This window comes from Alosa pseudoharengus, unplaced genomic scaffold (assembly GCF_046254945.1).
Source record: "Alosa pseudoharengus isolate Yale_2024_CS ecotype anadromous, Long Island Sound unplaced genomic scaffold, YU_APseudo_1.1 YU_APseudo_1.1_scf_22, whole genome shotgun sequence".
NCBI lineage: Eukaryota > Metazoa > Chordata > Actinopteri > Clupeiformes > Clupeidae > Alosa > Alosa pseudoharengus.
Window position 1 is genome coordinate 8,587,087 of NW_027468680.1, and position 267,239 is coordinate 8,854,325.

Consider the following 267,239-nt stretch of genomic DNA (forward strand, 5'->3'; position numbering starts at 1 on the left):
GGCAGAATATGAACCTCCCCAATAACAAAGGAATCTACCAGCTGGAGAGCCACATCCAGAGAAACGTGTGCTATGGCTCATGTTAGTCAAGTCAAGTCAAGTCAGTTTTATTTGTATAGCGCATTTAACGTGCACAGAGTGCAACCCAAAGCGCTCCACATATAAGACACTGTCATTGACACATAGACTAACAAAGACAATAGCGGACGGAGCGGCGTAGTCGCCAGCGTACCCGTGACACCAAGGCATAGAAAGAAATAACAAACGCAAAAGATGCCGGACGGAGCGGCGTAGTCGCCAGCGTACCCATGACACCAAGACATACAAGACAGACAACAAACAAATTAATAAATAAAATAAATAAAAATTAAAAATAAAATTAGTCCAATTTCCACTATAAAGGCCACAAGGTATTCAGTCGTGGAGGTTAAAGGTCAAATTCTGTCCAGGTTTGTGTTAACACTTTGTGTCAGTTTGATTTCAAGAATGCCCTGAGTGCTGCTCCACTAATCAACCATTCTATATGGTTCTTTCATCTCCAAGGAACTCTGGACTTTATTCAGGACTACTGGGTTCTTGATTACCTGTCTAAGTGAAGCCTTCCTTCCCAATTGCTCAAGTTGGCTGAGCAGTCAGATCCAGGAACATTTTTGCCATTTTGCTCAGAGCTTTCTGACGGTGATTTGAATGAGCACCTTTGTTTTAGTAGCAGTCCTTACTGAAAGTCAACTCTACACTGGTCATTTTAAATGTATGGGCATATTTGGAGAGCCTTGATAAGCTACTCTTTACTCATTCACTCATGATCAATTATTCAAAAAGTAATTTTGTAAAGATGACTCCAAATGCAATAAATTTGTATGTGCATATGGTGATATTAATGTGATTGAAATCTTTATGTATTTTTATATTTTCAGTTTAATGTAATTTATACATTTTATATTACTATATCTCCATACCACACCATATGAGACAGGTCTGAAGTATTTAGGAATTGTAGTAAATATATGCATAACTCGTCTATTTTTTTCCTTCCCTGTATAAGGGGTCCTCGGCCACCAAAACACCAGAGAACCAGAGAAGATCTGGATTTGTCACTGTCAGCCATACTAAATACAAAATCAAGATCTGACCTCCAGTAAAGCAGTGAGAGTAAGTTTTACAAGTTTCCTGCTGTCATTTGCTCAATGCAAATCACTGTTCTGAGGAGCAACTCGCAAACAAATGTATTCAAGCTATGCAAAGTCAAAACAATTCAAGGTCTTTCTCAAGCAAGTGCAAGTGGTTGTGATGTGTAGAGCTATGAATGACATTGCTTGACTTCAGCCACACACTTCCTCTAAGTCAAGTCTGGACAACAATTGAACTGCATGTACAGAATAAGTTGGACAGAAGATTTGGAAGATGTCATTAAATAACTACAGTCAAAGAAACAAATGGCCCCTGACAGGCACATTTAATAGGACAAGCAGTATAGTAAAAATGACAAATGCAGGTAAACATGATTGGACAAGCCTCTAAACAAACAAACAAACAAACAAAAACTGTGCACAAGAAAATGTGGTAAATGCTCAGTCTTCGGTGCTGTGAGAACCCACTCAGAATGATTCTTCAGTGATTACTCTCAAGAGCTGTGATGGTGCAGAGTGAAGAACAACTGATCCTGTTGTTCTTCCCTTGGACATCTAGTAGTGACATACACACAGCAGTCCATCCATTATGTGTGGCTGACCTTTTTGAAGTCTGTTGGGTTGTAGAGCCTATATAGCACCTGTTGTATATCTTTTACAGGCTTACTTTTGGAAGATATTGGTTGACATTCAGTAATGCCTGGGCCTGCAATCGAAACACAACACATTTCAAACCAGTTAAAATAAAACACAGGTTGTTATACATTATGCATACCTGATGTATGTAATGTGTATAATGCACAACCATATTACAGTTACTGCATAGAAAATACATGATCATATATGTGTAGCCCCGTCACCATCAGCACAGCCATTGGTTGCGTTGAAACGTCTTTACTATTACCTTGTGCTTCATTCATTGCTTGAAGGCTTAACACATAATTTGGCCGGTCTCAGTTCTTTAATAACTCTCTTCCTCAAGCTTTTATAAATAGTGATGAAAAGGACTTATAGGGGGAAGTGGACCTCCAACTCTATCATTATTGCTTTAGGGTTTTCTAATCTGTATCTGAGCCACTGAGTTTTTTAAATACACTAAGCTCTGTGACATTTACATAATGTGTTACCAGCCCTACCCACAACCACAGCCACATGCTGGACTTCATTATTTTGCATGGGGCTTGAGGTCTCCTCACGGCGGTCTCTGATCAATACGGTATTTTCTTCTCTGTTTCAAGTTAATGAACTTCAAGTGTGAACTTTTAAGTTTGTCATGTGTATTCAGAATACAATGGACTTCTTGTGCTTTCTCTCTCTACATAAGACTTAAAAGACATAGTCTCACAAGAACAAACCCTGAGAGACACAACACATTCAATTCATGCAATACAGTTTTTAAAAAAATACAATAAAGTACTGTAGAATAAAGAACAATAAAAACAATACCAGTACAGTAAACACATTTAATGTGCCCCAAGACAGTAGATAAACACAACAGACTTATAACCTCTGTGTGGTGTCAGTATAGTGCATATAGTAGCTGTTCAGTAGCTTCACTGCATGTAGAAAGAAGCTAAACTTGATGTATGGTGTGTGATTAGAGTGATTTGATGCTTTTGGATGGGAGGAGCGAGAACTGGGTTTGTGTGTGTTTGTGTGTGTGTGTGTGTGTTTATTCAAAGATAGAGTACCGGTAAGAAATTGCACAAATTATTTAATTCTAAATTAATTATATACAGTTAAATATAACTCAGACACATTAATTATACTGGAAATATACTGTACATCAAAGTACAATAACACATAATGTCATATAAAATAATATGACATGAAGGCTTTTAAGGAGAAAAACACTGATTAAAAAGTTTCCTTTAGTTAAACCACAAACCAATCACAAACTCCCCTGTCTCTCTCCTGCTGGACTGTCATTAACTGTTGCTATAGTAACGCACCATTCATGCCTCCTGCTGACATACTTGGGTTAATGTAGAGGGATAAGCAAATTAAGTTACCTTTGAACAGAATGGGAATGAAAAACAACCACGACTATGACAACTCATAGACTACTCTGGAAGTGTCGTACATTTCTACAAATGATCACAGGCCACATTTATTGTTTGCTTCCACAAAAGACTAAAGTTAGTGCTTTCATTGTATGGCAACTGAATGGGTTCGAAACTAGCAACTCATGCTTGTGGACACTTGGTATCAGGCGCCCACCCAACTTTGTAGTTACGGTAATGATCATGTCCAGCATTTAAGCGTCATTCAATCTTCCTGGTCCACCTCCAGTCCTTCATCAAAACTGCTGAGTTTGTGACATTATCATATGAGTGAATTATTTTTCAACCTGGATTTTGTTGTGTTTACAGCAGCGTTTCTCAAACTGTGGGTCGCATAGACATGCCAGGTGGGGCGCGAACTGATGTGAAAAACAGGAGTTTTTTTATTTTTCATTTTTTATCTGTGGCCTGGGCCCAGGTAGCACCGATGCGCAATGGACGCACTGTGTTATTCACAGGGAAGCGCTCGTGTCAAGGCAGCTTAGTTAGTCCCGACCTACATGAGATTTTGAACGTTGTTGTGAGAGTGGTGAATTTCATCAAAACCCGGCCCTTAAAAGCGCGTCTATTCTCCGCACTTTGCGAAGAGATGGTAGCTGACCAAAAGGCTGTACTGTTTCACAGCGAGGCAAGGTGACTTTCCCGAGGTAAAGTGCTGTCGCGCGTGTTTGAGCTCCGAGTCGCCTCTTCTTGGAGGAAGAGCGCATGTTTGAACTAATGAACATTTCTTGACGAAGCTGGCCTATCTTAGCGATATATTTGATATATCTTAGCGATACATTTGAGTTAAATGTCCAGTTACAAGGCAAAGACAAGCACCTACCTCACCTAGCAAAAAAGATTACTGCATTCACCAAAAAAACTTGAGTATGCCTGTTGAGACAGTATGCCTGACCTCGGATCGCGACAGTATTATGCCTTTGAGATTTCTGAGCGAAATCGCTGAAACGTCTGATTGGGAGCCACTCTTGTGATCCCATGTATTAAACAGTAGGCCTACATCACATCCCTGCAAAGTTTATTTCAAAAATATTTCCCAACCAGCAGTGCTCAGTATGACTGGATTATGGACCCATTTAATGCAGCATGTTGGTATTTCATTGAATATATTGTAGGCCTACAATGCTGTAAAATGGCCTATGCTTCCTAATATGTTGCTGGAAAACAGAAATATGTGTGTTATGTATTTATTTATTATTATATCTGCAGCACCAGCTGATTTTAACTCTGTTGAAGAGGATATATTTAGAACTTGTCATTATTTCAATAAATTTGACAATTTTAAGCTTGACCTACCACTTTCTTAGAGCGATGAGGGACAGGTGGGGTTCGAGAATGCCCCCTTGATCAAAGTGGGGAATGAAAGAAAAAGTTTGAGAACCACTGATCTAGTTTGTTAACTACCACAGTCACGAGTTGGGTCGCGATAGTCTGTCATTTTTAAAAAGTGGGTCCCCAGAAAAAAAGTTTGAGAAACACTGGTTTACAGTGTTTTCTTGCCTAACCTTCCGGTCAGAAGGTTGATGGGGAGCGTATATGTGCCATACTGCTGCTGTATGTAAGGAATGTGCAGACTCTGTATATTTCTTTTATAGTCTTTTAGTAAAGGCCGCAACTTGACAATAAATTAAAAACATTCTGTCAGGCTTTGACAAAAGAAAGTACATCTACAACTGTATTAGTTTGGCCCCTAACAAATAAAAAAAATTCAAATGTATATAAGACTGTAAACTCCAGCTGTACAAATGTACCTGACATAGGCGTTACTTCAGTGCACCAGCTCTGTTGAGCAGGCTCTGTCTGGCCCTGATGAAGGCCAGGATGTCCTCATCTGTCTCTCTGTCTCCAGTTAGGGGGATAGAGGAGTCCGAGAGGCTGGAGGAGGTCAGGGATCTGAAAGAAATAAGTCAGAAGACAGTGTTGGTGAAAAACATGTTTCTTGGTGTTTTATGCCCCCAACGTTGTCTTCAAGGCAGCGCTGCCTGGAAGGCACTAGGGTTAGTCATGGGTTAAGGTTAGGGTTAGGGTTGGGGTTGGGGTTAGGATTAGGATTAGGTGCCTTTCGAGCGAAAAACATGGCATACCAAAGTGAGACACGAGATCCTGTCACGGAGAAGTACAATCAAGATGCAGAGTTTAATTTGGCTGCATACAGGAGAGAGGCACACACACGAAGCACAATGCACTCCAGAATATGCGTCTCTGACTTGACACAGAATTATCCAGGGTTTAAGTACACAACAGCTAAGAATAGATAATCATACAGTAACAGTGGCAGGAGATATCGAGGCTACCCTAATCAATGACGCCAATGGCATTTGACGCAAAACAAACTGAGGAAAGTGATATCAACCCTGGCGCCTTACATTATCCATTGTTGGGACAGATATTATACAGGGTCATGAAGTAGGAGCATACCTATAGTGCCAAAGTGACCTACTAATGAGAAATGCAGAATACTATTATATAATGATAATAATATATTATATATTATATATATTGGAATATTGGACATAATGCAGAACATTAAACCACATATCTGAATATTGGACATAATGCAGAACATTAAACCACATATTGGAATATTAGACCTAATGCTCTATTCCAATTTCTCTCAACAGACACTCAAAATTAAAGATATGCCAGAAGACACACACTTAAAATACAAGAGAAACCATCTTAACCCTTAGAACCCTAAGCTGTTTTTAGGGCATTTTCACTACCTTTATTCATAAGGATTTATTCTGGTCATTGTAAGTGCCACACACATATATTATATATTGTTTTTTTCAGGAGAGTCTAGGCTATTCAGATCTATTCAGTATTAATACTAGCATTGATTTTATTTTGATTTTTAAAGAATTAAAATATAAAAAGTGTATTATAAAAATTCTTATATTTCGACATGTATCTCACCACAGCAAGCTCACAGCTCTACATGCATTTCATGTGTGTGTAGGGCAGACTGTCCTGAATCGGGCAATATAATTGCCATGTTGGAGGGATACTCTGGGGCTGAGCAATTTACAGAGATATTTGCTGTGTGATTTACGGAAATAAATGCCATTTTTTATTTAGTGATGAAAAATGACCTTTCTGCGCTCCATATCTGTGACGAACTGATCTGACCTGACTTGACCTGAAGTTGCGTGTTAGCCTGCGTGCCTGTGTGTATGCAGTCATAATAATTCTCAACTCTTTACTGCATTGCCATGAACAAAGTAAAGGCAAAAAAGGCAAATTGGGATGCAATGTGAGCCTTGAATTGGATGCCATGCAGGAATTTGCTAGGATCTCAAAACCGGAATATAAACATGCTTTGCCATAGAGAAACACATGATTGGATTATAAACATGCTTTGCCACAAGAAAACGTGAGGGTAAGTCCAGCTATATGAAGTTATTATTTTGCTGTCACTTCGTCTGTTTTATAACCCAGAAGAATGTACTTGGTATCAAATGATAGCTCTGAGTCTCCTCTTTCATCTGACATGCGTGGCATATCTATGCGATCACGGGTCCGCGAGTAATTCAAACGAGAGTAATGAGTGTGCAGCGTTGGTTTGTGTACATGACGTTATTATTTTGCAGTCACTTCGTCTGGTTTTATAAGCCAGAAGGATCGATAAACATGGTACCAATGGATAGCCCTGTGCCCCCTCTTTCATCTGATATGCTTGCCATATCGATGCGATCACGGGTTCGCGAGTAATTCAAACTAGAGTAATGTGTGTGCAGGTGAACGCAGAGAAGTATAGACTGTAAATATGATGCAATTTGATTTAATTTCATGATTTTTTTTAATTTTCATACTTCATCGTACAGACAAGTGTGTAGTCTCGTTGGAAAGCCCCACTTCTGCTCTGTCGTGCAATAAAGGTTTCATCTCGCTGCGATGAACCGTTCCAGAGCAATGTAACAGAGAAGAAAGGGTGTGTTTTTTGACGCACTTTGCGTCAATCGGGTTCTAAGGGTTAAACTAATATTCCAGTTTCTAGGCTAGCAGAGCAGCAAAATCAGTTTAGTTGGCAACAAAATAACTGTAGTTGTACCCTAGCCTGTAAGCTTGATTTGTAAATTAGCATCACATTTTAATTAAAGATGAATTAAATCATCAATCATTTTGTGAAAATTACACAAAGTCAAACACTTTTAGTTTAGAAAAATACAGAATATTAGGTTTCCAACAACTTCTCTGCTTGGAGCCCTAATAATCCTTGCAAAAACCCTTTTGTACGTTTGTGTCACTGAATTACCTGGTTACTGGATTGCTTGAGACAGTTGTAGTGGATTTAGGGACAGTAGAGGTATCCTCCAATACTGGGTGCTGTGGACAGATGAGTACATTAGATCATCAGAATGATGTCAGTGTGTAACAACCTTTATAAATGAAAGAGATTAAGCCTAACTGAGAGTTGAAGTTTGCAATTCTGCATCTGCTGATGGAGGCTTTAATGAATGTGACAGAGAGCAGTATCATTACGGTAAATCTTACGTCTTTTAGAACTTATTCAATGTCCTAACTGGTACTTACACAACTAAATGTACCGCAGAGCGGTACAAAGTATGACCGCCGTCCAGTCCAGCACATTTTTTTTTCACAAAAATAAATCACGCTGAAAGGCCTATATGATTCTAACTGTCTCACTAAATTGCATTATCCACACTCAATTCTCACTGGTATGTGCTAGACAACAAGTACCAAAACATGATTAGTTCATAGATTTCACATGTAAAATTGATTTTATACAACCCCACCCCTATCTTGCCTGTTCATAATTCTGAGAAATTCTTGAATTGTGTGCATGTGTGCATGCACACGTTTATGTTTATGTGTGTGTGTGTGTGTGTGTGTGTGTGTGTGTGTGTGTGTGTGCGTGCTTGTGTGTTTGTCTGCGTATGTGTGTTTGTGCATGTGCATGCATGCGTACATATGTCTACTGTGTGAGTATGTGTCATACGTATGATTACTGTGAATGTATGTGTGTGCGTGTGTATCTGTTTATGCACATGTGTGCACATGGAATGGGTTAACATGACCCCTGGAGGCAAACATACAGAAAAAATTGGTCATCCTAGGCCCTACGGTTCTCAAGATATTCACAGAAAACTGTGTCTGCCCTACCCTCCTTTCGGGGGGTCCAGTCCAGTGGGGGGGCTACAGATCAAAACGAAAAATGATGGTTCCATGCTATCCATGTGGGGTTACATGCCCACCAAGTTTCGTGTACCCCGGTCTTTCAGTGTCCCGAGAATCCTTGTTGGTGTACGGTCACTAAATGTACACATAAATAATTTTATTGTAAGGCCCTCATGAACGAAAGTTCACAAAACTTGGCATGCATTCGGAAGGTGTCATAATGATCCTACACTTTCAATTTCGTGCAGTTTTGACCATGTCAGCCAGAGATATTGTGATGAAAACACCTAATTTTTTGCTTTTTAATTTTTAACTAGGTGGCGCTATACATGAAATAAGTGGTAATGGGATGGGTTGACATGCCCCCTTAACCCTTAAAGGAGTACAGTCACACCGGTGTGACGGGAATGTTGGGAAATTAACATTCTAAAGAATATCTGGGTTCATTGAATTCAACATAGAATTTTAGAACCTTCAATTGTTGCGGAACTTAGAATGTTCAAAAACCTACACCTTTAAGGGTTAAGAGCAACATACAAAAAAAAAAGGTGGACCTCCTAGGCACTACGGTTCTCGAGATATTCACAGAAAACTGTCTCCGGCCACCTACAGGCCAGTTGGTGTATAGTAACATAAATTAATTTATTGTGTGGCCCCCCATGAACGGAATTCCACGAAACTTGGTGTGCATTCAGAGGGTGTCATAATGATCCTACACTTCCAATTTCGTGCAGTTTTGACTATGTTAGCTCACAGATACCTGCGAATACAACACCTCATTTTTACTTTTTTGTGTTTAACTAGGTGGCGCTATACATGAAATGAGAGGTTATGGAATGGGTTGACATGGCCCCTTGAGATCAACATACAAAAAAAAATGGTCCTCCTAAACCCTACGGTTCTCGAGATATTCACAGAAAACTGTGTCTGCCCTACCCTCCTTTTGGGGGGTCCAGTCCAGCGGGGGGGCTACAGATCAAAACGAAAAACGATTGTTCCATGCTATCCATGTGGGGTTACATGCCCACCAAGTTTCGTGTACCCCGGTCTTTTAGTGTCCTTGACGGAAATTTGGACATGCGGAAAAAAAATAAATAAAAAATAAATAAAATCTGACTAAACATATATGACCGCCGCTTCGCTGCGCGGCGGTCATAATACAAGTCCTAGTTTGATAGCAATATCCCCTAGCACAGTGTTTTTCAACCACTGTGCCGGGGCACACTAGTGTGCCGTGAGAGATCATCAGGTGTGCCGCAGAAAATTACCCAAATGTCACTCACTGGTCCAAAAAAGCAACTGTTGCATCAAAGAATTTATAACCACATGCTCTCATTGATTGTATGATTGCACTATTTGTGGTATGCAGGCATTGTACAATGGGGGCCCCATATCCAGTATTCACAGAATCACCACATATCCAGTTCATAACAACAATTAAATTAGATATAGTCACCTATAATGAAACAGGGCGCTTGTTTTATTGAGCAGGTCTTGCATAGAAGCCATAATAAGGCCGTATCTGTGTATTATTTGAAATTTTAGGCTATGGTATGTTTATTTTTTCTTCACACAGGATGTTAGTGTGCCGTGGGACATTTTAAGTGTCAAAAGTGTGCCGTGGCACAAAAAAGGTTGAAAAACACTGCCCTAGCAGAGTGCGCCTTTTCTGCCCTGATGGGTAAATGATGATGGGACCCATTCACTAGCATATGCAAATAAAATTGACACGCTAATATGATAAGTTAAATCCTAAAGGATATACATACTGTACCTGTGGATCAGGCTGTGCCACCTGTGCTTTCTTGGCTTCGTGTTTCCACCAGTCCTGGAAGTCCTTGTGGAGCTTAATCTTTGCCTTCTCCAGCAGCAGCTGCAAATGCTCGATCTCTGTCTTCAGGTCTTTCAGTCGGCCAAAGGTGCTCTTATAACTGTAATTGACAGCAGATCTTAACAAAGTACTGGCCTGGCCTGTATCTAACTCCAAGTTGGAGATCACATTGGAAATAATAAAATGGCAGCGGTAAAGTGTAACACAACACTCAGACCATAACAAAAGAAGTTCTATCTCGTTCCAAAGTTACACGAATGGTCTACACTCGCGTTACACTCTGAAAGTTCAACCAAGTTCAATGCTCAAATTGTTTGACACCAGCGTAACACTGCCGCAGCAACTGTTCCACTGAGGAACCATAGAGAACAATAAGAGATCTGCTGCTTGCCGCTGGTCAGTGTGATCCGTGCCTAAAAAAACACATATTTCCTGAGTTATAACGGAATCATGTGGCTCACGTGCACACACATACTTATTTTTTTCTTCTTCAATTTGAGCAAGTAGCCTCTCCTCCACAGGGTCAGCTTGCTCTGAGACTGGCGATCCTGTTGTCACCCCTACAGAAACGATGGCCAGTCATTACTTAACACTTAATATACCCCCAATTATTGATAAAGCTGAGAAGGTGCAACAAATCAGGTGCTAGTGACATATCGTAAAAGCACCAATGACCGGCCCTTTCGTTGGAAAATTCTAAAACAACGATGTCTTTTAATACTTCAAAATAACATTTGATAAATGAACCATACATTTTTCAGTAGCCATAGGTGTGTAGATTTGAACAAAATCTGGAAACTTGGTTCTTACCGGGGCATTTACTGCCTGAAATATCAGATGTTGTTTACCACCCAATCCCAAGTTAATCTCTGATTATAACCTACCTTGCACAGCGATCTGCCGTCTTCTGAGTTCCAGCTGTGTCTTCAATTCATCTGACACATTGATACAAGACATGAAGGTACATGGAGGAGACACACAGCAAAAAGTTATTGTGTGCACATCCCACCTTCTGGCAGGTGCAGGAAAAAAAAAAAACGGACTCAAATGAAAAAATATAATGTCCGCAACACTGCTTCAGACTCCCATATATTTAATGCACAAAAGACAACATTTCGACATGAAGGTACATGGAGGAGACACATAGGGCATGAGGAATATAAGTAATAGAGTTATATCACATGCCTGGTACCACTGGAGTCAAAAGCTTGAATATTCATGTTGATTGAGTGTAAATCTAATAATTATTATTAGTGTCAAATGTTTAATTTTGCTTTGTCAAAGTCAATTTTGCCAAAAACCATAATAAATATGTGTGCTTTTTTCTGTTTTCTTTTTTTGTTATGTGTAGTCACATGACTGAACAACTGAAAAAAAAAATGTTTTTGTGCTCCTCACAGAAAAACATCAGTGGAGCTGTTCCTTCACATATCTTTTTAGTGTTTAGCACTAAAGGGTTCTGTGTTCCGGGTTGGAACACACGGCAAAAATGAAAGACAAACTTTCACAGCAAAACACTGCTGACTTTATCACTAAAACACTATATCGGCAAAACCAGCTGGCATGTTAGCAAGCTTCTAGCAGTGGCAATAAGGTACTGTAGGTGTGGTGTTTGCATGGTTTTGCACATCTTTTAGGTAGCTAGCTCACTAATTTTAGACCAAAACTCAGTACCGGTAGTGCTGATAACTTGACTTTGAGCATCTCTTGCTATCTCTAGAAAATGCTATGGTTTGCACGCCCACATACAGTCCATTTTTAAGTGGAAATACTTACTGACTTTGCTTCTTACATTGTTGACCTTTTCTCCTAAAGCCTTGGCTTCAGAATACCTGTAACAAAGGACAGACACATTGGACCTAGGATAGTTATCCAACTGAAAGGAATGAACAAGTCTTGTTAGGATCAAGGATTCCAAAGTTAAGTTGATACTGGTTTACTGTTGGTACACAGGGCCATGTAGGTTTGGACCCCCCCCCCCCCCCCTCTTAATAATAAAAACCTTAATTTAATAACTGCATTTTATGTTTATTTGTGTTATCTTTTATTTGTCTTATATTTAAATTTGTTTGATGATTTGAAACATTTGAGTGTGACAAACATGCAAAAAAATAAGAAATCAGGAAGGTGGCAAACACTTTTTCACACCACTGTACATACAATTTACATAAAAGACTGATAAACCACTTCAGACAGTCACGCACCTTTGTTTTAGTAAAACCTTGTTTTCATCAATGATCAGTTGGTCACCATGGTCTCTCTTGAAGATATCAAAAGCCTCTTGCCGTCCTATTGAAAACTCTGGATCTAAGGAAGTGAGAAAATCGTTTGAGTTTGTGTTGAATATGTGGGTCTTATCTATTTGACTGTTTATCTTTGAGATCACCTACAGAATTGAATTGACAACTTGACAACTGTTGACTCAGTACGCACAAAGAATAATGATAACAAAAACAAAAGGATTCCTAAACAGGCCCCTGGTTGATAAACCCCAGAGGTATGGACGCTGTATACAGCTGCGCCACAGCACCCGCCACTTTTGTGCACCTTCTTAAAACATGAACTGTACCGTTCTGTATGTGAGCTCACTTGCCTTGCTTCCTGTATAGCGATTTCTGGAGAGGGGGCAGTTCTTCCGCGCTCCTTCGTATGGATAAGTCCTCGGGGAGTGTGGCTGTAGAGGATGCAGGGGACCACTGGGAAAGCTGGGCTAATGCCTCCTGAGCTCGCTTTTTCTCTTTCTTTAACATACTCACCAATATACCTTAAAAGCTGAGTCAAGAATAAAATAATATAAAATATGATATTGGTATGCACATTTTACATCCACATTGCATGACCAACCAAAGCATCTGCTAAATAACATAAACATAAACATATTAACTGCCACAGAATCCAACACATTAAATAAACAATGGATGGAAGCAGGGTAGGAATTTCACGGCGGCCACGACGGCCATGGCCGTCGTAGCCCCTTGCATTGGCCGTGAAGCCCGTTTGAAAATCAGAGGTTTACAGGCCACGGTGGCCTTGGTGCCCCATTCTTTCAATATTCTGCTTTGCGTCCTACTAATAGCGATTTTTAGTTAGCCTGTGGCCTGTCAAAATAATCTTAGCATTCACAGTGCAAATTAATTTAGTCTTTTACGCTGTGGAGAAAGTGACAGCGCAAGAAAGTGCGTCCAAATGAACCCATTCTTCTCAGTTGAACTACTCGCGAAGTAGCATCACACAGACATCACAAGTATCACATGAAAGAGCCTTTTCTCAGCTTTTAAACGATGTTAGCCGATAATTGCTGTGTTGAACGGTTCGCGAGAAAAGTAGGCCTAAATATAATTCAATTTAATCATACATTCTACTGAAGGTTTTGCGTCCCATGATCTCCCTACCCATTCATCTCGGTGGAATACTTCACGAACCCTTCTTTTAACACATAACAAACCATATATCGGAATAAACAGCAGACCTTACCGAACACAAAAGTGTAAAGCAGTCCCCTGTACAGTTAGCCGTTACAGAGTAATCTAGTTTTGAATTTGCAGTCAATTTCGACATGCATGGATGTCTCCAAATTTGGGCTTTGCGTTTTACAATGTGTTTAAATTGTTCCACATGATTTCATAACGGGCCAAATACAAAATAAATGTTACAAATATCGCCTAGATTTTGGTAAATCATAGGACAGCTGACTAAGAGTTTGTGAAAGCATTTGATCACAAAATGCATGCATCTAGGCTATTTGAATCTCTTAAAGCTGAGCTGTGCTTAAATTGTTCAATACATGATTTCATAACAGGCCAAATATAAAATAAATGTTATATATAGCCTAGATATCTGTAAATATTACATGATCAGATGATTTACAGTTGTAATATGTCATGTTTCATGTTTTTGTAATGTTTCATACAGTGATGCAGGTCTACTGCAGTGAATAGGCTAAATACAACTTTGATCATTTTTATAGCCTACTACTGTATAGTTAACTTTGGCCTTGGTGCCCTGACATGTGGCCTTTGTGCCCCCCACCAAATATGCCCAACTGAAGGCCAAGTGGCCTTGCCCCCAGAATGGTGAAATTCCAAGCCTGGATGGAAGTGAACGCATAAACCATGAGAAATAAAGGATACTGATCTCATTGTCTCGCTGAGTAAGCATATCTTTTAGTTTCTTCAGTTCTGTTGGAGATGAGCTCTGCATGTGATCAGTCACAGTGGAGCCTGGAGGCACAGCACTGTCTCCATTGCTGTGGTAAGATGATGGACGTTCACAGATCTTGGCCTAAGGAAACATTGCACAATCACTAGCATCATTATTGCTGGTTTGCTGGTAATTTGAAGCAAATAACCCTTTTTAAAATACATTTTTGAGAACATAAAGGGACATATTATTTTCCTTTTCATCCTAGGGGAGATTTTTTAAACTCACAAGAGAAAATGTTTTAGTCATGAAATACACAATACCTTCCATAATATGAACTTATATGCTCTACTATTCAGCAAGGTCTTTTTATGAATTCCTGTCATAATAATTCTCTAGATCTGAAGTTAATCTGGTTTAAAGACAGGTCATTCTACCAAAACTGCTCTCCTGTGACTAAAGACATTTAGAGCAGTAAAATCCTCCACTCAATATTAGGATCGTTTAGGACTCGTGATAGGGAAAACACTGAAAGAGTGATGAAATTATATGAAAATAATTTGCACAAATAATGTTAAATATTGCACTCATCAGCTCTTCACATTGTCATATACCATAAAAATAAAATTGAACAACAATGATACTTTCCTATCCAGATCCTATCAGATCCAGAGATTGGAAAATATGCTTAACAATGCATACATTCAAGATAGAAAACCCTACTTACTTTTAGCAAGGAGAAACAGTAATGATTTTTTCTCATGTCAGGGCCCAGCTCGAATTTCACCTCAGGGTCTGCATCATCTAGAAAAACCTTCACTTGCTCCTGTAGTCTACATGTGTACACGCACACACACACACACACACACACACACACACACACACACACACACACACATTTTAACCATTTATTTATGTCCACAAGAAAATGGTACAGGGACACAAATATTAAGGATGCAGTACAATACATACGCAAACCCATGGACCAGTGGCATGCACCAGGTCTTCACAACTTAACAAGCACAATACTCAGTTCTTAAGGGTATAAGTAGCATCGTCTCCGCCATATCTGTCAATATGCTGTCAATAATAGCAGAGACGGCACAGTACTTTGCAAGCTGTTTAACAAACTTTTTGGCCATCCCAAGTTGTTGCAGCCCTCTTACTACCAACCTGTGTATGTGTCCTAGGTTATCAAATATGAAAATGGGTAGTCTGCAGCTGTAGCCTAGCTCTGAGATGGTGCTTCGGAGTGGTTGGTATTTAACTACCTTGGTGTAGAAATCTTCCTCCATGCTAGAATCAAAGGTGCAGCCTACTGTACCTCCAAAATGTACACCTCACTGGACTCCTCATTGATGATAACAACATCTGGTGTATTGGCAACCAGGTGTAAGAAAGTACTAGGGTTACTATTGCAGTAATGAAACATGGATGGTTTTACCTGAGAGTTTGTACATTCTTACTGAAGGTGGAAAATGGTTTGATATGTCTTTCACTACTCTGTCATGACGTGCTATGTATTCTTTTGTAGGCATGGCAGCAATTTAGGATGTGTGACAGTGTTTCAGTGATATGTTCTGAGGTGTGATGCAAGCAATGAGGGACCTGAGGTGGGAAACCAGATAGAGAGGTTGAGTCTAGTAGGAAGGACTTGTAATCTGGCTTTACCTCATTCAGTGCAGTGTTCTTGAGGAATGAGTGAGACACAAAGTGATCAGCAAAGGGAAGACATGCAAGTTTTCCCTGAAGTTTCAGTCCAGTCCAGTGTTGTTGTTGTTGATGTTGGTGTAAGTCCATAAGAGTTTGCCGGCCACCTGCAGATGTAAGCAGGTGGCTGTGACCACCATATGTGGCTGACTGTTGCCTTGACGGCAGTGAGAGGGTCTGTTATAATGTCCTCTGAGACTATCACAGTACCAGAGTCAGACCGCACCCACTCCAGTGACACTCCTGTTCGTAAGCAAAGGTCATTCAGATCTGACCAGTCTGACCAGACCCCAAAACCAGCAGAGTGGGTCAAGTTTTCTGCTTTTTTTTCTTTTGAATCCTAGGAAGTGGGGACCTGACTCCCTGGCCAAAGGGAACTTGCGTCTTCTTAGGTCCAGGAAAAGGGAGGATCGAGCCAGCTCCCTAACATCCTTGTCGCCACTGTTCAGCATGTTCAGAAGATGGGAAATCCGCATGCTGGTGTAGATCCATTCCATGTTTGGTACCCCCAGTCCCCCTTCCCACTGGGGTTGAGTAAGCTCTTTTCCGCAGATTACTTTGATAAAGGAGCCTCTGTACACATCTTTCACTATGTCAATGAACAGTTGAGGTAGTTGTATTTCCTCTAGTGATCTGATCATGACATTGTGCGGTAGAGTCCCAAATGCATCTCTAAAGTCTAAGAAGACTAAATGCAATCTGCAGGACTCATGCTTAAAGTCATCAATCCCTGTTTTAAGGCAAAACACATGCTCATTCATACCTTGCCTATTGATGTATGCATTTTGCTTGGTGGATAGGATGTTAGCCTCCACCAGCCAAGGGAGGACTCTGGACAGTATGCATTTCATGAATACCTTGTACAGTAGATGGTTGGGAGGAGGGATATATCCCTCCATGTTGATGGGTCTTCAGGGATGTTGTCTTTTTTTGCAATACGATGTACTAGTGCTCCTTTCCAGGACACACACACACACTCACACACACACACACACACACAGGCCCACAATAACAATGAGGATGTAGTACTTCTCTAGAAGGCATTGGCCAAGCCTTACCTTTGAAGTCATTCATTTCCAGAGAACTTGCTAATTTACATAAACAGACGCAGACACAGCCACTTTTGCACGCTGGGTCATGCACAAAGTATTATACAGGCAAACTGATTCTGCCAAATAATTAAGTTAGCTGTCACTACTGTGCCAAAGGTCTTGGCGCATTGTCTGCCATGTTGCACAAATCCGAGCCCATTATGATAAATGATTCCAGTTGACTTCAATAATCGCCATCACACACTACTTTGTGTAGTCTTGTCTTGTTACTTGTCTCGTAACGGTTCTTTGACACACATTTGAAAAGAAAAAGGGTATTGCAATTTTGTTATATTTTAGTGGTTCTCAAAGCATTTCTAATCGAACTTCAACAGTATATTGGTGACCAAACGAATTGCATTGATGTGAGATGGCATGAACATGCCAAATTGAAACATCAATGATCAGCCACGACAATTCCACAAATGCCCCATGCACTTCAACCTCACAATATTTATCATAACTGTATCAGACAAAAGTGCATGGGGTCCCAGTAAATTTGATAAATTGACATGCAATGGACCTTATGTAGAATGACACTTATGTGAAGATACTGTTAATTTCTAAGGAAGTAATATATCGGGGCATTGTTTGTCAACAATCTAATCCTTTTTACAGAGATGTAAGTTATAAATGAGCACCTCTGGATCTCATGTGGAGTTAGAACATCACTCCTCTGCTCTCCAGTTATCATGGCAAGCTCATCCTTTAGGGTCTGCACCTCCTTCTTCAAACGCGTAATTAGCTGAGAAAATTAAAAAAAAAAAGTCAGTGAAATGCTATATCTTTGGCGGTAAAGCAGGGCCATTAATATTTTCAGCTTGTGAGAAGATATTCACATGTGTAATAAAGTTTCCAAAGCTGGGTAAAATAATTTGTTCATGTGCAAAGAAATGTTTGGACCTATAGAAATATTTTGTGCGTGTGTGAATAATAATGTGCACAGGCATAATGTCCACATGTGTAAATAAGTTTTATTATTTTAGCTGTAGAAATCTTCAAATGCATTTAATATTAAAAGTAACCTCTTACCAGTGTTGGATCCAGTTCTTCATTAAGAAGAGCTTCATTTTTTATCTGGGCAACCCGTTGGGCAAAGCGGCAGGTGGAAATGGACTCCTGTTTGATAACACAGCAGGAGACACATGCAATGAAGCAAAGGACTGATATTTCATGTTTACTCAATCATAGTCCTGGGTTCCTATGTCTTTAGTTACAGTTTTGTACTCTTACGTTTGTATTACCGGTTGTGCTTTTTTTTACTTCCTGTTCCTGTTTATTAGTTCCTGTTTACCATGTACCTCCTTGTTTATTTAGTGGTGTATCTGTCATTTCCTGTGTCTCTCTACACTGTTTGATAACTGTTTGGTTTCTTACTCTATCGCATCATCAGTTCCATCAGTCTCTCTTCATATTCTCTTGCCTTCTTATTCTATTTAGTCTGTATTGCGTTCACCTGTTAATCCAGTGGTCTGTGTCCGTCATTCATTTCTGAGTAACTATGCAAAATCTATTTGCAAATGTAATACCATGACAGGGGTTAAAACATAACCTCATTAGCAGAGGTAATTAAATTGGTATTGTAGTCATCAACTAAGAGGTTTTTAAAGGCAATAATGCCACATACATTCTGAATTTATATCACATTTAAACGGTCAGTTTATTCTATGGGCTGTGGGCCTAACAGGTGAGATTGAAAAGCATGAAGCTTACATCCAAATTTCTTGTGTCGACAGACACAGTGGCAATCATAGTGGTCATGCAATTGCCACCCAGGCTGTCCCTCAGCACTGATGTCATCATTGAGTTGCGATATGGAATATGGGAGCGATTCTTCTCCGAAAGGGCAATGATGACCTAGAGAAAATAATAAACATAGCAATCTGTATCTGTGTAGCATCTGACACTCAGATACAGTACATTCATACCGGACATAATATTTTCAACAACTATTGATCATACAGTGCCTGGCAACACCCCTGAAAGTACTTCACATTTCAGTTTTCCGCTTTGTTCAGATTTATGTTGTAGTGTATTTCCAAAGGCATTATAGATTGTTTATCCACTAATATTAAAAAAATAAATACATTAAAAATTGAAGCTTTCAACCATGTCACAGTTTAGGGTTTGCCTGCCTGTATGTGTGTATGTACGTAATGATAGTAGACAAATAACTTAGATTGAATACTTTTGCGAGCCATTGTATAGGCACATATTCAAGCATACAAGGAGAAACTATATTTAAATGAACTGTTGTGAAAGTCTGCCCCTTACCTGCTCCAGGTAGTGCAAAGACAGGTTGATGTATTTTGCTTCCGTGAGTTGCTGTCCCCCTACACCTGTTTTGCCCACACGTTCAGAACCGGCCAAGTCAACCAGGTGCAGCTTGGAGCGCCGCACTGTGGCTGAACCCGGCTCCCGGCTGCAGAGATGGATAGTAAAAATACAGTGGGAGCGGGTAGAGGCTTGATTCATTGGGGTCTGCAGCAGGGAAAAAGGACAGGGCAGACACATGAACGGCAGATTAGAACGGAGAGTTGTCTAATACTATACTAGTATGATATGAATCTGAATATTCATATGGACTATTCATAGTCATAGTCAAGTTTATTTATATAGCACAATTTAAAACATAAAATAAAAAATAAAAAAAATATATCTTTTTTAAATAAATAAATAAATAGATAATAGAAGACAAAATGAATAAAGACACACAAAAAAGACAAAAAAAATAAATAAAAATATTCTCATTTAGCACAGATTTCTTGTCCCTATCTAAATCAGATGATGTGTTTGCAGCCCTCCAACTCATAACGTTGGTAAGAATAAAAACTACAATCATAATGCAACAAAATGCATGACAGTTTAACATCATGTAGAATCATCAATTGTAACTAAAATAGTTCAATTTCAGTCGATTTCAAGTTAAATTTCAGCAAAGGTACAACAACAACAACAACAACAACAACAAAAAAAACACTGCCTCCAACAACTGTGCCCACTCACCTCTGCAATCATTCGATTGGTATCCCCAAGGAAGAGCAAATTTAAAGCCTCCTCCTCATTGTCAGACTGCAATAATGACAGGTTCTTCAGATGGATGTTCTGTTCTGTGTCCTCGAGGATGGTTACCTTTCTAGAACCAGAGTTAATAATGCACATGAACGCACATGAGTCACTTTAGCCAAAATTACACTCCTGTGGACACAGTCTGCCCATAATGTTCATACAGCTGTACTAACATGTTAGTGCCCGTTTCAGTCATTATTTCTTCGCTATGTGCGCCTAAAAACTTGACATCGTACGCACAAACTGACCGCACATGACTGCAACTGCATTATGCCAGCCACAGGAGAGCAGAATGGCAAGATGTGTTTTCATTACTCATGCACTCGTGGGGAAGTTGAGAGAAAAGTGGGAGTTTCATACACAGACATGGGAAGGGAAACGTTGAGTTAAGAGAGGGATTAATTAGGTTTTCCTGTTTATGAAAACTATGAGTGATGGTGCATGTCTGTTTTGCAGTGGAAGTTTTCATCCTTTTACAGTAAAAGCAGGTGTAATTCAGATTGTGGTTGAAACAAAGAAATCAGTATTCAGAGCACCAGTTTTGTTACTTATTTTGTTATTTAATGTCTCACTTTCCCTTTTTTACCTTATCCACTTCTCAACATAGATTCCTGCTAGACTTATTTTGTTTGTTAGCTGCACAAATAGCTTGGCACAAATAGCTTGAGTATTTTGCAAGTGGAGTATAATTATTGCTCAACATTATCTTATTAGCATGTATTGTATTATGTCCTGATTACTAAACGTTTGACTCCTTTTAATAACAGTCAGACTGATTGTTTTCAACTGTGCTGGACATTGAAGATACCATTTAGTTCTGGGCACCACAAATTGTATTAGAGCATAGAGCACTTGCAAAATTATCATAATTACTTACGGCAAGTCCTCTAGGGTAGATGCCTCCTGACGTGGGTCGAGCAGATCGAAGCCCATTTCATTGTAGATTTCAAGGTAGGATATATGAGTCGTGTACACCATGCTTTTGTCCTGTGGATAAAATTACCAAAAAAACACTGACCAAAAAAACACTGATACCTGACATGTCATTCTATATGCTTTTGCACATATATACAAAGCTGGATGTATCTATCTGTATAAAACTGTCCTTGAATACAGAACACCAGAGACTTTGCAGCTACCCCTAAGGACCTTGGAGAACTACGCCATGAAGTTAAAGCTGACTGATATATAGCAGATGTTTCTATCCAAAGCGGCAAGGACTCGCAACGACGGTGGGAATCAAACCCAGGTCGACCGATTGTCGTGACTTCACGGCCGCTGCACCATGCCCTTAGAGCTAACCCCTTCTCAGTCCAGGCTGTAGAGATTTTGTATCGCTAAAGAGATGGGTGCATAGCCGCCTCTAAGCTTAAAGAAGTTCCCCAGACTAACCCTGGCAACCATCATAGAACCTGATTAAGAACTTATTAAACCCACAGGCATACAAGTTCACCAGTCACGACAAGGTATTTAGGGTTTGAATTGGGGTGAGATAATGTGGACACCTGCAATTGAGGTGCAGTGGTCACTGCATACACAAGCGTTGTGAAAACTCAGCTCCGCCAGACATAAGACGGAGGTTTTTTATCCATGTCTGCTGTCATTTGTCTGTGAATTTTTTAAACTCCCCTGTGTGAACCACCACTTTCGATACTCAAAAGTAGCCCTTGCTTTTTTTTTCTTTATAAAACAGCTGTAAACACCACTAACCATAGGCAGTGCTGCAGTCTTGTTGATAGTCACCAATTTACCTCAGAAATCACCTGCCCTCCATCTGGGCAAAGCACACCCCTTTGTAACATAATATGAAAACAAGCAATTGCCAGAAGAAGTGTCAACCTGCTAGCAAACCTTTTATCAGAACCAACTAAAACGACTTACTACTGCTTTGAACACAGCAATACAAAAATAAAATAGAATAAAAATAAAATAAAATAAATACTACTACTATTCTATTAAACATAAAATAAATACTACTACTATTCTATTAAACATTAAAGTTCGGCAGCCTCTTTCCTGTCAAAGTTTTGACACACATACTGTAAACACACCTGGCTGAAGTACTGGTATAGGTACGAAAGTGTACGGGGAATGATTCCACGGTCCGAATAGCGCTCTGCTCCTCCCGTGATGGTAAACGTCTTCCCACTCCCGGTCTGGCCATAGGCAAAGATGGTTCCATTGTACCCAGACAACACTCTGTTGACAGAAATACCAACTAATTCAATTAGACATTAGTCTGACTTACCTTGACATTATCACTGAAATAGCTATAATACGTACCATTGTTTAAGCATATCCAGCGACATCACTGATGCACTTTGGATTGCCCCCACTGTTCTCCACATAAAATGATTACTACTCAGCTTGGGGTGGTAGCGTACTGGATAAGAGGCTCATTCCCTCACTCTGGCCTCCAGGACACTTACTAGATCTGCACATTCTTAACTTAATTCTAGGATTCAGCTTTATGCCTACTGCCCCTAATATTCTTAATCTACATAGAAAGACGGTTCCAGTGATGCAATGTGCTCCCAATGTGGTCATTGGGGCCTGGCATGGCAGCTTCCGCCATCGCTGTATGAATGGGTGAATGTGAGGCAATACTCCGTAAAGTGTTGAGTACTTGGAGGAGGAGAAAAGTGATAAATGCAGTCCATTTACGTGTATTTCACTCACACTAGTCACTAGTAAAACAAATATTCCACTATTTCCTACCAACATCACGAGACACCCAGTAGAACTTGTAGATGATCTATCCTACCTGTCAGCTACAGGCTTCGCGATCATCTCAAAAACGTCTTCCTGTTTGCATGCTTGATCAAAAATCTTCTGGAATCTATCAGGGAAATTAAAGAAACAAGTAAACATTTTTACAAGTTTGTATTACTTCATCTTTTTTTATTATACAGCTCTTCAGAATGTTGCAGTATGTTCTACTTAATTGAATTGGCTATTACAACAACGGATGAACATAAAGAGAGATTGAGTGCTTAGCAGGCCAGTTGAATACTTTTTCCTGAAATGTTGGTTAAATATGTAAATGAGGCATTATCTAATTCTATCTAAGCTATTTGGATAAATTCCAAGTACAGACATCTGAACAGGTTCAGGTTCAAAATTCTTGGTCACATCATTATAATACTATTGCTTACCTGAATCTGTACTTGTCCTTTTTGTTGTTGATGAAGCCATCAGCAAGATCCTTCGGCACCCCAAACTCCAGAGAGTGGCCATCTTCATCCACAGAATAAGCCTACATATTCATGCACCCACAATGGATATAAACCAATAACTAACTCAATGCATTTAGGAATTTTTTTTTCATTAAGGCTCTACTTTGTGTAAGTTGCTTTTGACAAAATCGTCTGACAAATACCATAATCGTCCATAACCAAATGCCACCGATGCATATGGCTAGATACACACCAGCATAACAGTGGCATGTTGCTGTTATACATGAATAAATTAAAAACAGACATACAATTGCAACCTTAAAGATGAAGATATGGATATACCACGGAGGAATAGACTGTATATATTATGCCTTATGTCCTCGATCCGAAGAAAAACACGTGGGTTAACATGACTTGTTTTATCAGTCGTTAGTTTTGTGCACTGAATAACATTAGCCTACTAAATGAGTTGCATTGTTTACATACAGTAGCCTTTACATACAGTAGCCTGGCTTTACGACCTCCACCAATACCAGCCATTACAGTACTTTTAGTTGGCATCAGATAACTTAAGCTTTTTTCAGACTTTTTTCCAGACGTTTTCAAAAGTTCATCAAGCATCATTTAACACTGACTTTACTTTCGCATAACACTCATACATTTGCAGATGACAGAGCTAACTTAATCTTGCCACATGGTACCTTGGACAGCTTCCGATGTTATGGTGTAACGTTACACCTTCCAAAACTAACGTTAACAGTTTTAATCACTCACCGACACTGACTTCTTGTTTGGTTTAACGCGTGCAAAAATCTGAATCGCCTGTTTGACCATTTTCACAAAATAAGTCAGCGTAGGGTTCTGTTAAATTACCCCTAATGTATCCCGGAAGCCCCGTGCGTCTTCTTGTTCACTTTTTGGTTTTGTTACATCTGTTGCTACGTTACGACGTATGCGCAAGGCGGGAAACGTGAAACGAGCCAGCAGGGGGAGATGCAGTCCCTGAAACATGGTTGGTACCAACTGGTTGGAATTTATTATGAAGGGATCACTGTAATAAGAGGGGCCAAACGGGCAAAAGAGAAGGAGTTATCATTTTCATATTTCAATAGGTCTCAGAGAGATAAAGAATGACAATGGCAATGACCTAAGTGAGTGTCAAAACTTTTATTTATATAGGCCTAGCCATTTTTGCAACTTAAAGCTTAAAAACATATGTTATGTAACACTCCAATACACTCTCTCACATATGCACACACAGTGTGTTGCAGTTGCAGTGCATGGATTGTGTTATTTTCTTTATAAATTGCCTCCTCACCCACTGTTCTTAGGTTTTCTTAGGTCAAAAAGAATGACCAGGGAGTGTGGTTGCTCCCTGAGCCTGGGCCCTCACACTGCTTCTGTCCATGTGAGAGTTTTTCCTTGCCACTGCTGCCTGGAGTTATATTTCTATCATGTGTAGTATATGAGTAATTTTTTTTTTTAAATATCCATATTCCTTTTATATCAATTGACTATATGCTCTGGGGGGACACTTCAAGTAGCCTACAGTATGTGGTTTAGAGATAAACCTGAATGAGGCAACTCACAGTAAGTGAAAAAAAGAGAAAACACCCAATGGAAAAGTCCTATGGATTTACTTTGTTAGGCAAATTAAGCCAAAGGGTTCTTCTATTGGAGGTTTTCCACTTAGCGTCACCCAAGTTGACCACTATGTGCTTGACATGCTTGAAGTAGATTCCCCCACATACTACTGGAATAGCCCACATATTATGTCGCCTCTTTGATGGTTTGCTTGGGGATCAAATATCGAAAAGTTCGTGGTAGCATAGGCCTAGTAAGGAGCGTATAAGGAAGGGTCTGGGCCAGTCTAGCATGCAGTAGCCAGCAAAGTTGTGGGTTTATTTCCTGACTGCCACCTCTGTGCCCTTGAGGAAGGCACTTACCCTTAGCTCTGGGAACAGTGTTGGGCAAGTTACTTCAAAATCGTAATGTACTATGCATTACTTATTATTGTCATTTAAAAGTAATTTGTTACATTATAATATTTCTGTCTCTGAATTGTAAGGCATTACACTACTATTGCATTACTTTTAAGTTACTTTCACCAAAATATCTAGAAATATGGATTTGCCATTCTAAATGCAGTTTATTACGCTCAATGCAGCTTGTTCTTCCAATGGAGGGAGATGTGGTATAGCATAATGACTGAGCTAGGCTTAAGGCAACAGTAGAATGCAATAGGCGCAGTGCTCATAATGCAATACAAGGAACCATAATAGTCAGAATGTTAAAAAGGTCAAAGTCTGGTAAATTGTGATAGAAATACTGTAACTTTAAGGCCTAGGCCTACTCATTAAAATCAATAGAGAGCCTACTATATTGTAAATCGAAGCTTAAAGGAACCGTATGTAAGATTGTGGCCAAAATGGGTACAATCACTTTCAAATTACTGTAGAGCGGTGTATCCCCTTCCCCTCCCCTCTGACTGGCAGAGTTGGCAACCGGATGACGAAACACTACTGACTTTGTGATTAGTAGATAGGTGGAGGGTGGCGCATTAGGCCAAAACACAACATGACAACATCAACATCAGTTGAGGGCTGCAAATTCACTTTTTAAATGACAATATCCTGGCCAGACTACTGTTGTCAGTGATATAAGTATTTGAAATGAACATGATTTCTTAATGTCTAGTGACATATCAGGGCAATTTTATGATTAATTGAAATACAATTTTTACATACGGTTCCTTTAATAAAGGCATGTCAAGATGGTGGCCTGCTGGCCATTTCGGTGCCCTAAGTGAGTGGCTTTGAGTGAGTGACATTTAAATGGTAACTCAAACACCTAAAATAAAATAAAAGGCCTATTATTTACAGACCATTACTGTGTATTTCTAAACATTAATTTCTGAAGAAATGCTGTTTTACTTATAAATGGTGCACTGTCACTTTAAGAGCATTGATCTTTATGTTGTCATAATGCCCTTTTGCCAGCTCTTGTTTACAAGCCTTATTTGTTTGAGTTACATTGATAGCACAATATTAACAATAATATGCACAATGTTAAGTTGTTTTAAGCAACCTTCATTGCTTTGGAAATGGAAGTATGCAATGACATGTTGCTTCACATTTCGTTTTGCGAATACAAGTGAATTATGAGCCTGGTATCCACCTAGCTATCTGAATGGAATGCGTTTCAGTCGACTCAGCATATCATGTGCTTCATGTAGCCTAAATGCTTGGAAAACGAATGATTGAAGACCCACCAATTCTAGTACTACGTGGTGATTGAGAGAACCCAAAATGTATCAAACTTCCATGTAACATCGTGTTAGTGCATTTTGACATTGTAAACGTTATTGATGAAGAGTGAAACGCAGTTTGCAGTAAAGCTACTATTCATTGGTTACAGTTGGGTGCCCCCTCTGTCCTTTGGTGCCCAACGCAAAGTGCGTGATGCGCGTGGTGGGAGCGGTGGCACTGCCAGGCTACACAATATTTTTCTGCATTTCTATCCCTTTATTCTCTTCAATTTAAGTTCACAGCACAAAGCTGACATGCACAACAGCATAGTTTGTGTTTTATCAAGAATCAAAAAGATTAGCGTGGCACTACTTTAGATGTTTCATTAATTTACTTGTGCTATTTCGCGAGCTGAGAGATCTTTCGGTTTCGCACACAAAGTGCACTAACTATTATGTTCTTCATAGCCTTGTCTCTGAACGAGGCTGAACTTGGCACCAGATTCATTTCCGCGGGGGAAGACCACTTTCAGATCGCGGGGGAGTTAAGTTTCCGTTCCACCATAAATAATGCAATTTTCTACCTCGTCCACAAGGGGCCAGTGTTGACCGCAAATCCGCGATAACACAGGCATGTGCCTGTTGCAGATGAACAGGCATTGTTCACAGACGTTCAAAAGCCTGTATATCTTTTTTCTGTTAACTCTACTGCCGAATGTTTTGAGAAATGTTGCCTTTTGTGTTCTATTAAATAATTTGGTAATTTAGAGGGGGGGGGGGGGGGGTTATGTAGAGGGTGGCAGATTATGTAGTTTTTTCTTTATTTTCTGTGCTGGATCTTTTGATACATGTTGTGTTATGTTTTTTTCTATTAAACAATTTTGTCCATTTTACACTGGGGGGGTATGTAGTTGGTAGCAGATTTTGAAGTTTTTCTACAGTATATGTATTCCCTACGGCCTACATGTCATTTTGCATCGGACTTTTCAACACATTCTGAAACTACACTCTCTCCTCTTTCCAATGACACCCCACTTGTGAAATTCTATGGTTGAAAATGCCCTTTTTTGCCCCTCTGAAAATATAATATGTATTTGTGAAATTGCAGAATCTCAGCACTTGAACAGGGACAGATAGCCCATGAAGGATTTTGCAAGGGATATTTCACCACATTCTATATCTACACTTCCTCCCCTTTCCAATGACACCCCACTTGTGAAATTCTATGGTAGAAAATGCCCTTTTTTGCCCCTCTGAAAATACAGTATATATTTGTGAAATTGCAGAATTTCAACACTAGAACAGGGACAGATAGCCCATGAAGGATTTTGCAAGGGATGTTTCACCACATTCTATATCTACACTTCCTCCTCTTTCCAATGACACCCCACTTGTGAAATTCTATGGTGGAAAATGCCCTTTTTTGCCCTTTGAATATATAGTATGTATTTGTGAAATTGATGAATTTCAGCACTTGAACAGCCATACTCATCTCAGGAAGGATTTTGCAAGGGATGTTTCACCACATTCTGAAACTACACCCTCTCCTCTTTCCAATGACACCCCCTATATGAAATTCTATCGTTAAAAATGGCCCTTGAAAATAAAATGTATTTGAGAAATTGATTATTTTCAGCACTAGAATTGGTCTAGACTTCCCATTTGTCATGGGAAATGTATTTTGGCCTATTTTTCTGATTATACATTTTCAGCACTACATTTGGTCCCTATCACTTAAAAGTCATTTGCCACATTTCTGTCATTTTTGGGGCCATTAGTGTTTCTACCATGTCTTATTGGTGGGTAAGCATTGAAACTGCGTAGGGACCCTATAGGGCTAGTAGGATTTGTTATTATGCTTCTTTCTAGTGCCATGAGAGTCCATGGCAGCACATACAAATGTACATAGTAAAATGCTCAAACTTTGCACACTTATTCTACTCTGGCCACTTATTCACTTCAGGCCACTTTTCACACCTATATGTATCTCCACAATTGGAGATACATATAGGAAGAAACCTTGAGTGGATACAAGACTCAAGGGCCTGACCTATCTGCCTAGGGTCAGTTACAGGGCAGTAAGGTCTGTACTGTATACATAATAAATTAATAGGTTAGTTAGGTGTACAGAATAGAACACAACAACCTGAGGTATGTTACAAAGAGGTAAAATGGTTACATAACCAGTACGATGTATGCATGAATCCTATTTAGTGTCAGGAAATTCAAATAGTCCAATGTAGGGCATGTATTGTCCATAGGGATTAGGAATTGTCATATCTCAAGTACTGGGTAGCTAGGCTGCACGGGCCAGGAATCCAGACAAGGGGACTGCAATAGACAATGGTAAGTGTTACGGCCAGCTCGTTCCCAGACCGAAACATAAAGAGGGACACGGACAAGGTTCAAACCAAATATATTAATTTATTAAAGTAAAGCACAAGGTTACCAATAGCAAAATGTCTAAGGGGAAATGAATGGGAGTGGTGGCGTGCGTGTATGAGTGTATGGATGTATGGATGCAAAGAAGCTAGTGAAGTAGGCCTAAAGACAAAGAAAGAGAAAGAGATGTAGAGTTAGAAATGAGGGGAGAGAGCAAAGTGTGAGAGAATCAAAGTGAGTGCCTGCAAGAAGTAAGAAAAATGCCTAATCAGAAAGATAGGGAACCCCTAATATAGCCCCACCCTAACCATAGGTGTAATCAATGAGGGTATTAGCCCAACCAGGCCCAGCCCTGCCCGTGCACTGACAGGAGAAGGCCTGAAGGGGCACAGGGTCATCACATAGGGCAGTCATAGGGATGGGACTTCAGGTGCGATGAGGGCCAAACACAAGGATGGCTGATGACTGGTAATAGTTTATCTCACAAGTGAGGTAAGAGGGAAGAAAGAGAGATAAATAGTAGGTATTACTATAAGTCATGATGGTTAGTATTAATAAGTATATCAATGGTATTATATAGTGTTATACTATAGAGACAAAAGGCAAGAGAGGGAGAGAAGAGGGAGTTGAACTTGCCTAGGAGAGAAGAGGGAGTTGAATGGCAAGACAAAGACAAAAGGTAAGAGGGGGAGTTGAGAGAGAGAAAGAAGCAGAGTTGTACGGCGTGACACATGAAAAGTCCATGACAGCGCTATGCTAGAGCAGCATACCTAAGGCATGGTGAAGGGTAGTCAGTTGCCACCATGACACGCATGACTAGGGCGCCAGTCACATGAGGACACAGCAGAGGTGGTCCATTCCAATAAAAACCCGGAAGTTCCACAATACAACATACCTAACTATGGGAGGCACTAAAGATGTATGTTTTAAGTCTAGACTTGGAAATAGGGAGGGTGTCTGCTTACAAAATTGATGGAGAGAGTTATTTCCAGAGGAGGGGTGCAGAAAGCTCTGCCTCTACTGTTGGGATTACAAGAAGTCTAGTATTCTGTGATCGTAGCAGTCTAGGTGGGTAATATGGTACTAAAAGATCTTTAATATAGGTGCCCAGCCATGTTTGTATGTTAGAAGTAATATTTTTAAGTCAATGAGACTTTTAACAGGTAACCAGTGTAAAGATGCTAGGATGGGGGAATTGTGTTCATATTTTTTGTGAGTGCTTCAGTGTTGACTGACCAGTCCAGTGTATTGTACAGATGTATCCCCAGATACTTGTAAGTGCTTACCACCTCCACATTGACCCCCTCAATGGTAACTGGGAGCAGAGCGGGCTTAGACCTCTGGACATTGCACAAAGTCCTTCACCAGGCTCCTATATTCCTCCTCCTGCCCATCCCTGATACACCCCACAATTGCAGTATCGTCTGAAAATTTCTGCATGTGGCATGACTCTGTGTTGTAGCAGAAGTCAGACATGTACAGGTTGAAAAGGACTGAAGAGAGCACTGCTCCCTGTGGAGCTCCAGTGCTGTTGATCACGGTGTCGGAGAGGCAGTTCTTCAGTCTGACGAATTCTGGCCGCTCTATCAGGTAGTCTGCAATCCAGGATACCAGATGAGCATCCACAATCATCTGCAGGAGTTTTTCACCCAGTCTGAGGGGTTGGATGGTGTTAAAAGCACTGGAGAAGTCAAGGAACATGATACTCACAGCACTCTTCCCCTTGTCCAGAGGAGGGGGGATGGGGGGATGAGGGGTATTTGGTGGCTGTAGACTGGTGGCTTGTGAACAGCGTTAGTGTAGTCGCATTGTTCATGAACATGTTGTGGGGGAGGGGTGCATCAGCCTTTGATGGTGGAGGTGCATGTTGCACTGAGAGTGAGGGGTGAAGTGTGAACCGGCAGGCAAGCAAGCAAGAGCAGTGTGTGAATTTAGTTGACTTTGTACTCTGCACAATGACAATAAAGGTGAGTCCAATCTAATCTAATCTATCCCTAGTGACCAAACATCACCAACATTATTGTGTGGCGAATCCATGACCCAAGTCTGGTTTCGGTACGAGAAAGCATTGCCAAGATATGAGCTCATTTCCTGTAACTTTAGTACCTCCTAGTGGTCCAAGGTCACCAAATATATTGTGTGTCCTCGGGATGGGGTCTTAAGTCCATATACCAAGTTTTGTTTCGGTACGCGAAAGCATTACTGATATATGAGCCTACATCCTGTGATTATAGCGCCCCCACAGTGGTAAAAAGACTCCACATTTATTGTGTGTTCTTAGGATGGGAAAACATATAACCACACAGTGGGTGCCTTGCAGCTTTGATGCTTGGCCCCCAATAAAAGGAAAATGTACAAACAAAATGGGTGCCTACACTGCTTGGTCCCGAATAATAGGAAAGCGTAAATATACAATTGGGCTTTGCTACTGGCCCCCAATAAGAAAAGGTAGAAACAGTAATGATGCTTCGCAGCTTCACTGCTTGGCCCCCAAAATGACCAAAATGTGCCAAATGACTTAAGTGATAGGGAGAAAATGTAGTGTTGAAAGCCACAATCAGAATAATAGCTTGAGGATTTTGAAATTAAAAAAGCCTATTTTCTTGGATGGAATTGCTCATGAAGGAAGTCATTGGAAGAGGACACACTCAACTATTCATATACGGTGGAATTGTTTGCAACAAATCAGTCTTGACAAATAGGGACCAATTTTAGTGTATAAAAACTGCAATGAGAGAAATAGGCAATGGGAGTTCTAATCGAAAACAAAGCCATTTTATGCGATAGGGGTTTCACATGGGGGTTGTCATTGGAAAGAAGAGCGAGTGTAGTTTCGGAATGTGTTGAAACAGCCGATGCAAAGGACATTATGGGATGTGTGTAGCTGTTCAAGTGCTGAAATTCTGCAATTTCACAAATACATATTATATTTTCAGAGGGGCAAAATATCCAATTTTCCACCATAGAATTTCACAAGTGGGGTGTCATTGGAAAGGGGAGGAAGTGTAGATATAGAATGTGGTGAAACATCCCTTGCAAAATCCTTCATGGGCTATCTGTCCCTGTTCAAGTGCTGAAATTCTGCAATTTCACAAAATATATACTGTTTTTAGAGGGGCTAAATATCCAATTTTCCACCATAGAATTTCACAAGTGGGGTGTCATTGGAAAGGGGAGGAGGTGTAGTTTCAGAATGTGGTGAAACATCCCTTGCAAAATCCTTCATGGGCTATCTGTCCCTGTTCTAGTGTTGAAATTCTGCAATTTCACCAATATATACTGTATTTTCAGAGGGGCAAAAAAGGGCATTTTTCACCATAGAATTTCACAAGTGGGGTGTCATTGGAAAGGGGAGGAGGTGTAGTTTCAGAATGTGTTGAAACATCCCTTGCAAAATCCTTCATGGGCTATCTGTCCCTGTTCTAGTGTTGAAATTCTGCAATTTCCCAAAATATATACTGTATTTTCAGAGGGGCTAAATATCCCATTTTTCACCATAGAATTTCACAAGTGGGGTGTCATTGGAAAGAGGAGAGAGTGTAGTTTCAGAATGTGGTGAAATATCCCTTGCAAAATCCTTCATGGGCTATCTGTCCCTGTTCAAGTGCTGAGATTCTGCAATTTCACAAATACATATTATATTTTCAGAGGGGCAAAATATCCAATTTTCCACCATAGAATTTCACAAGTGGGGTGTCATTGGAAAGGGGAGGAAGTGTAGATATAGAATGTGGTGAAACATCCCTTGCAAAATCCTTCATGGGCTATCTGTCCCTGTTCAAGTGCTGAAATTCTGCATTTTCACAAAATATATACTGTTTTTAGAGGGGCTAAATATCCAATTTTCCACCATAGAATTTCACAAGTGGGGTGTCATTGGAAAGGGGAGGAGGTGTAGTTTCAGAATGTGGTGAAACATCCCTTGCAAAATCCTTCATGGGCTATCTGTCCCTGTTCTAGTGTTGAAATTCTGCAATTTCCCAAAATATATACTGTATTTTCAGAGGGGCTAAATATCCCATTTTTCACCATAGAATTTCACAAGTGGGGTGTCATTGGAAAGAGGAGAGAGTGTAGTTTCAGAATGTGGTGAAATATCCCTTGCAAAATCCTTCATGGGCTATCTGTCCCTGTTCAAGTGCTGAAATTCTGCAATTTCACAAATACATATTATATTTTCAGAGGGGCTAAATATCCAATTTTCCACCATAGAATTTCACAAGTGGGGTGTCATTGGAAAGGGGAGGAAGTGTAGATATAGAATGTGGTGAAATATCCCTTGCAAAATCCTTCATGGGCTATCTGTCCCTGTTCAAGTGTTGAAAATCTGCAATTTCACAAATACATATTATATTTTCAGAGGGGCTAAATATCCCATTTTTCACCATAGAATTTCACAAGTGGGGTGTCATTGGAAAGAGGAGAGAGTGTAGTTTCAGAATGTGGTGAAATATCCCTTGCAAAATCCTTCATGGGCTATCTGTCCCTGTTCAAGTGCTGAAATTCTGCAATTTCACAAATACATATATTTTCAGAGGGGCTAAATATCCAATTTTCCACCATAGAATTTCACAAGTGGGGTGTCATTGGAAAGGGGAGGAGGTGTAGTTTCAGAATGTGTTGAAACATCCCTTGCAAAATCCTTCATGGGCTATCTGTCCCTGTTCAAGTGCTGAAATTCTGCAATTTCACAAATACATATATTTTCAGAGGGGCTAAATATCCAATTTTCCACCATAGAATTTCACAGGTGGGGTGTCATTGGAAAGGGGAGGAAGTGTAGATATAGAATGTGGTGAAATATCCCTTGCAAAATCCTTCATGGGCTATCTGTCCCTGTTCAAGTGTTGAAATTCTGCAATTTCACAAATACATATTATATTTTCAGAGGGGCAAAATATCCAATTTTCCACCATAGAATTTCACAAGTGGGGTGTCATTGGAAAGGGGAGGAAGTGTAGATATAGAATGTGGTGAAACATCCCTTGCAAAATCCTTCATGGGCTATCTGTCCCTGTTCTAGTGTTGAAATTCTGCAATTTCACAAATATATACTGTATTTTCAGAGGGGCAAAAAAGGGCATTTTCTACCATAGAATTTCACAAGTGGGGTGTCATTGGAAAGGGGAGGAAGTGTAGATATAGAATGTGGTGAAATATCCCTGTTCAAGTGCTGAGATTCTGCAATTTCACAAATACATATTATATTTTCAGAGGGGCAAAAAAGGGCATTTTCAACCATAGAATTTCACAAGTGGGGTGTCATTGGAAAGAGGAGAGAGTGTAGTTTCAGAATGTGTTGAAAAGTCCGATGCAAAATTACATGTAGGCCGTAGGGAATACATTTACTGTAGAAAAACTTCAAAATCTGCTACCAACTACATACCACCCCCCCCCCCAGTGTAAAATGAACAAAATTGTTTAATAGAAAAAAACATAACACAACATGTATCAAAAGATCCAGCACAGAAAATAAAGAAAAAACTACATAATCTGCCACCCTCTACATAACCCCCCCCCCCCCCCCTCTAAATTACCAAATTATTTAATAGAACACAAAAGGCAACATTTCTCAAAACATTCGGCAGTAGAGTTAACAGAAAAAAGATATACAGGCTTTTGAACGTCTGTGAACAATGCCTGTTCATCTGCAACAGGCACATGCCTGTGTTATCGCGGATTTGCGGTCAACACTGGCCCCTTGTGGACGAGGTAGAAAATTGCATTATTTATGGTAGAACGGAAACTTAACTCCCCCGCGATCTGAAAGTGGTCTTCCCCCGCGGAAATGAATGTGGTGCCAAGTTCAGCCTCGTGCAGAGAATGTCTAATAAGGGGAGAACTGCCACTCTCGGAAAACTTCCGGTTTCTGAACTGGTTGCAGTTCCTTCTGTGGTTCCACATGAGGGCGCTCGTCCACGAGTGCAGAATGCATGGAGGTCTATGGAGCTGTACCCCTCAAAATCCACTTTTCTCTGGATATAATTTTTTTCAAAGTAATTTGAATATTGTTTTCGAAAGGGGAGGCAAAGAAAATACACTTGGTTGAGTATTATATTTTTTAAAGTCACTTAATTGTTCTAAAAAGCCTTTCAAACGTGTCAATGACGTCATTCATTAGCACAATGCTAGCATGTTATGGGCAACAACGACCCAACCTGTAAGAAATCAAAAGGACATAAGTACTCGTTCATTCAACTTTTGACCTATAACCCATGTTGAAGTTATACAAACTACAATCAAATCTGAGATTTGTCAACGACAATCAGGTGAAAGAGGCAAATTTAGCCGTCTAGCTCCATTGACTCCCATTCATTCTGCACTCATGGCGATCGCCCCCAGTGGAAATCTAGTGGAACTACAACCAAAATTCGGTACAATGGGACTTAATACGGAGTGGCAAGGCTCTCCGTAGACGGGCTCTGGCCTCGTGCTTTATATAACGATACGGGGGCAATACCACACAAAACGTCACGTCCGTAACACCAACTATAGGCTAAATGATGTGACAGTTCTGCGCAGAATTGCCCTGGACCTCTTCTATTCTGAGACAGGCGATTTTTAAAAGCGCCAATTTGAAGCACCTTAACTAGACAAAGCATATTGAGCAAGCATAGGGTAGGCTAGGCCCATTCAACAGTGAACTGAGACCACAGAATATTTTACGATTTAAGAAGGCAATATGTTTGATCCACCACAATCTAGTTAAGCCGACATGTATTCACTGCCCAACGTGATGTTCCTGGGTTTCCAGGATTTCGGGTCAACATAAAAAAAAAACTAAAAAAATTAAAATAAACTTGCTGGGTTCAAGGAACCAGCCTTGTCTCAGCTCAAATTTTATTTTAAGTTCACGTTAAGATTTTAAAAATAGCCAAGGCTACTCAGTTTTTCTCCCCAATCACTCTTATCTTGCCATATTTCTCCTCATTTCGAATGTTGCCTTTTAGGCTATACTTATTTTATTTCACATTAAACATTAGGCCTAGGCCTACAATCTTCTTGAATTTCCCCTTGGGGATCAATAAAGTATCTATCTATCTATCTATCTACAACTAGCTCCATGTTACTGTAAATGAAGATATACAAAATATACTCATCCAAGACATTTCCCCCACTCTATGGCCATTTTGTAGCTGTTACAATAATTTGACCTGCTTTTTTGTCTATTTGTTTATTTTCTCAAGAAACTTGAGGTTGGTATGAAGGAGTGTATTGTGTGAGCAATTTAATCTTCCTGAATCTCAATATTCTGATCACAACAACTCTAGGCAAATTACAAGTCAGCACCAGTGCTGCATTCATTGTTTTGCACTTTTATAATCACATCACCAAAAGTTGGTTTTACCAAAACAATTTGCCACTATTTTTAAACTACAAACCTATAAAGTATTTTGATACAAAATATGATGCCATTTTTTTCCAAGTAAATAAAATAAAAATTACAACATACTATTTTGTATTTTACATATCAGACATACTGCCTATCCCTGGCTGTTGACTGCAGCAACTCAAGCTAGGTAGTACTGATTGTTTTGTGTTTGTTTTGTGTTTATGTTAGTTTTGATCCAATTTGACAGCTTTGCTATGTTGCCCACCCAAAATGTCTACCAGCCCACCCAAATATAGTAGCCTAGCCTAGGTTAGAACCAGCCCTGCCCTGCATGGAGACATATTTTACGATAATAATGGAGAAAATGTTAGCAAAACTTTAGGTTTTTGTTAACGGAATCTCCCGACCCTCATTCATCTATTTGCGCAACAGCCCACATTCTGCCTTCAATCCAGCGAGACAAGTGAAATAAATGTTGTTGTTTTTTTAAAGCTGTCATCGTCATAGGCACGATATTTAGGCTACCTCTGTTAAGCCTACACAAAGTTGTGTATTAAGGAGTATTTCCTGATCGGGGAAACCTTTCGTTCCGCAGTTCAATTGTGCCGCAGGCCAATAAAGGCAAGTGTGTTTGCCACTTACATTTCTGACGTCTGACACTTCACACCGCTGCTAGTGCATCAAGAAAGGTCCCGCTTTACACCATGTTAATGGCCAATCGTAGACTAGGATTTGGGGTGGCACCTGGGGTGGCCAATCGAATCTCAAGGGTGGCCTGTGCCACCTGGAGCCACCCCTCTGGCTCCGCCCCTGTATATATATTATACATACATACAGCGGGGAAAATAAGTATTGAACACGTCAAAAACATTTTCAGTATACTTCCAATGAGGCTACTTGTATGAAATTTTCACCAGACACTAGTATTAACTCAGATAATCCACCCATATAAAAAAATCCAAACATTAAAGTCCATAGGTAGAGTTATGTGTAATAAAGTGGAATGACACAGGAAAAAAGTATTGAACACGCCTGCTGAAATGTCTTAAATACTTAATGGAAATGCCTTTATTCGTAATGACAGCTTCAAGGCATTTCCTGTATGACGAAACTAACAGTATTCTGGTGTGATTTTGGCCCATTCTTTTCAACAGATAGTCCTTTAATATTGAAGATTCCAGGGGTCCCTCTTGTGAATCCTGAACTTTAGTTTACTTCCAAAACTGTTCAATTGGATTGTGGTCAGGGCCTTGATTTCCTTTCTCTGAAACCAATTGAGTTTCCTTTGCTAAATGGTTTGGATCATTGTCCTGCTGGAAGGTCTAGCCATGTCTCATCCTCATCATCCTGGTGGATGGTCAAGATTATCCCGGAACAAAATGACTCAATTCATCATTCCTTCAACTGTATTAAGTCTGCTAGTACCATGAGATGAAAAACAGCCCATACCATGATGCCACCACCTCCAAACCTCACTGTTGGTAGGGTATTTTTAGGGTGATGCACAGTGCCATTTCTCCTTCAAATATGGTGTGTAGTATGACATCCAAAAAGTTCAATTTTGCTCTCGCCTGACCAGAATACATTCTCTCAGTATTTCATAGGATTGTCCAAATGTTGTGTAGCAAACTTTCAACGAGCTTTGACATGTTTTTCTTCAGCAATAGAGTCATGCGGGATGAGCGTGCATAGAGGCCATGGCGGTGGAGTGCATTACCTATGATTTTCTCTGTAATAACTGCACCAAGTCTTTTTGGAGCTTTCTCCGAGTGGTCCTTGGCTCTTGGGCTACTCTTCTGACTATCCTTCTGACTTCCTGGTCAGAAATCTTGCAAGGAGATCCTGTGCATGGCCAGTGATGATGCAGTGATGTTCCTTCCACTTGCAGATAATGGCTCCAATACTGGTTGCTGGATGCTTCGGAAGTTTTGATGTGCATCTGTAACCAGTTCCATTGATATGTTTTGCAACAATAAGGTTGCAAAGGTCTTGGGAGAGCTCTTTGCTTTTACCCATTATGAAATGCTTCTTGTTTGACACCTTGGTAACAAAAAACCTTTTTATAGCCCACCAGTATGTATTAACCCAGCTTATATCAATTTGCACAGATAGGAGGGATAATTTCTCTAACTACTTATAGATTCCAGTTTGTTCCTTGCCATTTCTTGCCTTTGTGTACTGCTTTTTCTTAGCGTGTTCAATACTTTTTCCCTGTGTCATTCCACTTTTTTACTCATAACTCTACTTTTAGACATTAATGTTTGGATTTTTATATATGTGTGGATTACCTAAATTAATACTAATGTCCGGTGAAAATTTCATGCGAATAGCCTCACTGGAAGTATACTTACTGAAAAAAATATTGACGTGTTCAATACTTATTTTCCCCGCTGTACATATACATAGCCTAAACATTATGATGCTCCTTTGCTTGAGGAAATTTTCCGTAACTGGACCTCGCTGAAGATTAATTGAATATCCCTGGCCTATGTCAATAAACAATATGTCAATTAACAATAAAATCACTTAAACATAAAGTCCACGGATATTAAACAATCGGACTACAAATGACAAAGACCACAACTATACAGCCTACCAAAATTAACAAAATGTCCCACTTGTTCCCTTACAGAAAAAGCTGCAGTCTTTCAAATTGAATTCAAGTGTCAACAGCAGTTTAGTGTCATCAGGAGTTCCTTAGCAGTTCATGCAAGAATGAACATGAAAACATGAAGACATGAAAAAAACTGCATTGTAGGCTAGCTGTAGGCCTACTGCTTTTTACTGCAGTAACTTTACAAGTTGGCACCCCAAGCCAACCAAATGAGGCGTGGACCTTAGCCTACTGGAGAAAATGTTCTCCCCATTATACATGAACGCACCAATAATCAATTGTGTCAACAACAGGGTTGCTGTGCAAGTATGAAAAGAAATTGAAGAGGAGTGGGGTTTTTGATCGGTGGTGCTTTTGGGAGAAAGGATGTGCAGTGTGTGTTAAAACCAGGGCTCTGCTACGTTTTGTTTCAGAGAGTGAAATAAAACTAGTAGGCTATACCAAAAGGGGATGTTTAAAGTAAGATCCAACTCGACTTGATGTGCGTCATTACCACTATTCAGTTCCAACAACATAAGCATAAGCAACAGATGCAATGATACTTGCATAGAAAGAGTTCAAGGCTCATGCATGAGCAATGTATGAACACGGAAATGAGTTCCGATTAGTCTCAAGCGTGACATACAGCAGTTTTGTGGTCAAAGTACAATCACGATTCATTTACTCGCTTCGTTTGGGATAATAACTGATACACTACACTTCCCAGAATACGGTGGGACTTTACAAGTAGCTTATTGGTCACAATCTGGGCTACTCCTACTCTGACGAAGGTCTTGCGACAAGTGGTGTGCGTTTAGAATTGACCATCAAGTTGAGATGGTGCACATAATCCTAGCATTCTGGATTTTAGGTTGAGAGACGTTTGTATCATGGCTTTGAGCAGCAGGGAGTTCTGCCTAAGCTTTAGTAAGCATGCAAAGGCAATGGGATTTTATAAGCGGGCTTCTGAGGTGGTAACTCAAAGCAATATCCCAAAGGTTCAGCGGCGGTGGTTTTCAAGTGCTACTCAAGAAGAAAACAAACTGTCACCAAGTGACCCAGCATGCTCAAGTGCGATGTCGTCGAAAACTAACTCTGTACAGGTAGGTAGGTCCAAAGCAAATCAACTGTTCTGGTAATAACTTTGGTATGTTGTCAAAGAGCAATGTTAGCTCCGTCGCTTTTTTGTCAGCCCATTATAAGAAGTCACTAGTGTAGGCTAATGAAGTTTTACTTGCAGACCATTACTGTAGTAATGTAGGCCTACTTATTTTCTCATGACTTGTATGATCTTATCTTGTCATGGTCTGCTACTGAGAGAAAACCTGTTAGAATGTGTCAATTGAGTATGGCTTTGCAATAGATGAAGACATGGGTTTATAGGCCCAAGTTTTTTAAGCAGCAAAAGTTTTTTGAATGTCACTCCATGTAAAATCAGCCAGGAAAATGGTTGCATTTTCTGTGGACTACAATGATGGTGGTGGTGGTGGTGTGTGTGTGTGTGTGTGTGTGTGTGGGGGGGGGGGGGGGTTGTCTAGTGGGAACATAATGTAAAGATGGAAGTGGAAATAGCTGGGTATGATCATATATGTTACACTAAATTTAGTGTTACAGGGGGTCAGACTCATATTAGGCAGTGGGCCGTAATTGTTAGAATGAGACCTTGTGAGGGCCGTCATGGTTATTATAATTTTTCTGCATGGGTATGAGTATAGTAACATGGGGTTTGTTTGATTATGCTCCTTTACTACACCCATTGAGCAAACAAGCCAGTTTATCACAGCTGTCATATTGCTCTTTCTTTTTTGAAACCCAACCTTTCATGTCAGTCTTTCTCTTTTTCAGCAGCATGGAGAGTATATGGCTACGCCAACATAATGTAGGCTAGCTGTTGTGCATCAGGGATGGGCAGTATTTATGATAAGTATTTAAAATACATATTTTAAATAGATGTCTTCCATCCTGCAAAGTTTGGGCTGGCTATGAAATATGGCTTCCCAAATGTGTGTTCTTGGTCTGTTAAACTGAAGGTGTCCCTAATTTCTTTAAAGAGAGACATGTCAGTGCAGGGCAGTGGTGTAGTCAAGTTAGCTGTAGTGGGTATACTGTGATCAACCCCAAATGTTAATACGTATCCTTGCTTATGATGCTTTTTAAGTGTGTATACTGCGTAGTCCAGCGTATCACGTAGACTACACCACTGGTACAGGGTGAAAAATACCTTTTTTTGTAGGGATCAACTAAGTTAATTCATGTAGGTTGGTTGGTGTGGAAAAATGCTTTAGCCTATGGAAATTCACTGAATTTCACTGGGTTTTCTGATACTTTTCTAACTGATTTTTCCACTTAGGTCCCTGCAGGCATTAGACGAGTGTTAAAGGCTGAGACCTTGCCTTTTTCAGCATTCTTGACGGACTCTTTTGGTCGGAGGCACAATTACCTGCGCATCTCGCTGACTGAGAGGTGCAATCTTCGCTGTGAGTTTCCTGTGTAACCCTGGCAGTCAGTATGTTAATCAGTGCTCTCATTTGACCTTGTATTCAATTGTTGAAGTGAAATTCAAATAACTGGACTAAACACCTTAGTCTAATCTCAACTGGGTGCTGAATCTTCCTGAGCGTCAATATAAACGTTATGAATAAGGGAAGCTTAAATAGCCTAAAGCAGAACTGTGATTCCTACCTTTATTCATAAAACATTTCTATCAAGTTTCTATCAATCACCTCATAAAGTTTATATCAAATGAAATTCAAACAGCTGATTAAAGCTTGTAATAGAAATGCATGAAATGCATGTAGGTGAACTTCAGAAGTCTATTACATGCATGTGTTACCAGTAGTGGCTGTGGCTGGACATTGTAAAAAACCATAAGGCATTTTTCTCAGTTTCACTGTTTGTGCAGATACTGTTCTTTGCCTTAGTATGGCAGAGTAGCCCACATGAAAATACCCCATGGAAATACCCCATACGATATAGACAGTTGCAAGCTATGTAATCTTGATTTAACTGATTTACCTGAACCAACCTAAATGTGGTCAATTTCTACATTCCGTTGCAGCTATAACAAGAGAGCTCGTCTACGGAAAACAGCACATTTCTTTATCTGTCGAAGATCTGTTAGATCACAATATATGAAAAGAAATAAAAACAATTGTCATTTTTGTTTATTCACACCATGGATGATATCTATTTAGTAGTGAGTCCTTATTGCTTTCTGCAGGCCAGTACTGCATGCCGGAGGAGGGGATCAAGCTGACTCCTCGTGCCCAGCTACTGAGTACTGAAGAAGTACTGGCCCTGGCCAGACTCTTCGTTCAGGAGGGCGTGGACAAGATCCGCTTGACAGGGGGCGAGCCTCTTATCAGACCGGATGTATTGCATATTATCGGTGAGAAATGGACTGTGGCAGGCTGGGTGGGTGTCACGTCAGATTGATAACAAAAATGGCGCCTCATGGCACTTGACTAGCCTCTAAACCTTTGGAAATGTCCATCATGGCTGTTGGTCTTGGTTTTGACATTCTCCACCTGTTAATTTTGGGGACTGAAGCTCTGTAGACACATCCTTGTCAGTGCCTTGTCAGGATAAAAGGATAAAAGCGTCTGCTAAATGAATACATGTAAATGAAAACGTATCCTTGAACAGGACTGAAAATCTTTTGAAAAGATAGAGAAGGTATTTTCAGTAAACAGTTGGAAGTACAGTTAACACTGCCAACTGATAAATTGCTGCAACTGAGTTGTCAGTCAAACCTCTGTCATTCTCCGTTTATCTCGCACCTGTATGGTACTATTTATTGTTACTCAAAGCAGTGTTTCTCAAAGTGTGGTCCTCAAGCTATCCCAAGTGGTCCTCCACCAGACGTGGTAAAATATAATATAGATAAGTTGTTTGCAATATTGAACCAACTTGTATGTAAATCCAAACAGTTCTGTAACACTATGCCTATGTAAGCTACACCAGTTGAAATCATATGGATCCTCTGACACAATAAGCAAGGTGCAAAGACAATAAGCAAGGTGGCTCAGTGAGTAGGCCTACTGTGTAATATACTGTTGAAGTAGGTCTACTAGAGTTTTTTTTTATTATTTGTTTTAAGTGGTCCTTGGTCTGAAAAGGTTTGAGAAACACTGCTCTTAGGTCTTCTTTTGCATTGAATGTCCTCATTTGTAAGTAATTTAGGATAATAGTGTTAGCTAAATGAATAACTAAGTCCAAGTCGGAAATGTTTTGACTGATTATTGCAGATTTACCAAGCAGTGACCAGTATGGCCAAGCTGTGTCTGACCATTGCTAATCACTGAACATGTCTTTTGAGTACCACATGATGCCATCAGTCGTCCATAATTAGACATGGCATAAAGGGCCATTTGAACGGTGCATTTTTAGCAGTAGTCCACATAGGATAATGCCCATCATTCATAGAAGCCCCTAATCTTTTTTTGATGCCTTATAATGCCTTATGATTTTTTCATTTTTAGGTGAAATGCGGAAATTGGAAGGTTTGAAAACCATAGCCATAACGACTAATGGTGTGAATTTGAGTCGCCTCCTTCCTGGTTTAAAGGACGCTGGGGTGGATCTACTCAACATTAGCCTAGACTCTTTGGTGCCCGCCAAATTCGAGTTCATCGCCAGACGAAAAGGTAAGGGCTTACGCACCTGTTCATATTAACTTCTCCGCTGTATCGATGTTGCATGTTTTGTGCATCTTGTTGTCATTCAAGCGCTGCAAAAAAACATCTTTATGATTGTATTTAATATGTTAATAGCAAAAAGTATTTTAATTGTCATTGTGACATTGTGACATGTTTAAAAACATATGTGTCTAATGTTTACTGCCATTACATTAGCACCAGCCCACAATGTGCACGCCAGGCAGCTAGAATCGTTTTCATGCTTGATTCAGTCACAGACAAGCGTGGCTGGTGTGTGAGAAATGGAATGAAATGGATGAGGAAGATGCAGGAGATTTGAGCGAAAATGGCACAGGCATGTGATCTGTCTGCACAAAAACTTCACAGAAGTTCATAATGTCATAGTTCATAGGGTCGGTAGAGAGCTTGCTTAAGCACACAGCATTGCTCAAGCACATGCCATTGCAAAGTGTGTGTGTGTGGATGTTATTGAATATTCTGGATAAGACTGCAGTCTGCCTATATGTACTTGCTTTAGCATATCATTTAAAATCTGCATAACTGCTCTACAGGGTTTCATAAAGTTATGGAAGGCATCAATAAAGCCATTGAGATGGGATACAACATAGTCAAGGTAATGCTGAATCTAATGTATTGAGACTGGATAACTTTGTCTTCATTTGTCATGGTCTTCAAACTGAGCATTGTTTATTTGGCTTTTGTTCATTTGTGAATCATGTGCTGTTCACTTGCGCCGTTTTCCTGCTGCAGGTGAACTGTGTGGTGATGCGTGGGCTGAATGAAGACGAGCTTCTTGACTTTGTGGCTCTGACAGAAAAAAAGCCCTTGGAAGTCCGGTTCATTGAGTACATGCCCTTTGATGGTGAGTATGAGGTATGATAATTACATTACATTACATTTGGCTTACGCTTTTTAACCCCAAAGCGACTCCCAACAGGAAAACAATCAAGGTAGTGTGCGATAAGGACAAATTAGCAGTAAGTGCTACTTTCATACAGTCAAGTGTCATTTCTAGTCAGGTGGTAAGTGCAAGAATTAGCAAGTCTAGTTGTAGGTAGTGCTACGAGTGGAGATACTCTGGAGAGCTGAGACTTCAGAAGTTTTTTGAAAGTAGATAGGATGATAATGATGATGTTGATGATGATGATAATGTTCTGTCAATGCTGCTGACTAAGTGATGTTGATTAGGATCATTTGTTTTTTGAATGGTTCCGAGGTTGTAAACTTCCAAAACTTATTTCCACTTCCACTTATTTCCACTTCTCTAAAAGTGCCTTTTAATTTCTGGTAATGTGCTTTCTAATGCCTTCCCAGGAAACAGGTGGAATTTTAAGAAAATGGTGAGCTACCAAGAGATGTTGGACCACATCAAGCAGGAATGGCCAAACCTGGAGCTTCTTCATGGTGCAGAGTCTGACACTGCCAAGGTCAGTCAGCTGCCACACATTTGTGGCTTGTAAATGCTTGCGGAATATTGAAACACTCACAGAACTGATTGTCTTTAGACTTTTCCTCAGCCACAATAGAATGGCATTTGATAAGATGTATGAAGGCAGAATTCTGTCATAAATATGAAGCGCAGAGTATTGCAATTATTTCGCCCTATAGGATAAAGCGGCGTACACATAGGATAATACAATGGCACTGATTCTTTTTCAGTTTGCTGTTACCCCGAGCAAAGGCGTGCACAAGCGGCCACTCACCACTCAACTAACCCTTGTGCATGGCACAGTCAAAGTTTAACCATGTTGAACTTTGACCATGACACATGATAGCGGCTACTATTTTGTGGCAAGCACAGCGCATACTGCTTCCTATATTAAAGAGTTGGTGTGCCCAGGTTTTCTCGTTTAACCTTTGATAGTCCCTAAAAGGTTGAAAACACGATGTGGATAACTTACTACGTTACTCCTCAAGGTTATGTTTCCTCTCACAAATTGAATCATTTTACATACTGAATGAGAACAGTGTTCACTCAAACCCAATGACTGCATGTTTACAGCAGTGGTCAGCCTGGGTATTGCAGTCTAAAGTCCAGGCCCCAGACAGGTAAAAATGCTGTCAAGTTTATACTATGGACTGTGAAGGGCAGACCTCACTAGCATTTGAAATAACCATTCACCATCACCATGACACTCACTCTCATAGAGCACCTTACCATGCATAAAGAATTACAGGCTCAGTCCCTGCCTTGTCACTGCAAGCGCCTCATATCCTGCTCCAAGTTAGTTTGCAGCAGTCAAAGGAAGAAAGCTGAATAGTGAGTCAACTGTGTTCATTAGGCTACACCTATCTTTAGTGAATTATGTGTGATACACTGGCATTTGGGGGTGGCATATTCCTTTTTTGCCATGATCACTGAATTTTCTGCATCCGTTTGGTCAATGGTGTTGAGGGGTGCACCAAATTGTATGTAGAAGTTTTATTGTAATTGGATTTCAACATGTGGTCATTCTCCCTTAATTACTTGCCTGAAACTGTATAAAAAAATCTGGGGAAATGTAGGGAGGGGATTATGTTTTCTGTTGGATGTCTCCAGTTGTGTTTCTCCCTTTTATAGATTTACAAAGTTCCAGGCTTCCAGGGCCAGATTGGTTTCATTACTTCCATGTCAGACCACTTCTGTGGCTCCTGCAACCGCCTCCGTATCACAGCAGATGGCAACCTTAAGGTATATATACACCGATAGCCATGTTTTAACATTCATTTACAATGTAGTCATAACTTTTCTTTTTGTTTTGTCAGTGCCTTTCACGATCAGCAGCTAGGTGTGGGTTGAGGGTTGTACTGGGTAGTTTAGCTAAGCTGGCTGCCATTCTGCGTTCTATGGAATGCTTGCACAAACCTTACGCCATCATCTTGGATGGTTTCACATCCTTCTGTGAGTCAAATGCATGTGATGCTGTGGATGAGGCAAGGCAATTGGCAAGAGGAGGACTGTCATTTCTGTGTATGTGTGAAAAAGTAGTTCCTCTGTCAGTTGTACACTGAATTGCATCAGGTCACATAAAACACCACAAGGTCATGGAATATGAATGAAAGTGAACTCAATGAGTTAAAAGGAAACATGTTTTAAAAAATTGGCATGGGAAATTGTCCTAGGTTATTGCTAGATTAATTCCATCAAGTTACAAAAATTGCAGAGTGGAGAAAATTGCACTTCAAAACATTTGTCTTTTGACTGTATAATGGTAAGCTGTACCACTGATTTGAGAGACAAAGATTGATCTTATATGATCAATATGATATATATGCAATGCAAATAATGCAAAAAAATGTTCTTACATCGCCCCATAGACTCTGTCGCTTCCAATTTCTGCTCTGCCTTTACAGCCATCAATAAAAATTTTATTTTCAACTTTAGTGGAGTATGTGACATACAGATTTAGTCTGGCAGAGTATTGGAATGCACAGTGTATAGTGCTTGGCTAGGGACACAATAATTATGTGTCCTCAGTTATGTGTTATTATTATGTCTGATGTCTACAATGTCTTATTGTATCTATGTCCCAGTTATGTCCCTTTGCATTTAAAAGGTGATTAAAAATCCTTCCATTCTTAAAAATCTGCAGGCCCACAACTAGTTCAGATTTCAAATTGTGAATCATAATGAGTCATTGTGCACAAAAGGCTACAAGGCTAAAGGCTGCACAAAATGCTAAACTCCACCCATGTCTGTTGTGTGCAGGTGTGTTTGTTTGGGAACTCCGAGGTGTCCCTGAGAGATGTACTCCGCTCTGGAGCCACCGACGCTGAGCTGCTGCAGATCATCTCTGCTGCTGTGGGCCGTAAGAAGAAGCAACATGCAGGTACTTTTTCTGTCCTCAATCTCTAATGCTCCTAATTCATGCTCAGATGCGATTTGTGGCTCACTACATTATGTTACAGATTTCCCATGATGCAGTAGTATAGTCAGTGCCAAGTAATCCTTTTTGAGATTCATTCCTATTGTCAATGTCCCCGATTCTACAATTAGCATACCATTTACTAGCTTTAATGGCTGAGAGTCTGCCCTTATTGGAAACCAACAATAATACAGCAGTGTTCCCCACAGAATTGAATTCCATTTGTGGTGGTTGGTTTGCAGAATTAACTTGAATACAACAGTTTTTAACAAATTAGCACAGCGTGGTTATGATGCTAACCAGATTTAAGCACAATTTGGTACAACCTGGAAACTCATTGTGTGGTGGTCAATGTTGATATTGTGGTGGGCCGCCACAAATAAGTCAATGTATGGGAAACACTGTACAGTAATAGACCGGACTTGTCTTCACAGAGATTTCCACTCAGTTCTTCCACCAGGTGGCAAAATACTAGCCTCGTGAGGCCATCCTGATCTCGCGAGCTTCAGGGTTTCACTCGCAGATCAGTCTGGATACTTTCCGTTAAAGAAAATTTGGAGCAGTTCACCAAACGAACGTCCAATCAGCGTTGGCTTTGAGGCGGGTTGAGGTGTGACGCAACGAACAACATGACTGCATCCACAGAGATGAGCATAGCTATCGCGCAAGTTTTATTCAAATTAGAAAGTATTCCTGGGTAAACTGTGAAGCTATGAGTCTCAGCCATGCAGCTGGGAGGAATGAACGACACAGACATCCTCCACGGCTGATTCCAGTTCATAATGGAGGAATATACTATCTTCAGAAGTGTAGGGCCTACCGTGAAAACTTGATGGGAATTGTCGTTGATTAGGTTCATAAATGGTAAGTTAAAACATCTTAACGTTTGTCACGTTACCTAACTTAATTGTATGTTAAACGGCATTAGAAGAATACTTTGTTCATCTAATTGGTTGATTTGGCCCGTCGATAACCAACAAAGGTGGTGATAGACAGATGGTTTATCCAATCAGCTAACCAGTATGTCCGCCCCTTCCCAAAAGTTCTTCAATGAAAAGTTCCCAGATGGATTATGCGGAGCAAATCCATCTGGCGGAGTCAGGTTAGCAAAATACACCTGTTTGTTTCATATGGATCATGCTGATAAAATACAGCATTGAGAAACATGTGTATCATGCAACTGCATTTATAGAACCTTTCAACAATAAAAACAAAAACAATGCTTGAACGTTCTATTTGGTTCCCAATCTACTTGTGGGGCCAACTATGATGCTGATAATGGAACTCTCTTGAAAGGTAGATCCAGAGAGGGTTAAAGCGGAGCTAGTAATCAAGAATCTTTGGTAGATCCTTTCAAGAGAGTTCCATTATCAGCATCATAGTTGGCCCCACAAGACTTCCTTTTTAACATTCCATATGTTATCTTAATGCAGAGGAAGTAGATTGGGAACCAAATAGAATGTTCAAGCATTGTTTTTGTTTTTATTGTTGAAAGGGTCAACATGTATTCCATTAAACAGATTCATGTTTAGCTTAACCTATTTTTGGCTTAGAACCATATAGGCTACATGGATAGACCAAATGTGAAATGGAATGTGGGATGGGATGTGAAATGGCTTTCAAAACAGATAAAACTGTTGTATTGAATTTAATTGTTCTGAATGGCAAAATAAATGCTAAATTTTATTCCTTGTAAAACTATCCAGACCCACAGCGATATTGGCATTTTAAAGGTTACACTGCTCTCTTTCGTTCCATTCCATTTAAAGGTATTGCTCAAGAATGCCTTTCACCAATTAACGTCAGTCGGACTCTGCCCACTTTACAGCACCTGCAACACTGTGCATGCACTTCCGTTATCGTTGTGAGATTCCATTCTCAAACTGCGGGGGGGGGGGAGGGGGCTTAAGTTTCACTTATCGTTACTATTCAACTTTCACTTGCCTTTGTTACACACCTAGCTTTCACAATATCAGCTCTATTCAATAGTTTAAGGGTCCACCCTAATGAATTGTTTTATGGATAATATATAGGTTTCTTGATAGATTTTCCCCCCCCACCCTTTTTGTAGCTGAGATCATTGAAATGAATGGTCGTATGCCTGTACTTCTCACCCGTAACAGTTGGTGGCGGTAATGCACCAAGCTGGTATGCCATCCAACAGTAATGTAACAGAGGACGAAGCCTCTGTAGACTGCCGTTAAGCCAAAGAATATAGTTAGGCTCCCCGACCTGTGCCAACCTACTGTACCTGGTTTGTAGATGTTATGCCAACAATTATATGTCTCAACAATGAGCTGAGGAACAGGAAAGGGATTTCCTGGAGATAAAAACATTCCACCAATCATTTTACTATGGGGAATAAAATACCCACAAACCCCTGCACACTATTGTGTGAGACGTCATGTTTTTTTGCGTCTCTGCATCCTAAAGGATTGCACACGTGGGAATTGCAGCAATGGGTTGCATCTTGCAGTTGCTGTGTTTATATTAAGAGTCAACCTCTATAATGCCCTTACACGACAGTTGCTTTATTGTTTGGAATAAAATAACTTTGTTATCTTTGTGTGTTTGGGCAGTATTTCAACAATCATTTTACTGTAATCTCATCAGTCTACCAATTTAAGCAACTATTGCTGGAGACTTCCATACCTTGGCAACTCCTGTGCCGCTAGGGCCAGTTGAGTGGGGCGAATGGGATGATTTGGCATCAGACTCCACAGTGGCGTTGTCTGACAGGGAGAGACCGTAAAGGGCCGTTCACACCAGGAACAATAACTATAAAGATAGCTCTAACTATAACGACATTAGCATCCACACTGACCAATGATGGTAATTTGATACCATAGATTTAATAGAGACCCAGTCAGACCAATAGTATGAAAAATCAGGAACAGAGTTTATTTACAATGATGCGCATCAAGGGAGAGACAGCATGACTTCACCTAAAGATCCATCAGCTGCTCTAACTAGACAAGGAAATAGTTAGGGTTTAAGTATCCTTCCAGGCTGATGGGAGATGGCGTTGGTCATTCCATCTCACATGGACTACACATAATCAGACCCTGAGCCGGAGCAGATAGCTACTGACGCAGCCATGGAGAACAGTGAAACACTGCAAAGTCATAATATTTCTGCTTATCTCTAAACACAGTCACACACAGATATACACAGGGACAGTACAGATATCATACAGTCATTACATAGAATCATACTTTTAGTATCAAAGTGACCCACTAATGAGAAATGCAGAACATTAAACCACATATTGGAATATTGGACATAATGTTCTAATCCACTTTCTCTCACCAACGACTAGGAAAGTCTGTCCTTGTCTTGATTAATTTGATGTCTAAAATTTGATGGATTCTGTCAGCTTTTTTATTGTTACATTTGGTGTGCTGACTGTTACTCAGAAACAATTTCATGCCGTTTGGTACAATATTGTCATTTCTACAAAGCTTATTTAACCAATGGTGGACCGGCTGCAAACATGCTTTCTCATAGATGTTAGTTGCTTGAGACCAAGTGAAGTTTTAGTATAAGTATATATACTCTTTTGATTCTGTGAGGGAAATTTGGTCTCTGCATTTATCCCAATCCGTGAATTAGTGAAGCACACAGGTGAACACACAGTGAGGTGAAGCACACACTAATCCCGACGCAGTGAGCTGTGAGGGGTTGGGTGCTTTGCTTAAGGGCACTTCAGCCGTTCCTACTAGTCGGGGTTCGAACCAGCAACCCTCCAGTTACAAGTCCGAAGCCCTAAACAGTAGGCCACGGCTGCCCCTCTGGGACTCTCCCTTCAGTGTTCCCTTGATTGACCTGAAGCTGCCATCATTCAAGATTGGCTAGCTGATAGACTTGGCCTCAATTAAGTGTGTGGGAGAACTAACTACCCTGTCTTTCAACCCTGCTTGTGAGCAGTTTGTAGCAGGAGATTCTAAAATGGTGTTGTCCCCCAACCCCTTTCACCAGTGTAAAGTACTGACATTTGACCCCAGGTCGGAGGTCATTCTGCCTACAATGATCCTGCCTGTTCAGCAAAAAGATGCTTGACTTCTCAATTCATGTCCAGTCTGACCTCTATGTGTCTATGTTGAACACATGCATGCTCTTAGGACAATGGCACAGTTGTTTGTGTGTTCTGGGGCCTGTGGGGAAAAAGTCTCCCTCTGAATGGGTTCCTGTTGTGTGTTGTGTTGTCGCCCCAAAGCAATGAGAAAATACAAACCGTTTTCTTTCCATAATAATATTAGTTTACTGAAAGTTGTACAAAATCAAAGCGGCCACCGTTCTATTTGACATTTTGTCACTGGCAGAAAATGAAAGCCAACAGCACCGCGATATCTGTTGACAATATTTTTCATCAAGCAACACTTGGACTATAAACTAGTCTTTACTCTTCCTACCAGCAAATATAATTACCCAGAGAGGCTGCCTTTGCAATGCATTAGCACAAATTTGTACATCTTCACGACCTGCCAACCCCTGCTGTGTACAATATGCAACCCATAAATTCACAATAACTTGTTGAAAATGCAGTTTCTTTATCTTCTTTACTCTCCCTCAGGAATGTTCAATATCTCTAAGATGAAGAACAGACCCATGATCCTCATCGGTGGGTGACATTGCTTTAGGTACTGTCTCCTCCATGTTATTGTTTCTGGTCATGTACACTACTGTTCAAAAGTTTGAAATCACACAAGGAAACTCTGGAATAAGGTGGAAATAGAATATCATGGGCACCTTGTTAAGATTAGAGATAACCATTTTTGTATAAATAAGACATTTGGGCTTGATCCTTTGTTTTCAATCCTCCATATTCAGTAATGACAAAATCTGCAGTATTGCAGCTTGACTGCTTTACTGCAGTCTTTACCTACAAAGCTCTTGCCCAAGGGTTTTGGATCAGTATGTGCAGTATCTTTCTCTTTTGAATTTTGTCTTCCATCAATCTTAGATCAATTTTTTATAACCTCTGCCATTCCAGAATATCTTCATGGTTCTAAGGCTGGTGTTTTATGGGTACAATGTAATAAAGCTTTTACTTTCCAAAGCCGGACATTTTTCACCTCTGTCTTAGAGCAGTGTTGTAGTACCAGCACCACCATGAATTATTACCACAATTTTGTTTGACTGTGACTAGTGTCAGTATCAGAACCTGATCAGAACTGAGACCCTACTCTCCTCCTCAGGTGGATTACCCAGAGTGCTGTTGTCGGAGCCAAGGGGGAAAATCGACTCTGTTCCAGACCACCTTCATTTATCAGAGTCCAGTGTCCTGTCATCGACCCCAACAGAATTATCCCTCACAGACACTCAAGATGCAGGTCGCCCTCTGGATGCAGGAACTAAAGCACCAGAAATGCATAGATTAGTTTTGGCCAATGGAAATGCTGAGGTCACTCAGAAGAGAACATTTGTCGAGGCCAGTAGTTGCTCAAGAAACGGGGAAGTGACCGTAGGTCCTCTCAGGTTTTCTATGTCCAGAACTCCGTTGTCAGGTGGAACCTCTGATTTAGCTTCCGAAATGCACACAAATGAAAAAACAAACACGCACAACCTGCTTGGCCATGATGGCCATGCTGCACTAAAGACTGCTGCTTTTTTGCGCCAAGTTTCTGCATGTCTCCCGGTAGCGCCCTCCAGTGTACAGGGCAGTTTTATCAAGCAATCACCACCACTACTGCAAAGAATCCATCAGACTCATAGACAAGCTAAAGATGCCAATCAACAGATGAAGACTGTTAAAGATGCCAATCAACAGATGAAGAGCCCCCCAACATCCGATGTGTTGACTCACACCGATGCACGGGGTCAAGCCTCCATGGTGGATGTGAGTGAGAAAGGCACAACACGGCGTTCGGCAACGGCCAGTGCCAACGTGGTGCTGGGACACCGAGCTTTCGACTTGGTGCGAGACAACCAGCTGGCCAAGGGTGATGCGTTAAGTGTGGCGCGACTAGCGGGCATCATGGCTGCCAAGCAGACGGCCTCACTCATTCCTCTGTGCCACCCTCTGCCGCTTGACCATGTCTCTGTCTCTGTCGAGCTACAGGAGGATGGACAAACGGCCGTTGTCACTGCTACCTGCCGCACTACAGGCCAGACTGGTGTGGAGATGGAGGCACTGACGGCTGTTACTGTGGCAGCGCTGGCCCTTTATGACATGTGCAAGGCTGTCAGTCGTGACATCATCATCACCGATGTCCAACTGCTTGCCAAGACAGGTGGTCAGAGAGGAGACTACCAGCGACACCAGACTTGAGTTCCTGCCCCTTCACATCGTCCTGCTGTTGAGATCACTGCCTTTCGTTAGTCCCAAGTGCACATAAAATACATCCAGTTAAAAAGACCCAATATAATGCAGGGAAGGTTAACAACAATGTATGTATGAACATCAGATTTAGCAGTTTCTTGTCAAGTAAATATAGGTTTGATTGGCTTTCACAGAAGCCAATGTCCTGCCCTCCCATATGTCTTTCATAACTAGTACAAGTTTTACTAGACAGACAACTGAGCACAATTTAGTCATCGTAGTTGAGCATTATTGGATTCACTAAAACAACACTACAGCCTGCCTAATATTATGCAAGATGATTTGTTTGTAGGTAATTATTGATCATTATAATTGTAATATCAAATCATATGACTAATAAAAAATAAATTACAAAGTTTCTGTACCTTTTTGACTTTACAACCCATAGCAGTGCTAAAATGTGATTGACTTGTCAAGGAAGTGTTATATTAGTGGCATGAGATGATAACAGGGTTTAGCATGCTCTTCTGGCCTTAATATGTATTGTATTTAGTTTTTTGCAAATGTTTATATCTGAAGGAACTGAAGCCATTTTGTTGACCAAAGTGCAGTCGAAGTTGGTGGAAAAGGATTAAAGTCAACAGACTGTAAAATCTATTGGAGTGGAGTCGTTTGGATTTTTTGATCGACTATAAACACTAAATGACAGTATGTAGTATAATGCTTCTTTTGGATTTTTATTCAATTTAATGGTCTTTGCCGATCAGATCCAGAGGGCCTATAGTACCAGGTTATAGGCTATTACATTACTATTATTACTATGCAAAACAATGTGTTGTTATATACCCATTGTATTAGGATGGCATATGTTTTTGCAAAATGGTAAAACAAATTTTATCTTAAGTTTTTTGTTTGGCGATTTTATTGTTCTTTTGATGCTAGCTGCTGACAGAACCTATTTCATATCTGACATTTAAAAATAATTCCCCAAATATGGTGTGACACAGGAGATATTGTCGTCAATAGATCTTCCAGCCTTTGATAGAACTAATCATGTAGGCTAAGAGAATGGGTTGGCATCACTGAACCTACCCCTGGACTGGTTCCTATTGTACATGTGAAATAAATAAGTATCTTTTTCAAGGGTTGTGGCACAATACCCTGAAGCAGCCTAGAATTTGTGGTTGGGGTTTAGGTGGAGGCCACTATATTACTTAAAATAGTGGCAAGAAAACCTGGAAGAAAAGTGTGAAGATTCAGTAGCCTACTATTTCCTGACTACACCACAAGATGCCGCTATTTGCTCACCTAAAATACACTAGACGCTCCAGAAATAATTTTAAGCTCCTATTATACACTCAGTGTCACTCACATCATGTCTAATTGATCCACAGAAATCAAAGTTATGATTTAAAAAAAATGTGGTCCAAAGGTCCAAATAACTATATCTTCAAACTCCAGCTCTCCAAAACTAAACAGTTAAATAATCCAATCACAGCCAATGAAACATTGTTTATAAAGCATAAAGCCTAGTTAAAGCCTGCTTGTTTCAGTATATGTGTAACCAGTAGTGGTAGCCTGAAAGGTTGTGGGTTCAATTCCCGGCTTCCATCGTTGTGGCCTTAAGCAAGGGACAATGGCCCTTGTAATATAACTGACATGTAAGTCACTTTGAATAAAAGCATCTGTTAAATGAATAAATGTAATCAGACCACATCAATGGCACATAGGCTTTTTTGCGAGATTTCTCACATTGTGTGGCACAGCTATTGCATAAAGAAACAGCTTGGAACAGTTATTTTTTGTATATTGTATATTAAGTATATTTTTGGGGCTTTTTTTGCCTTTATTCGGATAGGACAGTGAAGATAGACAGGATTCGAACCTGGGTCCCCGTGGGCACTTGGACCCGTACATGGTATGGGCGCTGTAGCCTGTTGCGCCACAGCGCCCCCCAGCTTGGAACAGTTCTGATTGGTAGAGAGCAAGGTGTAATGTTCCCCAAATGCTTTACAGTAGACGAGAAGACACTTTTAAACACCAAAGTAATTTATTGAAAAACAAAGAGTACAACAGACAAATGTATCAGATTTACAGCTCTCAAAACAATGTACATAAAGGGTGTGGATTCACTGATTAATCATGTCAACACTGTAATCAAACACCATAGCTCAGCAGGAAAAACAAGCATATTCAGCACAGAGACTAATAGGCTAGACAACTGCTCAACAATGCCTGTCCTTGTTGTGACAGTAAAAAAGTGAACGCACCCTGCCCTTAACTCCAGACATATCAGAAACCAGGATTATGTCAGTCATCAGCGATGTCTGGAACGCTACAACACACATCAATAGAAAACGTCAATAGTGTCTTGTATTGGAGCAATTTTACAATGCAGTACGTGGGGTGTATGCAGAGATTCTGTTTAGTTCTGCCTCCACATGAGCCAACATTCTATTCTATTTCTCAGGAGAGGGGTGGCTGTCCTCGTTCATTTAAAACGCATAGCGTTCAAAGTGGTAATCTCTTAATTTACAACAGACTTCTCAATTTGTCCAGTGTTCCTTTATGATATGAACTTGAGAAGTACAGATAAAGACCAAAAATGTGAATCAAGACTGGATGCCACATGTGTTCCTATAATATTCCTGACTACTATCTGTAGTCATTTACATTTAAAATTACCAGGTTTTTTTATATAGAGGCGCAACTTGTGACTTTGGTCTTCTTTAAAACACTCAAAGTTAAGATTTTCATCAGTCTCCAGTGGTTAAGAAAGAAAAGGACAACATTGAAGGAAAGAAAGGACACCACAAATTTTCATTAGGAAATGCATTGTCCATCAATACACTCTCACATTACAATAAAATATAACTACTGAGAAAACCATTTTATTACCGCCATCACTTCTAAATAAAGAAATTAACAAATACTGCCATACATATTGCTGTTTTTCTTGTTTTCATGACAAAGACTTTTTTTCCATTATAAAGCACTTGAAAAAGCTAAATACTCGAAGCTGTGCATGTACAAAGGGGTTTACACTTCATGGCTTATCCACGTCTCTACAGATTCAAACAAATGAACAAAATGAGAAATTGTACCACACTCTCTTTTTTTGGTATTAATTTGTGTCTTCTCCACAGTCCACCCGACTGTCAAAAACATGTAACGTAACGTCATTACTGACTTTTCATTTAACCCTCCATGTACTTTGTTAATACACGTCACGATAGTCAAACTCCTTAAAAATAACATTTCAACAATAACATAGTTGTTTTTTTCTACTTTGCTAAAATTGTCTATTTGCTGCACCCAGCACAACAAATTGATTAGGATTCATTCAGTCAAGTGACCACCACAAAAAGATCTACTCTTTTTTTCTCTGTACCCTCTTCATTAAGTTCCTTCGGAATGTTTAAGTAAACGATCAATGGATACAAAAGTTTGAATTCTCTGATATGCATTTCACTTGATTCCTTTCTGCAAAATGAGAAGACATTTTTGTTTCCTCAATGGCACACAGTGTATAATATCTGTCCCAGCAAATGTTATCAAGCAAATTTCAAAATGGCTTCCATCAGTACAATGTACAGGTCAAAAGTGCAAATCCATTCCGTTCAAAAAGATTCAGTAAGATGTACACATCTATGTCTGAGATGTTTAACTTATCTGCATATACATATACAAAACATTATATTTACAAAATATGTAGTTAATATTGTAAACCACAGTGGCTCCCAAAGAAAAGGTCATATTGCCATGTCGTAAAGGGTAGAAGATTTGACCTGTTGTATCTGAGCATGTCATCTCACAGTACAAAATAACTTTCCAATCAAAAATGACTGTGTGCCGCGAGTCTTGGTAATGCTTGTGCATGAGCAGGTCCACTCACATAGATCAAAAAAAATCCCTGACGTCATTTTTTTAATTCTTTATCAAAGATAGAAAATTGATGCAAAAGTATTTATCTATGCCTTTTAACCCGTCAAAAGTACAGTGTTGTATTTGTAGGGTTATATAATTATTTTTTCTTTGAGACACTGAATGGTGGGCTAAACCAGCAGAGTTTAGACGAAAAGCTACATCTATGACAGAACACAGAGTCACAACAGAGGACCTGAAAATCTCAACACAGGGAATATAAAGGATGGGGTGTGGAAGGACATGTAGAAGGATATCTGTCTCTCTGTAGTGTCCAGAGTTCTTTCTTTGAGGATATGCTGGAAATGTGAGACTGCTGCTGATATATTTTGCGTCTGCGTCTTGTATTTTCCATCCACTCATGCATACCAGTGTCAGAATGTGACCTTTTGCACAAAAACTTGGATAAAATTCAGCTCTTCAACATCAATTTCTTTTGTTGATGCTAATAATAAAATATTTGGATTTATATGGCTATGTTTCAGGTATTATTATTATTATTATTATTATCATTATGTTGTTATTGTTTCCTTCTTGCCCTTCCATAGGGTTGTCTTTGATTATCTGTCTCGGACAGTATATCAGATGTTCTGAGATGAAATGCTGAATGTCTGTGACTGTATACAGTGTAGACAAGAATATAACCTTCAGGGGGAAAATCACAAATTTATGGAAAAACAAGCAAACAAAACAAATAAAGTAAAGTGATTTAGCCCTTGAGGGTTCTATTGATCACCAGAGGGTAAAGGCCTCTGGAGCGCCCCCACGTGGCTGGGGGGGGGGGGGGGGGTTCTGTGACCCATATGGCTGAGGAGGGGGTTCCTTGTGAGGGCTTGGGACATTCCTGCTCTTTTAGAGAGCCAGGAGGGTGGGGGAGTTAAGCGAATCAGAGGACTGGTCCCCTCCGCTGCTGCTGCTGCGGCGGTGGGCCTTTGAGCAGGACTCGGACGACGGGGAGGGGCTCTCCGGCTCTAGCATGCTGGGGTAGGTGAAGATGAGGCTGGGTGCGCTGGGAGTGGACACTGGGGTGGACGCGCCCACCACCGGTGTGTTGAGGCTCTCGCCATCCGAGCAGAACATCCCCCCTCCCATGGAGATGGGTTTGATGACGGACGGCTGGAGCGCGCCGACCTCGTCGTCATCTTCGTCATCTTCGTCGTCGTCATCCTCCAGAGGCTCCTGCTTCACCACGACTGGGTTGAGGTGGGTCATCTGGCAGCGCTGCCCCATGGTCCGCATGGTCAGTGGTAGTGGTGCGCACTGCCGCGGGTCGACCTCATGGCGGTCCTCGGGAGGAAGCTTGCACACGGGATTGTGAGCGACGAGCATGAACTCCAGCTTGTCCTTCTCTTTCTGGAGCGTCTCAATCTCTTTCTGCAAATCTGCCTTCTCCTCTTCAAGCTTCTCAGTCTCCTGGTGACAACATTAAAAGGGTATATGAGCATCTTTCTAATGTTCATAAACATCTTTCTGACCAGTTTTGACATTAAGCATTTGTTATTCCCAAATATTTCAAATGGGGTGATCTACCACCCTGCAAAAATACATTTCCGATAAATTATCAAGCACCCATATGCGCGCGCACACACACACACACACACACACACACACACACACACACACACACACACACACACACACACACACACACACACACACACACACACACACACACACACACAAAATACTGCTAAGACACTCCAGGCTTTATATTCACAAAGCATTTCATCTTGCCACTAAGAGTACTTCAAAGTCACACTAACAGCAAGATAAGAAATATAAAATGCCTGTGAATATGGGTCCTTGGGTATAACATGTCTGCTTTACCATGTTGCACCATTAAACTAGTGGGGGCCTGTGGCGTTTACTTACTCCTTGAAGCATCTCGGTGAGCTCTCTCCTCCGATTGCGGCACTTGGCTGCTGCAAGTTTATTCCTCTCTCTTCTCACTCTTCGCTTCTCCTCCTCCTCTGGGGTCAACTGAGATCAAATAATAATGTTTTATTATCCCACTCTCTCTCTCTCCCCCTCCCTTCATTTATCTTCTCGATCTCCCTTTTCTCTTTCTCTCTCTCTCTCTCACACACACACAATCATACATACACACACACACACACATTTCCCGACCTTGTATGTTTAAATTTGTATTTATTTTTCCTGGTGCAAGATGAAACCCGCTTTAAGACAAATAATGAGAAAATAACAGATTGAGGAGAAAAAAGAAAAAGGTTTTGTGACCTTCAACTGAACTGAAATTGGCTGAGACAAGAAGAGGGCTATTAAGAGTCGCAATCAATCAAGATATTTGAGAAAATGTCCATAACCCAATATTGATGTTAAATTGAGCGCAATTCTTTCTAGGAGAAATAGGTGAGACAAAGAAGAGATCTCATTTCAATGTTTCCTCTCCTCTGGTCAGGGCTCTAGACAAATTTTTTCCACTGGTCACACCTACAGATGGTCCCTTTTTTAGGCACAGCATGATATTAATCAATGATGTTGCACGCTGATTGATAGTTCTCTGTATTTGTGCACCATAGTTTTGCATTGACATTTGCATATTATTTCAATCTGAACATTGTTTCACAGCCAAAAACAGTGGCTGCCAAAATATATAATCATTTAAAAAGAAAATGTAACCAAAAAGTTCTGGAAGAAAAGCATGAGAACATCATGTTTGTTTCTACATGTACTTAATGACTGTTGACAAACAAACAAAAAAATAACTCAAATCTGTTTTGTTTTCTTGTTTGTTTTTAGTGCAACATGAATTGGAACCGTCAAATATCGGAATTCATGGGACTTTTTTGCCTAGATATATCCTGCTTTCTATCATACCCTATGTTAAGGATGAGCTTTTTATTTGAATCTAAAATTCAACTAAAAAAAAATAATGCAGTCATCAAGTCTTTTTACAATCTCAGGGTTAAACAAACTCAAGCACATGTTTTCTTTCAGTGATTTGAGACAATAGTCCATAGCCTACTTTTATCTCCTCTTGTTTAGACTGCTGCAATGAACTTGTGCTGTAATCAGCCAGACTACCCTTCCACGCCTTCAGATGGTACAGAATGCTGCTGTACACCTTTTAACTACAGTAAATCTAAAATAATTATGCCATATTACTCTGATTTTATGATCATTACACTGACAACTAGTTTCATTTTGAGTAGATTATACTGTATATGTTTACTGTTCATTTGTTAAGCTGTAAACAGGCTAGCCCCATCTTATATCTGTGACCTGACACACCCTCACTATCCCTCCACTGAGGTCATCTGATAAACTATTACGCCACATCCTGAACAGTTGTTGGAGGTGAAAGGTGGCCACACCTTTTCTGTGGTTGGGCCACAGTCTACACCTCCATGGGCCAGATATGTAAAAATGTGTGTAAACTTGTGTAATCACCCACAAACAAATGTGCAAGCTGATCCACGAACGGTGTGGACTGAGGTTGGCTTCTTTCAAATATGCGTTTGCCTAAATGAATATGTAATGTGAGACGTTTCTATCTAGGTGTAGAAAATACTGCGAGGAAAGCATGTAGGTTAATTTAGTACATGTGATTCCTTTTTACAAGGGCTGTATGTACTCTGTATGTGTGAGAGTATGTGTGTCTGTGTGCCTTTATGAGTGTGTGTATGTGTGTATCCATGCCTCTGTATGTGTGTGTGTGTGTGTGTGTGTGTGTGTGTGTCTGTGTGTATGTCTCTACTATTTCAAAAAATAATCAGAATTGTGTTCCATATGGTGCATTTTGTCCGTCTTAAATGGGTCAGGGTTCTTATGTTTATATTTATGTAGTTTAGCAGACGCTATTGTCCAAAACAAAATCTTATGGGATAGAACATGTAAGATCCAAATAACACATTTTACTATTAGTTGAAGTCAAGAATATGTCTGAAAAACAATATGGAACATGGAAAATTGACATTTATAATAGGACATGGGTATACACTTTCCTACCAATATGTTTCCTAATAATAAATAGCGCTGCCAGTGGATGGAATGTTATGCCTGCAAACAATGTGGTACTGATGTAGCACGTCACATTTGGTCAACTTTGAACCTCAGCATAACAAGATACTGGCACATGAATGTATTGACTGCCAAATAGGCTGTTGGCAGCCATTTTGTTGAGTGAGACCAATGAACCTTTAAAAGGTGTGATATTGAAATGTGTCTGTTGCAACGTCCCGTATGGACTGAATTCGATCAAATTCGATGTACATCCAAAGAATGTTGTTGTAATCCGTGTCAAATGTCATGAAGTTCACACCGTCCTGTCACAAGGTATTGGCCATTGAAGTGCTAGATTTTTGCATTGACATCATTCACTAGGTGGTCCACGGAGCAAATTAATGCTAAAGGCCTAGGGTTAGGGTTAGATACATTATTCTGTGAACCAAGGACTCATTGTGGAGCTAATGTTTATCACAAGCAAGCTCAAATGCAGTGACAAGGTCACTAATCTGCTCAGGGTACAGAATAAGGAATATCTATGGGTGTCTACGCATGTTTAACCAGTCCACAGTCCAAAGCAAAACATACTAGAAGAGCCCTGGCCTAATCAACTAACACAAGCAAGCCAACTCGGATTCAGTTTCTCAGGAATGATTAAGGGTTTGTTTAACTCAATAAAATCCAAAACTCAATGACATCACTTCCACTGAACATAAGACACACCAGAACAACCCATAGGCAATGATGTCTTCATAAGAACTGTCCAATGTAACCTTACCATTTGCAATAAAACCTCAGTATGTGTATGATATGGATCAATTTACCTCACACTTGCTCAGCCACCTCACATAACAATCTGACAGTGTATTCCAGGGCATCTCAACCGTCCCTAGACTGCCTTGCCCAGCTTGAGTGATTTCAAAACGTCTTCACTAACCAATCCCTCTATTACTACTATTATTACAATTGGACGAGTGGATTTTGCGTAGGCTACATTTTTCGCTCCTTTAGCTCTACATGATTGCCCTGCTGTGTGTGTGTGTGTGTGTGTGTGTGTGTGCGCATGTGTATAATGAAATTGCCAAGAAAGAATCTGAATAAAAAATAAGTCACCCAAAAGTGTCTCACTTGCTCATCTCTCTTGCGTCGACCACGAGCGTCCCCGATGGAGCGGATCACTCCTGGTCGGGACAGCGCTGTGTGGCCCAGGAGAGCGGTACCGCTGGACACGGGGAGCCCGTACGGATGTGAGCGTGTGTATGGGTTGGACATTGAGGTGATGACTGTGGGTTGAACCATCCACTGCAGGTCCTGGCTGGTTGTGATGGCATTAATAGTGGGAATAAAGGCACTACTCGAGCCCGGCATGTCGACCCGGTGTTTCTATTCATGAGAGAAAGAAAGAAAGAAACAACAAAATGATGAAACAGTCTTAACTAGAGAGTTGCATAGATCACCATTCAAAGTTATAATATAACCCTAAAAACATAGCATTAATCATCAGGAAAATTTCCTGAAACCTGTCCTCTTGAGCATTGCATGGCATTGTCCTAATCTGTAGCCTACACAGTGAATCATCACCCTAGTGCAGTCGCATGGTATGCTTGACCTATTGCAGCCTAGTAACACAGTTTAGTGAATCATACAAAAAGCCCACAGTCTACTGATTTCACAATAACCTCCTGTCCATGATGCAATGGGAGACTTTACAGACAGCGTTAGAATTATGTGGAAATCCATGTGTGTTTTTGTAGCCTACTGAATAACACACCTGTTTAGCCTACTATATTTCCTGTCTGAGAAAATGGAGGAAGAGCAGGAGAACTCTCATTTTACGCGCAATTTAACGACCGCTTAACTGAACGATTTTAATTCATTTTGAGGCTAACACTAACTTCATGCCATTTAAATATATTGACAGTTTAAAACATTGTTTTATACGTCCATGTAAACCTATACTTGTAAGTAGCCACTGGCTGATTGTTGCATCACATTGCGCTGTCGGCTTGCCTCGCTTGAAATCGATCTGGCTGGGACCAAATAGCAATAGTAGACTAACCAGTGCAGAAACTACTTCTGGCCTAACAGTATTAGTGGTTGAATATGCAACAACGCATGTAGCCTACCCTGAAAATGATTGATTAGGCTACATTCGTGTCATATGTGCCGACAGTAGGTTCCACGTGTTACTCATCTAAACTACTGGGGAATATGCCTTCCTTGCATTTGGCCGCGCGCGAGATGACTAATCCCGAAGGTATGCCAAAGACCGTCGATTCCAGTAAGACGGGAAACAGCACGATATTTAAGGTGCAGGCAGGGAAAACAGAGTCTTGGCAAAATATTCCATGTGCCACACAAAGAGGAACATTCCACGACGTTCACGAATCCCGTAACAAGAGGTTGTCTGAACTTGACGGGAACTAATTCCAGTAAACTAAGGATGGGGATGAGAGTCATTTCTCGAAAAGCTACAAAGGACTGACGTGGTTAAATGGCCTTGCGAAAAAAGAGCAACCTCATAAACTAATAGCCTATGGTTATACGTGTAGGCTAATTGCATAGATGTCAGAATTTTATTAGGGCATGTTGGAATTAAAGCCTGAAAAAAAAACCTTATTTAAGTCAAACTAAACGCCCTATTGACGATTATAAAGACTTATTATTGGCTAATAGTCGTGCGTCTAAAACACTCTATTGTCTGTTCTAGGTCTATCTCAAGAAAACAAAGTGTTTCCACATCATAGGCTACCCTGACAATGATACCCTAAAAATAATGCCATTACTTTTCTCCTATTGCGAGATGAATGTAAACTTAGTTTAACTTTTCATGGTGCGGCAAACCAGTTCAAGAACTGCATGCTTGGCTGCTCAGAGGCTTAATTGTTTAATCAGTTTCCCTTGTATGTGGGGATAGACATCCTATAGACGTGTGTTGTATTCATAGGCTAAATCAGCGCTATAATTTAAGAAAACATTTGACAGATATGTTCAGTGCATCTGAAAACATTTGTTTTCTTAAGGCTGCACACAGCTAGACGTAGAATAGCTTCCGCCATCCTTCGGCTAACTACCATATTAGGTGGACAAAGCCTATTTGGGAAGCTGGAATTCACAGTTGTGTGGGCTGGTCTAGACTTAGGTGCCGTTTCTTTTCAAGGCCGGGGTACTACTACAAGGATATAGGTAACAAATTTTGCCCACATTGTTTTTGCAGTAGCCTAGGCTATGAACAGTCATCTTCATATGGCCTAGGTTACGCACCCTTCCTAGATGAGGCGGACAAAAAGACAAGCATTTTAGGCAGATGTACTGAAGATATCTGTTGATACATTCTCGCCAACAACCCATAGACCTCAAGCGCAAAAGCTCGAAAATTGCTCTTGGCTTGAGAAACATATGCTGAGTTTGAAAATGGCCTCTTCGATTTCTATAAGCAGACTTTCCACCTCGACTAAATTCAAGACCATGTTTCAGTTCCTTTTGGAAAATATGTGTCAATACAAGCCTGACAAACGCATGGAAACGCACGTTAACGTGGTGTAATTTATAACTCGGACATTCTACCTAGAATCTCGCCTAAACGAAAGTTAAAAATTCTAGGCTACTGCACCTACTATACATTTTGTAACCTACTCTGGCTATGGCCCGTGAGGCGCAATAGGATACAACATTACACCAAGTTCAGATGTCAGACAATATCGACCTTAATTACCATAATATTTCCAGGTGATGCGCTCACCGATCCATGCCACAATCTGAGCGACATCTCTCAACTAGTGACGGTGACCAGATAGAATTCCATGTTGGCTGATTTTGAGCGCATCACCGAACAACACAACAGATTCCAACGGAACTCCGGATAAAGCACACATATTAAAAATATGATTTGGATTGGGCACCTATAGAATATTCACAGGGACACAAAATTGCCACGTCTCCGCCTATTTGCACTCGCGTAAATGGTGGACAAAATCGCGATAAGCACAACCATGGCACATTATGCCAACCTAGAAGTGATAATCAGTGGAACCGAATTCCTAAATAATCAATCACTCATGTTGTAGTCTTTTATCAGGCCATAAAACTTTAATTTATCCTAGGCTTCCTTTCATATTTGAATTCCACACATGACCAATCAATCTGTTGCTTAAGATAGCCTACCTGATAGCTTGAGGTAGAAATCGGACTGCCGATACTGCTGCCGCTTGTGAAGGATTCTGGCTGTGCCGGAGACGCGCTGCTGCGGGAGGATGTGTCGTAATTCCCGGGGTAGTCCTGGTACATGTTCCAGGAGAGAAGGGAGATTTCAGATGATTACTCCGGTGTAGGCTAGTCTACTCAAATCGTCTTCGCGGAGGGAACAGCCTTTCCAAGTAGGTTACACCGACAACGGAATCCCTTACTCTCAAGTAAAGGCTGAACTAAAATGTAGCCTTAAATATGCTAATCTACATCCAGAATAGCCAACCTAGAATTTTGAAATGTTAATTGGCTGGCTCCTAAAACGATACAGAACAGGCCTATCCGTTTACATCTGCTTTACACATCAGGCGTTCGCTCTAAAAACACAAAATATATCCTTTGCGATGAAACTAGCCTACTTGTTCCTTTCGGTATAGTGTTGTCTATTTGTATACTGTTGTCTCAGGTGTTGTACCAAACTTGAGGAAAGTCATCGAGGCACCTACTTTCCGCAGCCAGTCCAGGGTTCGCGTGGAATGTAGGCTACTGTGCGGATGAATCACAGGGACGAGTTCAACGTCGTTCTTGAGCTGTGAAAACTTTAATTCTTTTTTTCTTCTGTAGAGCAATTATTGTCCTGTTCTTTTCTCGACTGCCGCACTCAGATAGCCTATGACTCACACACTGACACTATATTCTGCAACTCTGCTTATCAACGCCAACTTCACTTGGTACGTCATCGTTCGAGGGCGTACACTAGAGCATTAAGCTTTTACACACTTTGGCCTATAAGATGAACATCTTCAGCCAACATTTTATTATTTTACAAACATATATTTATTTATCAAAACATCGTATATGTATGCAACCCTATTCTTTGAGACATTATTTGGCTCTAAATAATTAATGTGATAACACATTTCATATCAGTTGGTTTCGTCCATTGACGCATGTTTCCAAAAATGGTCAGTTGCGTCAGAGAACACGCGTGTGGGTTTCCTTGGTAAATGCAAGCTGAAAAGGCACGTCAGCGAAGGGAGGGATTCCCTTCCTCCATTTTTCATTTCATCTGTAGGTAGGTGCTAGTTGTTTGATGTATTCGTCTCAGACTGTAGCGCAGAGAGAACGATAGGCAACCTGAAGGATATTTCTAAAACAGTTGTGATGGTAAGAATTGCTCAGCTAAGTTTTGTCATGGCCAAGCCTAACCTATGTCATGGCTTGGACTTTGACACTTTGTTGGTGAGAGAGTTTAAAGAGGAATTAAGAAAGTCAATCGAAACAGGGTAAGCCTAGGGTAACGTAGGCTCGTCTTGCCTATGGTTTAGATTCGAAATTCAATTCCAATTGAAGCACAAAAGTGAGCTGTCACCAATGGGAAGATTCTGAGATCCTCTGTGCGCCAAATCCAGCAAAACCATATCAGATGCTGAGCTAGTTAGGTAGATGCTAAATACATGTTGCTGTTAAATTAAGAACCGATTTGTCTGTAAGCAGAATGTCAAGCTATGAAATTATCAGTGACTGAAACGTAGCCTAGGGTCCAGATTGAGTAGTCGGAGACGCGGCACTAAAAATCCCATTTTCTGTAAGTCCTATTTTGGGTTTATGCCCCAGATTTGGCAAAGACACTAATATTTTTGACATGCATTCAGCTATCAGTGAAGGGATAGGCTGACAGTGATCATTAAAGAATATGCTTGAAGGCAGTTCTAAGAGCCCACGCCGTTACAATAGGCAAACAATGGCATCCTGTCTGTTTTTTATTTTATATATTATATATATATATATATATATATATATATATTAATGTATAACATCCTGTCTTGTTGGTGTCATGCATAGGCCAAAGCTACCTCAGTATAGGCCTACATCTTGTCATGTTTGGGGTCACTTAGATATTTCCATTCCACTCCATTATAGACAGAATGCCAGCTGAGATCAGTTGCATTGTTTTTTTTTAATCAGGGCAGCAGTTTTCAGATTACATTATGTGCTTACATTATATTGCAATAGGGTTCTCCAATGTTTTCTCAGTTAGCCTTTTAAAACTATATCAGATAAGTAAACAGAAGGAGCCTTTGGAACATTGGATGCATGGTTGCTGATAATGGCCAATGTAGATATTGCGATAAAGATCAGCCATTTCTTTCTACAACAGCCGAAAACCCTTTTGCATTTATGTAATCACATAATGTAATCTGAAAACTGCTGCCCTGATTAAAAAAATGTATAAAGTATAAAGGGCAGTCGTGGCCTACTGGTTAGCATTCGGACCTGTAATCGGAGGATTGCCGGTTTGAACCCCGACCAGTAGGCACGGCTGAAGTGCCCTTGAGCAAGGCACCTAACCCCTCACTGCTCCCCGAGCGCCGCTGTTGATGCAGGCAGCTCACTGCGCCGGGATTAGTGTGTGCTTCACCTCACCGTGTGTACACTGTGTGCTGTGTGTTTCACTAATTCACAGATTGGGATAAATGCAGAGACCAAATTTCCCTCACAGGATCAAAAGAGTATATATACTTATACTTATACTTATCACTTGTGAAGACGTCACATTAATTATCAGTGTCACAGATGAAGATGGTATTGTGACATCTTCACAAGTGATACTTTATAAAAAAATTTAAATCAGGGCAGCAGTTTCCAAAGAAACTTTAGAGTCCAGGAAGCGCTCCTCTACCCCCCTTTTTTGTTGACTGATAATTAATGTTTCAGAAGGCCTTAATTGGATGATTTTGTCTTTATGTGCACAAGACGAGTACATTGAGTCACAGGTCTTTTGCACTGATTGTCTAGTTATTAAGCTGTAGGTTTACATTAAATCTGTATGATGCACGTCAGCGACAGCAGGCGGGCTAACGTTAGGCAGAATAAGCATGAGGAAGTGACGTGACTGTTCAGCTGTCCTGAATGTCACAGGGGTACCTGACATTTATGATCTCTACCTGAATGTCACAGGGGCACCTGACATTTAGGATCTCTATCTGAGAAGCATAGAGGACGATTACAAACCAGCCTACTTCAATATTAGCAAAATCAGTAAAGTCTTTTTCTTTTTTTAATGAATGTCATAAATTGTTTACTGTTGATGAGATGGGATAATCCTTTATTCAAGTGAAAAGTGCAATGGTTAGATAAATAAAAACAACATATATTAATAGAAATAGGTAAATGGACAGAAATATTTATTTATTCATATATTTAAATGTATCTATTTAGCTCATGCTTTTGTCCGAAGCGTCTTAAAAAGAGGATAACCTTTGTATAAGGTACAGTGCAAAAAAATAGCTGATAAAATAAAACAGATAGTACAGTGTCTGCCACTGAGCAGGGCTATATAGGCTAATCCAGTGTAATCTGCACAATTACTTATTAGATGTACTGTAATGTCATTGTGCTTTTGACGACACATGTCACACATTGTATTCATCGCAAGAGAATTGAAAAGTCCTAAATGTCCTCGTGATATGATTTTCTTTCCGATATAGCCTACACAGGAGAGGTGTTAGAATCCTTGTGCCATACAGTAGGTGGAGGATTTCCCACAATGGCCAATCAACAACCACCAAGCCTGATAACATTACACAATATGACATTGAATACAACTACAACAACAACAACAACGATGATGAACCAAAGCAACACAAAATCAGCAACAAAGCAGCCTTTCTGAATGGATCTCAAACCCCAACACAGGATCATATTGCTGCACCTAGATTAGCTCCTTGACCTAGATCTTACACGTCCTTCATACACAAACATAAGCTCTTCACTCCGCATTCTGCTGCTGCTCATGTGATTTGAGTTGAGAAGACTGATGTGTCCCTTACATACTTATCAAAATCAGCAGCTTCTTTTTCACCTTTACCCAGTCAACATGACGCAGTCAAAATTATATTCTGTGATTCATGATATGATGTAATACTTCATGCCACATCAGATAAGGTTTAAATATGTCTATGTTCATGTTTGTTAGCAGACACTTTTGTCTTAAAACAACAACAACAATAAATATTACATAGTTTAACATTACATTATTTTACATAGTAAGATAAATAAATATTGTACACTAGGTAAGCATAAAGAGACAGGATAACATACACAGCATAACCAGTGGCACTAATACAGTCCACAGGCTCTACACAGATGTCTCATAGATTCCAGCCTGGCGAAGACAGCTGATTTTGATTAGACAACCGACTATCTCTGCAAATTTTATTTGCAGGTTTCCGTGGCAACTAATAAGGAGGACTCAGAGACAGAAAAAGGGTAGAATGTTAATATTCCGGGGAATGTGAGATTGTCAGCAAAAGAGAAATGAATTCATGCTGGAACATAAATTGGTTTATGCATACCATGCACACAGTTCCGACTATTTATTTTGTTCGAGAGGTGAGTTGAAATTCAGGTCTACACAGCATTCACACATTTAAACCTCTCCCTTATGGAAAATAACTGAAGGGATCTTATAGTATTTTGGGACAAAATATTATACTTATCTTATTGAAATACTATATATATTGTAGGAATATTATAGTATTTGAGGACATATAGAAGTATAAGACTGTCCTATAGGAACAATGTAGAGGGCAAGGATATTATTGAATATTACAAAATATTATATAGTACTATACACTCCTATAGACATCTTGGTAACACTTGCACAGTTCTTATTTGCCTGATGAAGATCTGTTGAGATCGAAACGTTGCCTTTTAATAATAAAGTATCTCTTGGAGCCCATAGAGTGTGCAGACCATCTCCTTCTCTCTCTGACACGTTTTGTCTGGCACCTGTTACAACATATTTTTGATGTGCGCACCCATCTCTACAAAAAAGCGAACACATGTTAACCATTAATACATAACTAATATGTGTATGTATTAGTGATCAATAAGGTCTGTATTAAGCGTCATTACACATTTATTAGATCTTTATTCAACAATTTCTTATTCTTACTCAGTATAGGTTAACTTTTCTTGATAAGCAGTTGGTCTTAATGTAAAGTTATTAATATGTAGTATCAAAATAAAAAAATGTATAGCCTTATAATACATTGTCTTAATATGTTATTATTCTGTCACTACAGGAGACAATGAATTAGGAGTCTATAAACTCTCTATTTTGATCCATACTATATACCAGTAACCTTAGATCAAGATCAACTGGTTACCGTAATTTCCCAACTATTAGCCGCGGCTTATACATTGATTTTGCTAAATTTCTTCAGCTATGAGGTTAATACAAGGGGGCAGTTAATATGACATTAATATGGTGTTGTTTCTTTTAACTTGCATAAAAGTTGCTCATGACGTCATCCATGTGGATTGGCTGATCCTACCATGCAGGAAGTTGCCATCACATCCACCAATCCACATAGACAACATATGTTGGTGTCCACTAGTGATGTGGCACCTAACTGGCTTGTTTATGAAGACGTGGGCGGAAGTGAGCACTTCAGGGAAGCTATTTTTAAAGCTGGCGGATGCTAACGGCTGAGGCTAACCCCTCCAAATCCTGACCCCCTGGTCTGAACACTAATCATCTGAAGCATCACTTCACTATGCTGCAAATTCCTCTTCATGGGCTGGCATTATCAGCTTTATACGGCACATCAAAGAGAAAGCACACTAACAGCAATCAGCAGAGAACAAATTGGAACATGACAAGGGCAGCATTGCATGCTATGAGTGTTTTTCTTCTGATTCTGTCTATGTATCCCCCATCCTCCTAGGTTGCCATGGCAGCCTGTAAATTGAGTACTAGTCCCTAGTTGGACTTCTCTGGACTGGGTGCTGTGAGATCGCTGTGCAGGAAGATGCTAGGACAATGCCAGTGGGCCAGACAACTGTATAGCTGTTTGTTGTATGGACTATTGAAAACAACTATTTTACTGTTACTGCATGATGGTGTATGGGTATGATTTAGCTGTGTGGTGATTTAACTGTATGTGTGTGTGTGTGTGTGTGTGTATTTGTGGCAGGGTTGGCAAGGAAAACAAATTCCTAGGTGGAGGGAGGGTGTTTTGTTTGTGCGGTTTGCTACGGAGTTGTGTTAAGTTTAATTCTTCCATTTTCTTTTGAGGCAATTTTGGTTTGTCTGTTTCAACTTGTCTGTAAACTCCCTATTCATTCATGTATTCACATTTGTGTTTCCCGACTCCTTTTCACTTGGGTTTATGTGTTATCTCCCGCATTCCCTTTGACAATAAAGCTGGGACGTAACAGATTGGAGCAAAACATGATTATGAATATAGCTATGATATTTAGCTTATTTTTGACCAAAGCTTACAGAATATGAACATTGAAAAACATGAAAGCCACTGAAATAAATTTAAATAAAGTTAATACCAATTCTGAGGTCTCTCTCCACACCCTTATTTTGAGGTGAAATGAGAGAAACTGGGAGGCAAGTATCAACCTCTTCCCCTACTTGTAGCAATGAATATCTTATGTACGACTCTTTTCTTTTTATTTCCAATACGAAAGCCAAAATATGTGGCAACGTTCCAGGCATGGTGAGAACAGGCTTGGCAGGGTAGAAACCAAGCAGAGACAGGGGACTAAACGGACATTGAAACGTAGCTGGGGAAGAGGATACATTTTCCACTGCTATAACAGGAGGTAAAACAGGCTGTTAGAATAAAGAGCAGTGACCTGACGAAGCAGTGGTCGTGTACAGAGGCAACACTCTACTCTTCTACTCTGCACTGCACTGCACATGGAAAGGATGCAGAGAGGTAGGCAGAAATTAGCATATTAGAGAGGAGAGGAGGAGGAGGAAGGGTGGCATCAGTCCTTTCCTGAGGTCTCTTCCTTCTGTGCGGTTATTCCTTCCAGCTGGATGGAGGCTTAATGTGAGTGTGGAAAAGTGGAAAATTTAATTAGGCTGCCAAAGGGGGTTTGTGTCACTTGGCACGAGCAGTGCGTGACCCCTCCCCCACCCTCCACACCCCTATGTTTCTTCTTTCATCCTTAACCACGCTCTTTTTTTCTGTTGACCCGCCTCACTTGCTGCCTGTACTGTACGTTTGGTCTCTGACCTTCCTTAAGGGCATGACCTCAGCTGTTTTGGGGGACAAGCAAAGGTCAACATGTTCTGACCATAGACTGTATAAAATAGGTTCCAACACTGTTTGGGCGTGACATGCTGTGTTTACACAATGATCCTTTCTCCTCTGAAAGGAGACTGGAGGACTGAACATGCTCAGCACTGATACATCTATCAGGAGAAACTGTAAACCAATACATAATGGAAATGGCTACTCATAACAGAAACCACAATGATTCTCAGTGACAGAGTCTCTCTGTTGTAAAGTCTTACTGATATTAGTGGATAATATAATCAGTAAACAGTTTGGGTTTCTCTTCTTTCACATATTAATGAAGTGAATTTAATTTACACCTCGTATTTTCACATCGGAAATGCACAAAACACATATTTCATAACTGAAGACCTGAAAACATGTAAAGCAGAATGAACTTATCTGATTTCTCTTGACATGCACATCTTTCACCAACTCCACAGGCAGAAGCCTCGTCCTGTCCCATCATTTTAAATGTACCTGTACATGCGTGACTCAGTCTACCGTCAGTCCACCTGACAGGTGTAGCTGTGACATGGGCCACCAAGATATGTCTCTTATGATTGTGACAGGCCCTCAGTCAGATGTAAGTCAATTCTAACTGACAGGTCCACAGGGGTGAGCTGGCAGGGGGGGGGCACAATAGATTTTTAGTCTCGGAAAAGTAGGGTGACCAACTACTTTGATGCTGGAACTAACAAGGCAACTAAACTGTATGTAGCCAACTTTCAAAATTTATGTAATACTCTAACACAAACTCACTCTCATACAGAAATGCATTGGCCTGTGTGTAATTTCACTAAAATTACAATATGAGCTCATCCATGTAAGACTGATAGTATCTACAAAATTTCATGATGTCCATGCGAAGACCAAACATTTACCTCATGTCCAAAAATATCACACAATATGGTGACTTGATTTAATACATTATTACAAATACTGGACTTCTGTTACAAAGGTGTTTCTTTCCATGCCATGGATTTTTTTTATTTCATTTTCTTGGTGGAGAGTGGTTGCCATACATTTAGCCTTCATATTATTAATTCAAGCCTAAAGCAACACTCCCTCATTTTTATTTTTCAAAAACAAAAAATAACATAGGCTACTGGATGTTGAATGTTGATGTTGAATGTTTATCAGCTTAGTGGTGTTCTCTTCTGGATTTCGATGCTAAACTAGGAGGAGCCTGATTGGCAATTAACAATCAGAATTTTATTACAGCAGTTGGTATCTGCAACATTCTATAAATTGCATGCAGTGTGGTTCTGCAATGTAATGTGGGGGGAGAACAGTAATTCTCTAATTTCCATGACATCTTCAGGGCCATTTTTCTTGCACTTTTAGATCAAACGGGCTGTAACAAAAGGCGCCAAATCCCTCCACTCTCGCTCACTCCCAAATTAGCTAAGCCTCTCAGCTCCATCATCCCAAACATGGCTCACGTCAACAACTCAAGCCACATCCCTGTGCGCCACCACTACAGAAAATCACAATCCTCAATCCTCTCCCGCCCCCACACTCCTCCACCAAGGAAAGAAAAAAGAGGCAGAAAGAGAAGCCCGAATAAAATGGGGAAAGGAAAAAAAAATCCTCCTCCTCATGTCATTCTGAATTTCCACACGTTAGAACTGGAAATAGCCCAGAGTAAGACAAAAAAAAGCAGTGAAATATGTAAGAAGTTGTATATGTAAGGAAGAAATAAATATATAAGACATTGTTTTCCACCTTTTCTGTTCCTCCAACGACTACTACCTGAGGAATACGATAACTAAAGGAGACTCCAAAAAGTGACTAGCCTGGTCTGACAGCTTAAGAAGTTGGCCATTGTAAACAGGCATAGGAGGCGTGTGCCTTGTCATGACAGATTCAGGCCTGTGCAATGTTCCCCATTTCGCTCCAGTTGCGTCCTGCACTCTCTTCTGCCCTGTCTACTTAGCGTCTCATGAAATAATGGTGATTCAGAGTGGCAAAGTGGTTTTCAATCAGGTTCCCTTTTTTCATGCACCTGTTATGTGGACTCTTTCTCAATTTCTGAGGTGGAACTAAAACCACAGCGAAGTGAAGAAATGTCATTTTGACATATTGACATTAGAAACTGACCAATTAATATACAAACGTCTTAGAAACAAATTCACAGGGCAACTTATGAAGGTAAAGGCCTGGGATATACTTGTTTTTTTGTCCAAGCATTTGCATACATTCACGTATACTACCGGCTGCATAGTGAACAAAACCATTCTTCATTACTACACAGGCACTATGTGTGTTACCCGCAGTCTCCACTGAACGTACTTTGCTGCATTTTGTACATTTTGTCCCTGTGATAAATAAGTTTAATAAACTAAACTAAATGTTTGTCACTATTTAAGAACCAACATGCAAATTCCTTTTTTTTTGTTAATGACTAAAGACAAGTGCAATTAGGCTAGAGATCTTATTGATAGTAGTACTCAAAGAGTGATGTGAATACCAATAAAGTATCAGAACCAGCCTAAAAAGTAATGCCAGCAAACATGATGCGATGCATTTTACCTTGTGTAATGGCTAGCAAACAACATATCCTTCTCCTGTATGTAAATCTAATGTGACATATTTCAAGAATCTGTAAATGGAGTGATATTGTGCGTAGCACCTTCATCATCATGTGATGCCCATCATGAACTACCAGAGGTGCAAACAGCCAAGGGGTGTTAATGTTACACCAATTACTGAATCACAATTTTGTTTAAATCAGCCCTGGCTTCAACTCCTTAATTTTCCCAGCCTGCTGCCACAGATCTCTGAAATAAGGCAGGATTAATGGATTTGAGGAATTAAACCCAGAGCTGGCAAGCACAAGGCCTCTGGTGCTGCCGACAAAAAAAAAAAAAGTATTTCCCTATCATCTTCCCAGCCCAGCTCCAGCTAGACTTATTTGAGGGCTAAGCCATCTACTTCTCCGTTTTATGCTTCTCCATTTTATACTTCTTCATCTATACTTATACTATATTTTGATACAGTGAGTAGGCTGAACTCCCTTACTCACATATCTTGGTGGAGTCTAGTATGTTACTACACAGGAGGCTAAAACTAGTCGATAAATACATGCTCTAATGAAGACGATTAATTAATGTCTATCATTATTTTTAGAGTACTGTAAATACCAAGGAAAGAGGAAACCGTTTCAGGCATATTTATTTATAGTGGGAAACTACAACATCCTCCCTTTCGTTCTCTGTATAGGCAGAGGGAGGTTATATCAGTTGGAAAAAAAAACAATCTCACATTGTAACATCTTATTATTAAGGGATCTGCAGCTAATAAATGCTCCAGATACATCTTGTAGTTCCCAATTCAATGTGACAGTCCCTGCATTACAAATAGTAAATATAGCAGAGGGCTGGCCCTCGGGCCAAGAGAGGCCGCTGACAATGATAGTCATGTTTAGAGATGAAAACAACATCCACGTCCACACACACACGCACTCTCACTCACACGCACGCACTCACACACACACACGCACTCACACACACTCACTCACACGCACGCACTCACACACACACACGCACTCACACACACTCACACGCACGCACTCACACACACACACACTCACACTCACGTCCACACACACACACACTCGCGTCCACACACACACACTCACATACACACACTCACGTCCACACACACACTCACTCACATACACACACTCACGTCCACACACACAGCTGCCTTTCCAACAGTTATTCTGCTTGTATTAAATCCTTCATTTGAAAATGTACACTCTTACTCTTAACACAGAACATTACAAGACCTTACCACGTCTTTCAGTTGACTCTTAAGAGGAGTAACTCTTTAACACACTGTTTGGCTTACCTTATGTTGACACACAGCCCTTCCCATGGATGAAGAATGTTTCAGGCCAATGTGGAGGAGCTAAAGAAAGCCTTCCAAACCTGGGCTTGGGGCCAATTTCGCAGACTGATAAGCACAATAGAGCAGACCTATGTTCAGTTGAATTAATGGGTTTGGCGACTGCATATTATCCCCTAATCATTAACTTACTTAGAAACAGATGTTTTAAAATGAGAAGAAGTCTTAAGGTCATTGCTGAAAGCAGAAAACAGATCAAATCAGTTATTTATATTTTGGACATGTTTGGCCGTCATAGCTCAAATTAGGTAGATCATTTTAATAACTCCTACACAAGTGACCTGCCTCCAAATCGTTAAGAAACAATGTGGGCCTGGTAGATTTAGATTTACAAACTCCCTTACCCACAGCACAGTACTGTATGCATCTTATGTGTACTTCTCAACTTAGCTCATTTGGATTTGCTACGAGTTCAGCACTTCAGCACTTGATCACAGGATCACCATCAGAATTGAGTTCCTAATAATTCCAATCTATCCAGGTATATAACCCAGTAATGCATAGGCCAGTTCAAAACTCAAAACGACTAAGAAAATCACGTCAGTGATATAGTATTTTATAAACAGTGTGAGGCGACAAAGAAATCTTACATAACAAACCATTTTTCAGCATAATAAGTCACACAGATTTAGAATAGTTACATATAATTTTGCCCATTGTGTAGCAAATTGTAGTCTAAGAAAGTAGAATTTCTATTTAATCTACATAAGCAGGTAAATGTGCAGCAAAACATCTTCTTTGTTTTTGGGTGCAGATTCCAAGATGAATTCAACTTCCAGTCAGTAAGATCCTTAAAGTTGCCCCAGAGGTCTTCATAGGTCCTCCTCCATGCTTGCCACTTGGCTCTTGCACACTAGTGTGCAGACATGAATTCTGGGTATTGTAGTCCCTAGCATGCGTATCCCCTTTTTTCCATGTTTTCATTTTACAGATGCTACCTCCAAGAACAGACCATAGTCCAAGTACTATAATTTCAAAATGTCCCACAGTAAATTCAAAACGCTTGACTCAAACATCGACATGCACTGATGCGCACAGAAGCCAAAGTCAGGTGAACACTATAGTTTTCCATTGGCAAAGGCCCCCTCCTGAAACTGAGGAATAAAGCTCCTGAAGTAGGCCCTGTAGAGAGGGGAGATGAGAACGGGAACAGGAAAGGAAGGCAGGAGTGAGAATCAAGACATGCAACACAATGCCTTGAAGAAGTATTCAACCCCACTCAAGTCATCATCATCATCTTGATTACTATAGATACTGACACACTTTGTCTCCCATTGGTATTGTCATTGTTATCAGTTATGCTGTATTATTTCTAGATACAAAATAAGAAGATTGTCTACTGAAATAAAAAAGGAATGACCACATGCAGTATGAGTGGTTTAGAGTAGAGGTCTTGTTCTAGATATAAAAAGCACTCTGTCTAAGAGTCATCAGTCACGTTGTGAAATAACAGAGACATCAAAGACTTAAGGGCCAAAGTGATTCAAATACTCAAGTGAGGAAAAGCATTGCAATGGTAACATCATGCCGTGGGAATATTTCTCATCTGTGTGGACTTTGAAACCTTTCCGTATTCAGAGGAGAATACATGGGAAAACAAATCCCAATATGGTGAGAGAACTTGTTGGAGTCTGTAGTAACACTAAGGCTTGATTAAAGGGCACGGCACAAGGTTAAGTCCTACTGGCACGGTTCAAAAACAGTAAAGTGAGTGTTCTTCGATGCCCCAGACAAAGCCCTACCCAAAGTTCTATTCAAAATCAAAAACCCCAATCATAATCCTCCTGGCATAATCTGAGGCACTACAGTCACGAAGCGCTAACCAACCTAGATGATGCATAAACAAAGAAAAAATGGGATAACGCTTGCAGAACAATGTGCAAAGCCTGTACTTCAAAAAATGTAAAGACCCACAGATGAGGGAATGTACTGTATACCTGTATGCTGTACGCTCAGAAAGGCAAGGGGGGGGGTCAATGGAAAGCTCAAACTGCGCCAGCAAGTGAGTGATTCAATTTGTATTTTAATTTCGCAATACATTATTGTATTATAATGGTATAATAATAAAAAAGCACAAAAATCCTTCTGGAGCCTACCAAAACCATCAGTAGAAATGTGGATATAGTTCCCATGTGCCTCAGGCAAAGACTAACATATGACAATAACCTATTCTATGCATTTATCAACTCGATTATTTATTCGATGACTTACTTGGCTCTTTTGGCCATTTCATTGCCATCCCAACGTGGGCTATAGGGGTAGGATTTCTGCACCTGTGAGTAGAGCTGACCGCTATTTGTGAAGTGGTAGATAGACTGGAAAGTCAGGGTGGGCTGGTCTCGTGGAAAATAAAGAGGCAGATCCACTGTAAGGGGAGAGAAGAGGTCAGTCAGTGTGGGAGGAGCACTTTTGATGTTGTAAACAGACTTCAGGCTCAATCTACTCAAAATCACTCACCGTGGACTAGGAAACAGAAATCTTTCCACATGAGGAGAAGTGTGAGCTTAGTGAAACCCACGGCGTCATACTCCACCACTCCCCTACACACACACACACACACACACGCACACACACACACGTACAGACATGCATGTAAGCGCACCACGCAAAACACACACGCCCACACACGCCACACAAACACACAGGTCAGGGCCATGGAGTGATGTTGTTTTTGAGCTACAGTATGAGGTCATTCTTCACATGATCTGTCAAGTCACTGTGGGCGGACTATCCAAGTGAAGTGTTAACCAGTGCTATTATTACATGTTAACATATGCTCCACTCTATATAGAATTACATAGAACAGAGAAAACATCTACAATACATTAGCACAGGACTGAGGAACTCACATTCCAAAGTGACTCAAGAAGGCTGCAATGTATTCTCTTCTTTTGTGGTAGCCCTGAATGACATATTGCACCTATAATTTACAGAGAGAGGTTGTAAGAAGAACTGTTGACAGTCTGATACAGATGCTGAAGCACATCGACCATAGGACAGATGACAAATGTGTTCTATACCAGGGGTCCCCAACCTTTTATGTACCATGGACCGGTTTATATATATAAAATATGGGAACAAAACATGGGAACTAAACGTGCATTACGAATATAATCAGTCTGAGCCCTGTGCTTGTTTCCCTGCAACAAGAAAGTTCCATCTGGGGGTGATGGAAGACAGTGACACCCTCAGTGTGTTTGAAATGTCCAGTCGATTGCGCAATTTGGTCTTAGTTGCAGTCATTGCCGAAAACCCGGCCTCGCATAGATGGTGGGAAATGGTAGCAACGTTTTTAGCGCTTTTACGGCTATCTCGGGATATTCTGCTTTTCTGCACTCGTCCCCACAAATCAAGCTTGGCTTTAAATGCAGCGACTTTATCTGCCAGTTTAAAGACAGTCGTCATTCTCCCCTGGAGTGACAGGTTGAAGGCATTAAGCAACCCGAATATGTCACACAGGTAAGCGAGTTTTGACACCCAGTCCTCATCACTAAAATGTGCAGCTAACGGTGACTTTTTTTTTGTAAGAAATCTCTGCAGCGGCTCTCGCAACTCAAACACTCTGGCCAGTTTTTTGTTGCTCATTCTAGCAGTTTAGCTAACTGCGTGTGACACTACCGTTCGCTAAGAAGGTGAAGTGAGCTGACCTGAGGCTGCGCAGCGCTGAAGGCAATATGTAAAAGTGTTGAAGGCGGGACAGACAGACGTAAGAAAATAGACCTTGCAAAATGCAAACATGCGTGCAATCAAACAACTGCATATAGGCCTATGCCATGTAAAAACGTGACATTATTGCGAATTAAATTTAATTTAGTGTGCATGCATTTTTTTAAAACTCATGTCGTAGCCTACGGTTGGGGACCGCTGCTCTATACAATTTGACTGAATGGCCTCCGCAACTGAAACCATACTCAAACATGGCTGGAATGTGTACAAGAAAAGTCAACAAAAAGTCATCACAAGCTTCATTCAGTATAATGGAGGTTTTAACGCATAAAAAAACCCAACTAACTAAACAAACTGTACCTGACCTGACACACACACACTCAAAGTTTATATTGCGAAATATTGACACTGTCTGTTTTGATGCACAATTCAAACTTTTTAGACTGTCAAGTTACACCTCCCAAAGAGAACACGGCTGTGAAACCTTCCCTAAACCTTCTCAACACTATGTTGTTTGGAAGTTACAGTATATCTTATCATTTGGATGTGTTTCTCTAAACCTTCTCAACACTATGTTGTTTGGAAGTTACAGTATATCTTATCATTTGGATGTGTTTCTCTAAACCTTCTCAACACTATGTTGTTTGGAAGTTACAGTATATCTTATCATTTGGATGTGTTTCTCTAAACCTTCTCAACACTATGTTTTTTGGAAGTTATATTTTAACATTTGGATGTGTTTCCCGAAACCTTCTCAACACTATGTTAAGAATATATATATATTTCTGATGGTAATGGATCTGTGAGCATTTACATGAATATGTTACAGATTCTCTCTCATTTCACCGTGGTATAATTCTACAGTATCATACTGTCCACAGCTGCATAGGTCCCTCAGTAGCTGTACTGGAAATAACTACTCTGTGTTTGTAAGGCAGGATGCTTGGCTGCATATTAACCGGGTACCCCTCCTGGTTGTTGACGACTGCAGAGGGCAAGTGAGTGGGGATAGGAGTAGGGGGTTGGGGGATGAGCACAGACAGTGCTACTGGACAGAGCCTCTGGACAGGTCTGTAAGTGTGAAGGTCATTATTACTGAATGACCTCCGTGGGATTAAAATGCATCCATAGGAACAGGTCAGATAGGATTATGTTTGGTGGGCCTGGAATGGGACTAAAATATGCAATGGTAATGTGAATATAGCACATTGTCCCTACCAGGTCCCAGTCTATGATATGAGTCAACTGACTCTGTTGGTTTCTCCCCCACACCCCCACAAAACAAGCCTGTGCATATTGCAGAATGTGACACACACACACACACACACACACACACACAAATGCGCATTGATACACAGACAGAGTCTACTGCAGGCTATGTTTCTGCGGTTAGGATGAAATGTGGATTAATGCATGTGACATGATGACATGATTTACACGGCTGTATTCAGTGGGGGCAGGAGAGAGTCCCCTACACAGGAACAGGTGTAACCAATAGCAGCAGGCATGCAAGAAACAATTATCTATATAAAAATCACATCATGCCACAATTACTAGCATCCCTTGAAATCGTATAAACAGAATGTAACTGATGCATTTTTCGCATTTCTGTTCCACTAAGTAAATCAGAGTGTCTGGAGTTTCAAGCTGTAATCCATAACTTCCTGTTTTATTGAGGTATAAAACAAGGTGACACAGAGGTCAAATGCCTTCGACATTCTTCAACATGGCATTTATTAAAGGAGAATTCCGGCGGTATTTCACATCGATCTCTGTTTCTCGAGGTCACTAAATATTGTCGCTACAGAAAAAAAAAAGAAAACAATCGGTTCAACCAAGTTCGACTTGCTGCTGCTAATAGCTAGAGCTGCCAACCAGCTAATGCTTCACTCTGGGGGCATGAACATGGGGGCTCATGAACCCTAACAGCCTGTTTACAACATTGACAAAGACATGACAACATAATTGCACACATAATTACCGGAGATAGAAACACACAACCACAAAACAACAACAGACATATCTAACTTACCTTATTAGTGAGTAACTGGCACACTTGCGGCACATAGTCTATAAGACAGCCTCCACTAGGGAATGCTGGGATGTGTAGTGCTGAAGAGCCTCCAAGGGCACTATGACATAGAGAGGGAGAAAAATGTAAACATTCATCACTACAAAAACAAAGTCTACATAATATCTTCACATTATATTTCATATGCGGCAAGGGAAAGTAGCCAAATGGCAATTTTGGAAAAGGGGGAGAGGAACTGCACTAGGAAGAGTGGTGAAAGGTGCGATAGAAGAGTATTGCAGACAGTGTGCATCAAACTTTCCAGCGAAAGCTATTCCTTTCACTAGCTGAAATTATATGCTAAACTTTACATACATGTATGATGATGTGTGGTTTTCTTTTAATCAAAATACTGCAATGTTATGCAAGGAATGGGAATGACACATCTTTGTCATGTGGCAGCATCACCGGGCTATACAAGCAGATGGCATCAATAGCTCCTCCTGCATAACCCTGCGAGCTTCACTGCGCCCGCTGTTATCTTCGCTAATATATTCAGACAAGCCACAGATCTGCTGGAACAGCACAGTCAATCAATGTGCCAGTCCAAAGACCTGCGTTTCCACAGTGTAGATATAGCCTGCTCTGTCCTGTTCTGGGTGTACATTGTCTGACTAGTCCAGTTTATTATGCAGATGAGCGCCAAGATTCTTATAGGATTTCACCATCTCAGTGTCCATTACATGGATATTCACTGCTTTCTGAGAAGGTTATTTCCACCTATGGAAGTCCACCACAAGCTCTTTGGTTTTTCCTGCACTGATCTGAAGGTGATTCTGTTGACACCGACCCACAAAACTCTGGGGTCAATTCTATGTAATCTGGGTCAGTTCTCTTGACTACCTGTGATTCCCAGACAAAACGATCAGACAAAGAATCCAACTTCTGCAGGTGTCAGTGTGCCGAGATGTGCTTGAAGTCTGCAGTGTAGAGGCTGAAAAGGAAGTGAGCTAGAATTGTTCCCTAGACAATCATGTTGGACTCACAACCCTGTACCCTCACATACTGTGGTCGTTTTATAAGGTAGTGCAGGATCCATGCTGTCAGGCGGGTGGTCCACCCCTATGTGATCCAGCTTATTAATCAACAGTATGGACTTTATGCTATTAAAAGCACTTGAGATATATTTATCAACTGCCAACGGAGTGTTCAGTTATTTTTCAATACGTTTTTTTTCCAGATTATGTTTATGCCTGACACCTTTTTTCCCCTTGCATGTATGCATGTTTAAATGTATGATATATGTGTGAAAACATGTATGTATGAATATATCAGCTTTCTTCTGATTTTCTCTGCCTCTTCCCCATCCCCCTCATCTGGCTGGCCTTAGGCAGATGGGTCCCTTATGAGAGGCGTTCTGCTCAATGTTCCTTCCTGTTAAGAAGACGTTTCTGTAAGAGGTTTCCGCTTTTGGGTTCTGTACAGTGCCTTGAGTGCCATTTTTTCACCTTGTATTTTTTACCTGCATAAACATACAGTGCATACGAGTATTTTATTTTGTAAACCTGAAGTATCTGAAATGATTCCTCTGAAATAATATTGCACATCAGGGCATAAGCAGTGCCCACTTGTTTCCTTTATGTAATACTGTGTGATGCCCAAGTGAGAAACCAGTGAATGAGTGAGTCACAGTATACTGAGGTTTAACAACTTCAAAAATATGCCCACATAAAAATAGAAACAACAGCATAAAATGTCAAGACTGTATTCAGACTCTCTCACTGGATATATACACATATACACCTATAAATGGCGGTAGCCAAAATGAGTTACCATCAATGTTTATCAAATGAGGGGAAAGTTGATAGCTTTTGGGATGATAATGTTTAACAGCGGAGTGGGAGTAGAACATCAGTCAGCATCACCGCGGTTTCGCTCCTGTTTATAGTGCCAGAGGTAAGGCAAGCAGACACGGAGCTGCGCTCACAAGGGTTTGCCTCAGAAGACAAGGCCCGAAGAATAGAAGCAGAAAAATGAGGAAGAGGAAGAGAGAGAGAGACAGAGAGAGAGGGGGGGGGGACAAGTGGAAGAGAGCGAGAGAGAGAGAGACAGAGAGAGAGAGAGGGAGAACGAGTGGAACAGAGAGAGACAAAAAGAGAGAGAGAGAGGGAGAGAGGAGCAAAAGAGTGGAGGCCTAGTGAGGTATTCCACACTGCCTTGATACTACAGCTCCTAGTGACCTTGCAATACTGCATGCCTTTAAAGTCCCACTCATTCTCTTTCTCCATCTCTTTGTGCCAGAGGGGATGTCGAACCAGAGTGAGTGTTCCATGAGCATGCAGAAGCCAGGGAACAAACAAACAAACAAACAAACAGACGAACACAAAAACTTCAGAGGTGCTGTCTTTTGCAATGTCTTCAGAGGTGCTGTCTTTTTCACTGTCTGCCCCTAAAGTAACTCAGAAACAACAGAAACAAGACCACTTCAACAACAGAGCCTAGGGCATACAGAAACTCCACACACACATGCGCACACGCACACACACACACACACACACACACACAAACACACACGCAAGCATGCACGCACGCACGCACGCACACACACAGCTACTGTACATTAGTGTATTAACATGTCCACTTTCAGTTGAATACATACATTTGCTGTTGTACAGATATTATAGATGCCCAAGTGAGGTATTAGGTTTTTTTGTCTTCCATGATGATCTTTTAGGATTGACCATGTCAGACAAGGCGATTATAGAACCAAACATTCCTGCCGCGTCTTGGTCAGGAGGTTGGCCACATTACAAGAGGCAACCTATTGTTCACATTGCGTGTTATCATAGTGTCACAGTCAACAAAGTGTCAAGAGATTCCCCCAAAATTCTAACATCGGCTTATCGGTTACGACAAAATTGTGGCAAAAGCAGGCTGAAATCGTGTAATCTGACCGACCCATTAGTTGGATGCCCTGAGTGTCCTTCCAGATAGGGAGAGCCTCCCACTACAGAACACACACATGCACGCACACACGGACACACACACACGGACACAAACATGCTGCTCCACACATCCCTCACATGGTCATCAAACATGGCCATCTGACACACTCACACAAATTTAAATTTATTCGCTTTAACACTTATAACGCTTTTATCCAAAGCCACTACACACATAGGTACTCACCCAAATACATACCCACCCACCTCACTCCACCCACACACTTCAAGTCAAGACCATTTTAGTTTCCTTATTTCCTTTCCCTAGTGCTCAGCACACTAATGTAAAACCACCCTGGCAAGGTCAACTCCACGCAGACACACATTAGTACAGCCCTGTAATGCAGCGGGGCAAAGGCAGTGTGGTCTCTGATTGATCCAATGTGACATGGCCAGAGAGCGGACATGTCCCCCCCCCCCACTCCCCCCCACTCCCCCACATTCAAGCCAAGCTGAATAGATGCAGGCCGGCATGGGAGGGGAAGCTAGAGGTGTGTGTGTGTGTGTGGGGGGGGGGGGGGTTGGGGGACAGTGTCTGTCCAGAAGCTGACACAGGCAAAATTCCTTTTGTTTGCCAAGATGGTCTTTGTATGGATAGCCCCCAGTATTACCCCCAGACAGAACCTAGCACTTCAGCACTTCAGCAAGGGGCAGAAATAAAGGGTGAGACTGCTACAGCCTGATGTATATGCAACCATCCGTCTTATTTGAAACTATTTCACCATGTTCTCCTTGGGAACTCTGTCTGGTTTGCATCACCTTGGTAGCAAAATCTTAGCATATGATATGAGACCTTCAACAAGACAATTCTAATATTTAATTTTTCCACACATAAGATGCAGGGATATGCCAGAAAGGTAAGCAGTAAGCAAAAATATTTAAAACTCTACACACCAAATAAATTGGGGCAGCGTATCATCAGCAGTCGTTTGTATGCAAGGGAGAAAAGTGTTCAATCTGAAAACTTACTGTGACAGAAGGAATCGAATTTAAGCTGCCCTCATTAGCTGTACCCCCTGCCCCGCCTCTCTGTACATTGATAAATGCCACTTTAGTTGACTGCTGAGTCTCTTTAAATAGGCAACTGCTACCATCTGGGTATGCGCCCAGTTGTGTGTCTTGGGGGAATATTATAGTATAAAAGTATAGTATCATGGATTCAGACTGTAGGCTTTTCAAGGAGGGTCCCCAGGTATTTTAGCTCATATTATAAGGCTACATATAAATACACAATAACTTATATTTTGGAACGGAATTTTATGTTAGAATGTTTAAAAAAAACCCACACCTTTAAGGATTAAAGGACTGCAACGGTTGTGAGGGCCAGCTTGTTTATTTTCGGTGGAACATCAGTAACGGCATCTTCTGTTACAGTATATTCTGCTCCTTTCGTGTTCACTTCGACACTAAATATCCTGTTTATGCCCAACAGGGCAACTCTTTATTCAACTTCGACACACGCATAAATTCTTCAGCATTTTAACATGCTCATTCACTAGGTGTAAGACCCAACCGGGTCCGTGTAAACAGGTACGCTAAAACAATGCAGGTGATCGTCCATCGGACTAGTTTGTGCTGGCTGAAAAGCCTTCCAGGAAATGCATCACATATAGGCAAAAAAGCTGGATCATATTATTAAGATAAGAAGGTGCTGATCCAGGGTGCTGTAGGCCAGAGTGAGGGATTTGAAATGAATTCTGTCTGCTGTAGAAAGCCAATGAAGAGTAACCAATAGTGTTTTCTTTGGCTGATCAAAGACCAGACGCGCTGCTGCATTTTGAATCATCCATAAAGGTCTCACTACACATGCAGATATGTCAGCCAATATTTCACTTTAATAGTCCAATTTGGAGGGAGTGGACCATGACCTGCACAAGAAGTTGTGTGGAATACTGCATGAAGTAAGGTCTGATCTTCCGTACATTGCATTTACATTGTGTGTGTGTAAATCTACATGACTTCCTGACTGAGGCTACACGCTCAGTAAATACAGAGTAATTGAGATGATCATCAATGATGACACCCAAGTTATGTGCAGTCATAGCTGGGGCCAATGAAGATGAATCAAGCTGAATGTTGATCTGTTGGGGATAGCTGTATTAGCTGGGAATACCAGGAGCTCAGTTTTGGAAAGAGTGATCTGAAAGGTGATGATTTTTCATTCAAATTGAAATATCAGTCATCTGGTGAGAAAGACAGACAAGTTGAGTACCATCTGCATCAAGCTGCTTAACAGTGATTGGAGAGTCCTTAGGAGCAGATGATATCACCTAAGGAAGTGGTGTACATGGGAAATAGAAGGGGCCCAAGTATTGATCCCTGAGGTACACCTGTGGTGAAGTCATGAGAGCACCCGTGAGCTCCCGTGTACATTAGAGTGCGGATCGGGCTGCAAATTTCTGTCCGAATCCGGCCCACGTCCGACAGAGTTGCGTCCGAACCCGACCCGAACCCGACAGGCATTTTCATTTTTATGTCCGAACCCGACCCGACCCGAGCCCGACACAGATGATGCCTCAGTTATTCCCATGCTAGTGATTAAACGTAAAGGATAACCTGTCTTTTTAGCCCATTAAATGGAACACACAACAAATTGTCTACAGAATCAGATGAGCGTGCACGCACGCAGGTCACACACAGCGCACATTAAAGGAATTATCCGGAGTAAAATGCAGTTTAGATCAATTTACGGATGATTGGGAGTACATACGTTGAGTTGACATCAAAATCATGTCATTCAGATGTGTTTTGAGAAAGTTCGATTTTACCGTTTTTAGTCAAAACTCGTTTGCCTGGAAGTGACCCGGGCATGTAATATCGCCGCTACAAAACACTATTTTTATACTTCTTCTACAGTTCCAAACAACATTACACTTACATGGTAGTGAGTAGAGGGTCCCTAAAGCCAAACCGAAGTATCCCGAGGTCTTTATGTGGTCGGATAGAAAGTCCAGAATGAATTTCATCAAGCCAGTACCTTTCCGGAAATGTTTCTGCTGCAGCTGGCTTCTTTAGGGGAAAGTCTGTAGGAGTCGATTGCCGAGTGTGGAGTAACACGCTCTGGAAATTCACAATTTCATCGCCGTTTTTTTTTTTTTTTTAAAACATAGTCCAGTGTTTCTTTCGAAATTGAAATGAAGTTGTATGCAACAGCAAACCCTAGCTTACTAACAGGTTGGAATTTTGAAATATCACATGACGTGATGTCTCGCGTGAGGTAGCCTCCTGTTGAAGGAAGAGGCTCTGATTGAGCAGCAGAGAAGAGCAGGAAAGAAAAAACATAGCAGGATGGCAGAGGATCTCTACGAAGAGGAGGTTTGCTGTTGCATACAACTTCATTTCAATTTCGAAAGAAATACTGGACTATGTTTTTTTTTTTTTTTAAACGGCGACGAAATTGTGAATTTACAGAGCGTGTTATATGCAACGCAAATAATCTTAAAATCTCCTGATAGGCTAACAACTTTTTTTAACGTCACCCAAGACTGTGCTTATGTGCATATGTGCGAAATGTGTATAACCATTTGTTTATGTAGTCGTGACAACGCGTGTGAATTTCAGGCGGCATGCCTGAAATGAGTTGTCACGATAAACAAATCTTGCACACAGGAAGAACGTTTGCATCATGTAAAGCAGACCTGGAATTTTAAATAAATGTTGTGACATTTCAGGGACCCGTCAGGCTCGGGTCGGGTAGCCACACTCTAGTGCAGTCATTCCCAAACTGTGGTCCGCGGACCACTAGTTGTCCGTGAGGGTACTGCAGGTGGTCCGTGGAAAAGCAAAATAAAATATAAAATATTTTTTTTAAACCTTTATTTTACCAGGAAATGCTAACATATATTCTTAGAATATGTATATTCATATCAAATTTAAATGTAAATTAAATAGTAAAGTTATTGTGTGATTATTGTGTGACTAAAAGGCTAGTGGCACTAGTATGTGACGTTCAAGTGCAGTGCCGCTAAGCGCTAACGGTTAGAAGAACTGGTTAGAACCACAACATGGATCGGTGAATGGCAACAGGTTCTCTGAAGAGAAAAGAGGCAGATGTTAACTCTAGTTCTACTAATAATGAGGAGATTGACAGTGAGTCGGGCCAGATTCCTCATAAAGGTACAAAAAAAGGAGGGATAAAAAGAAAACTTATTCTCTTTCTCTGTCTCTCCTTCTCTATCTCTCTCTCGCTCTCAGACAGACAGATGTTCTTATGAGCCTACTGTAAGGCTACATTTAATAATATATTGTTAAGAAAATACGTTGTTGAAATGAACTTGATTATGCCATCGGGCGCTTGAGTAAATAAATAAATTAAATATTAATTTATATAAATTAAATATTAATTAATATATATTATTTTTTTATTTCACAACGAGAATTCAAACTCCGAGCACGGTTCCAATTTCTTGGGCAGTAAAAGCTCACGCTAAGAACCAACCCAAATTTTGTTTAAATCTTCACACTTCATATTATGGCTACTGAAAAATGTAAGGTTAATTTATCAAATGCTATTTTGAAGTATTAAAAAACATTTTTGTTTTAGACATATTGGTGCTTTTACGATAGCCTACTGATGTGATGCCCAGTTATAGGCCTATTTTTAGTGCTAGTAGGCCTATTAAGAGGTGCAGATTAATTCAGGTAGGGCTGTGTATAGACATTTTATTAAGGGTATTATGAGGTGGTCCGCGCTGTAGCTGCCTGGCTGCATTAGCTACTGGCTGTAGCAACTTGATCTAGGTAAAACCAATTGTTTTGGTTTTTTTTCTTGTACCGACAGTACTTGGTGACTTCTATGTGATCTATGTGAAAACTTGCTGGGTTTCTCCTTTAAGGAAAGGTGTGGACCTTGTCTGTTTGAAAGAAAGAAGAATTTCTCCATAACCGAGCGATTAATTAATAAAATGTCCGCTGGCAAAATAGTGGGTGTAACAGATTGCAGAAGAATGGATGTAGTTATGCAACACGTGGAACACCCAGTGCTTATGCAACTAAGTAACCCTTCACAAACCAGCATAGTTGCAAAAACTGATATCCAGAGAATACAAACAATTGAAGATGTTGGCAGAGGACCAGCTGGTGCTTATGCAAATTTCTTGAATACAATCACCTTTGCATAGGTTCCAAGAGGCGTCCACACTACCAGCAGAGTGGGAACTTAAGCTCACTGAGGAAGTCTCATAACTGCATCTAGTAAAGTCAATTTCATTTATACACTGCCTGGCCAAAAAAAGGTCACACACTCTAATATTTCGTTGGACCACCTTTAGCTTTGATTGAGCACAGCATGCATTCGCTGTGGCATCGTTTCCACAAGCTTCTGAAATGTCACAACATTTATTTCCGTCCAGCCCTGTATTCATTTTTTGCCAAGATCTTGTATTGATGACGGGAGATTCGGACCACTGTGCAGTCTTCTCCAGCACATTCCAAATATTCTCATTGGGGTTAAGGTCTGGATTCTGTGGTGGCCAATCCAGGTGTACAAATTATGTCTCATGCTCCCTAAACCACTCTTTCACAATTTGACCTGACCAACTGCAGCAACCCCAAATCATAGCACTGCCCCCACAGGGAGGCTATTTGCTTAGTTAAATCCAGGCGGTGACCTTTTGTTTGGCCAGGCAGTGTATAATGCATTTTCAGGCACAAATGGCAACTCGGTTTACACAGACATTAAAAGACATAACAAAATAGACAGAGCTTAAACAATGTTAATAATCAATAAGTTAAATTAGAACCACTGGTTATTCATTGGAGAAGTACACCACACTATGTTAAATTCCCATAGAGGCAGGCAGATTTTTATTTTTAAAGGCCAGTTATTTCATGGAGTACTTTCTATAAGATCATCTCTCAGTGTAAACCAAACCAGCTATTAGGCTAATTGAAATAAAACCATGTCAATCTCTAGGTATGGTGAAGGGTATGTGATGATGTGGGGCTATTTTAATTCCAAAGGCCAAGGGAACTTTATCAGGATGCATAGTATCCTGGATCCATGAAATAACCCCCTGTATTTTATTTATTTATTTACGATACATTATTCATTCACAAAGGAAATTGGTGTCCTAAAGGTTGGATTTTTCCTCATTTAGTTAATTAAGGCATTAAGATCAATTTCTAAAATATGATTTTTTATTCCTCTTTTTAGTCAACTTTAGCATGGGTGTGTAAACTTATTCTCACAACTGTATTCTCACAGTCTGACACGATCACTTGAAAAAGAATACTTGGCAATGCTACCGGTCAGCTAAAGGGTGTGAATTTGAACATGCTAACAAAATATTACATTCCGCAACTATTTAAGATTTTAAAATTTCATGCTGAATTCCATGAACACAGATATTCTTTAGAACATTAATTTTCCAACAGTGGCATCACACTGGTGTGACGGAGCATGCTTGACGGTTAACCAAACCTTTCACTATAAAACCTCAAGCCTGGCACTCCCCACTTAGAGCACTCAGCCACATCTTTATGAAATGTTTTGTGCAACAGTGTGCATGCATCCCTTGTTTCAGCCAGGTGCTTTCGCTCTCAACGTTGGGGCCAACGTAAGACAGAACTTAGCCAATCCAAAGTACAGATTTAGTTTGGAGAATATGACAAATGCATAACGTCCAGACAGTCTCCAAATAAGTTGTGGCTTGGAAAAACACAAGATGATTAATTCACTCCAGGTTTTGGAGAAGTAAAGAGCAGAAGGGGAAGTTGGATCCTTTAGTCACTCAAGCTTTGGCAGTTGGCTGGGTGTGTCAACTGCCCGCACGCTCTTGACATGTATGGATCACTCCTGACCTTAACCTACATTTTCATAGTGTCAAGTCTAGCGTCGGTTCCACAGATACAGATAATGTTTACATTTCTGACCTTCATATTTGTGAGGACAAACGCAGTCATTTAAATGAGATGATACAGAACATTTGTTAGAAGTCTGACTTACTGCTCGATACTGGGGGAGAGGTAAAGTTTAGGAAACACTTGGGTGGCCTCGGCATCTTCAAAACTGACGGAGAGAAGGGCAACATCTTCAGCTGGGTCCAGCGCTGTGTCCTGGAATGAAAGCCACACAGACATAATATTTAGGAAAGAACAGACTTCCTAAAACCATTAGATATCAAACACACTCCCATCTGTACACATAGGAGTCAGATGACAGACTAGCCAGGCTATAGCGGACAGCCTGACAGTGTTTAATACCATGTTAGTTCAGGCCAGCAAACTTCATGCTATGACAAATCAAACTGCATGTACATGTTCAACATATACTAATCTTGACACATTTTGTAGGGGTCATTCCATGTCAATTCAACCAGGTAACATAGGTACACCTGGTAATTTTTTCAGCGTGGGCCCTGGTTGAATTGACGTGGAATGACCCGTAGGGTAGCCGTTCGGCTACCAGAAGGTAACCGGTTTGAGCTCAGCTCCTCCAGACCCTATCAAAGCATCCTAGAACAAGACACTGAACCCCAAACTCCATCCGAGGTGCAGGTTGGTGCCTTGCATGGCAGCCTCCGCTATCAGTGTATGAGTGTGTTTGTGTGTGTGAATGGGTGAATGTGAGGCATTAAAATGTAAAGCCCTTTGAGTGCTCATAGAAGTAGAGAAGTGCTATATAAATGCATTCCATTTGCAATAAATTTAATATAACAATAAAATAAAAGTGAGAAGGGTACTCGTTCTTCATAACATTTACAAAAACTATTAAACATGATGACAATTACAATTGGTGGACATGTGCAGACATGTCCAGAAAATCTGTGACTCCTTAGTTTCTCTGTCTTCTCATTCTAATAAAATGTCTTTCAGTCCATTTGAACTCATCCATTTGAAATAATTGGCGCCTTCTGTAAAAACCTTTCCCACCACTGCATTGGGCATGCATGTGAAAAGACACAGTCCCACCAGCCATGGCCTGTGATTCTAACTCCCTCTGCTCTCAGCGAGGCACACTAAGGTCGAAGATAATTGTGTGTCAAGAGGCAGATGAGACAACCCTGGTCAGCAGCCATCCCGATGTGATGCCTCACTCTGTGCCTTCTTCAGTTCTAACAAGCTTTCTTACATTTGTACCAATGGAATCAGGTCATAAATCACTCACCAGATAACAGATGATGTCTAAAATATCCATTAACAGACATATAAAAGATAAAGCTCCTTTGCTGCAGCTTAATTAAAGATGGTGAAAGTACCATAATATATTTTCAGTGGTTGCTTACTAATACATGATGTTTGCTAGCATGTGCACCAAGTTTCAGAGCTGCATATGCCATATCAATGTCAGAAATTGGACCAAATGGCTAATTTGGCCAATCTCACCACTTTGAAATGTTTGCAAATGTCAACATGTCCCAAGTCTTAATCTGTTCTAACATGCTTTCTGGGAAGGAATTGGAAGAGAACATTTTGATGGGGGGGAAACTCCTATTTCTTCTAGCTGTTGATCTGTCTGATAATACAAAAAGAAAAAAAAAAGTCATACTACTACTACTACTACTACTACTACTAATAATAATAATATTTATACAAATAATACATTTAATTTGCATAGCGCTTTTCAGAACACTTTACAGTTTTTACATAGGCACAAGAGCACAGACAAGGTACATAAACAGAGAAAAAACACACAGGTACAAAGCAGAAGACAAAACTAGAGAGGTGGGCAATGAGAAGAGAAAAGCCGGAGAAGTCAATTAACAGGAAAAGGCAAGTTTGAAGAGGTGAGTTTTGAGGGCCTGTTTGAAGGATGGTCAGGGTGTTTGATTGTTTGATGTGTTGCCAGGGAGTGCGTGCAAGAGAGAGTGAGAACTTGTCATCACACTATAACCAGTTTGGCAACTCCAGGAAATTGAAATCATCTCCAAATTACCTTGGAGCTGCTCAGACAGGCATTTCCTGGTAAGAGGTAGGTGTATGACACAAGTGTACTTACAAAGAACCAGTTCCAGAGAATACTTATGTCCTGTGTGTGCTTGTATAATCATTACTCTGTTTGAGCTGAGGATAACAGAAGCAAAAAATAAGGTGGCCTGGTTTGTTTTCTATTTTGCAAGCGTGTAAAACGTTGTACACCCCAGGTTTTCACTTTTTCATAATTCTTGTTAAGCAAATGAAAGTTATTAAGTGAATAACTAAAGTAAAGATGATCTACCATTGTTGTAAGAGATTAAGGCTGTCCCATGCAAGAAATAGGCAAGAATGTATATTACAAGGGTATATACACATACTTTCACAAAATATTTTACCAAAACCAGCAACCAGGATACAAAGAGCACATGTAGGCAATAACAGAATGTGCAATTTCTCTAGTAACCTCTAATTACTGGAGACACTACCTATATAATCGAAAAAAGTTTGCATTCCTTTTAAAACTAGATGTACCGCAGAGCGGTACAAAATATGACCGCCGCCCAGTCCAGCACATTTTTTCCACAAAAATAAATCACGCTGAAAGGCCTATATGATTCTGTCTCACTAAATTGCATTATCCACACTCAATTCTCACTGGTATCTGCTAGACAACAAGTACCAAAACATGATTAGTTCATACATTTTACATGTAAAATTCATTTTATAAAACCCCACCCCCATCTTGCCTGTTCATAATTCTGAGAAAGTCTTGTGTGCATGTGTGCGTGCACATGTTTATGTTTATGTGTGTGTGTGTGTGTGTGTGTGCTTGTGTGTGTGCCTGCATATGTGCCTGTGTTTGTGCATGTGCATGCATGCGTACATATGTCTACTGTGTGAGTATGTGTCATACGTATGATTACTGTGAATGTATGTGTGTGCGTGTCAGTGGTGGAATGTAACGAAGTACAAATACTTCGTTACTGTACTTAAGTAAATTTTCCACGTATTTGTACTTTACTTAAGTAGAATTTATAGTGCATACTTTTGACTTTTACTTCGTTACATTTTACAGCAATTATCTGTACTTTTACTCCACTACATTTCTACAACACCATCGTTCCTTTTTACGATACATTTTATGATCAGATTTTTTTTCTCTCTGACAAACACGTTTGTTTTACCAGGGGGCGGGGTTGCTACCACAGATTCTGGAGCGCTACGTGCCCAGCTTCTAAATCTTTAAAACATAAGCTTCTAGTCTAGACCAGGCAAAGCGTGAGCTTGTAGCCATCTGCATTCGGTAGGCTATATTCACCAGACCCATGGCTACACTGGACATGCAACTGTGTTCTGTGCCTTTCTCTGTCTGTTATCTTAGCGTTAGGGCCTCCTCTCCGATGAGATTGCTATCCGCGGATCAGCGAAGTTACAGGCTATGCCCATGCTTCTGTCACACGTCTGATCATTTGTGGCACAAATGAATGGTAGACTATTATAGAACCGCTGGCCGAAAAAAACTTAGCATTTTCCAGATTAGGAAATATTTCTTAATTGTGTGTGATCAAATAAAGAGGCATAGCCTACAATTGGGGGGTAGAAATGTGAGTGCTCATTCAATGTCTATGTGCGTCTACGCAAGTGAAACTAAACCTAATCATAAAGACACCTTTCTCAGCAACTTTTCTGTTCAATCAGCAGAATTGGCATTACGATCCACCCGACGTTTCCCTGGTCTACCCCGATAAAATTCAGGCTCTCGTGTTTTGCTGAATGATATACTCAGCAGATCACCCTAGTAGATAAACAGAATTACAGTCTCTAGAATTGTAGGTCAGAATGTAAACTGGGCCACAGATGGTAAGCACAATTGCATTAGCTTAAAACTATCTAGTCGAGTATAACCTAAAACTAGCTTAATTAAAATGCCACAGCCCATACAAATTTTTCTTTTAGAATATAGATATTAAGAGAATAAATCATTATGCAAATACTTTTACTTTTAATACTTAAAGTACATTTAAAACCAGGTACTTTTTACTTTTACTTAATAGTAGGGGGCCTTAAGCACATTTTCGCGCAAATTCATCTAAAAGCGCCAAATTTGGCACAGATGTAGCTTAGGTCATACTGAAATGATTTAGCTAGGGCGCCGGAGTCAACGGCCCTTGGGGCCAAGATGGCGGCCAAATCCAATATGGCCGCTGCGCGAAAAAGGTTCCGGCTATAACTTTTGAACTACATGAGTTACAAATACAAATTTGATATATTTTTCAGCTTAATTGATCATGGGGAATACATAGGAATGTTAATATTTATGACCCGGTGCATCTGGACCCCTTATTCCTCCAATTCTAATATGGCCGCTGTCCAAAAAAGCAGTTTTGGCTGTAGTATGGGGCCTTACACCCCATTGTTTGTGCAAATTAATCTACAAGCACAAAATTTGGCACGGATGCAGCTGAGGGCATAATGAAATGATTTAGCCAGGCCGCCCGAGCCAATGGTCCCTGAGACCAACATGGCAGCCAAATCCAAAATGGTTGTCGCCTGAAAGGGATTCGGCTATAGCTTTGGAGTCAAATGAGATACAAATACAAACTTGATGTCTATTAGACCTTTTTTTGATGGGAAACCCATAGGAATACTTACATTTATGATTGGGTATATTACCCCCCAAATTCCCTAAATTCAATATGGCTGCTGTCCGAAAAAGGGTTTTGGCTTCAAATTTTGAACCAAATGCGCTACAAATGAGGATGTTGTCTCTATTTTTTTAGTTTATTGACCACAGGAAGTCCATTGGCATATTTATATGTACGCTTGTGTAAGTCTGGAACCTGTATTCTTTTCAAGACTTTGGTTGAAAATCTTTTTTTACCACAACTTTGAAGGTTATTCTCAATGTGGATTAATTTCCTTATAAAAGTGGAATGCTTTCAGTGTACCACAGGTGAATACATTTCGAAATGTAATCATATAAGAAAGAATAAGACATAATTTTTATTGCGAGGCAATATTTATAGTATGTCAAATTGTTAAAAGAATAATATAGTCAATTTGTCCAAAACTCTTCAAAGGTTTGCTTAGCATATCAAAAAAACAGCAATAACATAAAAATAACAACAGTGAATTCTCATGGTTTCTCTCATGAATTTTTGCCTGAAGAAGACCCAGCAGGGTCGAAACGTTGCCTGTTGTGCATTAAACATATTGGAGTCAAAAGCAGTGTTGCGGACATTATATTTTTTTCAATTGAGTAAGTTTTAATATGTACTGCACCTGCCAGAAGGTGGGATGTGCACACAATAACTGTTTGCTCTCTCATGAATTCTCATTCTCATGGTCTCTCACACAAGTCATAAGAACAAAACACTTATAGAAAAAAGTACACCTGGTTAGGAAGGAAGTTGGTAGGAAAGGACGTAGTTGGCTAAACACTGTTGTTGGTCATCTTCTGAGAGGGCACAGGTGACCACTACATGGACCCATTAAAATTTGCATACCGTCCAGAGGTGGGTGTGGAGGATGCCTTAATCTACCTGCTTCATAGAACACACTCTCACCTGGACAGGGGCTGGCAGTATTGTGAGGATCATGTTCTTTGATTTCTCAAGTGCTTTTAACACCATACAGCCTATGCTGATACGTGACAAGCTTTGAAGGATGCAAGTAGACACCTCCACAACTTCATGGATTACTGATTACCTGACTGACAGACCACAGGTTGTGAGAATGAAAGGGTGTGTGTCTGAACAGGTAGTCAGTCGCATAGGAGCACCTATGCAGGGACTGTGTTGTCTCCTTTTCTTTTCACACTGTACACCTCAGACTTCCAGTACAACTCTTAGTCATGTCACCTGCAGAAGTTCTCAGACAGTTCACAGACTGCAGTTGTGGGGTGTGTCAGTGATGGTGAGGAGACGGAGTACAGACAACTGGTGGACCACTTTGTGACATGGTGCAGAAACAACCACCTTGTCTTGAATGTGGCTAAGACAAGGGAAATAGTGGAGGACTTTCGTAGGGCCACATAAGTATATATACTCTTTTGATCCCGTGAGGGAAATTTGACTCTGTATTTAACCCAATCCGTGAATTAGTGAAACACACTCAGCACAAAGTGAACACACAGTGAGATGAAGCACACACTAATCCCAACGCAGTGAGCTGCTTGCTTCAGCGGCGCTCGGGGAGCAGTGCCGTTAGGTGCCTTGCTCAAGGGCACTTCAGTTGTTCCTACTGGTTGGTGTTTGAACCGGCAACCCTCCGGTTACAAGTCTGAAGCGCAAACCAGTAGGCCACAGCTGCAGAGCAGACTCTATTTTTTGAGAAAGCTTAGGTTATTTAATGTGTGGTCATGGTAAAAAAAATTGTTTTGATCTGTAGCTTATTCGGTTCAAAAGTTGTAGTCAAAACCCTTTTTCCGGACAGTCACCAGATTGCATTTGGGGACTTTGAGGGTCCACATATACCCAATCATAAATATATATATGTTGTGTTTCCCATAGCCAGAAAAGGTGAAATATTTATGAATTTTTTTATTTGTATCTCATCTGGTTCAAAATATGCAGCCTAGAGTAATCCCTTTTCAGGTGGCGGCCATATTGGATTTGGCAGCCATCTTGGTCCCAGGGGCCACTGGCTCCGGCATCCTCGCTAAATCATTTCAGTATGCCCTCAGCTGCATCCATGCCAAATTTTGTGCTGGTAGATAAATTGGCGAAAACAATGGGGTGTAAGGCCATATTGGAATTGGAGGATTAAGGGGTCCAGATATACTGGGTCATAAATATAAACATTTATATGTGTTTCCCATGATCAATTAAGCTGAAAAAGACATCAAGTTTGTATTTGCAGCTCATGTGGTTCAGAACCCTTTTCGGGCAGCGGCCATATTGGATTGGCTGCCATCTTGGCCCCGAGGGTCTCTGGCTCCGGCGCCCTAGCTAAATCATTTCAGTATAACTTGAGCTACATCTGTGCCAAATTTGGCACTTTTAGAAGAAATTGCGCGAAACAACCTATTTATGTGCTTAAGGCCCCCCACTATAAGTAGGGTTGTCATTGTGGTACTTTTACTTTTACTAAAGTAAATATTTCTCTGTGTATTTGTACTTTTACTTAAGTACTGAGATTCATAACTTCCTCCACCACTGGTGCGTGTGTATCTGTTTATGCACATGTGTGCACATGGAATGGGTTAAGATGACCCCTGGAGGCAAACATACGGAAAAAATTGGTCATCCTAGGCCCTACGGTTCTCAAGATATTCACAGAAAACTGTGTCTGCCCTACCCTCCTTTCGGGGGGTCCAGTCCAGCGGGGGGGCTACAGATCAAAACGAAAAATGATGGTTCCATGCTATCCATGTGGGGTTACATGCCCACCAAGTTTCGTGTACCCCGGTTCTTTCAGTGTCCCGGGAATCCTTGTTGGTGTACGGTCACTAAATGTACACATACATTATTTTATTGTAAGGCCCCCCATGAACGAAAGTTCACAAAACTTCGCATACATTCGGAGGGTGTCATAATGATCCTACACTTTCAATTTTGTGCAGTTTTGTCCATGTCAGCCAGAGATATTGTGATGAAAACACCTATTTTTTTTTTTTTAATTTTTAACTAGGTGGTGCTATACATGAAATAAGTGATAATGGGATGGGTTGACATGTCCCCTTAAGACCAACATACAAAAAAAAGGTGGATCTCCTAGGCCCTACGGTTCTCGAGATATTCACAGAAAACTGTCTCCGGCCACCTACAGGCCAGTTGGTGTATAGTAACATAAATGAATTTATTGTGTGGCCCCCCCATGAGCCGAATTCCACGAAACTTGGCATGCATTCAGAGGGTGTCATAATGATCCTACACTTCCAATTTCGTGCAGTTTTGACTATGTTAGGTCACAGATACCTGCGATTACAACACCTCATTTTTACTTTTTTGTGTTTAACTAGGTGGCGCTATACATGAAATGAGTGGTTATGGAATGGGCCCTTGAGATCAACATACAAAAAAAAAAGGTCCTCCTAAACCCTACGGTTCTCGAGATATTCACAGAAAACTGTGTCTGCCCTACCCTCCTTTCGGGGGGTCCAGTCCAGCGGGGGGGCTACAGAAATGAAAACGAAAAACGATGGTTCCATGCTATCCATGTGGGGTTACATGCCCACCAAGTTTCGTGTACCCCGGTCTTACAGTGTCCCAGGAATTCTTGACGGAAATTTGGACATGTAAAAAAGAAAAAGAAAAAAAAAGTGTTCGTCCAGCATGTCTCTGGAGATGCTACTTATCCAGTTCCGCTAGTATATTTACTAACCACTGTACTGGGTGTGTTTACTTGCTGTCCCTAGTAAGTATCTAAGCAGTCACTGCTTACTGCTCCCAGAGTAGCCTATTCATTACTTAAGGGTAGGCTAAATGCAGAGGTGAAATTCCTGTGCATATAAAAGCACAGGCCCATTATATAATGCTAAATCTAAATGTTACTCTAATCAGAATCTCTAGTTTGAGTAAAAGACACCGCTTAGTAGAGCTGCTAGCTGAAGACCTGAGTCGTAACCACAAAACACCAATCTTATTTTCAACAGTGCAGAGGGTTCAGAATGATGGCCTTTTAGGGAGAGTTTAAGAGGAAAAGCATGTGTTGAATGGTTAAACATTCACAAAAATAATCAAGCCAGCTAAGAAACCATAGGTCACCCAACTCCTCTTGTGATTGGTCAGCTGTCAAAAAATGCCTGACAGGGGTTTTCCACCTGGAAAGTAGGATAGATCTTGGCTGTCCAACACAGCAAGCAACTACCTGAGACTACAGCAAAGGAACACACTTTTACTCAGACTGCATCTCACTACTACGGTGTGCATATTTAGGCATACAGTATTAGGACATACTCGGACAACTTTTCATCTGAGGCTGTTTCACCTGATGTCGTTTTGCCTGACAGGGATTTTCCTGACACTTGACACTTTTTTACTTGACGGTGTAGTTCCGTAATGACAGACGTTTTCCCCTGAGACCTGGCAGCTTTTCATCTGATGTCTGAGACATGACTGTGTAATTCCGTAAACTTGACAGAAGTTTTCCTGAGACCTGATGCCTTTCCATCTGATGTCTGACACCTGACTCTGACATCTGAGGATGTCCTAATATGTACACCATACATTTGGGGCAGCTGTGGCCTACTGGTTAGCGTTTCGGACTTGTAACCGGAGGGTTGCCGGTTCGAACCCCGACCAGTAGGCACGGCTGAAGTGCCCTTGAGCAAGGCACCTAACCCTTCACTGCTCCCCGAGCGCCGCTGTTGTTGCAGGCAGCTCACTGCGCTGGGATTAGTGTGTGCTTCACCTCACTGTGTGCTGAGTGTGTTTTACTAATTCACAGATTGGGATAAATGCAGAGACCCTGGGATTAAAAGAGTATAGACCCTTTCAACAATAAAAACAAAAACAATGCTTGAACGTTCTATTTGGTTCCCAATCTACTTCCTCTGCATTAAGATAACATATGGAATGTTAAAACGGAAGTCTTGTGGGGCCAACTATGATGCTGATAATGGAACTCTCTTGAAAGGGTCTACTATCCTACATACTACAGGAGCAATAGCTGGATGTTAGGCCGCTGAATTTATGTAGGCACTGTAACAAACTACAGTGCTGCATTAAAGAGGAGAAAGATGATAAGTAATTCCTTAAACATGCTTGGGGCATGCATGGTGCTGTATTTGTATGAGGCCTGGGGCTTTTTTTTTTAAAGAGCCTCATACAAAAATAAAGCATCATTAAAATGAACCTCTCCATGCTCACTGTGGGGAACTAATGAAGAGACTTGGGAGGTGAGTAATACGTGTTTAAATGCCCCTTGCTGGGGGACGAGAGTGGGACCGTGTGGCAGAGTTACTCCACTGCTGTCCTTCTCAGAGAGTATGAGTCAGAAGACTTACTCCAGTGAGGGGAAGAGAGTTGACGGGGAGAGCCCCTGGTCAGGCCCTCTACGTGGACATAAACCAGACCGCATTTCTGCTTCCCTGCTTGCCTCCTTCCATCTAACCTCCCTCAGGCCTTCCATCTCTGTTGTATCTGACATGACAGCTTTAGAAATGTGACAGCTGTCCTTGTCCTTCTGTCCAACCATTCAAAGTCACTTAGAAACACAAAGGAAAACAAACACACACATATATAGAGGAGGATTCTCTGTGAGGGAACATAGTAAGAGCCCTTGAGAGGAGCTTGGTAACCTTTATCATTTGTAGCCCTGAGAAATTAGATGTATTTTGTGCTTTTAACCAGTTCTTGCCATGTTAAATTAAAGGCTTTTAAAAATATATTTTTTCAACCTCAGAGTGCCTCTTCAATTTCTTTTTTTCTTTTTTGGATTCTCACTTCACCCGTCGCAGAAGAGCACCGGAGCAAGGAACTATCTGAAGTCTCCTGAGCGCCCTAAGCCCCTTTGTGTCTTCTTAGATGTATAAGGAAACCTTACTCCCTAAATATCTCAACAAAAAAATAATAATATTTTAACTAACCCTGTCTTGACAGGTTTGTAGCTATGTTAGTAAGATTGTAAACTGGTGTAGCTATAGCAGCTGTAGCATAGACAGTATGGCAAAACTTTCAGTTTGTTGAAGTCTGTCAGGACTATTAAAAATACAATTCAAATAATATTGTTTGGATTTACATAAACAACTCACATAGACACCAACAACTTTGCTTTGGAGCCACACACAGACAGTTTACACTGATGTAAAATATGATATTCTACTACACACTGACATACATGGACTGCCAGTGAATCTGTCAGAATTCATTGTTATATTTGTACTGTAGTATCACACTTTAACTGTAAGCTGATCTGTACCTGTCTCCCTATGGCAAATGTAGCTTGGAGGATCAAAATAGTTATTTTGTTCAAACCTTTCCTTAGACTGGATTATACCTTTCCAAGTCAGATGACACAAAGAGGCAAAAGCCTTCAGCATTTTGAAATCTTGAAGTTACAATGGCAATCCTCACAGAAAATGCACCAGAAGCAGTATAAAAGCATGTAGAGCATAGGCTCAGTGATCTCCTGTCCTTTTCACCAGAAGCAATCGGTTGAAACACTTGCTACTGCTTCTGCACATAAACCCATTCTATGCGTCTACTCTATGCACTGTTGCAAAACACACTGGAAAAAACTATAGTGGTGTCGGCAAAAAGTCTAAATTTTTCCTGAATACAGTTGTTTATGTGTCTTTTCCCCCCACAAATACTTTGGGAAAACGCCACTCCACAGGCCAGATGTCGGTCAAAACTAGGTTCTATCCATGGTAACGCAACAATGGGCTGTTCTGATTCTTTATTGTGAAACCTCACAACTAGTACACTGCCCATCTACAGTAAACCAGAAGTACTTAGCTGTGGTGTTTACTGCTTAAAGCGATGGTTCGGAGTAATTTCATTCTAGGGTCCTTTGCACCATGACCCCGAGCCAAACACCCTCCCAGAACCTGTTTTCCCTTTGTCGAACCCTGGTCGAGTAGCGATGTCAGAAACTAATTACTTTCTGCAGACGCTAATGGAACCAACTTAGTATCTCGTAAATTACCCCAGTAATAATTCCCAGAATGGTACGAAACTTCTACAGTAGTACAACTATATTCTTTACTCATAAAACAAGGCATTGGAAAGTTTGTAAGTACACCAGGAGTTTATTTAACACTTGCCTGATAGCTTCTACTCTGCTGCTATCTACCGCTGCTTCGACGTTACTTCAGTGATTTGGGAAAATAAAAGAATTTTTTTTTGCCAGAGTGAGTTTTTAAGATTGTTTCCCCATGAGATAAGCGAAACTCTTGTTTTTTAAAGAAAGGTAATCAAACTTTGTGCTAGAAATCAAAATTTGTGTCAGTTATCATAGCAAATGACTATGAATCCAACCTATATATTATGCCCACTCCTGAAGCTTCTCCCTACAATAGTAGCACACAGTACAAAGTGCTTCCAACCAACAGTCGAAGGTGCTCCTCAGAGTTTGTTAAACCTGTTTCCGAATTATCCCCCTGATGACACACACTGAGAACACCGACAGAAGTTCACATGACAGAACACCGTCAGAGAAGAACACCCTCAGAACAGAGCACCCTCAGAACAGAGCAATAATAGAAAGAGGAAGACAAAGGCAGAAATGAGTGACATGATGGCGGCCTTGACATGCAGAAGAAACAGTATGATTAATCCATGCACCTGTGCCAACAGCAAGAGAATCACTTCACATGTTCTTTAATTTTTACATTTCTGTGAGTGATATTTATGTATGTGAGATATGTGTGTTTGTTGTGTTATGGTTAAAAAAGCTACTGGATGCCTAAAATTTCTCTGGAGATTAAAAAAAATCTATCTATTTATCAATCTATCTATCTATCTATCTATCTATCTAGAATGAGGGGCTTGATACCTGAATGAAGGCTTGAATGGAGGTGGAGGGGTGGGGGCAACAGGCATAGAAAGAGCAATGTCGAGAGGCACACAAGGTTTTTCAGAAAAATGATGGGACTCTTTAAACAACAGAATCAATCAGGGAATCAACGGAGCACACCGATGTCGAAGTTGCTTATTTTTATATTAGAATGGTGCAACAAATGACTAATGTTTCAATCTTCATCAGATGTAACCACATCCATGGACTCCATGGACTCTGATGAAGATATAACTACATCGAAACATTAGTCATTTGCTGCACACACAAAAAAAAAACATACCTAACATGCCTAACATACCTGGGCCTACTGGTTAGGAGTTCGGGATTGTAACCGAAGGGTTGCCGGTTTTATCCCCGACCCAGTAGGAAAAATGTGGGTGGGGGGAAGTGGTTGAGCACTGCTCTCCCATGCCCACATCCACGACCGAAGTGCCCTTGAGCAAGGCACTTAACCCCTCACTGCTACCTGAGCGCCGCTGTAGCAAGGCAGCTCACTGCTGCGGGTTAGTGTGTGCTTTACCTCACTGTGTGTTCACTAATTCACAGATGGGATAAATGCAGAGACCAAATTCCTTGTTTACGCAAGTATACTTGGCCTAGAGATTTACATTTACATTTAACTGTTCTTTTAAATCAAATTAATCCACTGAACAATACCATAGTCCTGAAACGTATGGGCTACATGGGCCTGAAGACAAGGCCCGGAAGTCCCTGACACACCTCCTCTGCTGTTTACCACAATATCTAAACTGTGGGAACAGACTGTGCAGTTCTACACAAAATAAAAGTGAAACTAAATTTGCAAACTAAATTTGAAACTAAAGTCGGGCTTTTGTGTTACCTTGCTTACAGACAGACAAACAAGTTGCAATGAAAACATAACCTCCTTGCCGGAGGGAATACAAGGACTCAACACTGCCCTGTAAAATTAAAAATATATAAAATTATATCAGATTGCAATTCGAGAAATCACATTTTGTTGATACATTTGCACAAGGGAGTGGTGAATGAGTCATTCTGTGTCTCAAACTTTCTTTCCACTGGAGTTCCCAAGAAAGATTCCCAGGAAGAACACATACAGCACATACAGCACTACTTATCTTTTATTTTCATCCAAAATGGAAAACCAGTGAAGGGTGTTAGAGTCATACAACATGGTGTCATACCCACAGTCTCCTTATCAACATTCTCCAGTCAAATCTCAAAGTCCATGTTGCTGACAAGAAAGATTGCAATGGCACACACGTGCATGAGTACCTATAAATTCATTCTGAGCAAATGGAGGCAAATACTAATACTTTTAAGTAGCAAATGGAGGCAAATACTAATACTTTTAAGTTTAAATTCGAGAACTATCTTGAGCCACCAAATCTCTGGGCTGCCCAACAATACTACAGCAGGAGGGTCTGTACAGGAAGAGAACAGTAAAGATTGTACATGTGTGAAGAGGGACGTGAAAAATATGAAAAGTGAGAACATTTAAAGCTGCAGTAGGCAAGTCTGACAGATTGAGGGGACTTAACCAAAATTTTGAATGTTTACAACTCTCATGAACCTCCCCCACTACCACCGAGCATCCCCTAATCGAGTTTGTGCTCGTCAGTGTGCAGCAGACTGCACCAGACTGTGATTGACAGTCAGATCTCACACAGCCCTGCTCTGATTGGACCAGAAGAACCGGGAGCTATGGAATTTTGCAAAACAAATAACAGGCTCTAGGTGGAGGTAGAAGTGCAGGTTTTTTTATGTTGTCCTGTCGGAAAATAGTGTCGGTTTCAGTGAATATGATCAAAAAAATCTTGCCTACTGCAGCTTTAATTCTCTGATAACACTACTAAAAATGTCAAAAACTAAAAGTTTCACTGAAAAGAGCAACACAAAAAATGTGCGTTTCAGAGATCTCAGTCTAATGAAGAAGACAGACAGACACTTCACACACAACTCAACACGATGGTGTCAAACAGAACTACATGTATATCAAACAGCCTGGGATGCTGCAAGCCCCCTCTCCATGTTGCCATGTTGAGGCACTGGGTCCTGAAGCTCCAGTGATTCACAGGCGTGGGCCGCTGAGTAAGGAGCTTTATGTCACTCTCCATTCCACTAATCTAGGCTTTGCTGAAGCCAAGCGGTGCGTCAGGGATGGTGTTTTTGGGTAGAGTCCTCAGGTGCTGAGATTGATAAGACTCAAAAGAGCTAGCAGTAGCATCTCATCTCTCTGTCTGCCTGTCTGTCTGTCTGCCTGCCAGAGACAGCAGCTTTGGATGTTGGTTAATTTCTGGTTCCAAATGTTCACATTTTTTTGAGACAACCTAAATGTGAGTGTGTGTGTGAAAGGTAATCTATTATTGCTCTGTCTTTAATGGCTAGGTGGAGAAGTGGCAGTGTTTTCTGAAGAGAACTACTGATGAAAAACTGACTAAAAACGGGACTAAAAAACGTGCCTGTTGAATCCCACTCACTTTCCTTCACCACTCAGGACTATGAGTTGCCTGATGAATATTCTTCAATTTCAACTCCTCTGGTCAAGAGCCTCTTCTCAGTACTTGCTGTAGATCAGCAGTTCCCAAACTTTTTTCCCGCGGACCACCTTCTACATCCTGACTCGGCTCGCCCCCCACCATCCGACACATAAAAAAGTAACACAATCTATTGAACCATTCCAGGCAACATGTTTAATTAGCCGCCCTACATGATAACAAATAACAAAATCAAAATGTGCAACTGGTCTATGAGCTCTCACGCTAAAAAAACAGTGTGGAGAACAATATTAGACTGGTTAGATAGCACCTCACTGCAAACCACGCACTGTGGCTTTGGGCAGTCTGTCTCCCAATTCACGTGAAGCCTAGGCCTATATGGCTCATCATACTTTTGTTTTCTTCGCGCAGTCTTTTCTGTCTCGTTCTTTCTTTTATCCCCCTGCGCTCCACCTCCACCATTCTGATCCCCATCCCATCGTTACCTGTCTCCTAATCTGTTTCTTTCGCTGATCCTCTTCGATAGCTTTAATTAGGCCTTTTGGACAGTGTCCCTGTTTTTAAGCCAGTTTTCCATGTTTGCGTAGCCTTCTACCTAGCCTATACTTCCATGAAACTAACGCGCCAGATATTCTGGCTGCCTGCAAGAAATCACATGCATTGTGGGTAGCTTATTTTTTAATGAAAACATATCCTACTATAGTGTTTACAAATGATTTCCTTTAATTTCATGTTTCCATATCATTATAACCCGATTCAAAATTATTTATTATCTATGAATTAATTAGATTATTAATTACTTAATTTTTAACACCTTTCCGACATTGCCCTTTTCATCTCGCGTACCCCCTAGTACTCGTACCACAGTTTGGGAATCCCTGCTGTAGATTAACTCCACAGACTTCAACCACATTAAGATTTAAGAGTCAGAGTATCCCAGACACAGGGAATTCTGACTAACTTGATAATGTGTTCAAAAGCAGAGCCAAAGAGCATCTATAGCTACAAGGGAACCCCCCCCCCCCCCCCTCACACACACACACACACACACACTCACTCTCTCTCTATCACAGCAGAGGTGAAGAGTGCGATAGGGAGGTCAAGGTGTGTCAGGAGAAAAGAAGCGAGCGAAGAACTGCTGGGGAGATAGTGACTACACTGGTAGATATAGTCATCAAGTAGGAGAGGGTTAAGAGGATGCGATGGAGTAGCATCCTGAGGGCACATCCTCTTGTGGTTTCCACACAAAACATTTGCATAAAAGCTGCAGACAGAACAACAGAAATGAGAATAGTTCTCCATGTTTCCTTTTATATCCTGACAGAAAAAAAAGAATACCAACACCTACACTTTGGATCAAAGTGTCCTCGGTGAAGTTACGTACTCTGTCAAAGAATTCAGTGCCTCATATCTTTATTGCCATGAAAGAGAATATAGCACTAAGCTTTTTTATTGCTATACTACTAAACCACAGATACGAATGAAAGAATAAAAGTGTATGTGTGTGTGTGTGTGTGTGTGTGTGTGTGTGTGTGTGTATGTGTGTGTGTGTGTGTGTACTGTACATACGTGATGTTGAACGTGTCAACATTTTCTCCAGTATGTATATTTCCAATGAGGCTATTCACATGAAATTTTCACCAGACATTAGTATTAACTCAGGAAATCCACACATGAAGAAATCCAAACATTAAAGTCCATAAGTAAAGTTATGTGTAATAAAGTGAAACAGGGCAGGAAAAAAGTGTTGAACAAGCTAAGAAAAAGTGAAGGAAAGGCAAGGAACCAGCTAAAATTAGTTAGAAAAGTAGTTAGAAAGTAATTATACCTCCTATCTGTGCAAATTAATATCAGCTGGGTTAATACATATTTATGGGCTATAACAAGGTATTTTGTTACCAAGGTGTCACACAAGAAGCATCTCATGATGGGTAAAAGCAAAGAACTCTCCTACAAGACCATACCAACCTTATTGTTGCAAAACATATCAATGGAACTGGTTACAGATGTATTTCAAAACTTCAGAATCTTCCAGTAAGCAGCATTGGGGCCATTATCTGCCCAAGAGCCAAGGACCACTCGGAGAAAGCTCCATAAAGACTTGCAGGCACTAGATACATGCATACACTCACCCCGCACGACTCCATTACTAAAGAAAAACATGTCAAAGCTTGTTTAAAGTTTGCTACAAAACATTTGGACAAGCCTATGAAATACTGAAAGGCTGATAGTAGTCTGGTCAGACGAGAGCAGAATTGAACATTTTGGCTGTATGGAGGACAAATGGCACTGTCACCTTAAAAATACTATACCAACAGTGAAGTTTTGGAGGTGGAGGCATCATTGTGTGGGGCTGTTTTTCATCTCATAGTACTGGCAGACTTCATATACAGTAGCTGAAGGAACGATAAATGGAGTATTTTTTTTCCAGCAAAGGAAACTTAGAGGTCTTGACTTTAATCCAATTGAACATTTATGAAAGGAAGTAAAGATTAGGATTCACAAGAAGGCCCCCTGGAATCTTCAAGATTTAAAGACTCTGAAGGAGACTGAAATGACTGATACCACATTTTATATTGTACCTTCAAAATAGAGTAAAGACAGATAATGGGAAAATATAGCCACAGGGGAAACCAGACATCACAACTGAAGAGGTGTAAAATGTTAGCCATAATTCCCTTAAAATTAATCATACAAAGCTTTCAATGTCACAGCCAAAAATATATATGCTCCATAACTACTGACTCTTTGTAAACCCTTCTCTGCGAGACTGTTGCCTTAACACCCCGTTCTTCGTCTCTTTATACCCAGGCTGTGGTCTATGTTTGTGTTTGCATATTGTTTCACTGCACCTCATTCCACACTGGTGTCAAAAGAGATACAGTGTATATTCATAGTAGTAACATCTAAAATATAACATTAAACGAATCCACACATCTAAATTCTACTTCACCATCATCGTGATGGAGGAGGCGAGAGAGGGGGGTAGAACATAAAAAGCTGTGCAAAGCTTTTTGTCTAAATAAATGGGGGTGGAGGAAACACGGATGCCCAAAGGGTTCATTCAACCCTTACCACATCTGACAAGCAATGCCGTGGGAGAGTCAGCGCAGGGTGGGGTGGGGTAGGGTGGGGTGGGAGCTTAGACGGAATGCTGTGTGATGGGACAGGAATGTGATGGGGGATGGAAATGAACAAAATAATTAGAGTAAATAATTGAATTTTAGTTCTGCTCAATTTGCATATTTGTAGGAAAGAAGGGAGACTAGGGAAACATAACACAGGCAGAAACACAGCTGAGGGACAAGCTACACACCAAAAAAGGAGGAAAAAAGCACTGGAATCTACAACAGGCCAGAGAAATACTACCATGACCTAACCCACCACCAGTGTGAACTAGCAAAGCATGCTTCCAAAGCATGATAAATGCAACCTCACCAGGCTACAGTGGAATAAAAGTCTATAGTCTGGAGACAGAATGTCAATTTGGGCACTAAAAGTGCTGAGAAAGCAAGACCAAACCCTAACTGTCAACTCTATTCAACTTTCCTTTGAGACCGACCCTCCGGAAGTCTTTCATTTAGTGTAACCCTAAAAGTCTTTGGGCATTGACGGATTATGAGGACCATGGAGGATTATGGAGTATTCATCTCAAGTGCTCCACTGCAGCCTCAGAAAATATTGTATAATTTTTAAGAGGCTGTAAGTATAAACAGAGGTGTTTTCACAATAAACAGGATATGTGGCATCAGGTGGTCTGTCCCTAGGGGCCTCGTTCACGCTTCAAAATCCTGTAGAAAATGTAGCCTAGCCGTTGAGCCTCTATTTTACAACTGCTTTATTTCCTCTGGGGTAATTCAACATGTCAAATAACTCCCCCAGGAATATAAGGAGTGTTTCAAGTTGAGTTATGAGTGTGCCCGTATCAACATGTGTGTGTATATGCTTGTGTAGGCCTACTTCTTGCAGTTTTGAGTTCACACTGCTAACCAAATCTGCCTACACAGACGAATAATATGAAAGGCTGATTACTGCTCCTGAAGTGAGCTCAATGCAGCTGTGCAATGCACAGTGTGCAGGCTGGATGGACATTGTCTGTGTCCATGTGTGTATGTTTCACCCCTGACATAAGGGTGTGATGCTGATGATAGCTGCTATTCTCCGTATGTTAACCATCATTTCGTCTTAATGAAAAGGACAAACATGGCTGAAACTGGAAAAGGCCATAGAGCAAAGGCCTCCTGAGGGCCCAAACACACACACACACAGACACACACAGACACACACACACACACACACACTGTGATGGAGAGAATGCGCGAGAGAGAACAAGAGCGATAGAGAGAGAGAGAACATAAGAGAGAGAGAGAGAGCATAAGAGAGAGAGAGAGAGAGAGAGAGTGAGAGAGAGATAGAGAGCATGAGAGAGAGAGAGAGATAGAGAGAGAGAGGAACAGTGGAGAGAGGTGGCAGCAGCAGAGTGCATGGTGTGGGTGTGGGGGTGGGAGCCTGCGTGACCTGCATAGCCTGGAGCCGAGTCAGCATGCAACTCAGAGTTGATACAGAATGACGGGCCACTGATTAGTCAACTCACAGCCCCGACAACCAGCGACCACACACAGACACACACACACACACACACACACACACACACACAGACAGCCAACAAAATGAACATTGTTTAATCAACAATGACTAAAAAACAGACACACTATCCTCTACTATCGTCTTACTGATATATGCACAAGAAAATGAAAATGTATGTCCATTACTAATTACCATTATTAATAGACACTATGTGTGTCATGACATCTCTGTGCTCATGAAATCACATGTGCATGTGTGTGTTGGTGTGTATGTGTGTGTGTGTGTATGTGTGTGTGTGTGTGTGTGTGCGTATGTGTGTGTGTGCGTGCGTGGGTGTGTGCGTATGTGCATGTGTTTGTGTGTGTGTGTGCGTGTGCGTGTGCGTGTGCGTGTGCGTATGTGTGTGTGTGTGTGTGTGTGTGTGTGTGTGTGTGTGTGTGTGTGTGTGTGCGTATGCGTATGTATGTGTGTGTGTGTGTGTGTGTGTGTGTGTGTGTGTGTGCGTATGCGTATGTATGTGTGTGTGTGTGTGTGTGTGCGTATGCGTATGTATGTGTGTGTGTGTGTGTGTGTGTGTGTGCGTATGCGTATGTGTGTGCATGTGTGGGTGTGTATACCTTGAGGAGATAGATAGGGATGTTGCTGAAGTCCACAGGGAGTTTAAGCAGGAAACGAGCAGAGAACTCTCCTGTCTGAAAACAAACAAACAAACAAACAAACAAACACATGTTACATTGTTGCCACAGTCTCACATCTCTCCTGTCAATCATGCCCACTTCAGCAATGCAAAAGGGCAAGATCATGCAAGCGACAGGACATCATTTTTCAGAGAGGCAAGTTCACTGTTATGCTGTGGTTATTCAAAGAGAAGTATGTAGCTTTTTCCCCATAATATCCCCTTGGGAATGAATAAAGTATTACCTACCTACCTACCTACCTACCTACCTACCTATCTATCTATCTATCTATTAATTATTAGCGTACCCCCCCCCACACACACACACACCTTCCTTGAACAAAATAGTAATGCTTTATGCTACAAAAACAGAAACATGTAAGACCAAAAAGTTACCAAATCACTGTCTGTTACCCCACAAACCACAGTGGCCGTTAAAACATCCATCCATGGAACTGACTACCCCCACCACTTGAAAACAGTTTCCTCATAGCTACTTCTGCTGTGGAGGCTCTATCGGTTCTTTAACCTTTGCACAAGTAAAACATTTTGCAGCTCTTAAAATAGTTCTCCCCACCCATGAAGTAGATCTGACTTAATGCGTGAGCTTCGCAAAATATTGTGTATGGATGTGTTCTACCTTTTGACTCCAAAGTCATCTGTCCATTGTTGTACAGTAGACGATGATTAAAATGATGCTTTAGCTTCACACGTCATCCTCATAAAAGTGATGAAAACAAGACAAAAAGACACTGCGCAGAGTCTGCTGTACACACTTGCTGTCAGGTGATTAAACAGAAACAAAATCTAAACTGATAATAGTCATTTGACAATTGGATAATAGTCCGATTAATTGTCTGAGTCTGTGTGGGTCTTCGCATGTGTGTATGTGTGTATCCATGAAAACCGCTTGATGGTATTTTAAGCCCCCAACGCTGTCTTCCAGGCAGCGCTGCCACTGTTGACTTAAAGGGACACCAGGCAACGTTTTCGTGTTAATTAATCATCTTCGTAAGTCTGTATATGGTTAAATGACTCATTACAGGGCGAATGAAGAGTCTCTCGCCCGCCCCTACTGCCTGTAGGAAGAATATCCCGCTTGCAAGTTCGGAACACCGACCCGGAGTCCTTCAGGCTCACAAAGTCTCATTCATCGCGAGAAGCAGGATCTGTTTACGGCAAATATCCCCAGTTCAGAGGCAGGCTAACGAAACCCGGCTAGCGATTTTTACAAACGTGTAATGGCAGAGCCAGCGAAGAAGCAGCGAAAACCCTTGACGGAAGATGGAAAGAAGAGGAAAAGAGCTTCAGACCGAGCGAGGGCTCACACACGTATCAACCTTGGTCAAGCTTTTTCAGAATGGCGAGAGCTGAAAGACAGAGAAGGCTCCAAGACAGATGCAGACCTCGCATTCTTGCTTTTACGCTTGTAAGTAACACTTTGATATTTTACTTTGTGTATGGTTGTACTTTCATTGCGTTCGTTATTATCTGTAAATGTGTTGTTTACTGTAGCCTATTTCCAGAGACGGTTGATGAAGTATCTTTGATATTTCTATGAATGTCTGTTAGCTACAGGGGTAGCTAGGTGGCTAGCGGAGATCGTAGTGTGTTTGCTAGCAAACATGGGTATTGTTTTTTAGGTATTTCTTACACCTCTATTCTTTTTTGTGTGGCCACGCGTCATAGTGTTTTATTGGTAGAAAGACTTACATTCCAAGAATTTCTACGATCGTCGCAGTTCTCAGCGAGCTAAGTGGCTAGCGGGCGGAGAATTTGGCTTGTTCTAGCTAGATGGATGATGTCTCTGTGTGTTTGCTAGCAAACATGGGTATTGTTTTTTAGGTAGATCACAGTTCTTATTCCCCTCCTCTCTTTTTGTGGCCACGCGTCAGTGTTTTTTGGTAAAGTGGCTAGCGGAGATTTTTGCTTGATCTAGCATGATTCCCTTCTATGTGGCTAATTTAGCTTCCATGTTGCATCCAGGTGTTGCTTTTATTTGGCGCTGGTGTAGCTTTTTTGCAGTGTGCTTCATAGTGTAGAAGTCGATGAGTCACCGATCGCATTCTGTATTGATCCATAATATGCTACAAATCCTCGTCAGCTACTGTACGTACACACCGCCTACAATGAACCCCAGTCTCAGAATATTTTCCACGACCGTCTTGTTTGCAAATAAGTTACGTGGGCTGACCAAGTTACTGTTAGTGACACTACAACCCCCTCCCGCCCTCCAAACAACACACACACACACACACTTTATCCACTCACCCCCAGCAGTGTAGTCAACAGACAAATGTAGCCTAATTTCAAAGCATTCCACCACAATTACCTATACGCATGCAATTTCACAATGTAATGTTAGAAATGTTGCAAAAATGCTGTCTTATTTTTTCTAGTTACAAGCGCTGGCAGGTTACATCCACACCAAGCAAGACCCAGTCCAGACCACCAAAACCACCTGTTTCCAGTATCACAGAAGACTCAGATCGAGACCAGTATGTTTTCTTACACAGGCTTTATTTATCCTGCCTGTAATTTTGTAGTTCCAGTTACTTATGCACTATTTTACGTTTCAGGGATGTTCCTGTAAATCTTCCTGAGCTTGGTGTGCAGCCTTTGTCTAGAGAGGGAGAAGTTGGTGATTTGGAAATGAGGTGAAGTTCACCGCCATACGATAGTATGGTGTATAGTTTTCAGAGAGGGTTTCTTGATCTGCTTTTTTGTGGCTGTTGGCTTATGTTTTGGAGTCTCTATTTTTCTGCTCGCAGCATGCACTCTATGAGCATCGAAGAACACCACCACGAGTCTTCAGATGAAGAGGGGGCTAATGATTTTAGGAAGACCATGTAAGTGCTGTCCATTAGTCTTTCATTTACTTCCATTTACCTCTTTCTTCTATCTGAAATATCTGTATGTGTTGTCTGAACAGCATTGAGTGTGATGATTTTGGGGCTGATCCAAGTGTCTTGGGTTTGGAGGAAGGAGACAGTTCAGATGAGGATTTTGTCCCTTCTCTTCATTTACGGTATGTTTGCATATTATTTATCAATTTTGGATGGAAGTTGAGCTACATTTGTAAGTCGTAAAGCGCAGCCTATTTCTTTCTAAACTGTTCTACGACATTGTCTAGAATATGAACTCATGTAATCCTTCATGTGAAGTATTTTTTGTAAAGATGATCAATATGCATATTCAACTCTTCAGAATGGTTGGAGACAAAGCGAATGACCTGGCTGAAATCAGTGTGGATGAGGCCGTATTAGACATAGACATGCCCGACCCTCCCGCTCCAGAATCAGAGTCCACCGCACATCTTCACAGAGTACTCTCTGAGGATGATCTGGTCGGTAAAACTGCCAGCATAACATACAACAACAATCTGCTTGATCTCGCCATGCACTTGAAACTACCAGTGCAACAGTGCACCTTTGCAGACAGAGTGCTAGGCGTAGCATGCTCTGGTGCACAACCTTTTCAAGTTGCCATGAAGACACGAGGGACAGGAGTAGTTCTAGAATGGGTAAGGTGTGAAAATTGTCAAAAAGTCAATTATGTAGGGTGCTGTTATTGTTTGACACTTTTGTATGTATGTTTTTATTGTTTCTCACATAACATTGCCATTTCTTTACATTAGTTATGCTCTTTCGGACACTCCGTATGGAAATGGAATTCGCAGCCAACCTTGAAGTTTGGCATGCAGGGCGGTGACTTTATGCTGTCTGCCAATATTCTTCTGTCCGGGAACAACTATAGAAAAGTAGCCCTACTCTTCAAATTTATGTCGATGGGGATGGTTACCGAATCCACATTCTACAGGATCCAGGATGCTTACTGCATAGAGCCGGTGCAGGAGTATTGGGATCAAACTAGAGCAGAAGTCCTAGACCGTTTACGGCAGAAGGACCATGTTGTTCTCCTGGGTGAGGAACAGTCTTACACCTTTGACTAACTTTTACACTGACAATTCTGTATGATATGCTATGACTGTATGATTGGAAGCTGTGATTCTAATGCTTATAATGTCTGTTTGCAATAGGCGATGGCAGAATGGATTCTCCTGGTAAGTTCTGTATGCATACTGTCAAAATTGAGGATCAGATTTTTATGTATGTACTGTGGTACTGCTTTATCATTATCTTCTAATATCTTTGGTTTTATGTTGATGATGCTTTTAGACTGAAATAGCGTCATGGCTGCTCCGAGACTGTTAGATTGTTCTTTTAGCATAACATTTGGCCTGTTATAGGGTGCAACTCTCAAGGTTAAAAATACAAAACTATGTCCAGGCAAAATGTCCACTGTCTCTCACACCTCCCTTTGTGAATTGCATAATCCAAATTAGATTTTTCCTGTGGTTAGAGATTGGGATGTGTAAATTATGTCTGCTGCTTTCTCCTGAGCATGATTGCTAGATCAAAGCCTCTTTCCTCATTGACTGTTATTCAGACGGCCTCTGTAATAACGTACACAAGTTATATGCTGACAGTTGTGCTTTTGCCTCAGGTCATTGTGCACAGTTCTGCACATACACCACAATCGAACAAGACTCCAGAGATGTGGTCCACATTGTTTCCGTTGATAAACGCGAAACAAATAAAAACTCAGTCATCATGGAGAAGGAGTGCTTTGTTCGCACAATGGATGCACTCCTTCCAGAGCTTTCTATAAAGGAAGTGGTCACTGATGCCCACCCACAAATCACCGCATTACTGAGTAAGGAGAACTTTTGGTTATGGTGAAGTCATAAAGACCGTCCCAAGTTCATGTTTGATCGCTGTTCCCACAGGGCCTCATTTTTAACATATATGTAAAAAGAATTTTAAAAAACGTATCATTTTTGTTTACATTGTTTTCATGGCCTCTCTTTGTTATAGATCCGGAGCGTGGCAAATATAAAGCGTGGGGTATTCAGCACTCATTGGATATCTGGCATGCAGCTAAGAGCCTGAGCAAGAGGCTTCGACGGGTATGCATCAGTACATTTACAGACATGTGACCAGTTTCTATATGTTGTCCTGGTGTTGTGAAAAGAAGCTAGCTATTGTGTACCTTGTGTACCTTGATCAGGCTGGGACCGTGAAAAATCAGACTGGTATTCAGCCATGGATCAAGGACATAGTCAACCACTTTTGGTACTGCAGCAAGCATGCGGACACAGAGGAGCAACTCAAGGTATGGTTGAGGGGGAACAAATGTGTTGATTAGGACAGTTTAGTTGACATGCTAGCAGAACATGTTTGTTGCTCCATGCACTGTATAACTTTTTTTATGCAGATGATGTGGGTTGGTGTACTTCACCATGTCTGCAATGAGCACTCTTGGGCAACCAGTTGCTGTGAACATGAGCCACTGGATGAAGACAGCCAGAACAAGCCTTGGATCATACAAGGTAATTTCAACCAATACTGGTGCAGAATTCAACACTGTATGTGAATGTTTTACTGACTGTGTTATGACTATAGGTTCAGCTGCTCACAAGGCACTTACTGCTGTTGTCCTTGACAAAAGATGGCTGATCCTGGTAAAGAAATTCCTAAACTTCAGGTAAATATATGTAAGACATGATTGTGTTCACCCAAGTTATTTTTGAATTTCCAGTATTTCTCACTCAAGTGTTCGTCATGTTTCAAATGCAGCATAGTTGACCTTATTTCAGTGTAATCTGTAATGTGGATTTCATTTTTTATATATATATAACAAAACAACACATGTATTACCACGAGTGTTGTTGTAATTATGTCTCCCACCCACACAGGACCACATCTGATTTGGAGTCATTCCAAAATCATATTTTGATGTATGCAGCAAAGCGCATGGCCTACTCTCCGTTTGTATACAAGACTCGGACATTGCTGGCAGCCATTGATTATAATAAACACAATCAACGCCGCCCTGCACGCAACCAAGATGGACAGAAAATGTAGGTATTTTTGTGACATGGTTATGGTTTTTCTTTTTTTTTTTACCTTGTAGAATGACTAACGACAAACACAAATTGTTCTTGCTCTCTAGTTACAGACGGAAGTACAACAAGAAATCAAAGAGTTGGAGCGTGTACACGATGAAGGAGAAAAAGCAGTACACGTACATTCCAGAGATCCAGAGGGCCATTCTTGCCAGGAGAATGGGAAGTGGGTCTGGTCTTCCCCGCAAACAGACGCTAAGGCCTGATGACCCAAGGCGTCTGGGTGTACTTGCTCCACAACAGCCACCTCCCACATCAGAACTAGTGGCGATTCATGTCTCACGAGGGGACTGTGGTCCCAGAGAATTGGAGGACAATTGAACAGTTTTCATATGGCATATACATGTAAATAATAAAGAATTGATTCTGAAACTTTGTCCAAAATATTTTTTATTTACAAATGTACTGTGAAAAACAACATATACATAAAGTTGGGATGAAAGGTGGTAAGAACTTTTACAATGTGTATGGTAACAAACTATTTACAATATGATAACAACTGCTATGCAGCAAGTATTGTGAAGAATTATGCTAGGCGGGTCACCCTGAAGCCGGTGTACTGCCCTCTGGGGTCAGGGAAAGTGTCCCTTATCCGGCAAACACAGCAGCTGGGTATAACTACTCTGTTGCCCACACCCAGGCGGCCGTGCTGCCACAACACAAACTGCCTATAGGCTGCATGTCTAAACTGGCGCTGTTCCATCCCAGGTTCTGCATTATCGGCTAGTGCAAATATATCATTCCAGGCTGCCCTGGCCAGCCGCAACACACCCTCATCTAAAATATAAAAGTCCATGTAGGCCATTTTACTTATGCAATTCTGTGGACGTTGCCGCCAGCATTTCCTCTCCAGGTCCGTGTTCATCTCCCGACAGTTTCCACAGACACACCAGTGGAGTCCGGCAGGTTCAGGGTCAGGACGCAGGGGCACCTCCAGAAATGATAAGACGTCGAACATCACCCCCGGGGACCTGGTTATAACTCTCTCTAAGATCAGGTCCTTCTGTGAGGCATCAAGTGAATGAAGTGTATCCTAAAACACAAAATAATCTGCATGATTACACAGGTCTTTCAACAAAATAAAAAGGCATCTCTGGTCTAGTTACACTATTTGACAAACCTTCATTTCATTGATTCTTCTTTCTTGAAGATCCTGCAGTCTTCTCTCTTCCTCAGCATCCAGTCTAGCACTCCTCCCCGTCCTGGGGGTTCTCTGTCTGACCGGCCTTGAAGTCGGCCTACCACCAATGGCCTGAGCAATGTACTCCGAGGCTGAGGCTGAGGCTGACGTTGATTCCTGCAATATCACAAAACAGTTGACAATATCTCACTTACTTTACATTTATGAGTTGAATTACGATGGCTTACACTTTTATTTTATGTCACTAAGTCAATGCGTCTGATAATAGGCAATAAAAACGTTGCATCATGATCGAGCTAGAAGAAACGTTATGATATTATCTTAGACAAGCAAAGGTAAACCGTCATTCTACCAGAAATTATAGACCTCGCTAATATAACTTTAGACAAATATTAGCCTCCGATATTTTTTTATGCTCATGCCCACTCTCCCAAAAACAACACGAAAGCAGTAGCCTAGTTCGCCTCATAGGCTATCGTTCGTTTCCAGTAAAAAATACTAGTAGCCTATGCATGACAACACAGTAAAAAAACTAACTCGCCATCAGTTGGAAAATATTACTTTACTTACCTCGGTAGACATAGTTGGATTTGAAATAGCCGGTTCCTCTGCTCAGCAAGGTTTACAGCTGATCAGCTGGGTTGCTCGTGGAGTGGGGTACTTGGAGGGGGGAGGGACAGCAGTTCGTTTTCACGACAGTGTGTTTGAACGCATTTACTCACAGACACTAGGGGGAGCTTCGTTGAGGAAAAAAACACTCAGGCTTGCCTGGTGTCCCTTTAAAGGCACCTAATCCTAACCCTAACCCCAACCCTAATCCTAACCTTAACCCATGCCTAACCCTAGTGCCTTCCAGGCAGCGCTGCCTTGAAGACAACGTTGGGGGCTTACAACACCAAGAAACATGAAAACCAAGATGCAAGTGGGTGTACCCAGCTGTTTTTCCGTCCAGCGTAGACCTCCATGCTGCGGCCATATCCTGGTTCCTCCAACAGACTGTCGTACTCAAAGAGCAGTCGCGAGCTTTCACGCAGCCGTTGGCACTGGTACCCGTGGTACTGTTGGAGAAGCTCCTTCACCAGCTGTAAGAGGCACTCTGGGTCCTGGGCATCCCAGGCACACAAGTGCTGTAACAACAACAACAACAACAACAACAACAACAACATCACAGTGCATTAATATAGTGCCTTTTAAAACACCCAAAGAACTTTACTGTGAACAGGGAACCTCACTAACCACCACCAATGTGTAGCACCCACCTGCACGGCAGCCATTATGCGCCAGAATGCTTACCACACACCAGCTTGAGGTGGAGAGTGGAGGAGTGAATGAACCAATTTAACTGGGGGATGATTATGGGGTTAGATTAAAGGAGCCAGTTTGGGAATTTAGCCAGGACATATAGCGCTGTAGGCCACAACGGAGAGGACAGGCAGAGGAGATGAGAAATGACGTGTCAGCAGAGAAGACAAGAGGAGATTCGGAGGAAAAAGGAAAACGGGTCAGACAAAGGTCGACTGTTTTAACCCTTAAAAGTGTAGGTTTTTGAACATTCTAAGTTCCGCAACAATTGAAGGTTCTAAAATTCTATGTTGAATTCAATGAACCCAGATATTCTTTAGAATGTTAATTTCCCAACATTCCCGTCACACCGGTGTGACGGTACTCCTTTAAGGGTTAAGACTTACTGGTGTGATTTATAATGCAGACCTTTATGCTAGGTTTAAACGTCAAGTTTTCAATGCAGTTCCAATTTTGTGACACTATACATTTTTAAATTGTATGCTTGGAACAACCAAACCAAGCAACTTTTACCAAGCTATTTTTTTCTTCCCCCCGAAGGCACAGGAATATTCCAGAGTGACAATGCCAGGATTCACCAAGCTCAATTTTGAATGGATGAACCACCCATTCATGCATCTGCCACCACAGTCCTAACCTTAACCCCCATTAAATGCCTTCGGGATGTACTAGAGAAGACTTTATGGAGTGGTTATTAGGATATGTTATGTTGGATACGGTGGTCGAAACAATGCCGAAACCCCATTCTGTGATGTAATGAAAGCAATCAAATAAAAGTCAACAATTCTGTTTTTTTTTTTTTTTTCTGCATTACCAGATTGTATTTGAAACTCTTCCTAGTTAGAGCTGTCTGTTACACACTGATTGCTTCGATACATCCCAGAAGCATTGTAAACTCATCTTTACCTTTCATTACAGCCTTAACATTTGCCATCATTGTTGTTATTATCTAATATTCAATGTCTACATTTCATATATATTTTTAAGGTCTAGAAATGCTGGGGGGATCCCAGTAATTCAGATAAGTGGCTGTTCACCCATTACTGAACCCTTTCCAGATTGGCAGCATGGATCCTCATCAGTGGAACTAACTTATGGCAGTTGCACCACGGCAACATCTAAGTTCCCCTTTCATCTCTGACCCCTTGTGCCAGAACTCCCACACATCAATGTCAGCAGACAAAGTCCTTCCCTTTGTGCCAGAAATGGAAAATCTATGCCAAGGCACAGGGTGGAAAGCCTACTAGCATAAGCATAGTTCAAAGGAACGGCCTATTCATTAATACAGATAATTGATGTGAGTCTTTGCTTGCTTAGCACTGTACTGTACATCAGTCAAAGAAATTTTTGATTTAACAAACTGTTTGCCATTTCCAGTTGGTTTTAATTCTTACTGGCATGGAGGCATCCTCTTATGAATAAATACGTCTATTAATACAAAAATAGACCTCATTATACGAGAGCGAGGATCGAGTGGGAGTTAGCTTAGGTTAGTGAGGTTATACAAGCTGCTGGGAGGCTTTGGCTTTTGTGATTTACTGTATGCATCAGTTGTCTTGCATGTATCTTGCACATGTGCAATTCCACTGACCTCCTCTCCCACAAGTTTACATTAACATAAACAATGCCACTTGACAGTAATTCTGTTAACTAAAGTAAACAGGTATTCTTCTCTGCTCAGATTATACAAATAATACAACATCTTACCACAAATTATCAACACTTTTTTAAGATCTCCTCCCCACTCCTCTAAAGGTCAGGTGAAAATTATGAAAAATATCTCTAGAAACATGATAAAGAACAGAGAGTGCTGGTGACGGTGTTCTAAACTGATCTGCTTTACTTAAGAATACGGAATTAAATTTACAATAAAATCAAGATGGCTGAGTGCAAACAGTTAGTGCAAATCAAGAAAATCCAACTGCCTTGACAAAATGCTGGACATGTTATGCTGCTCGCCATCATAACCTCTCAGATGGTAATGCAATTTCAGCCTTATTTCTGTAGCTCCTTTGAGTCAAAAGATCGCTGCAAGCTTCACTAAGTGTGAGAGACAGAAGCAGGACAAGGTTGAGGCAGTCCATCCACAGAGGCGAGCTCTGCTTAGGTCATTAATGACTGAAACCAGTGTAGTGTCTAAATTCATTACATTATAACATTGTTCAAATCAAGAAATGTTCACAGTCGCCGCAGTCGGAAGGGAACTCAGAATTGGAACAGAGAGAAAGAATCTGATTTTGAAAAATATAGCTCCCACCAGCAATGTGGGGGGCAAGCAGTTGCAATGCACGTTTTGTAATGCCAGCAAGTTTTGCATTACTATTGCATTATGTCTATTAGCTAACTTCCTGTTAGACAGTTTTACCACCAAATTTAATTGGATGTAATTAGGGCTGTATTAGAATATTTGAAAACCTGTATAAACTGGACTGATTTGAACCCTGAATACACATATACAATATTATAATATATGAATATATTATATTAATATGATATTGATATATAAACTACTGATATAAAATGAGAAAATACTGATTATAGCCTAGGTAGGCTAGTATTTCTATTACAGCGCTACCTCTTTCTGTATCTTGCTGCTTCAGCCGTCAGCAGCTCTGGTTGAAGCCTGAAATATTGTAAACAAAGTAGCCTAGTTGGTTAGCTTATCATAGTTTGCTGGTTGGACTGTTCAGTTTCCACACGTATGTTTAAGTTTAAAGGTAAGACTTTTTGTCCTTGGGACAGGCCCTTTTGAGTCTTGGAAAACATTGGTTTTGAATGCAAGACTTTTAAACAAATTTGTGCAGCGTGCTAATAATGATGGATTTAATATCAATTTAGCTAGTCGTCTTCTACGTGTCCTTGCTTGCTTCGATTATGAATGTTTTATTTGGATTTAATGTGCATGCTGAGGGGCATGTCCACTGAGCGATAGAGAGAAAAAAAGAGAGAGAGACAGAGAGAGAAAGAGAGAGAGAGAGAGAGAGAGAGAGCAGGGCAAGGAGAGGGGGGTTAAGCTATGGAAGAGCTATGAGCAGTGTTTCAAATGAGTAGAAACCCATGAAATTTGGCACACATATCAGGTGTGAGTGAATTTGGTGCACACATCAGGTGTGAGAGCAATGGCAGCTATAATTCTCCTTTCCCTATGTGGCATGTTAAAATATCTTGGTGTATGGGCTCAGACTTTCTGCTCACACAGATGGTCACAGGTCTGGTTAATTTACCATAATTATGGATCGGATAAAGGAACTATCGCAGGCAACATTATTTCCCAAGGCATTCTGGCTGGTACAGATGATCTTCAAACTAAGCGATACCTGGCCATAACTTCCCTGGGGCCCTAAGCAAGGTTCTGCCAAGGTCCCTTCTATCTGACCCATAAACCATGTAAAACTATTTGGCATGCAGTAGCAGCAAAGTGCTGTATATATTTATTATTTGGCTCTTGGGTGCTCCTTGTTTGTGCCCCCCCCCAATCCCAATCCCCCCCAGCCCTTGCCACTTAATCTACTAAACCCCTCTTCTACTGCACTTTTTACCACCCCCATAAATGCACAAATAGGCTGACACCAGACATAATTTCACTGCATTTCTTACTTCCAGTAACTATATGCATGTGACAATAAACTTCCTTGTATCCTTGTATATATTAATGCTTGTATGTTCAATCATTATGGACATAATACAAACAAATGCAATGGAATTTAATACCAGGACTACCAACTCTCCTTTGGTACTAACGGTCATTAGATCTACTACAAAAGCAAAATAAAAGCTGCTTATGAAGCTTTCTTATCCTACTACAACAATGACAAAATTGTTTGAAGCAGCAAATCTTTATTCTTTAGTATTTTTTATGAATTAAAAGCAATTTCATTTAAACATGTAATATAAAACGGGACTGACATTATCTACCAAATACAATTAATAATAAGAACAATTAAGCATTGTCATAGAGCTGTCTACTTTGAGCAAGAATACTCACTGGAAGCTCTGATGGTTCTGGAAGAAATTCAGCATCCTCTCCGAAAATAAAATCCGGGGGCAGCATAGGATCCCCTGCATTAAAGATGATGTCCCCTGGGAGAGAAATACTATGTTTATTATATATATATGTATATTATGTACTTTCTTGTCAACAGTGCAATTTATCAAAAGTAAAGGCATAAACGTTTAACCAAACTAAAAGAACCTGATTAACAAACAATTACAGAACAAGAAAATGTCAAATAATGCTTCATATTCCAAGCAAATCCTATGTTCCACACACCCTCATTGAACAAAAACAAGCTGCTCTCCCACACACTTCCATTGCATATACAGTATGCAAAATTGTACCACACAGGTATATAGCCCTGTGAAGTCTTAGCATCTAGCCACATTTGTACTGTAGGGCTGAGAGTGTTTTGATAACATGAGTTTATAGGTTATTCCAAAGAGGGATTTTATCTGAATTAGCAGAGGCACTTACATTTGAGTGTCTCTCCAGCATAAGGTATGTGCAGCTTGAAACGATCACAGCATGGGCCTGCCATCAAGGAGGTACATCTGAGAAGAGAGCAACAGTGATAGTAACTAAATAATTTCACTCCTAAAAACAAACAAATTAATATATCTGAATAGTGCTTAGGGTTATTCATTAGCCCTAAAGTGGGTATTTAAAAAAAAAAAAAAATGTTGCTATTTTTGTAAGGTTGCTCACCCAGTCTTGAGGTCAGTTATACGTAGACAGTTTGTAGAATCTAGGCCCACACTGCCATTGCGGATAATACTGCTCAATAATGGCCGCAACTCAGGTGAAATTCGGCTAAGCGCCACTTCAGGAGACAAGTTGCTCATCTTCTTTCCGAGGGTTTCTGGTAAATTTAAGGCGTACAGTACATCATACATTAGAGTATGTAAAGACCCATACAGTTTTGAAGAGTTACAATGAAGAAAACACCCATTGTGCTAATTAATTCTAACATTCAGATCATTCATGTACATATAAGAAACATGAATGATGAAAACATGAATTTTATAAACACCAGGCCTGCTCAATTGAAAATTAGTTTAACACAATTACAATAGCATTCAAAATTTGGTACATGTATTTGGGTTTCATAACAGCCCAGTAATCTATGTCCCTAGCAAATCTGATGCCCATGGCTTTAGTCGCAGATAAAAGACCCCGTTTCAGGAGATTGACCACTCTTAAACTCTGGTTTTGTTCTAGCAAATTGTTTTGATTTAGCAAATCAAAAACTTACTTGAACACCACTTCAAGACAAAGTTAATCTTTCCTAGCTACAGGCGCTGACAGGGACGGTGCTTATACCCGGTTTTTGTGATGCTAACTAAGTGGAGTTGCAGTCTCCCCCTGGATGGCTCGCCAGTCCATCGCAGGATAACCCCCAGCCAAAGTCGGTGCCTTAATTGTCTTATAGGGCACACACCATCAAGTGACTAGATGGGATTTGAATCATCTGCCACCCCAATGAGCCAATGAGCTTCATGCTATGCCTTAGTATGAGTATTCAACAAAAAAGGGAAGGGAGATAGGTCTACAATTTTTTCATAATTGAATAGGTTCGGTTAAACTTGCTTAACTAAACATAGCCTATTTGAATGAAACAGGGAAGTTTCCCAAAATGAGTAAAGTATCGATTACATGTGTGACAGACTGAAGAAAGGTGGATAGAATGGTGTCCAAAGGACATGTTGTGCAGCAAATGATGGGGCAAAATATGGGGCAACAATGCTCTAATGCCAGCATTCCTAATGGTCAGAATTTAACGAAATTTAGTGTAGAGTCATAGAAATGTCCTTGTTTTCCATGGAATAAAATTCGGAGTGAGAGGCCCCAGTGCACAACTGAGTAAGAGAACAAATACATTAGAATGTTTAATTTAAGAAACAGAAGTCTCACAGGTCCTCAACCTGGCAGTTTTGGTAATTAGTAGGCTACCCACAAAACACCAGTGTCAGTCAACATCAACAGAAATGACTTCAGGATGCTGGCATTCTAGACCGAGTCATATAGAAAAAGCCATATCTCAAATTGGACAATAAAAACAAGGGAAAAGAGGTAGACTGGAAAAGAGTGTTATGGAGAGACAAATCTATGGGTAGGCAACAGATCAGAAAGAAGAAATCTTGTGACTTGTGAGATGCTGACCAAATGCTGGAGGAATGTTCAACTCCATCTGTCAAGCATGGTGGAGGAGGTAAAATGGGAAATGTGTACAGAATAAAATGAATCTTTAAGAAAGAAGGCTATCAGTCCAGTTTGCAATGTTACGCCACACCCTGTGAATGATGCTTGATCAAAGCCATTTTCCTCCAAAAAGAGGACAGTGACCAACAACACAGCTCCGAACTATGCAAGAACCATGTAGGTTAAAAGTAGTCAGATAGTATTTTGTCTATAATGTAGTGGAGTGGGGAAAAAGTGGCTCAACTTTTGAACAGCGGACGTGCACCCTCATTCACTAAGTGATCTATTTTGACATTGTCTAACTGCAGGTTCACATTAACAGAGTTCCTGACAGGACCTCTATACACAGAACGAAACTGAAGGAAAATCTGCTGCTCTCAACCAAATACAGCAAGGCAGTGCTTCAAAAAACCAAACCAAATAGTCTAGTCGTGATCCCCATAGGCCCAATAGTAAACCCAGAAATGTTGAGTACCCTAAAGTTTTATTGCAGAAATTTAATCTATAGGCCTAGTGGGTGGAATTCAACTTGGTTGCCTAAAGTTGCACTTTGGGCAATTTGCATAATTAGCATAAATAGGCAATTAAGGTGAGGCAGTACAGGTGAATAGGGTAAAAAATTTAAATAATAGATATCACCATCAAACTTTCTGAGTTGATTACTTATGTTAAGATGAGAAAAAAATGTATTGCATGTTTTTTTATATTTTAATGTTTACATATGCAAATTAGAGCCTATCTCATTAAAAATGCTCTAATTTGCATACACACAAAAGCAGATAGTGTGATAAAGCCAGGCTCAAAATTGTTTTTCCAATGTAAACACGTATACTTGGGGGGGTGAGTTGGTGAAAACCTTTAAGAAACTTGGTAAGGAGGCAGTGTTGACCTATGGACAGACAGATTAAGAAAGTGTGCCATGCAAAACTAGAAAAACACTCCGAGAGTACAGACCTCCGCCAAGCGAAAACATAACCGCCTCCTGGATCCAGACGGTGATCCGGATCACTCCCAAACTTTTTGAGTTATCTTGCGAACAAACAGATGAACAGACACACAGACAAACAAACAAACAAACAGACAAACAAACCCCGATGAAAACATAATCTCCTTGGAGGAGGTAATAACTATATAACAGCATGCACACACACAAACCCACAAGAACTATATACAATATGCAAAATAACTAGCATGCACACGTACACAAATGCACAATAACTATATACAAGAACTATATACAACATGCAAAATAACTATATAACAGCATGCACACACACAAACCCACAAGAACTATATACAATATGCAAAATAACTATATCCAGCATGCACACGTACACAAATGCACAATAACTATATACAAGAACTATATACAACAACATGCAACGCGCACACACACACTGTAAACTATACAGTATGCACACACGCGCACACACACACACATATATTACAAACACACAATCCCACTCAATAGCCTTCACCATCTTCATCATTTCTTTCCTCATTCCCTTCAGTCTCATCATCTTCTTGATCTTTATCTGAATGTATTGTGAATGGGTTGCAGCAGCGGACCTCACCCCCTTCACACTTGCAATAGTCAGTGCAACTGAGATTTGCAGCATGGCAGCTGCAGTTTCCTTTGCTGCAGGCTTTCAATGTGCTGCAGCTACAGCTGGTGACATCAAGCAAATTTACTGGAGCCACTGCCTGAATGGCAAGAGTGGGCATGACCGCCCCTTCACTAGCAACCTCCCACCCAAACTGTGTGATGTCTCTGGCCTCTGCAGGAGGCTCTCTCTGACCTGCAGCCTTCCACAACATGACCTGAAGATGAGCACGCAGTATGTGCAGCATCAGGTTGGCATCTGTTGGAGGAAGCTTTTTAAGCTTAGGAGGCTTTTTGCTGCGATTCTGGTAGCGAGTGTAAGAAAGGCAAGCCCATCTACGACATGGAGGCCCTCTTTGCTCGACTCTTAGTCGTGGGGCAGCAGCGTGGCATAGAGTTGAAAGATGTTTTTGATTACAGTTTGGGTGGGAGGTTGCTAGTGAAGGGGCTGTCATGCCCGCTCTTGCCATTCAGGCAGTGGCTCCAGTAAATTTGCTTGATGTGTGAAGGGGGTGAGGTCCGCTGCTGCAACCCATTCACAATACATTCAGATAAAGATCAAGAAGATGATGAGACTGAAGGGAATGAGGAAAAAAATGATGAAGATGGTGAAGGCTATTGAGTGGGATTGTGTGGTTGTTGTTAAATATGTGTGTGTGTGTGTGTGTGTGTGCGCGTGTGTGCATACTGTATATAGTTACTGTATATAGTTTACGGTGTGTGTGTGTGTGTGCGCGTTGCATGTTGTATATAGTTATTGTGCATTTGTGTACGTGTGCATGCTGGATATAGGCATGCTGGTTATTTTGCATATTGTATAGTTCTTGTGGGTTTGTGTGTGTGCATGCTGTTATATAGTTATTACCTCCGCCAAGGAGGTTATGTTTTCATCGGGGTTTGTTTGTCTGTTTGTTTGTTTGTTTGTCTATGTGTCTGTTCATCTGTTTGTTCGCAAGATAACTCAAAAAGTTGGGAGTGATCCGGATCACCGTCTGGATCCAGGAGGCGGTTATGTTTTCGCTTGGCGGAGGTCTGTACTCTCGGAGTGTTTTTCTAGTTTTGCATGGCACACTTTCTTAATCTGTCTGTCCATAGGTCAACACTGCCTCCTTACCAAGTTTCTTAAAGCAACACCAAAGCACTTTTCCTCTGTTGCACGCACACTATTTGTTTATCCAGCACTGGCTTTGCAAATAACATGTCCACAGACAAGGTAAAGTATGTTGCAAGATTTTATGAAAGTATGATGTATTGCGACATCAGAAGCACGTCAAATTTGTAGTTTCTTATGTCTCATTCCATTGAACTACAGATCCGCTACCCGATCTGGCAAACTTACATAGTGCGGTTATAGCCGATGGAGGGCCGCAAAGCGAATGCAGAAGTGCCGTTCACCCTGTTACGAGTTGATGAACCACTGAAACTATTTTGGAAACATTATTTTAAGGTACAAAAAACTCTTTGGTGTTGCTTTAAAGGTTTTCACCAACTCACCCCCCCAAGTATACGTGTTTACATTGGAAAAACAATTTTGAGCCTGGCTTTATCACACTATCTGCTTTTGTGTGTATGCAAATTAGAGCATTTTTAATGAGATAGGGCCTCATTTGCAAACATTAAAATATAAAAAACATGCAATACATTTTTTTCTCATCTTAACATAAGTAATCAACTCAGAAAGTTTGATGGTGATATCTATTATTTAAATGTTTTACCCTATTCACCTGTACTGCCTCGCCTTAATTGCCTATTTATGCTAATTATGCAAATTGCCCAAAGTGCAACTTTAGGCAAGCCAGTTGAATTCCACCCACTAGGCCTATAGATGACATTTCTGCAATAAAACTTTAGGGTACTCAACATTCATTCATGAAATCACGACTAGACTAAAAGGCTTGTTGACCATTACAATTAAACAAGACCTGGTTCTTCAATTAAAATCCGTTTCAGTGCCTCAGCAATAGGAGACACTGTACCGTATTATTTAATACGGCATTTGAAAAAGGCTTTCCGTTTTCATTTTGGACACAAAATGTTCCACAAAGGCCTTGGGGTAGTTTGACTCTGAAACTCTCACTCTAGCCGGCTGACTGACCAACATTTTTAACCTTGACACCCTTTACGAAAATGAATTGAACACAAGCCTCTTGGGCATTATGGAAGCGTATACAGGACTTTTTTCTACAACATTTCGTTGTTACGAAATTGCATGAAGCTCACCATCATGCCCACATATATCTGCTCTACCACACTTCAAAGAGGCTAATATCACTCACCACTCAGCGTACGGTTAAATCACACAAATTAGGAGTCGTCCCACTTGATAGACGGTATATGGCATGACATGTCAGTGAATTTCTGAGATGGACATGCTCGATAAGGATAAGGATGGATGGTGTGTAAACCAGAGAAGGGCTCTGGTGTAAACTAAGTTAGCTGTAGGATAGCTTGCTAACTTTGTATGCAAGCTAATTGTGCTTGATCCAACACGTTTGGCACAATGGCAAGGTGTTATTCGCAATAACCCAGTTTAATGCTGTACAAATACTGTACAAATGGACATTTTGCTCGGTACCTGATCGGTCCTCGAAAGGCAACTTCGATTGAATTATCAGTGTTGACAACTCGATTCTGCACTTCCGTTGTTATTATTCATGTCTGGTCCTTCACACATTGTGAATAGCTGCTAGCTGTTTGATGATCTGCCTGTTCATAATTTTGTCAATAATGTACAAACACGCTATATTTAGGTGTTGTTTGGTTCAGTTCTGTTCTTGATTAGAATGATCAAAAAAGACAATAATCAATAACTGAGATTAAATTGCGTGAATTAAACTCTGCCTTCATATTTATTATCTGGCTTTCGCGCGTATGGACCATAGTCTATGTTAACGTTAGAGACCTAGGTGCAAAGTCTGAACATTTGTTTCAGATAATATTAAAAGTGTGTCAAATGCAAAAGTGCGTTCATGTGTCTCGTTCAGATAAATTGCATGCACAGATAGATTCGCATTATTATTAGCGTCGTTGGACCTTCTGCAGAGTGATGGTGAGAGACATGCTGGCTTTAAAATGCTTAACTGAATAAAGATGAAAAAGTTGACAACGAAAGTACCAATCCAGCCGTTCTAAATCCATAAAACTTAAGTCTGCCTAAAATTCATAGCAGTATAGGCCTAGTCTAAGAGACAGCAGCTTCCCCATCGTTGCAATAATATGCTATGGAACAGTCATTTTGAACCGTCAGTAACAGCCTATGCTGTCCTATGGCCAGCGGCCAGTCTCTCATGTACAGCCTTGAATCAGGATTAGCATAACCTAGGCTACTGTTCAAGGGATTGGAATTAATTAAGGATTTTCTGCGTTGCTGCCAGTCACATCACATTGTATTGAAATAAGCTATATCGCAATAGGTAGTTGGCAACCTGAAAGCCAACATATCTCTTTTAGGCTGCCATGTATAGACATTATATCTCCCATGAGCTATATGATACCTCTTTAAAAATGGGGGGAGGGAGTCATTCTTTTATTATCTGCCCATCAGAGTGCTGAGGACTATGATGTGATGGTCGTAGGTTCCTGCATGACTGACCTGGTCAGGTGAGTGTAAAAATCAACTGTTTCCCTAGAAGTATCTTTCAGATTGTAAAACAGAAATAGCCCATGAAACAGCAAAACATTTCAAATTGAAGGCTAGTTAAAAACAGTTAAAGTATGAAGGCTGAATTTGTTTTTGCACTGTAGTAGCCTAACTATACCACATAGACAGGTGATATTTTTGAGATATGTGCTTCCTAGAGGCATTTTTTAGGAAAAGTTGGGAACAGGACTTTTTAACATAATTAAGGTGTGCTGAATCCAACTAGCCCTGTTCCCAAGCTGAATTTTGAGTTTATGACCATCGAATTAGCATAAACAAAATGGTTGCCAAAATGGCGATTTTGGGCACTTTCATTGGGCGGATGTCATTATACCATGTAAATTAATTCATATTGTTTACAGAAATCTTCCTTGGCCAATAGATCAAGGATACAGACTGTAAAAAAAAAAAAAAATCTAGTATTTTGCCCATGTTAATTACCTGAAAAACCTTTGAAAAATGTAATTGTTAAAATTTTATAACTGAGTTACACAGGCCTTTACCCATTTCGGTAATACTTTACGGTAAGGGTACATTAATTAATTCATGATTTATGTATTCATTCATTAATATCTAATTAATCATCAGGAATTTACTGAGTTCATAGTTTGTCATTTGTGACCTCATACATGAACACATTACTAAAGTATTAGGTTTTATGAATTATGAATTATGATGTATTAACCATGATCATGACTTTATTTTTCTGCCAAAAATGTGGTCATCACTGCTCAAATTCTGATTTGAACATAACTTTAGAGTTCTCTAAACACATGTCATTATTCACTACTTTATTTGAGGGGCCACAGACATGATAAATGCATGAGCAATTATCCTAAAATTCATGTAATCATGATGATCATGCTTAAGAAATCATAAATCATAATGATATACCCATCACACCTAATGCTTTAGTTGATGTGTTGTTCATACATGAGGTCATCATGAATGAGAGTATATGAATGCATGTCAATTCCTGATGATTCATAGGATATAAAGGAATGAAGTAATGCATAAATCATGAATTATTTAATGCATGAATTCATGATAATTCATGTGACTTTACCATAAAGTGTCACCCATATTTCTTCATAACATTTGTGTTAGTAAAATGATTGCATGTCCTGTGAATTAATAGCTAGATGAATAACTTTATAACTAGTGCAAGTTCAAGTTTAAGTTACTTTATTTGTACCCAGAGGTAGATTTTGTTTGCAGTATAGAATGCTTCAAGAGAATTTGCCAGAACAGGAGCACAGAGGATGCCATCTTTATGGCAATTCACTCTGCCCTGTCCCTCCTTGACAATACCAACACCTATGTGAGAATGCTGTTCATTGACTTCAGTTCAGCATTCAACACCATTATCCCCTCCAAACTGATCACCAAACTCAGTGAACTGGACATCAATACCTCCCTCTGAAACTAGATTCTGGACTTCCTAACCAACAGACCGCAGTCTGTTAGATTAGATAACCTCACCCACTCAACCCTCACCCTGAACACTGCCGTGTGCTGAGCCCTCCTTTACTCCCTCTTCACCTACAACTGCATATCTGTACATGGCTCTAACACCATTGTCAAGTTTGCAGACAACACTACAGTGATTGCTCTCATCAGCAACAATAATGAGACAGCCTGCAGGGAGGAGGTCCAGCACCTAACATCGCGGAGCACCGACAACAACTTGGCTCTCAACACCAAGAGGACCAAAGACCTCATTGTGGACTTCAGGAAGTCAAAAGCTAGCACACAAAGCCCCATCCTCATCAACAGGACTGAGGTGGAGCATGTCACCAGTTCATGTTTCTGGGTGTCCACATCTCTGTGGACCTCTCTTGGACCCTCAACACCTCTACCTTGATCAAGAAGGCTCACCACCATCTCTTCTTCCTGAGTAGACTAAAGAACACAACCTCTCTCCTCAGATCTATGGTGAACTTCTAAACCTCTACCGCTGCACCATTGAGAGCATCCTCACCAACTGTATCACAGTATATTATGGCAACTGCTCTGCCTCCGACTGGAAAGGACGGCAGAGGAAGGTGAAAACTGCTCAGCGCATCACTGGTTCCTCACACCCCTCCATCAAGGCCCCCCCCCCGCCGGTGCCTCCTTGCCTGTGCCTGTTGAGGTGTCCATGTCGATGGCAACCTTCACAGGGACAACAAGGAGGCGAACATTTTGCCCCTATCCCACCCATAGTATTCTATTTATATTTATAAATGTACACACTTTATTACACTTAAACATAGAGATATTCTACTGATATTTCTACGGTTGTTCGTGATTAGTTCAAAGGAACTCCAATGATTTTAAACTCCAAACATGTGTCCACCCACCACAAAGAAGATGTTTACCAATGAAGTCAGGCCACACTCTGCCAAAGAGGACCGTAAACATAGTCAAGAGTATAATAAGGTGATAATAATGCTAATTAGCATAATAATATTTTTTTTTTCCATTTTTATATTTTTCATAGCCTTTACTTTTTATTTATTGCCCACAGGAGATTTCTGAGATGCACAGATGTGAACAATATTAATTTATTTACATGGTATAATGATGCCCGTCTGAAGAAAGTGCCCAAAATCGCCATTTTGGCAGCCATTTTGTTTATGCTAATTAGATGCTCAAAAACTCAAAATTCTGCTTGGGAACAGGGCTAGTTGGATTCAGCACATGTTAATTATGATAAAAAGTCCTGTTCCCAACTTTTACTAAGAAATGCCTCTAGACCCATATACAAGGACTTTTTCTTGAAATAGCACTTGTCTAACACAGCTAGCTTGCAAACATTGTTGGTACGTTTATGCCACTACATTCAAAATTGACTCACACTACAAGTAATTGTCAATATTACAAATATGCACTACTCTTTACAAATATACTGTACAGATCGGTTTTACACTACAAATCATCCAACAGTTAAATATAAAATATGTCCATTACAAATATATTCTACAGTTAGACTACAAATAAATGCTGTATGTACAAAAAGTTGTCAACACAGCACCACCTTTGGGATTATAAGTGCCTCATATATTGTTTGTGTGTGTGTTAGGATTTGTAACTGTAAAACTGATTTGTGACTTTGCAAAAAAATACATGAACATTTTTCAGTATTACCCATTACCCATACACCCACGTCCCACCAGTACAAACCGTTCCACATTAGGCTACTATGTCTTTCAATTACGAATTTATTCTGCAGAAATCTCTGTTGTGTGAACGAGTCATTTCTACAGAGCTAGGGACACTTTTGAGACAAGATCGATGCTTCCTGGTTGAATAGCCAATGGTGATGTTCAGGTTTGGTTAGCCAATCAGGAATTTAAGTTCACTATCTGTCACTACTACGTGACAATGACACATACAAAACTTACGATTCAAATTTGATTCAATAGACCTACCTTTTCCTTCTTCCGGTCTGTGGCATTGCTTCAGAGAAAGTCCCTATCAGTGGATTCCCTACTCTCTGACTAGTATGGACTTTCTCATGACTCAGAAGCGATGCAACAGCCCGGAAGAGGACACTATACCAAAACAAGACAAAAAAACGCAGCCCGAAGATTTTTTCCAAGCTACTGTACTTTCGTTTTTGCCGTCGCTCCGCTATCGTCATCGTTTTAAAGCAACACCAAAGAACTTTTCCTCTGTCGCACGCACGCTATTTGTTTATCCAGCAAGGGCTTTGCAAATAACTATGTCCATAGACAAGGTAGAATATGTTGCATGATTTTATGAAAGTACGATGTATTGCGACATCATGCAAGTCAAATTTGTAGTTTCTTATGTCTCATTCCATCGAACTACAGATCCGCTACCTGATCTGGCAAACTTACATAGTGCGGTTATAGCCGATAGATGGCCGCGAAACGAATGCAGAAGTGCCGTTCACCCTGTTACGAGTTGATGAACCAATTTTGGAAACATTATTTTAAGGTACAAAAAACTCTTTGGTGTTGCTTTAAACCTGCCAATAGCGCGCCAGGTGGATAAGCCAGCGTGTAATTGGTCACGGCAAAATTGTAACGGAAGCAGCAGAGAAAGATGCACAGGTTTTCAGACTGAGCTGCAGGGCGAAAAATAAATCGCCGACAGATCAGGCTGGGTTTACCCAGTCTAGGGACAGGCCAAGCTAAGGCTCGGTCAGGAGAATGTTACCTTGCAATACCACAAGCCTGAAGAAGAAGAAAAAGAAAATACTTACCTTGGGTCATGGCATCCCATGGGCAGGTAATTTGGGTATAAGTATAAGTATTAAGTATAAGTATATATACTCTTTTGATCCCGTGAGGGAAATTTGGTCTCTGCATTTATCCCAATCCGTGAATTAGTGAAACAGACACAGCACACAGTGTACACACAGTGAGGTGAAGCACACACTAATCCCGGCGCAGTGAGCTGCCTGCATCAACAGCGGCGCTCGGGGAGCAGGGGTGAGGGGTTAGGTGTGAGGGAGTGAGGGGTTAGGTGCCTCGCTCAACGGCACTTCAGCCGTGCCTACTGGTCGGGGTTCGAACCGGCAACCCTCCGGTTACAGGTCCGAAGTGCTAACCAGTAGGCCACGGCTGCCCCAATCATCATGTGAATCTACAGAGGATAGCTAGCAAATTGTAATGGCCATACACTGATGTGCAGAAATACTACTAAACATATTCCACTTTTAAGTTTTCCAGTAAACCAGTTAAGCATTTCCAACTTCCGTGAAGGTTCTTGCCATTAGAGGTCCTGTATGGCAGACAGCTGAGGGGCCCTCTTGATCTTCAAAGACAGTGTTTCTCAAAGTGTGGTACGGGGGGCCACTGTTTTTTTTTTTGCAATATTGAACCAACTTGTATGTAATGCCCAACGGTTCTGCAACATTGCCTATGTAAGCTACGCCAGTTTAAATCATATGAATCCTCTGACACAATAAGAGCAAGGTGCAAAGACAATAAGCAAGGTGGTTCAGTGAGTAGGCCTACTGTGTAATATACTGTTGAAGTAGGTCTACTGTTTTTTTTTAGATAGGTGGTCCGTGAAGTTTTTTTTTATTGGTTAAGTGGTCCTTGGTCTGAACAATGTTGAGAAACACTGTTCTAAGAGATGCCTGGGAGTGGCCAAAGACCACCTCCAACATACTCACCTGTCATCACCATGAGGGAGAAGATGGAGGAGATGACCAGACAGGTAAAGAAGATACTTCATTGGGCTCTGCAGACCTAGACAAGCTGATATGACCAGCCAGTGAGACAGTGGTCTTTCCAGCCAGGCCAGAATGTTATCCTGCTGAGGAGATCAAGCTGCTGGCCAAGTAAGAGGGACTTCTCTGCATCAGCAGAAAGCTGGGGCCAACCACCTATGACCAGCCTGAAAGGAGAAAGCAAAGGCAGCAGTTGTAGGCTGTCCTCCCTGAAGAGCCTGTTTAGAGACCAGCCTGGAGTCACTCCCCTTTGCTGAACCCAACATCCAACTGAGGGAATACACTCCAGGCAGACAGCCAATGTACTGAGTTCCTGAACGGTTGTTGCCTGCAGGAGCTGCAGGTAATGCAATGGCTTGGGGTGATTGAGAGGTCAGACTATGCTTGAAGCAGCTCTGCGCTTCTGCATAGACTTTCAGCAAGTAAATGCTCAATTATACTTTGATGCCTACACAATGCTGGGGCTAGTGGACCTTACAGAGCATCTGGGGAATGCACACTGTATCTCTAGCCTGGACCTATATAAGAGCTATTGGTAAATGCCAACGGCTAAGGAGGTCTGACTCAACACAGCACTTACTTGGACAATGCGAGCATTTACTTGGACGACATTGTCATATTCAGGGATGAAGCATCCATCAGGCAGGGCTGACTGTCTAGCCCTAGAAATGTGCCTTAGGCCAACAGGAGGTGCTGTAGCTAAGGCATATCCAAGGACATGGGGTAATTAGATTCCAGAAGGACAAAATTGAGGCCATTCAAGACTTCCCACCACCCCAGACTACGAAGAATGTCCAGCCCTTTTTGGGGTTTGCAGTTTGTGCAACATTGCCACCAACACTGCATCCCTCACTGACTTAAGAAGAAAGTCTGGCTTAGAAAACAGTGTTTCCCACAGAATTGAATTCTATTTGTGGTGGTAGGTTTGCAGAATTAACTGGAATGCAACAGTTTTTAACAAATTAGCGTAGCGTGGTTATGATGCTAATTCAATTTAAGCACAATTTAGTACAACCTGGAAAATCATTGTGTGGTGGTCAATGTTGATATTGTGGTGGGCCGCCACAAATAAGTCAATGTATGGGAAACACTGGTAAAGGTCAGGGGGACTTTCATGACCTTGAGGGAGGCTCGTGACCTTGAGGGTGCCTTGCAGTTAAGCGGGCTTTGAACACGTTCAAATACTACCTTTTGGTTAGGGACTTTGTTTCTGAAACGGACCATAGAACCATGAAATGGCTAGGGAAAAGCCCGCATAACACGTTGGATTTTGGCTTTGCAGCCCTTAAGGTTAGCAAACACAACACAATGTTGTGGCAGATTTTCTGTCTCACCACCCCAGTTGAGAGTCTACAGAGGGGGAGGGAAATGTGAAAAGGCAACCCATCCTTTTCACTGACACGCCTAACACTTCCTGCAACATTTAAATGGACTTACTTTCCCCTACATGCACCAGCACGCATACACAAACTAGCCAACATTTATTTCTATGGCGTGCAGTTCTGGTAATGATTTTATGATTACTCAGCATGAGCGCAACTCACAAAGCCTTCAGTTAACCATTATTTTTGTTGAATGGTGAGGTACTCGTCGATTCTGCTCCATAACCCATTCCATTAATTTGTACGTTTAAGTTAAAGTTCACTGGTATTTATCAAAATCGACATGGACTTGCAACAACTGGTTTGGGAATTGGAACCGGGCCAACCGATTGTCGTTATTGTGACATTACCACTGGTTCACCACACCCGCTTCTCAAGTTTTGCACACCAACACAAACATACACTTATTTCTTGTCCTGTAAAACTTTGTTTCCCCAAGGAACGAACATGCGCCTCATTGAATTGAATACTTTATTCCCTGTATTGAGATTGGTGAAAGTGAATGTTTAGTATGGGGTTGGTTATTATTGCTTTATCAATACTATATAATAATGTTTTATATATCATTTATATGCAAAGCCTTTGTTTATTTGTATATCACTTCTGGTAAAATACTCCCCAATAGTCAGCACAAACCATTCCTGCAATTTTGCTTCAGCGGCAGCCATTTCTCTACACTACAAGCTTCCTTCCTGTTACACACATGTTTTTTGTTAGTGGGTGTACAGCTGCTAAATGTTGAGCCACTTCTGACTGGTGAGCATGCCTGGTAAATAGGGATCATGGCACTTCTGATTGGTGAGAATGACTGTCTGTCACACAAAGAGGATGGCATGTACTCAAAAGCCATAAACCAAAACAAAAAAATCAGGTCTGAGTCATGCGCTGCGAGATTAATTGCAGCCTTCACAATTTGCTAATTGCATTAGTTCAAATTGTGACTTCAATGAAAAAGCAATTAACCGTTTACCCCTAACTGAGTGTCATGTGTTGATTAGATGTGAAAAACAAAATACATCAGTGCACTATAAAGCACCCACCTTTTGTTGGTGCACACTAACATACGAATGTTATGAAATAGCTACATGAATGTGCTAGTGATCAAAATATCTCTATGTGACCTTGTTTGTTGTCAAAGTTGTGTCTGTTGCAGTATTACATTAATTCTGTCTTAATCATGTAAAAAAATATCACTTATCCACACATCAATAGTTGACAGTCCTAGTGCAGTGCACTGAGAATTATAGGCCAAAAGGGAATGTATTTAAAAATAATTGTGAACATTTGGAGACAAGTAAGCTATTTAATGATCATAATAATAATAATGAGAGTTGATTCAGACTCTCACTATACCCCTTCAGATACCCCCTGTGACCTACGGTCCATCAGCCATCAACCATCAGGCCTACACACTGTGTGATACCACGATAGAATTCAGAACATGGCTGAGTCCCAGCCACATGGAGGATGTTTTAGAAGCTCTCTGTATTCTAATTTACTTTAAATCATGAACTCTGCTATTTGAACAATAGAGTTGAGTTGCATGTCTTGAGTTTAACTCTAATTCAACACAAGAGCAATGGAACTTTGAATTGCCCTTTAGTGAGCTTTTAGTCATCTTCTCTTCTCTGAATTTTGCAAGTTCAATCAAGCCCATATCTGATTTGGACCTTACACATTTTCATCAGGTCATTTGTCTTCTGTTCTCAAAGGTGTCCACTGGATCAGTGCTGGATCATTTACAATAACTGGAAAGGGATATTTTATTTTTTCTGTCTCTTTTTTGGAAAAAAAAATTCAGGGGGTGTTATAAAAATGCTTCCAGCTCATCAAAGTGCTATGCATGGCTTTGAAGTTTGAAATCCAGTTGTCTAAAGGCTGATGTGTAGTGCAGTTGTGACAAATGGAAGGACACAGCCTACTCAAAGCATGTCTTCCTTCTTTTTCTCTCCTGCTGACAGTCAAGGCAAAATAGTGCCATCTGCTGTTTCTAACTGCAGGAGCCAGCATAACCATAGGGTCTTATGGTGCTGTGGGATTGCACATTTGCAGAAATAATACCCTATGTTCCTACAAGCCATTGTGCTTCATTGTGTTCTACTCAGTTTTGATGTTCCATTATTTAGAGAGTAATTTTATAATTATCTGGCTTTATTAAACATTTGATTGAAACCGTCAAAGACTGAAGAATCACACACTCTGGAATAGGTCTGGAATAATGTACATAGACAAATTGATAACGGTCTAAATACATGCATTATAGTGTTTATAGCTAATGCCAATTCTGCAGCACCCGTCCCTTGAAGGGCTTCTCAGAAAATGAGAAATTAGTGTAATAAAATAAACAAATAAAAAAAACTCAGAAAGAAATAGTAACGTGCATGGTATGAGATGAGTAACGTTACAGCTGGATACAGTTGATATAAGTGGGTACTACAGTAAGATAATAAAACACACATTTAGGGCTAACCCAGCTACAGAGGGCTAGACCATGAGTAGAGGCATGTTGTTGGATTCATCAGGGATGGTGACTCTTAAAGGTGTTTTATAGTAGTTTTGTAGCAGATTTCAGGTAGCAAGTTCCAGCACTTTGCTCACAGATTGTTTTTGCTAAGAATACAGTGTCAATATATTTAACTTTCGTTTCATTTACCATATTGGTGCTATTTTAACTTTGAACACAGACATGACTTGGGGCAGACATGGGGGCAGCCGTGGACTACTGGTTAGCGCCTCGGACTTGTAACCGGAGGGTTTGAACCCCGACCAGTAGGCACGGCTGAAGTGCCCTTGAGCAAGGCACCTAACCCCTCATTGCTCCCCGAGCGCCGCTGTTGTTGCAGGCAGCTCACTGCGCTGGGATTAGTGTGTGCTGAGTGTGTTTCACTAATTCACGGATTGGGATAAATGCAGAGACCAAATTTCTCTGCATTTCAATCAAAACAGTATATATACTTATACTTATACTTGTCTGTATCCAATGTTTTTCTAATAAAAGCAACCTATTTAATATAATAGTATGCTGCCTTCTCATTTTAGTCAGGCCCCAAGGCTGCCCAGAGTTGGAGAGACCATCCATGGACACAAGTTTTTCATTGGCTTCGGTGGGAAAGGAGCCAATCAGTGTGTACAGGCTGCCAGAATGGGAGCAAAGACTGCAATGGTCTGCAAGGTATTATATGTGTTTGTAGACTGTGTAGGCCCTAATTAAAATGGTGTGCAAAGCTCGAAGTCAGGCGACAAGTAAAGTATGTGTATATGTATGTTTATCTGTCTTTGCTCTATTCATCTCATATCTTGGTTCAGGGATAAACACACACCCTCTGAGAGGGCTTTTATCTGGAATTTTAATGTAATAGTGTTGTGTATGTTTAGTCAAGATATATCCACCACAATGAACAGATCCAATTGAAATTCCAAATATTTATTTCTTGATGAGTTTTTTTTCTCTCAGATTAATTTATTGAATGTTACAGATGAAACATTGGAAACCAACAGATTATTACAGCCTATATGTCAATAACCTAATTATATAAACTAAAAGAAAATTATTGATCAATGTCACTCTCTGGTGCTAGTTAAAAGCAGTATTTTTGTAATCTTTTTGTTTATTTTTATGATAAGTAATGACAAAGTAATTATCATTAAAGTTAAGTAATCACAGACAATGTGACTGATTACAATAGAACACTCTTTGAAAATTGAAGTATTTTAAGTATATTTATTTCAAAATAATATTTTCAACCTTCATTTAGGATTACGGGAATAACCCAGGCTCACATACCACACATTTACATGAAACATTGCAGAGATATTCAAGCTATTCAGAATGGTGGGGTGGCTAAACTGTATTGGCTGTGTGTGTCAACACTGATTCATCCAGTTGCAAACCTAGACTGTCTTTTATTGCTACATAGTAACACGCTCAAGGGGAGAAGTGACAGGACAAGGAATGTAAATCTTTGAAGTAATTTTCAGAAACAAAAAACAGCAGAGAGCTTATATACGCAAAGCTATTTGTATGAAGTGTATTGTTTGCACTGACAGATCTTATTCGTTTTCTGACAAACTCTGGTTGAAAACACTAACTGTTATACAGTATACAATTATAATAGAACCCTATTTAGAACCTTGGTTAGTTCCAGTTTGTGGTATTTAGCAAAGGACACAAAACAGTAACTGTAACTGGTTCGGTACAATTAGTGTCTTAGGATTGTTTTGGACCTACGGTACTGTTTCCACTGATTCCCTTCAATGGGTTCAAATTACCCTGTTCTGTTGCAGGTTGGCAAAGATGTTTTTGGAGACAACTACATACAGAATTTTAAGAACAATGGCATATCAACAGGTAAGGATTGAAGGTTTAGTGTAATTTACTGTCATTAAAACTCATAGCAAACTATTCTAACTCCGCCATTTATCTCTGCTTTTTCCACTGCGTTTTGGCAGACTATGTGGAACAGACCAGTGACGCTGCAACTGGAGCTGCCTCGATCATTGTGAATGATGCAGGTACCAAAAGTCAACGAAATGAACTAAAAGCTCCTAAAATAGAACCAGGCCAGATGAATGCATTCTAAATAAAGCCAGTATGCATGTACTTCAGTTCACCTACTTGACTACATTCAGCACTCTTATACACCCCCACACTGTATTTAGTTTTAAATAGCCCAACCTGGACCGAGAGCTGGATGACATAACCAACCTGTGTCTGTGTGTGGCATGGGCCTAACTGTACACAAAGCTTGAACCATCAACTTCACTTCTAGTTATAGAGAAACAGGAAATGTAAACTTGAACGTCAGATGGTGATGCCAACAGAAGCCAAAGTTGTTCATGAGGAAACCAGCTTTCCCATTCAGCATATGTCTAGAATCAACAGGGTTCCCACGGGTCCTTGAAATCCTTGAAAGTTTGTGAATCTGAAAAAATAAATTCAAGGCCCTTGAAAGTTCTTGAAAACAGCCAAAAAAAAAACACCTTGTCCTTGAAAGTCCTTGAATTTTTTTGTGGGGTTGAAATTTCACACGGATGACGACTCGTGTGTCATTATTTTACTACCACACGATCTTTTAAAATTATGTTGATTCCGCAGACTTTTAATTTGCAAAAGTACGTTCGCTCTTCTTCGTTCGTTGGTAGGCTACGGTTTAGGCCTACATGCGTCCAATAGGCTACATTCACGTTGAGTCAGAGGAAAGTTGCAAGTCGTCGCATAATGTCATGCCCGGAAAATGTAAATTCCAAGATGTTTGGCTTGCCAAGGAATGTTATGCAGATTGGTTATCAAAGGACCCAAATGGTTTAGTATTTGTTGCTTCTGTTTTATATAGTAGAATGTTATGTGCAATACCAAGATATGGTAGAGTATGGGTTGGGTTGTTGAATAAACCAACAGAGTTTATGCCAATTCTTTGTCAGTTTTACTTGTTAAGGATACTAGGAAAGTTTGTCACATGCATAGTTACTGGGTGTAAAAAAAATGCACTGAAATTGTGTCTTTAACAAAGGTAACAAAAGCCTGAGAATGGTTTAAATATATCTCTGAGCAGCTTTCTGGCAACCGTGGCACTTTAAACAGAAGTCAAAAACTAGCTTAATCAAAGATGAAGGTAAGTGAAACAAATTGATATAATTCTGAACATCCCAATGCTGCACTTTTTTCCATAAAATTCCATGAAACGGTAGGCTAATGTACATCTTATATGTAATGTAGTATGGCATAGCCATGTACTGTGGATATGAATGTAGGCTATGAATATGATCAATATCAATGTAGGCTATAAATTCAGTCCACTTTCTTGCATTGCTTCTGACCCAACAACTTCTATGCCGTTTAGTCTTTTATTGAATTTGCATTGTATTAAAATATGATAACCTATTCAGCGGTCACAGTAGGTAAATGCCGCCACGTGTGGTCCTTGAATTTGATGAAATTGGTCCTGGAAAGTCCTTGAAAGGTCCTTGAATTTGAAGTTCACCAAGGTGTGGGAACCCTGAATCAAGTTTTGTGTCTTTAGGGGCAGCCGTGGCCCACTGGTTAGCACTCCGGACCTGTACCCGGAGGGTTGCCGGTGCCGCACTGCGCCGGGATTAGTGTGTGCTTCACCTCACTGTGTGTTCACTATGTGCTGAGTGTGTTTCACTAATTCACGGATTGGGATAAATGCAGAGACCAAATTTACCTCATGGGATCAAAAGAGTATATACTTATACTTATACTTATACTACTTTAACACAAACACTTGTAGGTTAGGCGTCTCAAGGTAGCTATGATGAATTATCTGGGTCTCATGTCATAGACACTAATCTCTTTTTATTGTTGGGTTTCCTGTAAATCCTGGGACCAGATGTGATACAGTAGGTGATTCAAGCCAATAAACTTCCAGGTATTTATTGGAAGTTAAGAACTTGTTTTTATCACCGGATTGGCTTCTGATCAGTCAGACATGTGAATACTTTTGATTGTATAGTGATCTGATTGTATTTTATCACTGTTATCAACATCTGGCTAATACTGGCATATTAACAGAAATGTTGATTCAGTCAGCGATTGCACAGAAAGTCGTGTTTGTTTGTGTTTATGTTCATATTTAATTTATTAGCAAACGCTTTTGACCAAAACAACGTACATTATATTTTAATTAAGGATCAAAACAAAACACACCAGAGAGGTACTTACCCCTCCCTTCAGTATTCCCAGAGAAACTCTACACAGGGTTTCGGTTTTTTGTTTGGGGGACAGGCTGGCCCCACTTTGTTTGTTTCCAGTTTTTTGGAGCCTGGGCTGCCTACAGAGACTGAGTTTTTTTACAGTGTATTCATGGAATGGGCAGCTAGCAGATCGTGAGGAGATGATTTCTGAATGTGTCAAAAAAGGTTATGGGCTTGAAATCGTGTACAATCGCTGACTGTATCTTTAATGTGAGTAATCCTACTCTCAGAAAAGTATGTTTAAGTGATTTTTACATTATGAATAATATGTGAAACTAGTTATTGCCTTTCCTAGCACTGTGATGATGAATGTGTGATGGCATCGCTGATGAGAAGGTTCTATTAGAGTTTGACCATGTAGATGACAGCGACTTCTTGCCATTAGTACAGGAATTTCCTGATTGTTAGCCACATTGTGTATAAACGACTGGACAGTGTTTTATGCAGATTTAAAAAACAAAGCTGTTTATTGACCGCACCCGTGTATTTACCACAGCTTATGAAACATTACTTTACAATGATAATCAGTTTTGTTTTAATTCAGATGTCAGATAGTTTTTTAAGAAGGAAGAATGAAGAAAATAAATACATTCCCATGTATAGCCCACCCCCTCATAGCTGAAGAAATTGGGCAAAATCAATGTATAAACCTTGGTTATTAGTTGGGAAATTATGGTACACTTCTCACTTATTACTGGCTAAGCAGTTATAACTAAGGTTGAGTCAGCAACAACTTTGTTTATTCAACAGAGCTTATTCACTCTAAGCAGCACATTTAATGCTTCAGAGATGTATAGACCCTGCTTTGTCTTTGTCTGGTGTGTCATGTCTGCAGGTGAGAATGCCATCGTGATTGTGGCTGGTGCCAACATGCTACTAGGAGATCCGGAGCTGCAAAAGGCGCAGGGGGCACTGAATCATGCCAAGGTGATGATCTGCCAGCTGGAAATCAGCCCGGACACGTCTCTGAATGCCCTCCGGGCAGCGCGTAAGCATCAAGGTACGGTTACTCATCCATGACCCTGCCTGTGACAGTCTAGAGGCTTGCATTAGATTTAATCAAAATACTGTAAATCGCTTTGGAGAAAAGCGTCTGCCAAACACCATAAGCATAATCTAATCCATCACTTTATGACCCATAACTTGAAGCAAGTTAGGAAGTCAAATTTAATTTTAACAAGTTAGTAAGTCAAATTTAAATTTAGAATTTAAATTTAAATTTACATTTTAACATTTAAACACAGCTTTCACTGACCAAAGTGCTATACTAAATAAAATATTGTATTGTTAATTGTTAATTGTATGAGACATACAACAGCAAACAGACACATATCAACAACAACAACAATAACAACAACAATCAAAGGACAGCAGGAGACATACAGTGGAGGAAATAATTATTTGACAAAGAAATTAAAGGTCTATAATTTTAATGGTAGGTTTATTTTAATAGTGAGAGACAGAATATCAAAATATACAGGTAATGAGCTAAGATTAAAGCGAATAAAGCGAGTAAAACTTTCTTAAAGTGAAGACTAATCTGTGGGAGCCAGATTTTTTTTATGGTTGGTAGGGGATCAAATACTTATTTCACTCAATAAAATGCTAAATAATTTATATATTTTTTTCATGTGTTGTAATGTGAAACCTACCATTAAAAATATAGACTGTTAATTTATTTTTCAGTGGGCAAACTTACAAAATCAGTGAGGGATCAAATAATTATTTCCTCCACTGTATATGGCAACAGATGGAAGGTTAGGAAGCTGGGAAGGCCAGAGAAAAAAGGTTGGTTTTGAGTTTTTAACAGTCTTGGGCATGGCCGTAGTAACAATGAGAGGAATTGTCCATTGTTGAATTTCACTAAATAGGATACACCCTCACTAGGACTCTCAGCTGTGTGGTTTATAGATAGAATCACACCACTGTTCTCTTAGAGTGAAATGACAGGAAGCACAAAATGTTATTAGCACCTGAGCTATTCTTAGACCCTTCCATGTGGTGCAGACATTTGCGTGTTTTCTTTGGCTGGTAGGAGCCCTCTCCTCTCTGCCTGGCACAGGCCAGTAACCTAATGGTGACGCACCAGGGCCTGTCTGCAGATGGGCAAGACAGATGGCCGCCCACGTTCCTTTTGACATCACATACTAATGTGCATTGCACTCAACGCTGCCAAAACTCCATAGAGCTGGTGATGCTGAACCATGTTTTAGTGAGTAGGAGGGGGGCGGGTTGGGGGGGGGGGGGGGGGCCTTCGTTCCAAATTAATAGAAAATCACTTTAGATATCAGGGTTTGGCCTCTAGCCGTGACACAAGCTAATAGCATTTAGCATCAGCGTGGGCTTGTGCAAATACTCCCTTCACACTTCTCTGTGATTTTCTTTTCCTCCCTCTCCCTCGCAATTCAACCTTTACCTTTATCTCCTCCCCCTTTTCACTAATATAATACAATATACATGTTGTTCACACACCATCTTATTCAGCTTAGGACCCCATCCTTTGGTGAATAAAACTGAATTGCACAAGATCACTATTTAGTCAGTCCTGCCAAGATGCAATTAAAGTCATGTACACTTTCCCTAAACAGGAACAATTCCGTGCCTCAGTACATGTTTCTCACTTAGGTTTCACTTTATTGTGAAATAACTTTGATTACTCTATGATGATTAAGCTATTTTTCTAGCTCAGACGGGAGCTCCTTACTGTGTTAGCATTTGAAATGTTAGCCAGCCTCCTCACTGGGTTGGTGGTGTTATATGCAAGTCAGCCAAACCGGATGTTTGCAGACCTTTGAGTTGAGCTGTTGAACACTCTGATATTTTTGTATTACACACAAGATGTCCACAGACCTGATAATCCCACAAAATTATTGAGTATCCTTTCAACTGTAGGATTTATGTATGGTTAGTATTTGCTTTTTTCCACTTCTAGATCACATTCACTGTGCAAGGAATCGTGAACCCCTAAACTAGAAAATCAATTATCTGCATTTAGTTGTATATTTGTCTTAAAACTACAATTGTGAGCAAACACAAACACAATCTGTTTTTACTGATAGCAAAAAAATATTGTATTGATTTTGTCCATATCGAATACATAATTCAAACATTCACAATGTCGGGTTGGAAAAAGTAAGTGAACCCAATGGCTTAAACAAAAGTCAGAAGACATTTGGAGTTTATCAATCTGCCAGCTGAAGCTCGGGAAAAGTTAGTTCATGCAACAGGACAATGACCTTCAACATACAGTAGAAGGAAATCCACCTATGGAATAACCTCGAGAGCCATTCACACCAACACATCCTTATGTGTGATGGCCACTATTTTCTATTCCCCAAAACTGTATAAAAGGTGGATGACTTGGTATTTACATTATGAAAATATCACAGGAACATGCATATTTTGTTCACTGATCATTTGTACTCTCACTCAGAAGCAATTAATTGTGACTTTAAGGCTGCTTGCTCCTTGTTTACTTTAGTATTTTAATCCATTGTCCAAAATGATATGTAATGTCATTATGGAAAGCCTTGGAAGGATTTGGAGTGTAGTGCTGAAAGTACTGTCCCCCTCCCGCAGTTAGAACCATCTTTAATCCAGCACCTGCTTTTCCTGACCTGTCCCCCGAGTTCTACAAGTTGTCGGACATCTTCTGTTGCAACGAGTCAGAGGTGAGACAAAAACAACCTTTGCCAACCAAACCCAGACACTGCCAATACATTACTGCCTGTATGTACTGTGCTTAACTTTAGATCACCTGATGCGTTTGTCAATTATAATTCGAACTAATATACAGTGGGAGAAATAAATATTGAACCTGTCAACATTTTTTTTTCAGTAAGTATATTTCCAATGAGGCTATTCACATGAAAATGTTCACCAGACATTAGTGTTGACTCAAGAAATCCACACATATAAAGAGATCCGAACATTAAAGTCCATAAATAAGGTTATGTGTAATAAAGTGGAATGACACAGGAAAAAAGTATTGGATGTGCCAATTTAAATATTTAAATACTTTGTGGAAAAACCTTTGTTTGTAATGACAGCTTCAAGACATTTCCTGTATGAAGAAACTAATCAGTCACAGTATTCAGGTGTGATTTTGGCCCATTCTTTCAAACAGATAGTCTTTAAATCTCGTAGATTCAAGGGTGCCCTCTTGTAAATCCTGATCCCTTCCATAAATGTTCAGTTGGAAGTCAGGGCCTTGATTTTCTTTCTGTATGAGTTTCCTTTGCTGTATGCTTTGGATCGTTGCTGGAAGGTCTACCCACGTCTCATCCTCATCATCCTGGTGGATGGCAAGATTCTCCCAGAAAAATTGGCTCCATTAATCATTCCTTCAACTGTATGAAGTCTGCCAGTGCCATAAGAAGAAAAACAGCCCCACACCATGATGTCTCCAAACACAGTCTATAGTATGACAGCCAAAAAATTCAATTTTGCTCTCGTTTGACCAGACTACATTCTCTCAGTATTTCATAGGCTACTCCAAATGTTGTGTAGCAAACTTTAAACAAGCTTCGACATGTTTTTCTTCAGTAATAGAGTTGTACAGGGTGAGCGTGCATAGAGGCCATGGCAGTGGAGTGCATTGCCTATGATTTTCTCTGTAACAACTGTACCCGCTGACTCCAAGTCTTTCTGGAGCTTTCTCTGTGTGGTCCTTGGTTCTTGGGCTACTCCTCTGACTATCCTTCTGACTCCCTGGTCAGAAATCTTGCCAGGAGATCCTGAACGTGGCCGGTTGATGATGCAGTGATGTTTTTTCCACTTGCAGAAAATGGGCCCAATTCTGCTTACTGGAAGATTCTGAAGTTTTGATACACATCTGTAACCAGTTCCATTGATGTGTTCTGCAACAGTAAGGTTGTGAAGATCTTGGGAGAGCTTGTTGCCTTTACCCATCATGAGAGGTTTCTTGTGTGACACCTTGGTAACGAAAGACCTTTTTTGTAGCCCATCAATATATACTAAGCCAGTTGATATTAATTTGCACAGATAGGAGGTATGATTACTTTCTAACTACTTACAGATTTCAGCTGGTTCCTTGCCTTTGGGTTTCTTTTGTGTGGATTTCCTAACTTAAAACTAATGTTTGGGGAAATTTCATGTGAATAGCTTCATTGGAAATGTACTTACTGATTTTTTTTTTTGACATGTTAAAGCAACACCAAAGAACTTTTCCTCTGTCGCACGCACGCTATTTGTTTATCCAGCAACGGCTTTGCAAATAACGATGTCCATAGACAAGGTAGAATATGTTGCATGATTTTATGAAAGTACGATGTATTGCGACATCATGCAAGTCAAATTTGTAGTTTCTTATGTCTCATTCCATCGAACTACAGATCCGCTACCCGATCTGGCAAACTTACATAGTGCGGTTATAGCCGATAGAGGACCGCGAAGCGAATGCAGAAGTGCCGTTCCCCCTTTTACGAGTTGATGAACCACTGAAACAATTTTGGAAACATTATTTTAAGGTACAAAAAAAACTCTTTGGTGTTGCTTTAAATACTTATTTCCCCCCATTGTAAGATGACCCCTTTTTGCTTGTCAGGTCAAAATCAGTATAGAGCTCAAAATATATCACTGTACACCCTGTCTATGTCATTACACAATAAATTCCATCAGCTGCTTAAAAACACCAAGAAGGAGACTGGTAACTAAATATGTATATTTAGAGACCACTCTCAAAGACAAAGACAAGAGGCTTGTCTATGTCAGTCTTGCACACAGTGGAGCTCACTAGTGGAGGACAGATATTTTCTCGGTGAGTCAGATTTTCTACAAGGCACAGGCGTAACCACAAAACACATATCATACTTTGATGTGGCAGGTACATTGTTGTTGAAATGTTTTTTATGCTTAAAGGTGCCATGTGTAATGTCTGCCAAAAAATCAATTCATACTCCACATTCCATAAAAGATGGGGGCAGTATACCTCCAGAAAGTGAGTTGGTCTACCCTAGAGTAACAACCAAGACACGTGTATTGCAGTTTGGCTGGCGGTTATGTTGCCCGCATACCGCCTCCCATGGCCGAAACTAGTATTATTACACCTGTCGGGCTGTTACCATTTCAGACGTAATTGTGTTGCTACATGCACCTAAAACATGGCAGACATGGTACATGGTAGAGACTGCACATGTAGAGACGGCATTTTATTGCATTGCCTACCACAGGAGTGCAGAGCAGAAGGGCATGCTGTGTTTTTCCGTGTCATACATACCGGTATGCATTCAAGGACGTCATGAAATCTTCCTTTTTAATGTTGCTGACTCCATTCAACTACACCTGCGATTGAATGATAACTGTTCAGTTGTCGGCGTCTCATATTACGGTTCCGGAGTGTGGTGACATGCTGGTTACATGGTTACCCTGGGGCTCAGTTTATTCAGTGTGAAATGAAAATCTCTCTAATGTACTGTATCTAAGTACATCTGCCCCTTAGATGTGAGTAGTTGCCTTGTCTGGTCATCTTCCCTCTGACATATACACATACAAGAACGCACTTTTATTCATTCACAGCTTGATATTTCAATACTTGCAACTTGCGCACAAGAACATAGTGATCAAGCCATATTCATGAAAAGTCACCTTGTGTTTGATTGAGAATAAATTTAAATTTATTCTTGTTCCTCTCTCTGTCGATTTTGTGTAGTATGTAAAATTATCTTTATTAGGCCGATATTCTCACCTCAGTATTGTTCAGTTTGTAAATGAAGGTCTTCTCTGACCCTGTTTCTGCAGGCGGAAATTCTTATGGGTAAGACGGTTGCCACCTCGGAGGATGCTGGGAAGGTAGCCCTGGAACTTTTGAGACGTGGGTGTGGCTCCGTCATTGTCACACTAGGATCCCAAGGCTGTGTAGTGCTATCGTCACAAGACTCGCACCCAAAGCATATTCCAACAACCAGTGTCACAGCTGTGGATACAACGGTAGGAACTGGAACTTTGAGGACTATTTTTGATTCTTTTTTACCCTAACAAGGGCCCCTATGGCCAATATTTCTGTTATGTAATTGAGTTTTGGTCTTAGATCAATGGCAGCTCACATCCAGCTTCTAGTCACCTATTTATATTAAGAATATATTTTAAGAAAAGTAAATCCTCAAAATATAGACCGCATTCATACTACTGTGCCTTGCAATATTCAACCCCTCTTAAAATCCCAACCACATTTCACCAATACAAAATATAGTGGCGTATAATTCATCATATAAGAATACAAATATGAAAACATAGAAAGACCCTTACAGTTAATTCAAACCTGTAACGTTTTTATTTGCAAGTTTAACATCATGGGCAAGGCATTGTAGCGCAAACATTGATGAATCAGCTCAATGCTCCCATATGCCACACAACAGCTGTTTTTTAATGCATGAAAACTTTGTTTGCTGACATACTGAGCACTTTACCCGTCAAATGAATTAGGGCCCCACATGTTTGATGGCCAAATTAGTTTCATTGGCGAATCAGATAGATCTATTTTGACACTGTGGGTGGAATCCTTATTTTTACAGTGTACGATGGGATCTGGATTGTCTGCTTGGGTACCAGACCTAGATGTTTGTCATCACTCATTTACCACTCATGGCGGCGATGCTGATATGATCCCAAATTCTCCAGAACTCCCACAAGAGATTCCTTGGAAAGAAATTCTTAGGAAAGCTTCTAACCTCTCTAAGCCCTCTTTCTGAGTTTATTTGGTCAGTTTACTTTGACAGCAATGTACCGATAAAACACAAATATGTTTTGCAAACAATTTTGCAAACCTTTTCAATTTATGCTTTGTCAGACATAGCATTCCTAAACAAAGGAAAGGGGGAAAAAGTCAAACACAACGAGGTGTAACTTATTCACACTACATATATTGTTTACTAACTCTCTTTACCACTAATTCTGGCTTGATGCGTCGACTGTTGTGGGCTAAATGAAGCATTTGCCTTTGGGCTTCAACACACGCTGCCTTGGCTTTGAGACATGTGCCCCCTTCCTACATTCCCTGCGTGTGAACACTAACCCCCCCTCAGGCTTTTCCTCCAAGGGCTGGGTGACTCAACATCACAGCAGAGCTGCCATCTGTAGCAAACACCAAACAGCGTGGCTGTGGTTGGTCCAGTTCTCGTCTGTGTACTCCCTCACGCGTTAATGACCCCGTAAATACTGGCTTGTTGTTCGACTTTCATTTCTTTTCCAGTAAGCCAATTTTCCCCTTCCAGCACACAGACAACTCAAAGCCGAGGAGATGTTGTTTATGCTGGTGCCAGCTGGATCTGCTGTTACTGTTTATTTAACCCTTCAGCTGGTACCGACACACCGGTGTGACGAGAATGTTGGAAAATGAACGTTCTGAAGAATTTCTGGGTTCATTGAATTCAACATGGAATTTTAGAACCTTACATTGTTGCGGAACAGAATCTTTTGTTAGAATGTTCAAGGGACAGTCAGTTCCTCAGTCCTTGTTTTATTGAACCCAATATTCATGACAGAAGCTGCTGCCAAACCACATCATAGCTCATCATCATAAAACTGCCTGAACATCAACTTCCCTCTGGCACGCACACCAGACATGCAAACATGCATTCACACACACCACCCTCAACATGAATGCACACCACCCTCAACAGGCCATGCTGATGCACACCCCCAAGAGACGTGGGCTCATAAAAAAAACAAATGATTTTTTGAATGTCTTCGCGATCCGTAATGGTATGTTACCACACTACGGCTCAACCTTTATGTGTGTCTCTCTACTGCTTCTCCTGCTCCACAGCGGCTGCTTCAATTCAGCTTGTAAAATGAAAAGGGCACCATGCTACGTGGGTTATGGGTTACAAAAGGCAACAGTATTAACCGTATTAACACTATTAGAGAAAGAGAGAGAGAGAGAGAGAGCGCAGGGGGTTGGAGAGGAGGGGGCACGGCATTGGTAAAGTGTGAGGGGACGCCACAAAAACCTAGCCTTGCCACGCCCACCTACTGTAGATGTCCTTTCAGGGAGATACTAGTCTGGAATACCATAATTCACTAACATTTCCATTGGTTGGCAGATTACCTCTCCAATCAGCGATGAGAGGGGATGACGCTATAGTTTCAAAATCGACAATTGCAGTTGGAAGAATGTGTACATTTATTTACAGCAAAGGTAGGCTCACATACATTGTTTCCTGACTGATGATGTGGTTTATTTTCAGTTTATAAAGTTTAGGCGAAGTAGGAAGTAACATTAGGATTCCCTGATCAATGTGATTGGTTAGGCTGGACCAATGATTTCAGAGTCAATGCTATGTCTATGCCCATCACCATGCTAGTGTTGGAAAGGATTCCTGATCGTGAGTGTGTTTTAACCAGGCTAACGAAAAACACAGACTTGATTATCCACCCCAACCCCCCTTGGTTCTATTCACCAATTTAAACAAATGTCTAATAACAAAGGAAAAAAACTCAAAATATAGACCACATTCATATTTTACAAGAAATGGTGTTAATGAAATGTGGGAAATGTGGGAAAATCGTTTTCTTATTGGTGGCAGTGTTTTAGCTGTAACACCCGGTGCTCTATTTTGGGCACAGAGTATACTGCGGCTTCTGACACATGCTGCTGCGCAACTGGTTGAAAAGGAACACTTTGTAGGCTATACTTACATGCACTGTGTGGATGCATAGCATTGAAGGCATATTAAAAATTGACCAATGTCACTGACTTTGCCCTAGAAGGTCATCGTAGAAAAAGGAGAAAACAGTATCTCACAACACAGTCTTTCTCTAAATCTGAACGGACTGTATTTGAGGTTTCAACCAAAGTCATCTACATTGCCTCATCAGCTGGGAACTTTCCATGAACAGCATTTTGACCACACAAAATTTCCAAACATAGTCTGGCCAACACAGCTGTATTCATGGAACCTGTAAACACACTTGCTCAAAAATGTGGCCGCCATATTTTTTAAGTAACCTTTCAATTTTCCTCCTCCTATTAACCAAGGCTCTGTCAACCATAAACCAACGGTCATGTCTGAGTTTGGGGGAGTAGAGATTGTGGGAGAATGTACAATTAGGGCTGACTTATAGGAGAAGTGCAGGAACAACTCGGCTGAACTGAGCGAGGGCTGGAGCAATGACTCACGGGCCAGGCCTGTGAGAACCAGTGGTGGAGCCATCTGTGGTTGAATCTGAGCACATCACCGCATTCCTGCGGGCTTTCCCGTAAGAGATCTAACACCCCCCACCTCCCAAACTAATCCAGTCATCCCCCTCCAGGCAAGCCCCCCCCCCCCCACTCTTTCATCCCATCCAACATTCAGCTGCTCTTTTTCAGTACTTGAGAGGGACTAATGTTTTAAGTGAAGCAGACACACGGGTATTGCAACCCCCCCAAAAAATGTCCAAAACAATGTACTCACATGCAGACTTTCTGAACTGATATCCAAGGAAAGATGAAGACTCAAATCTGTTTCTTGCCTAACATAACAGCTTTGTGTCATACAGATACAGTTTGCAGGACGGATGACTCTGCAAGTTAGTATGCATTAAATTTGGAAATCTAAATTGAAATGTTTTGATCGGATGCTGTATCCATGAAAGACAGTATACCTACATTTTCAAAATGATTGACTGAGTAGACAGGATCTTTAGTAGAACAGGTGTCTCAAAAGTTCTTTAAAGGTTTTTAACACACACACAGCAACGCACACACACACACACGCACACACACATACACACACACACACACACACACACATACTAGTTATACACACTATGTACCTAAACTACCATTCAAAAGTTTAGAATCATTATGAAATGGGCTCTCTCCGGAGACCTCTTGAAAAAGCATGATTTGATTTATACATTTAAACAAAAAAGGAATAATGAAACTAGTTTAAAATGTTACACAATACTGTATTTTACTGTAATATTTCTCTTACAAAAGCCAGAGAATGACCCTCTCCCCAGAAAAACTGCTGTTTGGACTGCAAAAAAAAACAAAAAAACATAATTACAGAAAATTGCTGAAGATTCTATTCTCAACTATTGACAAATTAAAGCTGACACCAGCTTTTGATATTCTTAAGGTTACTCACCTCAAAATGTATCCCTAACCATAACTATTATGTATATAAAATAAACACCAATAAATATGACTTTTAATGTGTGTATAGAAATACAAAGGGCTTTCAGCCAAGCACACTAACACAGTCTTTGCATTTCCATGCTAGAGACTCATTGCTAGAGACTTACACTGGCCAGATTATGAAATATCCTTGTTGATAATGCACGTTTAAAAAAAATACTGTGCCCTTTACTTTAGACAAGGTTGTTCTTGGTCTGTCGCTGTAAGCTAACCTAGGTGAACTCAGACAAATCTATTAGCAAATAAAAATGTTCTCTGCAGGTCTGTCCTGAAAGGATCCCATGGAAGCAAATCAAATTTGCCAACAGGTTTGTCTGGGTTCACGCAGGCTAGCTTTCAGCTGCCTCAAGATATCAAAGTGGCCACAATGTGCTCGAGCACACCTACTTTTTTGATCAACACACCCACAGGCAATTCTGTTGATACAAGTATATTTGCTATTTAAACAACATGCGCACCGGATGGACAAATATGATTGTAAAATTTGTCAATCACTCACAAACTAGCGAAGACACGACCCGTGTATCAAACACTGCATTCTCATGTATGCTAATCCAGCCAATTTAATGTGTATCTCAAAATATAAATAAGGATAATTATGGAGATGGACATTAAGTACGTTCATGTGCACACTCTCCAACACAGATGTGAAGCAATTCTCAGAAATAATGGTAATGCAACTAGATATTATTGCAGTGATTCAAAGTAAAGCAAAATCTTGAGACATTCTTTAGTTTATACAGTAGCCTAAATGTTTGAGTTTGTAAAGAAAAATGCAAACACTGCTATTTTTTTGAACAGCCTAACATTCCTTTTTCTTCACTTTCTGTAAAGGTATAACACAAACTTGATCAATTATGGTCATGTTTTGATTTGAAATTGAATGTGCAGTGTTCCCAATGCATTGATATTATAGAATTAACAGCTATTCTAAGGATTTTATGATTTTTTTGATATTATGGAATTAACAGCTATTCTAAGGATTAAAGATAAAACACACTGCTATTATTCTGCACATAACTGTATATACAATTCTTACACATTTCAAATAAGTTGGGCCAGTATTTATCCCAATCTTCCTGCAAACAAGTCAAGGTCTGCAACAATGTGGGGTCTTGTCATTTGCTTTTAAATCCCTGAATAACATTTTCAGAATTCCAAATTTAGGCCTATTCTGTTGAAGCTGCCGCTGAACTTTTGCCATGTATATTCTCTGTGAACCCTAAATTTGCCTCTTGTGGCTATAGTTGGTATTATTTGTACTACAACATTATGTTTACTAGAATTGTTTGCATTTAGTTGCATTATAATGCTTAATTTCTCACTGTTTGCCATCCTTTAAAATATTTTGGACATACTTAAAGCTTAAACTCTACATTAGACTTCGGAAAAAAAAAAAAAAAACTTTAAACGGTGTAAATAGCTTTTAATCAGAGGAATGCGACACCTTTCATTTGTTAAATGACTGAACAAGAGTAGACCATTTTATTCGTTTTTTTTTTTTCAATATTGCTACTTTTTCAATGTGCTCCTTTCTGTGAGGTCAGTCAGCATTTGAAGAGTATTCCCCAGCTTACTGTGCATAGTTGAAAGGCATTGCCATCATTTGGAACCTACTGGTCGACTTAGCTGGTGTGATACCACCCCCTGCTGTTGCTTGTTATACTACACATCATAAACTGAACAAGGCATTACCAAAAAGACTACGTAAATCTGTTTTCTGATATTTTGGGTGTAAATCAGTGAACGGGTGTCTTGTATTGTAGGAATAACACCTCTGTGTGTGTCTTTTCTGTAGGGTGCTGGAGACAGCTTCATTGGGGCGCTGGCTTTCTACTTAGCTCATTATCCCTCTCTGCCTTTGGAGGAGCTGGCCAGACGGGCCAATGTGGTTGCAAGCTTCTCTGTACAAAAAGAGGGGACCCAGACATCTTTTCCCTACCAGAAGGACCTACCCGCAGAGCTCCTGTAGATGATATCTACTGCTGTCACTGACTTCTAAAGAACGGTAGAGAATCAAATCTTCAACAGAATTCCATGTAAGAGTGGTTGTACATCAAAATGAGAAACAATATAATGAAAATGTGCAATGTTCTGAGAGATTACTTCAATTATGCTATTCATCTATTGTACTGGTATCAAAGTTGTGATGCAGTGACAATAAAGTTGAGTATATCGCTATTCAATAAGGCTTTTTTTGTACATTTCAGAAGTTCTTGGTGAATCAGATGTTGCAATGTGGGTTTGCTATATTGAGACATCCCACCGACCACCTAGGCAATTCTGGTTGAAGACGGTTAAAAACACATTTTCAAAACATCCATGTCAATTAATACAGCCAATTGGACATTTGTCTTAACATATCTGCTTGTTTGGCTCAGTGCAGACCACGTTTTGAAAATCCTTAATATGCAAAATATCATCTGCCCACTGGAAGGCATTGGTCTTTTTCAAATACTATTTTTATATTGGCAACTCCTATGAACCAAATGGTCAGGTTATCTTATCACCCAAAGATCAAATATCCATTCTCCACACTCAGGCACACTGACATCAAAACCCTCCACACATCAAGATGCCATACAACACTCAAATAGTTACTTTAGTTTGAGTGGCCACATATTGCTGTCCTAGTCGTGTACACCTGCTTTCACTCCTATCCTAACTGTTTGTATTTCTGCCCCCCCCCACCCCCCGACACACTCTACATACCGTACATTGTGTATCTGTTTCTTTATATCTGGGCATGTGCACCTTTGTGGTTTGAGGAATTGCTGTGTAGACTGATGTGGTACAATGCACTACACTAGAAAAGTATTGCAATAACCTGAAATTTAAAATGTTAAAATACCCAATTTTATTATAATACTCTAAGAATGGCATTTTAACCAGGTTTTAATGAAAGCTGTATTTTTTTATCAGGGTGATTTTCATAGAATTGGACCTGGGTGGTATTCCAAGTACGTGGTTTAGTGACAAACCTGGGTAAGTTAACTCAGAATAAGTGGTAAACCTTCTAATAGAAGAGCTGTGTGGCTTCATTTTCCTAACAAAACAATGCTATAGGGCTCTTGTTGTAGGAGGTTTACCACTTACTCAGAGTTAACTTACCCAGGTTTGCCACTAAACTACGTACTTGGAACACCCCCCTGGTCTATTCAAAGACTATGATTCTCACAATACTGCCAGATTCATTCAGGTGAGAGTGGGGATCCCTGAAGCTGGTAGATAATGCAATCAATAATACCAAAATAATGACAGTAACTGCATTCATTCCAAAATAAAACATCTAATATCTGTGGCCAAAACATTAATCACTGATACTGTACTGTATGCTTTTGAATTGTCAGACATTTTTTTTTTTTTTTATCAATGTACAGGAAAAACAAGTCTGTCAACTACATTTCAGAAGGTCACATAAAACAAAAATATGAGACATTTTTACAGAAATTGTAAAAAATGTAAAGCAAATGTTTTATTCTGTTGATGCCAATCAAAATCAAATTTCTTATGATTTGATAGCAAAATAATCACAATTGACACAAAGTTATTAACATGTATTTTGGATTCATATTGTATAAGTATACTTGAATCACCACAAACAAATATCCGCTGAAATAGGCATATATCCACAAGAGAACACAGGAGTAGCAACCATTGTCTACAGATTTAGGTAATGTTTAGCAATTAAGCGTAATATCAGCCTTTGCAGCAGCCATATTGGATTATCTTGAATCATGGCTGCCTGAAACTTGAGTTTTTCTGGTGTTATCGTGTGACCATTATCAGAGTTGAGTTGACAAAATGTTTTCTACCGTATATATGCTTAACAACAAAGAAATTAAAAGGAACATCAGTGCATTACATCTACATTACACACTGAAAACCTGTCTTCAGCAGCCATCCATACCATGGTGAGCATACATATGGAAGTTATACAGAGTCCTGAGAGGTTGATGGAAACCTCTCATTTTACTATGGCTGCCCATGCCGGTGACCCATACAGGTATTCCATCACCTTTAAATGGATCGGATCTTCTTCTTCTCAAAGAAAAGAACGTGCTTGTTGACTGCAGGGGAAAACAAGAGGATGTTCAGGATGTAAGATAAAATAACTCAAAACATCACACATACACATCCAAAAATGCAAGACTGTTGGTCAAATGACAACGCATCTTGGCTCCCATCGTGTTCTCTGGGTCATGCTACATATTGTAAGTCTAATGGACCTTATGCACGGAAAGGCTCTTTACTGTAGGTAGCCCATTTATTTCCGGTGAAGCGTCAGCTGTAGTGTAACGGCATCTTCTGTTATATTCGGCTCCTTACATGTTCATTCCAACACTGAATATCTTGTTGTTGCCCAATAATAACAATTTTAACACAGGCAGAAATCCTTTTACATCGTAACATGCTCATTCACTAGGTGCAACAACCAACCGGGTACGGGTAGACATTAATTACATTAACAATAGCGGCAGGTTTAAACACACCTGGCTCCAGAAAAGAATGAGTTGATTGAAGAGCCCAATTTCACTTCATATACTTAAAGCAGTTTTTTTTTTTTGTCATTTTGGAGATTATGGGCCTGAATTCAAATAGTGGGCAAAGTGCAAAGTCTATCAACAAGCAACATTCTTGTGCTTGAACTATAGCTATAGCAAAGTATTTAATTGTGTAAAAGCCAAGGGCACTTCAAGGACTCACGTGATATGAACATAGCAAAAGTACTTAATGTGGAATGTAAGCCTACAAATATTGTGTTAAGAAAAATGCTCACCAAGTGGGTCATGTTTGCGCATGACCAATTTGTCCCGCAGTCGACCTCTTTTAGTATTGAAACAATAACCCGTCCCAGCAGCACTCATCATCTGCACCAGGATTGTCCTGAAAAAGTCAATCGTATAACTGAACTCAATAGCTTTCAAACCCTTGCTAAGCCTACTGGTAACATTAACTTACATTATGTTTTTACATACATAACATTGAGTTTAGATAGACTTACTTGGATTTGGCTTTAGCCACTGAAAAGTAAGAGGAGAAGCAAAATTTAAATGACAATGTTCAATCACACTGTGATAATAATAATAATATTTTTTTAAAAAGTGACCTGCTACCAGAACAAAAAGTAACAAAAAGTGATACTGACTGTTCACTGTTCAAAATCTGACTTTTGAATCCATAGCTTATACAGTCGTGGTCAGATTTGTTAGTACCCTTCCACAAAAAACAGCCCCCTCAACTTTTCTCTAAAATAATTTAAAACTGACAAAAGTAAGTAACTGGCATTCATCAATGTTTATTCCATGTTTAATGGAACAGTCCACTGTTGTTTTCTTATCCATTCTTGAGTGTTTTTAGCTGTGTTTAGGTCATTAGGTCTCTGACACTGGGTGATGTGTTGCGCTGGAGGATGCCTTCTAGTCTTCAGATTTCATAGTTCCCTTCACAGCTTCAAAGCACAGATTCAGAGAGTGATGAACTTTAAAGTTCGCCTTGAATGTTTGTTTTGACTATCTTCCAATTCGCACTGTGTCAATTTTCCTCTTGCAGCCAGGTCTAGAGAGCTTTAAAAAGATATCTTAATAGCCTAATATGTGTAACTGTAGTCACAGGAACCTCAAGCTGCTTGGAGATTACCTTTAACGTGTTCTGGGTGCCTGTTTGCAAAAAAGCTTTCTACGGGCTCTACAATATATTTTCCACTTCGTACTGCATGATATTTGACAGTGATCTTTGGATAGTAACAATTCTGTGAATGTTATCTTGACACGAAACATTGGTAAGGTTACCATTAGACTGTGATAGAATAGGCTAGTTATGAAAACATCACTCATCGTGGATGCTGAATGAATTATGTTGACAGAAGTGTGACTTATTAAGGTATCACGAAGAAACTCTATCTGTGTCACTTGTTCAATGTTCTCAGCTATCAGCAAAGATGAACGTTATGGATATAATCTTTGACTCAATGTTAGCTACATGGAGACTTGCTAACGTTAATTAGCAGCTGACAAAGCCGTTTCAATTAGATTAAAGGGACTTCAATTAACATTGCAACAGCAACACATATGACAATGCATAGTGGTGTTATATGAACTAAAGACGTGCGAACTCACAGTTGACAGTTGTTAGAAACATTGTCGCTCATTCCTTGATGACCGCTGCGTCTCGTTGGACCACCATGAGCCACTAGATGAACGGAACTCAGACTGCGACAGGGATGTATTACAATGTAACACACACTTCCGCTTCCAGTAATTTCTACCGGTGAACAAAATCAGAGGAACCAGCTGCCTGGAGTATTCTAGAAAACGTGCCTCGGACAGTAAGATATCCTTTGCCGGGGGAAGAACTTACAACACCTCAACTGTATTTATTCATTAACAGAGCAATCATGGCAAAGTGGGGCGAAGGAGACCCTCGTTGGATTGTGGAGGAAAGAGCAGATGCAACAAACGTCAACAATTGGCACTGGTAAGGGATCACTGTTAAACCGAGTCCATTCAAACTGGTTATATTTCAAGTGATGGTTGGGAAGCTGGGAATTTCGCGTTGCTAATGCTGACGTTAGCTTGGTTGATTTCCCCCTTTGCCATTTAATTTATTTTCTGATCAAGCCTAAATCTTCATGATTTTAATGTTAACTTGTGTTAATTTTAACGTAGCATTAACGTTAGTGTATTTTCACACATGAAGTAATTTCGAGAATGGTCTGCTATAGCTTGCTAGCTTTCTAGCTGTCATACTAGCCATGTCAACTTTGTAGGTGATATCTTGATAGAATTTAAAGTTGTCAACGTTAGATATGCAGCTCAGTCAACTTTACTCTTTAGTTAACTACTTGAAAATAATACTGATTGGCATTACAATGGTTAACATTCCCTCATCAGTAACTTAGCAGCTAAGTGCACATCGATGCTTATCATTTTAAGACAAACCTGCTCACGTATTATGCATGTATGTATGTATGAATGAATGAATCGAGAATACATAAATGTTTTAGGTAATCTCCTTCAGGCAACATAATCGGGGAGTGGTGGCAAACTTGGTTCCCTGTATTGCAGTAGCTTAACCGCGGCTTGTTCATAAGTGGGGTGTCTTTCGTTAGCATCCAGACACTGCAGTTCAGCTCATGGTAACAGAGATGGAACTGTCAGAGGGGTGTAAGCTAGCGTGGTCATTTTTTTTTAACACACGAATGGATTTTGCAGTAACGTTAATGGAAGCTCAAGCTAAAAACTGTTTTACAAATGCTATACGTTGAAAGAAAACGTTATCATGATAATCCGTTTTTGTTTGGCTTTCACAATCTGTCGTGAAAGGATGACAATTGGATGCATAGGCATGTCAAGATTTGAACCAGTCCAGATGGTCATGAAGAAAGCAAAATGAATGTGTGCTAACGTTAATATGCAATGAAACGTTGATGCCAAGAGTAAAACTGCTGATCATCGCACATGTGATGTGCTGAGAAATGATAGCCCTGAACAAATGCCCGAGGTGAAAGAGTGTATCTGAAAAGTATACACAAATCATTCAATACAGTCTATGATAAAAATGCATACAAATGTGAAGATATCTCAAAATGATAGCAAAGTTATTGCACTGTTCATTTTTGCACTACCACCATTCCACACACTCTACCATAGCACCTTATCATGGTCAATGCATTACATGGTTAGTCCATACCATACCTTGGTAATCACTTCACATGTTCTTTATTTTTTACATTTCTGTGAGTGATTTGTATGTATGTGAGATGTGTATGTGTGTTTGTTGTGTTATGGTTGTATAAGCTACTGGATGCCTAAAATTTCCCTTGGGATGAATAAAATATCTATCTATCGACAGTTGTGCTCATAAGTTTACATACCCTGTACATACACATGCTAAAGTTGACTAAAAAGAGGAATAAAAATCATCTTTCGGAAACTGATCTTACTGCCTTAATTAAAAAAGAGGAAAAATCCAACATTTTCTTTGTCAATGAATAATGTATTGTAAATAAATAAACGTTCTGCCTTAAAATACAGAGGCCATTGTCCCCTTTATTTTTTTTTTGTTAAATTCCCATAGAGGCAGGCTGATTTTTATGCCATTTATTTCATGGATCCAGGATACTATGCATCCTCAAAGTTCCCTTGGCCTTTGGAATTAAAACAGCCCCACATCATCACATACCCTTCACCATATCTCACGATTGGCATGGGGTACTTTCCATAAGATCATCTCTCATTGGAAATCAAACCAGCTATTAGGCTAACTGAAATAAAACCATGCCAATCTCTAGGTTAGTACACCTACTGTTATGTGTTAATGTGATAACACTGCTCAATGCTTCATGCTCAGTTGCCTTCTCCTCTGTTGGTGTGGTCAGGACGGAGCGTAATGCCACCAACTGGTCGTCGGACAAGCTGAAGGAGCTGCTCCAGGGTGTGCGGGTGGAGAACGAGCATGGCTCATGTGAGGTGACGGAGGTGAGCAAGGTGGAGGGAGAATCCTCCATCAACAACCGCAAAGGCAAGCTCATCTTCTTCTACGAGTGGAACCTCAAGGCCAAGTGGAAAGGTGATACAGAAACACGCAACATTGCACACAGACGCGCGCACACACACAGAACACACACACACACACACAGATACAAACACAGAGCACATACAAACACACTCTCACTGAAAGCTAAATAGAACACACATGCTGAAATGGATCCTTGAGGTTGAGTAGATTATAGGAATTATGGGAACTGGCTCACTGCCCCACACACACACACCACCAGCTTCCACAATTTCCCTGGGGATGAATAAAGTGAATATATATAAAGTGTATATACAGTATCTAGCCATTGTCACATTCTCAAAGATTTTAAGAGAATCAGCATTTTTTTCCTCACTGCTATCGGCACTCATGGCTGTGTTGTGCTAATAATACAATTGTCTTGTTACACAGTGCTCTAATAATGATGTGGAATAAGGGGGGATGCTTACAGTAACTAATTAACTATTTTAAATCCTAACTAATTAACTCTTTTTAATAAACTATTTTTTGTAGGAATAACAACATCAGGGATCAAATGCAAAGGACATATAGAGGTTCCAAACCTCTCAGATGAAAATGACATGGAAGACCTTGATGTAAGTTTGATTTATTGCTTCTGAATGACGGAATGAATCATGAATATTCTCGTCCGGATTTTTTAGCTGCTGCTATGCTGCTTGTTGGTGTTATTTTAATGTGTGTGTGATGTTTCCGGGGGGACACAGATTAGCGTGACGCTGAGTAAAGACCAGCCTGACACTCAGCTACTCACCCTCATGAAGAAGGAAGGAGCAGAGAAGGTACGCTCTGCCCTGGGCAATTATGTCATCGCCCTCAAGACAGGTAAGGCCCTCCTACACACACACACACACATACATGCACATAGAAACACACACACACATAGATACACATAGAAATACATAGAATACACACACTCACACACACACAGTGAGATACTTAGTGATTGTTTGTTAATTGATTACATCTTAATCTTTCATGAGTGTTTCCTCTGGCTTCCTGTTTTTTGTTGATGGTTGTGTGTCCTTTGGTGATTTTCAACTGTCAGCTGGTGTCTATAAGCAACTATATATGTAGTGTTCATATTATAAGTCGCTTTGGACACAAGCGTCTGCCAAATACATAAAATAAATGTAAACATAAGCCCTTTAGTGAACAGTTTGCACAGCCTAAGGCTTTATGAGACATGATGATGGTACCTAAACAAAAACGGCTGAAATGCAAAGTGGGGGCTATTTTTTCAAGTGTGGCATATTGTGCATCGCAGGTCAGTATTTGGCTAGTGAAGAGAAAGACTCTCCTTCAAGCATATTATGCAAACTGTGGTAATGATGATGAAGGTGTACTAAAAAAACATATGGTTGTGGGAATCTGCACAACTCGGCAGTATAAGAGAACAGAAGAGCTAAGCAAAGTTGCACCCGAAGTGGCAAAACATTCGCACAGTGGCACACAGACTTATTCAGCTCACTGTAGAGTAACACAGGAAGTGTACAGTACACAGTATACTGCATACTAAACTAAATATCCATACTAATTGCTTTTAAAGTAATTTCTAGCTAACTCTTACCCTCTGTGTGTGTGTGTGTGTGTGTGTGTGTGTGTGTGTGTGTGTGTGTGTCCGTTTGTCCTTTAGAGTTCACCCAAGGCATGATCCTGCCCACCGCCAATGGCCTCAGTAAACAGCAATCATCTCAGTCCAAAGCCAAGGTGGACAAAACTCTGGTGGGTAATAAAGCAGTGAACAGGTTCACAAGTACACTTTTCATATATCTAGAGTCTGGTTCACAAGGACACTTTTCACATATCTAGAGTCTGGTTCACAAGGGCACTTTTCACATATCCAGAGTCTGGTTCACAAGGACACTTTTCACATATCCAGAGTCAGAATGCTTCCGAGGCTGAAGTTGGCAGTAAGCCTGCCTAGCCCAGCACAAATATTTGAAGAGGCCACTTGCAAAAACAGCATTCCCCATTTTAACAATTTTTTCATAAATCAAAATTAAAATAATGCCTTCCAGGTAGGTATGTCTATCAACGGCAGTTGGGTTGATTGGGTTAATTTGATCTGTGTACCAGCTGTGGTTTGATTAACGCTACCTGAAATGGACAACAAAATGAATTTGCACATCTGTAAAAATGGAGATATCTGTTTTTGCAAATGAACTCCTCATTAGTAGGCTCGGCACATCTGAGACTGCTGTGTATCTGCTCTGTGTGTTAATTCCTGTGGATGTGATCCAGATTGGTACCAACTGCTCGACTCCCGCACCCAACACTGGAGTGAAGATCCCCACCTGCAAATTCAGCATCAGGGACACCTTCATGACGTCGCCTGAAGAGCTGTACAGAGTCTTCATCAACCAGGAGGTACATACACACACATACACACATACAGTCTTCCTCACCCAGGAGGTAGCGTAGCACCAGACACAGGCCCCAGGGGTCTGCTGTTCACACTCGACCCCCTGTTGAAACAGCCCCTTCACACAATACAACACACACACACTCGCAATATGAAAACAGATGAGCATGTGTGTGTAAAAATGCATTTCTGCTAGTGGTGGATAATGCGGTAAGGAACAACATTTGGAGTGCTATTCCTACAAAGACATAATTTACAAAGACATCGTGCCACACTGAAAGCTAATATTTTGTCACTAGCAATTTACATCTGCCCTCTGTCAAACACAATTGCATTTTCAGCTCTGAACAAAACCGTTCACGTTCAAACGAGCATTTTGTTTAATTAGTCCTTTCTGGCTGACCGGGACATATAAAGCAGGAATGGGGGACGAGAGACTGAAACGTTCAAAGCAATTATGCCGGAATTGTTTCAAGGCAAACACTGAAGTGTAGCATTCGAGTTATGCTCGCATAGCACACCAATTCAAAAGTAGCCTATGTGTTTTCTGTCGGCTACGTGTCCAGCTACTGTAGGCCTATAAATGAACAGAATATCAAACCGTTTTCAGTAGCCTACCACTGTTGCAGATATCACATAGGTATCCCTTACATACATGTTTGTACAATGTTGCATATTCCAACATAAGGAAGCAGTGAAGTATGGCAAGCGATTTTATCATTTACCCGCTAAGTTTGACTATCTGGAATTAACATTGTAGATATCAACAACGTCTTTCTGACTAGTCACAATTACATTTTGGATAGTTGTAATTGTCATAACGTAATTGTGACTAGTCGAAACGTCAGATAGAGATATCTGTAATTTAGTTTTGACTAGGCAAAACTGAATTACAGATATCTGTCATCACGTCATTGAAAACAACATTCAACTCATCACACATCTTAAATGGCAATTGCAGATATCTTTAATTCAGTTTTGACTAGGCAGAATGAAAGGTGAAGATATCTCAAACGTCATTATGACTAGTGCAAATTATTGTGCAAGACGTTGCTCTTTAGTTCCGTAGCAGAGCCCATCTACTTATTAGACATTCTCTGTCAGCTAATTTCCCCTCCCCAACATAATCGAAGAAAAAGTGGGCTTATTTCTATGAATAGAAGAAGAATAAGCAGGCTGTAATGTCTTGTTGACATCTAAAATAACTAAAACTCAGGGACACCGTGCAGGTTTATTAGACTCTCACGTTATCAACTGGCTTGATCTCTGTTTCGTAGCCTACATAAATTAGTAGGCCTAGGCTACTAAATGCACCAGCACCATCTACAGGAAATTCCATTCCTAATGGTGTTGGCTGTAATCGAAAAAATCAAAGCAACATTGAATCATCAATTCTTGCTGCCAGCTCCTGCCTTGCATAGGCTGCAGCATTAAAAAGACGATTAAAAACTCCCCTACTCCGCCTAAAGTGGGATGCGGGCCTAATTTGCATAGCAATACAGATATCTCTAACGTCATTTCGCCTAGTCAAAACTCTAATTCAAGATATCTATAATTACATTTTGACTAGGCCGAATGAAAGTTATAGATATCTCCAATTTCAGATATCTCTAATCAAAACTCATTCAAGATATCTATAACTTGATAATAGATATCTACAATCAAATTATGACTATCCCTAACTCCAGTTTGAGATATCTACAACATAATTTTGACTAGTCAAAATTCCATTTACAGATGGACTAGCCAAAACTTAATTCAAGATATCTGAAAAGGAACATGTAGATATCTTGAATTGAAGTGAATTAAAGATATCTTCAACTGGAGTTATGACTAGTCAGAATCAAATTGTAGATATCCTTAAACTGGAATTACAGATCTCTACAATTCAATTGCAGATATCCGTAATTCACATAGTGGATATCTGCAACTGAATTGTAGATATCCGTAATGATAAACCCCATAGAAATGAATGGCAAATGTGGCGTCATTTGTCCTAGGAAGAATGTCTTTGTGGATATCTGAAATGACAATTATGGATAGGAAGAATTCAATTGCGGATATCTAAAATGTTCGTTTTGACTAGGCAAAACTGAGATATCTGCAATACATATCCAGTCTAGCAGGTAAATGTTAAAATGTCGCTTGCCATAGTTAAGACATTTCTAACTCCCTGTCTTAAACCAACGTGATAGCAGCTTCAAACAAGCGGCAGCAGCCATCGTTGATGTTTTTTTTTTTTTTTAACCCGGCTTCTTCAACAAGGTGCGCTATCGTCATCGTGTAAAGCACGCCTCAAGGGTTCTGATTGGTGCCTCGATCTAGGAAAATTGGAAATGGGCTAGAATGGGTTTCAGAGCGAATCTCGAATTTGCCAGAAGTACGTCTGGGTTTTTCCCAGGCTACCTGTCTGACATCTGTCTATTTTACAGCAATAGAATTCCATTAGAATTTGTGTATCAGTGGTTTTGTGTGTTTTACGGCTGTTAAAAGGAGAGAAAAGTGTATTTTTACCCTTCGCTACTAAACACATTGTGGCGTCACGCTAAAGACGGAGGCAATGTAAACTGATTAAGTTACGTTTCACCCTTCCTTAGGCCTTTCTTGTGGTGTGAATTCCCAGTCAGTGTGACCAGTAGCCTTCTACACTGGTGCGTTAGCTTCAATTGAGCCCCTGCTTTGAATCTTCACACAGACTGAGACAACATGCAAATTAATCAGCATGTCCGCATGTATTAGGATATCTTTTTGTCTTTAGCTTTAGCGCTGTGGACAGAGAAAAGAGGCTCCGTACCACCTCTGCATGCCCTTTGGTAACCTGCTTACATCAGGGAGGCAGCATGACACTGTTCACGCATTATGTGAACATTATAACCCGTTACCATGGTCACTGAAAGAAATAAACAAGACACTTGTCACCCTCTCACTGAGGCTGTTGCATTGGGAAAGCAAAAGTCATTCACAGAAAAGTTCCTGTGATTATAGGGCAAGGGATTATGATAACGCGTTGTTGGCGTGAAGTCGGCATTGTGTGCTGATGTTCCTGACTGTCTCTCTGGTTGTGTGCAGATGGTGCAGGCCTTCACACATGCGGCCGCCGTGGTGGAACCCGTAAAGGGCGGGAAGATCCGCATGATGGACGGCAATGTGATGGGGGAGTTTCAGGAGCTGGTGAGGTCACTTCCTGACATCGTAGTAACCGCCATTTAAAAAAGTGCATCTAAAAAAAAATTGAATATCGTGGAAAAGTTTTTCATTAAATAGTATTTTGAGATACTTGATTTTTAATTTCCATGAGCTGTAAGCCCTAATCATCAAGATTAAAACAAAAATGGCTTGAGATATTTCACTATGAAATATCTCTGAAATATCTCACTCTTCACATAGACAGGTGATATTTTTGAGATATGTGCTTCCTAGAGGCATTTTTTAGTAAAAGTTGGGAACAGGACTTTTTAACATAATTAAGGTGTGCTGAATCCAACTAGTCCTGTTCCCAAGCTGAATTTTGAGTTTTTGACCATCTAATTAGCATAAACAAAATGGCTGCCAAAATGGCGATTTTAGGCATCGTCTTTGGGCGGGCATCATCATATCATGTAAATAAATGCATATTTCACATGGGTGAATCTCAGAAATCTCTCTTGGGCAATAGATCAAAGCTACAGGCTGTGAAAATGTTTTTAAAAAAATCTATTATCATAACTATGCTAATTACCTACCGCTATTTGAAAGAAACTAATTGCTGAAACTTTATGACTGAGCAGGCATATTTGATGAATGACACATATATTTTGAGGGTCAAGAAAGATGTCTTATGATGAATGATAAAGTTTAAAATGGTTTAAAATATATAATGCTAAATTGTACACACCAATCCATCTGGTCTGAATTTTGTCTCATTAGAAGTTCTCTCATGACCAAATTTTTGTCATCAATAGAAATTTTCGATTGGCTAAAATCCTTCAGGCAAATCACACTGCATTCATGCAAGGATTCTGCTCATCAATGTGTTGCTGGCATAAACACATTGATGTGCATTGTAATCCTGATTTCCTGCATTTGCAGCGTTGAGTTTTGCATTGTTTCTTGCAGGCACAGGCGATCATCTCTAGGCAACTGTCTGGAATGGGACTCAATGCCATCAGTATGGGTTGCAGTCCTGATTCCCCAAGTCTCCATCCCATCTTAGTGGTTGCAGGGAGCTCAGGAGTGGGGCAATGGGCATTTCTCCATATCATTGTTTGATAGTGTACCCTCATCAAATGAAAACGGAGTGCATCACTTGTTGGGGCCATAGCCTCTGGATTCGCCATCTTTGGGAACAATATATGCCGTGCTGCATCAACAGAGTCTGTTCTGTGCACATTGTAAATTCTGCAGACAAATGTTTCTGAAGATATGATTGTTTCCTCTGTCAGTTCACCAATGCCCAAATTAATGAGCAATTTATGGTGCTTTTCAAAGACCTTCCATGATGATCGTTTGGTGTGATTTGCAATGTAAGAGGTGGTGTCACACCCAGTCAATGCATGAAATGCTAGCAAGGATGCTGCTGAGCCTCTTGGTAGTTTGTGGAAAACTGCATCAATAGGTATATACCGCCATTTCTTAGATGTGCCCGACATCATCCAGAGATGCTTACATTGCATACGTTGTAAGTGGGATACCAAAAGCAGGAGAACATCAGTATCCCTTGAAGAAACAACAACAGTGTTAAATCGACTGTGAATGGCATGCAGAACCAATCTTGTGTCTGCTTCCTCGTGTGTGGATTTCAGGGGTGCCAAATCAGTATTACTTTTTGATGACTTGACCTCAAGTTCCTCTTTAAATCCCCCTGCAACTACAATTTCTTTATCCTTAGGCGCCTGCAAACACAGTTGTTCTGATAAGAAATGTGCTAGATCTGCTTTATTTTCTGCTAGTGACAAAAAATTGGACCAGATCTTTGGAAGAGGTACATCACAACCTTCCACAACCCGTCTAACAGGCCGTGCTGTTTTACTGCGCCGCGTTCTGGTTGTACCCTTGATTGTCTCTTTCCTGTACCTGTCAAACACAATATCAATTCTCTGATATTTGGAACCCAGTTTCAACACTGTTTTCACAAATGTGTTGGCTAGATCTCCAAAGGTCACAGCATCATTAGGCTTTCCAAGAGCTACAACCAATGCTTGCCCATCAATGATGAGACAAGATGAAGTGCCATGAAGCTGAATGGTCTCTGGACAGTCTATGTCTTCTGTTATGACATCAGCAAGTACGGACTTGTTTTCTGAGCGAAGTGTGCCATTCATTTCAGCAAGGGATACAGGGACGGGAAGAAGCTCATGCTTGAGAACAGATGGCAAATCAACTGACCGGCCTGCCTCATAAGCAGTAATTAGACGTCGGAGGACATTTCTGTCTGCCTTCAGAACCTTTTTCTTGTCTTTGTCCTTTGTGTGTATAACTACTTCATATAAGGTGGCAAATGTTGAAGGATTATTCCTGTGCAGAGGCTCATGGATTGAAACAAGTGGCTTATTACTTTCCTCAGCCACGATCAACCTATCCTGAACAAATTTCAAAACTTCCTCTTGGCCAAGCTCATTAGCACATAGTAATGATTCCTGAATTGACTCTGTTGCTAGGTCTTTTGTAGCAAGGTTTTGCAACATACTGGGACATGACACGGATGAGAACACACCGAATCCCTTCAAAGTGGAAAGTAAGGAACTCTCATCATCATTGTCTCTCCTTTGTCGTGATTTGGTTGCTTCTTTGTGAAGGTCTACACTCCCAGTGTGAACATTGTACATTGCATATGTTTGTTCTGCTATGTGAGATCTCAGGTTAAAGGAGAGTGTCCATCTGCTTAGAGCTGATGTTGTCTTGGTGATCCCAATGATACCACCCCTTTTTTTGCCTGTGCTATTTATCCATTCCATGGCCTGGTCAGGATCTACTTGGTTGAACTTTTGAGCAGATCTCTTGACCACAAAATTGCCTCTTTTGAACTCTGATAAAACAGGTTCTGGAAGCTGATGCATCTCCGCTAGGTACACTGGACCCCATCGTGCATAGTTCAGGTGGTCATACCGCTTGAAGTAAGGCAACATCAGACTGAAAGAGTAAAGATGTAGATCCCAGATGCCATGACGCTGAGCTCGAGTGTATTGCAACAATATATTGACCATGTCCATATATTGCCACCAAAAGCTGAAGTTCAAATCATCAGATCTACTCTCAACAAAATCATCCAGGCACATCCTGAACTTTTCCTGTTTCAGAAATGCTATCAATTCTAGAATCTTCTCTTGGTCTTCATCAGCAACCACCCTGGAGATGAAAGCATGTCCACTCTCTACCCACAGTTCAGCTAGTCCAGAACCATTCATATGATCTCCTATAGCCTTAAAGGGACACCAGGCAAGCCTGAGTGTTTTTTTCCTCAACGAAGCTCCCCCTAGTGTCTGTGAGTAAATGCGTTCAAACACACTGTCGTGAAAACGAACTGCTGTCCCTCCCCCCTCCAAGTACCCCACTCCACGAGCAACCCAGCTGATCAGCTGTAAACCTTGCTGAGCAGAGGAACCGGCTATTTCAAATCCAACTATGTCTACCGAGGTAAGTAAAGTAATATTTTCCAACTGATGGCGAGTTAGTTTTTTTACTGTGTTGTCATGCATAGGCTACTAGTATTTTTTACTGGAAACGAACGATAGCCTATGAGGCGAACTAGGCTACTGCTTTCGTGTTGTTTTTGGGAGAGTGGGCATGAGCATAAAAAAATATCGGAGGCTAATATTTGTCTAAAGTTATATTAGCGAGGTCTATAATTTCTGGTAGAATGACGGTTTACCTTTGCTTGTCTAAGATAATATCATAACGTTTCTTCTAGCTCGATCATGATGCAACGTTTTTATTGCCTATTATCAGACGCATTGACTTAGTGACATAAAATAAAAGTGTAAGCCATCGTAATTCAACTCATAAATGTAAAGTAAGTGAGATATTGTCAACTGTTTTGTGATATTGCAGGAATCAACGTCAGCCTCAGCCTCAGCCTCGGAGTACATTGCTCAGGCCATTGGTGGTAGGCCGACTTCAAGGCCGGTCAGACAGAGAACCCCCAGGACGGGGAGGAGTGCTAGACTGGATGCTGAGGAAGAGAGAAGACTGCAGGATCTTCAAGAAAGAAGAATCAATGAAATGAAGGTTTGTCAAATAGTGTAACTAGACCAGAGATGCCTTTTTATTTTGTTGAAAGACCTGTGTAATCATGCAGATTATTTTGTGTTTTAGGATACACTTCATTCACTTGATGCCTCACAGAAGGACCTGATCTTAGAGAGAGTTATAACCAGGTCCCCGGGGGTGATGTTCGACGTCTTATCATTTCTGGAGGTGCCCCTGCGTCCTGACCCTGAACCTGCCGGACTCCACTGGTGTGTCTGTGGAAACTGTCGGGAGATGAACACGGACCTGGAGAGGAAATGCTGGCGGCAACGTCCACAGAATTGCATAAGTAAAATGGCCTACATGGACTTTTATATTTTAGATGAGGGTGTGTTGCGGCTGGCCAGGGCAGCCTGGAATGATATATTTGCACTAGCCGATAATGCAGAACCTGGGATGGAACAGCGCCAGTTTAGACATGCAGCCTATAGGCAGTTTGTGTTGTGGCAGCACGGCCGCCTGGGTGTGGGCAACAGAGTAGTTATACCCAGCTGCTGTGTTTGCCGGATAAGGGACACTTTCCCTGACCCCAGAGGGCAGTACACCGGCTTCAGGGTGACCCGCCTAGCATAATTCTTCACAATACTTGCTGCATAGCAGTTGTTATCATATTGTAAATAGTTTGTTACCATACACATTGTAAAAGTTCTTACCACCTTTCATCCCAACTTTATGTATATGTTGTTTTTCACAGTACATTTGTAAATAAAAAATATTTTGGACAAAGTTTCAGAATCAATTCTTTATTATTTACATGTATATGCCATATGAAAACTGTTCAATTGTCCTCCAATTCTCTGGGACCACAGTCCCCTCGTGAGACATGAATCGCCACTAGTTCTGATGTGGGAGGTGGCTGTTGTGGAGCAAGTACACCCAGACGCCTTGGGTCATCAGGCCTTAGCGTCTGTTTGCGGGGAAGACCAGACCCACTTCCCATTCTCCTGGCAAGAATGGCCCTCTGGATCTCTGGAATGTACGTGTACTGCTTTTTCTCCTTCATCGTGTACACGCTCCAACTCTTTGATTTCTTGTTGTACTTCCGTCTGTAACTAGAGAGCAAGAACAATTTGTGTTTGTCGTTAGTCATTCTACAAGGTAAAAAAAAAAAGAAAAACCATAACCATGTCACAAAAATACCTACATTTTCTGTCCATCTTGGTTGCGTGCAGGGCGGCGTTGATTGTGTTTATTATAATCAATGGCTGCCAGCAATGTCCGAGTCTTGTATACAAACGGAGAGTAGGCCATGCGCTTTGCTGCATACATCAAAATATGATTTTGGAATGACTCCAAATCAGATGTGGTCCTGTGTGGGTGGGAGACATAATTACAACAACACTCGTGGTAATACATGTGTTGTTTTGTTATATATATATAAAAAATGAAATCCACATTACAGATTACACTGAAATAAGGTCAACTATGCTGCATTTGAAACATGACGAACACTTGAGTGAGAAATACTGGAAATTCAAAAATAACTTGGGTGAACACAATCATGTCTTACATATATTTACCTGAAGTTTAGGAATTTCTTTACCAGGATCAGCCATCTTTTGTCAAGGACAACAGCAGTAAGTGCCTTGTGAGCAGCTGAACCTATAGTCATAACACAGTCAGTAAAACATTCACATACAGTGTTGAATTCTGCACCAGTATTGGTTGAAATTACCTTGTATGATCCAAGGCTTGTTCTGGCTGTCTTCATCCAGTGGCTCATGTTCACAGCAACTGGTTGCCCAAGAGTGCTCATTGCAGACATGGTGAAGTACACCAACCCACATCATCTGCATAAAAAAAGTTATACAGTGCATGGAGCAACAAACATGTTCTGCTAGCATGTCAACTAAACTGTCCTAATCAACACATTTGTTCCCCCTCAACCATACCTTGAGTTGCTCCTCTGTGTCCGCATGCTTGCTGCAGTACCAAAAGTGGTTGACTATGTCCTTGATCCATGGCTGAATACCAGTCTGATTTTTCACGGTCCCAGCCTGATCAAGGTACACAAGGTACACAATAGCTAGCTTCTTTTCACAACACCAGGACAACATATAGAAACTGGTCACATGTCTGTAAATGTACTGATGCATACCCGTCGAAGCCTCTTGCTCAGGCTCTTAGCTGCATGCCAGATATCCAATGAGTGCTGAATACCCCACGCTTTATATTTGCCACGCTCCGGATCTATAACAAAGAGAGGCCATGAAAACAATGTAAACAAAAATGATACGTTTTTTAAAATTCTTTTTACATATATGTTAAAAATGAGGCCCTGTGGGAACAGCGATCAAACATGAACTTGGGACGGTCTTTATGACTTCACCATAACCAAAAGTTCTCCTTACTCAGTAATGCGGTGATTTGTGGGTGGGCATCAGTGACCACTTCCTTTATAGAAAGCTCTGGAAGGAGTGCATCCATTGTGCGAACAAAGCACTCCTTCTCCATGATGACTGAGTTTTTATTTGTTTCGCGTTTATCAACGGAAACAATGTGGACCACATCTCTGGAGTCTTGTTCGATTGTGGTGTATGTGCAGAACTGTGCACAATGACCTGAGGCAAAAGCACAACTGTCAGCATATAACTTGTGTACGTTATTACAGAGGCCGTCTGAATAACAGTCAATGAGGAAAGAGGCTTTGATCTAGCAATCATGCTCAGGAGAAAGCAGCAGACATAATTTACACATCCCAATCTCTAACCACAGGAAAAATCTAATTTGGATTATGCAATTCACAAAGGGAGGTGTGAGAGACAGTGGACATTTTGCCTGGACATAGTTTTGTATTTTTAACCTTGAGAGTTGCACCCTATAACAGGCCAAATGTTATGCTAAAAGAACAATCTAACAGTCTCGGAGCAGCCATGACGCTATTTCAGTCTAAAAGCATCATCAACATAAAACCAAAGATATTAGAAGATAATGATAAAGCAGTACCACAGTACATACATAAAAATCTGATCCTCAATTTTGACAGTATGCATACAGAACTTACCAGGAGAATCCATTCTGCCATCGCCTATTGCAAACAGACATTATAAGCATTAGAATCACAGCTTCCAATCATACAGTCATAGCATATCATACAGAATTGTCAGTGTAAAAGTTAGTCAAAGGTGTAAGACTGTTCCTCACCCAGGAGAACAACATGGTCCTTCTGCCGTAAACGGTCTAGGACTTCTGCTCTAGTTTGATCCCAATACTCCTGCACCGGCTCTATGCAGTAAGCATCCTGGATCCTGTAGAATGTGGATTCGGTAACCATCCCCATCGACATAAATTTGAAGAGTAGGGCTACTTTTCTATAGTTGTTCCCGGACAGAAGAATATTGGCAGACAGCATAAAGTCACCGCCCTGCATGCCAAACTTCAAGGTTGGCTGCGAATTCCATTTCCATACGGAGTGTCCGAAAGAGCATAACTAATGTAAAGAAATGGCAATGTTATGTGAGAAACAATAAAAACATACATACAAAAGTGTCAAACAATAACAGCACCCTACATAATTGACTTTTTGACAATTTTCACACCTTACCCATTCTAGAACTACTCCTGTCCCTCGTGTCTTCATGGCAACTTGAAAAGGTTGTGCACCAGAGCATGCTACGCCTAGCACTCTGTCTGCAAAGGTGCACTGTTGCACTGGTAGTTTCAAGTGCATGGCGAGATCAAGCAGATTGTTGTTGTATGTTATGCTGGCAGTTTTACCGACCAGATCATCCTCAGAGAGTACTCTGTGAAGATGTGCGGTGGACTCTGATTCTGGAGCGGGAGGGTCGGGCATGTCTATGTCTAATACGGCCTCATCCACACTGATTTCAGCCAGGTCATTCGCTTTGTCTCCAACCATTCTGAAGAGTTGAATATGCATATTGATCATCTTTACAAAAAATACTTCACATGAAGGATTACATGAGTTCATATTCTAGACAATGTCGTAGAACAGTTTAGAAAGAAATAGGCTGCGCTTTACGACTTACAAATGTAGCTCAACTTCCATCCAAAATTGATAAATAATATGCAAACATACCGTAAATGAAGAGAAGGGACAAAATCCTCATCTGAACTGTCTCCTTCCTCCAAACCCAAGACACTTGGATCAGCCCCAAAATCATCACACTCAATGCTGTTCAGACAACACATACAGATATTTCAGATAGAAGAAAGAGGTAAATGGAAGTAAATGAAAGACTAATGGACAGCACTTACATGGTCTTCCTAAAATCATTAGCCCCCTCTTCATCTGAAGACTCGTGGTGGTGTTCTTCGATGCTCATAGAGTGCATGCTGCGAGCAGAAAAATAGAGACTCCAAAACATAAGCCAACAGCCACAAAAAAGCAGATCAAGAAACCCTCTCTGAAAACTATACACCATACTATCGTATGGCGGTGAACTTCACCTCATTTCCAAATCACCAACTTCTCCCTCTCTAGACAAAGGCTGCACACCAAGCTCAGGAAGATTTACAGGAACATCCCTGAAACGTAAAATAGTGCATAAGTAACTGGAACTACAAAATTACAGGCAGGATAAATAAAGCCTGTGTAAGAAAACATACTGGTCTCGATCTGAGTCTTCTGTGATACTGGAAACAGGTGGTTTTGGTGGTCTGGACTGGGTCTTGCTTGGTGTGGATGTAACCTGCCAGCGCTTGTAACTAGAAAAAATAAGACAGCATTTTTGCAACATTTCTAACATTACATTGTGAAATTGCATGCGTATAGGTAATTGTGGTGGAATGCTTTGAAATTAGGCTACATTTGTCTGTTGACTACACTGCTGGGGGTGAGTGGATAAAGTGTGTGTGTGTGTGTGTTGTTTGGAGGGCGGGAGGGGGTTGTAGTGTCACTAACAGTAACTTGGTCAGCCCACGTAACTTATTTGCAAACAAGACGGTCGTGGAAAATATTCTGAGACTGGGGTTCATTGTAGGCGGTGTGTACGTACAGTAGCTGACGAGGATTTGTAGCATATTATGGATCAATACAGAATGCGATCGGTGACTCATCGACTTCTACACTATGAAGCACACTGCAAAAAAGCTACACCAGCGCCAAATAAAAGCAACACCTGGATGCAACATGGAAGCTAAATTAGCCACATAGAAGGGAATCATGCTAGATCAAGCAAAAATCTCCGCTAGCCACTTTACCAAAAAACACTGACGCGTGGCCACAAAAAGAGAGGAGGGGAATAAGAACTGTGATCTACCTAAAAAACAATACCCATGTTTGCTAGCAAACACACAGAGACATCATCCATCTAGCTAGAACAAGCCAAATTCTCCGCCCGCTAGCCACTTAGCTCGCTGAGAACTGCGACGATCGTAGAAATTCTTGGAATGTAAGTCTTTCTACCAATAAAACACTATGACGCGTGGCCACACAAAAAAGAATAGAGGTGTAAGAAATACCTAAAAAACAATACCCATGTTTGCTAGCAAACACACTACGATCTCCGCTAGCCACCTAGCTACCCCTGTAGCTAACAGACATTCATAGAAATATCAAAGATACTTCATCAACCGTCTCTGGAAATAGGCTACAGTAAACAACACATTTACAGATAATAACGAACGCAATGAAAGTACAACCATACACAAAGTAAAATATCAAAGTGTTACTTACAAGCGTAAAAGCAAGAATGCGAGGTCTGCATCTGTCTTGGAGCCTTCTCTGTCTTTCAGCTCTCGCCATTCTGAAAAAGCTTGACCAAGGTTGATACGTGTGTGAGCCCTCGCTCGGTCTGAAGCTCTTTTCCTCTTCTTTCCATCTTCCGTCAAGGGTTTTCGCTGCTTCTTCGCTGGCTCTGCCATTACACGTTTGTAAAAATCGCTAGCCGGGTTTCGTTAGCCTGCCTCTGAACTGGGGATATTTGCCGTAAACAGATCCTGCTTCTCGCGATGAATGAGACTTTGTGAGCCTGAAGGACTCCGGGTCGGTGTTCCGAACTTGCAAGCGGGATATTCTTCCTACAGGCAGTAGGGGCGGGCGAGAGACTCTTCATTCGCCCTGTAATGAGTCATTTAACCATATACAGACTTACGAAGATGATTAATTAACACGAAAACGTTGCCTGGTGTCCCTTTAAGGAAGTTCATTGATACATGAAGGCCACCCAGGCGAGGTATTAACTTGTCTTGGTATGCTGGAACAGACCACTTTAGCTCCATAAGTCTGCAGTACAGTGCTTGATCGATTGTGAGGACAGTATATTCTTGTCCAAAATGTGAAGAAATTGCCATGCATCTCTTCACAGCAGTATTCAAAGTATCCAACTCATGAGCGGGAGCAAGGATTATAGGCAAATATCCTATTGCCGTCTGTTCTGGTTCCTCTGATGGTAATGACTGATTAAATACTGACCAAGAAGGCTTTATTTCTAAATTTTGACGGCATAAGAAGAAAGCTAGGTCTGTAGCCTTTGCTTGACGTGCACACTTATTGTCCTCCTCAGATTTGTTGAACCAGGCTTTAACAACAGGTGCTGTGAATACTGGCTTGCATGTTCCAGGAGTTATATTGACAGGATGCAGCTCCTGCATGGCATTTGGCACAATCAATGTATGTGTTGTGGAAGGCTTGAGATTTTTAAGAGAAGCATCAGTTGTTTGGCCTCGTTGCCATGCTGCCATTTGTGTTGCATGGAAAGTATTTTTTCCATCTAGTGTTTCATCAAGGATATCAATGTTATCACAGGTGTAGTGGATGAATTCATTTGCCACAATGTTTGGTGGGATGATGGTACCAGTTTCTTGGTCTAATGATTTGAGAGTGCTTTCAGCTAAGGAAGTGTCTACTCGCAACATCTGTTCATAACTCAGGCAATGCCCTGCCTTGTTGAACAACTGCACCAAGTCTTTCGACCTTGTAGCTTGATGAAGAGTACTAGCAAGTCCAACATGTTTTGGAGTCCATTTTTTGCCACCACTGGTGCAGTAGACAAGATCTTGTGCAATGCTCAGCACTCTGCTCTGGACCTGTTCTTCATTATTTCCAGGATTATCATCTTCAAGGGATGACTGGCCACCAACAATCAGTCTTAGCAGCATATATAAACTATCTGGAATGCATGCTATAGTATCCTCTTCATTGACAGAAAACCCATTCTGTCCCAGAGTTTCCATCATGTCTCCTCGGACTTTGAGAGCTACATGAACAAGTGAAAGAAAAATGTCATCCTGGGGCTCATATTTAGGAAAGGCTAACTCTTCCTCACTCTCCTGTGTGTCTTCTCTTATCTGCAAAACAGCTATTGGCTGGTGCTTGGTGGGAATCAAAACAGTTTTTCGTTCTGAAACACAACGGTCAAGAGGTTGAAAGAAGTTGAAATTGTCTCCTAGCCTTGACTGCAACTTTTCCTTAAATGTTGCTCTTCTGCTTTGATGGCTGAATCATAGTTGAAGATTCCTCAGCTAGCTCCTTATACCTCTCCCATACATCATCCAGAAGAATCACATGTCCTTTTTCAGCTGATTGATGAAGTTCTTGACAAAGCCAAATCAAAGCAAGGTCGGTATTAGCTGACTCCTGCTTTGTTTTAGAGGTAGACCTATTAAATGCGCTAAGACAAGGCAGATGATATTTGCCTTCTGCTGCAATTAGGTCAATGATACCTGACAGGCGAATGCCAACTTTGTAGTCATGATGTGAAGCTTGAAGGATATGATCACTCATTTGCTTAGTCATGACGGAGATCAGTCGTGTTCTCTTATTTGAAGCCTGACAGAAAATACAAAGAGTCCAGTTAACTGGCTGCACCCGTTTTCGCATTGACTGCCTGTTACCACCCCGCACATCTGCACTGCAACCTGCTCCCTCAAACTCCTTCCTCTGAGCCTTCTGAAGACGTTCAATTTTGCTTTTATCCGTGAAGTGGGCATAGCACTTTCTGTGCCATACGAGAGACGGGGCTGTGGCCGAATCTAATGCTTTCTCAAGACAATCGATAATGTATCTGTTTTTAGAGTCCCTGAGCTTCTTTCGGCTACAAGCTACATTTCTGACTATGGTCATCCCATGGTCAGTTGCCTCACTCAGGTTTAATCTGGCATTATGAATTTGGCAGAAAATGCACAGGCTATAGTCTACAGGTGACTGCCTCTTCAAGCTAATCACAGGCTCCATTGTATCTTGCAAACAGGAATGACTTTGTGAAAGCCTCTACCACCTCATATGTATGTTTAACACATACACCATAAAATTAAAGACAAAAGAAGGAGGGCTGTCCTTAAAGTTAAACTTAACAACTTAACTAAAATATAACTGAAGTAAGAAGTAAGAGGGATTTTTAGACACCTGAAGTAAGAGTGATTTTTAAGTAATGGCTGTCACTAATATGACTGTTTATGGTGATAGCTTTGGGGAGAGTACTTCTATTTATCCTTTTTCTTGATCCTAAAAAATAGATCTAGACATCTCATTTGTCAAGTTTACCTGTGTAACAATTATGAGGGCCACACATGAAGAATATTTTTGCCCTGACGAGATTATTATACTCGACATTTCGAGAACTAAATTGAAATATCCTGTCAACTTTAATCTCGACGTGTCAATGTTAAACTCGAAAATTCGAGAATAAAGTTGACATCATATCGACTTTAATCTCGATGTTTTAGACAGATTAAGCCACACCGTCAACTCTATGTGGAGAAGAGATATTTGTTCTAAAACAAACCAGCGTTGTGTATAATGCTTGTCCCTTGAGGGAACTCTTAAACTTTTAAATAGCTAATTAGTTAATCGATGCTAATCAGTGGTCAGCTATTGGGAGAATGAGGGAACTTCTAATGAGACAAAATTCAGACCAGATGGTTTGGTTTGTACAATTTAGGATTATAAATCAACCATTTTAAACTTTACATTTCATCATAAGACCTCTTTCTTGACCCTCAAAACATAGGTCTCGTTCATCAAATATGCTTGCTCAGTCATAAAGTTTCAGCAATTAGTTACTTTCAAATAGCCGAAGGTAATTAGCATAGACATGATAATAAAACAATTTTCACAGCCTGTAGCTTTGATCTATTGCCCAAGAGAGATTTCTGAGATGCACACATGTGAAATATATATTTATTTGCATGATATAATGATGCCCGCCCAAAGACAATGCCTAAAATCGCCATTTTGTTTATGCTAATTAGATGGTCAAAAACTCAAAATTCAGCCTGGGAACAGGGCTAGTTGGATTCAGCACACTTTAATTATGATAAAAAGTCCTGTTCCCAACTTTTACTAAGAAATGCCTCTAGAGCCATATACAGGGACTTTTTCCTGAAATACCACTTGACTAACACTGTTTAATGAATCTAGAATGCACCTGTAGATTAATACAGACTACTGAAGCATGTTTTCCTTTTGGCAGGTTCCTGAGCAAAAGATTGTGATGAAATGGAGGTACAACTCCTGGCCCAGTGGTAAGACATTTACCTTAAAAACTCTCCACAGTGAGATCTCTTTGTGTAAGATAATCTCTGCCATCTAGATATCAGTTATCTATTCTATATTCATATAATTCATATCCTTTAGACCCATTCAAATGAATTAATTTTGATGTACTGTATGTAGAGGAAAAGAATTGCTTCAAATATCCCTGAGCTGCTATTCAAGTTTTTTTTTTCTTTTTTTTTCGTTTGTTTGATTGGCATGCATTGACTTACCTTTCAGTAGTCACAACAAGGCTTTGGTCCCTCCAGACTGTAAAGCATAAACAATTAACAAATGGCCTGAAATGAGCGAGCTGTAATTGTACCTTGTAGCTTCCTCTCATCTGGTCCAGTAAAAGTCCTTTTGGCGCCGAAAGTGGTGGGATATGTGAAGACAACTGCCATATTCACCTTGTTCAGGCGGCAGGTATTGTAAACCAAAATGAGGCTACAGGGTACACAAACCACAGGATTATTGTGTTTTATGCATTCGCCAGTAGGTGGCGAAAATGCATTAATGATAATATTCAGTGTACCCTGAAGCCTCGTTTTGGTTTACACAATGGCCGCCACCTGAATAAGGCAAAGTGACGTTACAAACCAACCCCGTACATTTCTATGGAGGATTCATTGAGTGCTGTGTCTCCTCATTAGAACGTCTCTGAGTAAACTGCCTTCTCTGCTCGTTTGCCTCTGCAGAGCACTATGCTACCATCACGCTAAAGTTCGCGGACCGGGGCGGGGAGACAGAACTGACCATAGAGTGTCGGGCTGTGCCGGAGAGCGAGGAGGAGAGAACGAAGGAGGGCTGGTACCGCTACTACCTTCAGGGCATCAAACAGACGTTCGGCTACGGAAGCCGGCTCTATTGAACAGATGGCCGGCTATGCCCGGCTCTACTAAACAGAGCAGCCTTTTCTCTCTCTCTCTTGTTATTTCCTTATTTCTTCTTTTTCTTTCTTTGTTGTTATGGTTTTTGGTCACGCACAGAACAAAAACTCGACATCAGAAAGCCACTCTGCTGAAGAACCAACTTGGCACCATCTCGTACTGATTGGTTTTTAATTTTTCACTTCATTTTTCCGTTATCATTTCTTGATCCTGATGTACAGAAAGAACGGGTGAGAACTGAATTTGTAGAACTTTCAAAGACAAGAAGAAGATGGAAGAGAGTTGTTAAATGTTCATGAATTATCTCTTGTTTGAGTGTGTGTGTGTGAGTGAATGAATGAAATAACTAAGTTTTAATTGCCGCATGGTCTCATAGTGCTCAGGTCACCTGTATAGCCAGTGCAAGGTCAGGGTGGACTGTGCCTTCATGGATTGAAGAGTTCCGATATGTTCCATAAGGATTCTTAAGTTCATACTGTAACTGTTTTAAGATGTAAAGAGGAATGGCAAAAGAATAAAAGTAAAGGGAGAACTTTGCAACCACTTAAAAAAAATGTTTCATTTTGACAGTAATATAACAGAACAGAACATGAAAACAGATCGGCTGTGTGAATGGTGCGTATGTCTCAGTTTCACACTCATATTTTCAGCATCGCTCGTTTTATGGATTGAATTATGTCATTTATACTGAACGTGTGTTTTAAATGTGCTGACCACTGGTAAGGAAACTCTTAAAGGGGATTGCTTGTGTCAAGCACCCATCAGCGAGAGGCTTCAGTGGAGGCTGTATTGAATTGCTGTGCATTGTAAACTAAAAGGCATCATGCTGTAAAGTGTAGTCCTGTATGTCTTGATTGGCTTCGTATGGCAAAGCCCTCATGTCCATGCCAGTGTGTATTGGCTGCGTCGCCCAGGGAAGGTTTTTTTTTTACTCCAGAGGTTGAAAGTGCAGGACAAGGAAAAGACAAAAGACCCAAGCGATGTGTCCACTCATCTGCATCGAAAACTTTGCAACAGCCCTCTGCTGCGGAACTATGTCACTTATTTATTTGTTTTTTTTCCACTGAAGTATTCATCGGTAGCACAAACCCTTTGTAACCTGTTAAAACCTCATTGATTTCATATCAATAAAGTCATCCTTGCAATTCCCTTGCCTCTGTAAATAATATTTTCCTAAGTATGGGTGCAGTGACCACCTTGAGTTTTACTGCACTCACATTCTGAGGGCTGTACTGTACAAAGATAATGATGACTTCAAGACATGGCGCTGTACATTTTAATGTACAATATATGCATGGTTCAAACAGGACATAGACAAAAGAGCCACTACGACGTGTACAGGAATGGGTAACTCATGAAAATCTGAATAAAGCTTTTGAATTATGAACCGGTGTTGCTTGCATAACTCGTCACACACAATGCAAACAAATTCATGATTAAGCCAACTGATACATCATTGTTACCTTCATGAAATTGGGCAACCACAACCACATAGTATTCTCATTCATAGATATGGTGCTGATGATAATCGATATGTGTACCACTTGTAAAGGAGCCAACAAAAGCATAAATAAATAGATACACCCTGGACTTTACACTGATGACATTTTCCCCATTCAACCTCCAGAAAACATTCAAATAAAGTTACTTACTTACATATTTTATACACATACTGTATACACACACACACATATATATCACATTATTAAACTTTCCTCATCCCCACAAATAATAAATCACCAATATTGAAGTTCAAAACCAAAATTACTGTTGGGTCTTCACCGCAGTTCAAACATCAGTTTCCAGAGATGCTTATGGGAAAGATATTATCATGGTTAGTAAACCTGCAGTCAAAACTTGATATTTATGAAAAGTAATAATAATGTCTACAAACTCGCTTTGTATGAGCAAAGTCTTGAGAATAAGAATAGCTCTACCTGTAATGTTAGGAAGACGTGTCCATAACTATGTATCCAAACAGATGTACAGCTCTGACTCCTAGAGGGACAAACAGAGGAAGGGAAGCATGAGAGCTGAATGAGGCTATATAGGGCCTTACAAAAAAACAGGTAAGTCTTAAGTCTAACTAAAACTAATTTAATAACAAGGCAAAATCTATTTGCAAATCTTGCAAAATCCTAAGCTCAAACATAGGTGGATCAGCTCAATGTTCCCACACCTAATACGATAGCTTAAGTTAATGCTTTGATCGTCATTCAAATTAGGGCCCATAGAGTGAGTTGTAGTAGTATTCATATAGAATCAGTGTAATTGCAGCAGTAGGCTCTGTTGCTTAAATAAAAAAAATGGTATAAAAATTGAGCACATACACTGGAGGAGTTGTTGTCATAGAGAGGCTCTCGGATGGCCAACTTCGACTTAGGAGCCTCTTCCATTTTAGATGGCTTTGCTTTCACAGGAATATCCTGCCACCTCCGCCTGCAAAACAGTTTAGCCATTAACTCCATCTAGGTTACCCCTTGTCAAGAGCAACAATCCTAAAGTCAGTTGCTTTGATGTGTGGGTTGATTCTAGAAAAGAATATTGGAGAATAAAACGCCTATAGATTCATCAGCATATTCAAGTGCAAATATTAGGCTATAGGCATCTATGAATAAAAGTAAAATAAAAGTAAACAAACAAAAATCTTTTTCTCTTAAAAGTGTGTCATAGGCACTGCAGTCACTTTCTCCTTTGTGCCCCACCTGTGCTGTGACCAACTCCCCTTCTCTTGGCTCTCTTTGGTGGATGAGGTGGCATAGGCCTGATCAGCTAAGGCCCTTAGGAAATCAAATGTCCTCTCGGAGTCTATGCACTGCTTCCTGCAGACAAGATCACACACACACACACACACACACAGGTTGGCAGATATTGGCAATTGACTGACTAACAGTGATGGGCTATTTGCTATTCCAGCTCTTCCCGGAAGTTACAGTGATAATGAATCCATTGGGATTAATTGATGGTAAACTTACACGTGGTTAACTGATAGAGTTCGGCTATGCCTTGATTGTGTGATGAGGTTGGCCTTGGTGAGAAGGGACCTCAGAAACATCTCCAAGACTTTAGCTAGGGCAGACGTTTAGGTGGCACAGCTCAAAGCGCACAGTTTGCTGCTGAAGATAACATACAGATTGTGTAAAGGATACAAATAACTACTGGCACGGCCATGGCCATTCGTCCCACCTCGGTGTCCTTCTGCATGATCTTCTTAATGCGACCCTGTCCAGCGTAACACAAGCCAGGTGAACGTAGGTGAAAAAGCATCCGAGCAGACATGGTAGCCTATTCATTTCAAGCCTTTGCTAATAAAACATTTTCTAAGGTGGTTTACTTACAGGCGGAAATCGAACATTGTATCGTCGTCTTTTTCCAGGCATTTTAAATGTTCCCCTTGGAGTTGCTAATTGTTTTCGCATTTTGCTTGATGGACGTTGTGACCTGCTTATATTTACCTGTCACAGGAAGTAAATTGGGGAAGAAGAAATCGGGCTAAAGGCCCTATTCAACATATTCGACACGTTCCTGGGTGTGCAGTCTACAGGTGGAACAATATGGCAGGCCTAGGCCTACAATACTAATGTGTGATTTGGAGGAGTCAGTTTGCGAAAAATAAATACCCTAGGCCTATATTTAAAAGCGAAAATGCTTTTTTTAATTTACCGTGGCTGTGTATGTTTTAGGTTACCAACGAAAAAAATATGCCTAATAAATATTTATTTTATTGTCTGAAGGTTTATTAGATAGGTATAAAATGACAATGGACATTTACATTTTGGGTTACATGATGGCCTAGGCCTACTTGTTGAAAAAAGACCTGTGGCAAACAATTATCAGTAAACAACTTGCTACAGAACTTTTAATATGCTGCCCAGGGATGTAGTGGTAAAATAAGAGGTGGGTAAACTATGAATTGTGTGATCACGGTGAGGTGGACTGCGCCATGCGATATTGGATTTTTTTGGCATTTAGGACATTGGCATTTGGTTCCTAGAGTGTTGATTAGTGTACATATTGTGAATGTGGCTAATACAGTGTGACTTTTGAATGATACAAGTTGCAATTGGTGAATAAACTCTGGAGAGGTGGATAAACTCTAATATGAGGTGGATAAACTCTATTTCTGACATTTCAGAGGTGGATAAACTGCGTTTAGCCTCCACTACATCCCTGATGCTGCCATTAACTTCACTTTTTTCACATTGTCAAAAGCAGACTATGTCACCCTGCCATGTTATAGGCTACTCTCTAAATAAATCACCCCTAGTCTCTGATGGTCCATCTCTGATCTAAAAGTATTTTACAAAAAAATACATTTAGCATTTTAGAGAAGCTTACAGCATGGAACAAGTGAAAACACTAGACTTAATTTACACATTGACAAGTACATAAATGGTTTCATCAAACCAATGGTGGTGGTTTGGAACTGTTATTGTTTTTGATGGATGTGGTGCAAAAGAACATCTTAGATTGTGTGTTCATTCATTCCCACAACAACCTCCCCATTTGGCATACCCCACATAAAGTTGACAAGGTTGAGGCAAGGAAAGGCAAGGCAAGTTTATTTACATAGCACAATTCATACGCAGGGGTAATTCAATGTGCTTTACATAAACACAGCAAAGAGTAATAGTACATAAAAGCATAAAGGGGCTATAGTTTAAAAATGTTTTAAAAGTAATCATTTAAAGATATTAAAACAACATAAAATTATTAAAAGAAAGTACAAAACAACAAATTACTGAAACACAGCCAACAACTTCACCTAATGCTTCATATGAAACTGCAAGCAGTAAAAGGAATGATGAGCACTCTGATTAACCGCATAAAAGCATGAGAAGGCAATAGTTAAAAGGGGGAAAAAGCCTTTATAGTGATTGTAGTCAAACACCCAGTGAACAGCGGCATTCTTTGTGTGCGCGCACATTTCCTTTCAGGGCCAAAATGCCCAACCAATAGGGCCCAATAATCCCGGTAGAGTAATTAAAACCCAAGTAGAGTAGTTTACACCTTAATACAGCTTCAGAGAAGCCCGGTAGAGCTGTAACGCCCGAGATAGAGCTGTTACGCTCTCAGAGGCTATACCCGTTCTGTCTATTCTGTTCACTGTTAGCTACTTCACTGACTCCCCCTTTATCCAGCCCCAGTACTTCACGGAACAATAATACTCACCCCGAAGAGTGATCTGTGAACTGGTTAATGAGGATCTTACCGATTGAATTTTGGACTATGCCAAATAGTAGTAATCAATTCAAAGATTCAAAATTTGTAACTCACTGATAATGATCCTAGTCAAACACCCAGGGAACAGCAGCACTCTTAATGGATATTATTGAAGTAACCCCATTTGTGCGGGCACACATATGTAAATGTCCAAATGCCCAACTAGTATGGCCCAATAGTCCCCTAGAGTAATTAACACCAGTAAACAGTAAATAGAGGTATAAAAAATAATCTTTAGGCAATTTAACTTAGTCTTACAATGAAAACAGTGAGGAAAAATCCAAGCTTTATGGGATCAAATTTAGAATAAAAAGCAGTGCACTCAAGAGAGTACAGACCTCCACTAAGGCCATGTAGCTCTTGTGTCAAACTGGAGATATCAGTAGACAATTGCCTTTTATATGTCACCATGAACACTGTCCCAATAGTAATCATAACTTGTGCATCAACTGTAGGCAATGAGAATGTATAGGCCTACTGTTGTATGAATCCCTTGTCATAAGAACATCAAACGCTATGTCATGAACTCCAAAGCCTCTGTTTTGGGTGAGACCATCAAGAAATGCATGTCATTTGGTTGACCCCTAGAGGGCAGACCAGGCATGAATGAAATCTGGCAGGGGAGTAGTGCAAGCCAAATAAGTCGGATCTGCCCTTTCATGATATTGGTTCATCCTTGGACCATGCATGCTAACAACAACAACAACAACTCGCATTACAGTATGTAGCGCTTTATCAAGGCACCCAAAGCACTTTACAGTGAAGGGGGAACCTCACTAACCACCACCAATGTATGTAGCACCCACCTGGGTGATGCACAGAAGCCATTATGCACACCACAGAATGCTCACCACACACCAGCTTGAGGTGGAGAGTGAGGGAATGAATGAATAAGGCAATTACACTGCTACATATTTCGACCAAGTTTCATGGAAATTGTGCCAGTAGTTTTTGCCTAATCCCTGACAGATGAACAGACAAACATTATCTTCAGAGGTAATAAAAACATGTGCCACAATTATTGGAACCCCTACACAATCTTATACAAAAACAAATGTATCTGAAACTTTTTTTTTCATTTATAATCAACTTAGCTTAATCTGTGTGTCTATGAACTTTAAAACAGTAATTCATGACTTCTTGTGTCACAAAGGTAACACATTTTCGCCAAAATAGAGCCCTAAAAGTGGGTTATGATAGGATCATCCATGAGTAAAGTGTTTAGTATGAAGAACTGGCTCTGTTGGTCGGTTTTCATTCTTTTTTTATGCTGCAGAGCTGTCTGACTAGTTGGTTTAGATATTCTCCCACTGTCTGATATCTGATGTCTGACTGTCTGTGTGTTGTGGTTGCATTGATAAATAGTTGTCAGTGCACAAGGGTTGTGCTTTGGTATAGAATATGGCCTTTACTTTCTCTCAATGAGTGTGTGTGTTTGTGTGGCTTAATGCAGTCAATCTTATAAACAAATTACTTTGTGCCTCTTTAATGCACATCAGTAGCAATGATGACAAGGTTACACAGGGACAGAGTATATCTGTGTATCATCAGAGTTGTAATTTCTTAAATTATTTACCTTGGGTAAAACATGCTGCATTGCACTGTTGGCCATTGCTTTCTTGTTACAAACTCACAATACACAAAGTTGGTGTTTTAGCTTTGCTTCTGTCTTGAACATTTTTTTCAAAGTCAGTGGTAACATTTCTTCACATGCCTTTAGGATTTTTTGAGCAATAAATTTGAGGGAAGAATAATATTGAGGTTACAGTAGGACTTAAATCTGTCCTGAATCAGGATTTTAAAGGTAATGGTGTGATTATAGTTTTAATGTCACATACTGACTGTATCTGGCATCTGTATTTGTCAGACAGACATAAGAAGATGTGTCTTAGATTGGTGAGCTGCTCAACTTGCAGACCTAATCAAACCAACCAGAACATTTGGTATTAAGAGGAGAGAGCCGCAACCAAATATTTGTGAGTGCTCCACTCTTTCTTTGGCCATGGTTAACAAACCCCACCCTTGCATTTTAGGGCCGCCCAGCTTCACCCTGACGACATCGAAGTCTTATTGATGTGGCAACCAGAGTTCATATTCAGCTGTAGTGATGGCACTGTCTCACATTTAAGTTGTAACCATAGTAGCAAGCCTCAGCACGATGGGCAGGCAACATAAACACAGAACAAGTACTGTCAGTTTTGCTATATGCCACTTATAGTCCACTTTCGAATACCGGTAAATAACTTTCCACATGAATAAAACAACCTGAATATGCTGAACACACAGGATAGAAATTCATAGCTTTATTTTGTTGATATTGAAATACAAAGTTTATGCGTGTAAGTATGCATCCACAACCTTTTGTGTTAAAGCCCTCACAGTTAAAAAAAAGAAGAAAGAAAGATTTGATTGAAAGAAAGCTTAATGGGGTAGCATACAAGCAGTTTAATGAAAAAACAATATTTTTCAGTTGTCAGCTGGTGGGCACAAGGGTCTGAAACCCTCATGCTGAAACAAATCGAATTCATACTAGTTTCATATACGGTACATAGTTTCTTGTTTATCAAGCTTTTCAAGGTATCAAAAATAAGCCCAGAGAGGCTGTATAGGTTACACTGATTATAGAACAACTATGGGGGTGTTGGCATGACGCGCAAGCGGAGTGGCTTACTGCTTTTCTAAAACATTTGCTACATATATGTATCTGGCAAGATTTCATGAAGTTAAAGGGACACCAGGCAACGTTTTCGTGTTAATTAATCATCTTAATTAATCAATCATCGTAAGTCGGTATATGGTTAAATGACTCATTACAGGGCGAATGAAGACTCTCTCGCCCGCCCCTACTGCCTGTAGGAAGAATATCCCGCTTACAAGTTCAGTGTATCATACCCGGCGACCGAAGCAGTTTCAGTTTCCATCCTGCATCCACAGCACAGAGGGAGGCTAACGAAACGCTAGCGATTGTTGCAAACGTGTGTATAATGGCAGAGCCGGCGAAGAAGCAGCGAAAACCCTTGACGGAAGACGCAAAGAAAAGGAAAAGAGCTTCAGACTGAGCGAGGGGGAGTTTCGTAGAGAAAAAGCATCAGGCTTGCCTGGTGTCCCTTTAAGGCACAGCAAATGTAACGATTTATTCATAAATAATCATTCTTCAGCCAAGAAATATATTTCCTCTATCAGAATGATTGCCAAGCAACGTTGAGACGCAGCAACTCAGCAACTTTTGTATCAAGTTGTGGTAGTGCAGTAATTTAGAACAAAATGTGGTCAACGTGTGAGGTTGTGCTGGATTATACATCATCATCAAACATGATTCAGCCAATCATAATTAAGGAATGGAACTATCCGTTTTAGAATTAAGATTTGTCCCCTACCTGATGCTAAATTCGTTCTTCATTGCTCAGTATTCTTGAGTTGAGTTCTTCTAAGCACACCCTTCCGTAGCTTTGGAAAATCATCGCAGAATTTATTCAGGATGTCACTTTTGCCTGACATATTGACAGTTCTGACAGGCAACATGACAGTCTTTTTCTTCCGCTCTCTCTCTTCTTCTTCTCCTTCTTCTTCTTCTCCTTCTTCTTCTTCTCCTTGTTCTTCTTTTTTTTCTTTTTCTTTTTCTTCTTTTTTTTCTTCTCCTTCTTCTTCTTCATGATCTTCTTCATCGTCGTCTACTTCTACCATTTTGAAAGTTGTGGTCACCTGCGCAAACAGATAATGCTTTAGTATCCATCTTTTAAGGACTATGATCCACAGCATCAGAGGGATCAAATAGCAATACATGAAGATGCTCGTTTCTCCCTATATTTCTCATTATTTTGAAGAGAATGTTTGGATTGTTGTGTAGTCTCATTTGTCTTATTTCTTTTCTTCCTTTGACGCTTTGGTGTTCTTCGCCTGGATTATACATGTTTCTTACCACCTGCCTTATAATTTCGGTCATTGTGTAAGTTTAGATAGCAAACAAGTTTGTTGAGATACAGTTGAGATAAAGGAAGACTTCCTTTTGAACATTCCTGATATTCTCTGGCGTAGTCGCTGACGTGCATCACTTGCGTGATAAGTAGGCATGTGTGTGTGGTTTTTTTGCATGGATCTGGGAGTGTTATGACAATCATGGCAATGTGTACATGGTTCTATCACACAGACACTTCAATTATATCCAGTATTTGTTATTTATATTCCATGGGCCAGATGTTGAAACCCTTCTCCCCTCTGGGATTTTTTGTGACTTGTGTTTTTGTCAAGTTGAGTCGAGTTGAAATCCAGCTGTATACCAACTCCCTATGCTACCTTCATCCTATGGCAAACCATTATATGGACAGTTCTTCTCAGGAACTATGCCAGAATTCAGGTGTAGGCCACCAGGCCATTTCAGATTTGAAGGTAGATATTTATATATAATGGCAATGAACATTTCAGATAACTTCAGGCAAAGAAATGTCATTGCTTTAATTCCTGTATGGGTTTTTTATTCCTTCTTAATTCCAAAGCAATTCCTTCCTCAAGCACATTCGCCAGTAGATTTGGAAAATCATTGCTTGTTCGCAGTATGTACGATTTTCCTGTCAGACCAATAGTTTGGAAGAAACTATTGAAAGTGTTATATCACAGACAACTATGATTAAGCTCATTATTCATGGGTTTCATCAGGTCTCTTACTACAGGTGTATAAAATCAAGCACCATGCAGTCTGCATTTATAAACGTGGTGCTTGATTTTATACACCTGTGGCAAGGGACCTGATGAAACCCATGAATTGGTTATTTATAGTCTATCGGCCAGAGAAGTTTTGGCCATAACAAGTTGAAATCCAGCTGTATGCCAACTGCCAATGTTACCCTTATAGTGTGGTAGACCATTACATGGACAGTTCCCAGGCACTAATTTAGGTGTGGGCCAGGCCATTTAAGATTTGAAGGTAGATATTTATATATAATGGCCATGAACATCTCAGATAACTTCAGGCACTGGAATGTTATTGGTTTAATTCCTGTATGGGTTTTTATGCAACAATAAGAATTGTGAGAATTGGATTTTGCCTGTTATTCCAGAATTATACTATACAGATCTAGAATTGACATCACTTGAGTTCATTATCAGAAAGCATAATACCTCACATAAAAGAATACTTCCTTACTCTATTCCAATACACCTTGTGTCACAATTGTGTCCACCTGACATGGGGATTTGCATTTGGTTTGTGTCAGGCAAGATTAGCAAGACTGGTTTTGTAACATACCCTTTAGATCTTCAATATGAAACTTGTTCTGTAACATACCCTCCTCTTTCAGATGTTCACAGCTTTATTTGGCCTAGCTGTCTGCTCATAATTGCTCACATGGCAGGTCTATTGGTTATGTAGTTGGCCATATCATGCTCTGAAATCTTTTCTTTCTTTACAGGGTGTTCTGGTTTGGACCACAGCCCAGGAAGTATAAAGTACATATCTGGGACTGACAGTGGAAACAACAGGTGTGCTATGAACATGAATGAAGTGTATCTGTGCTATGAGCATGAATGTGTAGATGATGCCAAAAGTAGGTCGGTGACCTTGTCCATTTGTGAAGTTGTGTAACTCTGTTGTTGTGTAACCCTATACAAGGTCAGAGGTAGTGACATATCCCTGTCCCTGGACCCCTCCAGACCACACCAAGTTCCTCCTGTCCCCTGTTTAGCCTGTTACTGGAGCTAATTGGGCCAAATGGATGGGTGGCTCAGTGAGTGTGTTTGATAATGTTGTGTGTTGTCTTTGCCTCTATTTTGCCTGATTGCCTGATGAGCTGAACTACCTCTATGGCCGCTTTGATAGGGACAACAAGGACGTGGCCATCAAGGCAGTGGTCTCTGCAGATCACCAGGCCCTCACACTCTCCACCACCGATGTGTGCGGCAGTGAGCAGGACTAATGCACGTAAGGCTGCTGGTCCTGATGGTATCCCGGACGTGTATTAGGGCCTATGCTGTGCAGCTGACTGAGGTTTGGACTGACATATTTAATCTGTCACTAGCCCAGGTGGCTGTCCCCGCGTGCTTTAAAATCACCTCCATCGTGCCGGTGCCAAAACACTCCACCGCAACAAGCCTTAATGACTTCTGTCCAGTTGCACTCTCCCCCATCATCATGAAGTGCTTAGAGAGGCTAGTCCTAGTGAAGCCACCTTCACTGGCACAGCACAGAGGATGCCATCTCTACGGCACTACACTCTGCCCTGTCCCACCTTGACAATAGCAACACCTATATGAGAATGCTGTTCATTGACTTTAGTTCAGCATTCAACACCATCATCCCCTCCAAACTGATCACCAAACTCAGTGAACTGGGCATCAATACCTCCCTCTGTAACTGGATTCTGGATTTCCTAACCAACAGACCTTAGTCTGTTAGATTAGATAACCACACCTCCTCAACTATCACCCTGAACACCGGCTTACCACAGGGATGTGTACTAAGCCCTCTCCTCTAATCCCTCTTCACCTACGACTGTACACCTGTACATGGCTGTAACACCATTGTCAAGTTTGCAGACAACACTACGGTGATTGGTCTCATCAGCAACAACGATGAAACGGCCTACAGGGAGGAGGTCCAGCACCTTACATCATGGTGCACTGACAACAACCTGGCTCCCAACATCAAAAAGAGCTCATTGTGGACATCAGGAAGTCTAAAGCTGGCACACACCCCCCATTCTTATCAACAGGACTGAGGTAGAAAATGTCACCAGCTTGAAGTTCCTGGGTGTCCACATCTCTGAGGACCTCTCTTGGACCCTCAACACCTCTACCCTGATCAAGAAGGCTCACCAGCGTATTTTCTTTCTGAGGAGACTAAAGAAGGTCCACCTGTCTCCCCAGATCCTGGTGAACTTTTCCACTCCACCATCGAGAGCATCTTCACCAACTGTGTCACAGTTTGGTATGGCAACTGCTCTGCCCACGACCGAAAAGCACTGCAGAGGGTGGTGAAAACTGCCCAACGCTTCACCGGTTCCTCACTCCCCTCCATCGAGGCCATCCAGGGCAAGCGATGCTTGCGTAAGACGTGCAGCATCATCAAAGACTGTTCTCACCCCTGTTCTCCCCACTACCCTCGTGAGGCGTTACAGGTCTCTCCGCACCCGAATCAGCAGGTTCAGAGGAAACTTCTTTCCTACGGCTGTCACCTTACTGAACTCTAACTCTGCATCCCGGTGACAACCAATCCACTAAGCCCCCAACTTCAGGACTCCCCGCCCCGCCTGATGCCTCCTTGCCTGTGCCTGTTGAGGTGTCCACCACTTAGCAGCCTTGACAGGGACAGCAAGGAGGTAGACATCCCCAGCCCCCTCCCCCCCCTCACGGACAATTTGCACTACCCTATCTCACCCATAGTGTTCTGTTTATTTACAAATATACATACTGTAATTACACTTGTACATAGCCTTATTCTACTATTCATCCTGCACATACACTTATTCTTAATACTCTTATAATGTTACTGTATCTGCCCTACAATGGTACCACACTGCACATAGCTGTACATACCGTATATATCTGTCTATATGGTTCATACTGAATATCCATATTTATTCTGTTTTTCTCATAATAGATTCTGTTAATACACTGCATATATCTATATTATTCTTACTACTATTATATTGTTACTGCTACTACATTGCACATATCTGTACATGTTGTTCATACATTGTTCATATCACTTAGCCATTTATTCTGCTCTTATAAAGTAACTGCTAATACACTGCACATATTTATATCTAATTTCTATTACTCTAAACCACCTTCTGTAATCCAACTGCATACTACTGTTTACACTGCACTATATTTCTTGTCCTGCCTATGCACCACCTGTCTACTTTGTATATCACATTGCATTTCTGGTTAGACGCAAACTGCATTTTGTTGGCTTTGTACTTGCACTCTGCACAATGACAATAAAGTTGAATCTTATCTAATCTAATCTAATCTAATTTATGGCACAGAAATCTTTGTCATGAACATCAATAACAACATGCATTTTCCTGACATCACATATAAGAAACACATTACACATGCAGTTGTACTTAAAGCAGAGTATTTTTGTCTCAGATGAATGTTGGTTTGAAAAATCAAACAATCTTCTCCAAAGGGTATCAGGAACCAAAAGGTCCTGGAGAACGTTCTAGCCGGAGAGCACCTGCAGCTCACCATATGTCCAGGTGAGGGCGCCAGAAGCATGTCTAATTCACCTCTTGTGCGAGAAACCTACTGGTGCCCCTCCAACAGGTCAACACATGTAACCTCATGGGGCCATCTAGAAAAAAAATGTAGCACTGGTGCAAAACAATTATGGTTTAATTTTGTTCCATGTACACGCCTTAATCCTCTATTAGAGTTGTCGTGTCCACTATCCTTCACCCTCTGCTTTTTTTTTGTCCTTGTCTTGTCCCCTGCTGCAGTAACTTGGAGTCATTTCTGTACGGGTTACATGCCCTGTTAAAGCGATACTCCACCATTTGGGGAAATACACTTATTTTCCACCTCCCCTCGAGTTAAACAATTGAGTTTTACCTTTCCCCAGTTCATCCAGCTGTTCTCTGAGTCTGACAGTAGCACTTTTAGCTCCAGCTCACTGAATCAGATTAGACCGTTAGCATCTTTCCTATAAGCTATAACCTATAAGGGTGACTTCCGGTGAAAGACGAATGGATCTTTGCAGACATGGAGCTCCTCAGGAAGGTGGTGTTCCCAGCCATCCACATGTCACTCAAACTAGACCAGGTGAGGGTTTTACTGTGTGTGTGAGTCTGAGAGAGAGAAATAATGATGCTCTGCCCGATGTTGTAGTTCCACACACTAAATGTGTTGTGGTTCTGTATGTTTTTTCTTCTATATGTTGAATGAGACTCAACATAAGACCATTGATGAGCACCATTTAAGTGTGACTATCTTGCTATGTTCTTACCTTAGCTATCAGCATGTTTCTATCTGTTCGTATTTATCCAGTATCTGAGTATTTGTTTCCAAATTGTGTGCCAATCGATTGGTCCGTCTATCTGTCTGTCTAGCTGGCTGGCTGTGTGGGTGGGTACTCCAGGCACCAGTCACAGCTTTCAGTCTGTCCAGTCCGGTCTGTTGTGCGACTCCCTAGCCCACGCTTCCGTGACCAGCTAGTCATTGTCCTGTTGCTAAAGCAGAAGCCAGCACTTATCTCTGCAGATAGATAGATAGATAGATAGATACTTTATTGATCCCCATGGGGAAATTCAAGGGTCTCAGTAGCATACAGACATCACACACAGCGTGCACTTACAGCAGAAATGGTAAACATAAGTATAAGTATAAACATATAACTAAACTCCACTGTACAATAAAGACAGTAGAAGATAAGAAAGATAAGAAAACTAACAAAACTAAATACTAAATACACTATATAAATTAAATTAAGAAAGTCCAATGTGCTTGAGGGTGATCAAGGCACACGTCGTCCATAGGCCTGGAGCCCTGCCGGTGCTCGTCCAGCAGCCAGCTCTCGCTGCGCACGCTGCCCACGCTGCCCACCTCCCTGCATCTGTGGCTGGGCAGCGGCGGCCCCGGAGGCCCCCGGCGTGGAGCCCCATCTGCCCGGAGGTCCCTCGGGTTCCCTGTCCAGCCGGAGCACCCCGGCCTGCAAACGGTACTCCCTGGTGGGGCTGCTGGGGAGTCGAAGGTCTGGGCACCGCCCTGGGGCAAGCCCCCTCCAGCCCACCGCGAACACTGCCACCACCGCCACCATGCTGATGCCCCACGATTGGGTGTCTGCGGTGGGATGAGATCTTGTACAGAGTGCAGGTGAACTGAAACTAATTTACGGATTGGGATAAATGCAGAGACCAAATTTCCCTCACAGGATCAAAAGAGTATATATACTTATACTTATATACTTATACTTAAACACGTATGAGTGCACACATACCTACATAATTATACATTTTACACAGATAGTGATGAGGAATATCTTTTGTATTGTCCTTGTGTATAATTATACTGGTGTGTGTGTGCGTGTGTGCGTGCCTGTGTGTGTTTAGATAGTAGATACGAGTCAGGTGCTGGAGGTGATTAACATGTCCAAGCGGAAGGAGCTACAGTGGCCTGACGAGTGTGTGAGGCCCCCCTCGAGACGCATCTACTGGACTGAGGCATGTGTGAGGCATGTGAGGCTTCTTTTGCTGCCAAGAGAGAGAACACTGACGCCCCTTAGCCAATCAGACCACTGAATGGGCAACAGCCTATCTGGACTTAGGGTCTGTAGTCACTCACAACACAGAACGTGCTTTGGTCAATCAGGAGACTCACAGAGCCTTCAGCCAGTCAGGACACTGTAGTGGCCATGGAAGTAAAAGGGCCATAGCCAATCCAGAGACCAGGAACAACCTATCAGTGCACTGATTGGATGGTTTTTGGAGGCCTGTGGCCAAACTGAGAGGTTACAGCAGTGGTCCCCAAACTACGGCCCGCGGGCCGGATATGGCCCGCCACCTCATTTTGGATGGCCCCCCAAATCATGTCCGTGGTAGGCTATATAGCATCTGGCCCGCACGGGAGTATAACATCGTCAAACTATGACCTCCGCAATTTCCCCCATTAATTCTCTATGGCGAGTCTTAACAGTACACATGTAATACTCTTTTTGTACACTGGTGGTTGTTTTGGCGCTGTTTTGCGTTTGACATTGAAAACAGAATGAAATGTAGGCCTACCTGCAAACATGTAAGAGGCCTATGCTGACTGCATCAGTGCTCAAAGTATTCTAAAAGTTTATCAATTAATTGTTAATAACTAACTAACTTCTATTCAAGTCATATTTCTGGGAATTTCAGGGATAATTATTTCTATTTTTTATTCACTCGTTAAGTTAGAATGGTGGTCATTTCAGATGTTTTTGCCAGCACTTCATAAAACTCTCATAGTTTGAGTTATTTTAATTATTTGTAGGATATTACTTGTTCACAACATAAGCTGTGTATGCAAAGACACAGAGTTCAGAGTTCAGACATTTTGAATAAAATATACTTTTGGGACTCCCTGCTAACACTTTTGGGAATGCTAAAGTCTTTTTATCAGTATTATTTCATTTGAGCTACATTTTACACTGATATGGCATGATGGCAACATAAACACAGCTAACAATGGTATTAAATTGCAGTAGATTAAATGTAATGGAATATTAAACTAAGATAGACTGCTGTTGTTCACAGCACTAAGCTATTTATGGTTACTGATATACTCCGAGTCTCTGGCCCTCTCTTAGAGCAAGGCATAGTGAGCTGGCCCTCAGAAGAAAAAGTTTGGGGACCACTGGTTTACAGCAAGTCAAGAGCCTAAGCAGTAGTTGGTCTTTGCCACCTGCCAAGTTACAGCGAACCGGGTCACCAAGGAGCTGTAGCCAATCAGGAACCTGAAGGGACTCTAGCCAATCAGGTGTTCTGGATCAGTAGGTTCTGTACTCTGTTGTTTTTCCACTACACCTCCCCTGGTCTAACTCCACTCCTGGAACATTTTGCCCTGTACATCACCCTTCATCGTAAAACTCTTTTAAGAGCGTGTTAGGTTAGTTTATATGATGCAGGGCCAGCACGGCAAAGGCCCTGACTCTGCAAAATGGATTTGGGCCGGTGAGGGGCCGGACCGGTCCCAGGGCCCACTGCCGTGGGGGAGCCGTTCACGGGCATGTCCGTTTACGCAGCGCTGTGTCATGTCAGGTGGATAGGGTCACTGAAGACACAGCACATTTCTCAGCTGGTTGGCAGTGTTTAATAGTGCAGTGCAATCGGTTTATTGGCAGGGGACTAGTCTAGTCCAGTGATGACTGACACCCCAGGTAGTCTAGCATGAGCGGCACAGTGTGCAGCTGGGCAAAGTCCCATGAGTGGCTTAAGACCAGGTCAGCTATTTCAGTGATGTTTGCAGTCATTCCATGTTATTTATTTATTTATTTAGTTTATGAATATCATATGAATTCACTGTTTCAAAGAAAAAAAAGGGCTTGCACTATAGTTTTTTTGTTGGGTTTACAGTTATTTACTATAATCTTGAAGATATATCAAGGTATTTATTACTCACGATCTTGAATCGCCATCAACCATTGTCTTGGGAATGAAAAATGCAATTATCATTCTGCTCATCAGCCTTTTTTGCTTTTGTTTTATTCTTCTGCCTTTTTCTTTAACTTGAAAGAGTAAAGTTTTTACCATATATAATTCTATAAATATATGAATAGTATGTGATTGTAAAAAATGTTTTGAATATTTATTACTGTGAACATTGTATTTATATTTTGTTACAACTTAATTTATGGGACAAAGGTATATAGTTAAATGTATCCAGGACCATTGGTTTGAAACAGAGAGCCGAACTTTATGACTGTTCCCTTGATTTTTTTATTTGCTTTTGGTTGTCTTGGTAACATGTTGCTCTACATATAATTTCCTGAGTGGACATTGGCTGAAATAGGTCAGGCATTGTCAAGAGGTACTGTTGGGTCACATTACTTGAGTGTCAGCCATAATGCTTTATGCATAGCAAAAGCATTGGTGTTTTGACTGTTGACCTGCAGCTGATTTGTCCAATCCCATTTGATTTACATTGGAATAGACTTTATTTGCAATGTAGCCTACTGTTTAATGTAGGGATGGAGTCTGTGTAATCACCATAATCCATGATAAAGACCTGGTGGTAAGAAATATCCCTACACATCTGAAGAGCAACCACTTGAATATTAAGCAGACACTACATTTGTACACTGTATACAATTACCTAATTATACTCTGCCAGAGAGCTGAGCAAATAAGCAGAAAATATTCATATAATAGTTGTACCAGGGCTGATAAGCATGATAAGCAAGTTTTCAGGATCCCTGTATCGAACTTCCCTATAACAACAGTTTTCATCTGTCAGTAAACTGTATACGGTCATAGAATGTGATTCAGTAATGAAATGTAATTGCGGTAAATATTGTGGTGTCAAATCCAAATTAAATAATACAACATCAAAAGAAGTCCGCACACTGTGGATGTATACTGCAGATGATGGCTTTAATGCACTCCGGAGCATTGGTTAGTGAAGAAAGCAAGTAAGTGAAAGCAAAGTAAGATCCCATCCTCTGGCTGTTGTCCAGCCTTTATACCCCTTCAAGTCATCCCAGACAAGACACTCTATGTTTACAGATAACTGACCAAGTAATATATGGTATTCCACCTTTGCCCTCTCATCCTGTTATTCATACATTCTTTAGGTTGTGCCATTCTTTAGGTTATGCTTACATTTCCTGGCACCAAACCTTATCTATGACATTTTCTGCCAGGTCTGCTCTTTCACTTAAACCAGTCTTCCTTTCCCACACACTGAACATACTACAGACTTCAGTTTCACAAAACAATGATATTACACAGAATAAAGATACTACATAAAAGATATAAACTAAAGGATATATTTCAATAAAGCCCACGACAATATCACATGACATTGCGATAAGGTGGCTGTCGTGTTTTGTGAGTTTAACACCATTCCTTTAAATGAGCTTGTGTGGTTTGGAGCAAGTGAGCTTTTTTACGTAAGCCTCAGTCCTGACATGCTGCTGTAGGAAGTCTTTGGCTGTGAGACTGTATTCTTGTGTTAGATAGAAAAAGAAATTGTCCAGGCAGAGGAGGGTTTTCATACCGGATTCCTTCAATGGCAACAGTGCTGCTTGCGTGCATCTTGAAAACGTAACCCTGGCTCTCTACTAGGAGATAAACAAGACATCACACTTTGGGCCACACTCTTTGTGTGTTCATTCACTGAAAACCAAATCCATTATGCCTTTAAGACTACTTTAAGACTACTAAGGCCCTCTAGAGATTAAAAACTGGAACCTGGTTGCAAAATATAGGCTTCAAGAAGTGAATAGGCTATGTAAATGAATCAGAATGTGTGTGGTTCAGCTCACAAAATCATTCTAGCCTACGTTGAGGCCATCGTTTTATTGCAGTCATTAACGGATTGGCTCTCAATACCAATTTAGAGTTTTTGCCTGAAATTGCACAGCGCCTGCTTCAGAGGCCACTGTTTCCATCTAGTTTGGAAAGCTGAAACACTCACCAGGGGCTCGAAACGTTGCAATAATAAACAACAATGTCAATTCAATCAATAGCCTAATAAAATAAGAAATGAAAATGAGGGGAAAAAGCAATAATAAACAATAATGTCCATTCAATTAATAATTTTGTTGTTGTTTGTTTGCTATCCCATCATTCTCGTCTCACAATGTTTATTTTCCTATGCGCAGTGTGGTTTGTTGACATTGACAGTGTTCAATATGCTGATTAGACACACAATTCTATTACCAGTGCACAAATAATTACCCTAATGGGGTCAAATTAATGTTACTTAATACTTTTCACCATTCATTATAATAATCCTCAGTTGCAACTTATATTAACCATCCAAATAATGCTTATAGACAAACTATTACCATTATTACAGATGTTTGTTTTACCTTAGCAAAAGTCTGATCATCTTCAGAGACCGCAATTTCTGAGCTGGCGATACAGGTGCACTCTCTCCCCATTGCGAACACAACAGTAGCAGAAGACAAACCACGCAGAGCTCCATGCTTCCCTCTCTGCCGTCTTCATCCTTTAAACGTTATATAGGAATGAAAACTTTGCCCAGTGCACTCAATTTCAGTGGAGTACAACACCAGTGGCAGGAGTGAAGCCAAAAGCAAGCTTTATTTACAAAAAGCATGTTCAAGGTAACAAGAGGAGGCAAGGCAAGTTTATTAACATTTTATACACAGAAACAACTCAATGTGCTTTAAGTACATACAATAGAACAAAAATACATAAAATAGAATAAATGAGAATAAACATGTTGCGGAAGTAACGCTGATATAGTGTGTTCATCTCTTTACCATTCAAAGTTCAAAGGCACAACCGCTTTCTGTTTTTCCTGAAAGCTCTGTTGCAACTACCACAGTTAAAAGATGGAGAGACTACAATTTTGATTACTCTTTCTCTCCACGTTTACTTTGTTGGTTGCTCAATGACACGTTTGGGTATACGTCTGGTATGTTGGCAGCCAAAATGTTACCAATGACGGAAAACACCAGGCTAAAAGGTTTACACTTATTTGAAGATGGGAAAGTGCATTAGATTGGTATATATTTCATTCAAATAATTGCATGAAATTGCATATCTGACTGCTAGTTTTGGGACAAAATTAAAAAAATATTCCTATACTCATGCATTGCTTTCAACCTATTATTTCTAATCTAAATATTCCCATAGCTGGGTGTCCTAAACATTCCATTCAAATCCTGTTCTTACCCGGATGACATGTTGAAAGCATTCAAATATTTCTCTTTCTTTATTAATATCCACTGCCCTAATTTTATTTTAGAACAATCAGTTCTTATCAGTAACAAGCTGTTACTTTTTTGTATCCGTATACTTGTTGATAAAGTCTGTTAGTGTCTGTGTGGCAATTGTCATAGTACCAGCTTTACCTAACAACTATCTTGCAGCCACAATGTGGCTTCATGTGTTTCTCTGTATTAAGGTATATGTATTTGTTACACCCCTCCTCTGTATAGCTCTATCCATTCCTGCCACCACAACCTACTACTCCTACTTAGGTGTTGCTTGGAGTCCACTGAGCTTAAATGTCCCTCACAATCCCATTATTACATGATAACTACATGTATATATCACACACTGACACAGGTACAATGAATGTGATAGGGATACACTTTTATGATTGTCATGTTTAAGTGTTGTTCATGTCAAAGTATTACAAACTCAAAGTATATTATATTTTGATCCACATTATTTCGTTATTTTGTTTGCAGGTAAAGCTCTTCAAGCACCTCAAGCTGTGTATATTGATGTACTGCATTGGTAAACGATCATTGTAAGAAGATGAATCCTCTAGGGTGGGAGAGCATACTTTATTTTCCTCTCATAGGTAGCAAAACAGTGATCTAGTTTTGACAGCAGTAATGAAAAAACACAAACACCCTGTATAAGGTTGCATTTTCCTTTTTATTTTATTTTTTATTTTAGCATTATTACCATAATTTGACTGACATGTTTTGAATTGGCAAAACATTGGAGATTACATAAACCATGTTACAGAGGGTATACAGGTATAGGGCTAAAAGAAAATAATAGAATTTGGACTACATCCAATCAAGGGCTCGCCATGCCTGGGAGCCTCCCAGTCCTCTGAAGAAAGAGGAGAGGCTGAACAAACCCTGCACTTATCATAATGCATATAGCAACCTCATTAGCTAAAGTAAGAGGCACACACGAGACCTTTTTTAGAATCCATACTGAAGTTACAGGGGCGTTTTGCACAATTGTGTTCACAAGTAGAAGCATAATGATCTTGAATGCCCTCAACTTGGCCTGATTGACCCTGTCTCTCTCTCTCTCCCTCCATCCCTGGGTTGAGGTTGTTTCAAAACCCTGAGAACTGCCAGAAAGCAGTAGAGCTTCACCAGCATCACTAGCAGAGTCATCAATATAAACATAAGTGTGACACTCCCCCCCTCTATGGTAAAGACCAGAGAACAGGCGAGGACTACTAGCCAGGCTAGAGTCGAGCATATCATCTTGTACTTCAGTGCTCTATACTTCAGGAAGACGACAGGGTACACCACAGCCACGTAACGCTCCACACAAAGTGGTCTGGAACAGGGGGCGGCCAACCAGTAGCAAGCCATAGAAAAACCTTCTTACATATTGCAGTGCTTCACAAGCATTTTGATAATCGCACAAGGTAGATAGGTTAAATGGTGATAGGAGTCCAGCTAGAATTTCACACAGAGACATATTCAGTTCAAAAATGCATGACACCAATGTCTGTTCAGGATCTACAACGATGATCCATGCCGTGTAGCAGTTCAGACGTAAGCATATCAGGAAGCTGATGGCTGTGCTAACTATTTGAGTGATAGGGGGCTCACAGCTCTCATCAGTAGTGTTAGCATGGTACAGAGAGGAGAATGCTGCAACGTTGGAAAAGTTCATCCTTAAACAGGTAGCTCAGTAGATAATATATCTGTATAACAAAAAAATCCGTAAGACATACCATAATTTCCCAACTATAAGCCGCGGCTTAGCAAAATTTCTTCAGGTTAATACATGGGGGGAAGTTAATATGGTATTAATATAGTTTTTATTTAACTTGCATAAAACACTGTCCTGCGGCTTATACACAATGCGGTTAATATGCAGGAAATTACTGTAAAATAAAATAAGATATCCGGAATATAGGGTTGGAATATATACATACATTGTAGTCAGTGCAACCAAGTAAGTAATTAGATAATACTTGTAGAATGTAGATTGTCAGTAAATAATTTACTTCCATACAGAGGCTTTCAGTAGAGTAAAGAAATATCTAGTAGGATACATACTCTCAAAGCATTTGTCCACACTAATATTAGACTTAAGCCGGTGTTTCCTAAAAATATACTCAAGTTACAACAGTTACAATAAACTAAGATTATGAAGGCCTTTGTGTTTGTACTTATAATGATATTTGATATTCTTTGTTGTATGTTTTGACAATGACATAGCATGTCTAATTTGCCACACACAAAAATGTATAATCGCAAAAGGGTAAACATCCTCCAAATATCTCTAAATCTTTTTTCTTAAAATTGTACTAGATGTAGATTTCATTATTTTGTAACTGTTTCAAAAATGTGATGAATGCAAAATATCTAACCCATCAAGCTACATTCAGGCAGGCCATAGAAGTAGACATACTATGCTTTAGTATTGACTTTCATGCATAAATAAATAAAAAGGAAAAAAAACATTCTTGCCAAGGAAGATGTTGGGCAGCCCGATTTGCAGATCACAGTATAGGCTACAGGTGTGAATGTGTGTGATCCTTAGGTACAAACATGTTGATTGTGGTCTATAAGAACACCGGCAATGCAAATGCTGTGCTGAACTAAAGCTATTACATGATAGATGCTGCCCATTATTAAAATAACAAGACATTGCTCATGTCTGCATGTATGGCACCCAGGCATCTCCTGTTTATATCAAGTCAAGTCAAGTCAAGTCAAGTTTATTTCATATCATCTATCACACACTGACACACAGCACTAAATATGGCATTGATATGATATGGACACATCTTGTGTTGTATTACAAATCTAAGGTATATTGTATTTTGATACACTTATAATTCCATGTGATTTTAAGAGAGATTATGTTTGAGTATGATTGTATTTGAGTGTTGTTTACTGTAAAGGCCCCCCTTGAAAACATGATGAGGGAGAAAAACACTGAATAGGAATAACCTATATCTGTACCTGTTTGTTCAGTACTTTTAACTTAATCAGGATCTCTCCCTTACAAAAAAATAACTGCAGTTATACTCCAAAATACAGCATGTAAGGGCTGTATCAAACTCCCCTGCTTAAAAAAACAGGTTTGTCTATAAAATGTATGCCCCATGACTAGTCACGCTGTAGAAGTAGCCTAGGCAATGTCACTCAAAGCAGGTGTTTTAAAACAGACTCCACAGGTCTGCCCAGAATCAAGTCACAAGACTTCAGCAGTTGATAAGACAGGCTTGCTAAGACTTGTCACAGGTAGGCCTGGCCTACCAATCACTGTCAAGGATTTAGGCTTTTTTTTTACCCTATTTGTGTTGTTCAGTTTGCTGTTCTCAACAGTCAGAAGTCAGGAATTACCCTGAATGAAAAAAACAAACACTTGGCCTATGCAGGAGTCTTAAAATTCCCTTTAGCAGATTGATATAGCCTAATTTACGGTTTATGATCATATTGGTCTACGCAGCAACTACTTCAACGGTGAGCTACATAATGTTGACGTGCACTGCTTTTTGTTCTGTAAATAAAGCACATGACTGAAGTATCATGTGCCTTCAGTCATCCTGCGCACTGAGCCAATGGGATTGGCTGCCCGGTAAACTACGCCATGTACTCCCCCCCCCCTCGCAGTTCTTTATTAAAACAGGAGTGTGGATGAAACGAAAGCACTTCTGAAAGATCTGGGAAGTTAAACCGGTAAGAAAAAAGAACTATTGTTTTCAAAGCTGAGTAATATTTCAAGTTATGTAAGCTGTCGCCGAACGTGTATTGTTAACATGTACTTCCATCCCCTTCGCTGAAACATTAACTGGATAGCTTGAACAAGCTAACATTAGCACAACAACATAGCCTAGTTTTTGTATGGTATGTTGATTGTGCGAGTTAGTCAGTAGTTCTATATAATTTTGAATGCATTTACCTCCACAATTCACCGATACTGACATATCATATTAACAAAGCAGTTTTGGGCGATTCGATTCTATAAACGCTAGCTTCAGCTTGCTTGCCTTGTTTGTATGTAGTAGTAGGGGGATGGAATTTGAGACGTCTCCTGTTTGCGTAATGACATTACAAGAACCCTCACTACACCTTCTCATAGGGCCAATGTTCAGAATCAGAGATGCACATTGCAATCAGTCACCTATGTCATGTACTAAGTAAATGATAGTAGGCATGTTCAGATATGGTTTGATGGCATCTCACTGTCCTAACACAACTACATACAGTATGACAAGTCCCATCCTCACAACTTTATCATTTCAGTGCAGCAGACAGTGCATCTCATTCTGAATTGCATGATACATGTTTCCCCAACATGAACTAATGTATTTCCTCTTCTGTCAGTTATTTCAGTTGGACATTGAAGTGCATCACAGAGATGTTTACACAGACCCTGGTCGTGCTGGGCTTCAGCTTGGCTCTCACAGCCACAGCACTGCCCATGCCCAAAGCCGAGAACGGGAAGAACTGGGTGGTGATTGTGGCTGGTTCCAACGGCTGGTACAACTACAGACACCAGGTGAGTCCTGGAGAGAGAAGACAGAAGACTGGAAGTATGCACTATTCAGCAGTGCTCATCTACTCTTATGGTTGTTTTGACCTAATTAAACAGCAAATACTCACACACAAGTAAGTGGTAAACTTCCTAATAGAAGATCCCCGTGGCTTTGTTTTGTTAAGAAAATGAAGCTATAGGGTGCCTCTATAAGGAGGTTGACCTCTTACTCAGACTTGACTATCCTAGGTTTGTTTCTAAACCAAGTGTTCAGAATATCCCATATATGTGCAGTGCATTGCAGAGTGCAAACATGTACTTGTTTTCCATTCTGGCTAAGAGCCTCCATCATGCCAATTTTGTAAAATGCCCCTGTCGTTTTATTTATTTTTTTGCCCTGCTCTGAAAACCAAAAGACAACGATTTTATAGTCAACATTCAGTGGTTGATGTTATTAGTGAGGTCCCACCTTTGAAAGTTTTAGAATTTCTTGCTAGCGTAGATTAAAAAAAAAACTTCTCTAAAATATAATTGTTGCTAAGCTCCTAATAGTGCAATATTAATTTCCCATATCTTGTATCATATCATACCATGTTTGGGCCATTCAAATAGCCTAAGTTGCTTATATGGCTTTACATTAAACAAACAAACAATCCAAATTAACAATCTAAATTACCCAGCTCATATCATATACTGACGCTCTAAACACCTTGTCACCTTTCGTGAATAACAGGGTATTCAGCTACAGTTCACAGACAAACACTAACTTCACAGTACCGTAGACAATGGGCCGTTTTCAGAAGCAGAGAAAGTGATCCCCAGGGTGACTTGGCTCCAGTGTTAAGGGAATGAATGTTGCGTTTTGTTCCTGTTGCTTTATTTATTATTTATTTATTTATTTGCTTTTTTGTTTTCTTACCCGGAAAATAACTGAATGTCTTTGGAAAATTGTTTTTTGTATCTATGTGTGTTATTTTTAGGTTGCAGCCTAGGCTAAGTCTGCTTAGCTCTTGCATGCCCGTCCCTGTCTTTAGAGAATGCCTGCAGATTTCCTAGGTTCCATCCGCATTAAATGGTCAACAAAGTCAGTGAATCATTGCAGTCTATCTGGGGGGTATTCCAAGTACGTGGTTTAGTGACAAACCTGGGTAAGTTAACTCGGAGTCAGTGGTAAACCTCCTACAACAAGAGCCCTATAGCATTGTTTTGTTAGGAGAATGAAGCCATACAGCTCTTCTATTAGGAGGTTTACCCCCTACGCTGAGTTAACTTACCCAGGTTTGTCACTAAACCACATACTTGGAATAGCCCCCTAGTCTTACGTGTGGCTCTGTTCAGCCTGCGAGCTGCTAGGCCAGATTTGGTGACCAGAAACTTTCCCCTGCCATTGATGAGTCAGATTACGAGACCAGCTGGGGGTTTTGGTTAGGGAGGTGATTTTGTGTAGACATTTTTCTGAGGTTCTGAAGGGGCTATGTGAGGACGGAGTGGTGATTGTTTTAGCAGTCCAGTTTTTGCTCATAGAAGGACAAGATGAGTTTCAACCACAACTTAAGCAGTGCTACTGTAAAAATTATTGTGCCCTGTAGCCAAGCTATGTGTTCTATTGAAATAGAGAGTGTGTGTATGAGAGCGTAAGTGTGTACATTTCCACATAAGGGAGCCTGGCATTTTGTGTATCGCTGTCTTTGTATTTGCCCATGTGTGCAGAATTAGCTAAGTGCGTGCGTGTGTGTGTGTGTGTCTACAGGCCGATGCATGCCATGCCTATCAGATCGTCCACAAGAACGGTATCCCCGATGAGCAGATTGTTGTGATGATGTACGATGATCTGGCTGAGAATGAAGAGTAAGTTTCATGAAACACACACACACACACACACACACAGATGGCAGTATCATGTAGACTGTGTGTGAACATCCGTAGAAGAACACCCGTGTAAGAATAAATCTTATAGCGAGGTGCTTTGTGATGGGTTGTGGAAATTCTGTGCAGAGCAGACTCAAAGCGAATAGCAGACGCTCCTCACTGACTTCACAGAGAGAAAAGGAAGTACCTCTACAGTCACAAGAAGCCAATTTAATCTCCTCAGTCTGCATTCAGAAAGACACACACACACACACACTCACGCACACACGCGCCCGCACAAACAAACAAAAAAAGAAACTTGCATGCTGCTCACTTAGACACTGCAAACTAAAAGTCATGATATGATTCTAACCAAAGATTCTAGAACAGAGCTCTGTTCTAGAATCTTTGATTCTAACTTTGTAAAACTTATGAAATGAACAAGAACCCAGCGGCTCCTTTGCACAGAGAGCACCAGTGAAACGAGCACCACATCGTCGCGTGTTTCACTTGTTTTCAGAACACAAGTTATTGTGGTTTACCCATTTTCAGCCTCGGTCGTGCCTTTCTGTGAGAAAGTTTTCCGCTGTTTGAAGTGGGATTGTGTGTCTCTACCTGTGTACTGTAGGAAAGTACTGTATGTGGTGAGAAAAAGGCTTGTTTTATGATCAGTGTTGATCATAATATGTAGGTCATACCTTGCCAGACCTACATTGCACTTCAGTGAAGTTTTCATGTTGTATCATATAACTTTGGCATAAAATTAACATTTTGTGTGTGTTGGTTCGATCAGATTATCAGTGTGACTAACTTTAACTATTAATAATTAACTCTTATCAGAAATGAGAGATTGCTCTGTACTTCCGTGTGTGTGGGAGGGGGGGGGGGGGCGTGGTATGCACCTGTACCTGTGAGCCATTTAGTGAAATTCCTGGTAAGTTGTTTTGTTAGTTGTTTAATCCATGACTGTGATTTAAACAGATTTGCTCATACAGGTTTTGCCCCGGGCCAAAAGGGTGGCCTTCTAACAGAAAGCATTGACATGTCTCATTTTCTGTGTTCTCTCTCTCTCTCTCTCTTTCTCTCCCTCTCTTTCTAGCAATCCCACTAAAGGCGTCGTCATCAACAGGCCAAATGGCTCAGACGTGTACAAGGGGGTGCTGAAGGACTATATTGCTGATGTAAGTGTTGAGTCCTCATCTAGACCAGTGTGTTCTTTGGTTCCCTGGGCTGCATTAAGGTCTAAATAGTCTCTCTGGTTTTGCAATAGTGGTCATTTTTCTGCGTGTGTGTGTGTGTGCGCGCGTGTGTGCGTGTGTGTAGGCAGTGACTCCAGATAACTTCCTGGCAGTGCTGAAGGGTGACTCCGCTAGTGTGAAAGGAGGATCTGGAAAAGTGCTGAAGAGGCAAGTACTGAAGGATGGAGGAGGGAGGGGAGGAAAGGGGGAGAACTGACAAACCTCTTCAGCCCTCTCTAGCACAGACCACGCCAGGCACACACTTTACAAGCTCATGTTAATGACTCTGCTCTATCAGTGTTCATGAAAATAACGTCCCTCCCTCCATTTCCTGCAGGGCTAGATCATGTTACATAACCTCTTAGGAATATGTGTAGACCTTGCAACAGTAATGGGTAGAATCTGTGTAAACAATGTTTTGGAGGTGTGAGTAAACAGAATACAGTACAGAACACAGTTATTTCAATTGTTTTTAAATTGATTGTGTGCCAATTACCCTGTCAACCAGTATGTATAATATAGAGACAGGGTGCTACTACCTACTAAGTACCTGTTGTAACCAATATGCTACTAATGTATGTGTGTATGTTTGACAGTGGGCCAGATGATCATGTGTTTGTGTACTTCACCGATCACGGGGCACCTGGACTCCTGGCCTTCCCCGATGATGATGTAAGCCCTTTTTCCTCTTGCTGTGCCCCTTTACTGTAGCAGCACTCACATGATGTTACCATAGAGACGCCATAAACTCTGTCTGGCCACTCCACCTGACCCATTTGCCCTGCAGTAAACTGCCTCGTAAGAAGTCATCAAAATCTGACTTTCTGACAAGGCAAGTGATTAGAGAAGCATTGCACTGTTAAAACTATAACAGTGGTGGTACATTGTGTAACCTTTGAACCTCCGTTATGTGCTTAGACCTGTATTTCTTATAGATGAATTCAAATGGCGGCTCAATGGGTGTTAATGCAGGACTTGCTTGTTCATGCTTTGGCCATGGCATCCTCACTGCTGGTGTTGATTGTTTTGACATGTGAAGCCCTTCGGTCACCTGTAGTTTTTAAAATCTGTTTGTGTTTCTATTTTTGAATCACAGCTGCATGTCAAGGACCTCATGGATGCCATCAACTACATGCATGACAAGAAAATGTATAAGAAGGTGAGTCTGCTATTGTGTTTGTCTTCGCTACCTGGAGCAATCTTGGTAACAGTGTATCACTCTGTCATTATTAATAACTAGATATGTGTCTTTTTGTAATTCTATCTCTGTCTTCTCTCTCTCTACACACACACACACACACAGATGGTGTTTTACATCGAGGCTTGTGAGTCTGGATCAATGATGAACCATCTGCCCACAGACATTGATGGTGAGTGTGGCTTGTTTTTGTCTGCTCAGTGCAAAGGTCAACCGTTTTCCTGTACATTGAAGGTCATGGAAATTCTGCTTTTTAGGCTGTCAATGTCAGGAAATTTCACATTTGACTTGGAGTGGGAACCCTGTCTTTTAGTTTTCAGGGAAAGGAAGACACAAATCCAGATATAACTGAACATTCACCACATATTCCTGTGACACACACACACACACACACACACACACACACACACATACACATACTTTCTCCCACACACAGATACTGTGAGCTCTCTGTGCAGTCAAGTACATAGTGTTTGATTTGCTGGCTTCAGCACCCCTTGATGTCAACATCAGCATAGAACACTTCCCACTGAACAGAACAATGGTCAGGTGTTCCATGGTCATGTGATCTGTGGGTGGGGTCATGTGGAGCCGTATCATGTGACTGAGGCGGTTACATCAGCATCACAGTTCCTAAAATTTGCTGACTTGGCGCCTAGCGACGCATAAACAACATGACTGACATGGTGTCTAGTCACTGTGCGTGTGCACATAACGGATGCTACAGATAACAGTTCTCTAACTGCCATCTGTTTTTGTTCCCTTTCTGTTATATCAGATTAGATCTGCTCTTCCTTATTTTAATATTTCAAATGTAATATTTTAATTCAAAAGACATAAAGACTTAGCCTGGGAATACCCATACAAAGTTTCGGCAAATTTGGGATTGGCACTGCAGGTCTGTCTGGCCAAGAGGCGATTGATTTCCAATGTCCTTAAAATATAGTCGCTAATCCGGCATGGACGTGTATTTCTTTGGAACTGAGTAAACAACTGCATTTATAACCTTCGTTGACAAGATTACTACACTTTTGAAACGATTTGGTAAGAGTTTATTGTACCAATTTAAGTTCAGTTTCACTGTTAGTTACACCCCTGAACCTTCTCCAGACCCACTCCCAATTGTACAATTGTGAAGGTCTGGGTGTTAAAGGCCAGGCTAATAAAGATTTAAACAATGCATAGAGTGCAACTTGCTAGTTTAGAACCAATGGTGGCTCAGCAATGAGATCAGTTCCTGATATGCAGATTGGTTCCTTGCATGCCAACCTCCTTCAGTGTGTGTGTGTGTGTGTGTGTATGGTTAAACATGTGGGTATATGGGCATTGACCTTTAATGCACCTCTAGTGCTCTGAGGAGTTAGAAAGGCTCTAAATCCGGTCCATCTAACTTAAGTGGCTCTGACTTTGTTGGATATCACTGTCCAGCTAGTCCTTAACTTGACTTGATCCTGAGTCTTCTCTCTACTCTCAGTCTACGCCACCACAGCTGCCAACGCCCACGAGTCTTCCTACGCCTGTTACTATGACGAGGCCCGTGACACCTACCTGGGCGACTGGTACAGTGTCAACTGGTTGGAGGATTCTGACATGGTGAGTTCCACCCATAAACTGACCGCAGAGGGCTGGATTACAGGCTTTGTGAGAAGGTGTCCCTGAGGGAGTGAACCGTCTACTCATATTACATCCAGTCACCACATGCCCTGATATGTGATAGACATGGATACACAAGAAATAGTAGATATACATTTGGTGCCATCAGTGTGTACAGTATGTTAATGGTATCAAACCCATGACCTTGGTGTTATTAGGCATGTGTGTGTGTGTGTGGCTGGTTATTGTGGATGCTTGTGTGACCCTTCACCTCTGTCCCCTGAACAGGAGGACCTGAACAAAGAGACTCTGCTGAAGCAGTTCAAGATCGTCAAGAGTCACACCAACACTAGCCATGTCATGCAGTATGGTAACAAGGTGTGTGTGTGTGTGTGTGTGTGTGTGTGTGTGTGTGTTCCCCATTGCTTTATGTAACCTACTTGTCTTCTCAACATGAATGTGCAGCATACACAAATACAGACCTTCAAAACCACTCACCTTAAAATACCTTTCTGTATGATGCTGTTAACTAACCGTTTCACACCATCTATATCTGTCTCTTGCCGTCACTCTCTGCTCCTCTCTCTGTAAACATACTAGGCACACAGTATTCGGAATACCTACCGTATATAGCCATACCTTCTCATATACACATACATACATATGCCTATACATATATACTGTACATACAGTGCCCTCCACATTTCTTGGCACCCATGGTAAAGAAGAGTAAAAAGAATTATATCAGAATAAATGTACTTCTCTTCAAGGTTGTATTTTCCTCTTTGTTTTAATTGTGAAACTAAGAAACGTTTTTTATTACCAGGGGTGGCAATACATATGGAGGGGCACTGTATGTGTACACACACACACACACACACGTGTGCGTCCAGTTTCAGTAAATTATTCTCTATGTGTGGCAGGGGGGTGTTCCCTTTATCTTTGTTTATTTTGGGCTCTAGCCAACAAAGTGTCCTTGTTACTGAAACTTGGCACACTGTGCTTCTTGTGCATCTTGCTGCATCAATAAATTATCTTTCTTTCTCTCTCCCTCCAATTCTTTCCCTCTATCTGTTTCTGCCTTCACCTCTTCTTCTCCTCTCAGACCGTGGCTCACATGAAGGTGATGGAGTTCCAGGGCGCCTCAAAGAGCAACGCCTCGTCTGCCCGTCCCGTCTCCCTTCCTGTGGTGCAGGAGCGTGACCTCACCCCCAGCCCCGACGTCCCATTGGCCATCCTTAAGAGGAAGCTTATGAAGACCAACGACATCGCAGTCGCTCGTGGTTACCTGTCAGAGATCAACACACACCTCAAGGTTCCAATCTTTTTTTTGTTTTTCTTTATTATATTTTTCAGTGTGTGTGCCAGAGAATATATATATATATATATGAAAGCTGACACTGTGTGTGTGTGTGTGTGTGTGTGTGTGTGTGTGCGTGTGTGTGCGTGTGTGTGCGTGTGTGTGCGTGTGTGTGCGTGTGTGCGTGCGTGTGTGTGTGTGCGCGCGTGCGCGTGTGTGTGTGTGTAGACCCGGGATCTCTTGGCTGAGACCATGCGTAAAGTGGTCCAGAAGGTAATGGGTGGGACCGCTGCTGATGCTGAGAAGCTTCTTAGTGAGCGCATGGATCTGACGCAGCACCAGTGCTACAAGATGGCCGTCACACACTACAAAACCAGCTGCTTCAACTGGCACTCTGGCCCTCAGGTAGGCCTAGACCAGCAGACCCGCACTCCTCTGTCCATCAGAGCGGCCCCTTTCTTCTCTCTGCCCACTCGGAAGGCTCATCCACACTTTAACCATAACTGTAAAAAAAGCGAAGTTTTAAATATGACTTTAGCTATTAATAAGGACAATGTCCAGAACATAATGATGGTGACATGAGGAACGATCTAATTGGGATCACTTTCAGAACGATGATGACATGACATTAATGTAGAATATTCCTGTGGGGCTTTCCTTGTCATTGGTCCATGTGGATGCTCAATTTAGTTGTAGTACAGTTGTCTTTCAAGTCATCATTTGCAGTGTGGACAGGCCTTAAAGATGAACTGAACTGGAATTTGAATTAAAGGTGATTTAACAGATGTATTTTATTTCTTCTCATTTTGCAATGATTAAAATGGCTAAATTTGTTAAATAAGGTTCTACCATGCCAGTGACATCAAATTGGCAGCGTTCTAATACTAACAAACACATTTTTTGTGTTGCTTTAAAAAAAGCTATGTTTTTTTTTTGTTTTTTTTTTGTGATAACCAACACATTATCAACATTGATTCTTTCAGTTCAGTTCATCTTTAGTGGCTCCAATCCTTTATTGTGCATTTATTTCTCCTGTTTTTTTTTTTAGATTATTTAGTTTGTTTGTTGTTCCTAGGATAATCTCATGTCTCAATTCATATGAGGACATGAAAGTGGTTGCAATACATTTGCTAGTAGAATGGCGTGATGTGGCAATATCATGTGATGTCCCCAGAGTCCTCCTGATTTTCCCGCAAAGACACCCTCAAAGCTGAATCAGAATTCAACCCACACAGAAAACATTTTTGTGATTCAGTTCACCTGCTCTGTTATATAGATATAGCCAAGACTATATATATAATATCTTACAATAAACCACTTAGAAAACATAGCCTTCTTAGAATACCACTAAAACAATGCTACTTGCAATAAACCACTTAGACAATTTTGACTTCTTACACTATACCACTCAGAAAATATTATTTATTTTAAGAAATGAATATTGTCTAAGACAATACACCCTTACTCTTTTTCTTCTGTTTCAATTTCCCTTTTGGTTCGATTTCGATTGTCACCCTCGGAGTTTCCTACTCTTACTTCTATCGCACACAGCTGAACCACACAGTCACTCATGACTTATATTAGATAGGAAACTCATCTTATGAAGCCCTACTTCCTCTGTGGAGTGCATTAGACTGTGTGGGGCTTGTGCTGGTCATGAGTGAGAGCAGAGAGAGTTTCATCCAGAGCCATCTGTTGAGACTTTCTGTTCCTAAAATGCTGACCAATGAGAGCGGAAATCACTATTTGACTGAGATCCTTACAGTCACATGCACACAATACAGACCGAGACCGACAGACAGGCAAACACACACGCACATTCATAGGCATATTGCGATATACCCACTAGACCAGTGGTCTCCAACACGGTGCCCGCGGGCACCAGGTAGCCCGCGGGACGGCTATGAGGCGCCCCCAGCGCACTTTCTAAAAAATAGCCAACAGGTCACCTGCAGATCACGCTCTAAAAACACGCTCCATTGTGAAGTTTTCAATAGATATTTAAGTCTAGACCAGAACCATTTTAAGAATGTATGTAGCCATACATCTGTAACAATAAATTGATATTGGTGATACCTTATAAATTGTAGCTGCGTTAAAATTTAGCCTTTGGCTTCAAATCCGTTTCCCATTCAATCTTTAAACAACAACGGAAGCGGAGCGCACACGCTGCTCGCACGCATAGACAGTAAAGGGGGAAAAAACTTGCTTGTCTGGTGTAGCCAATGAAAGCATATCTTTGCAAAAGTTCTGTGGCCATTCCATGTTCGTCAAATACGGTTCTTGCATGATTGTTCAAGGACTGAAAAACAATTGCTTTAGCTCACAGGCCTTTTCTCCTCCGTAGGCAACTGCCGTATAATAGCGCTAAAAATGTTATAGCATGCATGACTGAGCAGGACTGTGCATTACCCTTTTTTGTCAGATCATGGATCATTTCAGGTGTGCAATAACTTTAAAAGGAGTTTTCATATGTTAGGGTGGTGTGGGCGATTACTATTGAAATGTTAAAACCGAATTGTCCACTGAAATCAGAACTTAAACATCCCCTGAATTCATAATGGTGGGTTGGTATAAATTGGGTACAAATTGTAACCCAAATTATTAATTGCACAAAAAGAACGTTTTTTTGTAAAAAAAAAAAAAAAATAGATTAGATTCCCCATGCAAACTTTGAAATGAACAAACTGAACAAAAATGTTGGTAGTGTTGCATAGGTTATTGATATTAAATTTGAAAATACAGTTGCTTAATATATAAAGACGTATAGGCCTGCACAAATAATGATCATTTAAAAGTAAAAATCACATAGGCCTATTATTTAGGAGGACTACCCTCGCAAAAAAGGGGTGAGGGTATGTTTGTTTTAAATGAGTAGCCCTCCATATGATTTCGGGTCTTCAGGTAGCCCTCATTCCCAAAAAGGTTGGAGACCCCTGCACTAGACACAATATGTGAAGTTTTTCAAATAAACACACACAGACACACACACACACATTGGAACTGAGGCACAATATATAGACTTGGTCTATTCAAAGGACATTGATTACTGGCGACCGCACAAAAAGCCAAATGTCTTTGTAACTATAATGAGAAAGAGATGAGCGTCATTGCCCAGTTTGGAAACCCCAACATTTTTGTGCCACACTGTTCACTGAAAAGAAATGTAAGGCATGGTTCAAGTGATAATGATGATGATGATAGCTGGCTTTATTAAAGTGGAACTATGCAGTTTTTTTTTAGCTGAATTTACCTTCAGAGTCATTGGGAATGGTTATATGACTTTTTCTGGGTTGAATGGTGGCCGTCTCGCTTCCCCCTAGCATCTGTGAGCGGAAAAATCAGCCTTGCAACTTTGGTCTGGTGGGCCGCCGGGCTCAGAGTCAGAAAGTCTCGCGGTCTCACAATGTAACATTGCTTTACGGCACTACACACATACATGCCAGGTGTGTGTGTGTGTGTGTGTGTGTGTGTGTGTGTGTGTGTGTGTGTGTGTGTGTGTGTGTGTGTGTGCAAATATGCCGGTAACTAACTCTGTCTGTGTGCATGCATATTTTGCAGTATGAATATGCGCTGAGGCACCTCTATGCTCTGGTGAACCTGTGTGAAGTTGGACACCCAGCAGAAAGGTATGAACCAGTCTCCAGTCTCGCTGATCTCTTCCGCTCATCAGCAGCTCTGGCCTCGCTCTGTCCTGTCTCTCCGTTGTTGTTCCGTTAGCTTTCTCGAGGTCCGTTTCCTGCGCTGGTCTGCAGTTAGTGTCCAAAGCAGATACCATCTTCTTATCTGGCTACACAGCACCTGCAGTGGTCAGAGCAGCAGCGGAGGAGTTGAACACACACACACACACACACACACACACACACACACACACACACACACACACACACACACACACACACACACACAAACAACCGGAACAAGATGAGCATGACACAAGTCTTTGAAAAGGCAGTATTGTGACATGAATCTACTAGTTAAGCACCGTTAAAACACAGATAAGAGGTTCTTTTCGCTTTGTTGTTTCAGTCCTCATAGACACACATGTGTTTGTCCTACTTTCTGTTTTTGTGTCTGTCTTTTGTATCCAAATGAATAATGGCCTCTTTTTTCTCTCTTTCTCTCATCCTCAGGATCACGTCAGTCATGGATGATGTATGTTACTTCAGGATGTAATTGGCTTTGGGCCACCCACGTGCAACCATCTGGTTTGCTGTCGCTCCGTTGACTGCTGGTGTCTGAAATGGATAGCGTCCTCTTTGCACTAAGAAATCAACTTTTAAAAAGAATACACACAACCATTTTTGTCACACTGCAATCACATTATTTTAGGATCATGTAGATTTTTTTTTTTTTTTTCACCTTGAGAATTTTATTGACGTTTTTATATTGAATTGTACTAAATGTGAAAAATGTTGTTTTATGTGTTTCGTTTTAACAAGAAGCTTTCACTCTGCCAACGGCAAAGGGTTAAGTCTTGCCTTTAGGAAATGTATTCTGTCACTACTGGAGTCTATAGGGGGTAGAGATTATGAGCTCTCTATTTACATCAGGGTTATAGAGTATGGATATTCCAACCTTTCTGAGGCTGTAGAATGTGGATCCGGTTTCTTTTCTGTGTCTGTGGAATGTGGAGTATAGTTAGTCCTCCAATCTAATCCACTCTAAGGTCTTGCACCCTTTAGACCTGATAAGGAGTCAGTCGTCTCACCATGTTCCTATACACTGTGGTCATTCACTACGCTATCTGGTATTTACTTGTTAACCCTCTCTGCTAGCTAGTTAATCCATCTGATTCATTCGCTCTAAAAGGCTGAGGAGGAATGCTACTCTCTGGACCTGGACTGCCCAGCTGTAGGGAGAGCTGGCCAGATTTAACCACACTGGACCTCTACTGATGCCTCCTGTTGCCTCTATGGCCGCCTTTCCTTTCCATAACAGAATTGGGGCTTTCTGGTGGCCATCCATGCTTGCAGTGGTTAAAAGATGAGTGGATGATGTTTATCCAATCAGGCATAAACTACTATGAAGGGGAAGGTGCTTTAGTCGGTTGACAATCTAAAAAGAGACCGAGTAAACTGAAAGTTGAAAACTTTGCTTAGTTTTGTCTTTGGTACCAGATCAGTGTGGTCCTGAAGTTGAAACTGGACTGAGCAGTTGTGGCTTTGCTTGATAGATTTTTGCTTTTTTTGTCTGACTTGCTTCTGTGTTGGCATGGCCTCCGATTCAAACTATCTTCCAAGCATCAGTTTGCACTTGTGGACAGAGCTCTGCCTCCTCTTTTCAGAGGAGAAGTTTGCTCTGTGTGTGAATTATCAAAAATAAATTGATACCAAATTGAGATGTGTTTGAGATTTATTCTTCAGTGTGTCTTCAGTGAAAATCTCAGCCATTGTCCACATAGATCTCTGTTTCTCGAGGTCACTGAGTACTTCCGGTACGGACAAATTGGTGCTACCTAGCTCGAGTTGCTGCAGCCAGGCAGCTACTGTACAGTAATACACTTAAAGGGAAACTTGGCAGGATTAGCTATATTTCCCCCTCTGCTGGATAAATTGTGCATTATGCTATTTCATCGTAAAAAGGTAACGATAAAGCACATGGGTTTGTTTACAAGCTAGCGAAACGGTTAGGCAGAACAATGTGGATGTTACAAGGTAAGAAACACGATTTAAAACGAGTTTCTTTTTTCTCACTTCTCTTTCCGGGACGGTAGTCTCAATGTTGCAAGGTTGGTTTTCCACCTGCGGACGCTAGGGGCAGCGGGGAAAGTCACCATTTTCACCGGAACAGGTCATTTAACCATCCAAATGATTTCTAAACGGGTTTATTACGTTGAAATAGTTGCCAAGTTCCCCTTAAGGGGCATGAACATGAACATGGAAATGCAAATCTATGATAAAAGGAGCTTAAGATTGGTTCTAATGATCCACCTCTCAAAAATGTCAGGATGCTGTGTAAACTCCTGTTCTGTTGGAAAAAGGACATAGACAGCATATCAACTGGCTACAGCGCCCGTACCGTGTTTGGGTCCAAGTGTCCACAGGGATCAAGGGCCGACCAGCGGTCATGTTCTGATCCCACCCCATCTCTCTCCCATCAAACTTCACTGTCCTCTCCAAATAAAGGCCATCTCTCTCTCCCACTTACCTTCCATCAAACTTCACTGTCCTATCCAAATAAAGGCAACCCCCCCCCCCCCCCACACACACACACACACACTCCCCAAAAAGACGACATATCCAATGGTGAAACTGACTCATTTCACTTTCATTTAAAACATGCACTCATTTGGAATTTGATAGCATCACATCTTGAAAAATGTTGGTATGGGGACAACAAAACACGCTATATCCACCATTTTCATGTAGTTTCAAGTAATTTCAGTAGAAATGTTTATGGGTGTTGTTATTTGACTTAGCTTTACTCATTCAAAACAACACAACTGCAAATTGACTGATACAGTATGTCCTGAAATACACAATTAAATGGCATGACTTTTGTAATGTTTTTAAAAACGTATTTTGGAACCAAACTCTTTAAATATTGGATATTATAATGCTAAAGAAAACACAAGGACCAACTTCACAACCAATTTATTAATGCACAGTCCAAAAGCCATCATCTATGATAGTATGGGGCAGAGTTTCCGCTAGACAAAAATGGTGCCGGTGTTCCAGTTTAGATGGTGAGCAGTTTAACTGGTGATATTTGCATAAAATCAGTGAATATTCAACAAGACCCTGCCTACTTCTTAATCTGCTCTGCCTCCGATAGTGCAGGTTTATATTAGGCTACATTTTCACGAAGTGTTTGCAAGTGAGACAATATAACGGATATCGCTGAAAACATCACCAGTGTATGTCTAATACATGTCCGTTTAAGAATTATCCACAAATATGACACATACTGAATGAATGGAAAAAAATAAAACTAGCGATCTAGCTGGGATTCAAACCACGCATGGACAAGAAAGTTGATTGGATTAGCTCGTCTATACCACTACACTACGAGCCGCTGAAATTGATGCCAGATTTCTATGTATATATTGAACTGTTAGTAAAAGTTAACACAGGTTAACATAAGTGAGAAATATATGCCCATGTTAACTGGTGCCATCACAATTTAACATATGCAAGCCTCAAAACAACAAAATAGGTTCATCTTTGCCTCACATACCAAAACCTAACTGATGTACAACAAACTGGCATGTCCCACTAACACTTTATTCCGTTTTGGGGGTTAATAATATGAAATACGTCAGTCATGTGCAAAAATTATCATAACTTAGTGTCATGTCTCGGTGAAGTTATGCAGTGAGCTGTCTAATGATTTGAAGTGAACACATGAAACTTATTTTCTCCGAGTTAAATATTATTTAATTTGTTGGTCCTAATTTGACGACACAAAATGGTTATCATGGTAGCATATTACAAAACTTTGATGTAGCTAGAGAGTTTGATGACAGATGTTGCTGTTTCAGATTCCCATGTAGCCTAAATTAGAAAATAGTTTAGCCTACTTACTGCTCGTTCAGCAGCCTGTTGCAAAACATTCACTTAGCCTAGATGTTTGCTATAATGAATATCTTGATCGATTAACAAATAAGCTGTCACAAGACAACATAGACCTACATTCATTTAATAGGAACACCATGCTATTGCATAGATACAAAATAACCAGTAGTGCAATTGGTTAGCAGGGTGGACTATTACTGCTAGCTTGCTATTTTAGTGAGCAGTTCGAGGCCCAAGTGATCTTCATAATTTTTGCGCATTATAATCACGATGTGTGTTTCTGCACAAAAAACGAGCAACATCTGATGGGGTCATTTGTTACTGTTTGTGATGCAAAATTACTGAGGCAAAATTAATCTGCATAATTTAAGGCATGCATTCGCTGTGTTGGCTATCACCAGTTATAACATGGACATCAGGATAGCTAGTAAGCTAGTAGACTAGTCTAATAGACTAATGACAAGCGTTGCTCTCTGTGGCGTAGTGGTGATAGTGTTTACTGCTTGGAACATTTAGCCTCAGTGAGACTCATGTTCGAAACCCAACAAAACCTTCGCTGATTTACTTTGACACATTTCCTGTTTGCACAACATTTTGTGTGGATGCTTAAGCAGACATGCATTATACATAGCGATTCCCGCATGTTTTCGGCAAGATCTTGCTTCATATTCTGTCACGCACTGTAGGCTTGTGAAAATGTGAATCTCCAGCACTGGAAGGGCGGAGGCAGAGCAAAGCGTTGTTAACAAGTAGGCAGGGTCTTGTTGAATATTCACGGATTTTATGCAAATATCACAAGTTAACCTGCTCACCATCTAAACTGGAACACCGGTCAAAGTGACCGGCAAATGTTTCGTTTTCCGGACATTTTGATGATATGCCGGTCAAATAGGCCTATCCTATTATCGCTTCTTAATTAGGGACTGTGACAGACGATCGGGTTAAAAATGTTCTGCCTGGCCCTCCCCCCTGGTCAAATTTTTTTTCCAGGGGCCTCCCCCCGGCTCAAAAAAATTCTCCTAGGCCCTCCCCCCTACGTGAATCAAATAAAACTGGTCGAAAAATGACGTTTACAAGGTTAAAACGGACAGCAAATATCATAAGCACACATAGGCTACACACACACGGGTACACACGCAGCACTGATCCATGGGTGTCGGAGGCATTCTGAAAGTGGGTGGGACATTTCATCGGGGGGGTATGGGGTCCCCCCCCCCCCCAGAATTTTTTTTTTTGACTAGATGCAATTTCCTGAATTCTGGTACATTTTAACAGGTTATTTAGATACTTCTATATAACAAAATAATTAGCTATTAATTCAATGACTAATTCGGAACCAGCTTTATTAACCTCATGGTATAGCCTAGTTCACCATGCAGTTGCAATATCTGTTAAATTAAGTTATTTAATGCTTTGAATGCAATGAATGGCTATCGGGAGCTTCGGGAGGATTCCCGGTGGGCCGTTAACTTTTTGTGCCAGTCTGAATGTCGTGAGCTTAAATATATTGTTTCTGAAGTTCATTTGCTGCGCCCTCGCGGCACTTCAGCAGCCTACAGCCTAGAACGGTTGCAGCCCCTTACTCGCAGTTTCCCCAAATATTAACAAAGTAGCACTCACAAAAACTGTTCGGAAGTCGCAACTATACCTATACCTATATGCAACAATTAAGGGGAGTTTATGAGCGGTCCCTCCTTCAGTGGTACGGTCCTAACGAACGCCAGGTTGACACACAGTTACACTAATTGAGAGTTAAAAAAATCGTTGTTCTTCCGTCCAGTCCATCAGCTGTCAACATACAACGGAAAACCGGCGATTTTGTAAGGTGTGTAGCTTATCTGCTTTAATCTAGGCGGCATTCCACCCTGAGTCAGAGACCTACCCTCTGTGATATGAATGAATGTTCTGCCTCCATATTGTGACAAGCCAAAGAATATTTAGGCTAGTGACAATGGCCCCACATTTTTGAGATAGGCTACCCAGGGTGCGATTTGTAGGGGGGATGGTGAGGATTTCCCACCCTCTGGTTTTCCTATCCCTACCTCTGCTAAATTATTTTTATCATCGGGGGGGACAACATTTATCCCCCTCTGCCCTTCATATTGATTAAAGCGCTTATGGCAAGCGATTTTAACATTTTCCCGCTAGACTGGATATGTAGCTATTGCAGATATCTGTAATTCAGTTTTGCCTATAGTCAAAACGAACATTTTAGATATCCGCAATTGAATTCTTCCTATCCATAATTGTCATTTCAGATAGCCTATCCACTAAGACATTCTTCCTAGGACAAATGACGCCACTTGACATTCATTTCTATGGGGTTTATCATTACGGATATCTGTAATTCAGTTTTGCCTAGTCAAAACTAAATTACAGATATCTCTATCTGACGTTTCGACTAGTCACAATTACGTTACAGATATCTTGAATGACAATTCCAACTATCCAAAATGTAATTGCGACTAGTCAGAAAGACGTTGTTGATATCTACAATGTTAATTCCAGATAGTCAAACTTAGCGGGTAAATGATAAAATCGCTTGCCATAAGCGCTGCAACGTGAGAACAGTCTAGTAGGCTAGCCTTCCTGCACGTAGAGTAGAACGTAGGCCTATTGTCCGAAGGAACTTACATTAAATGAGGAGATATTGCTGAATGTCACAAAAAGTGTTACAGAAATTGCTTGGCATCGCTTATTCAATGGCTCTCTACCGAAACACCTGTAGTTTGCGGAGGACGAACGAGAAAGCACTCGTTTGATAAATCAGCCAGTATAGACAAATAACTTTTAGAAATAATCTGTACTGCAAAAACGTATGTTGGTGGGTATTTAAACTATCTAGCGGGTGTTTTAACAGCTGCAAGAAATAGAAGCTTCATGGTCTTTATGTTCTGGTTCGTAAATTATTTTCATAAAACTTCAAGTTGCCCTATAACTTTACTCTCCAAACTCTTCACTGCACTGTAGGCAATTAACGGACAGTATGATAGGCTATTTATTTTCTGTAGGCTACAATAAACACATTTATTTTTTCAACTTTTGCAATATTACGCACTTGGCTACTGAACGCAAATCAGCAGGAGAGAGAATGCACGTAGCCTACACAGCGTGTAGCGCAATGTGTAGGCTATTTGGTTACCAACTAACACTGTTAGCCAATTCACTAACTTAAGACTTCAGTGCCATAATATACAACGTTTTTTACACAACAAATACAGAAAGGATGGAGGCAGCAAAAGTAGAGAAGTCATTTCAGATGGGGCAAGAACAAGGTGAATTTGTATCCTTGTCAAAACGTAGTCCTACCCTGCATTAGAGGAGCTGATCTTCATACCAAGCACACTCGCTGTTTAAAGTCATACACCACGGTAAACTAAAACTAAAATGTTACAAAGGTGGCAAAAATAATATAGGCCTAGGGTATTATTAGCCATGACATGAATCGTTCGTTCATTTTTTTTTTTTTTTTGGGTGGGGGGGTACAAACTTATTCAAAATCATCCCCCCCTCTGGTTTTTACGCAAATCGCACCCTGCATATAAACTAGTGCAGATCAATCACACAAGCTCTGAGAGCTTTGAAACTTGGCATGTTCATAGTCAGGAAGTTGCTTTACCTACTAGAAAAGACTGGATGTGAATATCTTGATGTATGGAATGAATAGAGACATGTAAACATACACCTAAAATAAGCGGACATGCAAAAAATGAATATCTATGCAGAATGTTTTCATTTACTTTGTAGCTGCTTTACCAGGGATTATCATAGCAACACATATGATGGCTTATGGGAAAGGTGGGGTTGTACTGAATCCAACAATACCAAATATGTAAATATAGTATGACAAGTTAGGGTGTTCTGTCACTCAATGTATGAGGTGTCCAAAATGAAAGAAAACAGAACACTAGCAAAATACAGTCTCAAGTCCAAATCACATTATCAGTGGTGAGAAGAATGTTGATAAATTCATTGTTACTGCAAGGCAAGTGCTGATCTATATTTACATTTAATAATGATCAGTGTTGTGTGTAACGAGTTACAAAGTAACGAGTTACAGTAACGTAACTACTTTTTTGAGTAAAAAGTAGTGTAACGCGTTACTTCTGAGAATTTGGTAACTTAACTTAGTTCCTTTTTCATATCGGCACAACGTTACTTTTCTCAGGGACAGATTTGACAGCAACGCTGCTTTCTCAGTTGCGGCTTGCGCAATATAGGCACGAGCTCCACATGGCAGCCTATGTGACAGAGGCTGGTGGCAATGAAGAGCAATCATAGCAAGCGAGACGCAGCCAACGCTAACTTCTGAGGGATGGAGGTAGCCTAGTACTTCGAACTCATTGAAACTAAGGGGAGGAATGTGAGTGTTAGTTGTAGCCTAGCCTAGCCTAGAAATCTAGACGCACCCTAGCAAATATGGGTCTGGCTCGTCAGGCTAAGCCTAGCCTACATTGTCCCCTGATTTTGTCTAATTTTGCCGTTAACTCAACTGCCAGCCTATTGATACGATTTGCACAAGCTTTGCACCAAATTTCGGAGGAGCGCCTGTTTAATGAAAAAGTATAAGGCTATAAAATAAGCCCTCATATATTTTGTGTTCACCTATATGCCCAAGATGTAGCGAGGCTATGTTATATTTGATATTGTTTCATAGGGCTTTAGTGGTGGTGTTGAAGCCTATAAGCCCAATGTTTTCTTGTCAAGTGCTCTGTTTGTGGCATTTTTTATAATAAAGAGCACAAAATAAATACCTGTTATGCCCTCCGGTAACACTTTCTATGAAGGTTGTATTTATAACGCCCTATGAATACATTCATAATGTTTTATAAGGTGTCTATAAAGCATTGTAATGCTCATTATTACCATCTATATATATTCACAAGTCTTCATAACCAACTTCATGATGCATTATGACAGCTAATTATGAATGATTATAATTTTAATCTGAATAATGCATTATAAATATGTCAAGATCTGCCTACTCACTTGTCAGTTTTATGATGCATCATAACTACTTTGCTTTGCTAAATGCGTATAGTGATGCATAAAGAGTTTTGACTTCTACTGTAGTCCTATATATATCTATAGCTATAAGTATATCTAATAAAGTTATAATAATTTATACATCTCCGTACATCACACAATTATAAACAGCTATGCAATATCATAAGTGTTATTTTTAAGTGACAAGAATATGACCCTATTATTAACAGATATAAATTCACTGAGTAATTAAAGGGTGCAATGAACTAAGTACCGAGTCTAGCATCTTTACCCCATATGCACAATATTATAAATTACTATGTTAATGTCATAGGTGTTATTTTTCAGCTCTAAGTAAAGTGACAAGAATATGACCCTATTATTAACAGATATAAGTTCACTGAGTAATTAAAGGGTGCAATGAACTAAGTACCGAGTCTAGCATCTTTACCCCATATGCACAATATTATAAATTACTATGTTAATGTCATAGGTGTTATTTGTCAGCTTTAGGTAGAGTAGAGTGTTGTTAAATAGATATAAGGTTATTATAAACAAATATGAGGTACAATGAAATGAGAGTCTGGACAGTAAAGACAAAAGGAATGCATTTAGTTCACTTTATTTTCATTTAAACCAACACACATAATCAGACTGATTATCAATGCTCTGAGCACATTAAACAAACACAATGAGACAGGCCAAAAAAGTGGCACGGCATGGTCCTATATTTTGTGGTGGTGGTTATTATTGGAATAAAACTCACAATGCCACTGAAATCTATCTTGGGTCATTATGAAAGATCGTTCGAATCAAAATAGACCTTTGGTTTAAATGAAAATAAAGTGAACTAAATGCATTCCTTTTGTCTTTACTGTCCAGGCTCTCATTTCATTGTAGGATAATAGGGTCATATTCTTGTCACTTTACTTAGAGCTGACAAATAACACTTATGATATTGCATAGCTGTTTATAATTGTGTGATGTACGGAGATGTATAAATTATTATAACTTTATTAGATATACTTATAGCTATAGATATATAGGACTACAGTAGTCTTTATGCATCAAGTGAGTAGGCAGATCTTGACATATTTATAATGCATTATTCAGATTAAAATTATAATCATTCATAATTAGCTGTCATAATGCATCATGAAGTTGTTATGACGACTTGTGAATACATATAGATGGTAATAATGAGCTTTACAATGCTTTATAGACACCTTATAAAACATTATGAATGCATTCATAGGGCGTTATAAATACAACCTTCATAGAAAGTGTTACATGTCCTCCATAGTAGAACTTTATGTAGGCCTACACATTTAGGAACAGATATTGGGTTCTGCCCAAAGTCGAGCAACAAAAGTAACGTAAAAGTAACGAGTAACGTAATAAGTTACTTTCCATAGAGCAGTGTTTCCCAAACTTTTTTTCTGGCGACCCACTTTTCAAAAATGACAGACCATCGCGACCCATTTCACTTCAAATCTACCCTGCCACCACCAATATTGTTTTTTTAGGCCACAGGTTCTCCAACTTTTCTATGCCTCCCCCAACCATACATTGCTATAGGATCCCTGCTTTGACGGTTGTGTTGCGTTTTAAGCACCATCAGCGTGAAAAGTTGGAAATGACTAGTCTCCGAGAGTTGGGGAAATTCTCGCATGTTGCGCAATAGTCATTCGTCAGCATAAGCTGTTCCTGTATTTAAAAAAAAAAAAAAATGTTGTAGGCTACGTTGCGTTGCAGACAAATGTGTCCATAACACTGTGGACGTCAATTCCAATGTAAACAGCAAATAACTCAAGTCGTTATATTGTATTGTTGTATTATATTATATTGTATAGTCGTTATATCAGAACAAGAGGCGTTTGCGCAATAGCCGGAACGCCTTTACTTTGGAGTTAGCGAGGTAGAAAACGAGAGGAATAGTGTTTAAAATGCCCATTTAAATTGTAGACTATAATGCACTGTTGTGCATTTTAAATCAGAAATAAGAATGTGAGGAGGTTGCTATTAACTTTAAAGATTGCATCTGCAATCGAAACTGTATGCAAATTGAATGGCCTTATGTCCGGTCTATGGATGTCTGCTTTAGTTGACAGCACGTTCACTAGATTTTAATCAGTAAAGTTGAGGAGCTGGTATCTATTAATGTTCGTGCAAATAGGCGGATTCATGTCCCTTGCCGTTTGTAACTGCGAGGTACATGGCAGGCGCCCCACAGAACGGTTTCATTTTGAGAGATAGATATCCATGCTGGCACCCCCTCTGCGATGCGTTCGTCCCCCAGTTTCATGCGCCAGTTTCATGAGCTTTTATGACAAAACCGTGACTGTGGTAGTTAACAATCTACATCCTAATAGAAAACTGTTAGCTTTCCTGGTATCAAATGACAAATGGTATCAGTTAGGCCTATAACACAACATCAATTGTGCTGGCGACCCAAATAAAATCTCCTGCGACCCACCTGTGGGTCGCGACCCAGACTTTGGGAAACACTGCCATAGAGGGTAACTAAGTAAAGTAACGGGTTACTTTTTTGAGAAGTAACGAGTAACGAGCAAACACTACTTTTTAAAAGTAACTTCCCCAACACTGATAATGATACATTTCATATGAAACACAGATCCAATTGAATCAGGTTAACACTGGAATGGAACACCTTTATTTAAATATTTACATTCACTTGAATTTTGTTTTGGTCAAGTCATTACTGAATAATGGAAAATAATATTGTTAGCTTTTGTCTGTCCAAACCAGCAGTGGACAGTAGAGCCTACACTGCTTACTTCACCCCTAAGTAGCTAAACAGTTAGTTGTAGAAACTACTTTCCCTAGCTAAGAAAGTACTTAGCCCTCTGACTAATGTTGCATGTGTAATTATTAGGGGTCCGAGCAGCGTAGCTGCAGGACCCCTATTGTTTCTGTACCGTTCATTTTTGGCCAAAATTCTGTAAAAGTCATACTGCAGCCTAAACTGTAACTCCAAAACTCTTGAAATTTTCAGGTATGGTTACCAGTACCCCCCTCTACCCAAAACTTATGCTTATTTCTCCTTACCAGATTGAACTAGACTCAAAATTCTTTCATCATATTAATCTCTACATTCAGATGCATCTTTTTCACCCTGGTCTTATGCTCTAAAAATGTTTACTTTTGCCACAATTTCAGAGAAAAGCCAAACATCATAAAAAGTTTCACACTCTTCACAAATAATCAAATCTTCACCAAAATTCTCACATACAATGTTTAGACCAAGCCTCACAAAAGTTATTGCACAGAATTTTGATATTTCGTTCCATTTCAGAGATATAGGCCAATAAAGTTAGACCACTTAGGCCTTTTTTCCTAGATCACCTATATTCCTATAAACCGTAAGTCCTAGAAACTTGACATTTTCAAGTATTGTTACCAGTACCTCCCACTACCCATAACCCAAAATTTGGGGTACTGCACCCAAAGGTGGCGCTCTTGTCAAAAACACTTATTTCTTCTTACCAGATTGACCTAGACTCAAAATTCTTTCATCATATTAATCTCTACATTCAGATGCATCTTTTTCACCCTGGTCTTATGCTCTAAAAATGTTTACTTTTGCCACAATTTCAGAGAAAAGCCAAACATCATAAAAGGTTTCACAGGCTTCAAAAATGTACAAATCTTCACCAAAATTCTCACAGACAATGTTTAGACAAAGCCTCACAAAAGTTATCAAAATAATTTGGATATGTTGTTCCATTTCAGAGATATATGCCAATAAAGTTCGACCACTCAGCCCATTTCTCCTATATCACATATATTCCTATATGAGTAATTTATTTTTCTTGGATAACAACCCTACAACCATCGTTAGGTGGATACCATTAACAGTGCACATTTTCAGATCTGTACTCTTTTTTATAAAGCCCTTAATTCTATTGTAAAATGTATACTAGAAGCTTTCTTGATGTTGTGTGTTTGCCAACACACATTTTCAGCATGTGAATGTGACTGTCCAATGTGTATGATTGTCAGTGGCTCAGTGGGATAATGCCTAGTGCTGGTGTTTGTTAGGTTGAGAGTTCGAATCCTGGTAGAGCTTTAGGCTCAACCTGCATATGCTATTGGTCATTTAAGATTCACATTGAACAGCACCTGAATGACATCAGGCAATCAACATTCACACTCATCAGTTTCCAAGAATCAGAATGGCAAGACACTCTATGGCATAAAGAGGAACTTCTTTGTTTACTTTTTTCCTTCATCTTTAAGTCTATCTTTTATATGTCATCCATTAGTGTTCTTCTTTACAAATGTCTAATTGCCCCAGAATTTCAAACAGTTTTCAGGTGTACTCTTTTATGAAAGCCCTTCATTTTATTGTCAAATGTATGCTTGGAGTTTTTCTTGATGTTGTGTGTTTACCAACACACATTTTCACCATGTGAATGTGACTGGCTAACTTGTAGGATTGTCAGTGGCTCAGTGGGATAATGCCTTGTGCTGCTATTTCTTAGGTTGAGAGTTCAAATCCCAACCAGAGCATTATGATCAAGCTGCACATGCATTATTAACTCTGTCATATTTATATTTCTTCCATTAGTGTTCTTCAAATGTCTAATTGCCCCAGAATTTCAAACAGTTTTCAGGTGTACTCTTTTAGAAAGCCCTTCATTTTATTGTCAAATGTATGCTTGGAGTTTTTCTTGATGTTGTGTGTTTGCCAACACACATTTTCACCATGTGAATGTGACTGCCCATTATTTAGGATTGACAGTGGCTCAGTGGGATAATGCCAAGTGCTGGTGTTGAGAGTTTGAATCCCTGGTAGAACTTTAGGCTCATGGTCGAATGCTATTGGTTATTGAAGATTCACACAATTGAACAGCACCTGAATGATATCAGCCAATCAACATTCACACTCATCAGTTGCCAAGAATCAGAATGCCGGGACTCTCTATTACATTTAGGGGAACTTCTTTGTTTACTATTTTTCCTTCATCATTACGCCTATCATATTTATATTTCATCCATTAGTGTTCAATAATCAAATCTTCACCAAAATTCTCATAGACAATATTTACACCAAGCCTCACAAAAGTTACTGCTCAGAATTTTGATATTTTGATCCATTTCAGAGATATAGGCCATAAAGTGGTCCATAAAGTTAGACCACTTAGGCCTTTTTTCCTAGATCACCTATATTCCTATAAACCGTAAGTCCTAGAAACTTGACATTTTCAAGTATTGTTACCAGTACCCCCCACTACCCATAACCCAAAATTTGGGATACTGCACCCAAAGGTGGCGCTCTTGTCAAAAACGCTTATTTCTCCTTACCAGATTGACCTAGACTCAAAATTCTTTCATCATATTAATCTCTACATTCAGATGCATCTTTTTCACCCCGGTCTTATGCTTTAAAAATGTTTACTTTTGCCACAATTTCAGAGAAAAGCCAAACATCATAAAAAGTTTCACAGGCTTCAAAAATTATCAAATCTTCACCAAAATTCTCACAGACAATGTTTAGACAAAGCCTCACAAAAGTTATCAAAATAATTTGGATATGTTGTTCCATTTCAGAGATATAGGCCAATAAAGTTCGACCACTCAGCCCATTTCTCCTATATCACCTATATTCCTATATGAGGGTAACACTCCATAATAATGTGCCATAATAAATAGCAAACTAGTAATTACCTAACCCTTTGTTAATATTTGTTAATTGTTACTAACATATCTATTTGGCACAAGTTAATATTTTTTTCATCATCAATTAAATATTTGTTGTTTGTATAAAATCTGTATGTTAATGTTTTAGCAAATCTATTAACTAATATTGTATTAATGTGTTAATAGTTAACTAAATGTATTTTTGGCACTAATTAACAGTTATTTCTAACATCATTTAAATGTTAAATGTTTATTTACAAACTTTATGTTAATAGAAAAGTTAATGACTTATTATTATTTAACTAATTGATATTAAAGGAACACGCCACCCAAAATCAGTAGTGATATATGTTCTTAGTAACTTTCACGAGTTGAGTCGTACCTCTCCGGCGTCGGTAGGTGCACTCAAACGCTCTGTTGCGCGGCGCGAATGTGTTAGCATGTTGCTATGCTAGCGGGCTCTGCCTTGGCCGTAGAGAGAGGCACATAGCAGTATTCAAACACCTCCACGTTTTACCTACTTAAATACAGTTGCACGAGTAGTTGATGAAAAATGTTAGGGCACACAACATGAAACGTGACGATTTTCCAAGCGAATAAACATGAGAACTACAATGTGTGGCGCAATAGCACTTGGGAGTACTTCAACCTAGCGTGGTAGATCCTATCCACAGAGTTTAGAATCCATGCTGGATCGACCCTCAGCCTCTCCCTCCCCTCTGAGCGAGAGAGGCACACACACTAGAGATGCGCTGATGGGCTATTATTTCAACCATAACTGCATAGCAAAACTTATCATCCATCAGCCATCCATCAGCACCAAAGTTTGTTGACCAATTTTCAAAACTGCACCTGCCCACCATCCGCTGGTTGTTTTAATGTAGGCTATATGGGTGATGCAGCGCTGCTGACGTGAGGCTAGAAAGCCCTTGCCTGTTCTAGAAAGACTGATCTAATGCAGCAAATATATTAAAAGGCAAAAGTCGTACATTGGCTAGGCCTATCCCCAGAATATCAGCAGCAAACTCAGTCTCTGTCGCGCAAAACAGTCTCCAAATAAAACGCACATCGGCCTGTTGCCTATTCTGCCAGCTTGTGACAATATATCGTCCAAAATGCTTGATTGCATTGCATTCTCCACATTTTTAGCTACATTTTCATGTACCACATCAGCATTTTTGTTCAGTGAATCTTTTGTAAATTGCTTTACAATTACCGTCGGGCCCTTGTCAGCAGACTTCGCCTTGCCTCTTGCCATATTCACTCCTTGTCTTCCGATGTCATTTCTGAGTCATCTACAGATGTTCACCTCCCTAAATAGAACCAACTTCAACCTGTGTTATATTAGATGAGACTGCCTGGGTTATTTTGTTTAGATATTAGCCTATATATAAAACACATAATTGTAGCCTACCATTCAGGGAATAGGCATTTAAAAGAGAGACAGAGAGTGATATGACTAAGAAATGGCATCGGGCGATGGCAGTGCGAGATGTTCAGAACGTAAGAGCTAAAACTTCTACAAACTCACTAACATCCACAGCGGAAAAAGAAGGTAAGAAAAATAGTCGGAAAACTTAGATGTGTAAGGCAAGCAAGCAAGTTTGGCGGTTGTTACTAAAAATGTGAACATGCACGTTGCATTGTTGTGCGGTGGACTTTCAGAATGAATGGAGTCGGAGTTTCTTTAATATCGAGGCGTCATATTTGTCCGATGGCCTATAAAATGAATTGCGATGTCTGTCTGAAAAAGACGCGCTCGTGCAGTCAAAATGAATGGGAGTCTTCAGATTGTCAGTCAACCTGACATAACTGTGTAAAGTAGCCTATAATGTGAATGACTTGTTATTTTATCAAGGATTTCTTTGTTTTTGCAAAAAATAAAGCACAATAGGCATTAATTAGTAGGCCAGGAGCATGCTGAAATTATGTGGCAAATTGCGTTTTTTATTACAATGATAAAATTGTAAAAGGACGTGACCGAAGCTGAGGCAAGCCAGGCAATAGGCCTATAGGCCCGACGGTAATTGTAAAGCAATTTACAAAAGATTCACTGAACAAAAATGCTGATGTGGTACATGAAAATGTAGCTAAAAATGTGGAGAATGCAATGCAATCAAGCATTTTGGACGATATATTGTCACAAGCTGGCAGAATAGGCAACAGGCCGATGTGCGTTTTATTTGGAGACTGTTTTGCGCGACAGAGACTGAGTTTGCTGCTGATATTCTGGGGATAGGCCTAGCCAATGTACGACTTTTGCCTTTTAATATATTTGCTGCATTAGATCAGTCTTTCTAGAACAGGCAAGGGCTTTCTAGCCTCACGTCAGCAGCGCTGCATCACCCATATAGCCTACATTAAAACAACCAGCGGATGGTGGGCAGGTGCAGTTTTGAAAATTGGTCAACAAACTTTGGTGCTGATGGATGATAAGTTTTGCTATGCAGTTATGGTTGAAATAATAGCCCATCAGCGCATCTCTAGTGTGTGTGCCTCTCTCGCTCAGAGGGGAGGGAGAGGCTGAGGGTCGATCCAGCATGGATTCTAAACTCTGTGGTGGATAGGATCTACAATTAGGTGTTAATAATATTACCATGCTAGGTCGAAGTACTCCCAAGTGCTATTGCGTCACACATTGTAGTTCTCATGTTTATTCGCTTGGAAAATCGGTTTCATGTTGTGTGCCCTAACATTTTTCATCAACTACTAGTGCAACTGTATTTAAGTAGGTAAAACCTGGAGGTGTTTGAATACTGCTATGTGCCTCTCTCTACGGCCACGGCAGAGTCCGCTAGCATAGCAACATGCTAACACATTCACGCCGCGCGACAGAGCGTTTGAGTGCACCTACCGACGCGGGAGAGGTACGACTCAACTCGTGAAAGTTACGGTAAGAACATATATCACTACTGATTTTGGGTGGCGTGTTCCTTTAAACTGTGCTTCTGCCTATCCCAATATGAACCACTCCCCATAGGACTCTAACATCATTTAAATGTTAAATGTTTATTTACAAACTATATGCTAATATAAAAGTTAATGACATATTATTATTTATCTAGCTTTTCTGATTAGCTTTGTGGATAATTTATGGAATTTATGGTTTATGGCTTTATGGTCTTGTGGGGTGTATAAGGCACCCTACTGCCAGTGGTTGGTTGTGTGAGAGCTTGCGCTCCTCTTCTTCCACTTTATCCTTATTGGATACCTCTGTGGTTGGCTGTCCTGTAATTGGTGACTCTCTGTCTAGTGTTTGAAAGTAGTGTACTCTTTGCCTTTGGAAGTACTATTTGGTTGCTGCTTGAATTTGGGAGGGGGGGTGTAACAGAGTTAGAAATGTAGTTTAGTGTTTGTATGTGATTTTCGCCGTAATTAAGCAGCTTTATTGAGATTGGTGTTTTGGAGCCCCCTTTGGAGAAACCCTATACTGCAGCTCTGCTGCGTTTTGTCCTTGTATTATTGCCATAGCCGATCAGAAGCGGTATGCTTTGCATTGCGTAGGTTGAATGTATAAAGCTCTCCCCACTTTGTTTTAATTTTGTAACTGTAAAATGTTGTTTAAGTTGAACACTTTGATATACCACCTGTATTATGTTACTTTACATGTATTGTTAAGATTTGGGTGCAACTTAGAGAACGTTTATTAATGTTTTCATTGTGACCACGAGTTCATAGACACTGAGTCTAACGTGACTAGCTGTAAACTCCGCTAGCAACTTTCCATGCATTCAGTGTAGTTTAGCTTAGTGTGCATGGAAAGTGCAATTCAGTCTAGCAGGAAATGAATGTACATTTAGTTTAGCATTATGTTTATGCATTATCTCCGTATGGTCTGTGAGTGTTTAGTGAGTCTCAGAATATTAATAAACTGTCGTTCTGTGCACCTGAACATTCCATGTCGCATGTCTCCCTTGCTAGTAGGGCTGACAGTGATGGTATAGGAATGATGCTTGTATAGCCCATTCAACTACTTGTTGTTTTGTCTTAACTTTTCCTAAAGGAATAAATGTGATAAGCCAGTTTTGGTCTCTTCACCGTCTGACTAGTTATATATTACTAATATATTAATAAAGCTTAACCAACTTTATTATAAGGGTCCCCCATACTGATAGTTATATATTACTAATATATTAATTAAGCTTAACCAACTTTATTATAAGGGGCTCCACACTGATAGCTATATACTACTAATATATTAATTAAGCTTAACCAACTTTATTATAAGGGTCCCCCATACTGATAATTATATATTACTAATATATTAATTAAGCTTAACCAACTTTATTATAAGGGGCCCCACGCTTATAGCTATATACTACTAATATATTAATTAAGCTTAACCAACTTTATTGCAAGCGGTTCCGGCGCCGACAACAGTGGCAGCATGTAAGGTAGCTCCGTGTTTTTTTTCTTGAATTTCCCTTGGGGATCAATAAAGTATCTATCTATCTATTGTAAGGGTCCTATGGAGAGCGGTTCATATTGGGATAGGCCGAAGCACCGTTTAATAACAATTAGTTAAATAATAATAAGTCATTAACTTTTCTATTAACATATAGTTTGCAAATAAACATTTAACATTTAAATGATGCAAGAAATAACTGTTAATTAGTGCCAAAAAGACATTTAGTTAACTATTAACACATATTAATACAATATTAGTTAATAGATTTGCTAAAACATTAACATACAGATTTTATGCAAACAACTAATATTTAATTAATGATTAAAAAAATATTAACTTGTGCCAAATAGATATGTTAGTAACAATTTACAAATATTAACAAAGGGTTAGGTAATTACTAGTTTGCTATTTATTATGGCACCTTATTATGGAGTGTTACCAACAGTATTTCATAACTAGACCTACATATCTTCCCTGACTTCCCAGACCTAAATTTACATTTATTTAAATTTACATTTATTAATTTAGCAGTATTATCCAAAATGACTTGTATATTTAAATTATATTACAAAGTCTATTGTCCCTGGAGGAGTTTGGGGTTAAGTGCCTTGCTCAAATGCACAATGGTGGAAGCCAAGAATTGAACCCACAACTTTTCTGGCTGCTGCATGCTATCCTAGCTCCTTAGGTCAGACCCCCCTAAGAATGTCAGAACAGCATTTATAGCACAACATTGCCAGTTAAAATGCTACATAGTACATACTGCTGCTATAAATGTGTCTGGGTAGGCGGCTTACATACTCGTTCACATATGCCACCAACACCATCACAACCTCACATTTGCCTCTAACACCAATCAAGCGGACATTTCTTCCTCCGTTATTTTTTTAACCACCGGCCGCCACTGGTATGCATGCAATGTGATGCAAAGTATATAAAGGTGATGAAATATACAGAGACAGGTCAATAACTATAGTGTAATGTAGACAGTAGTATACAGTTGATTTAGAGTAATATGAATTAAATATGTGCAGTAAGTAGCAGTTACCTCATACAATAAGTAGAATAATGTATGTAGATGTAGCAGTAACATTATAATAATATAAATAACTAGAAATGCAATTCCAAGGAATTACCAGTGCATGAAAATGCTAAAGTTGTGATGTAAAATATCATGTATAGTTAAAACAGATAATACAGAGATGGTTACTACGGTGATGCTAGGATAGACATGGTGGTTGCATAGCTTAATAAAAGTTGATAGTTTAAAAGTAGACTGTTTAAAAGCTGAATGTAGATAGTTTAAAAGTTGTTGATAGACAGTAGATAGTTTAAAAGTTGTTGATAGACAGCTAGTTTAATAGATAGTTTAATGATAGTTTAAAAGTAGACCGTTTAAAAGTTGAAGGTAAGTAGTTTAAAAGTTGTTGACAGACTGGAAGTTGAATGAATGTTGATATTCAAATAGTTTAATGGCTGTGTATAGGTAGATATTTGACGATAACTGAAAGTTGGAATGGCTCTAATGTTTGCTAGCAGTTATGCTAAGATTTTTAACTATGCTAACCATGCTACTTAGCTAATGTTTTATAGCAGTGCTAGCAATGCTAACCTGCTAACCATGCTACTTAGCTAACGTTTTCTAGCAGTTTAATGAATGTTGATATTCAAATAGTTTAATGGCTGTGTATAGGTAGATATTTGACGATAACTGAAAGTTGGAACGGCTCTAATGTTTGCTAGCAGTTATGCTAAGATTTTTAATTCTGCTAACCATGCTACTTAGCTAATGTTTCATAGCAGTGCTAGCAATGCTAACATGCAACCCGATCTGTTTGAAGACCTACGTTACAAAGTTTGAATGAAGTTTCTAAGTTAAACTGTTCAAGAGAAATTGCGTTCGGAAAAAGTGGTAAGCGGAATAATAATAATAAGAAGTTGCCTAGAAAGAACAGTACAGTGCATTTTCATGCACTGTAATATGCAGTGTATTAACAGAATATAATAAAACAGAATAAATATGGATATTTAATATGACAAAATATAACAGATATGTACATAACATACAGCTATGTGCAGTGTGGTAACAGTGTCATTGTAGTGCAGAAACAACATTATAAGAGTAGTAAGAAAAGGGTGCAGGATGAATAGTGTAGAAATCTGGGGTATTTCTGTATGTATTCTGATGTGTTCATCTGTGTTACTTTTGTGTTACTTTTGTGTGTAGTAGAGACGTGGAGAGGTACATGCCATTGTTTCACTCCCTAGTTCTAATCCTTAGGCGCCTGTATGGCTGCACATAGGATTTACCATCAACAGGTCAGACTGCCATGTTCAGGGCCGTAGTGATAGCATGGGCAGAATGAGATATCACCTTGTTATTCTGTTTTCATGGCTAGTACTTTTCCTATTATTTTTGAACTATGGCTGGTACCTTCCACGTTGGCATGATTTACGTAGATATGATTTTAGTATAACAGGCTTTGTCTCAGGTTTGGACTTCGAGACGGATCGAGGAAGCGACTCGGGGAGCATCTTATGCCAAGACGCTCAACAGCAGCCCGCTTCTACTAACTACCACACCTGTTAGACTCTGTGCAGTTTTACTGTTTGAGACTTAGCCTGTGCTCGGTTAGTGAGTGTTGTACCATCTACAATAAATTCTTTGATCACCGATCCTGATCCAGCCGTCAAGCTTTATTGACCATCTTCAATACAGACATCAGAACTAAAACACAACGCAAAACGATCGTGAATCCAACATTTGGTGCCGTGACCCGGATGCAAGAGGAGGGGGAAGACGAGAACATCCATTCGGCGAGGTCAGACTGAGTCTTCGGGTTCAAACAGACTTCGAGGGCAGATTTTGAAACTTCACATCTGTAAGAAGAGTCTATTTTGGGCCCCGGGCTGACGTGACCAACCCCAGCTGGAAGCCTACCAAGAGGAAGGACGCTGTGTGCGTGTGCACCCGCCGCAGTGAAGAAACTCTGACCAGTTGCTCGAAGCCACGGACATCATCCAGGACAGAGACTTTTGCCTTTGAACTGAACTGTTGCCTGCCGGTCTCCTGCACTTCTCCCCAAAAAGACTCTGTTTCCCGAAGGAATCCTCAACTCCATCATTCTCTAACAGCGATCAGCTCACTGAATTCTGTGTTGTGTAACTGTTGTTGTGTGTCTCCTTTATCATCTGGAAATGTCACCAAGAATGTTGTTTTGTTGTGCTGTTATCCTGTGTCACCTAGTTATTGTTACTGATACTCTGTATGACAGCCATCATGATGTGCACAAGGACAACACGTTCCTGAAGACGGCTCATGGGTTGGCCCAGGCCAAGCGTAAGCATTCGTGTTGGGTATGCGGGTTAATGCCATCTGCCTCTGAAGTGTATCCTTACATAGCCATCCCCTTTACCATCCCAGAGTATGTAGCAGCCTTTAACAGTACTACAAATGGTTCCCCTGATGACATCTTTCCCAATCCTCCATGGGTCGGAGGGCCCCCTACTAAGCTTAAATTGAGTTATGCCCCACGTGGTGTGATCTGTTGGGTGGCCGACAAGAGTGGACGGTCGGTGGTAGGTCAGAGCATCTGCCCATATGAAGTTCAGGTTGGACAGACTGAGGTTTCCATTGAACAGTCAGGTGAAGTGGTCCTTATTCCCCTTCCCCCGATGATGCGTGTTCCAGGTGTAACGCCAGGAAGCACGGTCGTCACTAATGCACTAGCCCCTGTACGTGGTTCCATGTTTGTGTGTGGACAGTATGCATATTCCTATCTTCCCCCTAATTGGCAAGGCTCCTGTTATTTAGCTTATGTTGTTCCAGCTGTGAGGATTGTGGAGAGGGAACATTTGGTGGGTGAGTCAACATCCATACACCCTAGGACTAAGCGTGACGCTTTTGGGGGTCACCGTATTGTTGCAACCCCGACACAGAGATTCTTTGCCGCTTTAATTCCAATTTATGGCCTAACTGTGGCGCTTGATGAGATTAGAGATCTGGTACACATTGTTGATGTAGTAGCTAATGACACTGCACGTGCTCTTTCAGACATTAACCGGGAACTGTATGCAGTAAGACAGGTTGCCCTTCAGAATAGGCTCTGCCTGGACGTGGTTTTGGCCAGTAAGGGAGCTGCTTGTGCTCTGATTGGACAGGAATGCTGTACTTATGTGCCTGACTCGACCGGTAATGTCTCCAATTACATCAAAGATATTTACGCCAACGTGCAGCAGCTTAAGCGGGATAATGGTAGCTGGTCCCTGGGAGGTTGGTTGAGTAGCTGGGGTGGGTCCCTGTTTGCTCAGATTGTCCAGTTCATTATGCCCCTGCTCATTCCCATCTTTGTCATCTACTTAGCTATCCAAGTGGTGTTATGTATCATCAAGCGTGCCACCACTACCACTCCAAGGTTGGCCCCTGTTAGAGTACCTCCTGCCCAGCCTCGGGATGAACCGAGGATCTGGGTTTGATTCCTTTCCTTTTTAATTTCTTTTTATGTGTGAGACAATCCTCCGGAACGAAATCAGTTATTATGTTTTTCTTTTAAGACACCGGCACTTTTTCCTTTTTCAAAGTGCTAGAGAAGTAATCTTGTCTTGGTTTGTCCTCTGTTCTTTAGACCACATCAGACTCCTTTTATTTGTTTTGTATGATCTATAAAAATCTGTGTTTTTTAATTGATCAAGAGGGGGGACTGTAGAAATCTGGGGTATTTCTGTATGTATTCTGATGTGTTCATCTGTGTTACTTTTGTGTTACTTTTGTGTGTAGTAGAGACGTGGAGAGGTACATGCCATTGTTTCACTCCCTAGTTCTAATCCTTAGGCGCCTGTATGGCTGCACATAGGATTTACCATCAACAGGTCAGACTGCCATGTTCAGGGCCGTAGTGATAGCATGGGCAGAATGAGATATCACCTTGTTATTCTGTTTTCATGGCTAGTACTTTTCCTATTATTTTTGAGCTATGGCTGGTACCTTCCACGTTGGCATGATTTATGTAGATATGATTTTAGTATAACAGGCTTTGTCTCAGGTTTGGACTTCGAGACGGATCGAGGAAGCGACTCGGGGAGCATCTTATGCCAAGACGCTCAACAGCAGCCCGCTTCTACTAACTACCACACCTGTTAGACTCTGTGCAGTTTTACTGTTTGAGACTTAACCTGTGCTCGGTTAGTGAGTGTTGTACCATCTACAATAAATTCTTTGATCACCGATCCTGATCCAGCCGTCAAGCTTTATTGACCATCTTCAATACAGACATCAGAACTAAAACACAACGCAAAACGATCGTGAATCCAACAATAGTATGAAGATCAGTAGAATAACTATGTATAAATGTAATTACAGTAGGCCTATGTACATTTGTAAATAAATTAAAAACTATGGGTGAGAGGGATAAATTAATTTTATTTAATCGTAAAAGTAAATTGCATTAAATTAAATTGCAATAATGCTATAATGGCTATAATGTCACGCAAAAAGTATACAACCAAAGCTGAGCTTGATCAACTAGAACGTCTAAAGAACCAGAACTTGAGTGTAGTTTTTTGCTGGGTCCCAGGCCATGTTGGTCTGAGGGGAAATGAGAAAGCGGACAGTGCTGCTAAGCAAGCCCTCAATGAAGAAGTCACAGAATGTCAAATCCCTGCCCCAGACCTTAAACCTACACTGAACTCTTACATCTCAGATAAGTGGCAATCTGAATGGGATTAATGTACCAACAACAAGCAAGGAATGTGAATTTTGGCACGTTTTCATGATCCACTGGGTCGTTATGGGCCACACAAAATACGGTGTTGCTAAAATGACTCCTATTGTGGCTATTAGAGACATGCGTTCATGAGTATCCAGCTACATTTAATGAGTTAAGTAAAATACATTCACACACAAAAAAAAACATCACTAATGTTGTGGACATTCCTTTATTCTGAGATACATCAATAGGCTCTCAAAACAATCCTAAACAGACATAAGGTCTTTATAGAGCAAATCCATATAGATTATTTGTCAAATAAACCAGTAAAACAGAATTAGGGGATGGAATATATAACATTCACAATCATAGCTCATATTTTTAAAATAAATAAGTGATGCCTTAGTCATATTTCATCATTTCAATTCTTCTAGGTTACCTGATAGCCCAGTTTGAGAGGTGCAAGACGCGTGACATTATTTATTTTTGCAGCCAATCACTGCTGTTGTTTTATTTTATTGATTTGATCTTAGTCATAGCTAAATTCGAAGGCAGGCCACAGGTAAAATCCAACGAACCGCATTCACCCCGCAAGCCAATAGTTGAATAGCCCTCTCCTAGAGCTTTTGAGATATTGCCAGTGCTCCAACACTGAAAGGCACTGTTAGAATGCTTGGATCAAGCCAGGTTCAGCATAGCATATGCCACTGTCTGCTCACGTTGGTGACCGGACCAGGGCAAGCACACTTTCGCAGTTCCCGCCGGAAATGCAGTCTAGTTATTAAGTGTGCTTGCAAAGCAGCACACTTATTGTTCTTCTTAAGTTTTCTTATTATTCCTGTAAGCCGAGATATCGCCACCGGTCCAACTCTGGAACGTCCGGCCGGAACCGGTGTAGTGTGGAATATTGAAAATGATGTCACTGTCACTTGTCATTCTTCCGCCATATTGGATTGAATAGAAAGCGAAACTAAAGTTTCACAGGTCACAAATTTGGTCCGAACTTCACGAAACTTGACGTACATGATCCTTGGACCAAGCCTCACAAAAGTTACAGAAAGGATTTTTGATTTTCAGAAGCGTTTGCCCGTCACAGCCAAACGAAATCGGCGGCGAAGTTCCGAAACAGGAAGTTGTCCATATCTCAGGAACACTGTCACTTATCGATACCAAATTTTGTATATGAACTCGGGACTCCAATGTGAGGGTGCATAAGCTAAAAAAAAAAAAGACAACATTCCAAAAGTTTCCAGCATTTGGCAAACCACCCACAGGTATTTGGTAACTATCACCTTTAACCTTTGTAGTTGCACTTCTACCACAATGCCTTCCAAGTATGCGCAATGTCTCTGGCCAGCCACAATGTCTCTAGGCATTCTTGCCCAATCATGTAATCCTTGCTCAGCCATGGGATAATATGGACTTACAAACTAAATAGTAAGGAGAACATTAGCTATTTATTGCTGACGTAGTACAGTTATTTTCACATTGACGGTATTCAAATTACATTTTTCATTATTGTTAAATATCATGATGGGAGAGTATAATTACAAATGTTACAAGTATGCAAATGCATATGTTTACAGGCATTTAGGTTTTACTGTGTTGTTTTGTTGTCAAGACATGCAAGGCATTCTGGGCCATGTAATGAACAGTGGTCGGCAGTGGTCGTTACAGGCAATCGTTCAGGCATGCAAACTCCTCACCTTTCGGCGAAATACGCCGTATTGGTCCCAAAATAGGTCACTTGTGTGAATCAACTGGTACAACCCACTCGCTTACGAATATTCCATTGATTCAAACCGCAAAGTCACCTTTTTATCGATTGACCTGGCAACCTCATCTCCCGACTGGATCTGAACAAACCAATGGAATAAACCGTACACGTGTGGCTCTGGATCTGAACAACGCGGTGAAAGCTTCTATATGGAAAAGTCGCATGGTGTTGCTGTTACGTGTTGAGGTAAGTCACTTACAGTGGCAAACATGTGTACCTAAATGTTATTTTAACATGCGTGCTGAAAATCAAGTTTAACACGATAGCTAGCTCCTATGACGGCTGCAGATGTTAAATACTAACGTTAGGCCTAACCTGCTAGCCTACTTTTGCGAGATGAGTGATATGAAAACTAAGCTCAGTGGCGTTGTATGGAGAAATTCCTTGTTCACGCCGGATGGTTTTCTAAAACAACACACTTGATTAGGGCATTTTTTGAGAGTTAGAAAGCCGAGATTGTTTTTTTCTTCTTTTTTTGCTGCTGGTGGAAATTTAAGCTTAGTGTGGGTTAGTAGAAAAGAAAACTTACTAGCCATTTTGTGTCTGGCTAGTAATATTAATATCTACTAGTCATTTTGGCTGGTGGTGAAAAAAGTTAATTTAGAGCCCTGTTTACAGTTAATACTGATGTACCACTTAGGCTACACTAACACAAACATTATTCTTGCAGAATGAGTGTTTTAGCAGAGGAGGATGCTGCAGCTGTAAAACAGATAGATTCAGGGATCAAATGCAGTTGGAAGTGGGCTTGGCTCAAACTGGAGGGAAAGGTATGTGTGAAGGGGCAGGAGGTGTCCTTCCACATGGGGGATGTGTTCCAGAAGATCAGCAGACAGGGACTGGCCAGGTGTGTCCTCTGCCAGAAGGAACTTAATTATGCCAATAAGGGCAGCCATGCCTTGATGGCTCATGTGCAGACCGATATTCATAAAAAGAAGCTGGAAACTATAGCTTCGACGCATAGTGTTGCCAGCACTATGATCCCCGAACAAGCAGGGCAGAGCCAAGCAACTCAGGGCCAAGATTTAATCAGGCAGCAGTTTCAGGGGAAGGTGACAGTGCCAGTTGTAAACCGCATTGCAAATGCAGAGGTAGGTGGGGTAGGTCCATAGCACAGGCAGCAATAATAGGCCTATACCTTTTTGTAAATAGCCCACTATGTTGTACAGCTTATCCCTTTGTCTACACTGACGTGAGACTGAGTAGACATGTGAATGTGTATAGTGTAAATGATATACTGTATGTGAATGGTGACATTGTATGGGATGGAATGCTAAAAGATGGTATTATTCTGAATATACTGGAATATATCTTTATCTAATATAACAGGAACATACAGTATGTCACTCAGACCTTGGTACCATAGTGGCAGTGAATAGCAATAGATAACTTTATTTCCACTGCATTTGACAGGATGTATGAAACCTGTTCAGAGGAATTGTTATCTAATTGTTATCTGTTATATAAGAACTATCTGACAAAAGGACCCTGAACAAACTGATCAACATCTTGGACAATGAGTGTCACCCACTCCACACCACTATCTGTTAATTGTTATCAGAGGAATTGTTATCTTGTTATCTGTTATATAAGAACTATCTGACAAAAGGACCCTGAACAAACTGATGAACATCTTGGACAATGAGTGTCACCCACTCCACACCACTATTGTTAAGCAGAAGAGCCTGATCAGCTGGAGACTTCGCTCACTGCCTTGCACAACGGACAGACTGAGGAAGTCATTTGTCCCCAGGGCCATTGAACTGTTCAATGCCTCACTTAAGGGAAGAGGAGAGATAGACTTCTCTGCATAGTCTGCCCATAGTCTGCCTCTTCACCCCCTCCATGTTTGGCACTGTCTGTCCACTAGCCACTTGTACCACTGTCTTTATGCCTCACTGTTTGCGTGCTATATGAGCACATTTGCACATATTCAACCCCCCCCCCCCTCCATGCCACAGCCGAACTGTGGACACACTTATACTTTTTCTTAATAGTTCAATATATAGATATATAGACTTTACTTTACTTACTTCTGCATTGTTGCACTGTTGCACTGTTGGTCTTACTCATTTGCACTATCACCATGACCACTATCACCATTGCACTACCACCGTGTCACTCATTCACACAGAGCACCTTACCATACCGTACTATGTACAGGAAATCACAGGATCAGTCCCTGCTCAGTCATTGCCATTGCAAGCGCCTCTGATTGATTAATCACCACTATGTGGATACTGTTTTTAGAATTGATTTAGATTAAGTGTTAGTATAATTTGTATTTTTGTAAATTGTATTTTAGTATATTTTTATATATTGTATTAAGTGTCAGTTAGTATAATTTGTATTTTAGTATATTTAGCATATTCTTTATCTTGTACTGTCCTTATTATATTGCTTAGTTGTGTTTTTATATTATATACTTTAATTACTCTTTCTGCTGTTAGAGAATGTGTTTGTGTTGTATGTATGCTGCTGAGACCTTGAATTTCCCCTGGGGATCAATAAAGTATCTATCTATCTATCTATCTCTATCTTATCTAAAAGATAAGTGCTGGACTAGGTGTTGGGCTCTTAAATCAGAGAAACTTAAGGTATAATTCAGTAATTTCACAAACTCTCTCTCCTGTTGATCAGGTGCAGCACTTTAAGGAGCTATGCATTATGTTGAACATTCCTGCCTCCAGTCCTCAGAGAGGGTTTGTAAACCATCGCTGGCTTTCAGCATATGATGCCAGCATGAGCACTTACAGCATGCTACCAGCTTATAAAATCCTGTATTTTGGGTACTTGAGCGTGGAGGACCAGGAACTGTACAAAGAGCCCCTGGAAGTCTTATACACCCAATACAGTGTGAGTCAGACAGGAAAAAGCAGGATTAGGTCGATGCACGAAGACCTCAAAAGGAAAGGTGAAGAGCAGTGATCCCCAGTTGCATTTTTCAGACATGGTCAATAAAGTTACAAGTTGGTAAACTAGTTATTAGCCGTAGTGGGTAGTGGTAGTTGATATTGTTTTCATTACGGCTGTCTGTTTAATTGCGCTTAGACTGGCCTTGGTGTCGTGAGTTTTTAGAGGGGGTGGTTTTCCGCGTGATCAATTAGGACTAGCATTTAAAGTGGTTATTGTGCTGGAGCGTCAGCGGAGGCGTCAGCGCTCGTGTGCAGCCGTCCTCGTGTGAAGACTTACTCGTGTCAAGACGAATCGAGTCTACCTGCGACGAGTCCACCGAGCAAGGACACAAGCAAGGCACCTCTCAGATAAGTTTCACTCTTGTCTCACCTTGTCTTGTTAGCTGACAATCCTTCTAATAATGTGCCTTCAACATATCCCTGTATCCGGTCAGGTTAATAAGCGTACTGGTGTTGAAAGGCAACAATCAGTTCAGCAGGCTTGTCCTACTTTTTCTGTAGGGTTGTGGAATTGCCAATCTGCAGTGAATAAAGCGGACTTCATTCCTGCTCTGGCCTCACAGTTATCGCTTCAATTGCTTGCGCTTACAGAGACGTGGATTAGGCCGGAGAATACTGCCACGCCTGCAGCGTTGTCGACCAGTTATGCTTTTTCGCATACCAGTCGTTCGTCTGGTAGAGGAGGCGGGACAGGCTTTCTCGTCTCTGATGATTGGAGGTTTACACAGTTGCTGCCTGCTCAGGTCCACAACTCGTTTGAATATCATGCCATCATGATAACTGAACCATACAAATTATACTTGGTGGTTATTTATCGCCCTCCAGGACAACTTGGGAACTTTGTGAACGAGTTGGACATTCTACTGTCTGCTATTCCAATGGATGCATGCCCATTAGTAATCCTTGGCGATTTTAATATTCATTTGGATAACTCGTCTGCAATTGACTTCCTGTCCTTACTCTCCTCATTTAATATCACACGTGTCCACAGTCCTCCTACTCACAAGGCTGGTAAAGATCGATCTTGATTTAATTCTGGTACGTAACTGTAATACAGACAAAGTTTTGGTTAATCCATTACATGTATCGGATCATCACTTTATCAGATTCTCTGTGCGTCTCCTGGATAACCCAGCAGCTCCTCCTCCGATAATTTCGTTCCGGCGTAATCTCAGAAGCCTCTCAAGTGACCATTTTGCAACATTAGTAACATCTGCTTTACCTACTCCTAGCTCATTCTTGACACTTGAGGTTAATGACGCTACAAAGACTCTGCTCTACACTGGCATCTTGTCTGAATGCAGCATGTCCTCTTTCCTCAAGACCTACTCGTTCTAAACCTCGCCATCCATGGCTGACGAACAGTATAGTCTCAGTACGAAAGGAACTTAGAGCTGCTGAGAGGAAATGGCGTAAATCCAAAGATGGAAATGATCTTAGTAACTACCAGTCTTTGCTGTCATCCTTTTCATCCACTGTTACACTTGCAAAAAAGGCATTCTATCAAAGCAAGATTGAGAGCGCCACTGACAGTAGACAACTTTTTTCTACTTTCAAATCTCTCCTCAATCCTCCACCACCACCATCAACTACTTCACTGTCAGCAAATGACTTTGCAACATTTTTCACTGAAAAAGTTGCTAAAATAAGTGCTCAGTTTGATGCTCCTATAAGGAGGGCTTTGCCTTGTGTTAGTACGACCCCATCATTTGACTCTTTCTCTCCTCTTGATGAGGAAGCAGTCTCTCAATTACTTCAGCGATGTCGTCCAACAACATGCCCATTAGATCCTGTCCCGTCCACTCTTCTACAGTCTATCTCACCCGCTGTTCTACCAGCAGTCACACATGTATTTAATGCTTCTCTCAGTTCTGGAATAGTTCCTTATTCTTTTAAACAGGCTAGGGTTACACCTCTGCTAAAGAAAAGTACACTTAATCCAACTGAGGTGAAGAACTACAGACCTGTCTCCCTTCTTCCTTTCTTGTCAAAGGTTTTGGAGAAAGTGGTCTTCAAGCAAGTTTGTGAATTTCTTCATCAGAATAATCTACTAGACCCTATGCAGTCTGGTTTCAAGAGTGGTCATTCTACTGAAACTGCTCTTCTGTCTGTGACTGAAGCATTGAGAGTAGCTAAGTCCTCTGCTCAGTCATCAGTATTAATTCTACTAGATTTATCTGCAGCCTTTGATACTGTTAACCATGACATTCTCCTATCTATACTATCTGAACTGGGAATTTCTGGAAAAGCTCTTGACTGGTTTGAATCTTACCTTAAAGCGCGTTCTTTCAACGTGTCTTGGCAGGGACAGGTATCTAAGTCTCATGCCCTCACCACAGGTGTGCCTCAGGGATCAGTATTAGGACCCTTGCTTTTCTCTATTTACACCACTTCCTTAGGTGATACCATTCGCTCCCATGGATTTGACTATCACTGTTATGCAGACGACACTCAACTTTACCTGTCTTTCCCACCTGATGACTCTAGTGTTTCCCACCGGATTTCTGCATGCCTTAAGGATATTTCAGCCTGGATGAAAGATCGGCACCTTCAGCTTAATCTCTCAAAAACAGAGTTTTTGGTGTTTCCAGCTAAAACAGCTATTCCCCAACAGATTAACATCCAGCTTGACTCAACTTCACTGACCCCAACTAGATCGGCACGAAACTTGGGCGTTGTAATTGATGACCGACTTAACTTCTCTGAGCATATAGCTTCTATTGCAAAATCATGCCGGTTTATGCTTTACAACATTAGGAAGATCAGACCTTATCTGACACAAGATTCCACACAACTTCTTGTTCAGACCATGGTCATCTCTAAGCTGGACTATTGTAATTCACTATTAGCTGGCTTACCCGCTTGTGTAACAAGATCGTTACAGCTGATTCAAAATGCTGGAGCACGCCTGGTCTTCAATCAGCCAAAGAGGACACATGTAACTCCTCTCCTAGTTACTCTCCATTGGCTCCCTATAGTAGCCAGAATTAAATTTAAATCTCTCACTTTGGCCTATAGGACACTAACTAGATCTGCTCCTAGTTATTTTAATTCAATAATCAAGCCTTACATGCCCAACCGCCCACTGCGGTCTTCTGGTGAGCGTATGTTGTGTCGACCAGTCATAAAAACTGGGTCTAATTCCAGACTCTTTTCTTCAGTGGTTCCATGTTGGTGGAATGAACTGCCCAGTGCTCTCCGTTCCTGTGGTAGTTTTGGGTCGTTTAAGAGGGGTCTAAAGACATTCCTATTCAACATATACTTAGTTGTTTAAGCGCTTATGTGTTATGGTTTATATAATGTTGTTTTTATTTTAATTGGGCTGTTAATTAATTTGACATTATTGTTTATTATTGATATTCTCCTTAATGTAGTCTTAGCATGTTATTGTTTTTATATTATTGATTGAATTGACATTATTGTTTTATTATTGCCTTTCCCCTTTTTTACATTGCTTTTTTTATTAGGCTATTGATTGAATTGATATTATTGTGTACTACAACTATTCTCCTTACTATATTTGACCTAGATTTTAATCTGTTCCCTGTTCATTTTTAAATATTATTATGTTGTTTTGTATTTATATGTCGCTTTGGACAAAGGCGTCTGCTAAATCCATAACCATAACCATAACCATAACCATAAACATGTTGTGAGTATTTATCGACAAAACTATTTTTTTTATGTCTTAACATAGGTATGACCAGCAGGGCAAAGATCGCAAGAAGAGGGCGTGCCAAAAAATCTGGCATCAGGAGACAATCACAAATCTTTACATAGGTGTCCTGGCCATTTTCAAGGAGTAAGTCATGGTTTTCCAGGTGGTTATTTGCCTTTTGTTTGTCATGACTGCAACTGTTGACCTGTGAACAATGTTTGTTTATCATACATATATTTACACACATTTCAGGGATTATATTTGTGATTTATATTGATTTTATATGTGTCCCACTCTTAACTTGTAGGAAGAATGAGTGGACTACACAACCACTGCTGCCTATATGCAGGCCAAGCTTCCCTTAAACAGCCAGACCCTGAAGGCCCTCTCCGCTCTGGACCCACTTTTGAGAAGCCATTCTCAAGGACCAATCCAATTGAAGAGGCTGAGTGGAATGTTGAGACATCTCCTTCCACCAGGCTGTGATGTCCACCAAGAAATAATCAAGTTCGGTGTTGATCTGGCGTTACCGGGCTTCAAGGAGGGAGATTCCTTTGTGGAGTGGTGGAATCATGTCTTCCAAAAGGACAAATATCCGTCCCTCACTGCACTTGTGAAAAGTGCTCTGTCAATTTTCCATGGCCCCAGGGTGGAGTCAGCCTTCAGTTTAATGAATGAGGTGATTGACTCAAAAAGCGGAAACATGAATGTCATGACCTGCAATGCCATTCAGACCGTGAAATACAATCACCTGGCAAGAGGAAAGTCAGCCGTGGAGTTATTCAAAAGGGAGGATGTGTCTTGTGGGGTGGTGGATCGTGTCCTGTGCAGAAACATACGGACAGCCGGAACAACTGACAAACGGCAGCGACAACAGTGTCTCAAAAAGTCTAATGCGTCTCGCAGTGCAACAGCAAGCAAAGCCGAGGTGGCTGAGAAGGAAAAGCAGGCCAGGCTGAGGCATGCAGCTCAGCATAGGAAGAGGGCCTGTGAGGTGTTGGTGCAGGCCAAAAAGAAGAGAAAAACAAAATGACATTGTTTTGAATTAGTTTAATTGATTGGTGTTAATTAAACAAGTCCTTTGAATTGTTGTCCAATAAAGACATGTTTATGGACAGATATTTTGTACTGTATTAAATGCAAGATGTTACTGGTTGCACTTTTTCGGTAACATAGACTACAAAATGTACTTTTCCGTGTGTGCCGTGTGTCCGCGCATCCTTCTCACCTTTTTCACCCCTGACCAGTTTGCATGCCTGCGTATTAATATGAATAGGTGTTTCTGTAAACCTAGGGACAATAAACAGCTATCTCTGTTACAAAAACGAGCTGGTAATCGCTCATTGAAGAGGGAACTATGATAAAAAGATTGTTTTCCTCAAAGCATGGAGCTCACGACAGAACAAGGAGGAAATTTCACATTAATGTTAATTACATCTGAACGCTAAGTGGCAACCTTGTATTACATTTCACATCTACATAGGGTGAGATCATTAGAATTATGTGAGCTTCACAAGTAAGGAAGGTGCAAATATTATGTAATTTATAATGGGAAATTATTGGAAATGTTATTTCTTGTTTATTCTAATTGCAAACCACACACATCCATTCGTAATCACTCTCCTTTCGTTTATTTGATGTTGCCTAGCAACTGCGGCCAGAGAACGTCTAAGCCTAGCCTAGTTCAGTTTCAGAAGGGATGAGTTCGTGGCCAAACAAGTGCCCAAAATATCGGTTTCAATGTGTATGTGCTGGATGGCGTGCGTCCTTTATGAAAGTAAGTGTTTTTTTAGAGTTACAGACATAATGAGTCATGTTGTAGTGATCAACATAAATGTGTCCCTTTTGTTATTAGAATGCTAAGCGGAGATTTAGCATGTTAAGCAGAGATTTAGTAGCATTAATTTATTGTGTGGCTATCTATATGTAACTTAATTCATGGGTTTCATCAGGTCCCTTTCCACAGGTGTATAAAATTAAGCACCTTGATTATCAATGCAGACTGCATGGTGCTTGATTAATACACCTGTGGAAAGGGACCTGATAAAACCCATAAATAGGGGGGAGATGTAGGCTATGTTGCTATGTATGGGATTTATGTTGCTTAGCGTAATGCCATGGTCATTTGAAATGAGATGCTTGCACTCGTAACTTCGTCACTTGTAACTTTAGGACTCCTATTTTTTTTTTACTAAGAGTAATTCACAAAGCATTAGCCCTAAAAGTAGCACCTACGTCGATGACAAGCTTAAAAGAAGTCGCGAGGACTCCTAACTCACTGAGACCTATTCAGAAACAGTTTTTGTGTCATTTCATGTCGCGATGTTTTGAAATGCGTCTACTGGAGCTTCCAATCGCGAGGGAACAATTTTGCATTGCATAACTAAGAGATGCAGTAACGCCACCACCAACAACCAAAACTAACCTATTGTCAACGTGTACATTAAATGTAACGTTTCATTGTGAATCAAATTAAAATGTTCTCCTCTTTGCAAACGTAGGCATAGGCATATGGTGACAGATTAATTTAATAATGTTGCTGCGTGAATCACGGTAAGCTCGAATGAAGTGGCCACTTCTTAATGGGACCCACTGTATGGAAGTAGTCTAAGTAAAATAGAGATGTTTCAAATAAGATAAGGTTAATCAGAATTCTAGGATATGCCCGCTTGAAAATGGCAGAGATAGAACTGAACTTTGGCCATAGCAACCATCCATTTAGAACGACTGGCCTTCATAGCAACCAAAGCTCTTAGCTGTGATGCATATGTATGTTATGCGATGCAAAGTATAGAAAGGGGATGAAATAGACACAGGTCAAGAAATATAGTGCAATGTAGACAGTAGTATAAGCTTACAGCAGGGCTGTACAGTGCGACATATATGTTTATGGCAATACAATGCATGCGTGTGAGACTGACAGGGAGGCTACAGCAATTACCTTCTACTGTGATCAGTGCAACTGGCTACACCAGATGTGATAGCGGCGCGTAGGCTACGAAAAAAAAAAAATAGACCCTTCTTCTGTTTTTGCGCGTCGCAAACGGAGCTCTTCGTTACGCGCCCGGTGTAGGCTCCCGGTGAAACGCTTGTTTGTTTGTTTGTTTGAAGTGCGAATGTATAGATTACTTCTGTGAGGGGCTACTTTGATTTCAACTTAGTTGCAGTCCACGCAATTAAAAACTATGTCTACTTGTTTGTAGGCATAGTATCCAAACAATCCAACTCCAAATCAAACAACACCTTGCAAATTATCCTCGCGAATCAAACAAGTGATAGCTATGTTTAGCCTAAAGCGAAAGTATCTTCCAACCGGGCCGGGCTGAGGCAGGGTTGCCAACTTTGGGTGTTTGGCTGGAGTGAGATTTTGTGAAGTCATAGTGCGTGTGCGTTAAATTTTTCCCTAAACCTAATTTTAAAAATGTCTGTCCCCTGACTTTATTGCTATGTACAGTATAATCCCTGATTTAAGTTTCTTCAAAATGTACAATTAAATTATTGATTGCACTTGAAAACAAGACCAGTGTTTTAACCCTGTGGCATGGAAGGATTATGAGCCACTGGGCCCCTGGGCACAGACATGAAAAGGCCCCCCCTGCCCACCTGAAAAAGGTAGTAGCTCAGTAGAAAAAATTGAAAAATAACCCCTTGAAAAATAACCCCTTTTTGTGGAAAGAAATGGACAGATTGAGACTTTTGTATGAGTGTACGTACTGTATGTATCAGGGATGGAAATAGCCTAAAATATTTTTTCCACCTACCATTGTGGCTGGTGGATTCCAAAGTCTACCAGCCACAAGAGATACAGTATGAACATTTGATGAAAAATCATGACCAAAATGATCACGGTTATTGGTATTATTGCAATATGATTAAAATGTGCTGACTTTTTTTCTAAACCTACCATCAATGTTGGACAGAACTCATAATTGGCCTGCCCGTCATGCCCAGTAGCAACAAATCTAAAGGTCAACAGAACAGCTATAGTGTCATAAAAGTGGTGTGGCTCCTTTAAGACCCAATCCACTGGTGTGAGTTCTGGAGCCATCCAACTTTATCTAACTCTATACTATCCTACATCATCTGATTTTAATATTAGGTTAGGCTATATTTTAATATTAGTCTAGGCTATATTTAACATTTAACATTTATTTTCTATTTGGCCTGTTATGAAATTATGCATTGACCAATATAAGCACACTTTTTTAAGACACTTAAATAGGCCCTACATGCATGCTTAGCATTTTGTGAAAACAAATCATTATGGCTACATCGACAAACTCTTAGCCATGAGCTGTATATCCTCTGATTTTAATATTTACACATATGTAGGTATTTAAGCACAGCTCAGTTTTAAGACACTTAAAGCCCAAAATTGGAGACCATATAGAAATTTGCTACCATTTCAAAACCGGATTACTCTGGAACGGCTTATTGTACAGGGGATTGCATTACACCTTTGTGTTCGGTAAGGTCTGCTGTTTATTCTGGTTTACGGTTTGTCATGTGTGGAACGAAAAGTTTGTGAGATATTCCTCCTATATGAATTGAAATGAGCGCAGAGCTATAGCCTAATATGATTATTTCTTGAAAGTTAATACATTTTTCTCGCGAACCGTTTATCGCAGCAAATAGCGGCTATAGCACCTTATAAAAGATGAGAAAAAGTTATTTCATGTGATGTCTGTAAGGCTACTTCGCGAGTAGTTCTTAGAGAAGAATGGGCGGCCACACTTTATGTCGGTCTGCCTCATGTCTAAATAGCAGCGTGTTCCGTGAAGGTGTCGCGGACCGGATTAAAATATAGCCTAGTCAGCGAATCAACAATCAGAGAAAACTGCGCTGAGAACGTTGTAGGGAGACCTACCTGCTGTTGGTCTAGACCTTAAACTCGTATCCTGTCATTTAGAAACAATGCTGTGGTCTAGTCTAGTCATCAACAAAAAATGAACGGGTTGCAAAAAAAAAAGAATGGATTTGGCGTGACATTTCTTGAGTGTGCGTGAGAGCGTGAGATTGGTGCTGAAAGCGTGAGTGTCACGCCAGATGCGTGAGAGTTGGCAACCCTGGCTGAGGTGATTAGATTAGTCAAGCAGAGGTAGAAGTTTGTGGCAATCGCCTTGTTGCTTTGCATTTTTAGTTCAGTTTAAAACGAACAACTTATCCAAACAGCTAGCCTGGCTAGCGCCACCACTTCTCAATGAGACGTGGTCTGGGAACCAAACGTTCATTTTCTCGTATTTAAAAAAAAAGCCCAGATCCGTTTATTGGGTGCCACGGATGTCTATCAAATGCGTCTGTGCATAGCTCATCATCGTCTTGCTTTCCCCCCTGTTCTGTGATTGGTTCCCTATCTGAGGCAAAAATTAGGGCGGTAGTTTCCAGGCTGCCTTAGCAGCGTGAATCAAATCGCGCGCAAGGCAGCATGGGAACACCCAGGCTACCAAACAGCACCATTCAGATCTAAAACTTAGAAGAAAAAAGTCCACCGGGACGTTCGCTTCTATCTGTCAAATATGAGCCCACTTCATGCGCAACAGTCTCGCTTAGTAGTGCTTAATATACAAGATCGGTTCCGAAAAAACCTTCACGACACTTTAATTACGACTGCGTTAGCCACAGACCTTCAGCTATCTTTAGTAGGCTACCGTAGCCTATGTGTATGGAACAGTCTAGGGATGCATTTGACATGTCAGTTAGCCTACTCATTTGCACCACTGGTTAGATGTAATTACGGTATTTCACTCGTGCAATGACAATAAGGTTAAATGTAGGGTTACACTAATCTAAAAACTTAGAAATATGAACTAAACGTGAATTAAATCTTAGTGGAATAAAATCTTCAGCATATCTTCTACCTGTCTTCCTGATACCCATTGAAAAGTCTAACTGCATGGAACTGTCATGGATTGTTTTTTTGTTTTTACAAAAACACAACAACCGAATAACATATTATGCTGATAGCTTTTGTTCATCTCAAACACAATGTAGCCAGGTGAGATGTTTACAACTACACAACCTTTTATCAATCCAGTTGCAGTAGGCCTAGATCCCAACCACAATTGATGAACTGTGATGAACTGATTGTTTTTAGAGATTTTAGAGGTTTTATATCGATGCTACAGAATTTGTGGCTGGTGCTACAAAACTTTTAACCTCTGTAGCACCAGTGCTACTTGCAAAAAAAGTTAACGTACAGCCCTGCTTACAGTTGATTTACAGAAGGTGGTTTAGAGTAATATGAAGTATTCCTTTATTCCTTTATTCTGATATACATCTGAGATACATAGGCTCTCAAAACAATCCCAGGCTCTCAAAACAATCCCAAACAGACATAAAGTCTTTTTAGAGCAAATCCATATAGATTATTTTTCAAATAAACCAGTAAAACATAATTAGGGGATGGAATATATAACATTCACAGCTCATATATTTTTTTTAAAAAATCAGTGAAAAAGTATCCTGACAAACAAGCAGCATTTTAATGCCTTGGTCATATTTTATAATTTCAATTCTTCTGTAGGTTACCTGATAGCCCAGTTTGAGAGGCGCAAGCCAGGCCAAAGGTAAAATCCAACGAGCCGCATTCAACCCGCAAGCCAATAGTTGAATAGCCCTCTCCTAGAGCTTTTGAGATATTGCCACTGCTCCAACACTGAAAGGCACTGTTACAATGCCTGGATCAAGCCAGGTTCAGCATAGCGTATGCCACTGTCTGCTCACGTTGGTGACCGGACCAGGGCAAGCACACTTTCGCAGTTCCCGCCGGAAATGCAGTCTAGTTATTCCTGTAAGCCCGATTTTTGGCCAGCTCCTGCTCCTAGACCTTTTGAGATATCACCACCGATCCAACCCTGGAACGTCCGGTCCGAATCGGTGTAGTGTGGAAATTGAAAATGACGTCACTGACCCTTGCCATTCTTCCGCCATATTGGATTGAATAGAAAGCGAAACTAAAGTTTCACAGGTCACAAATTTGGTCCGAACTTTACGAAACTTGACGTACATGATCCTTGGACCAAGCATCACAAAAGTTACAGAAAGGATTTTTGATTTTCAGAAGCGTTTGCCCGTCACAGCCAAACGAAAATGGCGGCGTAGCTGCAAAACAGGAAGTTAGGTATTATTTCAGGAACGCTGTCACATATTGAAACCAAACTTTGTACATGAACTCTGGACTCCAATGTGAGGATGCACAAGATCTAAAAAAAAAGATTAAATAAAATAGTAAGCCAATTGACAAAGCCTTTATCTATGCCGTGGCATTCAAGCCCACTTTACCCTGCTTCACATGTTGCTTGATTATGCACAGATTCATATCAACTTTGCCACGCACTTCAACTCAATATCATGTCATGGGATAGTATGGACTTACAGATACTTATAGAGAGGAACCATGTGCTATATATACCAGCAGTACTCTGCAGTACACTATTATGGTTTTCAAATATGAGAGTATTATTCTAAATTTTACAAGTACAAAAGTTGATGGGAGAGTATTATTCTAATTTTTACATGTACAAAAGTATGCAAATTAATATATTTACGGAAGATTAAGTATAATTGTGTTGTTTTTTTGGTTAATAAAGACTTGCAATGCATTCTGGGTAGGCAGCAGTAGCAAAAAAAGAGGTTTACCTCACAGTTTTAGACACTAGGTGGCACTGTTGTATTACAATTCACAGAGGATCAACGTGAGAAGGCACATTGTTTTTATTTTTCAAGTAATGAGTTTACATCGTGGATGTTCATGACTGCAATATCAGTAGCCTACTACGGGAATACAGTTTGTGAAGGTGTGCGTTGATGAACAAAGTAAGTTAGCCGTGAACCTGTTAATGACGTAGGCCTACCAGTTGTACTTCAATGATCAAGGGCTATATTTTGGGGCACCAGCGCATGGCGTACAGTTCGTTTTTCAGTCGCGCGAAGTTGAATTCGGTATTTTGCACCTTTATTTTTTAAGTATTGCGCCCAGGGGTGTGGCAATTAACAACCTAGGGCGGGCCCTGGCGCGTTGTCAAAAATCGCTATCATACACCACCTAAACCTGGTCAGAAGTCAATGGCGAGTTGTTCATATGCTATTTTAAGAGCGCATGTCAACAGTCATATTGGCAGGTGCACGCACCATCCTTCTATCATTCATGAACGCACACCAGCGCACGTCCATGCAAAGCATTACAAATTGCACGATTACAATGGTAAACATAATTAGAAATATAACCGCAAGCGGTGATTTACGGGGTCCGAGCAAAACGAACATGAGGTAGCATAGCTTTTTAGTTTTACATATGCTTTGATTGTTTGGGCACAATTGTTCAAAAGAAATGTGATCGGATTTCGGTTATCGGATTTCAGTTACCGGATTTCGGCTATCGGATTGGATCAAATCTTGAAAATGGGTTGTTCAAAAGGAAACAAGGATCCTTAAATTGGATTAGATCACATAATCTATTCTTGGTTTTGATCTGGATAAAACCTTTGTGTTGTTCAAAACTTTTGAGTTAGATTGGAATAAATTTGATCCATAAAATTAGGATTACCCTGTGCTGTAACGTTATAGGGTGCTAACCTCCACAACCCAACAGTATTCTAACAATACTTGATTCTACAGGACTATTTATTTGTTGTGGATAAGATGAAGGGTTTGATAATGGAAGGCAGTGTTTCCCACAGAATTGAATTGCATTTGTGGTGGTGGGTTCTGTGTTGGAGTCAATAAGAAAAACAGCCTATAATTATACAGTTATACTTGCCTTGCACTACAAGTCCATATTGACAAGTAGCTGTAATGCTGTAATGTTATAGTGTGCTAACCTCCACAACATTCTATTCTAGTATGCTAGTACACTCTAGTATTTGAACACTAATGCTTCAGGTGGGATTTAAACTCTCAACCTAAGGATGACCAGTACAAGGCATTATCCCACTAAGCCACTGTCAATCCTACATCGTTGCCAGTCACATTCACATGGTGAAAATGTGTATTGGTAAACACACAAGAAAAACTCCAAGTATACATTTGACAATAAAATGAAGGGCTTTCCTGAAAGAGAACACCTGAAAACGTTTGGAAATTCTGGGGCAATTAGACATTTGTAGAGAAGAAGAGTAATGGATGAAATATAAATACGATAGACTTAATGATGAAGGAAAAATAGTAAACAAAGAAGTTCCCCTATATGTCATAGAGTGTCGGCATTCTGATTCTTGGCAACTAATGAGTTTGAATGTTAATTGCCTGATGTCATTCAGGTGCTGTTCAATGGTGTCAATCTTCAATAACCAACAGCATGTGCATCTTGAGCCTCAAGCTCTAGCAGGATTCGAACTCTCAACCTAACAAACACCAGCACTAGGCATTATCCCACTGAGCCACTGACAATCCTACATATTAGGCAGTCACATTCACATGGTGAAAATGTGTGTTGGCAAACACACAACATCAAGAAAATTCCTAGCATACATTTGACAATAGAATTAAGGGCTTTATAAAAAAAAGAGTACAGATCTGAAAATGTGCACTGTTAATGGTATCCACCTAATGATGGTTGTATGGTTGTTATTCAAGAAAAAAAAAATACTCATATAGGAATATAGGTGATCTAGGAAAAAAGGCCTAAGTGGTCTAACTTTATTGGCCTATATCTCTGAAATGGAACAAAATATCAAAATTCTGAGCTACGCTGCTCGGACCCCTAATAAAACTTAACAATAAGTGTGCTTGCAAGCACACTTAATTATACAGTTATACTTGCCTTGCACGACAAGTCCTGACTAGTAGCTGTAACGTTATAGTGTGCCAACCTCCACAACCCAACAGTATTCTTAACAGTATTCTATTCTAGTATGTTAACCTCCACAACCCAACTGAAGGAACTGTAGGGGGCGATGTGGGTCGAGGTAGAGTGAGTGTGTGGCGAGCAGGCAGAGCCTCGGTCAGAAGGCTCAATGGTATGGAGTGATGACACGGAGATGGCAGGTTTCGGTGCAACACAAGTTAACTTTATTTGAGTTTCAATTCATCTGTTCTTTTGTTCTTTACTTGTATGTGTGCTGCATCAAAGAGGAAACAAACAGAAAATGGAGTAATCAGTGAAATGGGGTAAATCAGTACAGATCCCAACTCACAAACAAACCAATTGACATTTGAACAATAAACTGAAATCATATACCGCCGTCATGCTATCCGGCAAAAGATTCTTTGGACGCCGCTATTTATGTATTTCCGGCTCCCATTGACTTACATTGAACACATGTAAACAAAACGTCAATTATGTGCTCAAACTAACGCCGCTGACTTATGAAAACAACCATTCCACTTTGATACGAAACTACATAATTGTACAACATTTATACAACAAAAATCACAGAATTTGGATCAAGTAATGTGGAGAAATCTTATGCAAAGTGTCAACCCCTAACAATGTGCCCATTGCCCAAATTTATGGTCGACTAATGTCGAATGTCAGAATAATGACATTGAAAAAGGTACCTTAATGATACACTTCAATTCATAAAGGTACGAAGTATAAAAAGAAAAACACAATTTATCAGATGGATTACTCATATAATTTGTAACAAAGTTACAACATTTGTAACATTTATTCGAGGGCACATCTATTCCCAGAACTATAATGGGTGTTAAATATTCCACAACCACTAGATGGGAGCATGACACAGCACATAAAGTACACCTACGTTTCGCTGCGACCTGAAGGATGGCGTGGTTGAATATCCACTTCTCCTGCACTTCGGGTCTAATAGCGGGTGAATTGTATGACCACCAGATGACGCCATTTCACTGCACCTCGGGCCTAATAGCTGCTGTAACTTCGTTTAAGTAATATAAGCCTCGAGGAGCCGACGGTTACACTTGTTTTAGGGGCGTTGTTAGCCACGCTGCAGCAAGCCGGTTAGGCTACAGAAGAAGCCCATAGGCTACAGTCGCGTGTGTTTGTGGTGATTTATTCCATGTATTAACAAAATAATAATGTAACATTAAAGAAATAGCCTACATAGATAAAAAAAAAACTAAATAATTACCTCAAAAAGTAAAGAAGCTTTATCATTGATATATAAGCTTACTGAAAATCAAATATAGGCCTAGCCTACAATTGTGTTCCACAGACAATATGTCCTACAGATAATAACAACAGTAAGAACATAGGTTAACCTAAGTCATGACGACACGGGGGCTTAAGTCTCATGTTGGCCTATGACTACGTAGCCTAGGCTACCAAGCACGTCTGGGTCTGCGACAGTGAAATAGCTCCAATATTAATTGTGTCGCCAATGAGTATGCTAACATGAATCTCATCAGTCACCTATAGATAAGGGTTAGGCTATAACATATGTAGGCTATAATGTAAAAATAGGGTCATATCATATAATGTTGACTTATTAAGATGGGGGAGAGAGCTGAACATATTACACTGAACTAACTGATCCGGATGTCATTGGTCGCAAGGACTGTTAATGGGTGTATCCACAATTGGGACCTTGTTACAAGTTGGTCTTTCAGCTGCTAATGCAATCAGTGGCCGTCAGAAAACATGTTAGACAACTGAGGAATGAGATGCCACACATAAAATGTACAGTCAAACAGAATGCACAAACATCAATGGGAATCCACCAAACACTGCAGGGAACCATGTTATTGTCAATCAGCACTCTGCCACGCTAAATCAGACCCTGCTTATGTTTGTGCAGAGCAGAACAGATATTTGTAGATATGATGCAGGACCTGTTAAGAGAGATTGGCAGCTCAGTCTCCCTCATAGTAGTCCCTACAGTGAACGATGTACTGTAATAGCATAGTGCTGCTGCTTCTGATGTGCAAGACAAGACAGGGTATATTCATAATGTGACAGGCAGCATGTATTTATCATTATGTTACAACCTCTGCACAACTACTATTGATGTTAGAAGAACAAAACAATACATCTTCAAATGTTCATTGCTTATTACATGTGTTATCAAAACAAAATCCTTGTCTGCTTTCTGTGTTTTTGCATGCACCTGTCAACAGGGGTGTAAAGACATATTTGTTCACCATGCACTTAGGCTGTTCTAAGTCATTGTTTGTATGTTATAGTATTTGTTGATTTCCATTTATTGCCCATTGATATTGCATTCACATTATTGTTTAGTATTGCTATTCTCCTTATTAATGTAGTGTCACCAACATTTAAAATAATATCAACTGACATTGTTATTCATAGCCATATTTATTCTGCTCTTATAAGGTAATACAGTGCACATATTTATATTTCATTTATACTACTCTAAACCACCTTCTGAAAATCAACTATAGTACTGTTTCACTGCACCATATTTCTTGACCTGTCTCACCACCTGCCTATAGGCTATTTACACCACCTTACTTACAACACTTTGAAGAGCCAAAAACAAAGCTCAGCACACCTGTTCTGTGCATCAGCAAAGTTGGAGGGTTAATTTATGAACCATCACTTCTAGCTGAAACATCACTTCTAGTAGGCTACATGTGACGTGTAGGCTAGAAGAGAAGTCTTTATTGTCCACTACTGGGGAAATTCATTGGCAACACTTTATTTTAATGTGCCGCTGTTACAGTGTACCTACCTAATTAGGTACAGTGGTACAACCTGTGTAACAACATGTACTATCAGGTACTGTACTATCATTGTACTTGCATTATGTATTTGTGGGTACCTACATAGGCTATAGTTGTTACATTGTAATACTGAGTGCTTTTACAAAACTTTGCCAATTTGCCTAAATTTTCATCAGAGGCAAAGAGCTGACCTGAGACCTGCTGGATGGGGTAAATCTGGTCATGATAGATTTGATATACAAATCATTCTTAGCTCCAGTCAAGGCCTCATTGTCTTCAGTGTACATGTAACAGCTGTGCTGCTACAACCTTGTTACTCTTTGATACAGTGGAATAAACCTATTAAGTGTACCAGTTAATTACTTACATGTACATATGACATGTATGTTGTGTCTTCGATGTCTTGGAACAGGTCTACTAATTCACATGTACTGTGTGGTGTAACAGCAGACACGTTTCAACACATCAGTTACAGGATGCATGACATCATTGACAGGATGTATATAATATGTACATGTAAGTACTTAA

The 267,239-nt window shown here is 40.5% G+C and overlaps 14 protein-coding genes across 24 annotated transcripts in view; 7 read left to right on the forward strand and 7 right to left on the reverse strand.

The window, feature by feature from the left end:
* Positions 1 to 1,441: 1,441 nt before the first annotated feature.
* Positions 1,442 to 24,183, reverse strand: kif6 (kinesin family member 6). Its single transcript, XM_076299864.1, has 21 exons — positions 24,124 to 24,183; positions 23,329 to 23,429; positions 22,938 to 23,012; positions 22,225 to 22,372; positions 21,051 to 21,160; positions 20,111 to 20,240; positions 19,379 to 19,585; positions 18,818 to 18,961; positions 18,137 to 18,223; positions 17,746 to 17,849; positions 15,031 to 15,136; positions 14,294 to 14,444; positions 12,757 to 12,927; positions 12,368 to 12,470; positions 11,940 to 11,995; positions 11,048 to 11,098; positions 10,639 to 10,723; positions 10,107 to 10,263; positions 7,449 to 7,519; positions 4,945 to 5,086; positions 1,442 to 1,836 (listed from the first exon to the last, which is right to left on the reverse strand). Exons 1-20 carry the CDS (start codon positions 24,181 to 24,183, stop codon positions 4,957 to 4,959), a joined length of 2,247 nt encoding a protein of 748 aa, XP_076155979.1. The 3' UTR covers positions 1,442 to 1,836; positions 4,945 to 4,956.
* A 15,416-nt stretch (positions 24,184 to 39,599) lies between these two features.
* Positions 39,600 to 54,086, forward strand: mocs1 (molybdenum cofactor synthesis 1). Of its 2 annotated transcripts, none has more exons than XM_076300421.1 (11): positions 39,600 to 40,007; positions 41,255 to 41,381; positions 42,125 to 42,292; positions 43,386 to 43,550; positions 44,114 to 44,175; positions 44,313 to 44,424; positions 44,877 to 44,989; positions 46,123 to 46,233; positions 47,251 to 47,371; positions 51,981 to 52,047; positions 52,606 to 52,743. In XM_076300421.1, exons 1-10 carry the CDS (start codon positions 39,795 to 39,797, stop codon positions 52,034 to 52,036), a joined length of 1,248 nt encoding a protein of 415 aa, XP_076156536.1. In that variant the 5' UTR covers positions 39,600 to 39,794; the 3' UTR covers positions 52,037 to 52,047; positions 52,606 to 52,743. The 2 variants fall into 2 exon arrangements, with proteins under 2 accessions (XP_076156536.1, XP_076156535.1); XM_076300420.1 differs by having other exon boundaries at positions 39,602 to 40,007; positions 51,981 to 52,028; positions 52,606 to 54,086.
* A 2,458-nt stretch (positions 54,087 to 56,544) lies between these two features.
* fosl2 (FOS like 2, AP-1 transcription factor subunit) lies at positions 56,545 to 66,429 on the reverse strand. 3 transcript variants are annotated; one of them, XM_076300425.1, is made up of 5 exons: positions 66,251 to 66,429; positions 65,724 to 65,837; positions 62,673 to 62,942; positions 59,466 to 59,573; positions 56,545 to 59,006 (listed from the first exon to the last, which is right to left on the reverse strand). In XM_076300425.1, the coding sequence occupies exons 3-5, from the start codon at positions 62,925 to 62,927 to the stop codon at positions 58,446 to 58,448; spliced, it is 924 nt and encodes a 307-aa protein (XP_076156540.1). In that variant the 5' UTR covers positions 62,928 to 62,942; positions 65,724 to 65,837; positions 66,251 to 66,429; the 3' UTR covers positions 56,545 to 58,445. The 3 variants fall into 3 exon arrangements, with proteins under 3 accessions (XP_076156540.1, XP_076156539.1, XP_076156537.1); XM_076300424.1 differs by having other exon boundaries at positions 62,688 to 62,942; positions 65,724 to 66,429; XM_076300422.1 differs by having other exon boundaries at positions 65,724 to 66,429.
* Positions 66,430 to 77,281: 10,852 nt separating this feature from the next.
* babam2 (BRISC and BRCA1 A complex member 2) lies at positions 77,282 to 131,358 on the reverse strand. 4 transcript variants are annotated; one of them, XM_076300426.1, is made up of 13 exons: positions 131,269 to 131,356; positions 128,045 to 128,119; positions 125,597 to 125,750; positions 125,366 to 125,442; positions 124,880 to 124,974; positions 120,525 to 120,719; positions 112,425 to 112,499; positions 92,367 to 92,476; positions 82,440 to 82,539; positions 79,591 to 79,661; positions 79,199 to 79,281; positions 78,953 to 79,106; positions 77,282 to 77,863 (listed from the first exon to the last, which is right to left on the reverse strand). In XM_076300426.1, exons 2-13 carry the CDS (start codon positions 128,061 to 128,063, stop codon positions 77,800 to 77,802), a joined length of 1,197 nt encoding a protein of 398 aa, XP_076156541.1. In that variant the 5' UTR covers positions 128,064 to 128,119; positions 131,269 to 131,356; the 3' UTR covers positions 77,282 to 77,799. The 4 variants fall into 4 exon arrangements, with proteins under 4 accessions (XP_076156541.1, XP_076156542.1, XP_076156543.1 ...); XM_076300427.1 differs by lacking the exon at positions 131,269 to 131,356 and adding an exon at positions 130,970 to 131,248; XM_076300428.1 differs by lacking the exon at positions 128,045 to 128,119 and having other exon boundaries at positions 131,269 to 131,358.
* On the forward strand, positions 113,450 to 118,772 carry LOC143139473 (uncharacterized). The gene is made up of 15 exons (XM_076300060.1): positions 113,450 to 113,912; positions 114,883 to 114,981; positions 115,063 to 115,140; positions 115,255 to 115,332; positions 115,416 to 115,511; positions 115,691 to 116,006; positions 116,121 to 116,406; positions 116,523 to 116,546; positions 116,990 to 117,199; positions 117,361 to 117,452; positions 117,554 to 117,658; positions 117,761 to 117,875; positions 117,949 to 118,030; positions 118,242 to 118,406; positions 118,499 to 118,772. The coding sequence occupies exons 1-15, from the start codon at positions 113,725 to 113,727 to the stop codon at positions 118,770 to 118,772; spliced, it is 2,208 nt and encodes a 735-aa protein (XP_076156175.1). The 5' UTR covers positions 113,450 to 113,724.
* On the reverse strand, positions 118,889 to 119,761 carry LOC143139723 (P2X purinoceptor 7-like). Its single transcript, XM_076300430.1, has 2 exons — positions 119,572 to 119,761; positions 118,889 to 119,484 (listed from the first exon to the last, which is right to left on the reverse strand). The coding sequence occupies exons 1-2, from the start codon at positions 119,575 to 119,577 to the stop codon at positions 118,978 to 118,980; spliced, it is 513 nt and encodes a 170-aa protein (XP_076156545.1). The 5' UTR covers positions 119,578 to 119,761; the 3' UTR covers positions 118,889 to 118,977.
* A 238-nt stretch (positions 131,359 to 131,596) lies between the features above and the next one.
* On the forward strand, positions 131,597 to 158,943 carry rbks (ribokinase). Of its 3 annotated transcripts, XR_012990360.1 has the most exons (10): positions 131,597 to 131,742; positions 132,238 to 132,293; positions 141,943 to 142,075; positions 143,188 to 143,251; positions 143,353 to 143,415; positions 146,453 to 146,617; positions 149,197 to 149,288; positions 152,377 to 152,565; positions 154,680 to 154,774; positions 158,559 to 158,647. XR_012990360.1 is itself a non-coding variant. In XM_076299867.1 (9 exons), the coding sequence occupies exons 1-9, from the start codon at positions 131,740 to 131,742 to the stop codon at positions 158,730 to 158,732; spliced, it is 939 nt and encodes a 312-aa protein (XP_076155982.1). In that variant the 5' UTR covers positions 131,597 to 131,739; the 3' UTR covers positions 158,733 to 158,943. The 3 variants fall into 3 exon arrangements, 2 of the variants coding, with proteins under 2 accessions (XP_076155982.1, XP_076155980.1); XM_076299867.1 differs by lacking the exon at positions 154,680 to 154,774 and having other exon boundaries at positions 158,559 to 158,943; XM_076299865.1 differs by lacking the exons at positions 154,680 to 154,774; positions 158,559 to 158,647 and adding an exon at positions 153,150 to 154,670.
* Positions 158,944 to 160,210: 1,267 nt separating this feature from the next.
* mrpl33 (mitochondrial ribosomal protein L33) lies at positions 160,211 to 162,971 on the reverse strand. Its single transcript, XM_076300431.1, has 4 exons — positions 162,880 to 162,971; positions 161,766 to 161,784; positions 161,541 to 161,647; positions 160,211 to 160,830 (listed from the first exon to the last, which is right to left on the reverse strand). The coding sequence occupies exons 1-4, from the start codon at positions 162,899 to 162,901 to the stop codon at positions 160,781 to 160,783; spliced, it is 198 nt and encodes a 65-aa protein (XP_076156546.1). The 5' UTR covers positions 162,902 to 162,971; the 3' UTR covers positions 160,211 to 160,780.
* A 70-nt stretch (positions 162,972 to 163,041) lies between these two features.
* ahsa1b (AHA1, activator of heat shock protein ATPase homolog 1b) lies at positions 163,042 to 186,378 on the forward strand. Its single transcript, XM_076300433.1, has 9 exons — positions 163,042 to 163,237; positions 165,141 to 165,331; positions 165,812 to 165,894; positions 166,024 to 166,141; positions 166,953 to 167,041; positions 167,561 to 167,686; positions 170,751 to 170,852; positions 184,280 to 184,331; positions 185,040 to 186,378. The coding sequence occupies exons 1-9, from the start codon at positions 163,158 to 163,160 to the stop codon at positions 185,210 to 185,212; spliced, it is 1,014 nt and encodes a 337-aa protein (XP_076156548.1). The 5' UTR covers positions 163,042 to 163,157; the 3' UTR covers positions 185,213 to 186,378.
* Positions 174,682 to 175,567, forward strand: LOC143139725 (P2X purinoceptor 7-like). The gene is made up of 2 exons (XM_076300432.1): positions 174,682 to 174,884; positions 174,972 to 175,567. Exons 1-2 carry the CDS (start codon positions 174,879 to 174,881, stop codon positions 175,476 to 175,478), a joined length of 513 nt encoding a protein of 170 aa, XP_076156547.1. The 5' UTR covers positions 174,682 to 174,878; the 3' UTR covers positions 175,479 to 175,567.
* Positions 175,684 to 181,006, reverse strand: LOC143139474 (uncharacterized). Its single transcript, XM_076300061.1, has 15 exons — positions 180,544 to 181,006; positions 179,475 to 179,573; positions 179,316 to 179,393; positions 179,124 to 179,201; positions 178,945 to 179,040; positions 178,450 to 178,765; positions 178,050 to 178,335; positions 177,910 to 177,933; positions 177,257 to 177,466; positions 177,004 to 177,095; positions 176,798 to 176,902; positions 176,581 to 176,695; positions 176,426 to 176,507; positions 176,050 to 176,214; positions 175,684 to 175,957 (listed from the first exon to the last, which is right to left on the reverse strand). The coding sequence occupies exons 1-15, from the start codon at positions 180,729 to 180,731 to the stop codon at positions 175,684 to 175,686; spliced, it is 2,208 nt and encodes a 735-aa protein (XP_076156176.1). The 5' UTR covers positions 180,732 to 181,006.
* Positions 186,379 to 186,415: 37 nt separating the features above from the next.
* LOC143139728 (uncharacterized) lies at positions 186,416 to 194,030 on the reverse strand. Of its 3 annotated transcripts, XM_076300435.1 has the most exons (7): positions 193,832 to 194,030; positions 188,381 to 188,453; positions 188,207 to 188,300; positions 187,937 to 188,053; positions 187,562 to 187,670; positions 187,169 to 187,229; positions 186,416 to 187,042 (listed from the first exon to the last, which is right to left on the reverse strand). In XM_076300435.1, the coding sequence occupies exons 2-6, from the start codon at positions 188,433 to 188,435 to the stop codon at positions 187,197 to 187,199; spliced, it is 408 nt and encodes a 135-aa protein (XP_076156550.1). In that variant the 5' UTR covers positions 188,436 to 188,453; positions 193,832 to 194,030; the 3' UTR covers positions 186,416 to 187,042; positions 187,169 to 187,196. The 3 variants fall into 3 exon arrangements, with proteins under 3 accessions (XP_076156550.1, XP_076156549.1, XP_076156552.1); XM_076300434.1 differs by lacking the exon at positions 193,832 to 194,030 and having other exon boundaries at positions 188,381 to 193,215; XM_076300437.1 differs by lacking the exons at positions 188,207 to 188,300; positions 188,381 to 188,453.
* A 15,368-nt stretch (positions 194,031 to 209,398) lies between these two features.
* lgmn (legumain) lies at positions 209,399 to 222,822 on the forward strand. The gene is made up of 14 exons (XM_076300438.1): positions 209,399 to 209,505; positions 210,154 to 210,328; positions 212,055 to 212,152; positions 213,252 to 213,333; positions 213,476 to 213,558; positions 213,987 to 214,062; positions 214,487 to 214,549; positions 214,694 to 214,760; positions 216,063 to 216,181; positions 216,470 to 216,559; positions 217,287 to 217,496; positions 217,710 to 217,886; positions 221,043 to 221,110; positions 221,615 to 222,822. Exons 2-14 carry the CDS (start codon positions 210,188 to 210,190, stop codon positions 221,655 to 221,657), a joined length of 1,317 nt encoding a protein of 438 aa, XP_076156553.1. The 5' UTR covers positions 209,399 to 209,505; positions 210,154 to 210,187; the 3' UTR covers positions 221,658 to 222,822.
* Positions 222,823 to 242,837: 20,015 nt separating this feature from the next.
* Positions 242,838 to 267,239, forward strand: part of LOC143139528 (IgGFc-binding protein-like) — a 252,923-nt gene continuing 228,521 nt past the window's right edge. The window contains exons 1-3 of the mRNA XM_076300111.1: positions 242,838 to 242,878; positions 243,332 to 243,396; positions 244,834 to 244,848. Coding sequence (XP_076156226.1) covers positions 242,838 to 242,878; positions 243,332 to 243,396; positions 244,834 to 244,848 — 121 coding nt within the window. The remainder of the gene's footprint in view (positions 242,879 to 243,331; positions 243,397 to 244,833; positions 244,849 to 267,239) is intronic.

Excerpts from the sequence above, each read along its gene's own strand:
- mrpl33 (XM_076300431.1), bottom strand. The coding sequence starts at position 162,901 with ATGTTTCTAACAACTGTCAACT. Across the intron at positions 160,831-161,540 it reads GCGCAAACATGACCCACTTG|TCAACAAGCACGTTCTTTTC; the intron begins GTGAGCATTTTT and ends TTTCCCCTGCAG.
- mocs1 (XM_076300420.1), top strand. The coding sequence starts at position 39,795 with ATGGCTTTGAGCAGCAGGGAGTTCTGCCTAAGCTTTAGTAAGCATGCA. Across the intron at positions 40,008-41,254 it reads CGAAAACTAACTCTGTACAG|GTCCCTGCAGGCATTAGACG; the intron begins GTAGGTAGGTCC and ends TTTTCCACTTAG. Across the intron at positions 47,372-51,980 it reads TAAGAAGAAGCAACATGCAG|GAATGTTCAATATCTCTAAG; the intron begins GTACTTTTTCTG and ends ACTCTCCCTCAG.
- LOC143139728 (XM_076300434.1), bottom strand. The coding sequence starts at position 188,510 with ATGTCTGCTCGGATGCTTTTTCACCTACGTTCACCTGGCTTGTGTTAC. Across the intron at positions 188,054-188,206 it reads ACTCTATCAGTTAACCACGT|GAAGCAGTGCATAGACTCCG; the intron begins GTAAGTTTACCA and ends TCTTGTCTGCAG. Across the intron at positions 187,671-187,936 it reads GGGAGTTGGTCACAGCACAG|GCGGAGGTGGCAGGATATTC; the intron begins GTGGGGCACAAA and ends ACTGTTTTGCAG.
- LOC143139473 (XM_076300060.1), top strand. The coding sequence starts at position 113,725 with ATGGCAGAGCCAGCGAAGAAGCAGCGAAAACCCTTGACGGAAGATGGA. Across the intron at positions 117,200-117,360 it reads ACAAATCACCGCATTACTGA|ATCCGGAGCGTGGCAAATAT; the intron begins GTAAGGAGAACT and ends TCTTTGTTATAG. Across the intron at positions 117,453-117,553 it reads TGAGCAAGAGGCTTCGACGG|GCTGGGACCGTGAAAAATCA; the intron begins GTATGCATCAGT and ends TACCTTGATCAG.
- lgmn (XM_076300438.1), top strand. The coding sequence starts at position 210,188 with ATGTTTACACAGACCCTGGTCGTGCTGGGCTTCAGCTTGGCTCTCACA. Across the intron at positions 214,063-214,486 it reads TGGCCTTCCCCGATGATGAT|CTGCATGTCAAGGACCTCAT; the intron begins GTAAGCCCTTTT and ends TTTGAATCACAG. Across the intron at positions 217,887-221,042 it reads ACTGGCACTCTGGCCCTCAG|TATGAATATGCGCTGAGGCA; the intron begins GTAGGCCTAGAC and ends CATATTTTGCAG.
- fosl2 (XM_076300422.1), bottom strand. The coding sequence starts at position 65,846 with ATGTACCAGGACTACCCCGGGAATTACGACACATCCTCCCGCAGCAGC. Across the intron at positions 62,943-65,723 it reads TTTCTACCTCAAGCTATCAG|AAACACCGGGTCGACATGCC; the intron begins GTAGGCTATCTT and ends TCTCATGAATAG. Across the intron at positions 59,007-59,465 it reads TCACCGAGATGCTTCAAGGA|GAGACTGAGAAGCTTGAAGA; the intron begins GTAAGTAAACGC and ends TGTTGTCACCAG.
- babam2 (XM_076300426.1), bottom strand. Across the intron at positions 124,975-125,365 it reads TGCTGGAGAGACACTCAAAT|GGGACATCATCTTTAATGCA; the intron begins GTAAGTGCCTCT and ends TTTCTCTCCCAG. Across the intron at positions 82,540-92,366 it reads CTCTCCCCCAGTATCGAGCA|TGCCCTTGGAGGCTCTTCAG; the intron begins GTAAGTCAGACT and ends TCTATGTCATAG.
- LOC143139474 (XM_076300061.1), bottom strand. The coding sequence starts at position 180,731 with ATGGCAGAGCCAGCGAAGAAGCAGCGAAAACCCTTGACGGAAGATGGA. Across the intron at positions 179,041-179,123 it reads AATGATTTTAGGAAGACCAT|CATTGAGTGTGATGATTTTG; the intron begins GTAAGTGCTGTC and ends TTGTCTGAACAG. Across the intron at positions 175,958-176,049 it reads AACCAAGATGGACAGAAAAT|TTACAGACGGAAGTACAACA; the intron begins GTAGGTATTTTT and ends CTTGCTCTCTAG.
- rbks (XM_076299865.1), top strand. Across the intron at positions 132,294-141,942 it reads TGCATGACTGACCTGGTCAG|TCAGGCCCCAAGGCTGCCCA; the intron begins GTGAGTGTAAAA and ends TTCTCATTTTAG. Across the intron at positions 143,252-143,352 it reads GAACAATGGCATATCAACAG|ACTATGTGGAACAGACCAGT; the intron begins GTAAGGATTGAA and ends GCGTTTTGGCAG.
- ahsa1b (XM_076300433.1), top strand. The coding sequence starts at position 163,158 with ATGGCAAAGTGGGGCGAAGGAGACCCTCGTTGGATTGTGGAGGAAAGA. Across the intron at positions 165,895-166,023 it reads ATGACATGGAAGACCTTGAT|ATTAGCGTGACGCTGAGTAA; the intron begins GTAAGTTTGATT and ends GGGGGGACACAG. Across the intron at positions 167,687-170,750 it reads GAGTCTTCATCAACCAGGAG|ATGGTGCAGGCCTTCACACA; the intron begins GTACATACACAC and ends GGTTGTGTGCAG.
- kif6 (XM_076299864.1), bottom strand. The coding sequence starts at position 24,183 with ATGGTCAAACAGGCGATTCAGATTTTTGCACGCGTTAAACCAAACAAG. Across the intron at positions 12,928-14,293 it reads TCAGCGAGACAATGAGATCA|GTATATTGGTGAGTATGTTA; the intron begins GTATCCTTTATT and ends TCAGCTTTTAAG. Across the intron at positions 5,087-7,448 it reads TCAAGCAATCCAGTAACCAG|ATCCCTGACCTCCTCCAGCC; the intron begins GTAATTCAGTGA and ends TATTTCTTTCAG.